Source organism: Salmo salar, chromosome ssa01, assembly GCF_905237065.1.
Source record: "Salmo salar chromosome ssa01, Ssal_v3.1, whole genome shotgun sequence".
In the NCBI taxonomy this organism is placed as follows: Eukaryota; Metazoa; Chordata; class Actinopteri; order Salmoniformes; family Salmonidae; genus Salmo; species Salmo salar.
This window is the reverse complement of record NC_059442.1, coordinates 90,935,182-91,207,681: the sequence shown is the minus strand read 5'-3', so window position 1 is coordinate 91,207,681 and position 272,500 is coordinate 90,935,182. Positions and strand designations below refer to the sequence as shown.

The following is a 272,500-nucleotide window of genomic DNA, read 5'->3' as shown; positions in this document are numbered from 1 at the left end:
AAGAATGGAGTCAGCAGGAGCAGACGCCCTCCCAGTTGCAGTGGAGGAGCGCGTTCAGCAGCACGCGACCATGTTGCAACGTCTGGGCACAGCCATGGATCGCGTGCTGCAGACTATGGATCATTGGGAGAGAGGAGGTTTTTCAGCGCCTCCACCAGCCCCACTACAACAGGTCCCACTGTCCACCCCTCTTTCACCTGGTCCCAGTGGGATTCGACTCGCGCTCCCGAGGGAGTATGATGGGACGGCTGCCAGATGCCAGGGGTTTCTACTACAGCTGGAGCTCTACCTGGTGACCGTCCACCCGGCTCCTTCGGGGCATGAGAGAGTGTCCGCCCTCGTCTCCTGCCTTTCAGGCAAAGCCCTGGAGTGGGCCAACGCCGTGTCTCCCTCACTCCATACGGCGTTGGCCCACTCCAGGGCTTTGGACCATTACGCAGAGTTCACCGGCCGCTTTTGGGCAGTGTTTGACCACCCGCCTGGGGGTCGAGCAGTGGGTGAACGTCTGTTCCACCTGAGGCAGGGGACGAGGAGCGCACAGTATTTCACCTTGGACTTCCAGGACCCTGGCCGCCAGCGCGTGATGAAAGGACAGGGCCCTGATCGATCACTACAGGTGCAGTCTGCGCGAGGACTTCTGTCAGGAGTTGGCCTGCTGAGACACCACCCTCACATTGGACCAGCTGGTGGACCTGTCCATCCTTCTGGACAACCTGCTGACTGCCCGCGGACGTCTGGATCGGGACCTGTCAGTTCCATCCCCCAGCACCTCCGCTCCGACGCCCATGGAGCTGGGAGGTGCTGCACTTAGGGCGACCAGAGGAGGGGCCATTCCCTGCACCATCTGTGGCCGCAGTGGGCACACTGCTGGTCGGTGCTGGGGGGGTTCCTCAGGGAGTCGAGGCAGCAGGCAAGGCACTATCGTGTCACCCCAGGTGAGTCGGCACCATGCTCACCCAGAGCCCCCTGTTGCTCACATGTATGTGTTTATTTAATTTCCTGAGTTTTCCCCGCATTCCCAGCATAATGCGCTAGTAGATTCAGGCGCAGCTGGGAATTTTATTGACCGTTCATTTGCTCATAATTTAGGGATTCCCCTTGCTCCTGTGGATATGCCCTTCCCTGTGCATGCCCTAGATAGTCGACCATTAGGGTCAGGGCTGATTAGGGAGCCCACCGCTCCACTTGACATGGTTACGCAGGTGGGTCATAAGGAGATAATCAGTCTCTTCCTTATTGATTCTCCTGCATTTCCCGTGGTGCTGGGCTTACCCTGGTTGGCCTGTCATGACCCCACTATTTTGTGGCAACAGAGGGCTCTCAAGGGGTGGTCACGAGAGTGCTCAAGGAGGTGTGTGGGGGTTTCCATCGGTGCGACTACGGTGGAAAGTCCAGACCAGATCTCCACCGTGCGCATCCCCTCAGAATATGTCAATTTGGCTCTCGCCTTCTGTAAGAAGAGGGCGACTAAATTACCACCTCATCGACGGGGGGATTGTGCGATAAATCTCTTGGTAGACGCAGCACTTCCCAGGAGTCACGTGTATCCCGTCACAGGAGGAGACGGCGGATATGGAAACATATGTCTCCGAATCCCTGGGGCAGGGATACATTCGGCCCTCCACTTCACCTGCCTCCTCAAGTTTCTTTTTTGTAAAGAAGAATGATGGAGGTCTGCGCCCGTGTATTGACTATTGAGGGATCAATCAGATCACTGTGAGGTACAGCTACCCACTGCCTCTCATCGCCAGTGCGATCGAGTCAATGCACGGGCGCGCTTCTTCACAAAATTGGATCTCAGGAGCGCTTACAACCTGGTGCATATCTGGGAGGGGGACGAGTGGAAGACGGCATTTAGTACCACCTTAGGGCACTCTGAGTACCTCGTCATGCCGTACGGGTTGATGAATGCTCCATCAGTCTTCCAGGCCTTTGTTGATGAGATTTTCCGGGACCTGCACGGGCAGGGTGTAGTGGTGTATATCGACGACATTCTGATATACTCCGCTACATGCGCCGAGCATGTGTCTCTGGTGCGCAGGGTGCTTGGTCGACTGTTGGAGCGTGACCAGTACGTCAAGGCTGAGAAATGTCTGTTCTTCCAACAGTCTGTCTCCTTCTTAGGGTACCGCATTTCCACGTCAGGGGTGGAGATGGAGAGTGACCGCATTTCAGCTGTGCGTAATTGGCCGACTCCCACCACGGTAAAGGAAGTGCAGCGGTTTCTGGGGTTTGCCAACTACTACCGGGAGCTGTTGGCTGTTGTCAAGGCTCTGAAGGCGTGGAGACATTGGCTTGAGGGGGCTAAACACCCTTTTCTCATCTGGACTGACCACCGCAATCTGGAGTACATCCGGGCGGCAAGGAGACTGAACCCTCGTCAGGCAAGGTGGGCTATGTTCTTTACCCGTTTTGTTTTCACTCTATCCTACAGACCAGGTTCCCAGAACGCTAAGGCAGACGCACTGTCCCGGATGTATGGCACAGAGGAGCGGTCCATGGATCACACTCCCATACTTCTGGACTCTTGCCTGGTGGCACCGGTGGTGTGGGAGCTGGACGCGGACATCGAGCGGGCGTTACGCACAGAGCCCACTCCCCCCCAGTGTCCAGCTGGGCGCCTGTACGTTCCGTCTGCTGGGATGCTGGGTGCCGGTGGAGGACGTCCTGGACCCTTCGTTGCTGCGGGATTTCCACCGTCTCCATCCGGATTGCCCTGTGCCTCGCCCTCCGGGTCGTCCCCGAGGTCGGTGTCGGCGCACTGCTGGAGCCGCACGTCAAGGGGGGGTACTGTCACGACTTCCGCCGAAGTCAGTCCATCTCCTTGTTCGGGCGACGTTCGGCGGTCGACGTCACCGGCTCTCTAGCCACCGCCGATCCACTTTTCATTTTCCATTTGTTCTGTCTTTGTCTTATCACACCTGGCTTCACTCACCAATCACTTGTTTATTATTTAACCCTCTGTTCCCAATGTTGTATTTGTGAGTGATTGTTATTTGTTACGTGGATTTTTGTCAGGTGTTGCACTTTTGTTTTAGACCGTGTTTTTGGCACTTGTATGTGTTATGTGCTGTCATTTGGTAACCGGTATTAAAGTGCGCCTGTTTATTATACTCCGCTCTCCTGCACTTGACTTCGCCTCCCATATACACGCATTACAACTCCCCTCTGGGCGCAGGTATAGGGCACCCCTCAGCAGGAAAAACAGAACTAGACAATCATTTGTGCCAGGTGTGATATCCCTCCTAAATAGCTTGGGTCAATGTTCCTATCAACCCAGTAAGGCCAGCAGCCTAATCTCTTTTTATTGCTATGTAACTGTTATGAAAGTTGTATTGTCAATTTGTTTTGTTATTTAAAAGCCACTTTAAACGTGTACATGACACTGCAACAAAATTTCCCCATGGGGACAATAAAGTCAGTAAAGTAAAGTAAAGAAGTCACTCAGTGAGTGGTGGAAATGAACCCTGTCGTTGCTTTCTATCTTTCTCTCCTCCTTATGTCCTCTTCCTCACTTCCTCATTCTCCTTTATCACCCCCCCTTCTCCCCTTTTCTCCTGTCACTCAACTATGCATGTGGATGGCCCCACAGCAGCTTGCCGCTGTGAAGCCATGGCTTCTGGGATAAAAACACATTAATGTTCTTATAAACAGGAAATATCTCTTAAATGCCAGTAAATAGAATAGAAACACAGCCGGTCATTATCCCCTGCGAACCCTAACCTCATAACATGGCTGCCTGTGCCCAGCAAACCCTGACCTCATAACATCGCTGCCTGTTCCCAGCAAACCCTGACCTCATAACATGGTTGCCTGTCCCCAGCTAACCCTGACCTTATAACATGGCTGCCTGTTCCCAGCTAACCCTGACCTCATAACATGGCTGCCTATCGCCAGCTAACCCTGACCTCATAACATGGCTGCCTGTCCCCAGCAAACCCTGACCTCATAACATGGCTGCCTGTCCCCAGCTAACCCTGACCTCATAACATCGCTGTCTGTCCCCAGCTAACCCTGACCTCATAACATCGCTGCCTGTTCCCAGCTAACCCTGACCTCATAACATGGCTGCCTGTCCCCAGCTAACCCTGACCTCATAACATCGCTGCCTGTCCCCAGCTAACCCTGACTTCATAACATGGCTGCCTGTCCCCAGCTAACCCTGACCTCATAACATCGCTGCCTGTCCCCAGCTAACCCTGACTTCATAACATGGCTGCCTGTCCCCTGCTAACCCTGACCTCATAACATTGCTGCCTGTTCCCAGCTAACCCTGACCTCATAACATGGCTGCCTGTCCCCAGCTAACCCTGACCTCATAACATGGCTGCCTGTCCCCAGCTAACCCTGACCTCATAACATGGCTGCCTGTCCCCAGCTAACCCTGACCTCATAACATGGCTGCCTGTCTCCAGCTAACCCTGACCTCATAACATGGCTGCCTGTCCCCAGCTAACCCTGACCTCATAACATGGCTGCCTGTTCCCAGCTAACCGTGACCGCATAACATCGCTGCCTGTTCCCAGCAAACCCTGACCTCATAACATGGCTGCCTGTCCCCAGCTAACCCTGACCTCATAACATGGCTGCCTAATACCAGCTAACCCTGACCTCATAACATCGCTGCCTGTTCCCAGCTAACCCTGACCTCATAACATGGCTGCCTGTTCCCAGCGAACCCTGACCTCATAACATGGCTGCCTGTTCCCAGCAAACCCTGACCTCATAACATGGCTGCATGTTCCCTGTGAACCCTTACCTCATAACCTGGCTGCCTGTTCCCAGCTAACCCTGACCTCATAACCTGGCTGCCTGTTCCCAGTGAACCCTTACCTCATAATCTGGCTGCCTGTTCCCAGCTAACCCTGACCTCATAACATGGCTGCCTGTCCCCAGCTAACCCTGACCTCATAACATGGCTGCCTGTTCCCAGCTAACCCTGACCTCATAACATGGCTGCCTGTTCCCTGTGAACCCTGACCTCATAACATGGCTGCCTGTTCCCAGCAAACCCTGACCTCATAACATCGCTGCCTGTTCCCTGTGAACCCTGACCTCATAACATGGCTGCCTGTTCCCAGCAAACCCTGACCTCATAACATGGCTGCATGTCCTGTTTCATGATAAACATGTACAGCAGTAACGTTCATTATCTCCGGCGAACCCTGACCTCATAACATGGCTGCATGTCCTGTTTCATGATGGACATGTACAGCAGTAGTGGACATTATGTACCGCAACGTAAACAGATCATGATGGAGGTGGATCTTCTTTATAAGGGAATGTCAAATGTATTACACACTTTTTAAAAAAAGGGTTCCAAAAGGGTTCTGTGGTGGTCCCCTCTATTGAAAGGGTTCTACATGGAACCCAAATGCATTCTACCTGGAATTAAAAGGGTTCTACCTGGAGCCAGAAGGGGTTCTTCAAAGGGTTCTCCTATGGGAACAGCCAAAGAACCCCTTGTGGTTATTGATAGCACCTTTTTTTCTAAGAGTGTAGAAATTGTGCAATAAAGATAACCTTGACATGTGTATGCTTAACTCTGAATGTGTGTGCTCTTGGTTCCTGCCCTTATCATATTTGTGTTTCGTCTGTGTACTCAGCACTCCATAAATGTTTGTCCTCTCCAACCCTGGCCACACTAAATACTTTACAGTCCAGATGATCCATCACCACTTCCCTCTTCTCCCATGCTCAGTTCTAGTCTCCTATTACTTTCTTCTTCCCTCATCCAAATTCAGCTCTGTAATTCTCTCTCGGAGGACCTGATTGATCTGCGTCCTACACGTTTGAGAAACATCAACTGGGTAAAGGGGGATTTTAAGTCAGAGAGAGAAAAGAGACAGAGAAGAAAGGAAGGAAGGGAGAGAGGGAGGGAGAAGATGAGAAATGGAGGGAGAGGGGGGAGAAGAGCATAGCAGGACCACTGTGGTTTAAGAAGAAAAGACACGGGTTCCCTTTGTGATTACATCTTCCGCTCCTCTTTCTGAACAGAAGAGAAACAAGGAGGCTTTACTTTTCCACATTTAGCCTCTGCCAAGGACTCCTTCTCTCTGTTTTTGTCTCTCTCCTTCTCTCTCTCCATCTCTCTCCTTCTCTCTCTCTCTCTCTCTTTCTCTCTCTCTGTCTCTCTTTCTCTCTCTCTCTCTCTCTCTCTTTCACCCTCTCTCTCCATCTCTCTCTCCTTCTCTCTCTCTTTCTGTCTCTCTCTCCTTCTCTCTCTCTTTCTCTCTCTCTGTCTCTCTCTCTCTCCTTCTCTCTCTCTCTTTCTCTCTCTATATATCTCTCTGTCTATCTCTCGCTCTCTCTGTCGCTTTCTCTCTCCATCTCTCTCTCTCTTTCTCTATCTCTTGCTCTCTCTTTCTCGTTCTCTCTTTCTCATTCTCTCTTTCTCTTTCTCTGTCTCTATCTCTCTCTCTTTCTCTCCCTCTATCTCTCTCTGTCTTTCTGTCTCTATCCTTCTCTCTCACTCTTGCTCTCTTTCTCTCTTTCTATCTTTATCTCTCTCTCTGCCTCTCTTTCTCTGCCTCTCTCTTTCTCTCTTTCTCTCTCTCTCTTTCTTTCACTCTCTGTGTCTGTGTGTCACTACTCCACATGTATTAAATACAAAATTCTATGTAGTTATGGGTTATTCTATGTAAATCTATGTAACATTATGTGCATCTCTATGTAGCCTTATGTAGTCCTGTGTGCCCCCTGCCTGTCTGGTAGTAGCATGATGTATTAGGAGCCCTCTCCCTCATTCTGCCACTTAAAGATCATCCTCATTTCTCATCAAGTCACTCACTGACACACACGCTGACAAACACACACACACACAACTGTCCATCAACCCACCCCCATCCCCGTCCCCTGCCATAGTTATATGCTTCACAGAATTCCCAAACTACACACACACATACAGACACACACACCTCTGACCCTATTTGGGGTCGTCACATAGACGGAAACCAAAATGAGTTCCAAATGTTGGCATTATTTATTATCGGGTATCATCTCACTGTACAAATCCCTTACAGATGTTTGCCTCTTGTGCATGTCTGTGTGTGTTTGTGCGTGTGTGTGAGTTTGTCTGTGTGTGTCCCTGTGTGTATGTGCGTGTGTGTGTGTTTGCATGTTTGTGCCTCTACATGTTATGACCAATTACACTACAGGTATTACATTTCGCTGATATGACCCTCCCCTTGACACACCCCCAACCCTCCCCTTGACACACCCCCTCCCCTTGACACACCCCCAACCTCCCCTTGACACACCCACAACCTCCCCTTGACACACCCCCAAACCTCCCCTTGACACACCCCCAAACCTCCCCTTGACACACCCCCAACCTCCCCTTGACACACCCCCAACTCGCCCCCCTGACACACCCCTAACCCTCCCCTTGATACACTCCCAACCCTCCCCATCCATCCCCACCCCTCCCCTTGACACACCCCTCCCCTTCCCATCCATCCCCTCCCCTAGACACACCACCACCCCTCCCCTTGACACACCCCCTCCCCTCCCAGTCCATCCCCACCCCTCCCATTGACACACCCCCTCCCCTCTCCTTGACACACCACCACCCTTCCCCTTGACACACCCCCAACCCTCCCATTCATCCCCCCACACCCCTCCCCTTGACATACCCCAACCCTCCCCATTCATCCCCACCTCTCCCATTCATCCCCCCACACCCCCAACCCTCCCCGTCCATCCCCACCCTTTCCCTTGACACACCTCCAACCTCCCCTTGACACAGCCCCAACCTCCCCTTGACACACCCCCAACCCTCCCTGTCCAGCCCCACCCCTCACCTTGACACACCCCCAACTTCCCCCTTGACACACCCCCAACCTCCCCTTGACACACCCCCAACCCTCCCAGGCCATCCCCACCCCTCCCCTTGACATACCCCCAACCCTCCCCATTCATCCCCACACACCGCCAACCCTACCCGTCCATCCCCACCCCTCACCTTGACACCCCCCCAACCTCCCCTTGACACACCCCCCAACCCTACCCGTCCATCCCCACCCCTCCCCTTGACACACTCCCAACCTCCCCTTGACACACCACCAACCCTCCCCGTCCATCCCCACCCCTCACCTTGACACACACACCCTCCCCTCCCAGTCCACCCCACCCCTCCCCTTGACAAACCCCCCACCCCTCCCCTTGACACACCCCCACGCTACAAGGTTGGCACACCTGTATTTGGGGAGTTTCTCCCATTATTCTCAGCTGATCCTCTCAAGCTCTGTCAGGTCGGATGGGGAGCGTTGCTGCACAGCTATTTTCAGGTCTCTCCAGAGATGTTCGATCGTGTTCAAGTCTGGGCTCTGGCTGGGCTACTCAAGGACGTTCAGAGACTTGTCCCGAAGCCACTCCTGCATTGCCTTGGCTGTGTGCTTAGGGTCATTGACCTGTTGGAAGGTGAACCTTTACCCCAGTCTGAGGTCCTGAACGCTCTGGAGCAGGTTTTCATCAAGGATCTCTCTGTACTTGGCTCCATTCATCTTTCCCTCAATACTGACTAGTCTCCCAGTCCCTGCCACTGAAAAACATCCCCACAGCATGATGCTGCCACCACCATGCTTCACCGTAGGGATGGTGCCAGGTTTCCTAAAGATGTGACGCTTGGCATTCAGGCCAAAGTGTTCGATCTTGGTTTCATCAGACCAGAGAATCTTGATTCTCATTGTCTGAGAGTCGTTTAGGTGCCTCTTGGCAAACTCCAAGCGGGCTGTCGTGTGCCATTTACTGAGGAGTGGCTTCCGTCAGGCCACTCTACCATAAAGGCCTGATTTGTGCAGTGCTGCAGAGATGGTTGTCCTTTTGGAAGGTTCTCCCATCTCCACAGAGGTACTTTGGAGTTCTGTCAGAGTGACCATCGGGTTCTTGGTCACCTCCCTGACCAAGGCCCTTCTCTCCCGATTGCTCAGTTTGGCCGAGCGGCCAGCTCTAGGAAGAGTCTTGGTGGTTCCAAACTTCTTCCATTTAAGAATGACGGAGGCCACTGTGTTCTTGGGGACCTTCAATGCTGCAGAAATGTTGTGGTACCCTTCCCCAGATCTGTGCTTCAACACAATCCTGTTTCTGAGCTCTACGGACAATTCCTACGACCTCATGCCTTGGTTTTTTTCTCTGACATGCACTGTCAACAGTGGGACCTTATGTAGACAGGTGTGTGCCTTTCCAAATCATGTCCAGTCAATTGAATTTACCACAGGTACACTCCAATCAAGTTAGGGTATTGTGTGTAGATGGATGAGGAAAAGAATAAGGCTGTAATGTAACAACGTGGAAAAAGGGAAGGGGTCTAAATACTTTCCGTATACTGCTTTTTTTTATGCTGCTTTCAAAGCACTTTTACGGATATCCGTTTTCCACCAACGGAACATGATATTGTTCACACTCACTCTATCCATACTCCTCTGCCTCCTCCTTCCCTCATCAACATGTAGTTTGGTGTCTTTACCAGTAGGGGGTGCCCCAAAGCATCCTTTCTGTCTCTCAGCCAGAAAGAGAAATCATTGGAGGATAGAGTGAGGTTGCCAATAGATTCTGATTTAAGGTCAGTTTCATGTTTTCACATTAATGTTGAAGTTTAAGCTTGGGGTAGGAGAAACTGTGGGAGATTAGTATCTAGGTTTTTCTTAAGGTTCTTACGTTTTTCAGCTCGAGACCCAAATGAGAAATGTACTGTCCTCTAATGACCTAAATTAAGAAGAAATAGTGTGTGATTCTAAATGTTTACTCATAACTCACGACCCACCTCTCACATGCTCAGGTCCCACACCATAGTTTAAGAAACCCTGATCTAGGGACAACTTAATCTCCCTACATTCCAGTTTCTGATCCCATTCCAGCCTCTTGTATAGTCTTTTTTAATTAACCTACAGCCTGGAATCGAACCAGGGTCTGTAGTGATGTCTCTAGCACTGAGGTGCAGTGCCTTAGACTGCTGCCCCCACTCGGAAGCCCCCACTTGGGAGCCCCCACTCGGGAGCCCCCTCTGTTTGTCATGGCAGCGCTGGATTGTTTGAGATCCCAACCGAGTCATCTGTTATGTCACCTGACCTCACCCTGAACTCTCTCTGACACACACACACACACACACACACACACTCTCTCTCTCGGGCTGATGTCATTGCAAACAGAGTCACCTCCTGGAGAGGGCTGGGGCTGCAGCAGTGTGATCTTCTACTATGATGTCATATTGGTGTGTGTGTGTGTGTGTGTGTGTGTGTGTGTGTGTGTGTGTGTGTGTGTGTGTGTGTGTGTGTGTGTGTGTGTGTGTGTGTGTGTGTGTGTGTGTGTGTGTGTGAGACTGCACCACAGAGAGTAGGGGTGGGACTCTTTCGGTTTGATTAGTTAGGGGCCTCCACATGATATAATTGAGTGTGTGTTTTTTTGTGAGCGTATGTGTGTGAGAGAGAGAGATAAGTAGGAGGCCGGTTGAGGTTCCTGAACATAGGCTACATAAACAACCATGTGTGAGTGTTTCTCGTCATTCATTTCATCGGCAGGTATGGAAGGGGAGAGGTATAGAGAGGGAGGGGGGTGGCATAGGCCATGCTTGTCAGCTGCGGGAGGGGTCGTTTTGACCCAGTGACACTCCACTGACACCCTCCACCTCCCTCCCCCACACACACAACCTCCCCCATCTAAACATCTGGTTTGGTCATTGTTCCCGCTCTCTACTGACACACTCCTCCCCCCTTCTCCTCAACCCTCGCTAACAGTATCTGTGAAGTTACAAACATCAATACTAATTAGGACTGTATTAAATGTTCGGCTTCATAGGGAAGATTGATCTTAAAACCACCCACAACCGCAAACTGCGCAAATTGTTGGAGGTGAAATGACACTGATTTACAATAAAAGGCTGATTTGATGGAGATGACTGTTTCTGTCAGAGAATTAGAAGTCTTTCTGTATAGATTTCAATGAAGCCATGTGTTGTACCTTGTTGCATCAGCTAGACAAGTTGTTAAGTATATTAGAAAACTCGTTCAAGTATGATGACAAGCTTATCCTTTTCAGAATGTTTTATTGATGTCAAAATAGAGAAAAAGACTGTACATAAAGTGGTAATAAAAAGCATCTCACAAACTTTTCAATGCTACATTTTTCTATGCCAAATGCCATGAAATGAAATGTTTGCATTTGTGCCATGGGATTCAAATGGAGTGAATAAAGCATTAAATCTGAAGGAAAAAAGGGAGAAGTTTAGAAGGTCAATTTTTTTTAAATAGGGACAATAACAGACAGGAGGTCGGGATTTTTCTTTCTTTTGATTGTCTGCGTATTTAAAAAAAACATCCCATGGTCAAGCACTCAGCATACAAAGACAGAAGGCTAGCAACAAGCGTCCTGTCTCGACCCAGACAATGCAGTTGTGGGGGGTAGTTTTGATGGGGAAGGAGGATGGATGAGATAGGGTCCCAGAGAGCTAGCCACACTGACTGTACAACCTGAATAAAAGAAGACGCAACTCGAACTAGAATGTTTGCGTGTCTGTTAGTGCCAGACCATACCCCTCCCCCTCTACATACTCACAAAACATATGCATACACACACACACACACATTAATTATCTCCGTAGTGGCACGGTCTCTCCAATCACTATCATTGACAAAGTAAACAGCAGCACGTGAGGATGATAAATGAACTATCCCACACCGGATCCACACGTTAGGAGAGACTCACTACCATTCCCTCACCCTCTCTCCCTTCTCTTTCTCTCCCCCTCTTTCAATCTCCCCACTATTCTGCATCTTATTTTCTCTCCCCCACTCTCCCTTTTCTCTTCACTTCTTCTCTCTCCCCCTCATTCACTCTTCCCCTCCCCTGACCCTGCTTACCTCCCCTGTCTCCGTCCTTCCTCTGAAAGCCACACACCTGCCCCCGTCGTCTGCCCCAATGGCCCTCTGGCCTGTCAGTCTCGGCCCTAGCATGCACTGCTACTGCCTGGGGTCAGCTACCTGGTACTTCGTGTCTGGGATCTGGGGTCTGGTGCTCCCTGCCTTAAGGCTGGGGTCTGGTGCTCCCTGCCTTGGGGCTGGGGTCTGGTGCTCCCTGCCTTGGGGCTGGGGTCTGGTGCTTCATGCCTTGGGGCTGGGGTCTGGTGCTTCATGCCTTGGGGCTGGGTTAGGTAGGTAGGTGTGTGGTCACTAGAATTTCCCCATGACCTTAACCTCTCACACTGCACCCTGGTGGTGTTATGGTGTATAGCTGTGTGTGTTGGGGGGGGTGCAACGATTACAAGACCTAATGTGATTTCATCTCTTTATTATTGATATTACAATTACATTGTACATTACATTGTACCACAATAGAATAACACAAAATAACATGAGACTGTAGCGCTTTTCAATACAAACCATACATTAGAATAGTTTAGCATAGAATTTTTGATCATTGGAAATACTGAAACTCTGGGAGGTCCACAACCAATTAAATAAGCATCACTGCTCTTCTCCCTACACCCAAGATAGAGAAAGAGAGGAGAGAGAGCGAGCTAGAGGGAGAGCTAGAGGGAGGGAGGGTGGGAGAGAGCTGAAGGATCAGTAACAGAGGATTTGCATGTGCTGATCTTTTTAAAATGATTTTTTATTGCTGTCAAAACATTTGTAGTGGGATTAAAACAGGATAGAGGGTGGAGGAGAGGAACAGAAGACAATAAAGAGGTATAAAACGCCTCTCCTCCAGGGCCCACACCGCTGAGAGGTGAAGGAGAGAAAGAGGAAATGAAAAGAAAGAAAGAGATAGGGAAGAGGAGGCATGTACAGAGACGTGCACGTCTGACAAAAAAACTTGACAAAAAAAAGAAAAAAGCAGAAGGGCCGTTGACACTGACAGGGGCGTCAATTTGTACATATTCCATATTCCAAATTCAACATTGTTCATTTGAGAAATGTAAATTCTATAAAAGGTGGAAGGCTATTGGTGAGCTCTTAGATATTTGTTTTTATTAATACTATTCTTACTTTTAAACTCTAAATACATTTGATCCATTGAAACAGTCCAAATTTGAATTGTAAATAAAATAGATCCATCGAGATATGCTTCTGATGCACGTGCGCAATAGGCCTATATTCTAGCTACCTCAATAAATGAACCTCAATAATATTTATTCCCAGTTCCTAACACGCCTCGTCTCGCCCTGTTAACGTGAATGTGTCTGTGAAATGAAAGTCTGAAGGAGAGAAACGTTGAATCGATTTTCTTGTTTTATCACATTATGTTTTTCTACACGCGCGAAGTAATTGTGGAAGGCTTCTGTGTGAACATATCACCGTGCATCTGCAAATGAATAGCCCCAGTTTGTATATCCACATAGAACAAACGGCTATTGGAAGTGCATGGTTGGATCCATGGAAGCCTATACTTGCAACAGCTTGGGAAATCCATAGTTTACAATATTGAAGCCAGAATTATGAAACCTTCTGTTCCATTAACGAAGGTTTAGCTGAAGTTATTCCATTAGATAAATACGAGTTTATATCTAAAATACCTGAGGTCTTGAAGGTAGACCCCCCCCCATCGCTCCCTCCCTCCCTCCCTCGTTCAGCCCTAAGGCATGGGAAAGAAGCCCTGCCTGTCAGGTCACGTCCTTTCCCTTCTGTTTGTAATTATTGTTTACACTGTTTAACGCTCAACCATATTTTCCCTGTTCTCATTTCACGGTCGACAGCTACGAAATGATTTTGTTATTCGCAAATGTGTAACTAGATAGCCTACATTTTTATTTTGCAACGTCTGTGCTCTTGAATAACTATCAATCTAGCAATAAAACAATTTGACCTTAAACACTGACGCCTTGAAACAAACCTGGTTATTTAGACTGGAATTTGCAACAAAAGCGAGAGACGGTTTACCAGCGAGACTAAATGTGGTAATGTGGTAAATGTAGCCTATGCATATTTTACATTACGATGTTGCCTATTATTTCCATTTAAAAGATCCTATAGGGTGTGAGAACGACTACAATTTATCATTCATTGCAGTAAATCGCAGCAGAGACTGCATTTAATTGACGTTGGATTGTATTTCTTAGCTGGGCGCCGTGTGCCTATAGGGTGGGGATTGGGGATTCGCTCTCCGCCCGTCCCAACTCAGCGGGGTGGCGAGAGAAGTCCCCGCCGCGTTGGAGGCCCCCTTCCCCCGCTGCAGGCAGGTAGCTATTCTGCCTTGCTGCCCACCAAACAATCATCTGGTAGCGAAGGAAGGACGTTATCTTGTATCTTTGAGCACGGGTAGTTCTGTCCTGTCTTGCACAAGAAAAATGTATAGGCCTATCATTTTGAAAATGACACTCAATCAACATCGAGAAATATAACAATTCTGATGCAGATGTGTCCCGGAGGCAAGAGTACTGGAAGTATTGTAGCCTAGCGGAGACAGTAATGATTTATCTATGCAAATACGGCAACTTAATGATCTAAACTGAAATATATTGCCTATTCGACGTGGCTGCTGCTATCCTCTATGGCCCACACTATCTCCAGTTTCCACTATTGTAAATCACACAACCTCTTGTGAAAAGTTTGTTCGTGATACAAAACATGGTGCAGTTAGTTGTATCAGGCGAGATGGTAGCCATGCTAGTATAACGCCCTTTTAAGCAGCTCAAGGCCTATTCGTGGAGAAATCCCCAAGCTGTGTAAAATAACGCGCTCTCTTGGCCTACCCCTCTGCTGGCGCACAAATCATGTTTTAGGAGTGTGCTGGATTTCTTTCATAATCAAGAAGCTTTCAGTTTACAAATCGTACGTGCGTCAAGGGCCAGCGTACAAAATGGGCGTTTGGAACCCAGACCCTCAAAGGACATAGCCTATACCCGTACGGAGTCTGAATAGACCTTACTTCTGATTTCAAATGTTTTCTTCGTACGGGTGCTTCTCATGAAACAAATGTGGTTGTTCAGAGACATTGTATATAGCTTCCTACCTATGTCGAATTTGTTGATTAGAGCCCGACCTCATTACATGATTCTGCAAGTATCATGGCTATAATTGCTCCCCTCCCCTCATTACATTTACATTTTACACATTTTAGCAAACGCTCTTATCCAGAGCGACTCATAGTGGCCTAGTGTTGATTTAGACATTTCTTGAATTCTATAGATTTTTTTTTATCTTTACACACGCCAAAATATTTTCTAAAATGTGCATTTTGGAATTATTTGAGTAATCTAAATATATGTATTCCATTGCTCAAAACAATATTTTATTACAGAACACATTTCTCGAGGCGTATCTCAAGGATCTTGTAGGCTACATTTTTGTAAACTGGAAAGTGTTCTTGGAGCCAGACACTTTTGTGTGTTTTGAACCATGTGGATCTACGGTGAGAGTTCGAACTATCTTATGTTGTTGGATTTGCAACCTATAAATTGAGGAAAAATAGGTCATACTCACAGTCTTGAAGATATATACCCTGTTGCTGTATGCATTTGTCTTTCATATTTCGAATCTTTTTTTAACGTTGTTTGTTGATCCTCAGAACTAATAAATGTCATATTTGTCTAATGAAATTAATGAATTAATGTGTGATGTACTAGATTTACTATAGGCCTACGTTTTATATAAATTATAGGAATACACACACTTGTAGTTAGTTGGTTATTGCATGCTAAAGAGATCCGTTTTTGAAGATGCTCAGGGTTTGGACTATAGCCTACATTGAGATTCTGTGGATATTGTTTTTAAGTAATCTCTTCTAGGTTTTTTTTCTTCATATAATACTGTCAATGTTAACTCTAACGAGGTAGATGTGAAAATGTTGATATTCTCATCCTAATATATTTAATATTGGGCCCGGTCTTCGGTGTTATTATTACAACTATTATCGCGTCATCATGTCCGTAGTCAAAAGCCCCCCTCCCTCCCGCCACAGTCACTTCGAATTAACTTCACAACAACCGTGCACCGGCCTCTGCTTGAGCCTGCATTACATTCCTCCAAAACTTTACGTTCAAACGTTCTGACAAAAAAAAGAGCTAGAGCGATTTCTAATTTGTCTCAATGCCCAGTTGTTGTAAATCAAACGCACACCACATAATGCAGACAATAAATAAACAAATATTTGATTCTGTAAATGGTAGTGTTGATGGTGGAATTCTGTTTAGGCCAAGATGAAACTAACTACTCAAACTGTAGTATGTGGTAACACGATATGGGAGAAGATAGTTTTGAAGCAAGACGGTATTATTATTATTATTATAATCAAAGAAAATTATAATAGGCTACATTTATAACAACGATTTGTATACATTTTGAAAGGTATCATAAAGTGGCTTTGTTTCTGCAATGTGTTTACATTAAGTCCTGTTTGTACTAACAAGACCATTTAGAATTTTATTTGCAAACTGCCTTTTGTAGCTAACTGTTATTTTGCAGACTACATTAGGATGAAATATTCTAGTGGCAACTTGACAACAATGGCTTATTTTTAAACATGGGAAAATGAAGAAATAAATACTTTTTCTAAAATGGTTTATACTTAGATCATATATAGGCTTGATTGTAATGCAGAATAAATTGTAGGCTTATCAAATAATGCAGTGTCAACAACTATCAATATTAATCAACTAACACATTAATGTGCATGTAGTGTTGGCAAACTTAGTCATGGTTTTGAATTGTACTGAATTACACTCACACATTGAAAAAAACTATTGTGAAATTAGTTTGTGAAGTGAAATTGAAGTAGTCTTATCTAGAAACACATTGTAAAATAAAACAAATCTGTTAAGTCTGAAATAAAACCTTCTAAACGTTTTATCCTCCAATAACCATTTTGAGGGTCACACTATGCTTAATGTATAACCAAATATAGTTGATTGTAATTGAAGTAAAGAATAAAACGTTTATCGTTAACAACAGACTTTAGTCTTTATCTATGAAGGCTACACACAAAGGATTTCAACATGGCGAATGAGGCGCGCCCACCCCGCCCGTCTGATCGATTTTAAGGTTTTTATTGCTGTGGCTTTTACGCCTTCAATGCACCAATGTCTCCTACATGAGTGAAAGGGCACTTTCACAACAATTCTAAATATCTTTTTGGTATATCATGGTTAGTATTATACTAAGTTTGATCTTTAAAATATAATTAAATGTATATAGTGAAATAAATCTAATTAAAAAATCTAATGCAATAACAACGTATAATTATTATTTATTTTAAATTGAATAGAAACGCGCTCTAAACAACATTCATTTTCATGTTAAATGATACTAACATGCACATAATTTAAATATGCTCGATTTAAGATAGTTTCAACGTTTTCTTAGGTAGCCTGGTAAGATTTCTCAAATTGTCCATATTATAATAAGATATGCATTACTATACCTACATTTTCAAACTAATTCTAGCAGTTATATTAGATTTTTTATGCTAAATTCATTAAAAAAATGTTTTAATGCATTTTACATTCTGCAAAGACTATGCAAATTATAAAATAAAAAATACATTCTGATTAATTAATTAGCTCTGCAATCTGCATTTTAGCTATAAATGAATAATATAATAGCCCACCTTTCCTTGTTAAAAGCAATCCTTTGCAGCTTCGCTTGTTATTTAAAAAAATATTTCCCATAAAGCGTCACAACTCCTCTAGCCTACATGTCAACTCGAAATAGATAGATAAAACGCAATTGTTCAATTTTCCCGATGTAAACTCATTCCGAGTTGGCAGACTGGATGTAACATGAGAAGGGAGCACCAATGCAGCTGAAGAATACAAATAAAACACATTATGCAAAAGTTTGTTTGAATCTCGCGCCCTGTGGGAGGGGGGCGTTCCAAACGGCGTTGTGTCGCGCGCATAGGCTGCGTTCCTGTGTTGTTGTAGAATTCGAATATGAAACCATCCCTGCTATTTCCCGGTAGCTTCGCGTGTTCCTAACGAAAACACACACGTTACCCGAATAAACGGGTTGGCTTTCTTCCGTCTTTCTAAGTAAAAATGGGTTGATTTTGGGCATCGATGGTGCCGTGTCCAATGTCACCATCCCCCCTCTCTGAAAAGAGAGCAGATTTCCGCAAGACGACTGTCCTTTGCCCTAAGTTCTCCCATACCGAAGACCCATATGCCCTCTTTGGATAAACGAGATCCTCCCTCGCTGCGCTGATCCATCCTGTCCCAGCTGTGTGCTTTACCTCTCTCTTCGCGGTGTAGCCCTATCCATATCCAAACACCGCCATTACCTCAGTGCGAGTGTTCTCGCAGACTGCACAGCATCTGGGCTGTCAGGGCAGAGACGCGAAGAAGGGGATCTCCCCCTCCCCTTCTCTTCTCTCAGCCGAGCCGTAGAGGACGAGAAGAGGGGGAGGGGAAGCCCGCACTGATAACTGGAGGGAGCCCCCGTACGCAGAGAGCTGAGCTGTGTAGCGTCTGTAATCGTTGCTACGAAATCCCGCATGAGGGCGCGTGGATTAAAGGAGGATCTGCATATTCACGCGAGGAGAGAAGAGTTGAAGTGGCAGCTGGCTTGATGTTAATTCTCCCTGTTACTGTATTATTATCCAATCCATGTATGGATTAAACAATAGTTTACAGAAAACCTTTAGCCTGTAATCCATTATGAATTCTGATTTTTACTCATGATTCAGCATTGGCCTTTAGGACAGACAATATCCACCATAAAAAAGAAAAGTATAGCTCCCCCCTATCTAGACACACAAACAAACAAACATTTCCCCTCCCATTGCACTTGACTTCCCGAGTGGCGCAGCAGTGTAAGGCACTGCATCTCAGCGCAAGAGGTGTCACCACAGTCCCTGGTTTGAATCCAGGCTGTATCACATCCAGCCGTGAGTCCCATAGGGTGGTGCACAATTGGCCCAGCGTCGTCCGGGTTTGGCCGGGGTAAGCCGTCATTGTAAATAAAAATATGTTCTTAACTGACTTGCCTAGTTAAATTAAGGTTCAATTAAAAAATCTATTTATCTTCACCCTCCCATGCTATCAGAGCATTAGCAGCTGTTCAGTGTTCTGCTGCAGCTCTCAGATAGACAGTTGTTGTAGATGTGAACAGAATACTTTTACAACACGACTGGAGCTAGAACCCTAACAGCAGCTAAGTCATGCTGTGTTGATGTAGTGGATATATGAAAATCTGTGTCTCATCTTGTGTGTGTGCGCTCACTTGTATGGAATGTGATAAGAGTTTATGCACACATTCACTCACTCTCTCTCTCTCACACACACACACACACACACACACACACACACACACACACACACACACACACACACACACACACACACACACACACACACACACACACACACACACACACACACACACACACACACAGCACTGTAAGTTAAATAGTCTACTCCACCCTTAGAAAAGCAGTTTATTCAGTGCAGTGCTATAGGAGCTGGGCTGGGGGTCGGGGGTCGGGGGTCAGGGGTAGGTGGTGCTATTTCAGATAAATCCCTGTAGGGTTGCGGAACAGTCAGTCCTCACCTATGTAAATGCACCCCTGAGGGCAACAGATTTATCTGCAAGAGGACGGTTCAACCCCCTCAGCCCCCCACATCCACACACCGTCCCCATATACACACACACACACACACACACACACACACACACACACACACACACACACACACACACACACACACACACACACAAACATTTCCCCTCCCCATCGCACTCACACACACTGTGACACCCCTTCCCCCCACAAATACACACACATCGTCCGTATACACACTCCCCCCTCCCCTCACCCCATTTCCCCTTCCCCTCAGTGTTGAGATGGATGGTCCATGTCCCTTTTGTCTGGATGTAAATGTCCTTTAATCCTGAATTAACTCTCTAAAAGGAGATAATCATTTGACACTAGCCTGCCGCTGATCGACTGACATGTACAATATAGAGTAGATTCTCACTGACAGTGACATCGCCACTGATCTGATGTGGATTTAGATGGCATGTTGGTATGTTTTGGTTTGGTTGGTGATGTCAGAGGAAGATGGCAGCAGGATCAACATCAGCTGTTGCTGAGGCAGATCTGTTATATGATTAAACACTACCCTGTTCTCACTCCTAAACCTTAGTGGGTCTGGTGGAATTAACCAAATCTATCCTTTGGGGCAAATTTACATAAAACACACACACACACACACACACACACACACACACACACACACACACACACACACACACACACACACACACACACACACACACACACACACACACACACACAGTGCTCCATATTCAGTCTCCTGTGGAATGGAAAGGCAGCAGGGACAGTGGAGGGATGGGGTCAGGGGTACAGAGGACTAGGGGTTAAGGGGGTAAAAGGAGCTTGTGGGGGACTATAGGGGGTAGGTGGTCAGTAGGGGACCATATGAGGGTTGGTGGGGGGTAGTAGTAGAGCCTGCGTGGGGGGTTCAGTGCCATTACCCTAGGACAAGCAGCATGGCAACATTACCATGGGTACTAACATTTTATCAGCAGCTAACTCAGTCAGGTTGTTTAGAGGTATTAGTGTGTGTGTGTTTCTCCCCCTCCTCTTTTAGTGGACTTACTCGCTGTCCCGTATAACTCAATGTTCCCGGAGGCCCATAAACCCAATCTATGAAACATCACCCCTCCGTTTCACGTCAGGAACACACTCCACGGTGATACGACCAATGTAAAAAATGAATCTGAGGAAGAGGCCACCTGTTGCAGGGCACGAAAGAGGAACATGGAAATAGGAGACGAGCAGTGGGATGGAATTATGAGATGGCTGTTTTTAATGCAGCAGCTCATGTAAAATCAAAGTACATGTCATATAAACGTATTTAGGTATAGCTTTATGAAAAGCCTATGCTGATGTTCAGGGTCATCGAAAGGGTAAGAGAGAATGAAATGAGAGATTCTGTATTTTAAGTCCCTTCTTCGAAGTCTTGAATTGTTTCGTTTTCAAATAGTTTTTTAAATGTAATATTCTAAGAACCGTTCAGAGTTCTAAGAACACTAAATTTCCCAGTCTCGGGACCATGTTGTGGCGGGACTGCTGAGGTGATGCCCGGGTCGACTGGCGCTATCTGGAAATCTGCCCCAGGCACCAGAGAGATGGAGACAGATCAGATGGAGCAAAAATTAAAGAGGAAAGGAAAGTTGGAAAAGAAGAGAGAGATGGAGAGAGTTGGCTCTTTGTCGGGATGAACCGATTGGATCAGCGTTTGTGTTGACCTCTCACCCCACAGCTGGATCTGAAACAGTTTCGGACACAAACTTCCTTTTCTTCTCTCGGCAGGCAACGGCTGCGGGGTGGCCATTGCTATCAATCACATGACGTACCCCAGCCATGCCCTTCCTCGTGATGCGGATTTGAGGAGATAGGAAGATAAAAGAAGAAGAGGGTTTTTAATGAAGGAGCGGAGAGAGTGTGAGAGAGAGAGGGACAGAGTAAGGGTAGACAACAAGCAACTGCATCAGCAGACGGAGGGAGGGTGACAATGCATTCATTGTCTCTGTCCCGCAGGCTGCATCAGCAGCTGCAATAAAAAGAGCTTAAACCCTGGAGAGGAACGATAGATGGATAGAGGGATGGCAGAGAGGGCAGGATGCCTCGCATGGCCTTTAAGAGATGTCTCTGTTTGCGGCCTCACCATCTTCTACCGTAATAATACTATTTTATGCGGTACATGGATAATGTGAAGAAGTAAAAGGGGAAAAAACCTATAGCCTCAATAAAGGGAAGCTGTCAGCTTCACCATCCTGTACTGGGCTGTACTGGTGTATCATCAGCTGTATCATCTCTTAAATAATTATGAATAGATCCACCATTGAGCACAAAAACAACACTTGTTACAGAATATTTTACATAGAAATAACATCTGTCAGACAAACCATGCCTGACAACATGATCCAATAAGACAGAAAAATCTGAAATTTGGGCTTTTGCACTGGTGAGCTTCTTAACTGTGGTCCTATAAGACTCTTTCCTATGCCCTCTGTCTGTCTGACTAGCCACCCACACAGCCACATATCATGGGCTCACATGTTCTGATGGGGGAGGCCCAGTGTTTCCGTATGTCCATTCCTTGACTGTTTCTGCGTGTGTTCTATACCGTTCTATACTGACCAGACGGCTAAAAAACTAGGGCAAGTAAAGTTCATGGTTGAACAGAACTCTGTGTGTGTTTGCATATGGTCCTTTTCCAGCGCAGGCTCTCTCTCTCCAACCATGTGTTTCTTTGCAAGGCTGATACCAAGTCTCTATGGGTCTTAACTTACCCATAGATAATGATCTGGTGTCAGTTTTCCCATTTCACCCCTAATGGTTAAGGTTAAGACATAGGCAGAGTTATCTGTGCCTGAGGGCAACTTGTACCCGAAGTGTCCGGTGACACCTTGAAGTGTTTCCGTTTACCAAAGAGGAGCCTATTGGCCCAAAGCTGAAGTAGAAACAGGTCTGATTCTTAACCTGCTCCAGCTGTGGTCCTGCCTGCCTGCCACCCCGCCCGCCCGCGATCCAGCCCCCGCTCCAGCCCCCGCACCTCTCCACCCAAGCTCCAGCCCCCACACCGATCCACCCACGCTCCTGCCACCGCACCAATCCACCGATGCTCACAGTCAGGCTTTCATGGCCCTGCTAGGAACCTGCAACTGAATTACACACACACGCAAATGCACACACACGCGCATATACACACAGAGCAAAACCAGGATCATACATCCAGGGCCGGTTCCAGGCATAAGCTACATAAGCGGTCACTTAGGGCCGTCGGCTGCTAGAGAAATGTGTAGAATTGCAGGAAATTAGCTTTAAAAATGTAAACTGACCTCACCCATTGCCACGTCCACCACCTAAGACCCTTTTTATCAAGAAAAACCCCCAGCATTTTTACAAGGGTTTTATTCATCATTATCAATCTATGTTTTACTTATTCGTTGGTCTGTGTATGTTTTTTCACTGCTCAACACTTGTGGTGGGTCTTGACTCAAAAGACACCTCAATTGGTGGGTTACGAACAGTGGCATGTCCAGAACATTTTGAATGGGGTTGCCAAGGTTGGACACAGACCCAGTTTAAAGGGGGCATAACATTTTGAACCTTCATCAATGCAAGGTGGATTTCTTTCAATATAATCATGATGGTTCATCGCATTAAATGCTTCAGCTTATGTTTGGTACATTTCCCTGTTCCAATAAATCATACATCAAACACTTGTTACAGTGTTTGCATTCAAGGTCAGGATTTTTTATATAAGGGTATTAGCATACAGAAGTAAATTCACTTGAAAGTGCCGTCAAGAGTGCGAATTATACCGTGATATTCGGGGGGCCAATTTTTTTTACGTGACATCCTATGTGTGCACGCACTTGCGGGGGCATGAAAAATGTTTATGGCCTTTATAGTAAAGACATATCATTTAACTGAAAAATGTATTACCTTTGAATGTGTCATGAACACAATCAGTCATGACGTTTTCATCTGATTGTCAAACAAATTACTTCAAAAAGTAGGTTAACTAGGTTACCTGCACGTGCTCGTCTACTTCAAAATAAGTCCAACATCCGAACAGTGCACTGTGCACCTGCCATTTGAATGGAAAGGGACATCTATTACAAACACCATCAGTGTAATGACATTCAGCCTACAAATTGCCGTGTATTCATGGATGCCAAGGGAATCAAATCAAATGAAATGTATTTATAAAGCCCCTCTTACATCAGCTGATATCTCAAAGTGCTGTACAGAAACCCAGCCTAAAACCCCAATGCAGGTGTAGAAGCACGGTGGCTATGAAAAACTCCCTAGAAAGGCAGGAACCTTGGAAGAAAGCCAGGCTTCCTCAAAAATGTGTACAATAAAAAAAAAAAAAATAATCTCATTCGTGTCTATCCGTTTCATAATTGACCTTAAATTCGCAAGAGGCTGAATCTATTTCACCAGAGAAAGCATCCGCAAGAGGCTGAATCTATTTCACCAGAGAAAGCATCCGCAAGAGGCTGAATCTATTTCACCAGAGAAAGCATCCGCAAGAGGCTGAATCTATTTCACCAGAGAAAGCATCTGCAAGAGGCTGAATCTATTTCACCAGAGAAAGCATCCGCAAAAGGCTGAATCTATTTCACCAGAGAAAGCCTCCGCAAGAGGCTGAATCTATTTCACCAGAGAAAGCATCCGCAAAAGGCTGAATCTATTTCACCAGAGAAAGCATCCGCAAAAGGCTGAATCTATTTCACCAGAGAAAGCATCCGCAAGAAGCAAACAGCGCCCCTCTGTTTAAGTTTCTGTAGACCATGAATATGTCATGACATACTCTTTTAGGCCAGACAGCATCAGATACATGGGCTACATATATTGAGACAGCTGTTTTGGTAGTGTAGGGGTTAACCTCCTGACGTCATGATTCCTGGGGTGGTGACCTTATTTAGGCCAGACAGCATCAGATACATGGGCTACATATATTGAGGCAGAAGGGCGCTGTTTTTCCCACTCATATACTTTCTCCGGTGAGATTGATGAGTCTTTGTGTCGGTGCGCGTCTTGGTCTAAATGATCAATATATTCAGAGATAACCTGTTATTTTAGACATCCAGAACCCCTAGTGCTGATGTATTCAACTCTTACCCTACTAGGTCCGGAGGCTTACTTCTACCTGGTGTCCCAGGTCTAAATCAGTCTCTGATTAGAGGGGAACAATGAAAAAAAAACGCAATGGAACTGGCTTTGCGGTCCAGAGTTGAGTTTGGGGGTCATAGTGCATCAGTTACTATTTTGTGTGTGTGTGTGTGTGTGTCTGTCTGTCTGTCTGTCTGTCTGTCTGTGTCTGTGTGTTAAGATGAGATGTAACTGATTACCTGAAATTATGTATGCTTTGAGATTTCTTTCATATGAACTTTGGTTTATTGCCAGATGATACCACATTGGAGCTATGGAGATATTCTCTCTCTCTCTCAATTCAATTTCAATTTAAGGGGCTAGGGATCTGGAGGGACCGGGGTGGTCTGCCAGTCACTGGGATGACAACCCAACTAGGGATGGGGAGGAGCTTTAGCGGGTGAAATAGTGGAGAACAAATGGATGGTTACTTAGTAGCAATGCAAATATAATGGTACAGCTATATGGACACACAACCACTATGGTACTTTTTAATGGTTTACAAACATACAGTATATTATGATAAATAGATTACAAACTTGCATCTCATTATGGTAAATGGTGAAAAAAGTATAGCCAGTGTGAACCAGCAAAAAACAATACAACGAACTAAAAGCTGTGCGTGCAAACACCTGCAACACATTGACAAGATCCCACAATTGACTGTGGGAAAAAGGACTGCCTAAGTATGATTCCCAATCAGAGACAACGAATGACAGCTGCCTCTGATTGGAAACCATACTCGGCCAATAAAGAAAAAACATAGACATACAACACATAGAATGCCCACCCCATGTCACACCCTGACCTAACCAAACAGAGAAAAACGGCTCTCTCAGGTCAGGGCGTGACAAACTCAAAAGGGGTGATGATATTAATTAACAGTAATTTTGATCCGAATGTGCAAATTGTCCAAACAGATCAGCAAGGTAGATGGATGATTTTAAATATGTTATTGGATCATAAACAGATATGGCTCATTAACCTTTACGGACCAAATAATGATGATCCACGCTTCTTTGAAAATATCTATAGTAATTTATCAACCCTACAAGCAGTACAACACTCTATTATTATGGCGGGAGATTATAATACTGTTTTAAATACCTCAATGGACCATAAAGGAAATCACACTACAAACTATCACCCTCATGCACTTAAGGAAATCACGAATATCATGGATATATTGGAACTAGTGGATATATGTTGGCTTAAATATCCTGACCTAGTGAGATATGCATGGTGGAGGTTTAAATATCCTGACCTAGTGAGATATGCATGGAGGAGGTTTAATATCCTGACCTAGTGAGATATTCATGGCAGAGGGTCAGTCAAGATAGTCGCCTTGAATACTGTCTTATGTCATTCTCGCTGGCACCAAAAGTTTAAAAGTGTTGATAGGGGATAGAATGCGGTTGGACCATCACATGATTGGCATATACATTACACTTACTGAATTTCCACGTGGCGAGGATATTGGAAATTGAATCAAAGCCCATTGGATGATAACTTGGTTTTAACTAGGACAGAGGAACAGCAAATCCACTTATTGTATGGGACACTTTTAAATGTGCCATTAGAAGCCATGTAATTCAGTACTCATCTCTAAAACAAAGGCAATTTTGGTCAAAAGAGTCCATATTTGTAACGGCTGTTGAATGGAGTAGACCAAGGCGCAGCGTGGTTAGTGCTCATCATGAAATTTAATGGAAAATGAGAACACTTTACAACTAAACAAAAGACAACAGCCAAACAGTTCTGTCAGGTAACAAATTACTAAACAGAAAATAACTACCCACAAAACCCAAAGGAAAACAGGCTGCCTAAGTATGGCTCCCAATCAGCAACAATGATATACAGCTGTCCCTGATTGAGAGCCATACCCGGCCGAAACAAAGAAATACCAAACATAGAAAAAAGGACATAGAATGCCCACCCCAACTCACGCCCTGACCAACCAAAATAGAGACATAAAAGGATCTCTAAGGTCAGGGCGTGACAATATTAACAAAGGAAATGGAAGGACTAACAGAACAGATATATAGCAATAACAACTGTACCATAGAGGCTCAGAATAAGTTAGAGGAAATACTAAAAGAACTGGAGGAACTTATTCAAGAAAGATCCACTGTAATATATGATAAAAATAAAGCTAACTGGATGGAATATGGGGAAAAATGCAACAAATTATTTTTTAATCTTCAACATAGAAATGCTACCAAAAAGATTTTACTGAAACTTGTTACAAATTATGGAGTCACCCATGATTCACCAATTCATATTTTGAAAGAAGAAGCAAAGTACTTTAAGCATATGTTTCCATTTAGGTCTCCTACATCTCCACTAACCGAAGCTAATTGTACTGATTTTTTTCTATTAATAATGTAAAATGAACAGCTGTACAGAAAGACTCATGTGAAGGCCAAATTACAGAGGAGGAACTTCTTGATGCAATTAAAGCCTTTAAGTCCAGGAAAACTCCAGGGCTGGATGGTATACCAGTTGAGGTATACCTAACTTTTTAATATTTTCTCAGAGGACCGTTATTAACATCTTTTAACTACTCCTATGTAAGTAGTAGTGTCGTGGAAATTCTTACACAGGGACATTCAAAGTCAATCTTAGATGAATAATTGTTAACTTGTGTTTGAGAGTTCCAACCAACTCAATGCACCATAGTACACATGTCAATCAGGAGCTCAGTTTGGGCACTCCCAGCAGTTGTCTTGTATATGGCTATACACAGACAGGTTATATTTGCATGATTTAGCACAATTAATTAATCATTACCGTTTTGTTTCATTCATGTGACCAAACAATACTGGTTCATAACATGTGACAGACCAATACCTCACAAGGCTTCTTCTCTCTAAGCTGAGACCTTGAAACTGAGATATCTTTCGTTCTCAAAACAAGGTCTGGGCGTACTGCCACATTCTCTGGGCGTACCGCCAAATTGCAGCTACTGATAGTGAGGATTCGTTCAGTCAGCTACTTGCATGAACACAGACATTGGCTTATAGAACAGTACATGAATAGAACACGGAAATTAGTTATAAGAAAAGCATTAACATTAACGTCTATGGGCTAGGTGGGACGTTTGCGTCCCACCCTAGTCAACAGCCAGTGGAATCGCGTGGCGCGAAATACAAATACCTAAAAAATGCTATAACTTCAATTTCTCAAACATATGACTATTTTACACCATTTTAAAGACAAGACTCTCGTTAATCTAACCACATTGTCCGATTTCAAAAAGGCTTTACAGCGAAAGCAAAACATTAGATTATGTCAGGAGAGTACCCTGCCAAAAATAATCACACAGCCATTTTGAAAGCAAGCATATATGTTTCAAAAACCAAAACCACAGCTAAATGCAGCACTAACCTTTGATGATCTTCATCAGATGACACTCCTAGTACATTATGTTATACAATACATGCATGTTTTGTTCAATCAAATTCATATTTATATCAAAAACCAGCTTTTTACATTAGCATGTGATGTTCAGAACTAGCATACCCACCGAAAACTTCCGGTAAATTTACTAAATTACTCATGATAAACGTTGACAAAATACATAATAATTATTTTAAGAATTATAGATACAGAACTCCTTTATGCAAACGCTATGTCCGGTTTTAAAATAGCTTTTCGGCGAAAGCACATTTTGCAATATTCTGAGTACATAGCTCGGCCATCACAGGCTAGCTAATTTGACACCCACCAAGTTTGGGGCTCACTAAACTCAGAATTACTATTAGAAAAATTGGATTACCTTTGCTGTTCTTCGTCAGAATGCACTCCCAGGACTTCTACTTCAACAACAAATGTTGTTTTGGTTCCAAATAATCCATAGTTATATCCAAATACCTCCGTTTTGTTCGTGCGTTCAGGTCACTATCCGAAGGGTAACGTGCGAGCGCATTTTGTGACAAAAAAATTCAAAATATTCCATTACCGTACTTAGAAGCATGTCAAAAGCTGTTTAAAATCAATTTTTATGCTATTTTTCTCGTAAAATAGCGATAATATTCCAACCCGGGCAATGTTGTATTCATTCAAAGGCTGAAAGAAAAAAAATGGAGAAGTCTTGTGAACGCACATCTCAGTCTCACTGTCCCCAGGCTGACCACTCACAAACAAAGCTGCTGTACTTTGCCCAGAGACAGCAGACACCCCATTCCACTTTCTGGCGGCTTTAGAGAGCCAATGGAAGCCTTAGAAAGTGTCACGTTACAGCACAGATGCTGTATTTTTGATAGAGATGCAACAGAAGGACAACAAATTGTCAGACAGGGCACTTCCTGTATGGAATCTTCTCAGGTTTTGGCCTGCCATATGAGTTCTGTTATACTCACAGACACCATTCAAACAGTTTTAGAAACTTTAGCGTGTTTTCTATCAAAATCTACAAATTATATGCATATTCCCATTTCTGGGCAAGAGTAGTAACCAGTTTAAACCGGGTATGTTTTTTTATCCGGCCATGAAAATACTGCCCCCTAGCCCTAACAGGTTAAAATGTCCATTACAGTAGATTCTCAGACACTCAACAAGAAGGTCTGATTTCATTATTACTGAAACAGGAAACAAGTCGAAAATATAAAGATCCACTCCATTTCAAAAATTGGAGGCCCCTTACACTTCAGTGTTGTGATGCAAAAATTATAGCAAAATGTATAGTGCATAGAATTAAAAAGGTATTGTTGGACATTATTCATTCTAATCAGACAGGTTTTTTACATGGACGATACATTGAAGATAATATAAGGGAAGTACTGGAAAAAATAGAACACTGTAAAATCGGGGAAATCAGGTCTGCTATTCATAGCTGACTTTGAAAAGGCTTTTGATAAAGTACGACTGGAGTTTATATATAAATGCCTGGAACATTTCAATTTTGGTACCGGAGTGCCAAGTCTATGTCCAATAGGCTTCTTAACAGCTTCTACCCCCAAGCCATAAGACTCCCGAACAGCTAATCAAATGGCTACCCTGACAATTTGCATTGCCCCCCTTTCTTTTGCGCTGCTGCTACTTTCTGTTTATTATCTTTGCATAGTCACTTTAACTCTACCTACATGTACATATTACCTCAATTACCTTGACTAACAGGTGCCCCCGCACATTGACTCTGTACCGGTACCCCCTGTATATAGCCTCGCTATTGTTATTTTACAGCTGCTGTTTAATTATTTGTTACTTTTATTTTCAATTTGTTTTACTTATCTATTTTTTACTTAACACTTTTTCTTTCTTAGAAGTTCTTAAAGCATTGTTGGTTATGGGCTTGTAAGTAGGCATTTCACTGTAAGGTCTACACCTGTTGTATTCGGCGCATGTGACAAATTACATTTGATTTGATTTGATTTTGGAGAATCCCTTATAAAATGGGTTAAAGTTATGTATAGTAACCCTAGGTGTAAAATAGGAAATAATGGCTACTTCTCAGAAAGTTTTAAACTGCAAAGAGGAGTAAAACAAGGTTGTCCACCATCGGCATATTTATTTATTATGGCCATTGAAATGTTAGCTACTAAAATCAGATCCAACAATAATATCAAGGGATTAGAAATCCAGGGCTTAAAAACAAAAGTGTCATTGTACGCTGATGATTCATATTTTCTTTGAAATCCATAACTTGGATGCCTCTTTTAAATCCACAACTTTGATTCCTCCACAGCCTCATAGAGGATCAAGATAACTTTTCTAACACCTCTGGATTACAACCAAATTATGATAAATGTAGTATATTACATTCTGGATCACGAAAAATACAACTTTTACAATACTGTGTAGTTTACCAATAAAATGGTCTGATGGTGATGTGGATATACTCAGTATACATATCTTGAAATAAATAAATAATCTCAATCCAATAAATTGTCACACCCTGATCTGTTTCACCTGTCTTTGTGCTTGTCTCCACTCCACCCTTATCTGTTTCACTTGTCTTTGTGTTTGTCTCCACCCCTCTCCAGGTGTCGCCCATCTTCCCCATTATCCCCAGTGTATTTATAACTGTGTTCTCTGTTTGTCTGTTGCCAGTTTGTCCTGTCTTGTCAAGCCTACCAGCGTGCTTTTCCATGCTCCTGTTTTCTAGCCCTCCCGGTTCTGACCTGTTCTGCCTGCCCTGACACTGAGCCCGCCTGCCTGACCATTCAGCCTGCCTGACCTTGAGTCGCCTCTTCACTGTTGAAGAGCATCTGCATCTGTCCTCGTGCTCCTAGATCTTAGTGCCGCTTTTGATACCATCGATCACCACATTCTTTTGGAGAGATTGGAAACCCAAATTGGTCTACATGGACAAGTTCTGGCCTGGTTTAGATCTTATCTGTCGGAAAGATATCAGTTTGTCTCTGTGAATGGTTTGTCCTCTGACAAATCAATTGTAAATTTCGGTGTTCCTCAAGGTTCCGTTTTAGGACCACTATTGTTTTCACTATATATTTTACCTCTTGGGGATGTCATTCGAAAACATAATGTTAAATTTCACTGCTATGCGGACGACACACAGCTGTACATTTCAACGAAACATGGTGAAGCCCCAAAATTGCCCTCGCTAGAAGCCTGTGTTTCAGACATAAAGAAGTGGATGGCTGCAAACTTTCTACTTTTAAACTCGGACAAAAAAGAGATGCTTGTTCTAGGTCCCAAGAAACAAAGAGATCTTCTGTTGAATCTGACAATTAATCTGGATGGTTGTACAGTCGTCTCAAATAAAACTGTGAAGGACCTCGGCGTTACTCTGGACCCTGATCTCTCTTTTGAAGAACATATCAAGACTGTTTCAAGGACAGCTTTTTTCCATCTACGTAACATTGCAAAAATCAGAAATTTTCTGTCCAAAAATGACGCAGAAAAATTAATCCATGCTTTTGTTACTTCTAGGCTGGACTACTGCAATGCTCTACTTTCCGGCTACCCGGATAAAGCACTAAATAAACTTCAGTTAGTGCTAAATACGGCTGCTAGAATCCTGACTAGAACCAAAACATTTGATCATATTACTCCAGTGCTAGCCTCCCTACACTGGCTTCCTGTTAAGGCAAGGGCTGATTTCAAGGTTTTACTGCTAACCTACAAAGCATTACATGGGCTTGCTCCTACCTATCTTTCCGATTTGGTCCTGCCGTACATACCTACACGTACGCTACGGTCACAAGACGCAGGCCTCCTAATTGTCCCTAGAATTTCTAAGCAAACGGCTGGAGGTAGGGCTTTTTCCTATAGAGCTCCATTTTTATGGAATGGTCTGCCTACCAATGTGAGAGACGCAGACTCAGTCTCAACCTTTAAGTCTTTACTGAAGACTTATCTCTTCAGTAGGTCCTATGATTAAGTATAGTCTGGCCCAGGAGTGTGAAGGTGAACGGAAAGGCTGGAGCAACGAACCGCCCTTGCTGTCTCTGCCTTGCCGGTTCCCCTCTTTCCACTGGGATTCTCTGCCTCTAACCCTTTTACAGGGGCTGAGTCACTGGCCTACTGGTGTTCTTCCATGCCGTCCATGGGAGGGATGCGTCACTTGAGTGGGTTGAGTCACTGACGTGGTCTTCCTGTCTGGGTTGGCGCCCCCCCCTTGGGTTGTGCCGTGGCGGAGATCGTTGTGGGCTATACTCGGCCTTGTCTTAGGACGGTAAGTTGGTGGTTGGAGACATCCCTCTAGTGGTGTGGGGGCTGTGCTTTGGCAAAGTGGGTGGGGTTATATCCTGCCTGTTTGGCCCTGTCCGGGGGTATCATCGGATGGGGCCACAGTGTCTTCTGATCCCTCCTGTCTCAGCCTCCAGTATTTATGCTGCAGTAGTTTATGTGTCGGGGGGCTAGGGTCAGTTTTTTACATCTGGAGTATTTCTCATGTCTTATCAGGTGTCCTGTGTGAAATTAAATATGCTCTCTCTAATTCTCTCTTTCTCTCTTTCTGTCTTTCTCTCGGAGGACCTGAGCCCTAGGACCATGCCTCAGGACTACCTGGTATGATGACTCCTTGCTGTCCCCAGTCCACCTGGCCGTGCTGCTGCTCCAGTTTCAACTGTTCTGCCTGCGGCTATGGAACCCTGACCTGTTCACCGGATGTGCTTGTTGCACCCTCGACAACTACTATGATTATTATTATTTGACCATGCTGGTCATTTATGAACATTTTAACATTTTAACATTTTGACCATGTTCTGTTATAATATCCACCCTGCACAGCCAGAAGAGGACTGGCCACCCCTCATAGCCTGGTTCCTCTCTAGGTTTCTTCCTAGGTTTTTGGCCTTTCTAGGGAGTTTTTCCTAGGGAGTTTTTCCTAGCCACCGTGCTTCTTTCACATGCTTTGCTTGCTGTTTGGGGTTTTAGGCTGGGTTTCTGTACAGCACTTTGAGAATATCAGCTGATGTACGAAGGGCTATATAAAAATAAATTTGATTTGATTTGATTTGATGTTGAGACTGGTGTTTTGTGGGTTCTATTTAATGAAGCTGCCAGTTGAGGACTTGCAAGGCATCTGTTTCTCAAACTAGTCACTCTAATGTACTTGTCCTCTTGCTCAGTTGTACACCGGGGTCTCCCACTCCTCTTTCTATTCTGGTTAGAGCCAGTTTGCGCTGTTCTGTGAAGGGAGTAGTACACAGCGTTGTACGATATCTTCAGTTTCTTGGCAATTTCTCGCATGGAATAGCCTTCATTTCTCAGAACAAGAATAGACTGACAAGTTTCAGAACCAAATTATTTGTTTCTGGCCATTTTGAGCCTGTAATCGAATGCTCCAGATGGTCAACTAGTCTAAATAAGGCCAGTTTTATTGCTTTTTTAATCAGAACAACAGTTTTCAGCTGTGCTAACATAATTGCAAAAGGGTTTTCTAAAAATCAATTAGCCTTTTGAAATAATAAACATGGATTAGCTAACACAACGTGCCACTGGAACACAGGAGTGATGGTTGCTGATAATGAGCCTCTGTACACCTATGTAGTTATTTCATAAAAATCTGCCGTTTCCAGCTACAATAGTCATTTACAACATTAACAATGTGTACACTGTATTTCTGATTAATTTTATGTTATTTTAATGGACAAAAAATGTGCTTTTCTTTCAAAAACAAGGAAATATCTAAGTGACCCCAAACTTTTGAACGGTAGTGTATGTATGTGTATGTATGTATGTATGTATGTATGTGTAGTGATGCAGACAATAACATTGATCCAATCTAGCTACAATATTAAAGCTTATCCAACCCTAAAAAAATGTAATAATAGAAAAATAGAAATAGAAAACAAAAAAGTGAAAAAGATAATAAACAGAAGTGAAACAAACTATTAAAAATTAACAGTAAACATTACACTCACAAAAGTTCCAATAGAATAAAGACGTTTCGAATGTCATATTATGTCAATATAAAGTGTTGTAATGACGTGCAAATACAGTGAGGGAAAAAAGTATTTGATCCCCTGCTGATTTTGTACGTTTGCAAACTGACAAAGAAATAATCAGTCTATAATTTTAATGGAAGGTTTATTTGAACAGTGAGAGACAGAATAACAACAAAAAAATCCAGAAAAACACATGTGAAAAATGTTATAAATTGATTTGCATTTTAATGAGGGAAATAAGTATTTGCCCCCTCTGCAAAACATTACTTATTACTTGGTGGCAAAACCCTTGTTGGCAATCACATAGGTCAGACGTTTCTTGTAGTTGACCACCAGGTTTGCACACATCTCAGGAGGGATTTTGTCCCACTCCTCTTTGCAGATCTTCTCCAAGTCATTAAGGTTTCGAGGCTGACGTTTGGGAACTCGAACCTTCAGCTCCCTCCACAGATTTTCTATGGGATTAAGGTCTGGAGACTGGCTAGGCCACTCCAGGACCTTAATGTGCTTCTTCTTGAGCCACTCCTTTGTTGCCTTGGCCGTGTGTTTTGGGTCATTGTCATGCTGGAATACCCATCCACGACCCATTTTCAATGCCCTGGCTGAGGGAAGGAGGTTCTCACCCAAGATTTGACGGTACATGGCCCCGTCCATCGTCCCTTTGATACGGTGAAGTTGTCCTGTCCCCTTAGCAGAAAAACACCCCCAAATCATAATGTTTCCACCTCCATGTTTGACGGTGGGGATGGTGTTCTTGGAGTCATAGGCAGCATTCCTCCTCCTCCAAACACGGCGAGTTGAGTTGATGCCAAAGAGCTCCATTTTGGTCTCATCTGACCACAACACTTTCACCCAGTTGTCCCTGAATCATTCAGATGTTCATTGGCAAACTTCAGACGGGCATGTATATGTGCTTTCTTGAGCAGGGGGACCTTGCGGGCGCTGCAGGATTTCAGTCCATCACGGCGTAGTGTGATACCAATTGTTTTCTTGATGACTATGGTCCCAGCTGCCTTGAGATCATTGACAAGATCCTCCCGTGTAGTTCTGGGCTAATTCCTCACCGTTCTCATGATCATTGCAACTCCATGAGGTGAGATCTTGCATGGAGCCCCAGGCCGAGGGAGATATACAGTTCTTTTGTGTTTCTTCCATTTGCGAATAATCGCACCAACTGTTGTCACGTTCTCACCAAGCTGCTTGGCGATGGTCTTGTAGCCCATTCCAGCCTTGTGTAGGTCTACAATCTTGTCCCTGACATCCTTGGAGAGCTCTTTGGTCTTGGCCATGGTGGAGAGTTTGGAATCTGATTGATTGATTGCTTCTGTGGACAGGTGTCTTTTATACAGGTAACAAACTGAGATTAGGAGCACTCCCTTTAAGAGTGTGCTCCTAATCTCAGCTCGTTACCTGTATAAAAGACACCTGGGAGCCAGAAATCTTTCTGATTGAGATGGGGTCAAATACCTATTTCCCTCATTAAAATGCAAATCAATTTATAAGATTTTTCACATGCGTTTTTCTGGATTTTTGTTGTTGTTATTCTGTCTCTCACTGTTCAAATAAACCTACCATTAAAATTATAGACTGATCATTTCTTTGTCAGTGGGCAAACGTACAAAATCAGCAAGGGATCAAATACCCTTTTCCCTCACTGTAGTTAAAGTACAAAAGGGAAAATAAATAATCATAAATATGGGCTGTATTTACAATGGTGTTTGTTCTTCACTGGTTGCCCTTTTCTTGTGGCAACAGATCACAAATCTTGCTGTTGTGATTGCACACTGTGGTATTTCACCCAATAGATATGGGAGTTTATCAAAATTGGATTTTGTTTTCGAATACTTTGTGGGTCTGTGTAATCTGAAGGAAATAAGTGTCTCTAATATGGGCATGCATTCGGCAGGAGTTTAGGAAGTGCAGCTCAGTTTCCATCTCATTTTGTGGGCAGTGCGCACATAGCCTGTCTTCTCTTGAGAGCCAGGTCTACCTTGGTGGCCTTTTTCAATAGCAAGGCTATGCTCACTGAGTCTGTAGATAGTCAAAGAGTTCCTTATTTTTGGGTCATTCATGGTGATCAATATACTGCCACTGTGTGCTCTCTGTTTTGGGTCAAATAGCATACTGTTTGTGTTCCAAGATGGTGTAGCAGTCAGTCGGCTTTGTTCTCGTCTTGTCGTGTCCCGTGTATATATCTTTAATATTTTTTTTCTTTGCATATATTTCAAAATGTATATTTTTCTTAACCTCAACTTCAACATGCTCTCCTGCAATCCGCCTCACCCAATGTGGTAAGGATCTGCTATTTTCTTTCTATTGAACCGGAACCCCCAACAGAAGCTAGCCAGCTAACTAGCTACTAGCTAGTAGTCAACTAGCCATTGCTAGCGGTCATCAGCTAACCTTTAGCCCGGACAACTCTTGCCAGTCTGCACAGCGCGACTCAAACTAGAGCAAATCTGACTTATTTTTCTCCATATCTCCGGTTTCCTACCGCAAGCTCTGAACCTTTTCACCTGGATCATCGCAGCTAGCTAGCTGCTATCCGAGTGGCCACTTCTGGGTAACGTCTCTGTCCCAAAGCAAGAACAATTAGCCTGGAGCTAGCCTTTGCTAGGCCCATCTCCCGGCATGCCGAAGAAGTCCATCAGCCACTCCTTGGGCTACAATACCTATTTTGCCAATTGGCCTGGACCCCTTTTAGTGCCGACACGGAGCCCTGCCGATCCATCACGACTGGACTACCGACGTAATCTGCCTGAGGGGGTTTTCAACTGGCTCCTCCTTCGCGACGTCCCCTGAATGCCCATCTGCTAGCCTGCTAGCCGCAGCCCGCTAACTGTCTAGAGCATATCGGACTGTTAGCTGAAGAGGCCCATCAGACAAATTGTTTGGCCGCTATACCTATTTTGCCAATTGGCCTGGACCCTTTTACCAAATGGAGCCCTGCTGATCCATCACGACTGGACTGCCGACGTAACAGCACGAGGGGGCTACAACAGACTTCTTCCATTGCGACATCCCTCTAAGGCCCTTCTGCTAGCTTGCTAGCCCCGGCCCGCTAGCTGTCTGAATCGCTGTGTCTCCATCCCGTCGAGCTACTCACTGGACCCCTATGATCACTCGGCTATGCATGCCTCTCCCTAATGTCAATATGCCCTGTCCATTGCTGTTTTGGTTAGTGTTTATTGCCTTATTTCACTGTAGAGCCTCTAGCCCTGCTCAACACACCTTAGCTAAGTTCCACCTCCCACACATGCGGTGACCTCACCTGGTTTAAATTATGTTTCTAGAGACAATATATCTCTCATCATCACTCAATGCATAGGTTTACCTCCACTGTATTCACATCCTACTATACCTTTGTCTGTACATTATGCCTTGAATCTATTCTTCCGCGCCCAGAAACCTGCTCCTTTTACTCTCTGTTCCGAACGTACTAGACGACCAGTTCTTAGAGCCTTTAGCTGTACCCTTACCCTACTCCTCCTCTGTTCCTCTGGTGATGTAGAGGTTAATCCAGGCCCTGCAGTGCCTAGCTCCACTGCCATTCTCCAGGCGCTCTCCTTTGTTGACTTCTGTAACTGTAAAAGCCTTGGTTTCATGCATATTAACATTAGAAGCCTCCTCCCTAAGTTTGTTTTATTCACTGCTTTAGCACACTCTGGCAACCCGGATGTCCTAGCCGTGTCTGAATCCTGGCTTAGGAAGACCACCAGAAACCCTGAAATTTCCATCCCTAACTGTAACATTTTCCGTCAAGATAAAACTGCCAAAGGGGGTGGAGTTGCAATCTACCCAGAGATAGCCCGCAGAGTTCTGTCTTACTATCCAGGTCTGTGCCCGAAACAATTTGAGCAGCACCAAGTCGGTACAAAAATTACAGACAAACAACATGAAAAACTACAAGTAATCTAGTAAAACCCCTAGAATTCACAAGAGTATAACAAAATCAAAAACAGCAAATTAAAAACATTGACAGGTCAGGGAATCAGTCTCAAGATCATTCATCAGTGATTTAAAAATACCAATCGGGACAAGTTCTTCCAGTTTAAAAGTATTTTGTAAGGCGTTCCAAGATGATGGCGCAGAGTACATAAAAGCCCTTTTACCAAATTCAGTTCGGACATTTGGAACAGTTAGCAGGATAAAGTCCAGCGAACGAAGAGAGTACCCACCACATTTCTGAACAATAAAAATGGCCAAATAAAAAGGTAGTAAACCCAAAATGGCTTTGTAAATAAAAGTATACCAGTGACTGAGCCTACGAGTGACTAGAGAAGGCCAGCCAAACCTGGTATACAAAGTGCAGTGGTGCATAAGGCTTTTGCAGTTTAAAATAAATCTCAAAGTGCCATGGTAAAGGGTATCAATTGATCTCAAACACTGAGCGTTCATATATAAAATATCCCCATAGTCTAGTAAAGGCATAAATGTAGCTGATACTAGCCTCCTTGTTTCAAAAGAAAAACAGGCCTTATTTCTAAAATAAAATCCCAATTTCAGCTTCAATTTTTTTGTAAGTTGTTGAATATGCATTTTAAAAGAGAAGCCATCATCAATCAAAATTCCAAGATATTTATATGAGGTTACAACCTCAATCTCCTTGCCCTGACAGGTAGTAATAGGTGAAAGGTTCAGAGGTCTATTTCTTGCTTTAGAAAACACCATTAGTTTAGTTTTGTCAGCATTGAGGATAAGCTTCAATTGACACAAGGTATGTTGAACAGTATAAAAAGCAGTTTGCAAGTTCTGGAAAGCTTTTGTAAGAGACGAGGCACAACAGTAAATAACAGTTTCATCAGCATAAAAATGAAGTTGCGCATTTTGGACATTTTTGTCTAAATGATTTATATAAATAGTGAATAAGCGAGGACCAAGAACAGAGCCTTGGGGAACACCATTAAAGACAGACAATTTAACAGACATAAGCCCATCAAATTGAGTGCACTGAGTTCTATCAGACAGATAGTTAACAAACCATGCAACTGCATGCTCTGAAAGACCTACACTCAACAATCTCTGCCTTAGTATAGCATGATCAACTGTATCAAAAGCCTTAGAGAGATCAATCAAAAGTGAGACACAATGCTGTTTTTTGTCAAGAGCTTCAGTAATATCATTTAAAACCTTCATGGCTGCTCTAATTGTGCTATGCTTCTTCCTGAAAGCCGATTGGTACATTGATAAAATAGAGTTAGTAAATAAAAACTAAATAAATACACCTCTACTGTCTTCAACCAGGATCTCAGCGATCACTGCCTAATTGCCTGTGTCCGTAATGGGTCTGAGGTCAAACAACCACCCCTCATCACTGTCAAACGCTCCCTAAAACACTTCAGCGAGCAGGCGGTTCTAATCGACCTGGCCGGGTATCCTGGAAGGATAAAACATTTCAAACAACATTCCTAATCCAAATGTATGTATCCTAAAACGTAAATAATCGATCAAATTTAAGATGGGAAATACTGTGCTCAATACCTGACTAAAACAAAGTGAAGCACGTTCCAGGTAGTGCGTACCAAAACATTAGAGTGCACCTGGAGTGACACATGGAAATAACAGGGCTACTTCTTAATTTCTCAAAGGAAAAACATCAACCAATTTCTAAAGACTGTTGACATCTAGTGGAAGCCATAGGAACTGCAAGCATATTTCTAATAAAAGGGATTGCCATAGAAAACTAATGGAAAACAGATTGAGCTCCAAAAATGTTTTCCCTGGATGGATTGTGCTCGGGGTTTCTTCTGCCAAATCAGTTCTGTTATACTCACAGACATTATTCAAACAGTTTTAGAAACTTCAGTGTTTTCTATCCAAATCCACTAATAATATGCATATCCTAGCTTCTGGGCCTGAGTAGCAGGCAGTTTACTTTGGGCACACTTTTCATTCGGACGTGAAAATACTGCCCCCTAGCCCAAAGAGGTTTTAAATAAGCATGCCCCATTCAAAAAATGTTGAACCAGGAACAGATATAGCCCTTGGTTCACTCCAGACCTGACTGCCCTTGACCAACACAAAAACATCCTGTGGCGTGCTGCATTAGCATCGAATAGCCCCCGCGATATTCAACTTTTCAGGGAAGTTAGGAACCAATATGCACAGGCAGTTAGGAAAGCAAAGGCTAGCTTTTTCAAACAGAAACACAAACTCCAAAAAGTTCTGGGACACTGTAAAGTCCATGGAGAATAAGAGCACGTCCTCTCAGCTGCCCACTGCACCTCCTTCACCCAAATCCAGATAGCTGATGTTCTGAAAGAGCTGCAAAATCTGGACCCCTACAAATCAGCCGGGCTAGACAATTTGGACCCTCTCTTTCTAACATTATCTGCCTAAATTGTTGCAACCCCTATTACTAGGCTGTTCAACCGCTCTTTCGTATTGTCTGAGATCCCCAAAGATTGGAAAGCTGCCGCGGTCATCCCGTTCTTCAAAGGGGGAGACACTCTAGACTGAAACTGTTACAGACCTATATCTATCCTACCCTGCCTTTCTAAGGTCTTCGAAAACCAAGTTAACAAACAGATTACCGACCATTTCGAATCCCACCGTACCTTCTCCGCTATGCAATCTGGTTTCCAAGCATGTCATGGGTGCACCTCAGCCACGCTCAAGGTCCTAAACAATATCATAACCGCCATCGATAAAAGACAATACTGTGCAGCCGTATTCATCGACCTGGCCAAGGCTTCCGGCTCTGTCAATCACCACATTCTTATCGTCAGACTCAACAGCCTTGGTTTCTCAAATGACTGTCTCGCCTGGTTCACCAACTACTTCTCAGACAGAGTTCAGTGTGTCAAATCGGAGGGCTTCTTGTCCGGAGCTCTGGCAGTCTCTATGGGGCTGCCACAGGGTTCAATTCTCGGGCCGACTCTTATCTCTTTATACATCAATGATGTCGCTCTTGCTGCGGTGATTCTCTGATCCACCTCTATGCAGATGACACCATTCTGTATACTTCTGGCCCTTCTTTGGACACTTTAATTAACCTCCAGACGAGTTTCAATGCCATACAACTCTCCTTCCGTGGCCTCCAACTGCTCTTAAATGCAATTAAAACTAAATGCATGCTCTTCAACCGATCGCTGCCCGCACCTGCCCGCCTGTCCAGCATTACTTCTCTAGACGGTTCTGACTTAGAATATGTGGACAGCTACAAATACCTAGGTGTCTGGTTAGACTGTAAACTCTCCTTCCAGACTCACATTAAGCATCTCCAATCCAAAATTAAATCTATAATCGGCTTCCTGTTTCACAACAGAGCATCCTTTGCTCATGCTGCCAAACATACCCTCGTAAAACTGACTATCCTACTGATCCTTGACTTCGGCAATGTTATTTATAAAATAGCCTCCAACACTCTACTCAGCAAATTGGATGCAGTCTATTACAGTGCCATCCATTTTGTCACCAAAGCCCCATATACTACCCACTACTGCGACCTGTATGCTCTCATTGGCTGCCCCTCGCTTCATATTCATCGCCAAACCTACTGGCGCCAGGTCATCGATAAGCCTTTGCTAGGTAAAGCCCCGCCTTATCTCAGCTCACTGGTCACCATAGCAGCACCCTCCCGTAGCACGCGCTCCAGCAGGTATATTTCACTGGTCACCGCCAAAGCCAATTCCTCCTTTGGCCACCTTTCCTTCCAGTTCTCTGCTGTCAATGACTGGAACGAACTGCAAAAATCACTGAAGCTGGAGACTCATATCTCCCTCACTAACTTTAAGCACCAGCTGTCAGAGCAGCTCACAGGTCACTGCACCTGTACATAGCCCATCTGTAAATAGCCCATCCAACTACCTCATCACATACTGTTTTTTATTTTATTTATTTTGCTCCTTTGCACCCCAGCATCTCTACTTGCACACTCATCTTCTGCACATCTATCACTCCAGTGTTTAATTGCTATATTGTAATTATTTCGCCACTATGGCCTATTTATTGCCTTACCTCCCTTATCCTACCTCCTTTGCACATACTGTATATAGACTTTTTCTATTGTATTATTGACTGTATGTTTGTTTATTCCATGTGTAACTCTGTGTTGTTGTTTGTGTCGCAATGCTATGATTTATGTTGGCCAGATCACAGTTGTAAATGAGAACTTGTTCTCAACTAGCCAGCTGGTTAAATAAAGATGAAATAAAATAAATAAAAATTCTAGTTTGCTCAGTTTTTTGCAAGTTCTTTCTATTGTGTCAAGCAATTATCTTTTAGTTTTTTCATGATTTAGTTGAGTTTGGTTAGGGCGCTCTTTTCCAGGTTCATTTTTCAAATTTAATGCTCTTTTCTGGATTTTGATCATTTGCGGGTATTGGCCTAATTCTGCTCTGCATGCATTATTTGGTGTTTTACGTTGTACACAGAGGATATTTTTTACGAATTCTACATGCAAGTCTCAATTTGGTGTTTTTCCCATTTTGTGAATTCTTGTTTGGTGAGTGGACCCCAGACCTCACCACCATGAAGGGCAATGGGTTCTATAACTGATTCAAGTATTTGTAGCCAGATCCTAATTGGTATGTCGAATTTCATGTTCCTTTTGAAGGCCCTTCTTTCCTTGTCTCTCAGATCATTCACAGCTTTGTGGAAGTTACCTGTGGCCCTGATGTTTAGGCCGAGGTATATATCATTTTTTGTGTGCTCTAGGGCAATGGTGTCTAGATGGAATTTGTATTTGTGGTCCTGGCAACTGGACCTTTTTTGGAAGACCGTTATTTTTGTCTTACTGAGATTGACTGTCAGGGTTCAGGTCTGACAGAATCTGTGCAGAAGATCTAGGTGCTGTTGTAGGCCCTCCTTGGTTGGTGACAGCAGCATGAGATCATAGTCAAACAGTAGATATTTGACTTCAGATTCTAATAGGGTGAGGCCGGGTGCTGCAAACTGTTCTAGTGCCCTCACCAATTCGATTATATATATTTTGAAGAAATGTATGTTTTTCCGCGTACACCACTTTCCATCAATTTGTAAAGCAGACCCACATGCTAAATTTAGTTGAATGTTTTTTTAAATCATGAAAGCACGAGAAGACTTTGCCTTTGTTTTGGTTAGTTTTTTTGTCAATTAGGGTGTGCAGGGTGAATATGTGGTCTGTCGTACGATCATTTGGTAAAAAGCCAATTTGACATTTGCTCAGTACATTGTTTTCGCTGAGGAAATAAACTCAGCAAAAAAAGAAACGTCCCTTTTTGAGGACCATGTCTTTCAAAGATAATGCGTAAAAATCCAGATAACTTTACAGATCTTCATTGTAAAGGGTTTAAACTCTGTTTCCCATGCTTGTTCAGTGAACCATAAACAATTAATGAACATGCACCTGTGGAACGGTCATTAAGACACTAACAGCTTACAGACGGTAGGCAATTAAGGTCACAGTTATGAAAACTTCGGACACTAAAGAGGCCTTTCTACTGACTCTGAAAAACACCAAAATAAAGATGCCCAGGGTCCCTGCTCATCTGCATGAACATGCCTTAGGCATGCTGCAAGGAGGCATGAGGACTGTAGATGTGGCCAGGGCAATACATCTCACTGTACTGTGAGATGCCTAAGACAGCGCTACAGGGAGACAGGACGGACAGCTGATCATCCTTGTAGTGGCAGACCACGTATAACTACACCTGCACAGGATCGGTACATCCAAACATCACACCTGCGGGACAGGTACAGGATGGCAACAACAACTGCCCGAGTTACACCAGGAATGCACAATCCCTCCATCAGTGCTCAGACTGTCCGCAATAGGCTGAGAGAGGCTGGATTGAGGGCTTGTAGGCCTGTTCTAAGACAGGTGCTCACCAGACATCACCGGTAACAACGTCGCCTATGGGCACAAACCCACCATCGCTGGACCAGACAGCACTGGCAAAAAGTGCTCTTCACTGACGAGTCGCGGTTCTGTCTCACCAGGGGTGATGGTCGGATTTGCGTTTATCGTCGAAGGAATGAGCGTTTCACCGAGGCCTGTACTCTGGAGCGGGATCGATTTGGAGGTGGAGGGTCCTTCATGGTCTGGGGCGGTGTGTCACAGCATCATCGGACTGAGCTTGTTGTCGTTGCAGGCAATCTCAATGCTGTACGTTACAGGGAAGACATCCTCCTCCCTCATGTGGTACCCTTCCTGCAGGCTCATCCTGACACGACCCTCCAGTACGACAATGCCACCAGCCATACTGCTCATTCTGTGTGTGATTTCCTACAATCAGGAATGTCAGTGTTCTGCCATGGCCAGCGAAGAGCCCGGATCTCAATCCCATTGAGAACATCTGGGACCTATTGGATTGGAGGGTGAGGGCTAGAGCCATTTCCCCCAGAAATGTCCAGGAACTTGCATGTGCCTTGGTGGAAGAGTGGGGTAACATCTCACAGCAAGACCTGGCAAATCTGGTGCAGTCCATGAGGAGGAGATGCACTGCAGTACTTAATGAAGCTGGTGGCCACACCAGAAACTGACTGTTACTTTTGATTTTGACCCCCCCCCCTTTGTTCAGGGACACATTACTCCATTTATGTTAGTCACATGTCTGTGGAACTTGATCAGTTTATGTCTCAGTTGTTGAATCTTGTTATGTTCATACAAGTATTTACACATGTTAAGTTTGCTGAAAATAAACGCAGTTGACAGTGAGAGGATGTTTCTTTTTTTGCTGAGTTATATGAGTCTGCAGTTAATGATAATGCAGAGGATTTCCCCAAGGTTGCTGTTGACGCATATCCCCTGTAGTTATTGGGGTCAAATTTGTCTCCACTTTTGTGGATTCGGGTGATCAGTCTTTGGTTCCAAATATTTGGGAAGATGCCAGAGCTGAGGATGATGTTAAAGAGTTTAAGTATAGCCCATTGGAATTTGTGGTCTGTATATTTTATCATTTCATTTCGGATACAATCAACACCACAGGCCTTTATGGGTTGGAGGGTTTGTATTTTGTCCTGTAGTTCATTCAATGTAATTGGACAATCCAGTGGGTTCTGGTAGTCTTTAATAGTTCATTCTAGGATTTGTATTTGATCATGTATATGTTTTTGCTGTTTGTACTTTGTTATAGAGCCAAAAAGATTGGAAAAGTGGTTTATCCATACATCTCCATTTTGTATAGACAACTCTTCGTGTTATTGTTTGTTTAGTGTGTTCCAATGTTTCCAGAAGTGGTTAGATTCTATGGATTCCTCAATTACATTGAGCTGATTTCTGACGTGCTGTTCCTTCTTTTTCTGTAGTGTATTTCTGTATTGTTTTAGTGATTCACCATAGTGAAAGCGTAGGTTCAGGTTTTCTTGGTCTCTATGTTTTTGGTTGGATAGGTTTCTCAATTTCTTTCTTAGGTTTTTGCATTCTTCATCAAACCACTTGTCATTGTTGTTAATAATTTCTTAGGTTGTCTGGTTGACATTTTTAGATTTGATAGAGAAGCTGAGAAGTCAAATATTCTGTTTAGGTTTTCTATTGCCAAGTTTACACCTTCACTATTACAGTGAAACAGTTTGTTCAAGAAATTGTCTAGAAAGGAATGAATTTTGCCTAATAGTTTTTTGGTCGATTTCCACACTACTTTCCTTCCAGATATAGCATTTCTTAATACTATTCAGTTCCTTTGGCTTTGATGCCTCATGACTGAGCAAAGCTCTGTTCAAGTAGAATGTGATTTTGTTGTGATCTGATAGGGGTGGCAGTGGACTGACTGTGAACGCTCTAAGAGACTCTGTGTTGAGGTCAGTGATAAAGTAGTATACAGTACTACTGCCAAGAGATGAGCTATCGGTGTACCTACCATAGGAGTCCCCTCGAAGCCTACCATTGACTATGTACATACCCAGCGTCCGACAGAGCTGCTGGAGTTGTGACCCGTTTTTGTTGGTTATGTTGTTGTAGTTGTGCCTAGGGGGCATATGGTGGAGGGAATGCTGTCACCTCCAGGTAGGTGTTTGTCCCCCTGTGTGCCGAGGGTGTCAGGTTCTTGTCCAGTTCTGGCATTTAGGTCACCACAGACTAGTACATGTCCCTGGGCCTGGAAATTGTTGATCTCCCCTTCCAGGATGGAGAAGCTGTCATCGTTAAAGTATGGGGATTCTACTGGGGAGATGTAGGGGGCACACATGAGGACATTTTTCTCTGTTGAGATAATTTCCTTATTAATTAAGAGCCAGATGTAAAACGTTCCTGTTTTGACTAATTGAATATAGTGGGTTAGGTCTGCTCCATAGCAAATTTGCATACCCCCTGAGGCTCTTCCCTGTTTCACACCTGGTAGTTTGGTGGATGGAACTACCAGCTCTCGTTAACCTAGAGGGAAACCAGTGTGTCTGTCTCCTTTATACCATGTTTCTTGTAGGATGGCAATGTCTGCATTTCCAATTTCTTTGATGAAGTCTGGGTTCCTGATCTTTTGGCCAAAGGCAGATGACCACAGACCTTGTATAGTTCAGGATGAGATAGTAAAAGCTTTGTGTTCCATAGTGTCTAGTGTTGTTTTGTGTGGTTTAGGCCCGAACCATCACAGTAGGTGTGAGCAGAGCATGTTGAGCATCTGATACATAGCTCTTAGGTCGCAGGATGGAGCTTGGGCGGGTGTAATAGTGGGGGACTGGGCCTGTTGCTTTGCTCATGGCCTGGGCATATGTCCTGCTGTCATGTTGAGGTCCTTGCCGCAGGGGTGGGGGTCATGGGGTGGGCAGAAGGGGCATAGGTCTGATATGGGGGATGCCTATATAGAGTGTGGCCAGGGTTTGCTTGGGGTGGTCTTAGCTGGTTGGGGTGTGGCTGGTGATGCTGTGGTCTGGGTGTAGGTGCTCTTGGCGTGGGTTCTCTCTGGTGCAGGTCCTTCAGGAGGGGGTCTTGCAGGTCTGGGAGGGTGTCTCGCTGGTCTGGGCAGGGTGTCTGTTGCTCTCTCTCTCTTTTTCAATTCAATTCAATATAAATTTAAGGGGCTTCATTGGCATGGGAAACATATGTTTACATTGCCAAAGAAAGTGAAATAAATAATAAACAAAAGTGAAATTAACAATAAAAAAATGTACATTAAACATTACACTCACAAAAGTTCCAAAAGAATAAAGACATTTCAAATGTCATTCGTTGTCCTTTTCTTGTTACAACAGGTCACAAATCTTGCTGCTGTGATTGCACACTGTGGTATTTCACCGAATAGATATGGAAGACAGAGCAAGCGTTCCTCCCAACCGGTAGTGTAGGGGTTAATCTCCTGACGTCATTATTCCTGGGGCGGTGACCAGTTTATGCTCGAGGGGGACAGGGAAAGAAAGCCTGGCTATCAAGACTCAGGTCCTACTTTTAAACGCAATTTTTAACAACACGTTCAAAATCTATTTCGAGGCGCACACTTAGAAAGTTTTTAAAAAATATTTTTCAATTGTCTTGTACTGGATTGCATTGTTACGCAAAGGTACACTTATTAGTAAAAGGCGAATGGACTTTGGGTTGGTGTCTTTTTTGCTTTCGTTTCCTGACATTTATTTGTGTGGTGAATCCATATGGGTATTAGCTATATGGGTTGTATTCTCCATAATGGCGAGTAGTTGATCATCAGTATTTTATCCTTTAGTGCGCCAAATCGCGCCTTTTACACAGAAACTCGTCGGAACAGTTTAAACCTGATCAAAGGTCTGCGACGGGCGCATGTAAACGCCATGGACTTTTACGCATGTGCTAAATAGTTAGGGGTTGCTTATAACTCAGACCGTGTCTGTTTGTCTGTTTGTCATCTTTGAAATGGGCACAACAATGTGCTTCTGGAAGTCTGAAAATCTTGACATGCTTGCGGTAGGACGCGTGCTGGAAGAGAGGGGTTGTGCCGAAACGTGGGAGTTTTTCTGCTACCAGTAGTTTGATAGTAGTGGGGTCCTTTTAGAGGCAAGAAAATGTGCCAATTCTGACCGGATGATCCGGGACTCGATGTTAACAAACTAGCCATCTTTCCAAGCAGGGGAAGGCTTTTCTCTCAATATCTCTGTCTCAGATCCCTTCATATCCGGCACGACTAGAGTCAGATATTTAAACAAAACAATAATGGCACGGGGAAGGTGTGTTTTCGGTATGTGTGTGTTGGGAAGGTGGGGGGGCATACATGTTTACGGTCGGGCCCCCACCCCTAATAAAAAAGGCACCAAAGCTCTATAGCTCTGTCCTGGACCAGGAGGGAGAAATGGGTATTGCGTTACGTTAGTGTTCATCAATTTTCTGTTTAATGTCAGCGCGCGAGCTTCATTGTGGCTGAGGGACGCGTCATCCAGCCATAAATTTGCGATTATACAGCATCGAGGAGACTGTTCAAACGGATTCCGTCTCGCGCGCACACAGGCACAGGATCCGGTGTTTCTAGAACACTACGTTTAGAGTTCGAGTGAACGGAAAACCCCAGTGACTTCAGAAGTTATTTATTTGGAATAAACAATCCTAGGAAAGGTTAATTAATGCGATTATCGTTGAATAAATCAGTGATTTTATGATAGGCTAGTTTATAGTTAGATTACACTCGCAGGAATTTAAGTCTGTTTGAGGATTTAAAACTTCAGGAGGGTACGGTTTTAGGCCTACACCTTATCTATCTTTTTGTTTTATTCTCCTTTCTACATAAATCCGATCCCCTGTGTTATGAATACAGTTTTGTAGCGGACTGATGTTTTTATAGGTAGGTGTTTTCTACTTTACACATTTTGATTCATAATTTTCACTGTTAATTACAGAATACAAACAAACGGCTGTATTTTGCACGGATGTCGTTTTAAAACGTTGATTAACTCTGACATAACGGCTTGAATAGACAGGCGTGTTTTAGACTGGTTTAGATGTTTTTATGTTGTCATACACGTTTCCAATTAGGGTATGCCTTGTTTAAATTGATTGCAAACGCTGTAAAGACATGAATTAAAATCACAACACATGATTTATTTATCTATACTGAAATACTTGTAATGTTTTACATTGCAGTTTTTATCAAATACATTGCTGCTCATTGTATACGATTCAAATATGCACTTTTGCCGATTCTAACCCATCAAAAAGGAGTTTAGCATGCATTTATTTTCGCACAGTCTCTAGCAGCTGAAATATAACATTCGTAGTAACAACCTTGTGCCAATTGTCCCAGAGTTGCTATTTATTCACCTCTTATAGCACAACCTGTATGGCAAATTTGGAATGCAACTGGTCCTTTTCCTGTCCTGTATTTGCACATTGAAACATTTGACATTTTGACCACCTTTATTATAGACTACCTAAATCACATCGGATGACGTTAGAGTATGCCTATTAGTGGGGCCTACATACACAGATCAAGTAGCCTGTGTTGTAATTCATCTGTAGCCAACTTTTAGGTTTGGATATGACTGTGTGAACCAATAAGTGTATTTCGGCCTCATTTAAAAGATAGAATATTGAAAATCTTTACTGATTCGGCATGGTTTTGGCGGGGAGCACATATCTTTGTGTTAACTGAATAGACAAAGTTGTAATGTATGGTTATATGCCAGGGACTTTATCCTCCAGAAAACATTTCATATGGATTGTTTATTATTAAGGTACTTGGTCACACACACTCCTAGTCGAGAAAGACAGGACGAGGCCTATAGAGGTTGTGATGCCTAACCATCCAAGTTTGTAAAGACGGTTTGTTGCTTTCTTCGCGCAATTGGGTCCTTAAAATAATTATATATATATTAATGGTGATGCGATGAGTTGATGCGGATCTGATTAACATAAAACAGTATCTGCATCATCTGCGAAAATAACAGCTCGCTGATTCCTGAATCCCCATCACACACACACACACACACTTATTTAAAATATCAGTGGGCGAAGAAATGTTCAGTTCTTATTGTTGCTTATTTCCTGAAGTTGGGAGAGATTTAACCCAGAGATAGTAAACAATTTGCATGTCGACATTTTGTTACTCCGTTGTCTTAGCACATTGAGGTTTCATGCAGATACTGTTTTATGTATGTTATCTGTCAGAGTGGGAGAAGCCTTAGTGATTTGACAATTATTGATTAGCTAATACAACATGCAATACATTTGTGGCATAAGGCCTTAAGTGACAAATGTTTTATATTATATTTTGTAGTTTCACATCCACAACAACTCAAATTAATTGTACAGTTTAAATTGTAAAACATAATTTCAATATAAAATGATCCATCAATAATACATTTGATTCGTGCCTACATTAATTACCAATTAATGAATTCTGACATGTAATAATGATGACGTTTTGAAATGAACCAACTACATGCTTCAACAATTAAAGGCCCAGTGCAGTCAAAAACTAGATATACCTGTGTTTTATATATATTTCCACACTCTGAGGTTGGAATAATGCCATGAAATTGTGAAAATTATGATAATGCCCTTTTAGTGTAAGAGCTGTTTGAAAAGATGGAGGTGGAATAGAGTTTTGCCCTGCCTGGTGAAATCACCAGGCGGTAAATGAGTTAATAGACCAATAGAAAGAGAGTTCCAAACCTCTCTGCCAAAAAGAGCTCGTTTTCAGTCTCCCCTCCCCACTCAGACCACTCCCACACAGTCCTGGTCACATTATTGCTTGCTCTTTGCTCTTTGCTAATAAGCTATTTTTGTTTATTTTTGACCATTTTCATTGAAAACAATCACTGTAAGGTACTTAATTGTTATTGAGATAAAAGCGGCTGCATTGGACCTTTAATATGTTTCATTATATAAATGATGACATTTTATAATGAACCACACATGATCCAGTAGGCTCCACCGGCTTATACTTTGACCTTAAATCGATAAAACAATAGTTTGAGCCAACCAAAGCTTTTAACATGTTCATGTTGTTATAGTAGCCTTTTATTTTGCGTAGTTTGACGTTTAGCTTCTTCTATAAAAACCTGTCATAATGAAGGAGGCATGTGACATGTATAGGAGCTGGGCCTATACTAACACTAATGGGGTGCAGGTTTGCTTCTATCGATAACCGCCCAAGTCTACCGGCTTCAATATTACATATGATCATAGCTGGCTTCCTGCGCAATGATGTTTATCTGGTAGGCCTATAACCAATTGTGATGTTCTGGTAGCCTGTCGGCGTATAGTAACAATATATTGCCATCTAATAACACAGATATTCTATCCAGTCATGCACTTATTGTATTCAATTGCACGTTTAACTTTGAGGTGGGAAATATTCATTTTTTCCCCTCGTTGTCATCGACGACCTCGAGACTGCGAAACGCTTGCCTTGACCATTGGCTTTACCTTCAACTTAAGCCTAGACTTTATTCATCTGTCCACATAAGAACGAGCCTCTTCTTTATCCTCTTCCCCCTCCTCGCCGTCCTCCTGCAATTGAAAATCATGGCATAGCATATCTCACATCTTCTGTAATCGCAGGCCTAAACAAATCGTGCCCGATCATGTTGTGTGTGTTGAGAGTGTGTGGGTGTGAAGCCAGGGATGTCATATTTTTCACTTGGTCATATTTTATATGACGCAAGTGTAAAAAGCTTTTTTCTTTGTAGACCCACCCCATGGCCATTCCCCTCCTTGTTCTCCGTTGAGAAGGGAACGCTAATTTGCTTCCCCTGGTCGAAGGATGCCAGTAAAACTGCTCGAACCCTAATTAACGATAACGATAGCTTTGCTGTGAGTCTACGAGGTGTCCAGATGAAAGCACGTTTTAACTTGTAGGTATAGGTCTTTCGTCCATATTGGAAACCTCTTCACACGTCAGCCACATGTGTTCGTGTATCTCCGGTATATTTAATCCCATTATATGTGTCCATGTCTACGGACAGTGCTGTAGCACTGTTATGGCCTAAACTGCGATTCCTATCTGTGTTGCCGTCCCGTTCAAGGGTTTAATTTAGGTTTTATGCATGCTTAAGCAAGCTACGCTATTGGAGGATTGACGGAACATCCCGGTAGCCTAATACAGGTAACCTAATATACTCTACAGTCTACACGGGGGCTTTAGAAGGCTGCTTCATGTATGTTCAAATGCTGATAATGAGGACGTGTTACACGATGACGACCTCGGTAATGGATGGCATTCTGCAGCCTAAACCCATTGTTGTTTGGCAAGATGTCGAAAAGCAGAAACAAGCTGGCAATCTGCAAGTTTGCGATAAAAAAAGGTATGTTGTCCATGACATTAACAATTTATTTATAATGTTTTGTGGTTCATTTCACTTTGTTGACTTGTAATATAATTCACTCGCCGCTGAAAATGTAGATCTTGGCTATTTTGGGTGGTCACCAAAATACATTAATGTGCAAGAAGTATTCAGCCAATATACATTTGTAAAAATGAGGTTCAAGAAAACATTTCTTATTTAAAAAAAAATATGTTTATAATAAGCTGAAGAAAAACAACTCAATACTGCTAACATTGGAGATATTTGGTTTCCAACCATTCCGTTGCTGTAGCGTGTGGCCCGTTCTTTATGTTTTAGGTCACGTTGCTTTTATGTAGGCCAAAGTTCTAGTCCATCATGTCATATTTTGTGTCCTCACCATGGTTTTGGGGACCTGCACATTGGGTGCATTAGGCTATAGCCTACCAAAGTTGAATTTATTGATAGATGTAGGCCTAAAAACACACAAACTGAAAAGTTGCTGAGTTGCAGTCTCCACACACCCTTGTTGACCACTAAAACCATCAAAATATAGGGCTTAACGTGTATAAGCTACTCCCATAGCTCCAGACATAACCTGCACATACATTTAATACCTTTTTTCACTAAATGTTATAAATGTAGTGTTATAAATGTTATACATGTTATACATGTGGTAATATCCGCAGAGAGATTTCAATAAATTGAATTTCTATATTTCAGTCGGTGAGTAATTTCATCCATGTCTCGGAGGTATCAGGCTATGCATTTAACTTGTTAAGGCGTTTTCCTTGTGAAAGGCCCTGTTTGGAATTCGTCATCATTAAGGGACATCAGGAATATTTTCGTGAGAATAGAATTGTTGCCCGCTATAGAGGGCCTCTCGTAGAGACCTCCAGTTGGCCCTCATTTACCTCCCCGGGCAGTCAGTGATTCCCGTCGACTGCAAATTGCGCTGATAAATATGTAGCTATACCCGCACTAAGTTCTTTCAGCTTTACCTTAGGGCCAACGCACCTATACGTGACACCCCTTATTTATTTAGAATACTCTGTCCTTTTACACTGACACGTGCGCACATGCTACAAGCAGCAAGCTCCCTTTACATACAGAGATTGCCTCGAGCGCTGAGGCGAGCGAACTGTGCAGCGCGGACGTTCTTTGGTTCTAGATGGTCATGGTGAGAACGCAGGTCAAACAGAAAGACGCTCTTCTCTCCAGCGGAAATGAAAACTCCAGCCTGGGTTTTTGGAAGTGGGCCTTTCCTTGCGAAAAAGCGCACCGCTCTATTAGTTTGGGTGTGAGAGGGGAAGGGAAGGGGGGAAAGTGTCAGTCAAGAACGCTTCATTGCTCGAGGACAATCCCTCGCGCAGGACCGGTCTGTTTCAAGAGCAATCAGTCAATCCGCATTAATTATCCGCGCGCCCCCTCGGTATAGGGTAGATCGCGCTGGCACACGGACGAGAGAGAAATGAGAAGAGAAAATAAAAGAGTGTGTGTGCGTGTGCGTGTGTGTGTGTTATGCTTTCTATACACATCGAGCAGGCGAGCACCCACCCAACCCCCCACCTTTTAAGTGAAAAAGAACCAATACAAATCAGGCAGTAAAGGGCTTTTTCTTGTCACTAAATAAATTAAATGCAGATTTCTGTTTTAAGTGCGGGACCCTTTTTGTGAAGCTAGGAACATAATTCTGTATTGTCCCGTTGTCATTAGTTTTAAAGACAACCGTGCTAGAGAATGGAATGGGAGCGTGAGGTTGGAAGGTGATTTCTTCGGGGGAAATCACAACGATATTAATGATTTTTTTTTAATTGTATCTGTAGAGGAAGGCGCCTCTGTTTATCACTGAGCATGCACCTCCTAACTCAATGAAAGAATGACATTTAGGTTGAATAGAAACTGCTGCCTATATATCCGACATTACAGTGGTTTTACGAATGTAGTATCTCACGGGCTTCGTCTGTTTTTATCAGCCTAATCGGCACTATATTTGGCACATTTGGGGCGGCACAAGTTTGTCCTCGGAATATCGATGATCAGATTTGGACCTTTCCCACTTGGCACAGACGTCAATTCAACATCTATTCCACGTTGGTTCAACTTAATTTAATTGAAAAGACGTGGAAACAACGTTGATTCAACCAGTGTGTGCCCAGTGGGTTTAGTCAAAGCGTAGAGATCGTGTGTGTCTGTGGGGGATGACGACGACTCCAACCCATCGACAGGCCACTGGGGGTCAGGACCCATGGAATGCGGTGTGCATATGTAGGGTGCAGGGTGAGGGTGCAGGGTGAGCGAACGATTCAGTTACGGATTATGCGCAAAAATCTATTAGTTTTTATATTATTTTATTTATTAATTAATTTGTTGCAATACATAAAATACTAATTTCTAAGCTACATTTATTTGCATTGCCGTTGTCCAGGACAGACAATTTTGGATGTTGTTTGATACTGCTGGTCAGATGTTGGGATTGGGGTGTTTGTTGTGGTTTTACCAAAAGGAGATTGATTGAATAATGCAGATATCAAAAGTACAAATCTAATATTTTTTTCTGTCTGTCTGCTCATTAGATCTACCCCAGAAATGCAGAGATATCAGCTTTGTCTGGGATTTTTATGTTGTCTAAATTATGGTTTTGCAGTCAATTATATCATGATTATTTTATGGGTACATTACCTCTTTCTTTTTTTTAGCAGTTAGACCTAAGAACATTTATAACATGTCAGTCAAATGTCACCAGTGTTATAACCTTGAGTAATAAACTATGATATTTTACATACATTTTCATTACTATTATCATTAGGCTAGTATTATTAACCTGTGTTTAATCAGTTAATTTAATTATGAAATCCTTCACCAATAAAGCAATATAGGACCGTTCTGAATTACAAGAGATTGGATTTAGCCTATTCTTAGAGAGAACATGTTTCTAAAAATGTTTCTCTGTCATTATTTTCCACCTTTATTGATATAGACTATTGTTTATGTTTTCTTGTAGCAAACAATGTATGTAGCTAATCCCAATTCATGGTAACAAGTAAACCAACACCCATGTGAGGTGTCCTTGAACAGTTATGGTAATAATCCAATTTGCGATTGTAATTTATTTAAAAACGGAAATATCCACTTACTTTAGCATGGTTACTGAATAGCTGCAATAAAAACGTACACGAACGTTTTAGAAACACGGATGTATTGGACACGAGTCCAACGTTTTCTACCACATAATCACTCTCGCGCTCCATCTCCGCGTGTTTCTTGGAAAAACAGCATTTTCATTTCCAATAAGAGCTAAATAGTTGTTTCCTGTCATAGAAGCCATTTTACCTTCCATTTTCTCTATGTAACGTTGTTATTCCATCGCATTAATCCGCAATTCTAGCCTCTACGTTTAATACAACATGTAATTTCCCCCTTTTTAACGTATTCCCTTTGATTTAGTCACTCTTGACACCACTTTTGCTCTGGGGCCAACGGGGTTCGCCGTGGGGGCGCCTTGAAACAGCCACTCCTTATCTCCTTTCATCATTCAACCCGGGGCCGCCTTGAAACCGCAGGGCCAGTAATTGCTTTTTTCAGTCAGCCCAGTGCGGACTGGCCAGCAGCCAATCAGAGCCTTGTTTACACTTTGTGATTGACAGCTCTCTGGCAACATGCCAACCAATCAGACACTTTACACAGACCGAAGGCTGGAGTTTTAACCCTTTACTTCCAGTTAAAACAAACTTGGAATATTAGCTTATAGCTCATGATTTTTAGCATGGAAATATGCAAGGCCATATCCTTCCTTCTTTAATTAAAAACATTTGTGAACTATAAGCAAAACTAACCCGAGGACAGTACAATTACATTGTGATTCGATTTCCCTAAGTGTGTGTGCGTGTGTGTCATGACAGTAAACATAAACAGACACCAACGTTTTTACTTCCCCAGTAATTTAGTCTATTAGAATCAAATTTGACTTCCTCCTGCATTTCTATTGTTCTTTAGTTGTCTTTTAAGCTACTATTTGGCCTATATTTAGCTTATTTTACAAATACATATTTGTAGGCAATTCATAATAAATGGGATACTCAGGTGTAAGCCATTTTATTATACGTGTTTATTAAGGTTATTAAGCAAGTTATAGGCCTAAATAAATTAAATTGGCCTGATTAAACTGGTAATTGAAAACGTTTGCCTATTTCTGGTGACATAAGTAAGGTCTAAGTGTGAAGCTTTGAAAAAAAAAACGTTATTGTAAAATAATACAAATAAAAACTGGGGCGGCAGGTAGCCTAGTGGTTAGAGCATTGGGCCAGAAACCAAAAAGGTTGCTAGGTTGAATCCCCGAGCTGACGAGGTAAAATTCTGTCGTTCTGCCCATGAACAAGACAGTTAACCCACTGTTCCTAGGCCGTCATTGTAAATAAGAATTTGTCCTTAACTGACTTGCCTAGTTAAATTATCCAAAAGAAAATAATTGTTTTAACGTAGTTTGGTGATTGACGTGTAGTTCATGTGATCACAAAATATTCTGTGGACTTTCTAGTGATCAAAAGTCCTGTATTTTCTGCTGTTCACTTACAGAGCTGTGCTGTGTTTTGATGATATCTCCTGGCATTTGCATGCTACGCTCTGGAAAGGGCTATGCTCTGGCAAGGGCTTAAATCAAACGCCCGCCGTTTTGGTTTAGGAATCCAGCAGCATTCCTATTGGTTCAGGGCATCTTCCAATCAGAGTTTCTGTTTATCGCGGGGCGCGCCTCACGGACACGCTTCTCATTGTATTTATCAAACCAATGGGAGAGCGCGTTCCCCTACTGTCCCTCCTTCGCTCGTAGTTGAGTGGCACTAGCGGATACAGTGGGAGAGTTTCTGTGTGGATGTACGAGCTTAGATTCACTAGAAGCCTGTACTTCTACGATGCATCTCTATGCCTCAACTGCACACTACAATCTGCAGACTAGGATGTAACTATTTCCACATGTTTTCCTTTTTGTACGCCGCTTTTTTTCCTTTGTATATTTTTGTACAATTTTTTTTAATCATTAATTGTTATGCAAGGAATAACTTACCAGTAAGTAATTTATTTATTGTGTCCATTTTGAATGTGTGTAATAATAAACATCTATACTTTCAACTTCTGCTTTTAAAAGAGTCTTTGTAGTAGAACATTTATGGGTTATTTTAGACTGCGTAAAGACAAGATGCATTAATTTAAATCACACGGCACATATGTTCTATTGCTTAGTAGTAGTCCAGTAGTATAGTAATATAATGAAAGTAACAACAATATTCATATTTCTAACAAAATAATAATGATTATAAATAGTACAATGACAAATACTATAATGACTATAGTATATAACAAAAATGCATGAGAATATAGCCATTTTAATATTTGTACTTAAGCCAAGTGAAGGTTCCTTTCTTATGCTGTTGACAAGCTAAACGTTGATTGTTGTATAGACAATAATTGTTATTGTACAATTAAACAATCATCTACAAAACCTCTCTCCTGAAGAGATAAGGTGCCACGTTTAAAATATAATTATTTTAACAGAATTTAAATGTATTTGGTTCTATGCATTATAAGACGCGCTTATACGCGCTATTCAGATACCACTAATAATGGATTATATTGTAGTTTAGTTGTTTTAATATCAGTAGGCCTATTTGATTATAGGCTTGGCCAGCTGCAGTTTTTCACAGTTGTTATCGAGGGGGCTTTGCCAGTAGACAGCTCTTGCCGAGTCCCACCAGGCAGGTTTCGCTGTGCTTGGAGTGTCCCTCTTGGAGTGTGTCTTTCGCTTAACTGGCCTTTGAATATCTTGATTTAGTATCTCAGTTATGGTTTGTGACTTCGCTTTACTGCAAAATCGTGAATTGCAGCTCTTGGGCCTAACGTAAAGCCCTGTAGTGAACAAATAACAGTGATAACAGTGATGCCCTTATGAGTCTATTATTTTCCGAAGAGTTTGTGCGTTCTATGCCCAAAATGCCTTCGTTTTATTACAATCTCATCTCATGTGGGGGATTGGGAAGAAAGGAGAAATTCGTGCTTGTTCCACCTCCGTGTTTAGGCAGGCTTTTCGTGTATTGCCATTCGGCTGGTAGTTTCGAAAGGTTTTTTTTTTGTCTCCTGATAGTTTGACCCTTTGGGGCAGCGATGGAGGAGGGGGGAAAGACTGTCTGGCAGAGAGGAGTGGAAGGAAAGGAAGTCTCAGCGTCTCCTAGCCTACTCCCACGTTGATCCCAGATTTAAATTAGGCCCAGGCTACCTGTTTTTTAATCAGATTTTAATGTTTTTTTTTTATGTGATGGCCTCTAGTCAGCTCAGTGATATTGTTGAAGGACGGTAGGCCTAGGGTCCTACATTGATTGTAGATGTTGTTTGGTCGAAATGCATAGCTTAAGTGGCTTCGTGTTGACTTGGAATGTAAACATTTTAGACGTTTGTTTACGAGGAATAATGTAAAAATATTCTGCGTGAAATGAGAGGAAGCGATGTATCTTCGATTGTTGCAAAATTAAATTCCATAATAGTTTTTTCATGGTTCCACTATTACACATAAAGAAGATAAAACACTTTAAACTTTCACTCTGAAAGCACCTTTAGCCTTTAATGTGACTATTTGAATAAAAATAGCATACAAAATGTGCACGTTTAAAATGTAATTATTTTAATATAATTGAAATGTATTTGGTTCTATGCATTCTAAGACCGTTTTTTGTAACAGAATGAAACATATTTTTTTTATCACATTGTGAGGCGTGTAGGTCATTCATGACCAAGACCATTTTTCAACGATTGTCAACATTTTGAATGAAAATACACTCTAACACGTTGTCATGCTCAAGGATTTGGATACATCTGCAAGTCTCTCACTGAGCACCGTGCGGGCGCGCACACACACACACACACACACACAGTCGTCAGTAGCCTATGCTGCCTGAACATATACGCCTCTGCTCTGTCGTTGAGAGAGGCTTGTCTGGCTCAGAATTCCTGAACGTTTCAGTTTGACTACTGTTCTAGAGTAGAATGTTCGCTGTATACTTTTCTCATTGAAATAGCAAGAGGACCAGTTGGTTTAGCTCGCCATTTTATACGTTCTTTGTTCTCTTACCTTGGATTTTGCTGATATAATTGAAGTTCACCAATCACGGTATCAGTAGTGCCTGAATGGAGGTGCTATTGAAGCGGCCTAATACATTGCCCAGTGAGATGTGTTTTGTGAACACAGGCTCACCTATCCAAATTTGAGCGCCATGGGGTGTCCTATTGAACTGAATGACTAGGGGTATAAGGCACATATGAGCATGTTGATTCCCATTCCTATATTTATTGCTTACGTCTCTATCCCCGGCGGTAAACGTAATTTAGTTGGTGTTGTTATTATACATGTCCCACGGTTGCACCCACCCATACATGCATTATAAGTGATTACCATTGTGAAAGGGGTGAAAGGCAATGTTGACTTAACTATTACATTACCTTTGCCATAAACAAGCGATTTCAATGCCTTTTCTCAAGCAAATTCAGGCTATATATGCCAGTAAAGAAAATACACATTTACAGACATAAATGAGCCAGTCAAAATTCACGGACGTGACAGAATTGTCCCAAGTCTAACAAAATACTGTAGCTGATACATTTCAATATATTTATGCCTACATTTAAGTCTTAATAGAATTTTGTTTACATCGACATATTTATAATGTAGCCTTTTGATGATTTGCAGTAGGCTATGGTCAAGGAAGCAGTTTTGATGCTTGGAGTTTGAAAATGACAAAATTGGTCTGTAATGGACTGACTGAAAGATCAAACATTTGCTTCAGGTGAGATATGGATGAACGTTTAATTCCGACGTGAGACTGAGAGATGGTAGACCCCCCCCCCAGACTCTCATCTATAGGTTTCAGAATACGCCGAAGTAGTATAGCTTTATGATCCCCTACAGTGAAACAACCCGTAGTTTAAGATGACCACTCCTTTTGTTGTTCCGTTTGTAGCCACCCTGCTCTTTCTTGTCTGCCATGAAGACGAGTAGGCGGTTTGAGTCTGTAGTCTACCGTAGAATACTGTAGACTGGGTAGGCTATTTGTTTTGGGGTTTCATTTAGTCAAACCTTTTAGCATTCTTTTACTGATACTTAAAGACACTTAATGTTATACTTTTGTTATGCAAGGAAATAAAGTGTAGTTGGCAACATTAGACAGGATGCGTGTGAGAATTACACGCCTAAATTGATCTTTCAGAGATTTTGTCCCATTGTTTTCAGTGCATTGACGTGGTCTTGTGTTTTCTCTTTGTAGAACATGACCGGGACATACTTTTTGGTGGGCAAGGCAAATACTCGAATGAGTTCAAGACGACCTATCCGAAGTTCATAAAAGGGATTATTGCATCTAGGCAGCGTTCGATGCTTCTGGCTTTTCCTCTGGATTTGGGATTTATTGCTTCTCGACAGAATGGAAAGCCGGGATTTCGCTCCTCCACACCACCTCTTGACAGAGCGGGGCGCGTTGGTTCACCACGCCTCCTCTCGGATAGCTTCTGGCGGCCGAGGCACCGTGCAGCACCCCGCTCACTTCCAGCCTGGAAAATACTATTCTTCTCACATCGCCATGGCCCCGCATTCAGGTTGGTGTGAATACGAATTTGTTGGAATATAAGATTTATTGTACGATTTTAAAAAAGGGTCTCTGGTGTTTTTGGACTGTTTGAAAGTGGGACGGACATACCGTGTGCGTCTCCCGTGGTAAACTTAACCCTGCAGTTTGTCAGGGACGAACGAGAGTTTATTGGAAAAGGAAATGAGTTAGACGATGTGGTCATTCTCGAAATTAGGAATTACTGTGGACTCTTGATATTTTATGTTCCAGTTTTAGTCAATATTATATTTTATTGAACCGTTTCTAGCGCTGTTTCTTACATACCCTGTCAGAACCGAGTGTAGGCTACTTTAATATGAAAAATAAGCGTGGATTTTATACAAGTAAACACAAAATAAACTTAATTTGTTAAATTACAGATTTAGTGAGACTAAGCCTATTCTAGCCAATACAGTTAGAACACAAAATACAACGTTATTAAATAACAGATTATTACAAAATTAAGAAATATTATGGGATTATTCAGAAAGAGTAAGGGATTATTAGGCCTACAATACATTATTTGCTTTCAAGTGACATGGAATCTTTCCAAATGAAGTTGGATAGTTTCACCCTCCCAAAATCAGTTTAGTTAAATGGACTAATCGTAATGTTATAAATGGGTTTTAATCCATTTGTAACTTTATGTTGTCTCATTTACCATCAAACATTTGTCCTTTGCTAAAATTATTGTTGTATGTGCGTAGGCTAGGCTACTGTAGACCTATTCACGTGAGCGTGGTGCGTGTGGAGGAGTGACGTGAGAGCTGGTGCGTTCCTTTCCGTCTTCGGTGAGGCCCCGGGACTGTCCTGAGTCCGAGACCGGGGGTCAGTCCGTAGGAGTGGAGAGGAGCTCGCGCTAATAGAGGTGCGCGTATTACCAGACAATCCGGTATCTATATTGAGCGCGGACGTGACGGGCGAGAATGGTTTGACAGTGCATGCATTAGATTTTAACAAGTAGCTTTGGTATCCTGTCCTAAAGGAGGAGGGGAGGGGGGAGTGACGGTGTGTGTGTATGTGTGTGTGTAAGTGAAGGCTGGGGGAGGGGTGTCTGCTGCACCTAATCATGTAGTGAATCGTAAAACCGAGCGAATGCGTGTATAAATATAAAACCTATGTGTCTTGATTGAAATCACATGAATTTCTTATTAAACGTTGAGATACGAACCCGTGTTGTTGTCGTTATAGTTAAGAACATTTATTTTCTAGCTATAGATGTTGGTCTAAATGCATTACGCTTATCAATTAAATTGGGAATTTGAATCGTTTAGTATGCCTGGCCGTCTTTGTAAATACACATTTAGTGACTATACCTTCTGAATAAAGGTTGAATAAAGATTTAATAAAGTAAAAATGAAAATGATGGTTAAATTGACAAATTAAATACAGACTGAATTTATTCTCACCACCTATATGGGCATTTTACAGCAGCAGCACGTGGTATTTAGCTGTGCATTTGAGAGCGTTAGGCATTGTCTGCTCTATTTTCTTGTACAGTAACTTTGCTGGTGAAGCTATCTTATCACAGAGTATTATTGTAATAATAATAACTATATGAATTGCATTTTTATAGTCTTTTAGCGTTTATATAGTCTCAAAGTGTTTCACATTGTATATTATTATATTTAGAATGCCAGTACTTCAGTATTACTTCATTATTACTGATGGATGACTGATATTCTGATGGGGATTGTTTTTTGGATGGGGTTCTGTTGTAAAGGGGCTGGGGAGGGGGGCACTTTGTTTTGGGCACCCCTTGAGATTCAGATAGCTGTCTGCCTGGCCCTAGGCCACTGGGCAGGGGGTTGTTGTGATGTGTGGCTGTGTGGTGCAGGCAGGGCAGGCGGGGGCGTCAGGGGAGAGTCAGGGGGAGGAGGAAAGATTTTTGGGGGTTAGTTAGATCTCCTCTTCCTGGGATGACTCTCCCCCAGAACACACACACACACACACACACACACACACACACACACACACACACACACACACACACACACACACACACACACACACACACACACACACACACACACACACACACACAGATTCACCAATGTTTTGCTTCTGCAGCAGGGTAATTCCAGAATCTTATGAGGAAATGGTGAGGAAAAATGTCAATTTCCTTCTTTTATCATCGTTGTTTTTGCTAAATCTGTATATGATCCATCTATAACATCCACGTCCTTATAAGGATCTGCATAGTGTCTGTTGCGCATGATGAGGTGACTAAATGGCTGTTATCACTATTATATAGCATAGCTATAAAGACCAGCCCCTCAAATGAACACCAGTGATATTGTGTTGGCTGTGAGGTTCATATCTGAACTGGGATCATTTGTCATTCTATTCCTCATACATTTTCTCATCTGCATTTCTCTCTCTCTCTCTCTCTCTCTCTCTCTCTCTCTCTCTCTCTCTCTCTCTCTCTCTCTCTCTCTCTCTCTCTCTCTCTCTCTCTCTCTCTCTCTCTCTCTCTCTCTCTCTCTCTCTCTCTCTCTCTCTCTCTCTCTCTCTCTCTCTCTCTTTCTCTCTCTTTCTTTCCCTCCCCCCTCTACGCTGTAGTTGTTTCAGTGCAGATGAGGGTTGTGTCTAGTCTGTAGGTAGATGTATAGTTGAACAGGTGTGCTGTATCATGGAGGGTGTGGCTGAGCCTCCTTGCACAGGTGTGTCACTTTTCAGAAGGTGTGGATTAGTGTGTGTGTGTGTACATGCTTATGTTTGAGAAAGAAAGAGGCCGACACACACACATACACACACACACACACACACACACACACACACACACACACACACACACACACACACACACACACACACACACACACACACACACACACACACACACACACACACACACACACATACACACACACACACACACACAAACACACACAGTCTTTTACAGCTAACCTTGTAGCGACACACAATTCAGTCCCATTCAAAATCCTATTTTCCATAACCTCTAACCCTAACCTTAATCCAAAAACCTAACCTTAACCCTAAACCTAACCCTAACCCTAGCTCCTAATCCTAACCCTAAGACTAACCCTAGCTCCTAACCCTAACCCTTAACGTAATTCTAACCCTAATCCTAAACCCCCTAGAAATAGCATTTGATCTTGTGATGACTTGCAAAATTGTTCGTTTACTATTCTTGTGGGAATTTCTGATTCCCACAAGAATAGTTAAACACTTCCGCACATGCACACACACCTGAAAGCCGCTGGACAGACAAGGGTTTCCTATCTGTAGCAGCTCGGGCTTAGTGCTGTAATAATCATGTTTCAGAGAGGCCTGCAGACCTGTCTGTCAGATCCTCGTTGGCTCTCTCTTTCTTTAATCTCTTGCTTTTCCCTCTCTCTCTCTCTCTCTCTCTTCTCCTTTTTCTCTCCCTCTCTCTCTTCTCCTTTTTCTCTCCCTCTCTCTCTTCTCCTTTTTCTCTCCCTCTCTTTTCTTCTCCTTTTCTCTCTCTCCCTCTCTCTCTTTTCCTTTCTCCATAAGTGCTGTGTCTCATTATGTCAGCACTGGCTCCTACACTGTCCTCTGTGTGTGTTTGCTGTGTGTGTGTTGGGTATTTGTGTATGTGTGTGTGTCGTGTGTGTGATGTGTGTTCTGTGTGTGTGTGTGTGTGTGTATCAGACACTGTCTCACCCTCCGCAGCCCTGTCCAGTCATTCTGATGCCTCGTTTGGACTCGGAGCCAGCGAGCAAGCTGATTGGCTAAGGTGTTTGAGGTGCTAACTTCGGGGTGCCATGACTTTGATCGCCACGGTTACAGAGAAGAGCCCCCCCCCCCATCCAATGGCAGAGTTGTTAGCGTGTTCTGCCTGTCTGTCCGCCTGTCTGCCTATCGTCCTGTCTGTCTGTTTGTCTGTCTGCCTGTCTGCCTGTCTGTTTGTGTGAGAGGTAGACCAGACACATAGAGTTAGTAAACGGAGAGACTCGTCTCCCTCTCTGGGCTGGTGTGTGTTGGAGATAAGGGTGTGTGTCTGTCTGTGCCTTTAGACGGAGGAGAATGTCCTCTGATCATAGTTAAGGCTAGCTGTGAATCTAGAATAGTTCCTCTACGGCAGGGGTTCCCAAACCTTTTCCCTCAGGCCTCCCTTCCAGCACATGTATTTCTATGGACACAAGCACTGTTCATGATACAAACTGTTCACACCCCTTTTGTTGGCGGAGATACAATTTTGCAGGTTTAAGGCTTATTTCCTGCAATTCTACACATGATGCCATGGGGTGCAGAGAACATTTTGCAAGTTTAAAGCTTTAAAGCTTATTTTCTTGCAATTCTATACATTTTGCCATGTCTAATGTTTATTCATGTGATATTTGAGTGACTCAAACTTTACAACAATATCCTTGGGATAAAAAAACCTAGCTAAAAAAGGTCAGCTGACATGGGCTAGTTCATCTGGACATTTCTGACAAGTTATAAATAGCTCTCTAAGGTATGCAATGGTTGACATGACAAGAAGAAAACTGATGATGCACTACCCAACTTTGAAATGTCACCTTATGCAATCTACTATTAGAACTTTCGAGAGTAAGTTGAAAGATGGCCTGAGTTCCTTAAAATATATATGTATATTTTTTGGGTGGGCCCACTAGTGTGCCGCCCCACAGTTTGTGAACCACTGCTCTATAAGAGCAGGGAGAAGGTGTAATGAACAGTCCTCTAGGGAGCAGGGAGAAGGTGTAATGGACAGTCCTCTAAGGAGCAGGAAGAAGGTGTAATGAACAGTCCTTTAGGGAGAAGGGAGAAGGTGTAATGAACAGTCCTCTAGGGAGCAGGGAGAAGGTGTAATGAACAGTCCTCTAAGGAGCAGGAAGAAGGTGTAATGAACAGTCCTTTAGGGAGAAGGCGTAATGAACAGTCCCTTAGGGAGAAGGGAGAAGGCGTAATGAACAGTCCCTTAGGGAGAAGGGAGAAGGCATAATGAACAGTCCTCTAAGGAGCAGGAAGAAGGTGTAATGAACAGTCCTTTAGGGAGAAGGCATAATGAACAGTCCCTTAGGGAGAAGGGAGAAGGCGTAATGAACAGTCCCTTAGGGAGAAGGGAGAAGGCATAATGAACAGTCCTCTAAGGAGCAGGGAGAAGGTGTAATGAACAGTCCCTTAGGGAGAAGGGAGAAGGCATAATGAACAGTCCTCTAAGGAGCAGGGAGAAGGTGTAATGAACAGTCCCTTAGGGAGAAGGGAGAAGGCATAATGAACAGTCCTCTAAGGAGCAGGGAGAAGGTGTAATGAACAGTCCCTTAGGGAGAAGGAGAAGCGTAATGAACAGTCCCTTAGGGAGAAGGGAGAAGGCGTAATGAACAGTCCCTTAGGGAGAAGGGAGAAGGCATAATGAACAGTCCTCTAAGGAGCAGGGAGAAGGTGTAATGAACAGTCCTTTAGGGAGAAGGCATAATGAACAGTCCCTTAGGGAGAAGGGAGAAGGCGTAATGAACAGTCCCTTAGGGAGAAGGGAGAAGGCATAATGAACAGTCCTCTAAGGAGCAGGGAGAAGGTGTAATGAACAGTCCCTTAGGGAGAAGGGAGAAGGCATAATGAACAGTCCTCTAAGGAGCAGGGAGAAGGTGTAATGAACAGTCCCTTAGGGAGAAGGGAGAAGGCATAATGAACAGTCCTCTAAGGAGCAGGGAGAAGGTGTAATGAACAGTCCCTTAGGGAGAAGGGAGAAGGCATAATGAACAGTCCTCTAAGGAGCAGGGAGAAGGTGTAATGAACAGTCCCTTAGGGAGAAGGGAGAAGGCATAATGAACAGTCCTCTAAGGAGCAGGGAGAAGGTGTAATGAACAGTCCCTTAGGGAGAAGGGAGAAGGCATAATGAACAGTCCTCTAAGGAGCAGGGAGAAGGTGTAATGAACAGTCCCTTAGGGAGAAGGGAGAAGGTGTAATGAACAGTCCTCTAAGGAGCAGGGAGAAGGTGTAATGAACAGTCCTTTAGGGAGAAGGCGTAATGAACAGTCCCTTAGGGAGAAGGGAGAAGGTGTAATGAACTGTCCCTTAGGGAGAAGGGAGAAGGCATAATGAACAGTCCTCTAAGGAGCAGGGAGAAGGTGTAATGAACAGTCCTTTAGGGAGAAGGTGTAATGAACAGTCCTCTAGGGAGCAGGGAGAAGGTGTAATGGACAGTCCTCTAAGGAGCAGGAAGAAGGTGTAATGAACAGTCCTTTAGGGAGAAGGCGTAATGAACAGTCCCTTAGGGAGAAGGGAGAAGGTGTAATGAACAGTCCTCTAAGGAGCAGGGAGAAGGTGTAATGAACAGTCCTTTAGGGAGAAGGCGTAATGAACAGTCCCTTAGGGAGAAGGGAGAAGGTGTAATGAACTGTCCCTTAGGGAGAAGGGAGAAGGCATAATGAACAGTCCTCTAAGGAGCAGGGAGAAGGTGTAATTAACAGTCCTTTAGGGAGAAGGTGTAATGAACAGTCCTCTAGGGAGCAGGGAGAAGGTGTAATGGACAGTCCTCTAAGGAGCAGGAAGAAGGTGTAATGAACAGTCCTTTAGGGAGAAGGCGTAATGAACAGTCCCTTAGGGAGAAGGGAGAAGGCATAATGAACAGTCCTCTAAGGAGCAGGGAGAAGGTGTAATGAACAGTCCTTTAGGGAGAAGGTGTAATGAACAGTCCTCTAGGGAGCAGGTGTAATGAACAGTCCTCTCGGGAGAAGATGTCATGAACAGTCGTCTAGGGAGAAGGAAGAAGGTGTAATGAACAGTCATCTAGGGAGAAGGAAGAAGGTGTAATGAACAGTCATCTAGGGAGAAGGAAGAAGGTATAATGAACAGTCCTCTAGGGAGAAGGAAGAAGGTGTAATGAACAGTCGTCTAGGGAGAAGGAAGAAGGTGTTATGAACAGTCCGCTAGGGAGAAGGAAGAAGGTATAATGAACAGTCCTCTAGGGAGAAGGAAGAAGGTGTCATGAACAGTCATCTAGGGAGAAGGGAGAAGGTGTAATGAACAGTCCTCTAAGGAGCAGGAAGAATGTGTAACGAACAGTCCTTGGGAGAAGTTTTAATGAAACTTTCTCTAGGGAGTAAGAAGAAGGTTGTGATGAACAGATATCTAGGGAGTAAGGAGAAGGTGTAATGAACAGTCGTCTAGGGAGTAGGGAGAAGATATAATGAACAGTTCTCTAGGGAGTAGGGAGAAGGTGTAATGAACAGTTGTTTAGGGAGTAGGGAGAAGGTGTAATGAACAGTTGTCTAGGGAGTAGGGAGAAGGTGTAATGAACAGTTGTCTAGGGAGTAGGGAGAAAGTGTAATGAACAGTTGTCTAGGGAGTAAGGAGAAGGTGTAATGAACAGTCCTCTCCTGAGAAGGGAGAAGGTGTAATGAACAGTCCTCTAGGGAGAAGGGAGAATGTGTAACGAACAGTCCTTGGGAGAAGGTTTAATGAAACTTTCTCTAGGGAGCAGAGAGAAGATGTAATGATCAGTTGTCTAAGGAGCGGGGAGAAGATGTAATGAACAGTTCTCTAGGGAGACGGGAGAAGATGTAATGAACAGTCCTCTGAGGAGAGGGGAGAATGTGTAATGAACAATCCTCTGAGGAGAGGGGAGAATGTGTAATGAACAGTCCTAGTTAGAAGGTCTAATGAAAAGTCATCTAGGGAGTAAGAAGAAGGTTGTGATGAACAGTTCTCTAGGGAGTAGGGAGAAGATATAATGAACAGTTCTCTAGGGAGTAGGGAGAAGGTGTAATGAACAGTCCTCCAGGGAGAAGGAAGAAGGTGTAATGAACAGTCCTTTAGGGAGAAGGTGTAATGAGCAGTCCTTTAGGGAGAAGGTGTAATGAACAGTCTTCTTGGGAGAAGGTGTAATGAACAGTTCTCTAGGGAGAAGGAAGAAGGTGTAATGAACAGTCCTCTAGGGAGTAGGGAGAAGGTGTCATGAACATTCCTCTAGGGAGAAGGTGTAATGAACATTCCTCTAGGGAGAAGGTGTCATGAACATTCCTCTAGGGAGAAGGTGTAATGAACAGTCCTCTAGGGAGAAGGTGTCATGAAAATTCCTCTAGGGAGAAGGTGTAATGAACAGTCCTCTAGGGAGAAGGTGTAATGAACAGTCCTCTAGGGAGAAGGTGTCATGAACATTCCTCTAGGGAGAAGGTGTAATGAACATTCCTCTAGGGAGAAAGTGTTATGATCAGTCCTCTAGGGAGAAGGTGTAATGAACAGTCCTCTAGGGAGAAGGTGTAATGAACAGTACTCTAGGGAGAAGATGTCATGAACATTCTTCTAGGGAGAAGGTGTAATGAACAGTCCTCCAGTCTGAATGTGTAATGAACAGTCCTCTAGGGAGAAGGGAGAAAGTGTTATGATCAGTCCTCTCAGGAGAAGGTTGAAGTTGTAGTGAACAGTCCTTTAGGGAGAAGCTGGAATGTGTGTCTGTCTATAGCCGTACACTCCAGCCCTGATCACCCACCACAGGACTCACAGCTGGTGATTTCTGCTCACATTGTTGTAATACTTGGAGGAGGAGAGGAGGATATGAACGGACATGTGAAGAAAGGATAAAGGGATATGTGAGAAAGGAAGAGTAAGAGAGGAGGTGGAATTAAGGGAGAGAGGAGTTAACTGTATGAAGGGAGAGAGGGGAGAGAAGAGAAGGAAGGAGGCAGGGAAAGGAGAAGAGGTGAGGTGGAATTAAACAGCAGGAGGGTGAGGATGGAGGGAGAGTGGAGCAGGGAGGCTAGGAGGAGAGAGGGAAAGGACGAGTGGAGAGGGGGAAGAAAGAGAGTGAGAGTGGCTGAGCATTTCCACCTGGTTGATAATCCAGTCAGATTACTGGCGCCTGAAAGCACCGACCGCCGTCCCCGGCAACTCATCCGAGCATCTCCGCGGGAACACTCTGGCTCATAAGTAGTGTGTGTTTGTGTGTGTGTGTGTGTGTGTATGTATGTGTGTCAGTGATGAGTCAGCAGATCAGCCGAGCCACAGGTAGAGAAAGCGACAGGCCCGAGCCCCCCTCACCATTCTACATAGGTGAGAAGCCTTCATCAGGGGCATGGCAGGCGAGGCAACCCCTTCTCTGGAGCTGGAGATGGTGGTGGTAGCGCTAGCGGGTTGGTGGTGGAGATAACGTGGTTTAGCCCACGTTTAGAGACAGTGTACAGCAGGTTGGTGGTGGAGATCATGTGGTTTAGCCCACGCTTAAAGACAGTGTACAGCAGGTTGGTGGTGGAGATAACGTGGTTTAGCCCACGCTTAGAGACAGTGTACAGCAGGTTGGTGGTGGAGATCATGTGGTTTAGCCCACGCTTAAAGACAGTGTACAGCAGGTTGGTGGTGGAGATAACGTGGTTTAGCCCACGCTTAGAGACAGTGTACAGCAGGTTGGTGGTGGAGATCATGTGGTTTAGCCCACGCTTAGAGACAGTGTACAGCAGGTTGGTGGTGGAGATAATGTGGTTTAGCCCACACTTAGAGACAGTGTACAGCAGGTTGGTGGTGGAGAACGTGGTTTAGCCCACACTTAGAGACAGTGTACAGCAGGTTGGTGGTGGAGATAACGTGGTTTAGCCCACGTTTAGAGACAGTGTACAGCAGGTTGGTGGTGGAGATCATGTGGTTTAGCCCACGCTTAAAGACAGTGTACATGGCAGGCGAGGCAACCCCTTCTCTGGAGCTGGAGATGGTGGTGGTAGCGCTAGCGGGTTGGTGGTGGAGATAACGTGGTTTAGCCCACGTTTAGAGACAGTGTACAGCAGGTTGGTGGTGGAGATCATGTGGTTTAGCCCACGCTTAAAGACAGTGTACAGCAGGTTGGTGGTGGAGATAACGTGGTTTAGCCCACACTTAGAGACAGTGTACAGCAGGTTGGTGGTGGAGATCATGTGGTTTAGCCCACGCTTAAAGACAGTGTACAGCAGGTTGGTGGTGGAGATAACGTGGTTTAGCCCACGCTTAGAGACAGTGTACAGCAGGTTGGTGGTGGAGATCATGTGGTTTAGCCCACGCTTAGAGACAGTGTACAGCAGGTTGGTGGTGGAGATAACGTGGTTTAGCCCACACTTAGAGACAGTGTACAGCAGGTTGGTGGTGGAGAACGTGGTTTAGCCCACGCTTAGAGACAGTGGACAGCAGGTTGGTGGTGGAGATAACGTGGTTTAGCCCACACTTAGAGACAGTGTACAGCAGGTTGGTGGTGGAGATCATGTGGTTTAGCCCACGCTTAAAGACAGTGTACAGCAGGTTGGTGGTGGAGATAACGTGGTTTAGCCCACGCTTAGAGACAGTGTACAGCAGGTTGGTGGTGGAGATCACGTGGTTTAGCCCACGCTTAGAGACAGTGTACAGCAGGTTGGTGGTGGAGATAACGTGGTTTAGCCCACGCTTAGAGACAGTGTACAGCAGGTTGGTGGTGGAGAACGTGGTTTAGCCCACGCTTAGAGACAGTGGACAGCAGGTTGGTGGTGGAGAACGTGGTTTAGCCCACACTTAGAGACAGTGTACAGCAGGTTGGTGGTAGAGAACGTGGTTTAGCCCACGCTTAGAGACAGTGTACAGCAGGTTGGTGGTGGAGAACGTGGTTTAGCCCACGCTTAGAGACAGTGTACAGCAGGTTGGTGGTGGAGATAACGTGGTTTAGCCCACACTTAGAGACAGTGTACAGCAGGTTGGTGGTGGAGAACGTGGTTTAGCCCACGCTTAGAGACAGTGTACAGCAGGTTGGTGGTGGAGAATGTGGTTTAGCCCACGCTTAGAGACAGTGTACAGCAGGTTGGTGGTGGAGAACGTGGTTTAGCCCACACTTAGAGACAGTGTACAGCAGGTTGGTGGTGGAGAACGTGGTTTAGCCCACGCTTAGAGACAGTGTACAGCAGGTTGGTGGTGGAGAACGTGGTTTAGCCCACGCTTAGAGACAGTGTACAGCAGGTTGGTGGTGGAGAACGTGGTTTAGCCCACGCTTAGAGACAGTGTACAGCAGGTTGGTGGTGGAGAACGTGGTTTAGCCCACGCTTAGAGACAGTGTACAGCAGGTTGGTGGCGGAGATAACGTGGTTTAGCCCACGTTTAGAGACAGTGTACAGCAGGTTGGTGGTGGAGAACGTGGTTTAGCCCACACTTAGAGACAGTGTACAGCAGGTTGGTGGTGGAGAACGTGGTTTAGCCCACACTTAGAGACAGTGTACAGCAGGTTGGTGGTGGAGAACGTGGTTTAGCCCACACTTAGAGACAGTGTACAGCAGGTTGGTGGTGGAGAACGTGGTTTAGCCCACGCTTAGAGACAGTGTACAGCAGGTTGGTGGTGGAGAACGTGGTTTAGCCCACACTTAGAGACAGTGTACAGCAGGTTGGTGGTGGAGAACGTGGTTTAGCCCACACTTAGAGACAGTGTACAGCAGGTTGGTGGTGGAGATACGTGGTTTAGCCCACGCTTAGAGACAGTGTACAGCAGGTTGGTGGTGGAGAACGTGGTTTAGCCCACGCTTAGAGACAGTGTACAGCAGGTTGGTGGTGGAGAACGTGGTTTAGCCCACGCTTAGAGACAGTGTACAGCAGGTTGGTGGTGGAGATAACGTGGTTTAGCCCACACTTAGAGACAGTGTACAGCGCTCTTCAAATAGCTACTACACGCCAGTCAGCCAGCCAGCCAGCCACACATCCAGTCATCCAGTCACACACATGCGCTCTCTTTCACGTGCACAGTAGTACTGCTGGCACGCTGTTGTATGGGTTGACTAATTATTTCTACTCTGCATCTGTTCTGCAGGGTGTTTGTCAGTGGCACTGCTGATTAGTATGTGTTAACGTAATGGAACCAATCCATTTTATTTTTTTTTCCTGGGATGTGAACTTATGGACTGAGTGATGACACTTATTGTGGACAGCTACCTCTTGCCTCGGGGTCAAGGCATCCGCTGTTCACAAGAGCCAGAGCGATGACATCATTTAACAGGGACAGACATGATGTCATCCAGGATGAGAATCCTTCTCGGGCAACTGGTCTGGCACGTGAAACACACACTAGCGTCCAGAGATGCAGCCACTGCAACCCTCACCACGGCAACCCTCAATATCTGCAAATAGCCACCTGATATGGCCCTGAAATGGCATTGTCCAGCTGAAATGTGTATGCTTCTTATTTGGTTAATGTCAGCTCTCGGTGCTGCATCTCAGCTCTGCTCATTCATATTGTAATGCTGTCCATTGAGCAGTGTTTGTCTGTTAAAGTGTCGGGGTCTTAGATGGATGGAGAGGTCCTTGGTTCACAGAGAGGTGAAGGAATACAGGGGAACAGTGACGCTAGAGGGGCATGGAGAATCTGCCTGAAGCTGAGGGAGCATGATCCTTTCATTCTATTCTGTTGTACTCTCTCCTTTCTTTTCCTTCTGTTGTCCATGATAACCTCTTTATCGAATGTACTGTCTCTCTCTAGCACTTTTTGCTGTCTGGACTGTAAACTGTTCAGTCTGACCAACTTTATAATGGAAAATACATTTTACTGCAATGAATGCTACCTAAATGAATAAAGGTTGAGTATAAGCTGTTATTTAGCTGGTCCGTCCACTGCCAGTGTGTGTGTAGACGTGCGTGCGCGCGCACCTGTGTGTGTTTAAGCGAGTGTGTATTTTGTGTGTGTATGCAAGGAAGTGTCTGTGTGGATCAGCGTGGAACAGCGTGGAAGGTTATACAGTAACACATGAAAGCGTTAAATCTATTCAGGATCCTCTGTTGAATATACATGCAGATCTGTGAGTGTGTTCCTGTCTCCTGAAAGCTCTCAGCCCAGTGCAGAGAGAGAGAAAACAAAGACCCATCATCAGTCATTCATGGATAATCAGTCTCGTGGGACACACACACACACGCACACACACACGCGCACGCACACACACACGCGCACGCACGCACAAACACACACTCACGCACGCACGCACACACACACACACACACACACACACACACACACGCACGCACACGCACACACAGACACACACACCCTGCCGCCTGGGTCCTAATCCTTTGGGGACTCGCTGTGTGTATGTCTGTCTAAATTTGGCTGTTCACTGATTAAAACCAAATTCAATTTTTTGGCTTCATTCTCTCTATCTTTGATTGCAAGTTTAGTATTTGTCCTGCTTTTTGTTTTTCCATTCTTGTCACTTTGTTCATCATCTGCTGTCCTTTTCAGTCTTTTTTCTAAGAATATGTATGTTTTTTTTAATGTTGTAAGCCTGCATGCATGCATTACGTGTGCTTACTTATACATGCTCGAGGCGATTGTGTGCATATCGGTCGTTGTTTTTCTGTGCAGATGTGTGCATGTCTATCTCTCTCTCTCTCTCTCTCTCTCTCTCTCTCTCTCTCTCTCTCTCTCTCTCTCTCTCTCTCTCTCTCTCTCTCTCTCTCTCTCTCTCTCTCTCTCGATTCAATTCAATTCAATTCAATTTGGCGTGATGTAACAATGGCGTGACGTAACAATGTACATATTGCCAAAGCTTACTTTGAAAATGTACAATATGAAAATAATAAGAATCCAAATTGTCAATGGGACAACAATAACAACAATAACCAAGGGTCAAAATAACCATACATTGAACAATAACAATAAGCATTTAGTAGAGGACATGTGCAGGTTGATTGGTCTGTCAGACACTGTCCCTCATCTTATGGCAGGCAGCAATGTAGTGCGCTGCCAACCCACAGATCTCTGCGTCCTCCCCCAACAGGACGGGTAGCCTACTCTCATCAGAGAGGTCTTTGAAACCTTGAATAAGGGTTTCAAATTTGGGGAAATTACACTCTAATTGTTTTATATTTTTTACATTTTGTCAGAAAATGCAGCTCCGTCTCAGGTTCTGCTGTTGTGCAGTGGTTGCACAGCCTTTCCTCTACAGGGAGCCAGGTTTTCCTGTGTCTACCCTTCTCAATGGCAAGGCTGTGCTACCTGAGCCTGTACTTTGTCAAGGTTTTTTTAAGGTTTTGATCAGTAACCATGGTTAACCTCTCTAGGGTATGTGGGACGAAATCGTCCCACCTACTCAACAGCCAGTGGAATCCCGTGGCGCGATATTCAAATACCTTAGAAATGCTATTACTTCAATTTCTCAAACATATGACTATTTTACACCATTTTAAAGACAAGACTCTCGTTAATCTAACCACACTGTCCGATTTCAAAAAGGCTTTACAACGAAAGCAAAACATTAGATTATGTCAGCAGAGTACCCAGCCAGAAATAATCAGACACCCATTTTTCAAGCTAGCATATAATGTCACATAAACCCAAACCACAGCTAAATGCAGCACTAACCTTTGATGATCTTCATCAGATGACACTCCTAGGACATTATGTTATACAATACATGCATGTTTTGTTCAATCAAGTTCATATTTATATCAAAAACCAGCTTTTCACATTAGCATGTGACGTTCAGAACTAGTATACCCACCGCAAACTTCCGGTGAATTTACTAAATTACTCACGATAAACGTTCACAAAAAACATAACAATTATTTTAAGAATTATAGATACAGAACTCCTTTATGCAATCGCTATGTCCGATTTTAAAATAGCTTTTCGGCAAAAGCACATTTTGCAATATTCTGAGTAGATAGCTCGCCATCACGGGCTAGCTATTTTGACACCCACCAAGTTTGGCACTCACCAAACTCAGATTTACTATAAGAAAAATTGGATTACCTTTGCTGTTCTAACGTCAGAATGCACTCCCTGGACTTCTACTTCAATAACAAATGTTGGTTTGGTTCAAAATAATCCATAGTTATGTTCAAATATCCTCTGTTTTGTTCGTGCATTCAAGACACTATCCGAAGTGTAAAGAAGGGTGACGCGCACGACGCGTTTCGTGACAAAACATTTCTAAATATTCCATTACCGTACTTCGAAGCATGTCAACCGCTGTTTAAAATCCATTTTTATGCCATTTTTCTCGTAAAAAAGCGATAATATTCCGACCGGGAAAGCATGTTTACGTTCAAAGAGAGAGAAAATGAAAACATGGGGTCGCCTCGTGCACGCGCCTCAGTCTCATTGTCCTCTGATAGACCACTTACCAAAGGCGCTAATGTTTTTCAGCCAGGGGCTGGAATTACATCATTCAGCTTTTTCCCGGGTTCTGAGAGCCTATGGGAGCCGTAGGAAGTGTCACGTTACAGCAAAGATCCTCAGTTTTCAATAAAGAGAGTCAAGAAGAACAAGAACTTGTCAGACAGGCCACTTCCTGTAAGGAATCTTCTCAGGTTTTTGCCTGCAATATGAGTTCTGTTATACTCACAGTTTTAGAAACTTTAGGGTGTTTTCTATCCAAAGCCAATAATTATATGCATATTCTAGTTTCTGGGCAGTAGTAATAACCAGATTAAATCGGCTACGTTTTTTTCCGGCCGTGTATATACTGCCCCCTAGCCCTAACAGGTTAAAATAAATTTTTATGCAATTTTTCTCGTAAAAAAGCGATAATATTCAAACCGGGAAACCCTGTTTTCGTTCAAAGACTCAAAATCTAAAATGGACTCTTCACGCGCGCGCGCGCCCCCGTCTCATTGTTCTCAGATCGACCACTTACCAAATGCGCTACTGTTTTTCAGCCATGAGCTGCAAAGTCATCATTCAACGTTCTGCCGCCTTCTGAGAGCCAATGGGAGCCTCACAAAGTGTCACGTTACAGCAGAGATCCTCAGTTTTCCATAAAGAGAGTGTAGAAGGCCAAGAAATGGTCAGAGAGGGCACTTCCTGTACAGAATCTTCTCAGGTTTTTGCCTGCCATATGAGTTCTGTTATACTCACAGACACCATTCAAACAGTTTTAGAAACTTTAGGGTGTTTTCTATCCAAATCAAAAAATTATATGCATATTCTAGTTTCTGGGCAGTAGTAATAACCAGATTAAATCGGGTACGTTTTTTATCCGGCCGTGCAAATACTGCCCTCTATCCCCAACAGGTTAAATAGTTAGCCACGGTGTACTGTCGATTTAGGGCCAGATAGCACTGCATTTTGCTTTGTGCTTGTGCTTGTGTTTCCCAACAAGAAATGTAGTTTTGTTTTGATTGTGTTGTAATTTGTTTAATTCTGATTGATTGGATGTTCTGGTCCTGAGGCTTCAGTGTGTTAGTAGAACAGGTTTGTGAGCTCAGTCCCAGGACCAGCTGGATGAGGGGACTCTTTTCTTTGCTCAGCTCTTGGCATTGCAGGGCTTGGTAATGATATGAGAGGGGGTCACTGTATTTTAGATGTTTCCAAAACTTAATTGCTCTTTTTTTAGTTTTTATTATTAGTGGATATTGGCCTAATTCTGCCCCGCATGCATTGTTTGTAGTTTTCCTCTGGACATGTAGGAGAATCTTACAGAACTCTGCATGCAGTGTTTCAATGGGGTGTTTGTCCCATTTGATGAACCTCGCTGGCATAAAGTGCAATTGGTTCAATGACACATTCAATTAGTTTTAGCCAAATTTTAATAGGCATTTCAATTTGAATTTGTTTTTTAATGGCGTAGAATGCCCTGCGTGCTTTCTCTCTCAGTTCATTCACTGCCTCATTAAGGTGTCCAGTTGAGCTTTTTTTAAAACCTAAGTAATTGTAGTGTGTGCAGTACTCTATATATATTGTACCATTTGAGAACTTTGGTCTAATTCCCTGAGATCTAGATCTTCTCTGGAAAATCATTATTTTAGTCTTTTTGGGGTTTACTGCCAGGGCCCAGGTCTGGCAGTACTGCTCTAGAAGGTCCAGGCTCTGCTGTAGGCCATGTGCTGTGGGTGACAGCAGGCATAGGTCATCTGCGATGATGTAGTTTTGTTTAACCTCTGAATTGTGGAGACTAACACCAGGGGCTGAGGAATTTTTTAGAATAGTGGCCAATTTGTTGATGTAAATATTGAAAATTGCAGGGCTCAGATTGCAACCCTGGCGAAGGCCCCGCCCCTGGTGAAAGAATTCTGTTATTTTCTTGCCAATTTTAATGCTGCACGTATTTGCAGTATACATTGATTTAATTATGTCATATGTTTTACCCCCTACAGCACGTTCAATAACTTTGTAGAACAGTCCTGTATGCCAAATAGAATCAAAGGCTTTTTGGAAGTCGATAAAGCAAGCGTATATTTTGGTATTATTTTGGTGGACATGTTTATCTATCAGGGTATGTAGGGTGTAAATATGATCAGTCGTGCGATGTTTTGGTATGAATCCAATTTGGCTTTTACTCAAGACATTGTGCTTATTAAGGAAGTTTAGAACTCTTACATTTATAATACTACAGAAAACCTTCCCCAGGTAACTGTTCACACAAATGCCTCTGTAATTGTTAGGGTCACATTTGTCTCCGTTCTTAAAGATTGGGGTTATGAGTCCTTGATTCCAGATGTCAGGGAAATAACCTACACTCAGGATCAAATTAAACAGTTTTAATATAGCCAATTGAAATGTTGTACTAGTGAGTTTGAGCATCTCATTTAGGATGCCATCAGGTCTGCATGCTTTTTTAAATTTGAGGGCCTGAAGTTTCTTATAGAGCTCCTGGTCAGTAATTGGGGAGTCCAGTGGATTTTGATTGTCCTTTATAGATTTTTCTAATCCATTCAACTTCTCACGAATTTCTGTGTTTGTGTCAATTTGAACGGTGTTGTAGAGTGTTTTAAAATGGGTTGTCCATATGTCACCATTTTGTATCACTAATTCCTCTTGTTTTGATTTTTGTAGGTTTTTCCAATTTTGCCAGAAGTTGTTTGTGTTTATGGACTCCTCAATTAGCGTCAGCTGCTTGCTGTTGTACTGTGCTTTTTGGTTCTGAGTGTATGTTTATAGAGTTTTAAGGTCTCACAGTAATGAAGGTGTAATTCACCATTATTTGGGTCTCTGTGCTTTTGGTTGGATAGTGTTCTAAGTTTTTTCCTTATAATTGTACAATCTGCATCAAACCAGTTGTCATCTGTGGTCTTTTTTCTTTTGTTTTTTATCAATTTAATTTGTGCTTCTTTTGCCATTTGAATGAATATATAGTTGATGTTTTTTACTGCTAGATTGATGCCTTCTTTACTGTGAGTGAATGTGGTATCCAGAAAGTTATCTAAGAGTGTTTGGATATTTTGGTTACAGGTTGCTTTCTGGTATTCTTCTGTGCTGTTTTGGGCCCATCTGTATGAATTTCTGATGTTGTATAGCTTACTGGGCTGTGAATGTGTGGTTGTTTCCATGTCTGTTCTTTTGAGGAACAACGTAATTTGGCTGTGATCAGACAGAGATGTTAGTGGCTTGACAGTGAATGAGCTGAGAGAGAAAGGGTCAATGTCTGTAATCATATAGTCTACTGTGCTGTGGCCAAGAGGTGAGCAATAGGTGAATCTCCCCAAAGAGTCCCCCGTAACCTACCATTGACAAAGTACAGACCCAGGCTTCTACAGAGTAAAACAGATCCCTTCTGTTTTTGTTGATGGTGCTGTCACTGTTGTTTCTATGGGGGAGATTAAGGCAGTTAGAAACAGTATGGCCTGTAATAAAGCTGTCCCCTCGTGTGGTCGTTAGATCAGGTAGTGTTCCTGTGGGCGCATTTGTGTCCCCACAGATGAACACATTTCCCTGGGCCTGGAAATAGCACGTCTTTTCCTCAAGGGTGGGAAAGATCTCCTCTGAGTAATATGGGGATTCTGATGGGGGGGGATATATATTGCGCAAAGGAACACATCTTTTTCTGTCAGTACAAGTTCTTTTTTCAGTTTTAACCAAATGTGATATTTACCAATTTTGAGGGGATCAATTAGATTGTCACGTCCTGACCAGTAAAAGGGGTTATTTGTTATTGTAGTTTGGTCAGGGCGTGGCAGGGGGTGTTTTTCTGTGTGTTTTGGGGTTTTGGGCATTCTATGTTCTATTTTCTATGTTTTGTATTTCTTTTTTTTGGCCGGGTATGGTTCTCAATCAGGGACAGCTGTCTATCGTTGTCTCTGATTGGGAACCATACTTAGGCAGCCATTTTTCCCACCTGTCCTTGTGGGTAGTTAACTTTGTTTGTGGCACTTTGCCCTGTAAGCTTCACGGTCATTTTGTATTGTTTATTGGTTTTGCTGGCGACATTCAATAAAGAGGAAAATGTACGCTCACCACGCTGCACCTTGGTCTACTTCATCCGACGGTCGTGACATAGATTTTGTAGTTCGGATTTGTACCAAATGATCAATCCTCCAGAGTCTCTGCCTCTTACACCAACCTTACACCATGTCTCCTGCAGAATGATGACGTCAACATCTTTCAGATTTTTGTTGAACTCCAGTGCTAAACTCTTCAGACCAAAGGTTGATGAGTTTAGGGCCTGAATGTTCCACATGCTAACTGATAGTGATTTCATGTTGCAAAAAGAAAGAATAGTGGTGAGAAATACAGTAACTACTAACTATCTCTCTCACAATCTCTGTCTCTCTCCCTCTCGCTTCAATAATGCATTTATTATCAGGAAGTTCCCATGTAAATATTTCCAGAGCAGGAATATATAATGGACTAGATTGAGTAGGTTACGTATAGATGAGATGAGGGTAGGTTAGGTACGGTTCTCTCGTCTCCCTATTGCTCCCACTCTCTCTTTTTACTCAATCTTTCACTCATATGCTCTCCAACTCCTATTTGCTCTCGTTCTCATGCTATTCGTCCCCCGCATCCCACCCACACACACACACACACACACACACACACACACACACACACACACACACACACACACACACACACACACACACACACACACACGCTGATGCTTGGTGTAGATATAGTGCAAACACACTGACACCTGTGCAGAGAGCCGTTAACAGTCTATTTACGTAAAGCAAAGTGCTGCATGTATAAACCACAACACACACACACACACACACACACACACACACACTGATGCTTGGTGTGTAGATTTAGTGCTCCTAGAGTGCGTAGGTGGGTACAGGGTTTGTTCTAACTATAGTCATTCTCTCTCTCTCTCTCTCTCTCTCTCTCTCTCTCTCTCTCTCTCACTCACTCACTCACTCACTCACTCACTCACTCACTCACTCACTCACTCACTCACTCACTCACTCACTCACTCACTCACTCACTCACTCTCTCACTCTGTCTCTCTCTCACTCTGTGTCTGTCTCTCTCCTGTCTCTCACTCTCTCTCTCTCTCTCTCTCTCTCTCTCTCTCTCTCTCTCCCTCCTCTCTCTCTGTCTCTCTCTCTCACTCTGTCTCTCTCTCTTTCACTATCTCTCTCTCTCCCTCCCTCTCTCTCTCTCACTCCGTGTCTCTCTCTCTTTCACTATCTCTCAATTCAATTCAATTTCAATTCAAGGGGCTTTATTGGCATGGGAAACATATGTTAACATTGCCAAAGCAAGTGAAGTAGATAATATACAAAAGTGAAATAAACAACAAAAATGAACAGTAAACATTACACTCACAGAAGTTCCAAAAGAATAAAGACATCACAAATGTCATATTAATGCATATACAGTGTTGTAACGATGTACAAATGGTTAACCTCTCTGGGCTAGGCGGGACGAATTCGTCCCACCTACGCAACAGCCAGTGTAATCCAGTGGCGCGATTTTCAAATACCTTAAAAATCCTATTACTTCAATTTCTCAAACATATGACTATTTTACAGCTATTTAAAGACAAGACTCTCATAAATCTAACCACACTGTCCGATTTCAAAAAGGCTTTACAACGAAAGCAAAACATTAGATTATGTCAGCAGAGTACCCAGCCAGAAATAATAAGACACCCATTTTTCAAGCTAGCATATAATGTCACAAAAATCCAGAAGACAACCTTTGATGATCTTCATCAGATGACAACCCTAGGACATTATGTTATACAATACATGCATGTTTTGTTCAATTAAGTTCATATTTATATCAAAAAACAGCTTTTTACATTAGCATGTGACGTTCAGAACTAGCATACCCCCCGCAAACTTCCGGGGAATTTACTAACAATTTACTAAATTACTCACGATAAACGTTCACAAAAAGCACAACAATTATTTTAAGAATTATAGATACAGAACTCCTCTATGCACTCGATATGTCCGATTTTAAAATAGCTTTTTGGTGAAAGCATATTTTGCAATATTCTAAGTACATAGCCCAGCCATCACGGGCTAGCTATTTAGACACCAAGCAAGTTTAGCCTTCACCAAAATCAGATTTACTATAACAAAAATGTTATTACCTTTGTTGTCTTCGTCAGAATGCACTCCCAGGACTTCTACTTCAATAACAAATGTTGGTTTGGTCACAAATAATCCATCATTATATCCAAATAGCGGCGTTTTGTTCGTGCGTTCCAGACACTATCCGAAATGGTAAATCAGGGTTACGAGCATGGCGCAATTCGTGACAAAAAAATTCTAAATATTCCATTACCGTACTTCGAAGCATGTCAACCGCTGTTTAAAATCAATTTTTATGCAATTTATCTCGTAAAAAAGCGATAATATTCCGACCGGGAATCTGCTTTTCGGTAAACAGAAAGACGGGGGCGGCCAGTGCACGCGCCTAAGCCCACTGTCCCTTGATCGGCCACTTGAGAAAGGCGATAATGTGTTTCAGCCTGGGGCTGGAATGACGACATTCAGGTTTTTCCCGGGCTCTGAGAGCCTATTGGAGCCATGGGAAGTGTCACGTTACCGCAGAGATCCTAACTTTTGGAAAGAGATGTCAAAGAAAGCCAATAAATGGTCAGACAGGCCACTTCCTGTAAAGGAATCTCAGGTTTTGACCTGCCATTTGAGTTCTGTTATACTCACAGACACCATTCAAACAGTTTTAGAAACTTTGGAGTGTTTTCTATCCAAAGCCAATAATTATATGCATATTCTAGTTACTGGGCAGGAGTAGTAACCAGATTAAATCGGGTAAGTTTTTTATCCAGCCGTGTCAATACTGCCCCCTAGCCCTAACAGGTTAAAGTACAAAAGGGAAAATAAATAAGCATAAAAATGGGTTGTATTTACAATGGTGTTTGTTCTTCACGAGTTGTCACAAATCTTGCTGCTGTGATGGCACACTGCGGTATTTCACCCAGTAGATATGGGAGTTTATCAAAATCAGGTTTGTTTTCAAATTCTTTGTGGATCTGTGTAATCTGAGGGAAGGAAGTATGTGTCTCTAATATGGTCATACATTGGGCAGAAGGTTAGGAAGTGCAGCTCAGTTTCCACCTCATTTTGTGGGCAGTGTGCACATATCCTGTCTTCACTTGAGAGCCATGTCTGCCTACGGTGGCCTTTCTCAATAGCAAGGCTATGCTCACTGAGTCTGTACATAGTTAAAGCTTTCCTTAAAACTTCTTATGGGCAGGTGGGACGGTAGCGTCCCACCTGGCCAACATCCGGTGAAATTGCAGAGTGAAATTCAAAAATACCAAATTCAAATATTTAACATTCTTGAAAATATATGTGTTATACATCAAAATAAAGCTTAACTTCTTGTTAATCCAGCCGCTGTGTCAGATTTCAAAAAGGCTTTACGGCAAAAGCAAACCATGCGATTATCTGAGGACAGCCCCCCACATACAAACACATGAAAATCATATTTCAACCAGGCAGGTGCGCCACAAAAGTCAGAAATAGCGCTATAATTAATGCCTTACCTTTGAAGATTTTCTTCTGTTGGCACTCAAAAATGAACCAGAAACATCACAAATGGTCCTTTTGTTCGATAATGTCCTTCTTTATGTCCCAGAAATGTCAATTTATTTGGCATGCTTGATTCAGAAATACACCGGTTTCAACACGCCCAAATGCCTACAAAGTATCTAATAAGTTACCTGTAAACTTGGTCCAAACATTTCAAACAACATTCCTAATCCAACCTCATGTACCCTAAAACGTAAATAATCGCTAAAATTTAAAATGGAATAAACTGTTTCTAATACCGGATAAAAACAACGTGAAGCACGCTCCAGTTCACACGCACCAAAACAGTAGAGTCCACCTGGAGTGACACTTACAATGAATAGGACTACTTCTTAATTTCTCAAAAGAAAAACATCGAACAATTTCTAAAGACTGTTGGCATCTAGTGGAAGCCATAGGAACTGCAACCAGGTTCCCATTAATAAGGGTATCCCATAGAAACCCATTGAAAAATCCTATGACCTCAATTTATTTATTTTATTTTTTCCCTGTATGGTTGGTCCTTGGGGTTTCACCTGCCATATTAGATCTGCTATACTCACAGACATTAGTTTAACAGTTTTAGAAACTGTAGAGTGTTTTCTATCCAAACCTATGCAATTATATGCATATCCTAGCTTCTGGGCCTGAGTAACAGGCAGTTTACTTTGGGCACACTTTTCATCCGGAGGTGAAAATACTGCCCCCTACGCAAGAGAGGTTAAGTTTGGCTCAGTCACCAGTGGTCAGGTATTCTGCCACTGTGTACACTCTGTTTAGGGCCAGATAGCATTCTAGTTTGCACTGTTTTTTTGTTAATTCTTTCCAATGTGTCAAGTAATTATCTTTTTGTTTTCTCATGATTTGGTTGGGTCTAATTGTGTTGCTGTCCTGGGGCTCTGTGGGGTGTGTTTGTGCTTGTGAACAGAGCCCCAGGACCAGCTTGCTTTGGGGACTCTTCTCCATGTTTATCTCTCTTTAAGTAATAGCTTTGTTATGGAAGGTTTGGGAATCGCTTCCTTTTAGGTTCTTGTAGAATTTAACAGCTCTTTTCTGGATTTTGATAATTAGCTGGTATCGGCCTTAATTCTGATCTGCATGCATTATTTGGTGTTCTACGTTGCACACGGAGGATATTTTTGCAGTATTCTGCACGCAGAGTCTCAATTTGGTGTTTGTCCCATTTTGTGAATTCTTGGTTGGTGATCGGATCTCACAACCATAAAGAGCAATGGGTTCTATAACTGATTCAAGTATTTTTAGCCAGATCCTAAATGATATGTCAAATTTTATGTTTCTATTGATGGCAGAGAAGGCCCTTCTTTCCTTGTCTCTCAGATCGTTCACAGCTTTGTGGAAGTTACCTGTGGCGCTGATGTTTAGGCCGAGGTATGTATCATTTTTGGTGTGCTCTAGGGCAACGGTGTCTAGATGGAATTAGTATTTGTGGTCCTGGTGACTGGATCTTTTTTGAACACCATTATTTTGGTCGGGCAGAATCTGTGCAGAAGATCTAAGTGCTGCTGTAGGCCCTCCTTGGTTGGTGACAGAAGCACCAGATCATCAGCATACAGTAGACATTTGACTTCAGATTCTAGTAGGGTGAGGCCGGGTGCTGCAGACTTTTCTAGTGCCATCGCCAATTCTTTGATATATATGTTGAAGAGGATGGGGCTTAAGCTGCATCCCTCTCTCACCCCACGGCCCCGTGGGAAGAAATATGTGTGTTTTTTGCCTATTGTAACTCCACACTTGTTGTTCGTGTACATGGATTTTATAATGTTGTATGTTTTCCCCCAACACCACTTTCCATCAATTTGTATAGCAGACCCTCATGCCAAATTGATTTGAAGGCTTTTTCGAAATCAACAAAGCATGAGAAGACTTTGCCTTTGTTTTGGTTTGTTTGTTTGTCAATTAGGGTGTGCAGGTTAATACGTGGTCTGTCGTACGATAATTTGGTAAAAAGCCAATTTGACATTTGCTCAGTACATTGTTTTCACTAAGGAAATGTACGAGTCTGCTGTTAAAACCTGTTAGGGCTAGGGGGCAGTATTGACACGGCTGGATAAAAAACATACCCGATTTAATCTGGTTACCACTCATACCCAGTAACTAGAATATGCATATACTTATTACATATGGATAGAAAACACCCTAAAGTTTCTAAAACTGTTTGAATGGTGTCTGTGAGTATAACAGAACTCAAATGGCAGGTCAAAACCTGAGAGATTCCTTTACAGGAAGTGGCCTGTCTGACCATTTCTTGAACTTCTTTTCCATCTCTATCTTTTACTAAGGATCTCGGCTCTAACGTGACACTTCCCACGTCTTCCATAGGCTCTCAGAGCCCGGGAAAAAACAGAATGTCGTCATTCCAGCCCCAGGCTGAAACACATTATCGCCTTTCTCAAGTGGCCGATCAAGGGACTCTGGGCTTATGCGCGTGACCCGACCGCCCCCCGCCTTTGTGATTTTTTTCCTCTGTTTGCCGAAAAGGAGATTCCCTGTCGGAATATTATCGCTTTTCTACGAGAAAAATGGCGTAAAAATTGATTTTAAACAGCGGTTGACATGCTTCGAAGTACGGTAATGGAATATTTAGAATTTTATTGTCACGAATTGCGCCATGCGCGCGACACTTCTTTACCATTTCGGATAGTGTCTGGAACGCATCGAACAAAACGGGCGCTATTCGGATATAACGATGGATTATTTTGGACCAAACCAACATTTGTTATTGAAGTAGCAGTCCTGGGAGTGCATTCTGACGAAGACAACAAAAGGTAATCAAACTTTTATAATAGTAAATATGATTATGGTGAGTGCTAAACTTGCCGGGTGTCTAAATAGCGAGCCCGTGATGCCTGGGCTATGTACTTAGAATATTGCAAAATGTGCTTTCACCAAAAAGCTATTTTAAAATCGGACATATCGAGTGCATAGAGGAGGTCTGTATCTATAATTCTTAAAATAATTGTTATGCTTTTTGTGAACGTTTATCGTGAGTAATTTAGTAAAATGTTAGCGAATTCCCCGGAAGTTTGCGGGGGGTATGCTAGTTCTGAACGTCACATGCTAATGTAAAAAGCTGGTTTTTGATATAAATATGAACTTGATTGAACAAAACATGCATGTATTGTATAACATAATGTCCTAGGGTTGTCATCTGATGAAGATCATCAAAGGTGAGTGCTGCATTTAGCTGTCTTCTGGGTTTTGGTGACATTATATGCTGGCTTGAAAAATGGGTGTCTGATTATTTCTGGCTTGGTACTCTGCTGACATAATCTAATGTTTTGCTTTCGTTGTAAAGCCTTTTTGAAATCGGACAGTGTGGTTAGATTAACGAGAATCTTGTCTTTAAATAGCTGTAAAATAGTCATATGTTTGAGAAATTGAAGTAATAGGATTTTTAAGGTTTTGAAAATCGCGCCACAGGCTTAAAGTGGCTGTTGAGTAGGTGGGACGCAAGCGTCCCACCTAGCCCATAGAGGTTATTGATAATGCCGAGGATTTTCCCAAGGTTGCTGTTGATGCATATCCCACGGTAGTAGTTGGGGTGATCAGTCCTTGGTTCCAAATATTGGGAAGATGCCAGAACTAAGGATGATGTTAAAGAGTTTTAGTATAGCCAATTGTAATTTGTTGTTTGTATATTTTATCATTTCATTGAGGATACCATCAACACCACATGCCTTTTTGGGTTGGAGGGTTTTTATTTTGTCCTGTAGTTCATTCAAGGTAATTGGAGAATCCAGTGGGTTCTGGTAGTCTTTAATAGTTGATTCTAAGATTTGTATTTGATCATGTATATGTTTTTGCTGTTTGTTTTTTGTTATAGAGCCAAAAAGATTGGAGAAGTAGTTTACCCATACCTCTTCATTTTGGATAGATAATTCTTTGTGTTGTTGTTTGTTTAGTGTTTTCCAATTTTCACAGAAGTGGTTAGAGTCTATGGATTCTTCAATTATATTGAGCTGATTTCTGATATGCTGTTCCTTATTTTTCCGTAGTGTATTTCTGTATTGTTTTAGTGATTCACCATAGTTAAGGCATAGACTCAGGTTTTCCGGGTCCCTATGTTTTTGGTTGGACAGGTTTCTCAATTTCTTTCCTCGATTTTTGCATTCTTCATCAAACCATTTGTCATTGTTGTTCATTTTCTTCGGTTTTCTATTTGAGATTTTTAGATTTGATAGGGAAGCTGAGAGGTCAAATATACTGTTAACCTCTTGGGGCTAGGTGGGACGCTAGCGTGCCACCCGTGGTGCACTCCATCAACAGCAGGTGCATTTCAAGAGCGGCAAATTTGAATCCAAATAAATGTCAAAATTCAAATTTTTCAAAAATACAACTATGTTACACCATTTGAAAGATAAACATCTCCTTAACCTGTTGGGTCTAGGGGCAGCATTTGCACGTCTGGATAAAAAAATGTACCCGATTTAATCTGGTTACTAATCCTACCCAGTAACTAGAATATGCATATACTTATTATATATGGATAGAAAACACTCTAAAGTTTCCAAAACTGTTTGAATGGTGTCTGTGAGTATAACAGAACTCATTTGGCAGGCAAAACCCTGAGACATTTTCTGACAGGAAGTGGATACCTGATGTGTTGTATTGACTTTAAACCTATCCCATTGAAAAACACAGGGGTTTATGAATATTTTGGCACTTCCTATTGCTTCCACTAGATGTCACCAGCCTTTACAAAGTGTTTTGAGTCTTCTGGAGGGAGATCTGACCGAACAAGAGCCATGGAACGGTGATGTCCCATTAGACACCTGGCGCGCTACTTCATGTTGGGTACCCTCGTTCCAATACGTTATAAAAGACTATGCATTCGTCCACCTTGAATATTATTCATGTTCTGGTTAAAAAAGGCCCTAATGATTTATGCTATACAACGTTTGACATGTTTGAACGAACGGAAATATATTTTTTCCCCTCGTTCATGACGAGAAGTCCGGCTGGCTTACATCATGTGCTAACGAGACGGAGATTTTTGGACATAAATGATGAGCTTTTTTGAACAAAACTACATTCGTTATGGACCTGTGATACCTGGAAGTGACATCTGATGAAGAGAATCAAAGGTAATGGATTATTTACATAGTATTTTCGATTTTAGATCTCCCCAACATGACGTCTAGTCTGTATCGCAACGTATTTTTCTGGGCACAGTGCTCAGATTATTGCAAAGTGTGATTTCCCAGTAAGGTTATTTTTAAATCTGGCAAGTTGATTGCGTTCAAAAGATGTAAATCTATAATTCTTTAAATGACAATATAATATTTTACCAATGTTTTCTAATTTTAATTATTTAATTTGTGACGCTGACTTGACTGCCGGTTATTGGAGGGAAACGATTTCCTCAACATCAATGCCATAGTAAAACGCTGTTTTTGGATATAAATATCAACTTGATAGAACTAAAAATGCATGCATTGTCTAACATAATGTCCTAGGAGTGTCATCTGATGGAGATTGTAAAAGGTTAGTGTATCATTTTAGCTGGTTTTATGGTTTTGGTGACCCTGTCTTTGACTTGACAAAACATTACACACAACTCTTGTAAATGTACTGTCCTAACATACTCTAAATTTATGCTTTCGCCGTAAAACCTTTTTGAAATCGTAAAACGTGGTTAGATTAAGGAGATGTTTATCTTTCAAATGGTGTAACAGTTGTATTTTTAAATTTGAATTTTGACATTTATTTGGATTCAAATTTGCCGCTCTTGAAATGCACCTGCTGTTGATGGAGTGCACCACTTGAACGCTAGCGTCCCACCTAGCCCCAAGAGGTTAATCTAACCACGTTTTACGATTTCAAAAAGGTTTTACGGCGAAAGCATAAATTTAGAGTATGTTAGGACAGTACATTTACAAGAGTTGTGTGTAATGTTTTGTCAAGTCAAAGACAGGGTCACCAAAACCATAAAACCAGCTAAAATGATACACTAACCTTTTACAATCTCCATCAGATGACACTCCTAGGACATTATGTTAGACAATGCATGCATTTTTAGTTCTATCAAGTTGATATTTATATCCAAAAACAGCGTTTTACTATGGCATTGATGTTGAGGAAATCGTTTCCCTCCAATAACCGGCAGTCAAGTCAGCGTCACAAATTAAATAATTAAAATTAGAAAACATTGGTAAAATATTATATTGTCATTTAAAGAATTATAGATTTACATCTTTTGAACGCAATCAACTTGCCAGATTTAAAAATAACCTTACTGGGAAATCACACTTTGCAATAATCTGAGCACTGTGCCCAGAAAAATACGCGTTGCGATACAGACTAGACGTCATGTTGGGGAGATCTAAAATCGAAAATACTATGTAAATAATCCATTACCTTTGATTCTCTTCATCAGATGTCACTTCCAGGTATCACAGGTCCATAACGAATGTAGTTTTGTTCAAAAAAGCTCATCATTTATGTCCAAAAATCTCCGTCTCGTTAGCACATGATGTAAGCCAGCCGGACTTCTCGTCATGAACGAGGGGAAAAAATATATTTCCGTTCGTTCAAACATGTCAAACGTTGTATAGCATAAATCATTAGGGCCTTTTTTAACCAGAACATGAATAATATTCAAGGTGGACGAATGCATACTCTTTTATAACGTATTGGAACGAGGGTACCCAACATGAAGTAGCGCGCCAGGTGTCTAATGGGACATCACCGTTCCATGGCTCTTGTTCGGTCAGATCTCCCTCCAGAAGACTCAAAACACTTTGTAAAGGCTGGTGACATCTAGTGGAAGCAATAGGAAGTGCCAAAATATTCCTAAACCCCTGTGTTTTTCAATGGGATAGGTTTAAAGTCAATACAACACATCAGGTATCCACTTCCTGTCAGAAAATGTCTCAGGGTTTTGCCTGCCAAATGAGTTCTGTTATACTCACAGACACCATTCAAACAGTTTTGGAAACTTTAGAGTGTTTTCTATCCATATATAATAAGTATATGCATATTCTAGTTACTGGGTAGGATTAGTAACCAGATTAAATCGGGTACATTTTTTTTATCCAGACGTGCAAATGCTGCCCCCTAGACCCAACAGGTTAAGATGTTCTACTGTCAAGTTTATACCTTCACTATTACAGTGGAACGTTTTGTCCAGGAAGTTGTCTAGAAGGGATTGAATTTGTTGTTGCATAATTGTTTTTTGGTAGGTTTTCAAACAACATTCCTTCCATCTATAGCATTTCTTAACCTCTTTGGGCTAGACAACATCCAGTGAAATTGCAGAGCGCGAAATTCAAAATACAAAAATCGTAATATTAAACATTCATGAAAATACAAGTGTCTTACATCATTTAAAAGCTTAACTTCTTGTTAATCCAACCACGTTGTCAGATTTCAAAAATACTTTATGGCGAAAGCATACCATGCAATTATCTGAGGGCAGTGCCCCGCATACACCAGCATTAAAAACATTTTTCAAAGCAGCAGAGGTGTCACAAAAATCAGAAATAGAGATAAAATAAATCACTTACCTTTGAAGATCTTCCTATGCAATCCCAAGGGTCCCAGCTACACAACAAATGGTTGTTTTGTTCGATAAAGTCCTTTATATCACAAAAAGTCTGTTTAGTTGGCGCGTTTGCTTCAGTAATCCACCGTTCCACTCGTTCAACATGCAGACAAAGGAATCCCAAAAGTTACCAGTAAACTTTGTCCAAACAAGTCAAACAACGTTTATAATCAATCCTCAGGTACCCTAATATGTAAATAAATGATCAAATTTAAGACGGAATGTAGTATGTTCAGTACCGGAGATAAATAACGAAGTGCACACCCTCATTCACGCGCGCCACAAGACTAGAGTCCTAATGAGGGACACCTTGAAAAACTACAACTACTTGTTCGTTTTTCAAAAAACAAGCCTGAAACCCTTTCTAAAGACGGTTGACATCTAGTAAAGCCATAGGAACTGCAATCTGGGAGGAATTCTTTAGAATATCCCATAGACTATAACTGAAATGGCCTGTGACCTCAAAAAAAAACATTTTCCGGATGGATTCTCCTCGGGTTTTCGCCTGCCATATCAGTTCTGTTATAGGCACAGACATTATTTGAACAGTTTTAGAAACTTCTGAGTGTTTTCTATCCAATGCTACTAATTATATGCATATCCTAGATTCTGGATATGCATAGCCTTAAGAAGTTAATATTACTCAGTTCCTTTGGCTTTGATACCTCATGATTGAGTATTCCTCTGTTCAAGTAGACTGGGATTTTTGCTGTGGTCTGATAGGGGTGTCAGTGGGCTGACTGTGAACGCTCTGAGAGACTCTGGGTTGAGGTCAGTGATAAAGTAGTCTACAGTACTACTGCCAAGAGATGAGCTATAGGTGTACCTACCATAGGAGTCCCCTCGAAGCCTACCATTGACTATGTACATACCTGCGTGCGACAGAGCTGCAGGAGTTGTGACCCGTTTTTGTTGGTTATGTTGTCATAGTTGTGCCTAGGGAGGCATATGGGGGAGGGAATGCTGTAAGCTCCAGGCAGGTGTTTGTCCCCCTGTGTTCTGAGAGTGTCAGGTTCTCGTCCGGTTCTGGCATTTAGGTTGCCACAGACTAGTACATGTCCCTGGGCCTGGAAATGATTGATTTCCCCCTCCAGGATGGAGAAGCTGTCTTCATTAAAGTATAGGGATTCTACTGGGGGGATATAGGTAGCACCAAGGAGGACATTTTTCTCTGTTAAGATCATTTCCTTTTGAATTTCTAGCCAAATGTGAAATGTTCCTGTTTTGATTAATTTAATGGAGTGAGTTAGGTCTGCTCTACACCAAATTAGCATACCCCCTGATTCCCTTCCCTGTTTCACACCTGGTAGTTTGGTGGATGGGACTACCAGCTCTCTGTAACCTAGAGGGTAACCATTGGGCCTGTCTCCTCTATACCAGGTTTCTTGTAGGATGACAATGTCTGTATTTCCAATTTCTTTGGTGAAGTACAGGTTCCTGCTCTTTAGGCCAAAGGCAGATAACCTCAGGCCTTGGATATTCCAGGATGAGATAGTGAGACCTTTGTGTTCCATAAAGTGTCCAATGTTGTTAATCATGTGGTTTGGCTTCAGACCAGTAAGTGTGAGCAGAGCCTGCTGAGCATCTGGTACATGCCATTGGCTTGGGCTAGTGTAAGAGTCGGGGTTGGGCCTGTATGCCTGCTCACGGCCTGGGCGTATGTGTGACTTCCATGTTGAGGCCCTCTTTGAGGGAATGGGGTGCATGGAGTGGGCAGGAGGGGCATAGGTCTGATCTGAGGGGGCCTAAATGGGGTGTGGGCATGGTTGACTTGGAGGGGTGTTGATTGGTTGGGGTGGGGGTGTGTATGTGCGCTGGTGGTGTTGTGGTCTGGATGTAGGTCCTCTCGGCGTGGGTCCTCTGTGTAGGTCTGGGGGGGGGGGGTCTGGGAGAGTGTCTCGCTGGTCTGGGCGGGGTGTCCATTGATCTGTTGCTCCTGTGTGAAGTGTTGGGGCTGCATTTGAGATTGATGTCCTTGTATAGCTGGGCCTGGTCATAGAGGCTGTTCAAGTCCAGGGTGGAGTGGTGAGCCAGGAAAACATTTGGTTTGAGGCACAGTCACGGGAAATACAGTGCCTTGCAAAAGTATTCATCCCCCTTGAAGTTTTTCCTATTTTGTTGTATTACAACCTGTAATTTAAATAGATTTTTATTTGGATTACATGTGATGGACATACACAAAATAGTCAAAATTGGTGAAGTGAAATAAAAAAAATTACTTGTTTAAAACAATTCTAAAAATATAAAAACGGAAAAGTGGTGCGTGCATATGTGTTCACCCCCTTTGCTATGAAGCCCCTAAATAAGATCTGGTGCAACCAATTACCTTCAGAAGTCACATAATTAGTTAAATAAAGTCCACCTGTGTGCAATCTAAGTGTCACATGATCTCAGTATATATACACCTGTTCTGAAAGGCCCCAGAGTCTGCAACACCATTAAGCAAGGGGCACCACCAAGCAAGTGGCACCATGAAGACCAAGGAGCTCTCCAAACAGATCAGAGACAAAGTTGTGGAGAAGTACAAATCAGGGTTGGGTTATAAAAAAATATCTGAAACTTTGTGTTCAAATTTTAAGACATTGTTTAAAGAAAAAAATAAGCAAATGCGTTTGGTGTTCGCTAAAAGGCATGTGGGAGACTCCCCGAACATATGGAAGAAGGTACTCTGGTCAGATTTCTCTCTCGCTTTCTCTTTCTCTCGCTCTCTCACTCTGTGTCTCTCTCTCTAACAGTGAAATTATTATGGGCCCTTCCCAACAATGCAGAGACAATTTTTTTGAAATAATAGAAAAATAATAAGACGAGGAATAAATACAAAACGAGTAACGGTAACTTGGCTACATAGACGGGGTACCAGTCGATGTGCAGGGGTATGAGGTAATTGAGGTAGATATGTCCATATCAGTAAGCCAAGGAGAGCTGACTAGACACTCTCTTGCACTATTGACTCCCATCAGTCTCCTGAAGACGGCAGATCACCACAGCCTCTCCAGAAATATCATACACCCTTATGCTTTTCGTTAGTGTGGACTTGGATGGCCCATATCCCCACATCCTGTTACTATGGTGAACATGGAACGTTCAGACATCCCTTTACTTCCTGAAAGCCCATACATGGTTGTTCCTTCCACCGTGGGCTGGGTGAGGTCTAGCCAGAAGAACTCTGTGGTAATAAATACTGTAACCATTTCTTCCTCTCCTAATGGAGTAATCTGGGCGTGATTCTTCAACTTGAGAACTGACTAAACTGATGCCAGCAGGGACAGGGGTTGCCGGTCCATCGACCAGGGGTTAGAAAAGGGTGGATCTAATAGCTCAGGGCACATGGTATTCTGCAACCCACTGTTTCCCTTCTTTCTTTCAAAGCAGCATCTGACTCAGATCTGGGAAACAGCTGTTTGACCTCTGTAAACACTCAAATGCTGAGAACCTGCAGAAACATCTTGTTTAGGGTGTACTAGGCGTAACGGGGGAGTGGAGACCTGAATGTTTGAGGGCCATTATAAGGTTCCCCCTTCTCTAACCCTTCAGAACAGAGAGAAAGAGAGGGAAAGAGAGAAAAGTAAATAGAGAGAGGTTCCCCCTCTCTTCCCCTCCAGATTTATGCTCCTCAGAGGGAAATCTCTCATTTGTAGCTTTTCATCTCTTTTTATTATTTTCTTTGGTTCTCTCTCTCCAGCTCCCGAAATGTAATTAGGGACTGCTGGTTCTCCCAGGCGACATGCTCAGATTCGCTCTCTCTCTGCCTTGCTACCACTCTCTTATATACACCGGCACGCACGCACACACACACACACACACACACACACACACACACACACACATACATACATACATACATACATACATACATACATACATACATACACACACACACACACACACACACACACACACACACACACACACACACACACACATACACATACACATACACACACACACACACACTCAGTACTCCTGTAAATTTCTTCACGTCAGAACACATTACATTTACATTTACATTTACATCATTTAGCAGACGCTCTTATCCAGAGCGACTTACAAATTGGTGCATTCACCTTATGATATCCAGTGGAACAACCACTTTACAATAGTACATCTATATCTTTTTGTGGGGGGGGGGTAGAAGGATTACTTAATCCTATCCCAGGTATTCCTTAAAGAGGTAGGGTTTCAGGTGTCTCCGGAAGGTGGTGAATGACTCCGCTGTCCTGACCATTGGGGTGCCAAAGCAGCGAACAGTTTTGACCGGGCTGAGCGGGAACTGTGCTTCCGCAGAGGTAGGGAGGCGAGCAGGCCAGAGGTGGATGAATGCAGTGCCCTTCTTTGGGTGTAGGGCCTGATCCGAGCCTGAAGGTACGGAGGTGCCGTTCCCCTCACAGCTCCGTAGGCAAGCACCATGGTCTTGTAGCAGATGCGAGCTTCAACTAGAAGCCAGTGGAGTGTGCGGAGGAGCGGGGTGACGTGAGAGAACTTGGGAAGGTTGAACACCAGACGGGCTGCGGCGTTCTGGATGAGTTGTAGGGGTTTGATGGCACAGGCAGGGAGCCCCGCCAACAGGGAGTTGCAGTAATCCAGACGGGAGATGACAAGTGCCTGGATTAGGACCTACGCCGCTTCCTGTGTGAGGCAGGGTCGTACTCTGCGAATGTTGTAGAGCATGTTAGAAGGACCTGCCCAGGCTCCGCCTCCTGACCCCGCCCCCGGACATATACCCAAACACACACACTGAGGGCGTTGTGCCAGGGCTGTGAGTGGTTGGAGCCTGTTGAAAGTGTGTCAGTGCCAACTGAACAGCAGTGTGCGGAACAACTCAGTTAAGAAGAATCAGAAACTCTGACACACACAGGGAGACACACAGGGAGACACACACAGGGAGACACACAGGGAGACACACACAGGGAGACACACACAGGGAGACACACACAGGGAGACACACAGGGAGACACACACAGGGAGACACACACAGGGAGACACACACAGGGAGACACACAGAGGGAGACACACAGAGGGAGACACACACAGGGAGACACACACAGGGAGACACACAGAGGGGGAGACACACAGAGGGGGAGACACACAGGAGACACACACAGGGAGACACACAGGAGACACACACAGGGAGACACACAGGGAGACACACACAGGGAGACACACACAGGGAGACACACACAGGGAGACACACAGAGGGAGACACACAGAGGGAGACACACAGGGAGACACACAGGGAGACACACAGGGAAACACACAGGGAGACACACAGGGAGACACACAGGGAGACACACAGGGAGACACACAGGGAGACACACACAGGGAGACACACAGGGAGACACACAGAAGGAGACACACACAGGGAGGCACACACAGGGAGACACATACAGGGAGACACACACAGGGAGACACGCAGGGAAACACACAGAGGGAGACACACACAGGGAGACACACACAGGGAGACACACAGGGAGACACACAGAGGGAGACACAGACAGGGAGACACACAGGGAGACACACAGGGAGACACACACAGGGAGACACACAGGGAGACACACACAGGGAGACACACAGGGAGACACACAGAAGGAGACACACACAGGGAGGCACACACAGGGAGACACACAGGGAGACACACAGAGGGAGACACACAGAGGGAAACACACACAGGGAGGCACACACAGGGAGACACATACAGGGAGACACACAGGGAGACACACAGAGGGAGACACACACAGGGAGACACACACAGGGAGACACACACAGGGAGACACGCAGGGAAACACACAGAGGGAGACACACACAGGGAGACACACACAGGGAGACACACAGGGAGACACACAGAGGGAGACACAGACAGGGAGACACAGACAGGGAGACACACACAGGGAGAAACACACAGGGAGACACACAGGGAGACACACACAGGGAGAAACACACACTTTGTAAATTTGAATTCAAAATTCCACAGTATATTTGTGTCCAGTGGAGGTAGTGTGTGTCTGTGTTCAGTGGTCAGTATGTCAGTGTGGATAGACTCACTGTTAATTGGCTAAAGTGACAATGGAACACGATACGATATTGATCTCTGATTGGCTGCTGATCGATTGAGTCTACCAACCTTCTGTTTTCTTGGAGTGTGTATGTGGTTCAGTACATTCAAGCAAGAGTAGGCTACTTGGAGGAAGGTGAGCTAAACTGAAGGAAATTCCTCCCTTTTCTCTCTCTCTCTCTGTGTTTGAAAGTCCTACACAACTCCCCTCATTATTTACCAGTCTCTTGCATCCTTTAATTTGTCCCTTTCTTTTTTCCATCCTTTCACTTCCCTCCTCTCGTCTCCTCGCATAGTAGTGTGTGTGAGAGAGAGCGAGGGAGAGACAGAGCCAGAGAGAGAGAGAGGGAGACAGAGCCAGAGAGAGAGAGAGGCAGAGATAGACAGAGAGAGACGGAGAAGACAGACAGACAGACAGACAGACAGACAGACAGACAGACAGACAGACAGACAGACAGACAGACAGACAGACAGACAGACAGACAGACAGACAGACAGACAGACAGACAGACAGACAGACAGACAGAGAGAGACAGAGTAGAGAGAGAGAGAGAAAACCAGTGCCACAGGTAACTTCCACAAAGCTGTGAACGATCTGAGAGACAAGGCAAGAAGGGTCTTCTCTGCCATCAAAAGGAACATAAAATTCGACAAACCAATTAGGATCTGGCTAAAAATACTTGAATCATTTATAGAACCCATTGCTCTTTATGGTTGTGAGGTCTGGGGTCCGATCACCAACCAAGAATTCACAAAATGGGACAAACACCAAATTGAGACTCTGCATGCAGAAATCTGCATAAATATCCTCTGTGTACAACATAAAACACCAAATACATGCAGAGCAGAATTAGGCCGATACCCGCTAATGATCAAAATCCAGAAAAGAGCCGTTCAATTCTACAACCACCTAAAAGGAAGAGATTCACAAACCTTCTATAACAGAGAGATGAAGCTGGAGAAGAGTCCCCTAAGCAAGCTAGTCCTGGGGATATGTTCAGAAACACAAACAGACCCCATTGGAAAGAACCAGCCATCAAACAGAGCAAATTGGAATGCTTTCTGGCCATAAAAACAGAGAGTACACAGTAGCAGAATACAGAACATTCTGAAAGTATTCAGACCCCTTCCCTTTTTCCACATTTTCTTACGTTACAGACTTATTCTAAAATGTATTTAATTGTTTTTCCCCTCATCAATCTACACACAATACCCCATATAATAAGAAAGCAAAAACTGTTTTTTAGAAATGTTTGATAAATAGGAATATCACATTTACATAAGTATTCAGACCCTTTACTGAGTACTTTGTTGAAGCACCTCTGGCAGCGATTACAGCCTTGAGTCTTCTTGGGTATGACGCTACAAGCTTGGCCCATCTGTATTTGGGGAGTTTCTCCCATTTTTCTCTGCAGATCCTCTCAAGCTCTGTCAGGTTGGATGGGGAGTGTTGCTGCACAGCTACACTCAGCAAAAAAAGAAACGTCCCCTTTTCAGGACCCTGTCTTTCAAAGATAATTCGTAAAAATCCAAATAACTTCACAGATCTTCATTGTAAAGGGTTTAAACACTGTTTCCCATGCTTGTTCAATGAACTGTAAACAATTAATGAACATGCACCTGTGGAACGGTCGTTAAGACACTAACAGCTTACAGACGGTAGGCAATTAAGGTCACAGTTATGAAACTTAGGACACTAAAGAGGCCTTTCTACTGACTCTGAAAAACACCAAAAGAAAGAGGCCCAGCATCCCTGCTCATCTGCGTGAACGTGCCTTAGGCATGCTGCAAGGAGCCATGAGGACTGCAGTTGTGGCCAGGGCAATAAATTGCAATGTCCGTTCTGTGACACGCCTAAGACAGCGCTACAGGGAGATAGGACGGACAGCTGATCGTCCTCGCAGTGCCAGACCACGTGTAACAACACCTGCACAGGATCGGTACATCTGAACATCACACCTGTGGGACAGGTACATTTTTGAGATGACTAATATTACTGTAGACATTGAAATACTGTAGAGTTCCATTCATTTCTATGGAGGACTGCTCCTAATGGGGTGTGCCAATATTGCTGACCGGTGGCTTCAAAGCCTCTCAATGGCTAATACATAGCATCATCAATCCAGTGTGTATATAAGTCATTGGATTACACCCGTCCGTCACCCTCGTCCACAACGCCCTAGCAAAATCCATGATGGTAATAGCGCTCACTGTTGTACCTAGTTGCCGGTTTTGAAGGCATTTCCTGACGTCCTCAGGACATGGACATTTCAAAGTCAATCTTGAGTGATCTGCCTGGTGTATGTGTGCATGTGTGCGTGCACACACACTCGTGGCTTTTCAAATAGATCTGGACTCGCATTGGCAGAAGACAACCAGAGCAGAACAGAGTAGTGCAAGCAGCGATGACAACAATCATGTCGTCCAGAAACATGATAGACATGGGATGAATGTGAAATGTTAATATCTTCGGCGGTGGGAAAAAAATTGGCCTCAAAGACAATTACTTGAATAGTTCAATGGATATTCTTCGCACAAAGGTGATAACCAAAGTGTCTTTTTAGGACATTTCTAATTTGACTTTTTGGGGCTCGACTTTAGCTAAACTGCAATACCGAAAGTGTCCTCTCAGCACAGTGGAATGCTTAGACCAGAACCCTGGGGCCTTGGTGTCCCGGGGTCGTCTCCCATGTGACGCACACTGACATGTCAAAGGTCATTGATTCAAGACCTGGGAAGATTACATCTGCTAGACCAATCAGAGATGCTGTGTTTGGTGTCATTGACATTCTCTATGCGACACTTCCCTAAATCAAGACCCTCCTTCGTTTTCGCTCTTTTTCTCCTCTTAGGCCATCTGTCTGCTATAGCTTTTGGTTGTTAGCTTATGGTTGTTTGCTTGTGGTTGTTAACTTGTGGTTGTAAGCTTGTGGTTGTTAGCTTGGGGTTGTTAGCTTGTGGTTGTTAACCTGTGGTTGTTAGCTTGTGGTTGTTAACCTGGGGTTGTTAGCTTGTGGTTGTTAGCTTAAGGTTGTTAGCTTGTGATTGTTAGCTTGTGGTTGCTAGCTTGTGGTTGTTAACTTGTGGTTGTTAGCTTGTGGGGTTTAGCTTGTGGTTGAAAACGTGTGGTTGTTAGCCAAAAAGATGGTGCCAGGGTGGATGGCTGCCGTTTTATTGGCTCCTAAGCAACCTTGCTATTTTGTTATTTTTTTTGCATTGTTTGTAACTTTTTTGTACATAATGTTGCTGCTACCATCTCTTATGACTGAAAAGACCTTCTGGACATCAGAACAGCGATTACTCACCTCGAGTCAGACAGGAAGGATATACTCCAAACACTCGTACAGGCCCTCAGCCCCATCATTCGCTGGAGAAATAAACTGAGATTTTGCAGAAAGAGATTGGGGTGCCTTGTGAGGATCAGGCGGCGAGTGGCTAATCTGCCTTTACCATCTGTACTGATAGCTAACGTTCAATCGCTGGAAAATAAATGGGACAAACTGAAAGCCCATAAATCCTAACAACGGGACATTAAAAACTGTAATATTTTATGTTTCCCCGAGTCGTGGCTGAATGATGACATTAATAATATACAGCTTGCGGGTTGTACACTCTATCGACAGGATAGAAGAGCAGCCTCTGGTAAGACATGGGGCGGGGGCCTATGCATATTTGTAAACAATAGCTGGTGCATGATATCTAAGGAAGTCGAGGTTTTGCTTGCCTGAGGTAGAGTATCTCGTGATAAGCTGTAGACCACACTATCTACCTAGAGGGTTTTCATTTGTATTTTTCGTAGCTGCCTACATACCACCACAGACCGATGCTCGCACTAAAACCACACTCAATGAGCTTTATACACCCATAAGCAAACAGGAAAATGTTAATCCAGAGGGAGCGCTCCTAGTGGCCTGGGACTTTAATGCATATTAAATGTGAAACCAGAGGGGGAAAAAAACTCCAGACCACCTTTACTCCACACACAAAGACGCGTACAAAGCTCTACCTCGCCCTCCATTTGGCAAATCTGATGAAAATTCTATCCTCCTGATTCCTGCTTACAAGCTAAAATTAAAGCAGGAAGCACCAGTGACTCAGTCTATAAAAAAGTGGTCAGATGAAGCAGATGCTAAACTAGAGGACTGTTTTGCTATCAGACTGGAATATGTTCTGGGATTCTTCCGATGGCATTGAGGAGTACACCACATCAGTCACTGGCTTCATCAATAAGTGCATCAATGATGTCATCTCCACAGTGACTGTACGTACATATCCCAACCAGAAGCCATGAATTACAGGCAACATTCGCACTGAGCTAAAGGGTAGAGCTGCCGCTTTCAAGGAGCGGGACTCTAACCTGGAAGCTTATAAGAAATTCCGCTATGCCCTGCGACGAACCATCAAACAAGCAAAGCGTCAATACAGGACTAAGATCAAAACATACTACACCGGCTCCGACGCACGTCAGATGTGGCAGGGCTTGCAAACTATAACAGACTACAAAGGGAAGCACAGCTGAGAACTGCCCAGTGACACAAGCCTACCAGACGAGCTAAATTACTTCTTTGCTCGCTTCGAGGCAAGTAACACTGAAACATGCATGAGAGCATCAGCTGTTCCGGGCGACTGTGTGATCACGCTCTCCGCAACCGATGTGAGTAAGACCTTTAAACAGGTCAACATTCACAAGGCCGGAGGGCCAGACAGATTACCAGGATGTGTACTCCGAGCATGCGCTGACCAACTGGCAAGTGTCTTCACTGACATTTTCAACCTCTCCCTGTCTGAGTCTGTAATACCAACAGGTTTCAAACATGTTCATGTTTCCCTGTGCCCAAGAACACTAAGGTAACCTGCCTAAAAGACTACCAACCCATAGCACTCACATCTGTAGCCATGAAATGTTTTGGCTCACATCAACACCATTATCCCAGAAACCCTAGACCCATTCCAATTTGCATACCACCCCAACAGATCCACAGATGATGCAATCTCTATTGCACTTCACACTGCCCTTTCATACCTGGACAAAAGGAACACCTATTTGAGAATGCTATTCATTGACTACAGCTCAGCGTTCAACACCATTCTGCCATGATGATCCTCAACATGAGGACCCCTCATAAGGGTCAGTCCCCTCCCGTACACCCTGTTCAGTCATGACTGCACGGCCAGGCACGACAACACCATCATTAAGTTTGCCGATGACACAACAGTGGTAGGCCTGATCACCGACAATGATAAAACAGCCTTTTTATTTTTTTTATTTCACCTTTATTTAACCAGGTAGGCTAGTTGAGAACAAGTTCTCATTTACAACTGCGACCTGGCCAAGATAAAGCAAAGCAGTGCGACACAAACAACAGCACAGAGTTACACATGGAATAAACAAACATACAGTCAATAATACAATAGAAAAAGTCTGTATACAGTGTGTGCAAATGAGGTAGGATAAGGGAGCTATAGCAATAAATAGGCCATAGTGGCAAAATAATTACAATATAGCAATTAAACACTGGAGTGATAGATGTGCAGAAGATGAGTGTGCAAGTAGAGATACTGGGGTGCAAAGGAACAAAATAAATAACAGTATGGGGATGAGGTAGTTGGATGGGCTATTTACAGACAGATTCTTTTTTATTTTTTATTTCAGCTTTATTTAACCAGGTAGGCTAGTTGAGAACAAGTTCTCATTTACAACTGCGACATAAACGACAACACAGAGATACACATGGAATAAACATGGAGATAACCTGGAGCCAGTGGGTTTGGCGACGAATATGAAGCGAGGGCCAGCCAACGAGAGCATACAGGTCGCAGTGGTGGGTAGTATATGGGGCTTTGGTGACAAAACGGATGGCACTGTGATAAACTGCATCCAATTTGCTAAGTAGAGTGTTGGAGGCTATTTTGTAAATGACATTGCCGAAGTCAAGGATCGGTAGGATAGTCAGTTTTACGAGGGTATGTTTGGCAAAATAGGAAGCCGATTCTAGATTTAATTTTGGATTGGAGATGCTTAATGTGAGTCTGGAAGGAGAGTTTACAGTCTAACCAGACTCCTAGGTATTTGTAGTTGTCTACATATTCTAGGTCACAATCGTCCAGAGTAGTGATGCTAGTCGGGTGGGAGGGTGTGGGCAGCGATCCGTTGAAGAGCATGCATTTAGTTTTACTTGCATTTAAGAGCAGTTGGAGGCCATGGAAGGAGAGTCGTATGGCATTGAAGCTCATCTGGAGGTTAGTTAAAACCTGTTGAGGACAGACGTTCCGCTAGCGGAACGCCTAGCCAATATCCAGTGGAATCGAGTGGCGCGAAATACAAATACCTCAAAAATCCAATAATTTCAATTTCTCAAACATACGACTCTTTTACACCATTTTAAAGATACACTTCTCCTTAATCCAACCACATTGTTCGATTTCAAAAAGGCTTTACAGCGAATGCAAAACATTAGATTATGTCAGGAGAGTACATAGACCAAAATAACCACACAGCCATTTTCCAAGCAAGCATATATGTCAATAAAACCCAAAACACAGCTAAATGAAGCACTAACCTTTGATGATCTTCATCAGATGACACTCCTAGGACACTATGTTATACAATACATGTATGTTTTGTTCAATCAAGTTCATATTTATATCCAAAAACAGCTTTTTACATTGGCGCGTGTTGTTCAGAAAATGTATTCCCACCAAAACCTTCCGGTGAATTTACAAAATCGTCCCACCTACTCAACAGCCAGTGGAATCCCGTGGCGTGTTATTCAAATACCTTAGAAATGCTATTACTTCAATTTCTCAAACATGTGACTATTTTACACCATTTTAAAGACAAGACTCTCGTTAATCTAACCACACTGTCTGATTTCAAAAAGGCTTTACAACGAAAGCAAAACATTAGATTATGTCAGCAGAGTACCCAGCCAGAAATAATCAGACACCCATTTTTCAAGCTAGCATATAATGTCACATAAACCCAAACCACAGCTAAATGCAGCACTAACCTTTGATGATCTTCATCAGATGACACCCCTAGGACATTATGTTATACAATACATGCATGTTTTGTTCAATCAAGTTCATATTTATATCAAAAACCAGCTTTTTACATTAGCATGTGACTAGCATGTGACTAGCATTCCCACCGAACACTGCCGGTGAATTTACTAAATTACTCACGATAAACGTTCACAAAAAACATAACAATTATTTAAAGAATTATAGATACAGAACTCCTCTATGCACTCGATATGTCCGATTTTAAAATAGCTTTTCGGTGAAAGCACATTTTGCAATATTCTCAGTAGATAGCCCGGCATCACAGGGCTAGCTATTTAGACACCCAGCAAGTTTAGCACTCACCAAAGTCAGATTTACTATAAGAAAAATGTTATTACCTTTGCTGTTCTTCGTCAGAATGCACTCCCAGGACTTCTACTTCAATAACAAATGTTGGTTTGGTCCCAAATAATCCATTGTTATATCCAAATAGCGGCGTTTTGTTCGTGCGTTCAAGACACTATCCGAAAGGGTAAATAAGGGTGATGAGCATGGCGCATTTCGTGACAAAAAAATTCTAAATATTCCAATACCGTACTTCGAAGCATGTCAACCGCTGTTTAAAATCAATTTTTATGCCATTTCTCTCGTAAAAAAGCGATAATATTCCGACCGGGAATCTGCGTTTAGGTAAAAAGAGGAAAGTAAATAAAACACGGGGTCGACTCGTGCACGCGCCTAAGCCCATTGTCCTCTGATCGGCCACTTGCCAAACGCGATAATGTGTTTCAGCCAGAGGCTGCCTCGATATCATTCAGCTTTTTCCCGGGCTCTGAGAGCCTATGGGAGCCGTAGGAAGTGTCACGTTACAGCAAAGATCCTCAGTCTTCAATAAAAAGAGCCAAGATGAACAACAACTTGTCAGACAGGCCACTTCCTGTTCAGAATCTTCTCAGGTTTTTGCCTGCCATATGAGTTCTGTTATACTCACAGACAACATTCAAACAGTTTTAGAAACTTTAGGGTGTTTTCTATCCAAAGCCAATAATTATATGCATATTCTAGTTACTGGGCAGGAGTAGTAACCAGATTAAATCGGGTACTTTTTTTATCCGGCCGTGTCAATACTGCCCCTAGCCCTAACAGGTTAAAACTGTGTTGTTGGTTAAGGGCTTGTAAGTAAGCATTTCACTGTATACCTGTTGTATTCACCACATGTGACTTGATTTGTGGTTGTTAGCTTGTGGTTGTTAGCTTGTGGTTGTTAGCTTGTGGTTGTTAACTTGTGGTTGTTAACTTGTGGTTGTTAGCTTGTTGTTGTTAGCTTGAGGTTGTTAACTTGTGGTTGTTAGCTTGTGGTTGTTAGCTTGTGGTTGTTAGCTTGTGGTTGTTAACTTGTGGTTGTTAACTTGTGGTTGTTAGCTTGTGGTTGTTAGCTTGTGGTTGTTAGCTTGTGGTTGTTAACTTGTGGTTGTTAACTTGTGGTTGTTAACTTGTGGTTGTTAGCTTGTGGTTGTTAGCTTGTGGTTGTTAGCTTGTGGTTGTTAACTTGTGGTTGTTAACTTGTGGTTGTTAGCTTGTGGTTGTTAACTTGTGGTTGTTAACAAGACCCTGCTAGGTAAAGTCCCCCCTTATCTCCGCTCACTGGTCACCATAGCAGCACCCACTTGTAGCACGCGCTCCAGCAGGTATATCTCTCTGGTCACCCCCAAAGCCAATTCCTCCTTTGGCCGCATCTCCTTCCAGTTCTCTGCTGCCAATGACTGGAACGAACTACAAAAATCTCTGAATCTGGAAACACTTATCTCCCTCACTAGCTTTAAGCACCAGCTGTCAGAGCAGCTCACAGATCACTGCACCTGTACATAACCCATCTATAATTTAGCCCAAACAACTACCTCTTCCCCTACTATATTTATTTATTTTATTTATTTTGCTCCTTTGCACCCCATTATTTCTATTTCTACTTTGCACTTTCTTCTACTACAAATCTACCATTCCAGTGTTCTACTTGCTATATTGTATTTACTTTGCCACCATGGCCTTTTTTTGCCTTTACCTCCCTTATCTCACCTCATTTGCTCACATTGTATATATACATATTCTTCTACTGTATTATTGACTGTATGTTTGTTTTACTCCATGTGTAACTCTGTGTTGTTGTATGTTGTCGAACTGCTTTGCTTTATCTTGGCCAGGTCGCAATTGTAAATGAGAACTTGTTCTCAACTTGCCTACCTGGTTAAATAAAGGTGAAATAAATAAAGAAATAAAAAACTTGTGGTTGTTAGCTTGTGGTTGTTAACTTGTGGTTGTTAACTTGTGGTTGTTAGCTTGTGGTTGTTAACTTGTGGTTGTTAGCTTGTGGTTGTTAGCTTGTGGTTGTTAGCTGGTGGTTGTTAGCTGGTGGTTGTTAGCTGGTGGTTGTTAGCTGGTGGTTGTTAACTTGTGGTTGTTAGCTTGTGGTTGTTAACTTGTGGTTGTTAACTTGTGGTTGTTAGATTGTGGTTGTTAGCTTGTGGTTGTTAACTTGTGGTTGTTAGCTTGTGGTTGTTAACTTGTGGTTGTTAGATTGTGGTTGTTAGCTTGTGGTTGTTAACTTGTGGTTGTTAGATTGTGGTTGTTAGCTGGTGGTTGTTAGCTTGTGGTTGTTAGCTGGTGGTTGTTAACTTGTGGTTGTTAGCTTGTGGTTGTTAGATTGTGGTTGTTAGCTTGTGGTTGTCTAATAAAACATGGCTCCAATGCTGAACACAGAAACAAACAGTCAGGTACTGGAGCTGGTTTAGATCTGAGTAGGGGTTATTTCTGGTTGTAATATACAGCACATCTGGGCTGTGGGGTCCATCTGTGTGTTTTATAAGGCTTGGAAAACATTTGACAAAACAGAGAGAGAGAGACAGAGAGCAGGAGCCGAAGGAGAAGAGAGAGATGGGGATAGAGAGAAAAAGGAAACTGAAACGAAAGGGAAAGAAGAAGAGAGTTGGAGAGATAGAAGGATATAAGAAACGTAGGAAAGAGGAGAGAGAGGAAAAGGAGGAGAGAAATATGGTGGCGTGGGGGAGAGGAGAGAGAGAGAGAGAGAGAGAGAGAGAGAGAGAACGAACAACAGCCTGGTATGGGAAGTCGTCAGAGTTTCCTTGAACAGCTTTACGGTTTTACTCAGAAATCAGGCTTATTATGTCTACCCTGAGTGAAAATATAGATGGTAAATGATATGGTTTCTCTCTTTAGATCGAGAGAGTGTGTGTGAGCATGTAAGTGTATGAGCGTGTGTACGTGTGAGTGTGTCAGTGTGTGTATGCCACAGCTGTAATAATAGAACGCCCCACTGCCCCGCCTCCTTGTCCACAGACCATGGCCACTTTTCTGCCCCCTTCAGTCTCTTACGCCCCTTCTTACCCTCTTTAAGGAGGGTTAAGTCTTTCAGCCCCTCCTCACTTCCCATCCTATCACAGTATTATTGGCCCTGTTCTGTTAGAAGATTATTTGTGTAGTATGTGTATGTTCAGAGACAGCATCTTTGATGTGAGGCATTTGAGGATTCTTGTGGTTTTTTGGGTGTTTTGTAGTGGTCTGACTGTCAAGGGTGAGGGTGTGTGCGTGTGCATGTGTTTGCGTGCATGTGTGTGTGTGTGTGTGCGTGCGTGCGTGCGTGTGTGTGTTTGCAGGCATTGTGTGCAACAGACTGTTGTGGTTGGGGTTATTGTGCCTGTCAAAGGTTTTGATCAAAGTTAAACAGTCTTTCTCTCTATTTACGATAGAAGCTGTATTTACGTTACTCTCTCTCTCTCTCCTTCAGGTGCGTCGTTCATGGGCTCGTTTCTGGCCAGCAGTTTGGGCTCTCCCCCGTCTCACCCTGCCTCCCCTTCCTCCCCCTCCTACAGGGGAGGACCTCACTCCAGTGCCTCCCCCATCTGGTTCCCCCACTCACATGAAGGTAAGACACACACTCTCACACCCACGCATGCGTGTGTTTCGGGAGCCTCTATACCCCCATTGCACCCCTCTCTCAGACTAGGGCCCCTCTGGGCCGGTCTGAGAGGTCCCCTTCCTGCTACACACACACACACACACACACACACACACACACACACACACACACACACACACACACACACACACACACACACACACACACACACACACACACACACACACACACACACACACACACACACACACACACACACAGGCAAGCATGAACTCCGCTGGTTAAGGTTAGGCATGAACTCCGAATGGTTAAGGTTAGGCATGAACTCTGAATGGTTAAGGTTAGGCATGAACTCTGAATGATTAAGGTAAGGGTTAAGGTTTGGAATAGGCTTAAAACTAAAATCTTAAAAACAACTTTCTATTACTGGATTAAAACGTTTGGAATCAGAGGCAGGAATTGCAAAAATTTCGAACAACCTGTTTTTGCTTTGTCATTATGGGGTTTTGTGTGTAGATTAACGAGGGGAAAAATCTATTTAATACATTTTAGAATAAGGCTGTAACGTAACAAAATGTGGAAAAAGTCAAGGGGTCTGAATACTTTCCGAATGCACCGCATTTAAACAGTAGATACCAAACATTCTATGTATCTGTTTATGCATGTTAGTGTAGGTGGTTACAAACAGTAGATACCAAACATTCTATGTATCTGTTTATGCATGATAGTGTAGGTGGTTATAAACAGTAGATACCAAACATTCTATGTATCTGTTTATGCATGTTAGTGTAGGTGGTTATAAACAGAAGATACCAATCATTCTATCAGTAAACGCAACATAACAGCCGGACAAAGAAAAATGCGAGTTGCTAATGTTCGCTAATGTTTCTTTTTGTAAAACTGCCTGGAGCTTATTTGGATTCAGTTGAATTCATCGAAAGAAGGAGGGTTTAAGTGTGAGCGCCAGACAGCGAGAGTGGGAGAAATTTAGAAAGAGAGGGAGGAGAAAAAGAGAGCTGGAGAGAGAGAGAGAAAAAAGAGAGAGAGAGAGAGAGAGAGAGAGAGAGAGAGAGAGAGGAAGAACAGATGAGCAGATGAGCTCCAGCATCTTTCAGCATGTTTTTACAAATAGATAGATTTTTCGGCAAGGACATATACAGGATACTACCCTCCACAACATAACCTTCACTCCAAATAAAAACTCCAAACCTACAACCTGATTTTGTATAAAATGATCTGGAAGGATTCCTACTACCAAAGATTATTTTCTCCAAGCTATATTGAAAATGCTCTGGCAAACAATCAACAGAAACCTGAAAACACCATCCAACCTGGAATTGAGTGAGTCATGTTCAGTCTGAAGCTACTTTTAAAGCCAAGAAGAGAAAAATATTACAATAATATACTGCTCAAAAAAATAAAGGGAACACTTAAACAACACAATGTAACTCCAAGTCAATCACACTTCTGTGAAATCAAACTGTCCACTTAGGAAGCAACACTGATTGACAATAAATTTCACATGCTGTTGTGCAAATGGAATAGACAACAGGTGGAAATTATAGGCAATTAGCAAGACACCCCCAATAAAGGAGTGGTTCTGCAGGTGGTAACCACAGACCACTTCTCAGTTCCTATGCTTCCTGGCTGATGGTTTGGTCACTTTTGAATGCTGGCGGTGCTTTCACTCTAGTGGTAGCATGAGACGGAGTCTACAACCCACACAAGTGGCTCAGGTAGTGCAGCTCATCCAGGATGGCACATCAATGCGAGCTGTGGCAAGAAGGTTTGCTGTGTCTGTCAGCGTAGTGTCCAGCGCATGGAGCCGCTACCAGGAGACAGGCCAGTACATCAGGAGACGTGGAGGAGGCCGTAGGAGGGCAAAAACCCAGCAGCAGGACCGCTACCTCCGCCTTTGTGCAAGGAGGAGCAGGAGGAGCACTGCCAGAGTCCTACAAAATGACCTCCAGCAGGCCACAAATGTGCATGTGTCTGCTCAAACGGTCAGAAACAGACTCCATGAGGGCGGTATGAGGGCCCGACGTCCACAGGTGGGGGTTGTGCTTACAGCCCAACACCATGCAGGACGTTTGGCATTTGCCAGAGAACACCAAGATTGGCAAATTTGCCACTGGCGTCCTGTGCTCTTCACAGATGAAAGCAGGTTCACACTGAGCACATGTGACAGACGTGACAGTCTGGAGACGCCGTGGAGAACGTTCTGCTGCCTGCAACATCCTCCAGCATGACCGGTTTGGCGGTGGGTCAGTCATGGTGTGGGGTGGCATTTCTTTGGGGGGCTGTACAGCCCTCCATGTGCTCGCCAGAGGTAGCCTGACTGCCATTAGGTACCGAGATGAGCTCCTCAGACCCCTTGTGAGACCATATGCTGGTGCGGTTGGCCCTGGGTTCCTCCTAATGCAAGACAATGCTAGACCTCATGTGGCTGGAGTGTGTCAGCAGTTCCTGCAAGAGGAAGGCATTGATGCTATGGACTGGCCCGCCCGTTCCCCAGACCTGAATCCAATTGAGCACATCTGGGACATCATGTCTCGCTCCATCCACCAATGCCAAGTTTCACCACAGACTGTCCAGGAGTTGGCGGATGCTTTAGTCCAGGTCTGGGAGGAGATCCCTCAGGAGACCATCTGCCACCTCATCAGGAGCATGCCCAGGTGTTGTAGGGAGGTCATACAGGCACGTGGAGGCCACACACACTACTGAGCCTCATTTTGACTTGTTTTAAGGACATTACATCAAAGTTGGATCAGCCTGTAGTGTGGTTTTCAACTTTAATTTTGAGTGTGACTCCAAATCCAGACCTCCATGGGTTGATGAATTGGATTTCCATTGATTATTTTTGTGTGATTTTGTTGTCAGCACATTCAACTATGTAAAGAAAAAAGTATTTAATAAGATTATTTCATTCATTCAGATCTAGGATGTGTTATTTTAGTGTTCCCTTTATTTTTTTGAGCAGTGTATATTTAACTTGATAAAGATTGAATGCTAAGTTAAGGCTACCAAGTTTGCTACGACAGAACAGATCTGACTGCAACTTCAATTAGCACTGAGGTTTGAAGTGAAATACGTCAAAGCCCTTGACCCTAGCAATGGCAGGAGAGAGGCCTTTGAACCACCCTCCCGCTGTTCAAAGGACGTTATAATACATTACCCTCTGGATGTAATAAATAAGAAGGCCCGAAAAGAGTACACAAAGAAGCTCCTTATGGAAAATCAAGACACACTTTTTGCTATTATAAAAAATTGGAACATAAGAAACTTTATCTTTCATCCCCTGGTATGGCACAGTGCTATATTAACATACTACCCCTCTGTTAAGAGTGTGTGTGTGGGGGGGGGTGTTAGCGATGGGTGGAAACTCAGGATACTAGACAACGAGGACTCTTGAGTTAGCCAATATCAACCTATACAAGTCTGGAACAGTAATGGTACAGGGCAACCCCAAACAGTTTCAGCTGGACTTTCACATAATCAAAGCGATAGCTCAGCAGGAGAAGCTCTTTTTTGAGAAAGATACTCCCACCCCGAGCATGTCAGACCTCTTCATTGCACAACCCCACAGACGAGCAACCTCAGGCGGAAAGTCAACCTCCCAGCACAGAGTACTACTTCCTCATTGAAATGAAGGATAGATTCACCCAGCTGGAGGTAAGGCAGGTGGAGCTGGAACAGCAGGTGAACACACTCCAGTCAGAACAAAAAAATAGTCCAGCTCAACAACACCCCAGTCTACTCGGTGACACCCAGAGAACATTAGTGTCGTAGCTCTTATTGTGGGAATCTGAAACAACTGTAAATTGACCCACATTTATTGTCAACCTATGCGTATTGAACACTATTCCAGAGGAAAAACAATACTGGATGTTTTGGAGTCTGGTAACTCTGAGGAGGATGTTGGGAAAAATATCTTGGCTATTGAGTAGACTGATACCCCATTTCATTGATCCCCAATCCTTAGGTAAAGCTGTACAGTGCAATATGAATGTCAATACACACAATAGGCTGACTGGGGAGGTGATTTCACACAGTCGCAGTCCCGCGATAAGAACTACAATGCTAATATTTGCTTAAACTCGTCACAATTGTGTTCTGTGGATGTCACCGAGTAGACTGATACCCCAATTTATTGCTTCACATTCCAACCTTGTTTAACATTATCTAGTCTAAATATGGCATGATTCCACCAATTGTAACCTTCTGCATCACTTTCAAAGAGGTACTTTTATTTTGAAGGCAAACTGCAAATTCCACTATTGTGCCTAATCCTTATTGTGGCTAGCTTCACAACACATAACCCGGTCCATTTGAGCCTCATGAAGCAAGCTGGCTGCTTATAGCATTAGCTTTGGGAACAGGGTTTAGTAGTTAGCTAGCTATTTCTTTTCATGAACTGAAGTTCAATTTCAATAGGCGAACAACAAGTGGCTGCCTAGCTAATACTTACTCAAGGATTCCTAAATCATTGCTAAGAATAATGAAAATGACTGCAGTATCTACTGGTCATTGTTTTCAGGCTGGTTGTATTGGTGCTAGCTAGGTACCAAGCTAAAGCTAGCTAGCTACCCCAGAAGTTGCGGTCCAACACAACATTCTACAATTAAACTGTGTTATTTGACGTGTCAAATTAAAAGCTTATTTAACGTGTCAAATAGTGTTATTTGACGTGTATCTTTTTTGACATGCAAAGACCCAAATGGCTTTCCATAATAGAGAACCCATTCCGAGAGGACCTACATCTAGACGACAGCACCACCACCAACCACATCCACATCCCCACCCCAACCAATCAACACCCCCCAAGTCAACCATGCCCACACGCCATTTAGGCCCCCTAAGCTCAGACCTATGCGCCTCCTGCCCACCCCATGCCCCCCACTCCCGCAAAGAGGGCCTCAACATGGAAGTCACACATACACCCAGACCGGGAGCAGGAAAACAGACCCAACCCCCACTCTTACACTAGCCCAAGCCAATGGCATGTACCAGATGCTCAGCAGGCTCTGCTCACACTTACTGGTCTGAAGCCAAACCACATGATTAACAACATTGGACACTTTATTGGAAACAAAACCTTCACTATCTCATCCTGGAATATCCAAGGCCTGAGGTTATCTGTCTTTGGCCTAAAGACCAGGAACCTGGACTTCACCAAAGAAATCAGAAATACAGACATTGTCATCCTACAAGAAATTCTAAAGGAAATGATCTCAACAGAGAAAAAGGTCCTCCTGTGTGCTACCTATATCCCCTCACTAGAATCCCCATACTTGGGAAAATTGGAAAGAACTAAACAAACAACAACACAAAGAGTTATCTATCCAACATGGAGATGTATGCATAAACCACTTCTCCAATCTTTTTGGCCCTATAACAAAAAACAAACAGCAGAAACATAAACATGATCAAGTTCAAATCTTAGAATCAGCAATTAAAGACTACAAGAACACACTGGATTCTCCAATTACATTGAATGAACTACAGGACAAAATACAAACCCCCCAAAAAGGCCTGTGGTGTTGATGGAATCCTCAATGAAATGATAAAATATACAGACCACAAATTCTAATTGGCTATACTTAAAATATTTAACATCATCCTTAGCTCTGGCATCTTCCCCAATACTTGGAACCAAAGACTGATCACCCCAAGCCACAAAAGTGGAGACAAATGTGGCCCCAATATCTACTGTGGGATATGCGTCAACAGCAAACTTAGGAAAATCCTCTGCATTAACATTAACAGCAGACTTGTACATTTCCTCAGTGAAAACAATGTACTGAGCAAATGTCAAATTGGCATTTTACCAAATTACCGTACAACAGACTACGTATTCACCCTGCACACCCCAATTGACAAACACAAAAAAAACTAAACAAAGGCAATGTCTTCTCATGCCTTGTTGACTTCAAAAAAACCTTTGACTCAATTTGGCATGAGGGTCTGCTTTAGAAATTGATGGAAAGTGGCGTTGGGTGAAACATATACGACATTACAAAATCCATGTACACAAACAGGTTAAAATTGGCAAAAACACACACATTTCTTTCCACAGGGCCGTGGGGTGAGACAGGGATGCCCCTTAAGCCCCACCCTCTTCAACATATATATCAACGAATTGGCGAAGGCACTAGAACAGTCACCCTACTGGATTCTGAAGTCAAATGTCTACTGTATGACTATGATCTGGTGCTTCTGTCCCCAACCAAGGAGGGCCTACAGCAGCACCTAGATCATCTGAACAGATTCTGACAGACCTGGTTCCTGACAGTAAATCTCAGTAAGACAAAAATGATGGTGTTCCAAAAAAAGGTCCAGTTGCCAGGACCACAAATACAAATTAAATCTAAACACTGTTGCCCTAGAGCACACAAAAAACGACTCGTACCTCGGCATAAACATCAGTGCCACAGGTAACTTCCACAAAGCTGTGAACGATCTGAGAGACAAGGCACGTAGGCCTTCTATGCTATCTAAAGGAAAATAAAATTTGACATATCAATTAGTTTCTGGCTAAAAATAATTGCATCAGTTATAGAACCCATTGCCCTTTATGGTTGTGAGGTCTTGGGTCCGCTCACCAATCAAGTATTCATAAAATGGGACAAACACCAAATTGATGCAGAATTTTGCAAAAAATATCCTTAGTGTACAACGTAAAACACCAAATAATGCATGCAGAGAAGAATTAGACCGATACCCGCTAATGATCAAAATCCAGAAAAGAGCAGTTAAATTTTACAACCACCTAAAAGGAAGCAATTCTCAAACCTTCCATAACAAGCCCTCGCCTACAGAGAGATGAACCTGGAGAAGAGTTCCCTAAGCAAGCTTGTTTGGACCTAAACAGAGAGTACATAGTGGCAGAATACCTGACCACTGTGACTCACCCAAACTTTAGGAAAGCTTTGACTATGTACAGACTCAGTGAGCATAGCCTTGCTATTGAGAAAGGTCGTCATAGGCAGACCTGGCTCTCAAGAGAATAAAGGCTACGTGCACACTGCCCACAAAATGATGTGGAAACTGAGCTGCACTTCCTAACCTCCTGCCAAATGTATGACCATATTAGAGACACATTTCCTTCAGATTGCACAGATCCACAAAGAATTCTAAAACAAACCAAATTTTGATAAACTCCCATATCTATTGGGTGAAATACCATAGAGTGCAATCACAGCAGCAAAATATGTGATATGTTGCCACAAGAACAATTTGCACATAATATGACATTTGAAACATCATTATTCTTTTGCAACTTATGTGAGTGTAATATTTACTGTTAATTGTTATTGTTTATTTTACTTTAGTTTATTTTCTACTTCACTTGCTTTGGCAATTTTAGCATATGTTTCCCATGCCAATAAAGTCTGTCAATTGAATTGAATTGAGAGAGAGAGACCATCGAGACAGAGAGACAGCGACAGAGAGAGGGAGGGAGGGAGGGAGGGAGGGAGGGAGGGAGGGAGGGAGGGAGGGAGAAAAAGAAAGAGGGAGAGAGAGCAGAACAAGCGAGAGAGAGGAGAGAGAGGAGATAGAGAGAGATAGAGTGAGAGAGGAGAGAGAGAAACAGAGGAGAATAAGAGAGAGAGGAGAGAGCAGAGAGAGAGAGGGGGGAGTAAAAGAGAGCAATTTAATCTCTGTGTGGCTCACCTTTGAAGTATGTGTGTGTGTGTGTGTGTGTGTGTGTGTGTGTGTGTGTGTGTGTGTGTGTGTGTGTGTGTGTGTGTAACAAGTGCACGCACACATACACACACACACACACACACACACACACACACACACACACACACACACACACACACACACACACACACACACACACACACACACACACACACTACAAATGATTGTTTTGAAGAATCCAAGCCAGGGAGCCCCAGTAGGCAGACTGCCAGCTGGCCTCAGTCCAGAGAGTGGAGCACAGCTAGCACAGAGAGGAGAGCCTGGACACTACACTACATACACACACACTAAAACACCATGCTCGCTCACACACACTCTCAGTCAAACACCTGTCCTTGTCCCCACAGATTCTAGTTTTTATTGACAGAGTTCTCAAACTGTTCTGGCAGGTACCATGTCTCCATTTCTCTCCCTCTCTCTTCCTCCCATCTCTCATTCTCCCCCTCTCTCTCTTCCCCCATTTTTAATTCTCCCCCCTCTCTCTCCTCCATCTCTCATTCTCACCCTCTTTCTCTTACCCCATCTTCTCCCACTTTCTTTTCCCTCCTTCCCTCTCTCCCCCCTCTCTCCCCCTCTCACTCTATTTTCTCTCTCTCTCTCTCCCCTCTCTCTCTCTCTCTCTCTCCCTCTCTCTCTCCCTCTCTCCCCTATCTCTCCCTCTCTCCTCTCTCTGTCCCCCTCTCTCCCCTCTCTCTCTCCCCCTCTCTCTCTGTCTCCCCCCCTCTCTCTCAATTACATTTCAATTTACATTTTTGGGACTTTATTGGCATGGGAAGCATAGGTTTACATTGCCAAAGCAAGTGAAATAGATAATAAACATGAAATAAACTATTAAATAAATGTGCAGTACACATTACTCTCACAAATGTTTTAAAAGAATGAAGACATTTCAAATGTCATATTATAATTAAAGTACAAAAGGGAAAATAAATAAACATGGGTTGTATTTACAATTACATTTTAGTCATTTAGCAGACACTCTTATCCAGAGCGACTTACAGTAGTGAGTGCATACATTTTCATAAATTTTTTTATTTTTCCCATACTGGTCCCCTGTGGGAATCAAACCCACAACCCTGGTGTTGCAAACACCATGCTCTACCAACTGAGCCACACGGGACCATGTGGCTCAATGGTGTTTGTTCTGGCAACAGGTCACAAATCTTGCTGCTGTTATGGCATACTGTGATATTTCACCCAATAGATATGGGAGTTTATCAAAATTGGGTTTGTTTTAGAATTATTTGTGGATCTGTGTAATCTGAAGGAAATATGTGTCTCTAATATGGTCATACATTTGGCAGGAGATTAGGAAGTGCAGCATTTTGTGGGCAGTGTGCGCATAGCCTGTCTTCTCTTGAGAGCCAGGTCTGCCTACGACAGCCTTTCTCAATAGCAAGGCTATTGCTCACTGAGTCTGTAAATAGTCAAAGCTTTCCTTAAATTTGGGTAAGTCACGGTGGTCAGATATTCTGCTACTGTGTGCTCTCTGTTTAGGGCCAAAGAGCATTCTAGTCTGCTCAGTTTATTTTGTTAATTCTTTCCAATGTGTCAAGTAATTATCTTTTTGTTTTCTCATGATTTGGTTGGGTCTAATTGTGTTGCTGTTCTGGGGCTCTGTGGGGTCTGTTTGTGTTTGTGAACAGAGCCCCAGGACCAGCTTGCTGAGGGGACTCTTCTCCAGGTTCATCTCTCTGTAGGTGATGGCTTTGGTCTCTCTCTCTCTCTCTCCTTCTCTCTGTTTATCACCATTAGTATGTGATTGCCTCTAGATGGCTGATGGAGCCTTTTAGGTAATTGTTGCCATTTAGATTCAATGGTTGTTAAAACACACACACACACACACACACACACACACACACACACACACACACACACACACACACACACACACACACACACACACACACACACACACACACACACACACACACATACACTGAGTGGGACAAGCATGTTGGTGGTTTTGTGCATCTGAGGAATGTGGAGGATGAGTTTTATGGAGTGCTGTTTACTTTGGCCACCACCATTAAACTTTTAACTGCTGCCAATTAACCAGCTGGGAAACCAACTGTGAGAGGGCACATACACACACACACACACACACACACACACACACACACACACACACACACACACACACACACACACACACACACACACACACACACACACACACACACACCAAGCATTTTGGTCACTCTCACTATGTATAGTAGGCCGATGTGTGCAACGTGTGTTTGTGCGTATGTACAGTAGGTGTACATGTTTGCATGTGTTTGATGTGTGTGTATGTCTGGTTTGTGTGTTGTGTCTGCTGCATGGTGACAGAAATGTTTGGTTTACACATAAATATCCCCTCACCCCCTGCTGAGGCCTACACTATCCCAGGATACAGTTCAATGTCCTTGGAGGCAAGGAGTTTAGTGGACCGGCCATTTACCTCCCACTGACCCCCTGGGAAGAACTGTGTTTGTGTGTGAAAAGGATGGGTTGAAATGTATGGAGCGCCATTTGGATCTTTGCGAGTCAAAAAAGATACACGTCAAATAAGCTTGTTGACCAATCAGGACCTGAATATGACTGCACGTCACATAGTCATTTAACACGTTCGTTATTACACATTGAGTACATTGTCACTCATATTTCATGTCACAACGATTCACCGATACGTATGCTATGATGCTGGTAAAGTTTTGTCACACGCACCTACCGCTGTCGCACGAGCGCAGACACACTTCCCCAAGCTCTGGACAGTGCTGGTCATAAAAAAAGCTAGCTAGCTGATGGATGCAAACAATGTTCTTTCCCAAAAACATAGCAAAACGACATCATCTGTTGCAGTAGCTATAGTAAGCCAGATAACTATCTAGCTACAGTTGAAGTCAGAAGTTTGCATACACCTTAGCCAAATACATTTAAACTCAGTTTTCCACAATTCCTGACATTTAATCCTAGTAAGAATTCCCTGTCTTAGGTCAGTTAGGCTCACCGCTTTATTTTATGAATGTGAAATGTCAGAATAATAGTAGAGAGAATGATTTATTTCAGCTTTCATTTCTTTCATCACATTCCCAGTGGGTCAGAAGTTTACATACACTCAATTAGTATTTGGTAGCATTGCCTTTAAATTGTTTAACTTGGGTTAAACATTTTGGGTAGCCTTCCACAAGCTTCCCATAATAAGTTGGGTGAATTTTGGCCCATTCCTCCTGACAGAGCTGGTGTAACTGAGTCAGGTTTGTAGGCCTCCTTGCTCACACACGCTTTTTCAGTTCTGCCCACAAATTTTCTATAGGGTTGAGGTCAGGGTTTTGTGATGGCCACTCCAATACCTTGACTTTGTTGTCCTTAAGCCATTTTGCCATAACTTTGGAAGTATGCTTGGGGTCATTGTCCATTTGGAAGACCCATTTGTGACCAAGCTTTAACTACCTGACTGATGTCTTGAGATTTTGCTTCAATATATCCACATCATTTTCCTCATTCATGATTCCATATATTTTGTGATGTGCACCAGTCCCTCCTGCAGCAAAGCATCCCCAACAACATGATGCTGCCACCCCCGTGCTTCACGGTTGGGATGGTGTTCTTCGGCTTGCAAGCCTCCCCTTTTTCCTCCAAACATAACGATGGTCATTATGGACAAACAGTTCTATTTTTGTTTCATCAGACCAGAGGATATTTCTCCAAAAAGTACGATCTTTGTCCCCATGTGCAGTTGCAAACCGTAGTCTGGCTTTTTTATGGCGGTTTTGGAGCACTGGCTTCTTCCTTGCTAAGCGGCCTTTCAGGATATGTCGATATAGGACTCGTTTTACTGTGGATATAGATACTTTTGCACCTGTTTCCTCCAGCATCTTCACAATGTCCTCTACTGTTGTTCTGGGATTGATTTGCACTTTTTGCACCAAAGCACGTTCATCTCTAGGAGACAGAACGCGTCTCCTTCCTGAGCGGTATGATGGCGGCGTGGTCGCATGGTGTTTATACTTGCGTACTATTGTTTGTACAGATGAACGTGGTACCTTCAGGCCTTTGGAAATTGCTCCCAAGGATAAACCAGACTTGTGGAGGTCTACAATTTTTTTCCTTAGGTCTTGGCTGATTTCTTTTGAATTTCTCATGATGTCAAGCAAAGAGGCACTGAGTTTGAAGGTAGGCCTTGAAATACATCCACAGGTACACCTCCAATTGACAAAAATTATGTAAATTAGCCTATCAGAAGCTTCTAAAGCCATGACATTTCCTGGAATTTTCCAAGCTGTTTAAAGGCACAGTCAACTTAGTGTATGTAAACTTCTGACCCACTGGAATTGTGATACAGTAAATTATAAGTGAAATAATCTGTCTATAAACAATTGTTGGAAAAATGTCCTAACCGACTTGCCAAAACTATAGTTTGTTAACAGGAAATTTGTGGAATGGTTGAAAAACGAGTTTTAATGATTCCAACCTAAGTGTATGTAAACTTCCGGCATCATCTAAAATACCCCTAATTTATTAGACAGTTCTTATTTGATTAACGGTAGTCGGACCCATCTATGTGAAGCTAGCCACAATAAGGATTAGCCACAATAGTGGACTTTGCTGTTCGCCTGCAAAATAAAAGTCTGTTATTGACGGTGAAGCAAATGAATACAAATAGTGTAATTATGCCATAATTTAATAAATCATGCTAAACGAGGTTGGAATGTTGTTATATTAATTCAACAAAATATAATAATTTGTTAATTTGACAAAAATCTGTCGAAATCACACTGGATATATTAGACGTCATAATTGCATTGGGGGCCATACTTATTTCACTGTACAGCCTTACCTATGGATGGTGGATCAATGACATGGGGTATCAGTCTACTCAGTTACAGTGGCTTGTGAAAGTATTCACCCTCCTTGGAATTCTTCCTATTTTGTTGCCTTACAACCTGGAATTAAAATATATTTTTTGGGGGGTTGTGTCATTTGATTTACACAACATGTCTACCACTTTGAAGACGCAAAATATTTTCCATTGTGAAACAAACAAGAAATATCACAAAAAAAAACAGAAAACTTGAGCGTGCATAACTATTCACCCCCCCAAAGTCAATACTTTGCAGAGCCACCTTTTGCAGCAATTACAGCTGCAAATCTCTTGGGGTATATCTCTATAAGCTTGGCACATCTAGCCACTGGGATTTTTGCCCATTCTTCAAGGCAAAACTGCTCCAGCTCCTTCAAGTTGAATGGGTTCCCCTGGTGTACAGCAATCTTTAAGTCATACCACATATTCTTAATTGGATTGAGGTCTGGGCTTTGACTAGGCCATTCCAAGACACTTAAATGTTTCCCCTTAAACCATTCGAGTGTTGCTTTAGCAGTATGCTTAGGGTCATTGTCCTGCTGGAAGGTGAACCTCCATCCCAATCTCAAATCTCTGGAAGACTGAAACAGGTTTCCCTCAAGAATTTCCCTGTATTTAACTCCATCTCTCATTTCTTCAATTCTGACCAGTTTCCCAGGCTCTGCCTATGAAAAACATCCCTACAGCATGATGCTGCCACCATCATGCTTCATTGTGGAATGGTGTTCTCGGGGTGATGAGAGGTGATGGGTGTGCGCCAGAAATAGTGTTTTCCTTGATGGCCAAAAAGCTCAATTTTTGTCTCTTCTGACCAGAGTACCTTCTTCCATATGTTTGGGGAGTCTCCCACATGCCTTTTGGCGAACACCAAATGTGTTTACCTATTTGTTTCTTTAAGCAATGGCTTTTTTCTGGCCACTCTTCAGTAAAGCCCAGCTCTGTGGAGTGTATGGCTTAAAGTGGTCCTATGGACAGATACTCCAATCTCCGCCGTGGAGCTTTGCAGCTCCTTCAGGGTTATCTTTTGTCTCTTTGTTGCCTCTCTGATTAATGCCCTCCTTGCCTGGTCTGTGAGTTTTGGTGGGCGGCCCTCTCTTGGCAGGTTTGTTGTGTTGCCATATTCTTTCCATTTAAGAAAAATGGATTTAATGGTGCTCCGTGGGATGGTGAAAGTTAAGGATATTTTTTTTTTACCCAACCCTGAACTGTAATTCTCCACAACTTCGCCCTGACCTGTTTGGAGAACTCCTTGGTCTTCATGGTGCTGCTTGCTTTGTGGTGCATCTTGCTTAGTGGTGTTGCAGACTCTGGGGCCTTTCAGAAAAGGTGTATATATACTGAGATCATGTGACAGATCATGTGACACTTAGATTGCACACAGGTGGACTTTATTTAACTAATTACGTGACCTCTGAAGGTAGTTGGTTGTCCCAGATCTTATTTAGGAGCTTCAGGACTGGACTACAGGACTGTTTTGCTATCACAGACTGCAGCATGTTCCGGGATTCTTCCGATGGCATTGAGGAGTACACCGCATCAGTCACTGGCTTTATCAATAAGTACATCGAGGACGTCGTCCCCACAGTGACTGTACAAACATACCCCAACCAGAAGCCATGGATTGCAGGCAAAATTCACACTGAGCTAAAGGGTAGAGCTGCCGCTTTCAAGGTGTGGGACTCTAACCTGGAAGCTTACAAGAAATCTTGCTATGCCCTGCAACGAACCATCAAACTGGCAAAGCGTCAACACAGGGCTAAGATTGAATCATACTACATCGGCTCCGATGATGCTCATCTTATGTGGCAGGGCTTGCAAACTATTACAGACTACAAAAGGAAGCACAGCTGCGAGCTGCCCAGTGACACAAGCCTACCAGACTAGCTAAACCACTTCTATGCTCGCTTCGAGGCAAGCAACACTGAGGCATGCATGAGAGCATCAGCTGTTCCGGACGACTGTGTGATCACGCTCTCCGTAGCCGACGTGAGTAAGACCTTTAAACAGGTCAACATACACAAGGCTGCGGGGCCAGACGGATTACCAGGACCTGTGCTCCGGGCATGTGCTGACCAACTGGCAGGTGTCTTCACTGACATTTTCAACATGTCCCTGATTGAGTCTGTAATACCAACATGTTTCAAGCAGACCACCATAGTCCTTGTGCCCAAGAACTCAAAGGCAACCTGCCTAAATGACTACAGACCCGTAGCACTCACGTCCATAACCATGAAGTGCTTTGAAAGGTTGGTAATGGCTCACATCAACACCATTATCCCAGAAACCCTAGACCCACCCCAATTTGCATACCGTCCAAACAGATGCACAGATGATGCAATCTCTATTGCACTCCACACTGTCCTTTCCTACCTGGACAAAAGGACCACTTATGTGAGAATGCTATTCATTGACTACAGCTTAGCGTTCAACACCATAGTACCCTCAAAGCTCATCACTAAGCTAAGGATCCTGGGACTAAACATCTCCCTCTGCAACTGGATCCTGGACTTCCTGACGGGCCGCCCCCAGGTGGTGAGGGTAGGTAGCAACACATCTGCCACGCTGATCCTCAACACTGGAGCTCCCCAAGGGTGCGTGCTCAGTCCCCTCCTGTACTCCCTGTTCACCCACGACTGCATGGCCAGGCACGACTCCAACACCATCATTAAGTTTGCAGATGACACAACAGTGGTAGGCCTGATCACCGAGATGAGACAGCCTATAGGGAGGAGGTCAGAGACCTGGCCGGGTGGTGCCAGAATAACAACCTATCCCTCAACGTAACCAAGATAAGGAGCTGATTGTGGACAACAGGAAAAGGAGGACCGAGCATGCCCCCATTCTCATCGATGGGGCTGTAGTGGAGTAGGTTGAGAGCTTCAAGTTCCTTGGTGTCCACATCAACAACAAACTAGAATGGTCCAAACACACCAAGACAGTCGTGAAGAGGGCACGACAAAGCCTATTCCCCTCAGGAAACTAATAAGATTTGGCATGGGTCCTGAGATTCTCAAAAGGTTCTACAGCTGCAATATCGAGAGCATCCTGACTGGTTGCATCACTGCCTGGTACGGCAATTGCTCGGCCTTTGACCGCAATTCACTACAGAGGGTTGTGCGTACGGCCCAGTACATCACTGGGGCTAAGCTGCCTGCCATTCAGGACCTTTACACCAGGTGGTGTCAGAGGAAGGCCCTAAAAATTGTCAAAGACCCCAGCCACCCCAGTCATAGACTGTTCTCTCTACTACCTGCATGGCAAGCGGTACCGGAGTAATCTAGAAGAAAAAGAAACGCACAGCTATTAAGGCGAGGTGCTGGCTAGCGGAGTAGAAAACTTGAAAATAAGGGAGAGCCGCACACTCTAGGAGCTCAGATGCAAAAATGTAATAGTTGTCTTCATCAGGGTATCCTGATGAAGACAGCTTGGCTGTCGAAACGTTGGCTATTACATTTTTGCATCTGAGCTCCTAGAGTGTGCGGCTCTCCCTTATTTTCAAGCTGTACCGGAGTGCCAAGTCTAGGACAAAAAGGCTTCTCAACAGTTTTACCCCCAAGCCATAAGACTCCTGAACAGGTAATCAAATCGCTACCCAGACTATTTGCATTGTGTGCCCCCCCAACCCCTCTTTTACGCCGCTGCTACTCTCTGTTTATCATATATGCATAGTCACTTTAACTATACATTCATGTACATACTACCTCAATTGGGCCAACCAACCAGTGCTCCCGCACGTTGGCTAACCGGGCTATCTGCATTGTGTCCCGCCACCCACCACCCGCCAACCCCTCTTTTACGCTTTTACGCTACTGCTACTCTCTGTTCATCACATATGCATAGTCACTTTAACCATATCTACATGTACATACCAGGGGCGAAAATCTGATATCAACTTTGGAGGGGACAATTACATGACATTTTCTCAAGAGCAATTCCTGAGGGGGACACCAAAAGTAGTGCTGTAACACATAGCCTACATTGTAATATGGTAAATGTATATTGAGGAACCAAAGAAATAAGGTGTTTGCCGTACTCCTAACTACCGGTACCCAAAACTACACAACTAATCACAACAGCAATACCATTGCCTTTAACAAATCTTAGTTCAGTCACCAGTTTAAGTTGAGAGTGGGGGTATCCATGGCATTTTCCAATTATGTTCCTATTTTACAAGAAAAAAAAAGGAGAACCTTTCATAATGTTGACAAACAAAGACTCAACAAACTTACCTGAGACTCCCTGTCTCTGCCAGTCTGTCCCTGCATATCTGTCCCCAACTCTGCTGTCTGTGTGCCATCTGTTGCCTGCTCTGCCTAATGACATCATTGTGAAACATTTCCATTAGAATTTAATTTCTTTCTTATGAACATTTTATCAACTAGTCTTTGAGATATTAGGCTACTAGGGTTCTTACTTTGCGTTTAGGTGTACTGAAAAATACTCTGATGTCCGTCTTTTATTTTTCTGCCATTTTTCTACCTGGCTGGCTGGCTACACACACACACACACACACACACACACACACAGTGTGTAGGTTATTTACAGTAGGAGATGGGCTTCTATCATCTTATCTTTTATCATTATATTTGGGCTTCGATCTAAAAGGTAGCTAGCAAATGTGAAACGGATTAAAATGACAAGAGTTGACAGCTGTATGAGTTCACCATTTACACAACATATGCTGCAACCTTTTGTAATTTTAATAGTTTGTTTCATATTGGCTGGCTTCCAACAATAGCTGAATTTGCAAAGCTAGCGAGCACCAATTCCGTTTCAGTGGTGTTTGCTATAATCTTTGCTACCCGGGTTAAATAAAGGTGAAATAAAATAAATAAATAAAAGTTCCCTTGCGACAATTTAGCTTTTGTACCGAGACCATTAAATATATTTAAGACAATGGTAGAAGAGAGTGTAGTTCTGTTCAGTTTGGACTTCAGTTTATCGCTAACCTTATCACAGGGACTTTGAAGCACTAATTTACATCATCTGCATGCTGATCTTGGAATAAATTGACGATAGCAAAGATTCCATCTTTGACGAGGCCACATAAATGGAATAGGTACTAGCTAGCTTAATAGTTAATATTTGCGCGCTAGCTCTGCATATTCAGCTAGTGTGTGTGCGCGATTGACTGGATTAACCTCACGTCAGTTACGTTCATTGAGTGCCTTTCAGACAGTAGACACGACCCCTCTGTTACCTTGCCAACTAAGGAACTGGCAGTGGATCAAACCATTGTGAGGCAAAGGGTGGGGGGGTCGCAATCTTTTGAAACTTAAAAACGCGCTATTAAGTGTCTATAATCAGCACAATTGCTTTCATTGCATATTATTAATATTATTTAAATTACATAGTTATGTTTCAGTGATATATTGGGGGGACAAATCATATTTTTCCCAGGATGGGGGGGTCGTGTCCCCCCCGTCCCCCCCGGGATTTCCGCCCCTGGTACATACTACCTCAATCAGCCTGACTAACCGGTGTCTGTATGTTGCCTCGCTACATTTATAGCCTCGCTACTGTATAGAGCCTGTCTTTTTACTGTTGTTTTATTTCTTTACTTATCTATTGTTCACCTAATACCTTTTTTGCACTATTGGTCAGACTGTATGTAAGTAAGCATTTCACTGTAAGGTCTACACACCTGTTGTATTCGGCGCACGTGACAAATACACTTTGATTTGATTCATAGCAAAGGGTGAATACATATGCACGCACCACTTTTCCGTTTTTAATTTAATTGAAATTTTTGAAACAAGATATTTTTTCCATTTCACTTCACCAATTCAAACTATTTTGTGTATGTCCATTACATTACATCTAAATTTAAATCAATTTAAATTACAGGTTGTAATGCAACAAAATAGGAAATACGCAAAACGGGATGAATACTTTTGCAAGGCACTGTATACTCAGAGAACAGCTCTTACTGCGGGAATCTGAAACCACTGATTTGAGCCACGTTTTTTTGTACCAGTCAACCTACTATGTGTATTTAACACTTTTCCAGAGGAAAAACAATATGATGAAGTGTGAATATTTCTGCCACTCCCACACAGGAAAACACAGGAAAACGGTTTCAAATAAATGATATCATTACGTGTACCACCACCCATGTTATTTCCATTATTAAATGTCCATGTGGGCTCTGCTATGTCGGTAAGACCTCCTGCTCTCTTAAACAGAGAATTAGTGGACATAAAAGTTCAATCAGGCAAAACGACAGAGATTATCCAGTCGCAGTACATTTTAATGACCTAAAACATGACATTTCTACCTTTAGATTTTGTGGCATAGAGAAAGTCAAGATATCAGACAGGGGAGGTGATATTAATAATACTCTGAGTAAAAGAGAATGTTTTTGGATTTTCACCCTCCAGACATTATTTCCTAAAGGACTTAATGATGAAATGCCTATGTATGTTATGTTGTGAATTTGAACATGAATTATGTGCCTATTTAAGATTACTCTGATGTTTTTCATATGATGTACCCAATGATTAATGAAAACTTGCTATGTCCTCATTGTGGTTTTATGGACGTGTTCAATGCATCTTATTTATACACTTTTGTAGTGTGGCATAATGATGTTTGGTAGCACTTATTTATTTTTCCTTTGCCTCCAACCCCTTTCCATATGTGGAACGGATGTGGGTGGGGCTAGGTCTACATAGGGGTGCTGTTTTCAGAAAATTCACAAAAGCTTATTAAATATCAGTGATACTATCAAGAGCAGTGTGCGGTTTCCTTTTTCCTTCATCCTGTTTCAACTGTTGCCATGCACCTGCAAAAAGATTGCTCAGATGTGCGAGTGCCTTTTGAATTTTGTATTCAGAGGAAAAACAATACAATGTGGATGTTTTGGAGTCTGAGAACTCCGAGGAGGAAGTTGGGAAAAAAACACTTGGGTACTGAGTAGACTGATATCCCATTTCATTGATCCCTAATCCTTAGGTAAAGCTTTACAGTGCAATATGATTGACAATACGCACAATAGGCTGACTGGGCAGGTGATGTCCCTCAGTCAAAGTCACCGATAAGAGCTACAACGCTAATATTTGCGTAAACTCTTCACAGTTGTGTTCTGTGGGTGTCACCAAGTAGACTAATACCTAATTTAATTGCTCCACATTACACACTCCAATGTTGTTTAACATTACCTAGTCTAAATATGCCATGTTTTCAGGCCGGCTGGATTGTTGCTAGCTAGCTAGCTAGCTAGCTACCCCAGAAAATGCTAATAACATATGTATCAAAGATATTTGATTACATTTTTGATCCTGCGCGTTTGATCCTGATCTTATTTCACATGCTCACACAGACGTTTTCCCATTCAGTCGAACAAATAATGGCTTATTACCAAGGCGGTATTGTAAATGTAACAGTGTAGGTTCCGTCCCTCTCTTCGCCCCAACCCGGGCTCGAACCAGGGACCCTTGCACACATCAACAACTGACACCCCACGAAGCATCGTTACCCATCGCGCCACAAAAGCCACGGCCCTTGCAACGCAAGGGGAAACCCTACTTCAAGTCTCAGAGCGAGTGACGTCACTGATTGAAATGCTATTAGCGCGCACCACCGCTAACTAACTAGCCATTTCACATCGGTTACATAAACACATCGTTTGTGGCAGGTGTTTGCTTGTTTGCAGACTTTTATTTTTTGTACAGCTTTGACAGTACTAGTGATCGTAGTGGTGGAGTTTGGCTTGCATGTGCAAATTCAGCACACACAACATTCTATAATAGAATTTTGGTATTTAACCTGTCAAATGAAAAGCTTATTTGACGTGTATTGTTTTTGACCCACAAAGATCCTAACGGCGTTGCAAAGAAATGGGTTATAGGCTGAGCGTCCTGAAGAGAAAAACACAGACTTGTTTTGTTTAAGCAAAGTCCATCCTGAAAAATACCCAGCTCTTGTCAGTTACACTCTGGTATTGTTGTTGTCACCGCTGTATCTGCTGTAAATGATGGGGATAATCATGTTGGTGGCATTTAGGCAAATTACATTTCATTTAACATCTCTTTCTCCCCCTCCCTCCCTTGTCTCACTTCCACCCTGTCTCTAACTCTATCTCTCCCACTTTCTTTTGGTCTCTCTCCCTCTCTTTCTCTCCTCACTCTTCCTATATCTCTCTCTCCCCCCTCCCTCTCTCTCAGGGTATCCCCGGTATTCAGGAGGTCTGACTTCCCCCTTTCTTCCCATGAGCCCCTTGGATCACCATAGCAACAGCAGCGTTCTCTACGGACAGCACCGCTTCTACGACACTCAGAAAGGTGTGTGTCAGAGAGAGAGAGGTATGTAAGAGAGAGAGAGGTGTGTATGTGTAACAGTATAGCTTTCGTCCCTCTCCTTGCCCCTACCTGGGCTCAAACCAGGGACCCTCTGCACACATAGACAACAGTCACCCTTGAAGCATCGTTACACATCGCTCCACAAAAGCCGCAGCAAGGGAAACAACTACTTCAAGGTCTCAGGGCGAGTGACGTCACCAATTTAAATGCTATTAGTGCGCACCCTGCTAACTAGCTAGCCATTTCACACCGGTTGCGTATGTGAGAGAGTGCGAGAGAGAGAGAAATAGGTGTGTGAGAGAGAGAGAGGTGTGTATGTGAGAGAGAGAGAGACAGAGAGAGAGAGAGGTGTGTGTGTGAGAGAGAGAGACAGAGAGAGAGAGAAAGACAGGAGAGGTGTGGGTGTGTGAGAGAGAGTGGGTATGTGTGTGTGTGTGAGAGAGAGAGAGAGACTGGATAATATTAAGAAATGCTATAGATGGAATGAAAGTAGTGTGGTAGTCAATGGTAGGCTTCGAGGGGACTCTTACGGTAGGTACACCTACAGCTCATCCCTTGGCAGGATTACTGTAGATTACTTCATCACTGACCTCAACCTAGTCTCTCAGAGCGATCACAGTCAGACCACTGACACCCCTATCAGATCACAGCAAAATCACAGTCTACTTGAACAGAGCAATACACAATCATGAAGCATCAAAGCCAAAGGAAATGCATAAATTAAGAAATGCTATAGACGGAAGGAAAGTAGTGTAGAAACCTACCAAAAAACAATTTGGCAATAACAAACGCAATCCCTTCTAGACAACTTCCTGGACAAGACGTTTCACTGTAATAGTGAAGGTGTAAATTTGGCAGTAGAAAATCTTAACAGTATATTTGACCTCTCAGCTTCCCTATCAAATAAACATTTGAAGCCGACGACCGAAGAAAATTAACAAGGAAAAATGGCATGATGAAGAATGCAAAAACCTAAGAAAGAAATTGAGAAACCTATCCAACCAAAAACATAGAGACCCGGAAATCCTGAGTCTACGGCTTCACTATGGTGAATCACTAAAACAATACAGAAATACACGACGGAAAAAGAAGGAACAGCACATCAGAAATCAGCTCAATGTAATTGATATCATGACACAAGGCGAGACCCAGATGGTTGGAGTCTTACAATGTTTATTAATCCAAAAGGGGAAGGCAAGAGAATGGTCGTGGACAGGCAAAAGTGTCATAACCAGTTCAGAGTCCAAAAGGTACCGAAGGTCAGGCAGAATCAAGGTCAGGGCAGGCAGGATGATCAGGCAGACGGGAAAGTAGTCCAGTCAGGCAGGGGTCAAAACTGGGAGGACTATCAAAAAGAGAATAGCAAAAGGAGTACGGGAAAACACGCTGGTTGACTTGACTAAACATACAAGACAAACTGGCACAGAGAGACAGGAAACACAGGGATGAATACACTGGGGAAAACAAGTGACACCTGGAGGGGGTGGAGACAATCACAAGGACAGGGGAACCAGATCAGGGTGTGACAAATGAAGAATCAATAGAATCTCCCGAGTGGTGCAGTGGTCTAAGGCACTGTGTCTCAGTGCTAGAGGCCTTACTACAGACACCCTTGTTCGAATCCAGGCTGTATCACAACCGGCTGGGATTGGAAGTCCCATAGGACGGCGCACAATTGGCCCAGCATCGTCCGTGTTTGGCTGGTGTAGGCTGTCATTGTAAATAAGAATTTGTTCTTAACTGACTTGCCTAGTTAAATAAAGGTTTAATAAATGAAACATGAAAGCAACTTCTGGGAAAATTGGAAGAAACTAAGTTAACAACAACACCAAGAGTTATACATCTAAAACGGAGATGTATGCATAAACCACTTCTCCAGTCTTTTTGGCTCTATAACAAAAAACAGTCAGCAAAAACATATACATGATCAAATTCAAATCTTAGTATCAACTATTAAAGACTACAAGAACTCACTGGATTCTCCAATTACATTGAATGAACTACAGGACAAAATACAAAGCCTCCAACCCAAAAAGACGTGGTGTTGATGGTATCCTAAATTAAATTATAAAATATACAAACTACAAATTCCTATTGGCTATACTTAAACTCTTTAACATCATCCTTAGCTCAGGCATCTTCCCCAATATTTGGAACCAAGGACTGATCACCCCAATCCACAAAAGTGGAGACAAATTTGACCCCAATAGCTACTGTGGGATATGCGTCAACGGCAAACTTGGGAAAATCCTCTGCTTTATCATAAACAGCAGACTTGTACATTTCCTCAGTGAAAACAATGTACTGAGCAAATGTCAAATGGACTTTTTACCAAATTACTCTACGACAGAGTCAAATGTTTACTGTTTGACTATGATCTGGTGCTTCTGTCCCCAACCAAGGAGGGCCTAAAGCAGCACCTAGATCTTCTGCACAGATTCTGTCAGACCTGGTTCCTGACAGTAAATCTCAGTAAGACAAAAATTATGGTGTTCCAAAAAAGGTCCAGTTGCCAGGACCACAAATAGAAATTCCACCTAGACACCATTGCCCTAGAGCACACAAAAAACTATACATACCTTGGCCTAAACATCAGCGCCACAGGTAACTTCCACAAAGCTGTGAACGATCTGAGAGACAAGGCAAGAAGGGCCTTCTATGTCATCAAAAGGAACATAACATTTGACATACCAATTAGGATCTGGCTAAAAATACTTGAATCAGTTATAGAACCCATTGCCCTTTACGGTTGTGAGGTCTGGGGTCCACTCACCAATCAACTATTCACAAAATGGGACAAACACCAAATTGAGACTCTGCATGCAGAATTTAAAAAAAAGATTATCTGTGTACAATGTAAAACATCAAATAATGCATGCAGAGCAGAATTAGGCTGATACCCGCTAATTATCAAAATCCATAATTGAGCCCTTAAATTCTACAACCACCTAAAAGGAAGCGATTCCCAAACCTTCCATAACAAAGCCATCACCTACAGAGAGATGAACCTGGAGAAGAGTCCCCTAAGCAAGCTGGTCACAAACACAAACAGACCCCACAGAGCCCCAGGACAGCAACAGCAACACAATTAGACCCAACCAAATCACCAGAAAACAAAAAGATAATTACTTAGTACATTGGAAAGAATTAACAAAAAAACATAGCATACTAGAATGATCTTTGGCCCTAAACAGAGAGCACACAGTGGCAGAATACCTGAACACTGTGACTGACCCAAACTCAAAGGAAAGCTTTGACTATGTACAGACTCAGTGAGCAAAGTCTTGCTATTGAGAAAGGCCATCGTAGGCAGACATGTTATGTCCACACTGCCCACAAAATTAAATGGAAACTGAGCTGCACTTCCTAAACTCCTGCCAAATGTATGACCATATTAGAGACACATAGTTCCGTCAGATTACACAGATCCACAAAGAATTCGAAAACAAACTCAATTTGGATAAAATTCCATATCTATTGTGCAATCCCAGCAGCAATATGTGTGACATGTTGCCACAAGAAAAGGGCAACCAGTGAAGAACAAACACCACTGTGAATACAAACCTTTACTTATTTTGATTTATTTTCCCTTTTGTACTTTAACATTTGAAATGTCTCTATTATTTTGGAACTTGTGAGTGTAATATGTTCTTTTTACTTCATTTTTGTTTGTCTATTTCACTTGCTTTGGCAATGTAAACATATGTTTCCAATGTCAATAAAGCCCCTTGAATTGAATTGAGAGAGACAGAGATTTTTCCTCTTTTTTAAAAATATTGTTTAATTTTCCAAATATATATTTGTAATGCTTATAAATAATATTTAAACCATGTCATTTATTTTCAGATCATTTCTACTTGCGAAGCCTGCCGTCCCAGCCCCCTCTTCTCTCAACCAATCACAGCCTTCCGCCACTGTCTAGGACTGCCCCCGGACATCCTCTGGGGTCCTGCAGCAGAGAAACAGACTCTGGGGGAGGAGGAGGTGGAGGGGGTCTCCAAAAGAGCTCCAAGGAACTGGGGATGGTGGAAAAGAGTGTGTCGAAAGAGAGATCCAGCAGCAAAGAGAGACACCAGGAGAGCAAAGAGAGACATCATCATCACCACCATCAACATCAGCCTCATCCGTTCTCTCAACCCCACTCCCTCCCCACTCACATGGGTGAGGAGGACCACAGACACAAAACCCCCAACCTGCCCACGGAATACAGGGATGACCCCGCAAACCAGGGCTCCAAACACAACTGTGTTCAACTTAGTAAACTATCCAATGGAGACTCTGTGTCCAAGGACGGGTCCCTGAACAGCTGTGGGAGTGGAGGGGGTAGCAGACCCCAGGGGAGTGGTAGTGGGGGGGTGAGGCGATGCTCCAATGAAGGGGGGGTGAGCGGGGAGATGAGGATAAGCGAAACTCTCCCCTCCTCCTCGTCAGACTGTCTGCGTCGAGCAGCCATGATGGGACCCCACAACCCCAATGCCTTGGCTTCTTACTCCATGCCCCCGCCCCCTCCTCCACCCCTACACATGGGCCCTGCTGTGGGAGGGGGCTGGCTGCACCACCCTCATCACCCCCATCACCCTCACCCTGAGTTCTACTGCCCCCCTGCCCCCGCCCCACTCACCCTCACCCCTCCTAAAGACGGAGTATCCGGGAGGGAGGTAAAAGTCTCTGGCCCAACGTACATCCCCTCAGTCGGGCCTTTAGGGGACATGGGGTCCCCTGACTCCCGTGGTGCTGGAGGAGGAGGAGGAGATAAGGATGGAAAAGGGGCAGAGAACAGCGGAGGAGGAAGAGGAGAATCTAGTGAAAGTCTTCCTTCTCCTCTTCATCCTCATCCTGATCGTCCTCAGTCTAGTAGCTGCCAGAGGAAGCCGTTGTCCCAGACTCAGCAGCCACAGCAGCAGCTGGGCTACTGCAAGGCAGACAAGCCCCCGGGCTGGAACCAGAACCACAACTACAACCAACACCACAGCCAGAACACCCAGCCCAACTCCCAGCCTCAGCCCCATAACCCTAACCGCCAGTCTGGGCCTCGCTCTTGCAGCCTAGAGGCCTCTTCCTCCAGGGGAGACCTGGAGGTCCTAGAGGTCTACCGGGCCTCCCTGCCTCTGGAAGCCCAGAGTGCTCACCCCAGGGCTGGGCACCAAGAGACCAAGACTGGGCCCTACGCCAGCACCCCACCCTTCCGGGACTGTTCACACTCAGGTCCTCCTGATGGAAAGGGGGGGTTGGGGGGGAGTGGAGGTGCCCAGAGAGAGGGACAGAAGGTTGCTAGGATACTGCACCAGCGGCACAGTAGTCATGGAAGCTGGTCGGGTTCTGATGGATCAGGGACTGAGAGGGGGAGAGAGGGGGGGAAGCAGAATCAGAATCAGAAGAGTGAGGGTGTTGTCATGGGGTACGGGGGTCAAACTCCCCCCACGATGCACCCCTGGGGGATACCGAGGGGTCCCCAAGAGGGCGAGAGGAGGATCTCCCCATACACAGAGTCCTACCCAGATAACAAGACTCAAAACCACCACGATCAACAGCACTGTAAGACAGCACCTCATCCATCTCACCCTCACCCCTCCTCCCGCTCCTCCCCCCACCCAGAAGGAGAGAGCAGCGCCATGAAGAACCTGATGAACTACAGTTCCCAGCAGCCTTTGCTGCTCTCCCAGAGGAGTCTCTTCGGGGGGTTGGGCTGCCTGAAGCAGGGGGGCGAGAGGGGCGAGAAGGGGGGTAGATCCAGCACCCCTCAGGACCACCCCAAACAGCCCCTACCCCCCCAGGAGAGGGTCCACCAGCGAGGGGGAAAGGATGGACGGAGGGGGGAGAGGTAGAAGGGAGGTGGGGGAGACACACGGGGAGGGGGAGGTACGACAGCCCCCTGTGGGTATAGCTGTGGCAGTCGCCCGGCAGAGAGAGCCCCCCCAACACCCCTCAGACACCCCCCCAGGACACAGCCGACAGGGCAGGGTTCTGCCCAGTGTCAAAGGTGAGAGCTGGATCTATGAATCTGTATGTCTCTGTATTTATATTCACTTCAGTATCTGCATTGTGTTAGAAGTCTGGCATTACTTATGAATTATGGATTACGGATTATGAATTATGAATGATGAATTATGTATTATGAATTATGAATTTTGACATTGCTAGGCTAGCTTAGTTTTAAGGTTGCCATATCTGCTTTCTAAACCCTCTCTCTGTGTGTTGCCAGGTGTGTCTCGGTCTGTCTACCCGCTGGGCCGGGAGGCAGAAGAGAGGAAGAGGATGACTGAGGAGCGGCTGAGCCTTCATCCCCTCGACCGAGAACTCCTCATCAGGGAAAACCAGGAGAGAGGGGAGTTTGCCAGGATCCACCCATCCAGCAGTTGCCATGGTGACCTGACCTCTCACCTTCTGGTGCCTGGCGGGGCCAGCCAATTAGGTGGAGACCCTTCTGCTCACGCCCACCACCATTGGATGCAGCGGACTGGAAGTCCCTCCCTATGGATGGGCCATTCATATGGTGAGCTGAGCATGCAGTTTTCCCACAGACCATGACAAACGTTCGCAATGTTGTGCAACTGTCTTTACAAGTGGATCAGGAAGTGTGGAAATAACATGCAGAAACAAACCCAAAGTTTATGTTCTAATCTTCTGTTTTCTCTCTTTCAGGTCTGAGCCATGCTGCGCTGCACCAGAGTATGGGCCCAGGGTTCGGTCCTGGCCTGCCCAGCCCCCTCCAGCCTGTCCTGCCTCTGTCCCAGGACCCCTCTGGCTCCCTGGTGGTCCTGCCCTCTGAGCCTGCACACCACCACCTGGGTAAGACACACAAACACACATGCAAGCCCTATACGCACACACACACGCACGCACACACACACAAACACATACTCAGCCAGTTAGCCAGCGCTGAAGATGAACCTCCATTAGAATGGCTTGCATAATGCTTTACACTCAGAGAGGAGGCATTAGAATATCTGCTCCCATTAACAGAGCCATGAAAAACAGAGCCACTGACAGAGAGACTTAGTCAACCATTTTACTATGATTAGCTAATGATACTAAAACACAGGGCGAGAGATGGCACTTCTTCTCATGGTTCAGCTACAGACAGAGAGATGCAGTGTGTGAGTGTGTGGGATAAGTGTGTGTTCCTATGTGGTGGAGTTTTGCGGTGTGTGAGGTATGGCATAGTCAGATGATTGTGGCGTGTGTGTGTTGCCGCTCCTTTGCAAACAGGCTGTGAAATGTAATTATCTGCCTGCTCTCTTGCCTCGCTCCTTGGGAGTTCCTACAGAGAGGGGAAGTGCATCCACTGAACCCTTCCCCAGGGAAACTTAAGCCCACTCAGGCTAATCTCACAGAACAAAGGTTCCCAGCAACGGCAGTGGCAGCCACTGAGGGATGTGTGTGTGTCTGATGGGACGTATGGGAATGTGTGTCTTGCCATGCACATAAAGACACAACCATGAGAACTGGAGAGATAGAGAGAGAGAGAGAGGCCACACTCACAGAGAGCAAGAGAGAGAGCAAGAGAGAGAGAGAGCGAGAAAGAGCGAGAGAGAGAGAGAGAGAGAGAGAGAGAGAGAGAGAGAGAGAGAGAGAGAGAGAGAGAGAGAGAGAGAGAGAGAGAGAGAGAGAGAGAGAGAGAGAGAGAGAGAGAGAGAGAGAGAGAGAGTTTGCAGCAATTTCTGGAGGCCTGTTTTCACTTTGTCATTGTGGGATGTTGTGTGTATATTGATGAGGAAAAGGATGCATTGGTCCATTTTAGAGTGGGGCTGTAATGTAGCAAAGGGTGGAAAAGGGAAAGGGTTTGAAGACTTTCCAAATGCACTGTATTTGCACATAATATTACATTTGAAATGTCTTTATTCCTTTGGAACTTTTGTGAGTGTAATGTGTACTGTTTTTTTAATTGTTTATTTCACTTTGGTTTATTAACTATTTCACTTGCTTTGGCAATGTAAACATATGTTTCACATGCCAATAAAGCCCCTTAAATTGAAATTGAATTGAGAGAGAGAGTGGATCTAACTGTGTTGTTTCTGTCAGTGTGGCCTCAGCCTTGAGCCTCAGACATCTCTCTCTCGCTCTCTCTCTCTCTCTCTCTCTCTCTCTCTCTCTCTCTCTCTCTCGCTCTGTGTGTGGCCTTCCCCTCTCTCGCTCTCTCTCTCGCTCTGTGTGGCCTCTCCCTCTTGCTCTATCTCTCTCTCTGTGTATGGCCTCTCCCTCTCTCTCCCTATCTCGCTCTCATTCTCTCTCTCATTCTCTCATTCTCTATATCTATCTCTCTCTCTCTTGCTCTCTCTCTCTCGCTCTTTCTCTCTTTCTTTCTCTCTCTCTCTCTCTCACACACACACACACACACACACACACACACACACACACACACACACACACACACACACACACACACACACACACACACACACACACACACACACACACACACACACACACTCAGTCCCTTTCTGAAAGCTTTATTGATTTGAAAAGAACAGACTGAAAATAACCACTATCAATGGTCAAATTTTGCAAATTACAACTCTCTTTCTCTCTCTCTCTTGCTCTCTCGCTCTCTCGCTTTTGCTCTCTCTAGATGTGATGGACCAGTCAGCTCTGTGGCCCTCGGTCTATGGAGCCCGAGGCCCGTCCCCCCACATGCAGCATCACGCTGTTTACTCCCGTTCTCCGTTCCTACGACAACAGGAGCTCTATGCCCTGCAGCACCACCACCAACAACAACAACACAGGGCCATGGAGCACATGCACCGACAACACACACTCTCACAGGTAAACACACACTCTCACAGGTAAACACACTCTCACAGGTAAACACACACACACTCTCACAGGTAAACACACACTCTCACAGGTAAACACACTCTCACAGGTAAACACACACACTCTCACAGGTAAACACACTCACACAGGTAAACACACTCTCACAGGTAAACACACACACACTCTCACAGGTAAACACACTCTCATAGGTATACACACACACACACTCTCACAGGTAAACACACACTCTCACAGATAAACACACTCTCACAGGTAAACACACTCTCACAGGTAAACACACACACACTCTCACAGGTAAACACAAACACTCTCACAGGTAAACACACACTGTCATAGGTAAACACACTCTCACAGGTAATCACACACACACTCTCACAGGTAAACACACACACACACTCTCACATGTAAACACACACACACACACACACACACACACTACTCAAGGGTAACACTCACACACTACCCACAGGAAAACACACACACACACACTACTCAAAGGCAACACATACACTCTAAACACTTGTGTGTAACCTTTAATGGAGTGAATACTCTTAAACCCAGTGACTTTTGCTGCCAGTAACAGTAGCCCAAATGACCTTTCTACACTGCAGTTTCCCCCTTGACCATGACCAACACTCATGATGTTGTGAAACTGTCTGCACACGTGGATCAGGAAGTTAGGAAATAACATGCTGAAACAAACCCAGAGTTCATGCTTTCACCATCTTCAGCATATTCAGTAGCATATTCAACCACAAGAGCCAGGGATGTTTCAACATAGAGAAAGGGGAAAACCAGGTTTTAGATTTTAAAGAGAAAGTGTTTGTCAGGAGATAAAGGATCCTAGCAGACTGCCAATGACCTTTGGCTGTCTGTAAAGGTCTGTACTAGCTTGTGGTGTTTGCCCAAGAACCCCCACTGTGTTCCTAACATGATGGTAAGGGTTTTTAAGGAATATGTTGCTCTTCTCATGGGCTCAAAACAGATCTAACTTCTCTCCCCCCTCTTTTCTCTCTCCCATATCTCCTTTCGTCCATCCCTCTACATTTCTTTCTCTACCTCCCTCCACCTCCCTATAGAGGAAGGCAGAGGAAACCACTATCACCATTGATGACCGTCCTCTCCACGAGACCTCGAGAACCTCCCGTGCTGCTAAGCTCTTCTCCCACACCCCTCCTTCCAAGACTACCCCTCCCTCACAGGGGGTGTGTCCTAGCAGCCACCAATCACCCTGCTGTCACTCCCCTTCCAGGAGACCACACCCCCAGAACCTTCTAAACCCCGCCCCCAGCCCTGCGGCTGCAGCCCCGAGATCCCCAGCTCTAAGCCCCGCCCCCTCACACCTGTCAAAAGTAGTGGAGAGAGGGGAAAGAGGAGAGGGGCAGCCGCCTCAGGATTACCCACAATCCTTTGAGCCAGGTGAGTTTGGATGGATGGACTGATGTCTGAGCTGTATGTTTCCTGGCGCACTCTGACCCTGTCTGTCACAAGTAGCCCACGCACTCTGACCCTGTCACACACAAGTAGCCCACGCACTCTGACCCTGTCACACACAAGTAGCCCACGCACTCTGACCCTGTCACACACAAGTAGCCCACGCACTCTGACCCTGTCACACACAAGTAGCCCACGCACTCTGACTCTCCTGAGCTTTAGTCTCTGGCACTCTCTCTTGAGCTTTAGTCTCTGGCACTCTCTCTTGAGCTTTAGTCTCTGGCACTCTCTCTTGAGCTTTAGTCACTGGCACTCTCTCTTGAGCTTTAGTCTCTGGCACTCTCTCTTGAGCTTTAGTCTCTGGCACTCTCTCTTGAGCTTTAGTCTCTGGCACTTTCTCTTGAGCTTTAGTCTCTGGCACTCTCTCTTGAGCTTTAGTCTCTGGCACTCTCTCTTGAGCTTTAGTCTCTGGCACTCTCTCTTGAGCTTTAGTCTCTGGCACTCTCTCTTGAGCTGTGTCTTTATGTCTGATATAGTATTCATCAACACCCCTAAAATCCAGACACAAGCGGATAGACAGAGTTGATCTTCCCCCTGATTCCATCTGCTCTGTGGAGGAGAGACAAGAAACACTGGAACATTTCATCTGTTCCCAAGGTTATGGGCTGTACCAGCCTCCATTTACTACTGAGATCAAAGAGGAGGGAGAGAAGGAGAGAGAGCGAGAGAGAGGGAAGGAGGAGGGAGAGCGAGAATGTGTGTGAGAGAGAAAGCAAGAGAGGTAGAGGAGTAGCGGGAGAGAGAAACATTTATAGAGAATGGGTGAAAGAAGGATATGGAAAGAAAGGTGGAGACCAGATAGCAGTAGAGGTGTTGAGAGAGGAAAGATAAGAAACCCCTACACCCCAGGAGAGAGAGGATGATGCTGTAGGAAAGATAAGACACCCCTACACCCCAGGAGAGAGAGGATGATGCTGTAGGAAAGATAAGAAACTCCTACACCCCAGGAGAGAGAGGATGATGCTGTAGGAAAGATAAGAAACCCCTACACCCCAGGAGAGAGAGGATGATGCTGTAGGAAAGATAAGAAACCCCTACACCCCAGGAGAGAGAGGATGATGCTGTAGGAAAGATAAGAAACCCCTACACCCCAGGAGAGAGAGGATGATGCTGTAGGAAAGATAAGAAACCCCTACACCCCAGGAGAGAGAGGATGATGCTGTAGGAAAGATAAGAAACCCCTACACCCCAGGAGAGAGAGGATGATGCTGTAGGAAAGATAAGAAACCCCTACACCCCAGGAGAGAGAGGATGATGCTGTAGGAAAGATAAGAAACCCCTACACCCCAGGAGAGAGAGGATGATGCTGTAGGAAAGATAAGAAACCCCTACACCCCAGGAGAGAGAGGATGATGCTGTAGGAAAGATAAGAAACCCCTACACCCCAGGAGAGAGAGGATGATGCTGTAGGAAAGATAAGAAACCCCTACACCCCAGGAGAGAGAGGATGATGCTGTAGGAAAGATAAGAAACCCCTACACCCCAGGAGAGAGAGGATGATGCTGTAGGAAAGATAAGAAACCCCTACACCCCAGGAGAGAGAGGATGATGCTGTAGGAAAGATAAGAAACCCCTACACCCCAGGAGAGAGAGGATGATGCTGTAGGAAAGATAAGAAACCCCTACACCCCAGGAGAAGTGTGAAGCCTGTTGTTCTTTGATTCTGCAAAGAATGTTTGAAGCAAGGATGGACCCATAGTCTATGTGTCTATGTGTGTCTGTGTGTGAGTGTAGGAAAGATGTCTGTGTGTGTCTTTGTGTCTATGTGTCTGTGTCTATGTGTGTGTTTGTGTCTGTGTGTGTGTGTCTATGTGTGTGTGTGTGTGTGTGTGTGTGTGTGTGTGTGTGTGTGTGTGTGTGTGTGTGTGTGTGTGTGTGTGTGTGTGTGTGTCTATGTGTGTGTGAATGTGTCTATGTGTGTGTGAATGTGTCTATGTGTGTGTGTGTCTTTGTGTCTATTTGCCTATGTGTGTCTATGTGTGTCTGTGTGTGTGTGTGTGTGTGTGTGTGTGTGTGTGTGTGTGTGTGTGTGTGTGTGTGTGTGTGTGTGTGTGTGTGTGTGTGTGTGTGTGTGTGTGTGTGTGTGTCTGTGTGTGTGTGTGTGTGTGTGTGTGTGTCTATGTCTCTGGTGTGTGTGTGTGTGTCTATGTGGTGTCTGTGTGTCTATGTGTGTGTGTGTGTGTGTGTGTGTGTGTGTGTGTGTGTGTGTGTGTGTGTGTGTGTGTGTGTGTGTGTGTGTGTGTGTGTGTGTGTCTGTGTGTCTATGTGTGTGTCTATGTGTCTGTGTGTCTATATGTGTGCGTGTGTGTCTATGTGTCTGTGTCTGTGTGTGTCTATGTGTCTGTGTGTGTGTGTTTGTGTCTACGTGTGTGTGTACTATATGTGGGAGGTCAGAGACATTTCACACAGACCCTCCTTATCTTGCCAAGGTCCTTGAAAGACAGTAGGCTGAAGGATATGCATTTCTCTGGTGGCGTTGTCAGGGGGTGGAGGGATACCATCAATAACAGAGTTGGGTGGTGACAGGGTTTGCACTGCAATCACAACCAGACAGCAGGGTGTCATCAATAACCCCCCCCCCCCACACACACACACATTTAGTCTTGACTAAAGGAGTTTATATTCTTTCTCTGTCTCAGATCTTCCACCAGGTTACACCTATCCAGAAATCGGCATGCGTTACAAGGCTGGTCCTTCCCCAGAGGAGGCCCGATTTGCTGAACATGCTGATCTGGAGGTGGAGCCAGCTGAACCCTGCCCTAAGCTCCGCCCACACACCACAAGGATTGTGGAGAATGAGGATGCGGAAAAAGAGAAGAAGGAGAACAGCTGCACAGTTGTAGAATCTAGTGGAGTTGTAGAAAGGGAACGAGAAGGAGCAGAGGTGGATGGGCAATCAGTATCTGAGCCCCCACTATTTGGAGTGAAGACCCCTGAAATGGTGCCTTGTCCTGCCCAAGTTTCAAACTCATCCTCAACCCCATCCCCAGACTCAGTTCCAGCTCCAGCCCCAGTCTCTGCTTCTGAGGATGCCCAGAAAGGAGAGGTCTTTGTGGGCAGCCTGGCTCAGCCAGCTGGCTTGAGAGACTCACAACCAGCAGAGAAGAAGAAAGAGGAGGAGAAGGAGGAAAGTTCAGTAGAGTTGAAAGATAACCACATACCAGATTGTACTGTTTCCCTGGAACTAACTATACATGGGGAGAAGGAGGAGAGAGAGAAGTGTAAGGAGGAGAAGGTAGAGAAGGATGAGAGAGAGAAGAGTAAGGAGGAGGAGGTAGAGGAGGAGGAGAGAGAGAAGAGTAAGGAGGAGGAGGTAGAGGAGAAGGAGGAGAGAGAGAAGGGTAAGGAGGTAGAGGAGAAGGAGGAGAGAGAGAAGAGGGAGGAGGTAGAGGAGAATGAGGAGAGAGAGAAGAGTAAGGAGGAGGAGGTAGAGGAGAAGGAGGAGAGAGAGAAGGGTAAGAAGGAGGAGAACGTAGAGGAGAAGGAAGGGGGTAGAAGGAGTCAGAGTGAAGCCTCTGTGGAGTTACTAAGCAGCCCCCAGAATTCTCCAGCCCCAACCCCAACCCCAACCCCAACCCCAGCCCCAACCCCAGCCCCAACCCCAACCCCAACCCCAACCCCAACCCCAGCCCCAACCCAAGCCCCAACCCCAACCCCAACCCCAACCCCAACCCCAACCCCAGCCCCAACCCCAACCCAAGCCCCAACCCAAGCCCCAACCCCAACCCCAGCCCCAACCCAAGCCCCAACCCCAGCCCCAACCCAAGCCCCAACCCCAACTCCAGCACCGTCCTCTACCCTCAGTGATGATCCCTGCATCTGGAGTCTGGAGCTTCTCATCGCTGCGGCGCTGTGTGCCACTCGGGATGACCGCTACCCCGCTATGCTCCCCTCCACCACACCGCTGCCTGCCCCACGCCCACTCCCACACCGAGGCATGGAGATACTGGGAGAGTTGGCTGAGCTGGGGATACTGCAGAGGAACAGGGAGAAGGAGAGAGAGACAGGAGGTGAGTGGAGAGAAAATGTGTGAGAGCACACACATTCACACACACCACACACACTGACTGTGTAACTTCCTTCCTATGTTCTCTGTTCAACTCCAAAGATCAAATGTTTCCCTGGAGGATGAGATGTAGTTGGGGGAGAGGGGGAGATGGGGTGGATTTGTATGGGAAAGGGGGGATGGATGAGGAGAGGGGGAGAGGGGAAATGGATAGATAGGAGAGAAACATACACAATACAAGAATGTTAGTGTCTCATCCCTCCCTCCATCTCTCCCTCTCTCCCTCCCTCCCTCAGTCCATCTCTCCATCCCTCCCTCCATCTCTCCCTCCCTCTCTCCATCTCTCCCTCCCTCCCTCCATCTCTCCCTCCAGGCTCTGGAGTGTTGCTTGACTAATTAGAAGCTCTTGTTAAAACAGTTCTACTTTAAACAATTCATATTTTCCCCTTGTCCCCCTGAGAGAACATGTTTTTATTTACACTTGTGTGTGCGTGTGTATAAACTGTTAAGTTATCCCAGATGAACCACACTGGCTGCGCTTTTCTCCATTTGTCGTTGTTTCTTCTTATCATTTATAAAAGCCATGTAATGGTCTGTAATTCCTTCCTGATGACAGAATTAAGTGCAAATAATTATTAGGTGCGGCACAGCTTTGTGTGTGGCGGGCGGGCGGGCGGATGGTATCGATCTGTGGCGGCCTTCCTCGGGGCGGCTAAACTAGGCCTGTTGATGTCAGTGGTGATGTCATCCAGTCAGGGGTAACCAGAGCCTCTCATTGGCCCAGAGATCTGACAGACGAGACTCCGATGTCCTCTACCAACCAGGACAAGATACATCCTACCTTCCTTCCTTCCTTCCTTCCTTCCTTCCTTCCTTCCTTCCTTCCTTCCTTCCTTCCTTCCTTCCTTCCTTCCTTCCTTCCTTCCTTCCTTCCTTCCTTCCTTCCTTCCTTCCTTCCTTCCTTCCTTCCTGTCTCTCTCTCTCTGTCTCTCTCTCTCTCTGTCTCTCTCTCTCTCTGTCTCTCTGTCTCTGATGGTATTGGTTAATTCATTATTTCATTAACTCTCTCTTTATCCCACTGTTTCTTACTTTCCCTCTCACTCACACTCTTTCTCTCCATCCCTTACTTTCTGTTCCTTCTCCTAGCCCTCCTCTCTTTTAATATATTATGTGTGCCCTGCCTGTTCTATGGTTTGAGCTTACACACAGCTTTGTAATATTGTAAGTGAATAGCCGTTCAGCTCCAGGGGTCCAGCTGTGAGTGGGTCAGTAGTAAAACCAGACACTGCTCCTTATTGGCCTAGCAGACACACCCATTTACTCTCTTTCTCCTCTATCATCCATCTCTCTCGTCTCTTCTGCTCTGTCGACTGGTCTAAATGTCTCTTGCTCACTCACCTTCCCTCCCTCTGCCTTCTCCTTCTTTCTCCTGCTATGCCCTCTCCCCCTATCTCTCCCCCCCCTCTCTTTTCACTTTAAGGGCTTTATTGGCATGGGAAGCATATGTTTACATTGCCAAAGCAAATGAAATAGATAATGAACAAAAGTGAAATAAACATTGATTTTTTTTTACAGTAATCATTACACTCACAAAAGTTCCAAAAGAATAAAGACATTTCCAATGTCATATTATGTGCAAATAGTACAGAAGGGAAAATAAATAAACAAAAATATGGGTTGTATTTACAATCTCTCTCTCTCTCTCTCTCAAATTTGTCTCCATTTTTATAGATTGGTGTGATCAATCCCTGGTTCCAAATATCAGGGAAAATACCTGCAGTGAGGATAATGTTGAAGAGTTTGAGTACAGCCAATTTGAATTTGTGCTCTGTATATTTGATCATTTCATTTAAAATACCATCAGCACCACAGGCATTTTTGGGTTGGAGTGCATAGTTTTTCCAATAATTCTTCTTCTGTAATTGGGGTATCCACAGGATTATGATAGTCTTTGACTGCTGATTGAAGGATTTGTAATTTTTCTTGTATATCTTTTTGTTCTGGGCTCTTTGTTATATTGCTGTAGAGGTTTGCAAAGTGATTTCTCCACATATCCCCATTTTGGATAGCCAATTCCTCATGATGAGGTTTGTTTAATTTATTCCAATTCTCCGAGAAGTGGTTTGATTCTATGGATTCCTCAATTCCATCCAGCTGATTTCTAATGTGCTGTTCCTTTTTTGTTCTTAGGGTGTGTTTGTATTGCTTCAGTGTTTCCCCATATTGAAGGCGTATATTTTTGTTGTCTGGTTCTCTGTGTTTTTGATTCGATATTTTTCTCAATGACTTTCTTTGATTTTTGCAATCATTATCAAACCATTTTTCATTATCTGTTATTTCTGGTTTGCTCTTATGCTTCTTTAGATTAGCCAAGGAGGCTAATTTGTCAAATATAAAGTTTATGTTCCAAATGGCCAAATTTACACCTTCATTGCTGAAGGAGAATGTTAAGGCTAAAAAGTTGTTCAGGAGAGATTGTATTTTTTGGCTACTAACTGCTTCTTGGTAGATGTCTGTACTGTTTGCACTCCATCTATAGGCCTGTTTAGTACCATGTAATTTATTGGGCCGTGATGCTTCATGGTTGGGTTCCGCTCTTCTCAGATACACTGTGATTTTACTGTGGTCTGAGATAGGTGTTAGTGGGCTGACTGTGAAGGCTCTGAGAGACTCTGGGTTTAGGTCGGTGAGGAAGTAGTCTACAGAGCTGCTGCCAAGGGATGAGCTGTAGGTGTACCTACCATAGGAGTCCCCTCTCAGCCTACCATTGACTATGTACAGACCCAGTGTTCGACAGAGCTTCACGAGCTGTACTCCATTTTTGTTTTTCACTTTGTCATAGTTGTTTCTGTGGGGGTACGTGGGGAGGGAAAGGTTGTTGCTTCCTGGTAGGTGTTTATCTCCATGACTGTTAATAGTGTCTTGTTCTTCTGCTGTTCTGGCATTCAGGTCTCCACAGACCAGTACGTTGCCTTGGGCCTGAAAGTGACTAATCTCCCCCTCTAGAATGGAGAAACTCTCTTCATTGAAGTAGGGTGACTCTGAGGGGGGAATGTATGTGGCACAGAGGAAGACGTTTTTATCTGTCAAGATAGCCTCCTTGTTGATTTTTAACCAGATAGAGAATTCTCCTGTTTTGATCAATTCGATTGAATGAATTAGTTCAGATTTATACCATATTAACATTCCCCCTGAGTCTCTGCCCTGTCCTGAGTCTCTGCCCTGTCCTGAGTCTCTGCCCTGTCTGATTCCTTTTAATTTAGTGGGTGGTATGATTATCTCCCTCTAACCTAGTGGACAGCCAGTGGAAACATCACCTCTGCACCATGTTTCCTGTAGTACTAGAATATCAACATCAGCAATTTCTTTCAGGAAGTCTGGGTTTCTGCTCTTTAGCCCAAAAGCAGAGGACTTCAAACCTTGTAAATTCAAACATGCAACGTAAAAAGATTTCATAACTGTTTTTTCTTTACCTTCAAAATGACACAAACACTCATAATCCAACAAGAATTATTAGATTTTTCAATTAACGTAAACTCTTATTATGCAAATGTGATGTGTTTATCATTTAGGATAGAATTTGTGTCACGCCACTTGGGTGGATGTAGTGTGAGGATGGTGGAGTTCTTGTGCTCATCTTACCATGACCCTCGGCCTATCACGTGAGCATAGTAGACTCAGCATTTGTTTAATGTCACTCATTTCGTTGGTGGGGGCTGGGCCAGTTGCTCCTCTCACAGCCTGTGCGTAGCTCTGCCTGCTGTGCTGTGGCTCCTCCAAGTGTGGGTCTGCGGTGGGGGGCAGGGGGGGTGGGAAGCCTCGTCTGGGTGGCTCTGAAGCTGGGCTGGGGTGGTCTGTGCTGCGCTGGCTGTGGTGGGCATTGAGGTTGGTGGTGCTGTGGTCGTGGCTGGGGGGGTCCAGGGTGCTGGTCCGGGGTGTTGTCTCGGTGATCTCGGCGGGGTGGAGATTGCTCTGCTGTTCCTGGGTGGAGAGGTCGGGCTGCGGTTTAAAGCGACGTCCTTGAGAGTCTTGGCAAGGATGGGGACTGTCTCCCTGTACAGGTGAACATGGTCATAGAGACAGTCCAGATGGAGGGTGGGATGGTGGGCCAGGTGTACATTGGGTCGTAGGGCACAGTCCCGGGAGAGGCTGGCGTTTATTCTTTGGATTGTGGCAGGGTGGAAGTCCTTCCTCTGTTGAAGGGTTGACACCACGATTCTTGAGTTGGGGAAGATTGCGGAGGTCTTCTCAATCACTCCCCGTAGTGAAGTCGCCACCCTCTCCTGCTGAGCATGCAGGTTGTTGCTTCCGGTGTGTATGATTATGTGGCTTGGCGACCCAAGATGGGCCTTATCAAGCAGCTCCATGGCACTCTGCGTTGTTGGGCACCACACCATTCTCCTTTTGTGTCTAGGGAAAAGTTTCTTCTCCTGAACAAACTTCCCATTTGAGTCCATCAACAGGACGATGTCAGACAGTGTTTCTTCTGGACTGGATGGGGCAGAGGGGGGGCTGGTGGGGGTGTGGCTGGTCTGTGCCGGTGCCGCTGTCAGTGGGAGGCTGTTCTGTGGGCTGGCGAGGAGGGGTGCAGCAGGCAGGGCTGGGGAAGCCTGGCTGGTTGAGCTGGGCTCCTCTGCTGTGTGAGGGCAGGTCATAGAGTGGTGGTCTAGCTGCTCCTGCAGCCTGTCCTCTGTTCCCTTTCTCTCCTGTAGCCTGTCCTCTGTTCTCTTGCTCTCCTGCAGCCTGTCCTCTGTTCTCTTGCTCTCCTGCAGCCTGTCCTCTGTTCTCTTTCTCTCCTGCAGCCTGTCCCTCTGTTCTCTTTTCTCCTGCAGCCTGTCCTCTGTTCTCTTGCTCTCCTGCAGCCTGTCCTCTGTTCTCTTTCTCTCCTGCAGCCTGTCCTCTCTGTCCTCTGTTCTCCTGCAGCCTGTCCCTCTGTTCTCTTTCTCTCCTGCAGCCTGTCCTCTCTTAGTGAGGTCAGGTCGTTATTACGGCTCTGCCTGTCTTTTTGGAGCTCTCTCACCTCCTTTGTTAGATCAGCCAGCTCTCTCTTGAGTCCATCTCGCTCTTGCTGAACCTCTTTCAGCTGTGTTGTAAGGCTGCTGTCCTGCTCTGTCCTCACCTTGGTTAGGAGCTCCTCTAAGGTGTGGTTGTCTGGTTGATGTTTACACCTTGGTTAGGAGCTCCTCTAAGGTCTGGTTGATGTTTACACCTTGGTTAGGATCTCCTCTAAGGTCTGGTTGATGTTAACACCTTGGTCAGGAGCTCCTCTAAGGTCTGGTTGATGTTTACACCTTGGTTAGGATCTCCTCTAAGGTCTGGTTGATGTTAACACCTTGGTTAGGAGCTCCTCTAAGGTCTGGTTGATGTTAACACCTTGGTTAGGAGCTCCTCTAAGGTCTGGTTGATGTTTACACCTTGGTTAGGAGCTCCTCTAAGGTCTGGTTGATGTTTACACCTTGGTTAGGAGCTCCTCTAAGGTCTGGTTGATGTTTACACCTTGGTTAGGAGCTCCTCTAAGGTCTGGTTGATGTTAACACCTTGGTTAGGAGCTCCTCTAAGGTCTGGTTGATGTTAACACCTTGGTTAGGAGCTCCTCTAAGGTCTGGTTGATGTTAACACCTTGGTTAGGAGCTCCTCTAAGGTCTGGTTGATGTTAACACCTTGGTTAGGAGCTCCTCTAAGGTCTGGTTGATGTTAACACCTTGGTTAGGAGCTCCTCTAAGGTCTGGTTGATGTTAACACCTTGGTTAGGAGCTCCTCTAAGGTCTGGTTGATGTTAACACCTTGGTTAGGAGCTCCTCTAAGGTCTGGTTGATGTTAACACCTTGGTTAGGAGCTCCTCTAAGGTCTGGTTGATGTTTACACCTTGGTTAGGAGCTCCTCTAAGGTCTGGTTGATGTTAACACCTTGGTCAGGAACTCCTCTAAGGTCTGGTTGATGTTTACACCTTGGTTAGGAGCTCCTCTAAGGTCTGGTTGATGTTTACACCTTGGTCAGGAACTCCTCTAAGGTCTGGTTGATGTTAAGACCTTGGTTAGGAGCTCCTCTAAGGTCTGGTTGATGTTTACACCTTGGTTAGGAGCTCCTCTAAGGTCTGGTTGATGTTAACACCTTGGTCAGGAGCTCCTCTAAGGTCTGGTTGATGTTTACACCTTGGTTAGGAGCTCCTCTAAGGTCTGGTTGATGTTAACACCTTGGTCAGGAACTCCTCTAAGGTCTGGTTGATATTTACACCTTGGTTAGGAGCTCCTCTAAGGTCTGGTTGATGTTAACACCTTGGTCAGGAGCTCCTCTAAGGTCTGGTTGATGTTTACACCTTGGTTAGGAGCTCCTCTAAGGTCTGGTTGATGTTAACACCTTGGTCAGGAGCTCCTCTAAGGTCTGGTTGATGTTTACACCTTGGTTAGGAGCTCCTCTAAGGTCTGGTTGATGTTAACACCTTGGTCAGGAGCTCCTCTAAGGTCTGGTTGATGTTTACACCTTGGTTAGGAGCTCCTCTAAGGTCTGGTTGATGTTTACACCTTGGTTAGGAGCTCCTCTAAGGTCTGGTTGATGTTTACACCTTGGTTAGGAGCTCCTCTAAGGTCTTGTTGATGTTAACACCTTGGTTAGGAGCTCCTCTAAGGTGTGGTTGATGTTAACACCTTGGTCAGGAGCTCCTCTAAGGTGTGGTTGATGTTAACACCTTGGTCAGGAGCTCCTCTAAGGTCTGGTTGATGTTAACACCTTGGTCAGGAACTCCTCTAAGGTCTGGTTGATGTTAACACCTTGGTTAGGAGCTCCTCTAAGGTCTGGTTGATGTTTACACCTTGGTCAGGAGCTCCTCTAAGGTCTGGTTGATGTTAACACCTTGGTTAGGAGCTCCTCTAAGGTCTGGTTGATGTTAACACCTTGGTCAGGAGCTCCTCTAAGGTCTGGTTGATGTTAACACCTTGGTTAGGAACTCCTCTAAGGTCTGGTTGATGTTAACACCTTGGTCAGGAACTCCTCTAAGGTCTGGTTGATGTTAACACCTTGGTCAGGAGCTCCTCTAAGGTCTGGTTGATATTTACACCTTGGTCAGGAGCTCCTCTAAGGTCTGGTTGATGTTAACACCTTGGTCAGGAGCTCCTCTAAGGTCTGGTTGATGTTAACACCTTGGTCAGGAGCTCCTCTAAGGTGTGGTTGATGTTAACACCTTGGTCAGGAACTCCTCTAAGGTGTGGTTGATGTTAACACCTTGGTTAGGAGCTCCTCTAAGGTCTGGTTGATGTTAACACCTTGGTTAGGAACTCCTCTAAGGTCTGGTTGATGTTAACACCTTGGTTAGGAACTCCTCTAAGGTCTGGTTGATGTTAACACCTTGGTCAGGAACTCCTCTAAGGTCTGGTTGATGTTAACACCTTGGTCAGGAGCTCCTCTAAGGTCTGGTTGATATTTACACCTTGGTCAGGAGCTCCTCTAAGGTCTGGTTGATGTTAACACCTTGGTCAGGAGCTCCTCTAAGGTCTGGTTGATGTTAACACCTTGGTCAGGAGCTCCTCTAAGGTCTGGTTGATGTTAACACCTTGGTCAGGAGCTCCTCTAAGGTGTGGTTGATGTTAACACCTTGGTCAGGAACTCCTCTAAGGTGTGGTTGTCTGGTTGCTGTTTGCTCTCCCTCAGCAGGACCACCTCCCCCTCCAGTTTGGTGAACTCATCCCTCATGGCAGCCATGGTGGTGAGGAGGGCCTGAGCCTGGTCTGCACTGAGGGGCTCGCTCTCCTCCTGGGGCGTGTCCTCCTCTATGGTGGGAAGAGAGGTGCTGAATGTGCCTTTTTGGGTGGGGATAGTAGGGGTGAGGGTGGTGCTGGTGGAGTTTGTCTTGTGGGAGGGCATATCACTGTTGGTATCCTTCTCTCTCTCCGCTCTCTCCTTAATGGTCTGAAAGTCTGTTTCAAACAGCCTGATGTTACCTTGTACCATGACAGTCCCAGTCTGTTTCATACAGCCTAATGTTACCTTGTACCATGACAGTCCCAGTCTGTTTCATACACCCTAATGTTACCTTGTACCACGACAGTCCCAGTCTGTTTCATACACCCTAATGTTACCTTGTACCACGACAGTCCCAGTCTGTTTCATACACCCTAATGTTACCTTGTACCATGACAGTCCCAGTCTGTTTCATACACCCTAATGTTACCTTGTACCATGACAGTCCCAGTCTGTTTCATACACCCTAATGTTACCTTATACCATGACAGTCCCAGTCTGTTTCATACAGCCTAATGTTACCTTGTACCATGACAGTCCCAGTCTGTTTCATACACCCTAATGTTACCTTATACCATGACAGTCCCAGTCTGTTTCATACAGCCTAATGTTACCTTGTACCATGACAGTCCCAGTCTGTTTCATACACCCTAATGTTACCTTGTACCACGACAGTCCCAGTCTGTTTCATACACCCTAATGTTACCTTGTACCATGACAGTCCCAGTCTGTTTCATACAGCCTAATGTTACCTTGTACCACGACAGTCCCAGTCTGTTTCATACACCCTAATGTTACCTTATACCATGACAGTCCCAGTCTGTTTCATACAGCCTAATGTTACCTTGTACCACGACAGTCCCAGTCTGTTTCATACACCCTAATGTTACCTTGTACCACGACAGTCCCAGTCTGTTTCATACACCCTAATGTTACCTTGTACCATGACAGTCCCAGTCTGTTTCATACACCCTAATGTTACCTTGTACCATGACAGTCCCAGTCTGTTTCATACACCCTAATGTTACCTTGTACCACGACAGTCCCAGTCTGTTTCATACAGCCTAATGTTACCTTGTACCATGACAGTCCCAGTCTGTTTCATACACCCTAATGTTACCTTGTACCACGACAGTCCCAGTCTGTTTCATACAGCCTAATGTTACCTCGTACCATGACAGTCCCAGTCTGTTTCATACACCCTAATGTTACCTTGTACCATGACAGTCCCAGTCTGTTTCATACACCCTAATGTTACCTTGTACCATGACAGTCCCAGTCTCTTGTAGAGGTTGATTGTTATCATGGTGCTAATAGGGTCGTCTGTCTCTTTGATTTTCAGCTTCCGCCCATTACAGATTCCCTCTTTCTTTATGGATGGGTAGTGAGAGCACACTGCTGAGCGCCATGCATTTGGCTGGTCAGTGAGGAAGATGAGATTACTCACCTCACCGTTTTTGTAGAGGTCTGCGAAAAGGGTTTCTGGCCTCCCCTTTAGTAGTTTCTGTTTAAAAGATTTCCTCGTGTCATTTTTTGCCTCTGGAGGGTAGAGAATGGATTCAGGGCTGAGGGGGAGTGGGGACATGGTGCCTGTGGCTCTGATACTACTGCTGCTGCTGCTCTGTCCTGCTGCCCTGTTGCCATAGCAACTGATTTGTTTGTCTGCTGCTGTTGCTAGCTAGCTCTAATTTAGTTTAAAAAAACAGCAAAAAGAGTGACAAATCTTCACACAAAAAAACAGAAGATATGTTTAAAGTTAGTCCGTGCTCCTTTTTGGTTTACTCACTCAGTTTGGTCATTTGATGTAGTTGTATTAACTCCCCTTGCTAGGTTTGTTCTAGCTCATTTCTTCTGGCTAGCTTGTTAGTCTGCTGGCTAGGTCTTTGTTGTGTAGCTAGCGAGTCAAAACTTCTTAACTTGAGGCGCAAAGTAACTTTTTTTTCTATTCAGACTGAATAGAGTTGTTGTTCATCACTTCTTGTCTGGAATTCTTTTTCGATTAGTGTTTATCTCATTAAAAACAAAAAAATATGAAATATATCAGGAGCTCATGTTGAGCATGACACACTCTCTCTCTCCATCTTCCCCCTCCCTCTTTTTCTCCTTAATAGACTGAGTCAGTACCCTTCTTTCCCCTCTTCTCTCCTCCCTCTCTACCCCTGGAGGGTAAATTGGATTGTGTCCTAGTCGGTAATGAGGAGATGGAGGACAATAAATAGATTCTTAGCCTCTTATTGCTTCTAGTCCTCCTTCTCCTCTGCCTCGTCCTCCTTTCTCCTCTTCCTTCTCCTCTGCCTCATCCTCCTTTCTCCTCCTCCTTCTCCTCTGCCTCGTCCTCCTTTCTCCTCTTCCTTCTCCTCTGCCTCATCCTCCTTTCTCCTCCTCCTTCTCCTCTGCCCCATCCTCCTTTCTCCTCTTCCTTCTCCTCTGCCTCGTCCTCCTTTCTCCTCCTCTGCCTCGTCCTCCTTTCTCCTCCTCCTTCTCCTCTGCCTCGTCCTCCTTTCTCCTCCTCCTTCTCCTCTGCCTCGTCCTCCTTTCTCCTCTTCCTTCTCCTCTGCCTCATCCTCCTTTCTCCTCCTCCTTCTCCTCTGCCTCATCCTCCTTTCTCCTCTTCCTTCTCCTCTGCCTCATCCTCCTTTCTCCTCCTCCTTCTCCTCTGCCTCATCCTCCTTTCTCCTCTTCCTTCTCCTCTGCCTCGTCCTCCTTTCTCCTCCTCTGCCTCGTCCTCCTTTCTCCTCCTCCTTCTCCTCTGCCTCGTCCTCCTTTCTTCTCCTCTGCCTCGTCCTCCCTTCTCCTCTGCCTCATCCTCTCTTATCCTTCTCTTCTGCCTCGTCCTCTCTTCTCCTCCTCCTCTGCCTTGTCTCTCTCTCTCTCTGTCTCTGATGGTATTGGTTAATTCATTATTTCATTAACTCTCTCTTTATCCCACTGTTTCTTACTTTCCCTCTCACTCACACTCTTTCTCTCCATCCCTTACTTTCTGTTCCTTCTCCTTGCCCTCCTCTCTTTTAATATATTATGTGTGCCCTGCCTGTTCTATGGTTTGAGCTTACACACAGCTTTGTAATATTGTAAGTGAATAGCCGTTCAGCTCCAGGGGTCCAGCTGTGAGCGGGTCAGTAGTAAAACCAGACACTGCTCCTTATTGGCCTAGCAGACACACCCCTTTCTCGCTCTTTCTCCTCTATCATCCATCTCTCTCTTCTCTTCTGCCTTCTCCTTTTTTCTCTTGCTACCCCCCCTCTCTTTCTCTTTCTTCATTTTCAACTTAAGGACTTTATTGGCATGGGAGGCATATGTTTACATTACTAAAGCAAGTGAAATAGATAATAAACAAAAGTGAAATAAACAATAAAAAAATGTACAGTAATCATTACACTCACAAAAGTTCCAAAATAATAAAGACATTTCCAATGTCATATTATGTGCAAATAGTTAAAGTACAAAAGGGAAAATAAGTAAACATAAATATGGGTTGTATTTACAATGGTGTTTGATCCTCTCTCTCTCTCTCTCTCTCTCTCTCTCTCTCTCTCTCTCTCTCTCTCTCTCTCTCTCCATCTTCCCCCTCCCTCTCTTTCTCCTTAATAGACTGAGTCAGTACCCTTCTTTCCCCTCTTCTCTCCTCCCTCTCTACCCCTGGAGGGTAAATTGGATTGTGTCCTAGTCGGTAATGAGGAGATGTAGGACAATAAATACATACTTAGCCTTATTGCTTCTCCTCCTTCTCCTCTTCCTTGTCCTCCCTTCTCCTCCTCCTTTTCCTCTACCTTGTCCTCCCTTCTCCTCTGCCTCATCCTCTCTTCTCCTCCTCTTTCTCCTCTGCCTCGTCGTCCCTTCCCCTCCTCCTTCTCCTCTACCTTGTCCTCCCTTCTCCTCCTCCTTCTCCTCTACCTCATCTTCCCTTCTCCTCCCCCTTCTCCTCTACCTTGTCCTCCCTTCTCCTCCTCCTTCTCTCTACCCTGTCCTCACTTCTCATCCTCCCTTCTCATCCTCCCTTCTCTCCTGCCTTATCTTCCCTTCTCCACCTCTTTCTCCTCTGCCTCGTTCTCCCTTCTCCACCTCCCTCCCTCCCTTTGTCTTTATCATCTTCTCTCTCCCTCTACTTTTCTCTTGTGCGCAGCAATTTGACTGTCTTTGCAGCTCAGCGAAATGAACCGGTGTGTGTGTGTGTGTGTGTGTGTGTGTGTGTGTGTGTGTGTGTGTGTGTGTGTGTGTGTGTGTGTGTGTGTGTGTGTGTGTGTGTGTGTGTGTGTGTGTGTGTGTGTGTGCGTGCGTGCTCTGGCTGATCCCTCATGAATATTCTAGTTGATCTGCGGGCGGTGACAATGACAGAGTTAATGACAGTGATAGATGGAGAGACAGCACTCCTTTAGCACTCTCCCTCCTTCTTTCTCTCCGTCTGTCCACCTCTTTCCCTCTCACTCAGCCGATGAGTGTGTGTGTGTGTGTGTGTGTGTGAGATCGTGTGGGTGTGAATGCTATAACTTAGCTAACATTCACCTTGTTTGCCAATCACTTGTTTAGGGGGCGGCAATAGTAAAAAATAATGTAATTATTTTCTCTCTCTCCTCAGGAGAGGACGTTTTGACCTTTGATCTTAGTAGCCTGGCGACCCTGGCTGCGGCTCGCAGTCTGGAGCTTGGGGGAGGAGCTCCAGGGAGGGGGGAGGGGAAACACTGTCCCATCAAGAGGACCTTCAACCTGCGGCGGAAATGCAGCTGGACGCCTCGCCACGAGCCGGTATGTGTGTATGCCTAACCACACATAGAACTTTCCATACACACACATAACTGAACACACACACTCAAATGTGCACACACAGACAGTCCTGTAGGTATACACACTCTACTTGTTTACTCAAACATATAATGCACATGTACAGAATATAACTGTACTGTATATACACAGATACACAGTATATAACGGTACTGTACATACATGTTAAAACACAGTATATAACTGTACTATATATATATGTATATATACACAGATATACAGTATACACTGTACTGTATATACATAGATACACAGTATATAACTGTACTGTATATACACATAGATACACAAGCTACATTTTCTAAGTATCATCACACAGTACAGTTCATTTACAATCTACTATATACTTCATGTCTATCTGTCTGCAGGTGTGTCCGGTGAAGGGTGTCATGGAGACGGTGGATGGGGCGGAGCTAGCGATACGAGTCCAGCTAGCGGAGATCCAGAGACGTTACAAAGAGAAACAGAGAGAACTGACAAAGCTGCAGAGAAAACATGACCGCCAGAAAGCAGAGACCTCTCACAGCCCTGCTCGCAGAGGGCCCGGTCGCCCCCGGAAACGCAAGTCTACCTCCGGTCCCAGCGCCTCAGACGGCCCCAAGAGACTCAGGCGAGTGTCTCCGCAGGGATTCTCCTATCCATTTATTAACTTATACAGGTTTCAAGTTTTAATGTCACATGCACAAATACAGTGAAATGCCTTTCTTGCAAACTCAAAACCCAACAATGCAATAATCAATAACAATGTATTACTAGAAAAATACACACGAGAAATAAGAATAAGAAATATGAAATACACCATAAAGTAACTAACTAAGCATACTATATACAGGAAATATTTGAAAAGTCAGTTCCAATAACATATGTACATTTGCAGGGATACTGGAGTGATGGAGGTAGATATAGGGCGATTAGGCAACAGGATATATGATAAACAGAGTAGCAGCAGCTTGTATGTGAGTGGGTGTGTGGGTGTGTAGAGTCAGTTTAAATGTCTGTGCATATTATGTGTGAGTGAGCAGATGATGGAGTGAGTGACAGTGTGTGTGTTGGAGTGACAGTGTGTGTGAGTATTTAGGGCCTTGTGAATGTCCATAGAGAGTGCAAATATTGAAATAAAAGGTCAATAAAGATACAAGGTAAACTCGGCCCATGTAGCTATTTTGTTAGCTATTTATCAGTTGTATTGCTTGGAGACAGAAGCTGTTCAAGAGCCTGTTGGTGTCAGACTTGTTGCACCGGTACCTCTTGCCCTGTGGCAGCAGAGAAAATAGTCTATGGCTTGGGTGGTTGGGGGTCTTTGACGATTTTCCGGGCCTTGTTTTCACACCGCCTGATATAGAGGTCCTGGATGGCAGGGAGCTCGGTCCCAGTGATGTACTGGGCTGTCCTCACAACCCTCTGTAGCGCTATGCGATTGAGGGCGGTGCTGTTGCCATACCAAACAATGATGCAGCCAGTCAATATGCTCTCAATTGTACAGCTGTAGAACCTTTTAAGGATTTGAGGGCCCATGCCAAACTTTTTCAACCACATCAGAGGGAAGAGGCACTGTCGTGCCTTCTTCATGACTGTGTGTGTGTTTGGACCACTTTAAGTCTTTAGTGATTAGAGGAACATGAAGCTGTTTACATGCTCCACTGTCACCCTGTTGATGTGGATGGGGATGTGCTCGCCCCTACGTTTTCTGTAGTCCACGATCAGCTCCTTGGTCTTGCTGACGTTGAGGGTGAAGTTGTTGCTACGGCACCACACTGCCAGGTCACTGACCTCCTCCCTGTAGGCTGATTCATCGTTGCCGATGATCAGGCCTACTACCGTCGTACCGTCAGGGAACTTGATAATGGTGTTGCAGTGGTGCGTGGCCACACAATCGTGGGTGAATAAGGAGTACAGGAGGGGACTAAGCACACACCCCTGTGGGGCTCCTGTGTTAAGGGTCAGTGTGGTGGAGGTGATGTTGCCTACCCTCACCACCTCAGGTTGGCCCGTCAGGAAGTCCAGGATCCAATTGCAGAGGGAGGTGTTCAGACCCAGAGTCCTAAGCTTTGTGACGAGCTATAGTCAATGAACAGCATTCTCACATAGTTATTCCTCTTATCTAGGTGGGTGAGTGCAGTGTGGAGAGCAATTGAGATTGCGTCATCAATGGATCTGTTGGGGTGGTATGCAAATTAGAGTGGGTCTAGGGTATCTGGGATGGTGGAGTTAATGTGTGCCATAACCAGCCTCTCAAAGCACTTCATGATTACAGAAGTGAGTACTACAGGGCGGCAATCATTGTGGCATGAAGCCTTGATTGTGGTCATTTTAAAACATGTGGGGATTACAGACTGGGACAAGGAGAGGATGAAAATGACCGTGAATATGCCTGCCAGCTGTTCTGCGCATGCTCTGAGAACGCTGGAATACCGTCGTGGCCCGCGGCCTTGCAGGTGTTGACCTGATTAAAGACCCTAAAGGTGTGACGGCCCTCACGCCCGGATCGATGTTGTTGTCAAAGCGTGCATAAAATGCATTGAGTTTGTCTGGTAGAGAGGCATCGTTGGGCAGATCATGGCTGGGTCTTCTTTTGTAATCCGTAGTAGACTGTAGCCCCTGCCACATGTGGCGGGTGTCAGAGCCTGTGTAATTTGATTTCACCTTATTCCTATATTGTCCTTTTGCTCGTTTGATGGCTCTGTGGAGGTCATAGCGGGCCTTCTTGTACTTATTCCTGTCTTCGGCCGTAGCCTCAGCGTTGTCCACGATAGCTCTGTGTGTGGTAATCCTGTCCTTTAGTTTAGCACCAACTTCAGTGTTAATCCAGGGCTTTTGATTGGGGAAGCAGTGAACCTTCACCGTGGGTACAACGTCGCTGATGCATTTTCTATTGAAGCCGGTGACGGAGATGGTTAGCTCGTCGATGTTATCGGTGAAATCTCGAAACATATTCCAGTCAGCGCTAGCAAAGCAGTCCTGTAGCTTACCCTCTGATTCTGGTGACCATTTCTCAACAGAGCGAATCGCTGGTACTTCGAGGGAGGGCCTTGTGTCCTTGCTTGTGGGTAGAATAGCAGTGGTCTAGGACTTTATCGCCTTTAGTGTCATTGGAGATGTGTTGATGGAAGTTGGGCATTAATTAAAATCGCCGGAAACCAGAAAGGCAGCCCCTGGGTGTAGGGTTTCCTGCTTGTTTATAGCCTTGTTCAGTTCTTAAGTGCCAGCTTATTATTTTTATTGTCCTGAGGTGGAATGTATACAGCAGTCATGATAAAAAACAACTGAAAACTCCCTCGAGAGGTAGAAGGGTCGGCATTTGACCATCAGGTATTCCAAGACAGGTGAACAGTGGGTCGACACTTCCACCGTGCTGGAATTACCACACCAGTTGGAGTTGATGAAAAGGCAAACCCCTCCCCCCCTCGATTTCCCCGACTCCACTGTCCTGTCCGCCCGGTGAATGGAGAATCCATCGAGTTGGATAGCCGTGGGGGGTATCTTGTTTGAGAGCCATGTTTCTGAAAAGCAAAGAATATTGCAGTTCCGAGAGTCACCTTGGTAACAAATCCGCGATTAGAGGTCATCCATCTTATTATCGAGTGACTGTACATTAGCCAGTGGAATGGAGGGAAGAGGTGGCCGGTTTTCCCTTCGCCTTAATCTCACCAGGATCCACCCTCTCTTCTCTGTAACGCCGAAAATTGGGTTGGAATTACAGAGGGAGCCCAGGGCAGATGAGTCGAAGTAGAAGCCGGAACTGGGGTAAGTAACTGCCGATCTGATGTTCAAAGTTCTTGTCGGTTGTAAGAAATAATAGAGGATACATTACAGGAAATAGAGTCAAAATAAAGGACAAAATAATCACAGAAAAGCTGTCTTGGGTCAGAGCTTGTAAAACGACAGCCATCCAGTACGGCGCCATCTTGGTTTTTCCTTATATGTAGGACTATAGGAAATATTGTTGCCTGAGATGAACCTTGTTGAGCTTCTTTATAAGAGGAACTGCTGCCTCTCTCTTTCGCTCTCTCTTACACACGCACACACACACACACACACACCATATTTATCACTCCATTGATTATGTCCTGACCCCCTCTCACCCTCAGCACATATTAATATGGACAAAGTCCCCATGTAGACTTATCACAGTGATGAATGACTCTACAACCCCCTCTTCTTACACGCGCGCGCACACACACACACACACACACACACACACACACACACACACACACACACACACACACACACACACACACACACACACACACACACACACACACACACACACACACAAGCACATGATTACAAAGCAAATCCCCTAATGCCCTACACAGTGTTAAATTCCAGTGTTAGGTCATCATATTGATGGATGTGTTTTCTGGCTGTGCTCCACCTATGATAACGTGAGAAACTGATTAAACAAGCACAACGTTTATCACGGTTACCACAGTGATTACAACACAGCAATGAAAAATGACAACACACACACGAACACACATGCACACATACACACAGACGACACACACACACAACACACACACACAACACACACATCCCATATTTGTTTAATTACTGGAGCTGGCTGGTATGTGACAGGGTGTATTTTTTAATTAATTAATTCATGAGTGTGGTATCATTAGTGTATTCCTTAATCTTTGAGAGAGACAGAGAGTGTGTGAGAGAGAGAGAGAGAGAGTTTCTCTAGCAACTGGTCTGTTGGTGGCAGTACTTGTTGGCATCGGTGTTGGAGAGAGGAAAAAGGGGAAGACTGTTGTTATAGTAATTACATTCTCTGTTGATTTTACATCATTCTACATCAACCAACTGCCCTTGTCCCCTCTTCACATACTCTCCTTCCAGTGAGGATGTGACTGAGGGCTATCGCTGGGGCTTAGGGACTGACTGGGGGTCAAAGGTTGAAAGGAGAGGTCAGGGGGTGATGGCGACAGACAGGTTAGGGCTGGGCCATGGAGGGTTGATGTGTGGGATGGGAATGAGGGGTATGGGTAGGGTTGCAAAATTCCGGAAACTTTCAATAAATTCCCTGGATTTCCTGCTTATTCCGTACGGATTCCAGGAATCCTCCAACCCGGGATTTCTGGAAAATCAGGGAATTTATTGATGGTTCCCGGAATTTTGCAACCCTAGGTATGGGTGATGAGGCAGTTTGTTAGGGGGAGTTTAGGGGGGTTCAGGAATCTGGCTTCTCTGTAGATCCTGACTTCAGCAGGAAGCTGGCTTCTCTGTAGATCTTGTCTTCAGCAGGAAGCTGGCTTCTCTGTAGATCCTGACCTCAGCAGGAAGCTGGCTTCTCTGTACATCCTGACTTCAGCAGGAAGCTGGCTCTCTGTAGATCCTGACTTCAGCAGGAAGCTGGCTTCTCTGTAGATCCTGACCTCAGCAGGAAGCTGGCTTCTCTGTAGATCCTGACCTCAGCAGGAAGCTGGCTTCTCTGTAGATCCTGACCTCAGCAGGAAGCTGGCTTCTCTGTAGATCCTGACCTCAGCAGGAAGCTGGCTTCTCTGTAGATCCTGACCTCAGCAGGAAGCTGGCTTCTCTGTAGATCCTGACTTCAGCAGGAAGCTGGCTTCTCTGTAGATCCTGACTTCAGCAGGAAGCTGGCTTCTCTGTAGATCCTGACCTCAGCAGGAAGCTGGCTTCTCTGTAGATCCTGACCTCAGCAGATCAGTGTTGCCTTTCTTTTTGTCTGACTGTTTGAGATGACAATTCAACCAGGTGGTATTTCTCTCAGGTTGCACATTACACATCCTATCTTCCCCTCCTCATTTTCATGGTCCTCCTTTCCTCCACTCATTCCCTGCTTAATCCTCTCCTCTCCCTTCTCCCTTTACTCCGCTCCTTCCCCAACTCTATCTATTTCCCTCCTTTCTCCCTCCTCCCTGCCTCCCTCCCCCTCCCTGCATCCATCCATCCCTGCCTCCCTTATTTCTTCCTCCCTCCGTCATTTAATCCTCCCTTCCTCCTCCTTCCCTCCCTCCTCCTTCCCTCTCTTTTCCTTGAAGGGAGATGCTGAGCTCTGAGGGAATATAGGATTCACCTGCCTCAAGACACCAGCTGCTCATAGCAGTGTGTGTGTGTGTGTGTGTGTGTGTGTGTGTGTGTGTGTGTGTGTGTGTGTGTGTGTGTGTGTGTGTGTGTGTGTGTGTGTGTGTGTGTGTGTGTGTGTGTGTGTGTGTGCATGCATTTGAGAGAGAAAAAGAGAGACAGAGAGACAGAGACTGGGAGGGAAAGAGAGAGAGGTGGATAGAAAGAGAAAAAGGGTAGTGGAGTTCAATGGAGGTGTTCATCCATCCAGCCCTGGAGCAGGAAGTGGTGGTGTTCAATAGAGGTGTTCATCCATCCAGCCCTGGAGCAGGAAGTGGTGGTGTTCAATAGAGGTGTTCATCCATCCAGCCCTGGAGCAGGAAGTGGTGGTGTTCAATAGAGGTGTTCATCCATCCAGCCCTGGAGCTTAGGTCAACGGACAGACTCCCCCTGAGACTGCCTTGTCTCTCTCTCTGTTTTCCTTCAGTAGCTGCCAGCTATTTTTCCCTTTTTCTTGTGGTTATTCATCAGGGTCTCATATTCACACTCCTCTTGGATATTTCAGAGTTTACCGACAGAAGTCTTTCTATTCCAAACACAGCGTCCGCACTGGAAAGGAACCCCCCTCTTTCTCTACTCATCAAAGGCTAGACAGAGAGAAGGAGAAGACCAGATGACCTGTTACTGTTTCTTTGACCTTCTTTGTTTTTTTTGTTTGTTTGTTTCTAAAATCCAACTCTCTCTTCTTCGTGTGTTTGTCTCTCCATCTTTTCTAAAATCCAACTTTCTCTTCTTTGTGTTATTCAGGGTGGAGGATTATGAAGCAGAAGGGGGTGGAGAGAAGCGGAGGAAGACGATGACTAATCATGGCTTCCTCACGAGGAGGAGAGGTCGTCCCAGCCTGAGCTCCCGACTAGCACGGAGGGTGACCCAGCTGAAGCAGAAGGTTGTGGCCCAGAGAGGTGCACCGTCAGGGGGCATGCACCGCCGCAGACGGGACCCTAGACCTGGATCCCATGCAAACTGCAGAGAGAGTGACACAGGTACAACACAAACACACGTAAACCTTGTACCACATACACTCCCTGACACTAACACACCCATCTCTCCATGTTCACCCAGCAGCCGATACATCCAGTAACCAGCAGGACTGGGTGCCCAATCAGAGGGTGAGGAGAAAGAGAGGTCGGCCAAGGGTCAAACTGGGCGGACCTTCGACCAGAGTCCTCCTCGGAGGAGGTGTGGCCTCTGTGAAGCAGGAAATTAACGAGGGGAAGAGCAACAGCGAGAGCTCAGGCCAGGGTAAGTTACGTCTCAGTGAGATGTCTCCCGGCTGTGTGTGTGTGTGTTTGTGTGTTTGTTAGAGAGTGAGATGTCTTCCATCACGGTGGCCTCCTCTCACTTCCCGGCTCGTCTGTCACACCATTAAAACCGTTAATGGCTGCCCACTGGCATACTGCCCCCAAAACCACACTGTAACGTGAACCCCAATATCGCCTCTTTTAGAATGTCACACCCCTGTCGCCCCTCCTGCAACCCCTCAACCCAACAACCAGACGCAATGTCCCCCTTCCCCAATAATCTCAAATTGATGTGGCCCTATTGTGTACGTCCTGTGTGTGTGTGTGCGTGTGTGTGAGAGAGTGTTGATGAGAACGTTGTGTAAATGTCAAGTGTGTCATCGACGTCTCGACACCCGACACGACCCCTTTAGTCAGACACACACAGCTGCCAATAAAGATCTGATCTGTGAGTGTGTATGAGTGTGTGCGTGTGTGTGCTTGCATGCGTGTGTGCGTGATTGAATGTGTGTGCATGCATTTGTGTCTGTGTGTGTGTACTGATGTTTGTCTGTCCATGAGAAAGACAGGACCATTGGGTTTCCTTGACCGCAGTTATTGAAAAGGCCATAGATATCTGGGTGGCTAACTGACCATAGTAGTGTGTTCTACAGTATATACACTGCTCAAAAAAATAAAGGGAACACTAAAATAACACATCCTAGATCTGAATGAATGAAATAATCTTATTAAATACTTTTTTCTTTACATAGTTGAATGTGCTGACAACAAAATCACACAAAAATGATCAATGGAAATCCAATTTATCAACCCATGGAGGTCTTGATTTGGAGTCACACTCAAAATTAAAGTGGAAAACCACACTACAGGCTGATCCAACTTTGATGTAATGTCCTTCAAACAAGTCAAAATGAAGCTCAGTAGTGTGTGTGGCCTCCACGTGCCTGTATGACCTCCCTACAACGCCTGGGCATGCTCCTGATGAGGTGGCGGATGGTCTCCTGAGGGATCTCCTCCCAGACCTGGACTAAAGCATCCGCCAACTCCTGGACAGTCTGTGGTGCAACGTGGCGTTGGTGGATGGAGCGAGATATGATGTCCCAGATGTGCTGAATTGAATTCAGGTCTGGGGAACGGGCGGGCCAGTCCATAGCATCAATGCCTTCCTCTTGCAGGAACTGCTGACACACTCCAGCCACATGAGGTCTAGCATTGTCTTGCATTAGGAGGAACCCAGGGCCAACCGCACCAGCATATGGTCTCACAAGGGGTCTGAGGATCTCATCTCGGTACCTAATGGCAGTCAGGCTACCTCTGGCGAGCACATGGAGGGCTGTGCGGCCCCCCAAAGAAATGCCACCCCACACCATGACTGACCCACTGCCAAACCGGTCATGCTGGAGGATGTTGCAGGCAGCAGAACGTTCTCCACGGTGTCTCCAGACTCTGTCACGTCTGTCACATGTGCTCAGTGTGAACCTGCTTTCATCTGTGAAGAGCACAGGGCGCCAGTGGCAAATTTGTCAATCTTGGTGTTCTCTGGCAAATGCCAAACGTCCTGCACGGTGTTGGGCTGTAAGCACAACCCCCACCTGTGGACGTCGGGCCCTCATAGCACCCTCATGCAGTCTGTTTCTGACCGTTTGAGCAGACACATGCACATTTGTGGCCTGCTGGAGGTCATTTTGCAGGGCTCTGTCAGTGCTCCTCCTGCTCCTCCTTGCACAGAGGCGGAGGTAGCGGTCCTGCTGCTGGGTTTTTGCCCTCCTACGGCCTCCTCCACGTCTCCTGATGTACTGGCCTGTCTCCTGGTAGCGCCTCCATGCTCTGGACACTACGCTGACAGACACAGCAAACCTTCTTGCCACAGCTCGCATTGATGTGCCATCCTGGATGAGCTGCACTACCTGAGCCACTTGTGTGGGTTGTAGACTCCATCTCATGCTACCACTAGAGTGAAAGCACCGCCAGCATTCAAAAGTGACCAAAACATCAGCCAGGAAGCGAGAAGTGGTCTGTGGTCACCACCTGCAGAACCACTCCTTTATTGGGGGTGTCTTGCTAATTGCCTATAATTTCCACCTATTGTCTATTCCATTTGCACAACAGCATGTTACATTTATTGTCAATCAGTGTTGCTTCCTAAGTGGACAGTTTGATTTCACAGAAGTGTGATTGACTTGGAGTTACATTGTGTTGTTTAAGTGTTCCCTTTATTTTTTTGAGCAGTGTATATACAGTGGGGGGAAAAAGTATTTGATCCCCTGCTGATTTTGTACGTTTTCCCACTGACAAAGAAAGGATCCGTCTATAATTTGAATGGTAGGTTTATTTGAACAGTGAGAGACAGAATAACAACAAAAATATCCAGAAAAACGCATGTCAATAATGTTATAAATTGATTTGCATTTTAATGAGGGAAATAAGTATTTGACCCCCTCTCAATCAGAAAGATTTCTGGCTCCCAGGTGTCTTTTATACAGGTAACGAGCTGAGATTAGGAGCACACTCTTAAAGGGAGTGCTCCTAACCGCAGCTTGTTACCTATAAAAGAGATGCCTGTCCACAGAAGCAATCAATCAATCAATCAGATTCCAAACTCTCCACCATGGCCAAGACCAAAGAGTTCTCCAAGGATGTCAGGGACAAGATTGTAGACCTACACAAGGCTGGAATGGGCTACAAGACCATCGCCAAGCAGCTTGGTGAGAAGGTGGCAACATTTGGTGCGATTATTCGCAAATGGAAGAAACACAAAAGAACTGTCAATATCCCTCGGCCTGGGGCTCCATGCAAGATCTCACCTCGTGGAGTTGCAATGATCATGAGAACGGTGAGGAATCAGCCCAGAACTACATGGGAGGATCTTGTCAATGATCTCAAGGCAGCTGGGACCATAGTAACCAAGAAAACAATTGGTAACACACTACGCCGTGAAGGACTGAAATCCTGCAGCGCCCGCAAGGTCCCCCTGCTCAAGAATACATATACATGCCCGTCTGAAGTTTGCCAATGAACATCTGAATGAATCAGAGGACAACTGGTGAAAGTGTTGTGGTCAGATGAGACCAAAATGGAGCTCTTTGGCATCAACTCAACTCGCCGTGTTTGGAGGAGGAGGAATGCTGCCTATGACCCCAAGAACACCATCTCCACCGTCAAACATGGAGGTGGAAGCATTATGCTTTGGGGGGGGGTTTCTGCTAAGGGGACAGGACAACTTCACCGCATCAAAGGGACGATGGACGGGGCCATGTACCATCAAATCTTGGGTGAGAACCTCCTTCCCTCAGCCAGGGCATTGAAAATGGGTCGTGGATGGGTATTCCAGCATGACAATAACCCAAAACACACGGCCAAGGCAACAAAGGAGTGGCTCAAGAAGAAGCACATTAAGGTCCTGGAGTGGCCTAGCCAGTCTCCAGACCTTAATCCCATAGAAAATCTGTGGAGGGAGCTGAAGGTTCGAGTTGCCAAACGTCAGCCTCGAAACCTTAATGACTTGGAGAAGATCTGCAAAGAGGAGTGGGACAAAATCCCTCCTGAGATGTGTGCAAACCTGGTGGCCAACTACAAGAAACGTCTGACCTCTGTGATTGCCAACAAGGGTTTTGCCACCAAGTACTGAGTCATTTTTTGCAGATGGGTCAAATACTTATTTCCCTCATTAAAATTCAAATCATTTTATAACATTTTTGGATTTTTTTGTTCTTATTCTGTCTCTCACTGTTCAAACAAATCTGTCTCTCACTGTTCAAATAAACCTACCATTAAAATTATAGACTGATCATTTCTTTGTAAGTGGGCAAACGTACAAAATCATCAGAGGATCAAATACTTTCCCCCCCACTGTATACTGTAGAACACACTACTATGGTCAGCACAGATAAGCAGTGTTTGTCTTCACTGCCTCTCTGTGCTGTGTGATAGTTTGTGTGGTGCCTTCACTGCCTCTGTGCTGTGTGATAGTTTGTGTGGTGTCTTCACTGCCTCTGTGCTGTGTGATAGTTTGTGTGGTGTCTTCACTGCCTCTCTGTGCTGTGTGATAGTTTGTGTGGTGTCTTCACTGCCTCTCTGTGCTGTGTGATAGTTTGTGTGGTGTCTTCACTGCCTCTCTGTGCTGTGTGATAGTTTGTGTGGTGTCTTCACTGCCTCTCTGTGCTGTGTGATAGTTTGTGTGGTGTCTTCACTGCCTCTCTGTGCTGTGTGATAGTTTGTGTGGTGTCTTCACTGCCTCTCTGTGCTGTGTGATAGTTTGTGTGGTGTCTTCACTGCCTCTCTGTGCTGTGTGATAGTTTGTGTGGTGTCTTCACTGCCTCTCTGTGCTGTGTGATAGTTTGTGTGGTGTCTTCACTGCCTCTCTGTGATAGTTTGTTGCCTAAAGGCTAAAGGCCACTGAGTTATTTTACGATATAGCTACTCTACACTGTCATCATATGATTGAGATGGTCGTGCCACAACTGATCTCCAGACAGTTTCTAATGTATTATATTGATCCCTTGATCCCACAGAGGAGGAAGAGGAGAGGCGCTATGACAGCGACGAAGGAATCAATGACGTAAATACAACGATACCATTCTCCAAAGACACGCCAACAAACTCTGCTGCGACTGGCCCAGCCGCTAAGCTTCAAGCCAATCAGAAAGCCAGGAGCAAGGAGGAGAGGCAAGGTGATGATGTGAGCATGCCCAGTGTGGCACTGAGGAGGAGAGGAGCCCCCTGCAGGCCGGGCCCTGCTACTGCAGATGGGAGATGCTCAGAGCTCCAGGAGCCACAAGGGGCTAGGAGAGAACCTGTACCCAGCTGGAGAGTCTCGTTAGTGGGCAACAGCCTCCAGGACAGCAGGGGGGTCCAGGGACCAGTGGCAGAGGCCAAGAGGAAGATCTCGGGACAACAAAGCTATCTGGGAAAGGTGAGGTGGGAGAATGGAAGGACCCGTGGGGGGGGGTCTCTAGGTTCATCAAAAATAGCTTCCTCCTCTGTTCAAATCTCCCTCAACTACTTGAGACAGTTAAGATGCACGTGTTACGGTGTCTCCCTAGCTACATGGTGATCATGATCATTGTCTATAATACTAACCTGTCCTGTGTGGTTTTTCCAGAGGAGAGGCTGCTGGCTGGAGACTGAGACCCAGAGAGAGGACACCACCAGGGGCAGGAGGAGCAGGAAGAAGCAGGTGGGGATGGGGGTCAGAATGGGCATGGTGGAGGGGGGGAAGGAGAGATAGGGGAAACCAGAAAGAGGCAGTGAGGAACAGGAAATGACAGTTGGTGGAGAGGTCGAATCCTGAGTAGAAACAACAGGGAGAGTACAGTGGAAGAGAGAGGTGGTGTGACTAGAGGGCATTCAGATCAGCAGCAGTTGGAACAGAGATAATGTTAGGCAGTTGGAACAGAGATAATGTTAGGCAGTTGGAACAGAGATAATCTTTGTTCCAACTGCCTAACATTATCTCTGTTCCAACTGCCTAACATCATCTCTGTTCCAACTGCCTAACATTATCTCTGTTCCAACTGCCTAACATCATCTCTGTTCCAACTGCCTAACATTATCTCTGTTCCAACTGCCTAACATCATCTCTGTTCCAACTGCCTAACATCATCTCTGTTCCAACTGCTTAACATCATCACTGTTCCAACTGCTTAACATCATCTCTGTTTAAACTACCTAACATAATCTTTGTTCCAACTGCCTAACATTATGTTAGGTAGTTTAAACAGAGATGATGTTAACCTCTCTAGAAATCGTCCCACCTACTCAACAGCCAGTTGAATCCCGTGGTGCGTTATACAAATACCTTAGAAATGCTATTACTTCAATTTCTCAAACTATTTTACACCATTTTAAAGACAAGACTCTCGTTAATCTAACCACACTGTCCGATTTCAAAAAGGCTTTACAACGAAAGCAAAACATTAGATTATGTCAGCAGAGTACCCAGCCAGAAATAATCAGACACCCATTTTTCAAGCTAGCATATAATGTCACATAAACCCAAACCACAGCTAAATGCAGCACTAACCTTTGATGATCTTCATCAGATGACAACCCTAGGACATTATGTTATACAATACATGCATGTTTTGTTCAATCAAGTTCATATTTATATCAAAAAACAGCTTTTTACATTAGCATGTGACGTTCAGAACTAGCATACCCCCCGCAAACTTCCGGTGAATTTACTAAATTACTCACGATAAACGTTCACAAAAAAATAACAATTATTTTAAGAATTATAGATACAGAACTCCTCTATGCACTCGCTATGTCCGATTTTAAAATAGCTTTTCGGTGAAAGCACATTTTGCAATATTCTCAGTAGATAGCCCGGCATCACAGGGCTAGCTATTTAGACACCCACCAAGTTTAGCACTCACCAAAATCAGATTTACTATAAGAAAAATGTTATTACCTTTGCTGTCTTCGTCAGAATGCACTCCCATGACTTCTACTTCAATAACAAATGTTGGTTTGGTTCAAAATAATCCATAGTTATGTTCAAATATCCTCTGTTTTGTTCGTGCGTTCAAGACACTATCCGAATGGTAAAGAAGGGTGACGCGCACGACGCATTTCGTGACAAAAAAATTCTAAATATTCCATTACCGTACTTCGAAGCATGTCAACCGCTGTTTAAAATCAATTTTTATGCCATTTTTCTCGTAAAAAAGCGATAATATTCCGACCGGGAATCTGTGTTTAGGTTCAAAGACGATAGAAAATAAAAACATGGGGTCGACTCGTGCACGCGCCTCAGCCCATTGTCCTCTGATAGAGCACTTGCCAAAAGCGCTAATGTGTTTCAGCCTGGGGCTGGAATTACATCATTCAGCTTTTTCCCGCCTTCTGAGAGCCTATGGGAGCCGTAGGAAGTGTCACGTTACAGCAAAGATCCTCAGTCTTCAATAAACAGAGTCAAGAAGCTCAAGGAATGGTCAGACAGGCCACTTCCTGTAAGTCATCTTCTCAGGTTTTTGCCTGCCATATGAGTTCTGTTATACTCACAGACACCATTCAAACAGTTTTAGAAACTTTAGGGTGTTTTCTATCCAAAGCCAATAATTATATGCATATTCTAGTTACTGGGCAGGAGTAGTAACCAGATTAAATCGGGTACGTTTTTTATCCGGCCGTGTAAATACTGCCCCCTACCCCCAACAGGTTAAGCAGTTGAAACAGTGATGATGTTAGGCAGTTGGAACAGAGATGATGTTAGGCAGTTGGAACAGAGATGATGTTAAGCAGTTGGAACAGAGATGATGTTAGGCAGTTGGAACAGAGATAACGTTAGGCAGTTGGAACAGAGATAACGTTAGGCAGTTGGAACAGAGATAATATTAGGCAGTTGGAACAGAGATGATGTTAGGCAGTTGGAACAGTGATGATGTTAGGTAGTTGGAACAGAGATGATGTTAAGCAGTTGGAACAGTGATAATGTTAGGCAGTTGGAACAGAGATGATGTTAGGCAGTTGGATCAGAGATGATGTTAGGCAGTTGGAACAGAGATAACGTTAGGCAGTTGGAACAGAGATAACGTTAGGCAGTTGGAACAGAGATAATATTAGGCAGTTGGAACAGAGATGATGTTAGGCAGTTGGAACAGTGATGATGTTAGGTAGTTGGAACAGAGATGATGTTAGGCAGTTGGAACAGAGATGATGTTAGGTAGTTGGAACAGAGATAACGTTAGGCAGTTGGAACAGAGATAACGTTAGGCAGTTGGAACAGAGATAATATTAGGCAGTTGGAACAGTGATGATGTTAGGTAGTTGGAACAGAAATGATGTTAGGCAGTTGGAACAGTGATGATGTTAGGTAGTTGGAACAGAGATGATGTTAGGCAGTTGGAACAGAGATGATGTTAGGTAGTTGGAACAGAGATAATGTTAGGCAGTTGGAACAGAGATAACGTTAGGCAGTTGGAACAGAGATAACGTTAGGCAGTTGGAACAGAGATAATATTAGGCAGTTGGAACAGAGATGATGTTAGGCAGTTGGAACAGTGATGATGTTAGGTAGTTGGAACAGAGATGATGTTAAGCAGTTGGAACAGAGATGATGTTAGGCAGTTGGAACAGAGATGATGTTAGGCAGTTGGAACAGAGATAACGTTAGGCAGTTGGAACAGAGATAACGTTAGGCAGTTGGAACAGAGATAATATTAGGCAGTTGGAACAGAGATGATGTTAGGCAGTTGGAACAGAGATGATGTTAGGCAGTTGGAACAGAGATAATGTTAGGCAGTTGGAACAGAGATAATGTTAGGCAGTTAGAACAGAGATGATGTTAGGCAGTTGGAACAGAGATGATGTTAGGCAGTTGGAACAGAGATGATGTTAGGCAGTTGGAACAGAGATGATGTTAGGCAGTTGGAACAGAGATAATATTAGGCAGTTGGAACAGAGATGATGTTAGGCAGTTGGAACAGTGATGATGTTAGGTAGTTGGAACAGAGATGATGTTAGGCAGTTGGAACAGAGATGATGTTAGGTAGTTGGAACAGAGATAACGTTAGGCAGTTGGAACAGAGATAACGTTAGGCAGTTGGAACAGAGATAATATTAGGCAGTTGGAACAGTGATGATGTTAGGTAGTTGGAACAGAAATGATGTTAGGCAGTTGGAACAGTGATGATGTTAGGTAGTTGGAACAGAGATGATGTTAGGCAGTTGGAACAGAGATGATGTTAGGTAGTTGGAACAGAGATAATGTTAGGCAGTTGGAACAGAGATAACGTTAGGCAGTTGGAACAGAGATAACGTTAGGCAGTTGGAACAGAGATAATATTAGGCAGTTGGAACAGAGATGATGTTAGGCAGTTGGAACAGTGATGATGTTAGGTAGTTGGAACAGAGATGATGTTAAGCAGTTGGAACAGAGATGATGTTAGGCAGTTGGAACAGAGATGATGTTAGGCAGTTGGAACAGAGATGATGTTAGGCAGTTGGAACAGAGATAATATTAGGCAGTTGGAACAGAGATGATGTTAGGCAGTTGGAACAGTGATGATGTTAGGTAGTTGGAACAGAAATGATGTTAGGCAGTTGGAACAGTGATGATGTTAGGTAGTTGGAACAGAGATGATGTTAGGCAGTTGGAACAGAGATGATGTTAGGTAGTTGGAACAGAGATAATGTTAGGCAGTTGGAACAGAGATAACGTTAGGCAGTTGGAACAGAGATAACGTTAGGCAGTTGGAACAGAGATAATATTAGGCAGTTGGAACAGTGATGATGTTAGGTAGTTGGAACAGAAATGATGTTAGGCAGTTGGAACAGTGATGATGTTAGGTAGTTGGAACAGAGATGATGTTAGGCAGTTGGAACAGAGATGATGTTAGGTAGTTGGAACAGAGATAATGTTAGGCAGTTGGAACAGAGATAACGTTAGGCAGTTGGAACAGAGATAACGTTAGGCAGTTGGAACAGAGATAATATTAGGCAGTTGGAACAGAGATGATGTTAGGCAGTTGGAACAGAGATGATGTTAGGCAGTTGGAACAGAGATAATGTTAGGCAGTTGGAACAGAGATAATGTTAGGCAGTTAGAACAGAGATGATGTTAGGCAGTTGGAACAGAGATGATGTTAGGCAGTTGGAACAGAGATGATGTTAGGCAGTTGGAACAGAGATGATGTTAGGCAGTTGGAACAGAGATGATGTTAGGCAGTTGGAACAGAGATAATGTTAGGCAGTTGGAACAGAGATAATGTTAGGCAGTTAGAACAGAGATGATGTTAGGCAGTTGGAACAGAGATGATGTTAGGTAGTTGGAACAGAGATGATGTTAGGTAGTTGGAATAGAGATGATGTTAGGCAGTTGGAACAGAGATGATGTTAGGCAGTTGGAACAGAGATGATGTTAGGCAGTTGGAACAGTGATGATGTTAGGCAGTTGGAACAGTGATGATGTTAGGCAGTTGGAACAGAGAGGATGTTAGGTAGTTGGATGAAGGAGAAACGTTATATAACCTAACTGGAAAGGTAATAAAAATGTGCTTTTGGCTAGTTTCCTTTACAGCACACATAAAAGTCTGAAGCTATGGCGTGACCTATCTTACCAAATGGATTATTAGCTAACTCTGCATGGGTGGATCAGTTTAAAACAACCGTGAATCAGTCAGCTGCTGAGATATATGGCCGATGAATAAGACTGATGACGTGTGTGAGTTGCCTTTACTCCAGTCTAATGTGTTCTGGTGAGAACAGCCCTGAGGTGGGACTAAACACCAGTCTACTGTGTTCTGGTGAGAACACCCCTGAGGCACTAACAGACACACACACACACACACACACACACACACACACACACACACACACACACACACACACACACACACACACACACACACACACACACTAAACAAACACACACACACACTCTTTGGAAAGCCCAGATACAGGCAGAAACCTGTCAAACAGGCTGATTTTGCAGCTCCATCATCAGTCGTCGTTCATCATTAAGAAACCAGCTCAAACCAGAATAGGACTGTTTGTGTGTGTGTGTGTGTGTGTGTGTGTGTGTGTGTGTGTGTGTGTGTGTGTGTGTGTGTGTGTGTGTGTGTGTGTGTGTGTGTGTGTGTGTGTGTGATTAGTACTTTTTGAAGTCTGTTCGATTTCGGTTCAATTATTATATATATATTTTTAACATTAAATGCAATATGCATTATTTGGGTTGAATGCTGTAACAAGAGAGAATAAAACAATTTATACATGTCCCGTGATGGTAGTGACTGCCCATTACTGTTTATCACTTATTAACCATCACTTATTCACATTACTTTACTTCATTCAAATATTTCAGTTGTTGTGTATATTACATTTGTTTTATTTGATGACTTTATTATTTCATTCCAAGTCATCATATCATCTCTCTAGATCTGCTGCCTATGCTGTCTGACAAAATCACTATTTTAGTAGTTCTTCAATGTAAATAAGGCAACAGCTGCTCTCTATATCAGCTCAGATCGCTCATTCTTCTGTCTCTTCCGTAGCAGGCGTAAAAAAAAACACACACACCTGACAAGTAGATACACAATGGATTATGGTCATTGTAGTTAATTATCACATTTTCTGCACTAAACAATGTAGAATATTGGTCTGTTGGAAACTACAACTCCCTACTACATCGCACAGTTCAGGCTGGATCTGATTTATCTCTAGAGACACTGCAATGTGTGCATTTAGCTCCAAAAATAAATGAAACAAAATTAAATAAAAATAATTGGTCAATTAGTTGTTTAAAAAATTTAAAACAGAAATGAATCACTCAGCGCTAGTGTGTTTGTGTGTGTGTGTGTGTGTGTGCGTGCGTCGGTGTTCGTGTGTGTTGAAAGAAAGGGGTAGTTCTGACAGCAATGTATGGAAAAGATTACAGGGCGTGCATGCTTTTGTTCTAGGCCTGCACTAAAACACCAGATTCGTTGATGAGCATAATTTGAATTAGTGCTGTGATGGAACAAAAGCCTGCACACCCTGTAGCTGTCCAGGACCTGGGAGGGTGACCACTGTTTTGGTGCTCCCGAGTGGCGCAGCGGTCTAAGGCACTGCATCTCAGTGCTAGAGGCGTCACTACAGACACCCTGGTTCGAATCCAGGCTCTATCACAACCGGCCGTGATTGGGAGTCCTATAGGGCGGTGCGCAATTGCCCGTTGTTGGCCTACACCGGCCAAACCCGGACGTCATTGTGAATAAGAATTTGTTCTTAACTGACTTGCCTAGTTAAATAACGGTTACATCAAAAAAAAGGAGTTTAAAGAGATATATATTCTAATGATTTCGTTTCCTGTTGCAGGCTAAGGGGCGTGCAGTGAGCCGGCTTCTGGAGAGCTTTGCGGCTGATGAAGGATTCCGATTGGACGAGGAGAGCAGCTTCTCTGAGGGGGAGGAGGAAGACATGGAGCATACACCTCACACACACAGAGAACCAGGTGAGAATACACACACACACACACACACACACACACCACAGACTCACAGGGTCACATACCAGGCTAAATGTTCATATTTTCTCTCTCTCCTTCTTGCTCTCTCTCTCTGCAGCACTGCTTAACTGTGTGCTGAGCAGGGAGATGCTGGTGGATGGTCTGAAGGTGTTGATATCTAAGGAGGATGAGCTGCTGTATGCTGCCCGACTACACACTCTGGAGCTGCCTGACATGTAAGGCACTGACACCTACTGATACCTACTCATATGGCCTGCTTAATCACAGATAGGCATGTTGATACAAAGGATTGGCTGAATGGCTTGTAATACATTTAATACAATCTCCCACTCCTAGATTCCGTGTAGTGATCGAGGGGGAGAGAGGGAACAGGCCTAGGATCTACTCTCTAGAACAGATATTACAAGAAGCGGTGTTGGACGTGCGGCCACAGACAGAGGCCATCCTGACTGCTGGGACACGTGTGTGTGCCTACTGGAGCGAACGCTCCCGCTGTCTCTACCCTGGAAACGTCCACAGAGGAGTTCCGGGCGAGGAGGAAAAGGGCAGTGTGATGGTGGAGTTTGATGATGGAGACAGAGGAAGGATCTCCCTGCCCAACATACGCCTGCTGCCCCGTGGGTACCAGATACACTGTGAGTATACTGCACACACACACACACACACACACACACACACACACACACACACACACACACACACACACACACACACACACACACACACACACACACACACACACACACACTGAGTATACATTCCTGGAGGGTAAAGACATGGTCTGTCAACATTAGATCCAGCCTCTGAGAGACTCATTCTCTGTGTCTGTTTTGTCCTACCTCACTCACTCACTCACTCACTCACTCACTCACTCACTCACTCACTCACTCACTCACTCACTCACTCACTCACTCACTCACTCACTCACTCACTCACTCACTCACTCACTCAGGTGCGGAGCCGTCTCCAGCCCTGCTCTCTACTGGACGTTGTGGTCGCAGAAGCTCCACCCAGGACAGTAGAGACAAGCCCACAGAGAGACCAAACAATGAAGAGGCAGAAGGAAGGAGCCAGGAGAGGAGACCAGGTAATGGCTCAGAGCATCATTTCACCGTATTAGATGGTGTCTCCCTTTTGTTTGAGATTGAGACCAACAGCACCAGAGCAGCACCAGTGAGATAAGCATACTGTAGATACCACCACCAGGGGGGTTGGAACCGGTTCAGGAAACAGAACCGAAACCAGAAAATAACCACATTTTTGAAGGACAGAAATGGAACCTGGAACAAAGGTGATCCATACTGTTCTGTAACTGAACCGTTATTTTAAAAGCATGGGAACCGGTTCCAGCCATATTTTCTAGTCCCTCACTCTGTCACTCAGAAACTTATTCCAGTGTTTGACTGCCTGCCAGCTGAAAATCTTTGCCCCTCTGAAGCATATGCTACTGTAGCTCCTCCCAGTGGTGTAAAGAACTTTATTAAAAATACTTGAAAGTACTACTTAAATTGTTTTTTGGTTATCTGTACTTTACTATTCATATTTTTTGACAACTACTTTTTTTTAACTACATTCCTAAAGAAAATCATGTACTTTTTACTTCATACATTTTCCCTGACATGCTTAGCAGGACTGGAAAATTGTTAAATTCCCACATTCATCAAGAGAACATCCCTGGTCATCCCTACTGCCTTTGATCTGGCAGACTCACTAAACACACATGCTTCATTTGTAAATGATGTCTGCGTGTTGGAGTGTGCCCCTAGCTATCCGTAAATTCTTTTTAAAACATGACAATTTTGCTGTCTGGTTTGCTTATTAATATGATTAATTTTAAAATATTTTTGCAATTACATTTACTTTTGATACTTAAGTATATTTAAAACCAAATACTTTTAGACTTTTACTCAAGTAGTATTTTACTGGATGACTTTCACTTTTACTTGAGTCATTTTCTACTAAAGTATGAAAATGAGGTACTTTTTCCACCACTGGCCCCTCCCCCTCTAAAGCAGAGGCTACTGTACTGACATCACAATCGTGATTCAGAAGGTAGGAGGGAGATTTTTTATTAGCTAGAAAAGAATGGATGCTAGTTAAGGATACTATAGACCATTTCTTAACTACAAAAAGGTAAGACATGTTTTTAATTCTGGTGATGCTCTGCACACACATGCTTTTTAGCTAACTAGCTCACAGGACATTCAAAGTTTCCTTCATAGAAGCCGCTCCTCCAAGGTATAATTCTGTGGACCTAATTCAGATAATGCATGTCATAACAAGATGCCCAGCGCTTCAAGCCTCCTCCTCCACCCTCACTCACTCTCTCTCAGTCCATCTTGCGCCATAGGCTACACTTGTCTGTCCATCAGGTATGTGAACAATTAGCTTGCCTGCTCTATCCGCAGTGATTGGTGAAGTAATTTAATAACCTAAATGTAAAAAACGGTTGATTTCACAGGTTAAGAAAGGAACAGAAAGGAACAATATAAACTGGTACTTTCTTTTGGTTCAAACCAGTTCAGAACTTTTCATTTTGCTTGTGGGAAAGTGGAATGGAACTAAAAAAATAAAGGCAAACTGCTTCAGAGGCCCACCTGGCCAATTTACTAGTCAGACCATCTTTAATCATACACTATATATGCAAAAGTATGTGGACAACCCTTCAAATTAGTGTATTTGGCTATTTCAGCCACACCCATTGCTGACAGGTGTATAAAATCGAGCACACAGCCATGCAATCTCAATGGACAAACATTGGCAGTAGAATGGCCTTACTGAAGAGCTCAGTGACTTTGAACATGGCTCCGTCATAGGATGCCACCTTTCCAGCAAGTCAGTTCATCAAATTTCTGCCCTGCTAGAGCTACCCCAGTCAACTGTAAGTGATGTTATTGTGAAGTGGAAACGTCTAGGAGCAACAATGGCTCAGCTGTGAAGTGGTAGGCCACACAAGCTCACAGAATGGGACCGCCGAGTGCTGAAGCGCGTAGAGCGTATTAATCGTCTATCCTCGGTTGCAACACTCACTACCAAGTTCCAAACTGCCTCTGGAAGCAACATCAGCACAATAACTGTTTGCCGGGAGATACATTTTGGGAGCAGCCACACACAAGCCTAAAATTACAATGTGCAATGCCAAGCGTCGGCTGGAGCGTTGAAAGCTCACCACCATTGGACTCTGGAGCAGTGGAAATATGTTCTCTGAAGTGATTAATCACGCTTCACCATCTGGCAGTCTGATGGACAAATCTGGGTTTGGCGGATGCCAGGAGAACGCTACCATAGTGCCAACTGTAAAGTTTGGTGGAGGAGGAATAATGGTCTGGTGCTGTTTTTCATCGTTCGGGCTAGGCCCCTTAGTTTCAGTGAAGGGAAATCTTAACGCTACATCATACAATGACATTCTAGATGATTCTGTGCTGCCAACTTTGTGGCAACAGTTTGGGGAAGGCCCTTTCCTGGTTCAGCATGACAACGCCCCGTGCACAAAGCGAGGTCCATATAGAAATGATTTGTTGAGATCGGGGTGGAAGAACTTGACTGGCCTGCACAGAGCCCTGACCTCAACTCCATCGAACACCTTTGGGATTAATTGGAACACCGACTGTGAGCCAGGCCTAATCGCCCAACATCAGTGCCCAACCTCACTAATGCTCTTGTGGCTGAATGGAAGCAAGTCCCCGCAGCAATGTTCCAACATCTAGTGTATATAACACACATATAGAATATGATTTTATCACACAACTTCTTCCCTCTCTATGGAATCCCCGTCCACCTGCCTAACGTCATCACTGTTCCAACTGTCACTGATCTGAATGCCCTCCAGTCAAACAGCACCCTACAACTCAACACAGACTAAATGTGACAAGGTGTCTCCAGTTCTACAGTAAGGGCTGTAATTTATAGTTACAAATAATTTGTTCTCTTTGACCAGGTTTAGAGGAAGGTTAGGTACATACATCTTGTTTATAAATCTCTCTTCTTTCTTTCCCTTTATTTCTTTCTGTCTCTCTATCTCCCTTTTTCTCTCTCTTTATTCTGTTTCTTCTTCCAGTTGGACGACCAAAAAAGGTCAAGCCAGAGGCCAATAGTTCAGCCACGACATCGTCAGAGAGAGTAACCGGGGGCAACACTTCCTCGATAAGCTGGCCAGCGAAGAGACTTCCAGCGGACTTCTTCCTGTTTAACGGGACGTCCCGTAAAACCCACCGAGTGGGTCACCAGCGAGACTTGGGGGTGTTCCACCGCCCGGCCACAGACCCCCTCACCCCTCCCACACCCCTCAAGGGCATCTTTAGTTCCCCCTTTGAGGTTGACTCTTTCAGTAGCATCGCCAACGGTTACGCTGGAGCCTTCAGAAGCGGAACCCACCGGCCTGTTACCACAGTAACGCTAAGTGACTCTGTCGCCATGACAACGGCACCCTCCAACAGGAAGTCAAGTGACAGGTACAGAAAACAGTTCCTGGTGAAGCTGGACCATGAGGGCGTGACCTCGCCCAAAACAAAGAATGGGAAAGCTCTGCTGCGTTTGGGGTGCGGCAGGGGGCACAAGGGTCCATCTGCAGGGGCGGAGGGGGCACCTCTCAGGTACATCCACCCTGCCCTGGTGGTGAAGGAGGGGGCACCTCTCAGGTACATCCACCCTGCCCTGGTGGTGAAAGACAGAAATAAAGGAGAAAGAAGAGGAGAGAGTGGAATGTCCAAGTCTGAGCTGCTCCTGAAGGGGGCTCCAGCCCTCGGAAAGAGGCTCCCCTCGTCGGGTATGGGGGGAGAGTTTGGTACTCTGGACTGCCCCAGTGACTGCCCTAGCTCTTACTCTGAGCTGGATGAAGATGATGATGATGGAGATGAAGACGTAGCACGGAGGAGAGCAGCAGCGGCGGGCGCAGGACGTTTCCTCTCCCGTCTCTCTGTTTGCTCCTCGTCCTCTTCCTCTTCCTCCTCTTCTGGCTCCCTCTCTTCTTCCTCCCTCTGTTCTTCCGACTCCTCTTACTCCTCTGATGAAGAAGAATCTTCATCCCTCCTTCTCCGCCGAGCGCTGCTCCAACAGCAGAAACACAAACACAAACAGAGCTTGACGTCTAACACCTTAACCCCTGACCCCACCACAAAGCCCAACCCAAGCCCCGCCTCGGCAACACCACACTCCTACGTTGCAAAGGCAGCCATGTCCGTCACCGGGGAGTCAAAGGTGAGAGGAAGTGATAGAGGAGAGGACAGGAAGGAGTACACATCAAAGGGGAGGACCAATAGTAGCAGCAGCGCATCCAAAAGCCAAACCAAGAGGAGAGGTGGACCCGCCTCCAACACACACACTCTGTCTCTCAACACACACACTCCGACCCCCAACACACACAACCCGGCCTCCCAGCCCAAACCTCCCAAGGACCACCCAGTAGAAAAGAGACAGAGGATGTTGTCACCGATCCCCCATCCTAATATGTCCACCCTCCTGCCGGGTCGCCAGCTGTGGAAGTGGTCTGGAAATCCCACACAGGTCAGAGGACACATGTGGGAGCCTTAATGGTGAAACACAATCTGAAGCAGACTTATTGACTTACTGACTGAGGTCTTACTGAATTGACTTATTGAGTAAAGTCTTACCTGAACTCCCTCCTAACTCCCCCCCTCTCCCCCTACAGAGGCGTGGTCTGAAGGGTAAGGCCCGTAAGTTGTTCTACAAGGCGATTGTGCGTGGTGGTGAGACGGTGCATGTGGGGGATTGTGCTGTGTTCCTGTCCCCCGGTCGGCCCCAGCTGCCCTACGTGGGGCGGGTGGAGAGCCTCTGGGAGTCCTGGTCCTCCAGCATGGTGGTCAGGGTCAAGTGGTTCTACCATCCCGAGGAGACGAGCCTGGGGAAGAGGCACCATGACGGAAAGGTATGATGGATTATCATTCAAGAACATGATCAACTTTTTGATCAAATGTATCAACTTTTTGATCAAATTTATCAAGGATTGATCAAGAATTGATCTACTTATATCTATTTGGGGATTAATGAATAGGCTGTTCATTTATCTTTCAGTCTTCTATTTACCTCTATGTTTAACATCTGTCTCCTTCTTCCCTCCGCTACCCAGCATGCTTTGTACCAGTCGAGCCATGAGGATGAGAACGATGTCCAGACCATCTCCCACTGCTGCCAGGTGCTCAGTCGCACCGATTACGAGCACCTGATTCGCCGACGAAAGCCAGGGGGTGGGGCCCAGGATCTGTTTTACCTGGCAGGGACCTACGAGCCAACCACAGGCCAGCTGGTTAGCGCCGAGGGCGTGGCCATCGTCCCCTAGCAACAACTATGGAGTGTAAACAAAACAAAGCCTTAAAGATGGCCGCCTCATCTCTCCTGGATGAATCCAGGTACTGGCGTCGGTGTCAGTGAAGCATGGTTCTGTCCAAATCTAGAAGAGTTTGGAAACGAGGACCTACCTTGGTTCTAGTTCCTGCTGGTTCTGGATCTTGGTTCTGGGTCCTATCTGGGTGTGGACGATCCCAAACCCAAAAGGGGATAACAGCACTTCGGACCGCAGCACTGAAGTCATCTGATCTAATGTGATCTGAAGAGGGACTACAGTACTCTACTGACCTTCTGAAACAGACAGTGTCCTCACTACGTCTTGTCTCCAAGAGTTGTTTTACTGTCTGTCATAGAGTCAAAAACTGTCATAGACTGACTCTCTGGCAGTTTGTCAGACTGTCATAGACTGACTCTCTGGCAGTTTGTCAGACTGTCATAGACTGACACTCAGGCAGTTTGTCAGACTGTCATAGACTGACACTCAGGCAGTTTGTCAGAGAGACTCCTGTGACTCTTACTAGGTTGTTGCTGTAAGTGAGAATGTGATGGGTTCACTTCTCAGTCTAGAGACCTGGTTATATAAGAGTTATATAGAAGACATAAAATAGAGACTGGGAAAGAGAGTGAGAGAGAGGGAGAGCGAGAGAGAGACTACACTGGTGGCTACACTGCTCTGATGATAAATGAATGGCGGCAGGATTGAGAAATCCCAAAAGGACCAAAAACACTGTAGTTCTGAAGTGTGTGTGAGAGAGAGTATGTGCTGAGTGGTTGTAATGGATGCATTTGGTACTTGAACAGCTGAGAGTAAATAGTGCTTTAGTGAGTTTGCGTGTGTGTTTGCGTGTGTGTGTTTGCGTGTGTGTTTGTGTGTGTGTGCGTGCGTGCGTTGGTCTCTAGTCTAGACCTCACCATGGAAACACCTAGATGTCTTTAACACTCAAAAAGTAAACCTACTAAACCTAAATCTATGAATATTCATATATCAATGGATTTACTAAGCGCTTCTTCTCTAGACAAAACAAGACAAAAAGGATGATTATTTCTACAGTCAAGCCATACACTTCAATACCTCTCATATCCTCCTATTCAGGTACAGCTGAATGATTTTTCTATTTCATTAAGTGTGTTGTACAGCATTATGTATAAAGACTTTAATATTCAACTGGACATAGTATACATATATAATATACATGAAGAGAGAACTATATTCCTCTTTGTTGCTCTTTATGTTGTTATTTTTTCAATGACTGTTGAATAGTTCTTTTGGCTTAGGGGGAGGAGCTTTTAGACTTCTTCTCTTCCTGCACTGAGTACGTTGTGGAGATGGGATGGGGTCCATGAGGGGTAAAGCTGTAAATATGCGACAGGGGATGGGTTCAAGTCCCATTTTGGGGGTTAGGGTGGATTTAGTGACGGGGGATGTTTTTATAAAAAAAGTGGAAAAGGATTTTTTTGTTCACATCATCATTGGTCTGGTTTTGTATATTGTTCTTCTAGGTTTTATTGTCTATTATAATGTTGCTTATTCTCCTGTGGGGGTTTCAAATCTAGATTTCTTTGTTTTTAGAAATACTGGAAAGAGTTTTTTTCTATTCGCTGATCCTTAAAGATCCAGACTAGAGAGTTCTAGATGTTCTATATCTATATATTCCTAGAGGAAATCTATGTAGGTATTTATCTGGCCTAAAAGAAATACTAAACCAAAGCGCATCTATGTTTCGTTTCATCACATTAGAATGCAATATGAAGAAATATAAAAATATTCAATAAAATCTGAATTCGGGGATCCCTGCAATCATATTCAAGTAGTACACCTGGGTTCCCCCTCCTACCTGTTGGCATAGGACATGGTTTAACATTCACCACCATGTTGCCATGGGAACACAGCAACTTTATCTTCCTGCACGTAGCTTGGCTGTTGCACTTGAAGGCTCCATGACAACCATATGACATTGCATGACTGTGAAGGACAATCAGAGCCAATCAAAAGAGGGGAATGTCAAAAAAAAAAAAGATTAAGGATCCAATCAAAATTGTGCTTAATCTTGTCACTTTTCTTCCTGCTTTGCCAAAAATGTGTCCTTCTGTTTTATTTTTATTACACCTTCACCCTTTCCTGACAGTTATACATGCCTGGGATGACTGTGTTTTCAGTGTTGGGGTTTTCACAAGGAGAACATGAATGCCTTTTCATATGAGACATACATCAACTGACTTTTATAAACAACATTGTTGCTGTAACACTACGACGCAAAAGCTTAAAATAAATTTAATGTGAACATCCATGTTATGTTACTTTTTGTAGGTCTTTAAACAATATTTTAAAAGCTGTATTTTCTTGAAGAAACACTGGATTCAGTTTTAAACATCACATTGGGTGAAGTGACATCATCTTTGCGCAACCTGTTTTGAGACCCACTGGAAACGACTTACTTTGTGGGGTTGATATATAGTTTGTGACAGTTGTCTCAGTCATCGTTGGAAATATGACTAAAATATTTCCCCTGTGTAAAAAACAAAGTTATTTATCTTAATTTTATTGCCTTTCTGTTGCATTTCATTAATTAAAAAATGCTTAAAATGATCAAATCTAAGTTTTTCTTGTCTTTCTTTAGTGGATTAGAGGTAGGTCTAGCTGGATTAGAAGTAGGCCTACCTGGATTAGAAGTAGGCCTACCTGGATTAGAAGTAGGTCTACCTGGATTAGAAGTAGGTCTACCTGGATTAGAAGTAGGTCTACCTGGATTAGAAGTAGGTCTACCTGTATTAGAAGTAGGCCTACCTGTATTAGAAGTAGTCCTACCTGTATTAGAAGTAGGCCTACCTGGATTAGAAGTAGGCCTACCTGGGTTTAGTTTAAAAGGTAGAAATAATTCCCAATCCAGTGTCAGGTGCAGAAATAAGGAAACAGGGAGAGAAACAAATGGTGGAAAAGCGAACTGAAACTTTCTACCATGGTTGAATGAAACAGAGAGATAGAGATATGTTTTGTGTGTGTGTGTGACGCCTATACCATCTCCTGTCTAGTATAGAGTTTCTGGGACAAAGTGTATAGATTTGAGAATTGTATTTGATACTCCCTGTGATACATTCATACCTTTTATTACATTATTAAAGCAATGTGGATTACTGCCCTAACCTGCCTAAAGCCTCATATTACTGTAGTCGGCTCATGGCAACATACACAGCCGAGTAAAGAATCTCAGCACTGATCTAGGGTCAGCTTTGTTTCCCTCTGTAATGTTTTAGGTTGGAATTTTGGTATTGTAAGCTGATTCTAGATCTGTGCATAAAGGTGACTTTTACTGCATACAAAGAGCTCAAATTAAAAATGGCTGCTGTGCTGGCTCCCCTATGGTATGTTTTTGACTGGTCAAAATTGGAAAAGCTGAATAATCCCTTTCCTGAGTGACTGTCCTAATGATCCGTGTCAGTAGACATAGTTCCCTGTGTGTATGGCACATTGTCCTGTGGTGTGTTTGTTTGTGTCTTCTGTTGTCAGAGCTGGATGCTGGGATGTTTACTTCATTATGGCAGAGACACAGAGATATGAAGCTGTGTGCCTGCCAGTCTGAACTTTCACACACACACACACACACACACACACACACACACACACACACACACACACACACACACACACACACACACACACACACACACACACACACACACACACACACACACACACACACACACACACTGCTTACTTTTCATATCTCCTACTGCACCCCCCTCCCCCTCTCAAACCATGCAACGCCTTGAAAACACACACGAACTGTCTTTGACTGTCCATCTTTCCCCGTTTGCATTGGGCTTATCTTGTTGACAATGTTAAACTACTTTACCCAGCATGCTGAGGAAGAAAGCGAGTCCAGGGGCGGAGCTAGAGATGACCTTAGGTTTAATGGGAGAAGGGCTTTCAGATACAACAAGAGAAAGCACAGTACTCAAAACCTGTACTGCAAGGACATCCATCATCGACTGGTCAACTGCTGGCAGACAACCTGCCACTGTGTGTGTGTGTGTGTGTGTGTGTGTGTGTGTGTGTGTGTGTGTGTGTGTGTGTGTGTGTGTGTGTGTGTGTGTGTGTGTGTGTGTGTGTGTGTGTGTGTGTGTGTGTGTGTGTGTGTGTGTGTGCATCAATGCGTTCTGTTTGCGTGTGTGTGGTGGAGGTATTTTGGGGTCATGGGTTGGGAGAGAGTGGAAGGTGATCACCACTGTTCCCGACTCACGTCATCCATCGTCCACTTGATATCCTGTGTGACGGCTGTTTATGGTGTATGTGGTTGTGTGTTCACGTGCGTCTGTGCGTGTAGCTGGCAGTAGTTACATAACATAACAGGTGGAGCTGGGAGTTGGGACCTTACTGGTCCCTCCACACCAACAGTGAGGTGAAGAAGGCACAACAGTGCCTCTTTAATCTCAGAAGGCCCCTAAGACCCTCACAAACGTCTACAGATGCACCATTGAGAGCATCCTGTCGGGCTGTATTCCTGCCTGGTACGGTACCTGCACTGCCCGTAACTGTACACACCTTTTCTATTAATGGAGGGCCCTAATTCAGATTTAGGAACTGTACGCCTTTCCTATGCACACCTTTCCTATGCACATCTTTCCTATGCACATCTTTCCTATGCACACCTTTCCTATGCACACCTTTCCTATGCACGCCTTTCCTATGCACACCTTTCCTATGCACATCTTTCCTATGCACACCTTTCCTATGCACACCTTTCCTATGCACATCTTTCCTATGCACACCTTTCCTATGCACATCTTTCCTATGCACATCTTTCCTATGCACACCTTTCCTATGCACTTCTCAGTAGTTGGTATTCAGACTTAGGTTATGGAGGTGTGTAACGGGCTTTGCAGTCGTGGAAAGAAAGCCATGTAAATACGCGTATATTCATCTCCTTTTCAACACCAATTGGTAGATTTAAATATTCTCTGATGTAGATTATTTAGGTTTTGGAAATTATTTATCAATAATAAAATAAATGGTTTGGAGAGCCTTTATGCATCAAATATATTGGTGAATCAAAATACAGTGGTTTGATTGATCCTGAAAGTTGCCATATTCAATTGTTCAATCCATAAAATATTGGAAGGTGAGAAAAGGGTGTACAATAGGGGTTGAACAGTAGTCCTATAAATCTAATCTAATAATCCTCACTAATCATAGCATTGTAATGACATCAATCCAGTCATCATGAACTGGGCGCCAGGCTCCAGGTTTAACCTGCTAAGTATGGTCTGCATTCCATAATGATTCAAATAGGCTACATGTCCCAAATTATTACACGACTTGTAATACATGAGCCTAATATAATCCACTACTTCTAGCGACCCTCAGGAACAACCACAGCAACGTGAAGGAGGAAAGAAAGGTAAACTAACAATGTAATGGAATGAAACTAAGCACAACAAAGTGACAGAACGTTAGGTATAACTGACGGTGGGCATAACTGACGGTAAGTATAATTGAAAGTGAGTATAATTGACAGTTGGAATAACTCACAGTGTGTATAACTCACAGTGTGTATAACTCACAGTGTATATAACTCACAGTGTATATAACTCACAGTGAGTTTGTGTGTATAACTCACAGTGTGTATAACTGATGGAGGTATAACTCACAGTGTGTATAATGGTCATAAGCTTCGTCTCCTGATGAGGAGAAATCATCGGACCAATACGCAGCGTGGTAAGTGTCCATACTTATACTATTATTTTTAAACGTGAACACTAAACAAAACAAGAAAACGAATGACAGTCCTGTAAGGCTACACAGCTATACAAAGAAACAACTACCCACAAAACCCATGGAAAAACACCCCTACTAAATAGGACCTTCAATTAGAGGCAACGAGGAACAGCTGCCTCCAATTGAAGGTCAACCCAATAAACTAAACATAGAAATAGAAGAACTAGAACAAACATAGAAATATATTAACATAGAACATAACCCAAAAAAAACCCGAAACACACAAAACAAACACACCCCTGCCACGTCCTGACCAACTACAATAATAAAATGACCCCTTTACTGGTCAGGACGTGACAGTACCCCCCCCCCCCAAAGGTGCAGACCCCGAATGCACTACCAAAACAATAAACCCAAACTAAACAGATGTGTCTCTGGTTCTGACCCTAGTCCCCAAACTAACCTGTCCGCTGAAGGCTCTGGGCTGAGGGGCGACTCTGGCTGCGCCGGACTGGCGGGCGACTCTGGCTGCGCCGGACTGGCGGGCGACGCTGGCTGCTCCGGACTGGCGGGCGACGCTGGCAGTGCCGGACTGGCGGGCGACGCTGGAGGCGAAGTGCTCACTGCAGGCACTGGCAGTACCGGGTTATGGAGGCGCACTGGAGGGTGAGTGTGAGGAACAGGAACAGGACGTACTAATGGCAGAGTGCTCACAGCAGGCACTGGCTATACCGGGTTATGGAGGCGCACTGGAGGGTGAATGCGGGGAGCAGGAACAGGACGTACTGGACTGGGCTGGCGCACTAGAGGCCTGATGCGTGGGGCTGGCTTTGGAGGTGCCAGACTAGTGACACGCACCTCAGGGCTAGTGCGAGGAGCAGGAACAGGACGTACTGGACTGGGCAGGCGCACTAGAGGCCTGATGCGTGGGGCTGGCTTTGGAGGCGTCAGACTGGTGACACGCACCTCAAGGTTAGTGCAAGGAGCAGGAACAGGATGTACTGGACTGGGCAGGCGCCTAGAGGCCTGATGCGTGGGACTGGCTTTGGAGGCGCCAGACTAGTGACACGCACCACAGGGCTAGTGCGAGGAGCAGGAACAGGACGTACTGGACTGGGCAGGCGCCCTAAAGGCCTGGTGCGTGGGGCTGGCTTTGGAGGCGCCAGACTAGGGATACGCACCACAGGGCTAGTGCGAGGAGCAGGAACAGGACGTACTGGACTGGGCAGGCGCACTAAAGGCCTGATGCGTGGGGCTGGCTTTGGAGGCGCCAGACTGGTGACACGCACCTCAGGGATAGTGCAAGGAGCAGGAACAGGGTAAACTGGACCCTGGAGAAGCACTGGAGGTCTGGAGAATACAGCCTGCACAACCCTTCCTGGCTGAGTGCTCAACATTGCCTGGCCATACTGAGGAGCTTTAACCAATCCCACCGGCCTTTGAATGCTTCTGGGCAATATAGTGCGCATTTCCGCATAGCTCGGTGCTTTCTTGATCCGTCGCTCCCTGTAATAAGCACGGGGAGTTGGCTCAGGTCTGCATCCTGACTCTGCCCAACTCCCCGTGTGCCCCCCCCAAACATTTTTTTGGGGATGCCTCCTGGTCTCCTCTAGCTCCCTTAGTTTGTCCTCCCAGAATCATCGTTCATCACTCCAAGTCCATCCCTCTTCCTGGTGCTCCAATCCCTGCTGCTTGGTCCTGGTTTGGTGGGTAGTTCTGTCATAAGCTTTGTCTCCTGATGAGGAGAAATCATCGGACCAATACGCAGCGTGGTAAGTGTCCATACTTATACTTTTATTTTTAAACGTGAACACTAAACAAAACAAGAAAACGAACGACAGTCCTGTAAGGCTACACAGCTATACAAAGAAACAACTACCCACAAAACCCATGGAAAAACACCCCTACTAAATAGGACCTTCAATTAGAGGCAACGAGGAACAGCTGCCTCCAATTGAAGGTCAACCCAATAAACTAAACATAGAAATAGAAGAACTAGAACAAACATAGAAATATATTAACATACATTTTACATTTACATTTTAGTCATTTAGCAGACGCTCTTATCCAGAGCGACTTACAAATTGGTGCATTCACCTATAATATCCAGTGGAACAACCACTTTACAATAGTGCATCTAAATATTTTAAGGGGGGGGGTTAGAAGGATTACTTTATCCTATCCCAGGTATTCCTTGAAGAGGTGGGGTTTCAGGTGTCTCCGGAAGGTGGTGATTGACTCCGCTGTCCTGGCGTCGTGAGGGAGCTTGTTCCACCATTGGGGTGCCAGAGCAGCGAACAGTTTTGACTGGGCTGAGCGGGAACTGTGCTTCCTCAGAGGTAGGGAGGCGAGCAGGCCAGAGGTGGATGAACGGAGTGCCCTTGTTTGGGTGTAGGGCCTGATCAGAGCCTGAAGGTACGGAGGTGCCGTTCCCCTCACAGCTCCGTAGGCAAGCACCATGGTCTTGTAGCGGATGCGAGCTTCGACTGGAAGCCAGTGGAGAGAGCGGAGGAGCGGGGTGACGTGAGAGAACTTGGGAAGGTTGAACACCAGACGGGCTGCGGCGTTCTGGATGAGTTGTAGGGGTTTAATGGCACAGGCAGGGAGCCCAGCCAACAGCGAGTTGCAATAATCCAGACGGGAGATGACAAGTGCCTGGATTAGGACCTGCGCCGCTTCCTGTGTGAGGCAGGGTCGTACTCTGCGAATGTTGTAGAGCATGAACCTACAGGATCGGGTCACCGCCTTGATGTTGGTGGAGAACGACAGGGTGTTGTCCAGGGTCACGCCAAGGCTCTTAGCACTCTGGGAGGAGGACACAAGGGAGTTGTCAACCGTGATGGCGAGATCATGGAACGGGCAGTCCTTCCCCGGGAGGAAGAGCAGCTCCGTCTTGCCGAGGTTCAGCTTGAGGTGGTGATCCGTCATCCACACTGATATGTCTGCCAGACATGCAGAGATGCGATTCGCCACCTGGTTGTCAGAAGGGGGAAAGGAGAAGATTAATTGTGTGTCATCTGCATAACAATGATATGAGAGACCATGTGAGGATATGACAGAGCCAAGTGACTTGGTGTATAGCGAGAATAGGAGTGGGCCAAGAACAGAGCCCTGGGGGACACCAGTGGTGAGAGCACGTGGTGCGGAGACAGATTCTCGCCACGCCACCTGGTAGGAGCGACCTGTCAGGTAGGACGCAATCCAAGCGTGCGCGGTGCCGGAGATGCCCAGCTCGGAGAGGGTGGAGAGGAGGATCTGATGGTTCACGGTATCAAAGGCAGCAGATAGGTCTAGAAGGATGAGAGCAGAGGAGAGAGAGTTAGCTTTAGCAGTGCGGAGAGCCTCCGTGACACAGAGAAGAGCAGTCTCAGTTGAATGCCCAGTCTTGAAACCTGACTGATTAGGATCAAGAAGGTCATTCTGAGAGAGATAGCAAGAGAGCTGGCCAAGGACGGCGCGTTCAAGAGTTTTGGAGAGAAAGGAAAGAAGGGATACTGGTCTGTAGTTGTTGACATCGGAGGGATCGAGTGTAGGTTTTTTTCAGAAGGGGTGCAACTCTCGCTCTCTTGAAGACGGAAGGGACGTAGCCAGCGGTCAAGGATGCGTTGATGAGCGAGGTGAGGTAGGGGAGAAGGTCTCCGGAAATGGTCTGGAGAAGAGAGGAGGGGATAGGGTCAAGTGGGCAGGTTGTTGGGCGGCCGGCCGTCACAAGACGCGAGATTTCATCTGGAGAGAGAGGGGAGAAAGAGGTCAAAGCACAGGGTAGGGCAGTGTGAGCAGGACCAGCAGTGTCGTTTGACTTAGCAAACGAGGATCGGATGTCGTCAACCTTCTTTTCAAAATGGTTGACGAAGTCATCCGCAGAGAGGGAGGAGGGGGGGAGGGGGAGGAGGATTCAGGAGGGAGGAGAAGGTAGCAAAGAGCTTCCTAGGGTTAGAGGCAGATGCTTGGAGTTTAGAGTGGTAGAAAGTGGCTTTAGCAGCAGAGACAGAAGAGGAAAATGTAGAGAGGAGGGAGTGAAAGGATGCCAGGTCCGCAGGGGAGGCGAGTTTTCCTCCATTTCCGCTCGGCTGCCCGGAGCCCTGTTCTGTGAGCTCGCAGTGAGTCGTCGAGCCACGGAGCAGGAGGGGAGGACCGAGCCGGCCTGGAGGATAGGGGACAGAGGAAATCAAAGGATGCAGAGAGGGAGGAGAGGAGGGTTGAGGAGGCAGAATCAGGAGATAGGTTGGAGAAGGTTTGAGCAGAGGGAAGAGATGATAGGATGGAAGAGGAGAGAGTAGCGGGAGAGAGAGAGCGAAGGTTGGGACGGCGCAATACCATCCGAGTAGGGGAGAGTGAGAAGTGTTGGATGAGAGCGAGAGGGAAAAGGATACAAGGTAGTGGTCAGAGACTTGGAGGGGAGTTGCAATGAGATTAGTGGAAGAACAGCATCTAGTAAAGATGAGGTCAAGCGTATTGCCTGCCTTGTGAGTAGGGGGGGGAAGGTGAGAGGGTGAGGTCGAAAGAGGAGAGGAGTGGAAAGAAGGAGGCAGAGAGGAATGAGTCGAAGGTAGACGTGGGGAGGTTAAAGTCACCCAGAACTGTGAGAGGTGAGCCATCCTCAGGAAAGGAACTTATCAAGGCGTCAAGCTCATTGATGAACTCTCCAAGGGAACCTGGAGGGCGATAAATGAAAAGGATGTTAAGCTTGAAAGGGCTGGTAACTGTGACAGCATGGAATTCAAATGAGGAGATAGACAGATGGGTCAGGGGAGAAAGAGAGAATGTCCACTTGGGAGAGATGAGGATTCCAGTGCCACCACCCCGCTGGCTCGATGCTCTAGGGGTATGCGAGAACACGTAGTCAGACGAGGAGAGAGCAGTAGGAGTAGCAGTGTTATCTGTGGTGATCCATGTTTCCGTCAGCGCCAGGAAGTCTAGGGACTGGAGGGTAGCATAGGCTGAGATGAACTCAGCCTTGTTGGCCGCAGACCGGCAGTTCCAGAGGCTGCCGGAGACCTGGAACTCCACGTGGGTCGTGCGCGCTGGGACCAGCAGGTTAGAGTGGCAGCGGCCACGCGGTGTGGAGCGTTTGAATGGCCTGTGCAGAGGAGAGAGAACAGGGATAGGCAGACACATAGTAGACAAGCTACAGAAGAGGCTACGCTAATGCAAATGAGATTGGAGTGACAAGTGGACTACACGTCTCGAATGTTCAGGAAGTTAAGCTTACGTTGCAAAAATGTTATTGACTAAAATGATACAGTACTGCTGGCTGGTGGAGTAGGCTAGCTAGCAGTGGCTGCATTGTTGACTTTGAACGTGTAGCTGGCTAGGTAACCTCGGTAGTTTCAGTACTACACCTTGTCATGATACAAAGCAACTTTGTAGCTAGCTAGCTAACATAACACTAATCAAGACGTTCCTTGTAGTGTATTAAGTTTCAACAATGCTGCTCGTCGGTAATAGTTGGCTAGTTGGCTAGGTTAGGAAAAAATGGCGTCGCGGGGGACGGAAATAGCTGGCTAGCTAACCTCGATGGCTGGCTAGCTAACAATTATCAATTAACAATTATCAAGCTATGACAAAGACAACTAGGTAGCTAGCTAGGTAACACTGCACTAGTCAAATCGTTCCGTTGTAAAGTATTAGTAACTACAGCGCTGCTAGTCGGTAACGGTTGGCTAGCTGGCAGTGGGTTAATGATGACTAGGTGTGTTGAGTAAGTCTGGCGCCGCGTCGCGGCTGGCTAGCACACCTCGATAATACTCAAACTCAAACTACACAATTATCTTAGATACAGAGACAGCAAAGACAACTATGTAGCTGGCTAACTAACACTAACGCCACACTAATCAAGTCGTTGCGTTGTAATGTAATAGTTTCTGCGGTGCTGCTAGTCGGTAGAAGTTGGCTAGCTAACAGTGATGACTAGCTAGCTAGCAGCTAGCAGTGTTGACTACGTTAGGAGTACGAAGATAGCTAGCCTCGATAATTACTCAGTTACTTTAAACTACACAATTATCTTTGATACAAAGACGGCTATGTAGCTAGCTAAGAAGAATTGCTCAGATCAAACAAATCAAGCCGTTGTAATGTAGCGAAGTGTAATATTACCTGTGGAGCGAAGCGTGGTGCGACTGCTCGCTCCAAACCGGAAGTCATGTGAACATAACCCAAAAACCCCCGAAACACACAAAACAAACACACCCCTGCCACGTCCTGACCAACTACAATAATAAAATGACCCCTTTACTGGTCAGGACGTGACAGTACCCCCCCCCCCAAAGGTGCAGACCCCGAATGCACCTGAAACAAAAAATTACCAAAACAATAAACCCAAACTAAACAGATGTGTCTCTGGTTCTGACCCTAGTACCCAAACTAACCTGTCCGCTGAAGGCTCTGGGCTGAGGGGCGACTCTGGCTGCGCCGGACTGGCGGGCGACTCTGGCTGTGCCGGACTGGCGGGCGACTCTGGCTGCGCCGGACTGGCGGGGGACGCTGGCTGCGCCGGACTGGCGGGCGACTCTGGCTGCTCCGGACTGGCGGGCGACGCTGGCAGTGCCGGACTGGCGGGCGACGCTGGAGGCGAAGTGCTCACTGCAGGCACTGGCAGTACCGGGTTATGGAGGCGCACTGGAGGGTGAGTGTGAGGAACAGGAACAGGACGTACTAATGGCAGAGTGCTCACAGCAGGCACTGGCTATACCGGGTTATGGAGGCGCACTGGAGGGTGAATGCGGGGAGCAGGAACAGGACGTACTGGACTGGGCTGGCGCACTAGAGGCCTGATGCGTGGGGCTGGCTTTGGAGGCGCCAGACTAGTGACACGCACCTCAGGGCTAGTGCGAGGAGCAGGAACAGGACGTACTGGACTGGGCAGGCGCACTAGAGGCCTGATGCGTGGGGCTGGCTTTGGAGGCGTCAGACTGGTGACACGCACCTCAAGGTTAGTGCAAGGAGCAGGAACAGGATGTACTGGACTGGGCAGGCGCCTAGAGGCCTGATGCGTGGGACTGGCTTTGGAGGCGCCAGACTAGTGACACGCACCACAGGGCTAGTGCGAGGAGCAGGAACAGGACGTACTGGACTGGGCAGGCGCACTAAAGGCCTGATGCGTGGGGCTGGCTTGGAGGCGCCAGACTGGTGACACGCACCTCAGGGATAGTGCAAGGAGCAGGAACAGGGTAAACTGGACCCTGGAGAAGCACTGGAGGTCTGGAGAATACAGCCTGCACAACCCTTCCTGGCTGAGTGCTCAACATTGCCTGGCCATACTGAGGAGCTTTAACCAATCCCACCGGCCTTTGAATGCTTCTGGGCAATATAGTGCGCATTTCCGCATAGCTCGGTGCTTTCTTGATCCGTCGCTCCCTGTAATAAGCACGGGGAGTTGGCTCAGGTCTGCATCCTGACTCTGCCCAACTCCCCGTGTGCCCCCCCAAACATTTTTTTGGGGATGCCTCCTGGTCTCCTCTAGCTCCCTTAGTTTGTCCTCCCAGAATCATCGTTCATCACTCCAAGTCCATCCCTCTTCCTGGTGCTCCAATCCCTGCTGCTTGGTCCTGGTTTGGTGGGTAGTTCTGTCATAAGCTTTGTCTCCTGATGAGGAGAAATCATCGGACCAATACGCAGCGTGGTAAGTGTCCATACTTATACTTTTTTCTTTAAACGTGAACACTAAACAAAACAAGAAAACGAACGACAGTCCTGTAAGGCTACACAGCTATACAAAGAAACAACTACCCACAAAACCCATGGAAAAACACCCCTACTAAATAGGACCTTCAATTAGAGGCAACGAGGAACAGCTGCCTCCAATTGAAGGTCAACCCAATAAACTAAACATAGAAATAGAAGAACTAGAACAAACATAGAAATATATTAACATAGAACATAACCCAAAAACCCCCGAAACACACAAAACAACCATACCCCTGCCACGTCCTGACCAACTACAATAACAAAATGACCCCTTTACTGGTCAAGACGTGACAATAACTCACAGTGTGTATAACTGATGGAGGTATAACTCACAGTGTGTATAACTGACAGTGTGTATAACTCACAGTGTGTATAACTGACAGTGGTATAACTGACGGTGGTATAACTGATGGTTTATAACTCTGACGGTTTCTAACACCTATTTTTTACTTAAAAATTGCACTGTTGGTAAGTAAGCATTTCACTGTAAGGTCTACACCTGATGTATTCGGCACACGTAACAAATATACTTTGATTTGATTTGATTTGGTTGGTATTACTGATGGTTGGTATAACTGAGGTAGAATAAATGATGGTAGGTATAACTGATGGTGGTTTAACTGATGGTGGGTATAACCGACCGTGTTATAACTAATGGTAGGTATAAATGTATACATACACCTTAGCCAAATTTAAACTCAGTTTTTCACAATTCCTGACATTTAATCCTAGTAAAAATTCTCTGTCTTAGGTCAGTTAAGAACCACTTTATTTTAAGAATGTGAAATGTCAGAATAATAGTAGAGAGAATGATTTATTTCAGCTTTTATTTATTTCATCACATTCCTAGTGGGTCAGAAGTTTACATACACTCAATTAGTATTTGGTAGCATTGCGTTTAAATTGTTTAACTTGGGTCAAACGTTTCGGGTAGCCTTCCACAAGCTTCCCACAATAACTTGGGTGAATTTTGACCCATTCCTCCTGACAGAGCCGGTTTAACTGAATCAGGTTTATAGGCCTCCTTGCTTGAACAAGCTTTTTCAGTTCTGCCCACACATTTTCTATAGGATTGAGATCAGGGCCACTCCAATATCTTGACTTTGTTGTCCTTAAGCCATTTTGCCACACCTTTGGAAGTATGCTTGGGGTCATTGTCCATTTGGAAAAGTCATTTGCGACCAAGCTTTAACTCCCTGACTGATGTCTTGAGATGTTGCTTCAATATATCCACATAATTTTCCTGCCTCATGATGCCATCTATTTTGTGATGTGCACCAGTCCCTCCTGCAGCAAAGCACCCCCACAACATGATGCTGCCACCCCTGTGCTTCACGGTTGGGATGGTGTTCTTCGGCTTGCAAGCCTCCCCCTGTAACAGGTGTCGTAAGGATCAGACCAAAACACAGCGGGAATGTGTATACTCATCTTCTTTTTAATGTGAAGAAGGAAAAACAAACAAATCACGTATACAAAACAAACAAACGACACTAACAGTCCTATCAGGTGATCAGACACTAAACAGGAGACAACTACCCACAAATACCATAGAAAAAACACCCCTCTTAAATAAGACCTTCAATTAGAAGCAACGAGGAGCAGCTGCTTCCAATTGAAGGTCAACCCCATTAACTAAACATAGACACAGAACGACTAGAACTAACATAGAAATAAACTAACAAAAACATAGCCCAAAAACCCCGGAACACTCTAAACAAACTCCCCCTGCCATGTCCTGACCAAACTACAATAACAAATAACCCCTTTACTGGTCAGAACGTGACAGTGCCCCCCCAAAGGTGCAGACCCCGGATGCACCTAAAACAAAAAACTAGTAAAACGATAACCCACAACAAAAAAATCCCAAAACTACAGGGGAGGGAAGGGAGGGTAGCCACCGTCACCGACGGTTCTTCTGCAACACCCCCCCTTTCCCAATACTCCCCCCTACGGAGGTGGCTCAGGAGCTGGACGCAGACCCCGCTCCACCACTGGCTCACCCCACTTCAGTGTTGTCTTTAAGCGAAGTCCCTCTCCGTTGACCCCGGACTGGGGACCCTCGCAACGGGCGACTCTGGATGCGTCGGACTGGAGGGCGACTCTGGCTGCGTCGGACTGGAGAGCAACTCTGGCTGCGTCAGACTGGAAGGTGACTCTGGCTGCGTCAGTTCCAGACTGTAGGCTGTCTCTCTCGGTTCCAGACTGTGGGCCGTCTCTCTCGGTTCCGGACTGTGGGCCATCTCTCTCGGTTCCGGACTGTGGGCCGTCTCTCTCGGTTCCGGACTCTCTCTATGGGGCACTGTCGCCGGAAGCTCTGGACGAGGCACTGTTGCCGGACACTCTGGATGAGGCACTGTTGCCGGACACTCTGGACAAGGCACTGTTGCCGGACACTCTGAACGAGGCACTGTTCCCGGACACTCTGGACAGGGACTGCGCACTGAAGGCCTGATGCGTGGGGCTGGCTTAGGAAGCGCCAGCCTAGTGTCATGACGTTGGCCTGTGGGTAAGGTTTATGACCCCCCCCCATAAATACCTTTCCCCCTTCCCCTCTCTTACTGACCCTACTGAAGGACTGCTGTCCTGTTAAATATAGAGAGTCTGGGAACATCAAACAAATGGGGTTATCAGAGTCACATGGAATTGTTATGCAATTGAAATGTTTGATATTGAAATTGTTTGTTAGGAGATTAAATTTAATTTTAGCTTCCAAATGAGAGAATTGGGTTTTCATAAGGAAAGTGCCCTGCTCGATCAGTAACCCAACCCTGTGAAGAGACAGGGGTTATAAACGATGAAACACCTCCCTCCCCCTCCCCACTATATAATCCTTTGACGAAAAGATAACCAAGTAGTTCCAGTACGGGAGGCCTGCAGCCTCTACGTTAGAAGGACACACATGTCAACTAAGCCAACCTCGGCATGAGCTATGGTATGAACTGGTATGAACTTTGAGCTTATTCACTACAGAAGTGCTACTTCCTAGCCGTTGAGTTAGCAGCGGCCGCTGCTAACGTGGGTTAGGAAAGGACGGACGACGGATCCAGTTTAACAACCAGACGAAGATACCACCACGTATCCAATTGACCACCAGAGACATTCTTCCGAGTAACAGGAAGATCTGTTGGCCAACCCAGCCAGCATCTACGACCAATCTACCGAAGCGCAGCTCAGAGTAAATATTTATTGCATTTTCCTTTTCCAAATGGGCGGTAATTTAGAATGCATAAGATAATGTATTTACGATAGCATAGCTGCTGTTTCTCTGTTCCTAAATCTTCCCGCTCTTTCATTCAAGCCCAACCCCTTTTCCTTTGTGTAACCAGCCGTCATATCTGTTCCGTCTACCGGGACGTTTTCTGTATGACATCATTTGTATTCTGTGTATTTGTAATTCTGTGTGATTAGTTAGGTATTTAGTAAATAAATAATTAAACCCAATTTTGTATTGCTGATTCAACTTGTTAGCCAGGGTTCGTGAAGATAGCCAAGAACTTACAACTTTCATTATGAGACTGAAAATAAAATAAGGGTTAATATTGACTGCTATCGATGTAAAATATTACAAAGTATTTTAAGAGTTTATTCGGAAGATAACAGCTCTATAAACGTTCTTCCGTGGTGCCCCGACTTTCTAGTTAATTACATTTACATGATTAGCTTAATCAGGTAATATTAATTACAGAGAAATCATTTTACAAGTTAGCATGTCATATCACTTAATCCGGCATAGCCAAAGACACGACACTAGGGACACGCACCACAGGGCTAGTGCGAGGAGCAGAAGCAGGACGAGTTGGACTGGGCTGACGCACTGGAGGCCTGGTGCGTGGGGCTGGTAGTGGAGGTACCAGACTGGAGACACGCACCCCAAGGCTAGTGCGAGGAACGGGAACAGGACGTACTAGACTGGGCTGACGCACTGGAGGCCTGGTGCGTGGTGCTGACTTTAGAGGCGCCAGCCTGGAGACACGCACCTCAGGGCTAGTACGAGGAGCAGGAACTGGATACACCGGGCCATGGGTAAGCACTGGAGTTCTGGAGTGCACCTCCTGCACAACCCGTCCTGGCTGGATGGTAATAGCAGCCCTGCACGAGCGGAGTGCTGGCACAGGGAGAACTGGGCTGTGCAGAGGCCTGATGGTTGCCGTGCGTAGAGCAGGCGTAGGGTAGCCTGGGCCTAGGAGGTGCACCAGTGGCCAGATGCGCTGCGCAGGCATCCTCCTTCCAGGCTGGATACCCACTCTAGCATGGCACTTGCGAGGGGCTGGGATCGCTCGCACTGGACTGTGTGTGCGCATGGGCGAGATTGTGCGCACTTCCGCATACTCCGGCGCTCTCCACTCCATACGCTCCCCATAATAAGCACGGGGAGTTGGCTTAGGGCTCACCCTTGGCCCAGCCAAACTACCCGTGTGCCCCCCCAATTTTTTTTATTGGGGGTGCCTCTCGTGCTTCCCAATCGGCACGTATAAAGCCTCATAACGGCGCCGCTCCGCCTTGGCTGCCTCTATCTCCTCCGGTGGGCGACGGTTTTCACCAGCCTGGTGCCATGGTCCATCCCCGTCCAGAATTTCCTCCCATATCCACGACTCCCTGTAGTCCACCTGCTGCTCCTTCCTCCGCTGCTTGGGCCTTTGGTGGTGGGTAGTTCTGTAACGGGTGTCGTAAGGATCAGACCAAAAGTCAGCAGGAACGTGTATACTCATCTTCTTTTTAATGTGAAGAAGAAAAAACAAACAAATCACGTATACAAAACAAACGAACGACACTAACAGTCCTATCAGGTGCTCAGACACTAAACAGGAGACAACTACCCACAAATACCATAGAAAAAACACCCCTCTTAAGTGACGGTGGTATTATTGATGGCGGTAAAAATGATACTACTATAACTGATGGTGTGTAAATCTGACGGGGTATAACTGACAGTGGGTTAACTGACAGTGGTATAACTGACAGTGGGTAAATCTGATGGTGTATAACTGACGGTGGTATAACTGACACTGATTTAACTGACTGAGTTATAGCTGACCGTGATAAAACTGACAGTGGTATAACTGACGGTGGTATTTCTGACCGTCCAAAAAATGACGACAGTATAACTGACGACGGTATATCTGACCATGATGTAACAGACAGTGGTATAACTGGCCGTGACATAACTGACCGTGATATAACTGACAGTGGTATAACTGACCGTGATATAACTGACAGTGGTATAACTGACCGTGGTATAACTGACCGTGGAACAACTGACAGTTGTAAAAATGACGGTGGTATATCTGACGGTGGGTAATTCTGACAGGGAACAACTGACGTTAGTATAACTGACAGTGGTATAACTGACGGTGGCATTACTGATGGTGGGTAAATCTTACGAGGTATAACTGAAGGGGGTATAACTGGTTTTGGTATAACTGAAGGTTGTTTAAGTAACGGTGGTATTATTGATGGTGGTAAAAATGATGCTACTTTATCTGATGGTGCGTAAATCTGACGGGGTACACCTGACAGTGGTATAACTGACAGTGGTATAACTGATCGTGGGTAAATCTGACGGTGTATAACTGACGGTGGTATAACTGACAGTGGTATAACTGACGGTGGGTAAATCTGACGGGGTATAACTGATGGTGGGAAAAATGATGGTGGTATAACTGACTTTGGGTAAATCTGAAGGGGTTTAACTGACGGTGGTGTAACTGTTTGTGGTATAGCTGACGGTGGTATTACAGACGGTGGTAAACGTGACTGTGGTATAACTGACGGTGGGTAAATCTGACGGTGGTATAACTGACGGTGGTAAAATGACGGTGGTGTAACTGGCGGTGGTAAAATGACGGTGGTGTAACTGGCGGTGGGTAAATCTGATGGGGCATAACAGACGGTGGTATAGCTGACGGTGGGTAAATCTGACGGTGGTATAAATGACGGTGTTATAAATGACGGTGGTTTAACTGATGGTGGGTAAATCTGACGGTGGTATAACTGACTGTGGGAAAATCTGACAAGGTATAACTGACGTTGGAATAACTCAAATGAAATCAAAGTTTATTTGTCACGTGCGCCGAATAAAACAGGTGTAGACCTTACCGTAAAATGCTTACTTACAGGCTCTAACCAATAGCGGAAAAAAGGTATTAGGTGAACACTAGGTAAGAAAATAAATAAAAACAACAGTAAAAAGACATTGAAAAACAGTAGTGAGGCTATAAAGTAGTTAGGCTACATACAGACACCGGATAGTCAGGTTGATTGAGGTAGTATGTAAATGTAGATATGGTTAAAGTGACTATGCATGTATGATGAACAGAGAGTAGCAGTAGCATAAAGAGGGGTTGGCGGGTGGTTGGAGGCGGGACACAATGCAGACAGCCCGGTTAGCCAATGTGCGGGAGCACTGATTGGTCGGGCCAATTAAGGTAGTATGTACATATGTACATGAATGTATAGTTAAAGTGACTATGCATATATGATAAACAGAGAGTAGCAGCAGCGTAAAAGAGGGGTTGGGGGGTGCACACAATGCAAATAGTCTGGGTAGCCATTTGATTATCTGTTCAGGAGTCTTATGGCTTGGGGGTAAAAACTGTTGAGAAGCCTTTTTGTCCTAGACTTGGCACTCCGGTACCGCTTGCCATGCGATAGTAGAGAGAACCATCTATGACTGGGGTGGCTGGGGTCTTTGACAATTTTTAGTACAATTGGTTGGAAGTACGTAAAACTGCTGCCATTTCTTCTGCCGACAATTTAAGTGTAACTGACGGTGGTATAACTGATGGTTGTATAACAGACTGTTGTGTAATTGATGGTGGTATAAGTGACGGTGGTATTACTCACATTGGTAAAAATGACGGTGGTATAACTGGTTCCTGGTATAACTGACTGTGGTATAACTGACGGTTGTTAAACTGACGTTGGGTAAATCTGACAGGGTATAACTGACGGTGGTATAACTGACGGTGGGTATAACTGACGGTAGTATAACTGATGGTGGTATAACTGATGGTGGTATAACTGATGGTGGTATAACTGATGGTGGTATAACTGATGGTGGTATAACTGATAGTGGGTATAACTGATGGTGGTATAACTGATGGTGGTATAACTGATGGTGGTATAACTGACAGTGGTATAACTGACGGTGGTATAACTGATGGTGGGTATAACTGATGGTGGTATAACTGACTGTGGTATAACTGCAGGTGGTATAACTGATGGTGGGTATAACTGACGGTAGTATAACTGCTGGTAGTATAACTGATGGTGGGTATAACTGATGGTGGTATAACTGATGGTGGTATAACTGACAGTGGTATAACTGATGGTGGTATAACTGACAGTGGTATAACTGATGGTGGTATAACTGACTGTGGTATAACTGATGGTGGTATAACTGATGGAGGTATAACTGATGGTGGTATAATTGACGGTAGTATAACTGCTGGTAGTATAACTGCTGGTGGTATAACTGATGGTGGTATAACTGATGGTGGTATAACTGACAGTGGTATAACTGATGGTGGTATAACTGACAGTGGTATAACTGATGGTGGTATAACTGACTGTGGTATAACTGATGGTGGTATAACTGATGGAGGTATAACTGATGGTGGAATAACTGACGGTAGTATAACTGCTGGTAGTATAACTGCTGGTGGTATAACTGATGGTGGTATAACTGATGGTGGGTATAACTGACAGTGGTATAATTGACGGTGGTATAACTGACCTTGACATAACTGACTGTGGTTTATCTGACAGTGGTGTAACTGATGGTGGTATAACTGATGGTGGTATAACTGACCTTGACATAACTGACTGTGGTTTATCTGACAGTGGTATAATTGACGGTGGATATTACTGACGGTGGGTATTACTGACGGTGGGTATAACTGACGGTGGGTATAACTCACGGTGGGTATTACTGACGGTGGGTAAAACTCACGGTGGGTATAACTGACGGTGGGTATAACTGACGGTGGGTATTACTGACGGTGGGTATAACTGACGGTGGGTATTACTGACGGTGGGTATTACTGACGGTGGGTATAACTGACGGTGGGTATAATTGACGGTGGGTATTACTGACGGTGGGTATTACTGACGGTGGGTATAACTGACGGTGGGTATAACTCACGGTGGGTATTACTGACGGTGGGTATTACTGACGGTGGGTATAACTGACGGTGGGTATAACTCACGGTGGGTATTACTGACGGTGGGTATTACTGAAGGTGGGTATAACTGACGGTGGGTATTACTGACGGTGGGTATTACTGATGGTGGGTATTACTGATGGTGGGTATTACTGACGGTGGGTATAACTCACGGTGGGTATAACTGACGGTGGGTATTACTGACGTTGGGTATAACTGACGGTGGGTATAATTGACGGTGGGTATTACTGACGGTGGGTATTACTGACGGTGGGTATAACTGACGGTGGGTATAGCTGACGGTGGTATAGCTGACGGTGGGTATAACTCACGGTGGGTATAACTCACGGTGGGTATAACTGACGGTGGGTATAACTCACGGTGGATTTAACTGACGGTGGGTATTACTGACGTTGGGTATAACTGACGGTGGGTATAATTGACGGTGGGTATTACTGACGGTGGGTATTACTGACGGTGGGTATAACTGACGGTGGGTATAGCTGACGGTGGTATAGCTGACGGTGGGTATAACTCACGGTGGGTATAACTCACGGTGGGTATAACTGACGGTGGGTATAACTCACGGTGGATTTAACTGACGGTGGGTATAACTGACGGTGGGTATTACTGACGGTCGGTATAACTGACGGTGGGTATAATTGACGGTGGGTATTACTGACGGTGGGTATTACTGACGGTGGGTATAATTGACGGTGCGTATAACTCACGGTGGGTATTACTGACGGTGGGTATAACTCACGGTGGGTATAACTCACGGCCGGGTATATCTGACGGTGGGTATAACTGACGGTGGGTATTACTGACGGTCGGTATTACTGACGGTGGGTATAACTGATGGTGGTATAACTGACGGTGGGTATTACTGACGGTTGGTATTACTGACGGTGGGTATAACTGACGGTGGGTATAATTGATGGTGGGTATTACTGACGGTGGGTATTACTGACGGTGTGTATAATTTACGGTGCGTATAACTCACGGTGGGTATTACTGACGGTGGGTATAACTCACGGTGGGTATTACTGACGGTGGCTAAAACTGACAGTGGTATAATTGACGGTGTGTATTACTGACGGTGGGTATAACTGACGGTGGGTATAACTGACAGTGGGTATAACTGACGGTGGGTATAACTCACGGTGGGTATAACTGACGGTGGGTATAACTGACGGTGGGTATTACTGACGGTGGGTATAACTGACGGTGGGTATAATTGACGGTGGGTATTACTGACAGTGGGTATTACTGACGGTGGGTATAACTGACGGTGAGTATAACTCACGGTGGGTATAACTGACGGTGGGTATAACTGACGGTGGGTATTACTGACGGTGGGTATTAATGACGGTGGGTATAACTGACGGTGGGTATAACTCACGGTGGTATAGCTGACGGTGGGTATAACTGACGGTGGGTATAAAGCACGGTGGGTATAACTGACGGTGGGTATAACTCACGGTGGGTTTAACTGACGGTGGGTATAACTGACGGTGGGTATTACTGACGGTGGGTATAACTGACGGTGGGTATAATTGACGGTGGGTATTACTGACGGTGGGTATTACTGACGGTGGGTATAACTGACGGTGCGTATAACTCACGGTGGGTATTACTGACGGTGGGTATAACTCACGGTGGGTATATCTGACGGTGGGTATAACTGACGGTGGGTATTACTGACGGTGGGTATTACTGACGGTGGGTATTACTGACGGTGGGATAACTGACGGTGGGTATTACTGACGGTTGGTATAACTGACGTTGCGTATAACTCACGGTGGGTATTACTGACGGTGGGTATAACTCACGGTGGGTATAACTGACGGTGGGTATAACTGACGGTGGGTATTACTGACGGTGGGTATTACTGACGGTGGGTATTACTGACAGTGGGTATAACTGACCTTGATATACCTGACGGTGGGTATAATTGACGGTGGGTATTACTGACGGTGGGTATTACTGACGGTGGGTATTACTGACGGTGGGTATTACTGACGGTGGGGTTAACTGACGGTGGGTATTACTGACGGTGGGTATAACTGGCGGTGGGTATAATTGACGGTGGGTATTACTGACGGTGGGTATAACTGACGGTGGTTTAATTGACAGTGGGTATAAATGACAGTAGTATTACTGATGGTGATTTAATTGACAGTGGGTAAAATTGACAGTGGGTATAAATGACAGTGGTTATAATTGACAGTGGGTTTAATTGATAGTGGGTATAAATGACAGTGGGTATAAATGACAGTGGGTATAACTGATGGTGGTTTAATTGACAGTGGGTATGAATGACAGTGGGTATAAATGACAGTGGGTATAAATGACAGTGGGTAAAACTGACAGTGGTATAATTGACGGTGGGTATTACTGACGGTGGGTATAACTGACGGTGGGTATAACTGACGGTGGGTATAACTCACGGTGGGTATAACTGACGGTGGGTATAACTCACGGTGGGTATAACTGACGGTGGGTATAACTGACGGTGGGTATTACTGACGGTGGGTATAACTGACGGTGGGTATAATTGACGGTGGGTATTACTGACGGTGGGTATTACTGACGGTGGGTATAACTGACGGTGCGTATAACTCACGGTGGGTATTACTGACGGTGGGTATAACTCACGGTGGGTATTACTGACGGTGGGTAAAACTGACAGTGGTATAATTGACGGTGGGTATTACTGATGGTGGGTATAACTGACGGTGGGTATAACTGACGGTGGGTAAAACTGACGGTGGGTATACCTGACGGTGGGTATTACTGACGGTGGGTATTACTGAAGGTGGGTATAACTGACGGTGGGTATTACTGACGGTGGGTATTACTGACGGTGGGTATAACTCAAGATGGGTATTACTGACGGTGGGTATTACTGACGGTGGGTATAACTGCTGGTTGTATAACCGATGGTGGTATAACTGATGGTAGTTTAACTGCTGGTAGTATAACTGCTGGTGGGATAACTGCAGGTGGTATAACTGATGGTGGTATAACTGCTGGTTGTATAACGGATGGTGGTATAACTGACGGTAGTTTAACTGCTGGTGTTATAACTGCTGGTGGTATAACAGATGGTGGTAAAACTGATGGTGGTATAACTGACGGTAGTTTAACTGCTGGTAGTATAACTGCTGGTGGTATAACTGACAGTGGTATAACTGATGGTGGTATAACTGATGGTGGTATAACTGATGGTGGGTAAAACTGACAGTGGTATAATTGACGGTGGGTATTACTGACGGTGGGTATAACTGACGGTGGGTATTACTGACGGTGGGTATAACTGACGGTGGGTATAATTGACGGTGGGTATTACTGACGGTGGGTATTACTGACGGTGGGTATAACTGGCGGTGCGTATAACTCACGGTGGGTATTACTGACGGTGGGTATAACTCACGGTGGGTATTACTGACGGTGGGTAAAACTGACAGTGGTATAATTGACGGTGGGTATTACTGATGGTGGGTATAACTGACGGTGGGTATAACTGACGGTGGGTATAACTCACGGTGGGTATAACTGACGGTGGGTATAACTGACGGTGGGTATTATTGACGGTGGGTATAACTGATGGTGGGTATAATTGACGGTGGGTATTACTGACGGTGGGTATTACTGACGGTGGGTATAACTGACGGTGAGTATAACTCACGGTGGGTATAACTGACGGTGGGTATAACTGACGGTGGGTATTACTGACGGTGGGTATAACTGACGGTGGGTATTACTGACGGTGGGTATTACTGACGGTGGGTATTACTGACGGTGGGTATAACTGATGGTGGTATAACTGACGGTGGGTATTACTGACGGTGGGTATAACTGACGGTGGGTATAACTGATGGTGGTATAACTGACGGTGGGTATTACTGACGGTGGGTATAACTGACGGTGCGTATAACTCACGGTGGGTATTACTGACGGTGGGCATAACTCACGGTGGGTATAACTGACGGTGGGTATAACTGACGGTGGGTATTACTGACGGTCGGTATTACTGACGGTGGTATAACTGACGGTGGGTATTACTGACGGTGGGTATAACTGACGGTGGGTATAATTGATGGTGGGTATTACTGACGGTGGGTATAACTGACAGTGGGTACAACTGACCTTGATATAACTGACGGTGGGTATAATTGACGGTGGGTATTACTGACGGTGGGTATTACTGACGGTGGGTATTACTGACGGTGGGTATAACTGACGATGGGTATTACTGACGGTGGGTATAACTGACGGTGGGTATAATTGATGGTGGGTATTACTGACGGTGGGTATAATTGATGGTGGGTATTACTGACGGTGGGTATAACTGACAGTGGTTTAATTGACAGTGGGTATAAATGACAGTAGTATTACTGATGGTGGTTTAATTGACAGGTGGGTATAATTGATAGTGGGTATAAATGACAGTGGGAATAAATGACAGTGGGTATAAATGACAGTGGGTAAAACTGACAGTGGTATAATTGACGGTGGGTATTACTGACGGTGGGTATAACTGACGGTGGGTATAACTGACGGTGGGTATAACTCACGGTGGGTATAACTGACGGTGGGTATAACTCACGGTGGGTATAGCTGACGGTGGGTATTACTGACGGTGGGTATAACTGACGGTGGGTATAATTGACGGTGGGTATTACTGACGGTGGGTATTACTGACGGTGGGTATAACTGATGGTGCGTATAACTCACGGTGGGTATTACTGACGGTGGGTATAACTCACGGTGGGTATTACTGACGGTGGGTAAAACTGACAGTGGTATAATTGACGGTGGGTATTACTGACGGTGGGTATAACTGACGGTGGGTATAACTGACGGTGGGTATAACTGACGGTGGGTATAACTCACGGTGGGTATAACTGATGGTGGGTATAACTGACGGTGGGTATAACTGACGGTGGGTATTTCTGACCGGTGGGTATTACTGACGGTGCATATAACTCACGGTGGGTATAACTGACGGTGGGTATAACTGACGGTGGGTATTACTGACGGTGGGTATTACTGACGGTGGGTATTACTGACAGTGGGTATAACTGATGGTGGTATAGCTGACGGTGGGTATAACTGACGGTGGGTATAACTCACGGTGGGTATAACTGACGGTGGGTATAACTCACGGTGGGTTTAACTGACGGTGGGTATAACTGACGGTGGGTATTACTGACGGAGGGTATAACTGACGGTGGGTATAATTGACGGTGGGTATTACTGACGGTGGGTATAACTCACGGTGGGTTTAACTGACGGTGGGTATAACTGACGGTGGGTATTACTGACGGTGGGTATAACTGACGGTGGGTATAATTGATGGTGGGTATTACTGACGGTGGGTATAACTGACGGTGGTTTAATTGACAGTGGGTATAAATGACAGTAGTATTACTGATGGTGGTTTAATTGACAGGTGGGTATAATTGATAGTGGGTATAAATGACAGTGGGAATAAATGACAGTGGGTATAAATGACAGTGGGTAAAACTGACAGTGGTATAATTGACGGTGGGTATTACTGACGGTGGGTATAACTGACGGTGGGTATAACTGACGGTGGGTAGAACTGACGGTGGGTATAACTCACGGTGGGTATAACTAACGGTGGGTATAACTCACGGTGGGTATAGCTGACGGTGGGTATTACTGACGGTGGGTATAACTGACGGTGGGTATAATTGACGGTGGGTATTACTGACGGTGGGTATTACTGACGGTGGGTATAACTGACGGTGCGTATAACTCAAGGTGGGTATTACTGACGGTGGGTATAACTCACGGTGGGGATTACTGACGGTGGGTAAAACTGACAGTGGTATAATTGACGGTGGGTATTACTGACGGTGGGTATAACTGACGGTGGGTATAACTGACGGTGGGTATAACTGACGGTGGGTATAACTCACGGTGGGTATGACTGACGGTGGGTATTACTGACGGTTGGTATAACTGACGTTGCGTATAACTCACGGTGGGTATTACTCACGGTGGGTATAACTGACGGTGGGTATAACTGACGGTGGGTATTACTGACGGTGGGTATTACTGACAGTGGGTATTACTGACAGTGGGTATAACTGATGGTGGTATAGCTGACGGTGGGTATAACTGACGGTGGGTATAACTCACGGTGGGTATAACTGACGGTGGGTATAACTCACGGTGGGTTTAACTGACGGTGGGTATAACTGACGGTGGGTATTACTGACGGTGGGTATAACTGACGGTGGGTATAATTGACGGTGGGTATTACTGACGGTGGGTATAACTCACGGTGGGTTTAACTGACGGTGGGTATAACTGACGGTGGGTATTACTGACGGTGGGTATAACTGACGGTGGGTATAATTGACGGTGGGTATTACTGATGGTGGGTATTACTGACGTGGGTATTACTGACGGTGGGTATAACTGACGGTGGGTATAGCTGACGGTGGTATAGCTGACGGTGGGTAAAACTGACGGTGGGTATAACTCACGGTGGGTATAACTGACGGTGGGTATAACTCACGGTGGGTTTAACTGACGGTGGGTATAACTGACGGTGGGTATTACTGACGGTGGGTATAACTGACGGTGGGTATAATTGACGGTGGGTATTACTGACGGTGGGTATTACTGACGGTGGGTATAACTGACGGTGCGTATAACTCACGGTGGGTATTACTGACGGTGGGTATAACTCACGGTGGGTATATCTGACGGTGGGTATAACTGACGGTGGGTATTACTAACGGTGGGTATTACTTACGGTGGGTATAACTGATGGTGGTATGACTGACGGTGGGTATTACTGACGGTTGGTATAACTGACGTTGCGTATAACTCACGGTGGGTATTACTGACGGTGGGTATAACTCACGGTGGGTATAACTGACGGTGGGTATAACTGACAGTGGGTATTACTGACGGTGGATATTACTGACGGTGGGTATTACTGACGGTGGGTATAACTGACCTTGATATAACTGACGGTGGGTATAATTGACGGTGGGTATTACTGACGGTGGGTATTACTGACGGTGGGTATTACTGACGGTGGGTATTACTGACGGTGGGGTTAACTGACGGTGGGTATTACTGACGGTGGGTATAACTGACGGTGGGTATAATTGACGGTGGGTATTACTGACGGTGGCTATAACTTACGGTGGTTTAATTGACAGTGGGTATAAATGACAGTAGTATTACTGATGGTGGTTTAATTGACAGTGGGTAAAATTGACAGTGGGTATAAATGACAGTGGGTATAATTGACAGTGGGTATAATTGATAGTGGGTATAAATGACAGTGGGTATAAATGACAGTGGGTATAACTGATGGTGGTTTAATTGACAGTGGGTATGAATGACAGTGGGAATAAATGACAGTGGGTATAAATGACAGTGGGTAAAACTGACAGTGGTATAATTGACGGTGGGTATTACTGACGGTGGGTATAACTGACGGTGGGTATAACTGATGGTGGGTATAACTGACGGTGGGTATAACTGACAGTGGTTTAATTGACAGTGGGTATAAATGACAGTAGTATTACTGATGGTGGTTTAATTGACAGGTGGGTATAATTGATAGTGGGTATAAATGACAGTGGGTATAAATGACAGTGGGTATAACTGACGGTGGGTATAACTGACGGTGGGTATTACTGACGGTGGGTATAACTGACGGTGGGTATAACTGACGGTGGGTATAACTCACGGTGGGTATAACTGACGGTGGGTATAACTCACGGTGGGTATAGCTGACGGTGGGTATTACTGACGGTGGGTATAACTGACGGTGGGTATAATTGACGGTGGGTATTACTGACGGTGGGTATTACTGACGGTGGGTATAATTGATGGTGCGTATAACTCACGGTGGGTATTACTGACGGTGGGTATAACTCACGGTGGGTATTACTGACGGTGGGTAAAACTGACAGTGGTATAATTGACGGTGGGTATTACTGACGGTGGGTATAACTGACGGTGGGTATAACTGACGGTGGGTATAACTGACGGTGGGTATAACTCACGGTGGGTATAACTGATGGTGGGTATAACTGACGGTGGGTATAACTGACGGTGGGTATTTCTGACGGTGGGTATTACTGACGGTGGGTATAACTGACGGTGGGTATTACTGACGGTGGGTATTACTGACGGTGGGTATTACTGACAGTGGGTATAACTGATGGTGGTATAGCTGACGGTGGGTATAACTGACGGTGGGTATAACTCACGGTGGGTATAACTCACGGTGGGTATAACTCACGGTGGGTTTAACTGACGGTGGGTATAACTGACGGTGTATTACTGACGGAGGGTATAACTGACGGTGGGTATAACTGACGCGTGGGTATAACTCACGGTGGGTTTAACTCACGGTGGGTATAACTGACGGTGGGTATTACTGATGGTGGGTATAACTGACGGTGGGTATAATTGATGGTGGGTATTACTGACGGTGGGTATAACTGACGGTGGTTTAATTGACAGTGGGTATAAATGACAGTAGTATTACTGATGGTGGTTTAATTGACAGGTGGGTATAATTGATAGTGGGTATAAATGACAGTGGGAATAAATGACAGTGGGTATAAATGACAGTGGGTAAAACTGACAGTGGTATAATTGACGGTGGGTATTACTGACGGTGGGTATAACTGACGGTGGGTATAACTGACGGTGGGTAGAACTGACGGTGGGTATAACTCACGGTGGGTATAACTAACGGTGGGTATAACTCACGGTGGGTATAGCTGACGGTGGGTATTACTGACGGTGGGTATAACTGACGGTGGGTATAATTGACGGTGGGTATTACTGACGGTGGGTATTACTGACGGTGGGTATATACTGACGGTAAGCGTATAACTCAAGGTGGGTATTACTGACGGTGGGTATAACTCACGGTGGGTATTACTGACGGTGGGTAAAACTGACAGTGGTATAATTGACGGTGGGTATTACTGACGGTGGGTATAACTGACGGTGGGTATAACTGACGGTGGGTATTTCTGACCGGTGGGTATTACTGACGGTGCATATAACTCACGGTGGGTATAACTGACGGTGGGTATAACTGACGGTGGGTATTACTGACGGTGGGTATTACTGACAGTGGGTATTACTGACAGTGGGTATAACTGATGGTGGTATAGCTGACGGTGGGTATAACTGACGGTGGGTATAACTCACGGTGGGTATAACTGACGGTGGGTATAACTCACGGTGGGTTTAACTGACGGTGGGTATAACTGACGGTGGGTATTACTGACGGTGGGTATAACTGACGGTGGGTATAATTGACGGTGGGTATTACTGACGGTGGGTATAACTCACGGTGGGTTTAACTGACGGTGGGTATAACTGACGGTGGGTATTACTGACGGTGGGTATAACTGACGGTGGGTATAATTGACGGTGGGTATTACTGATGGTGGGTATTACTGACGTGGGTATTACTGACGGTGGGTATAACTGACGGTGGGTATAGCTGACGGTGGTATAGCCTGACGGTGGGTAAAACTGACGGTGGGTATAACTCACGGTGGGTATAACTGACGGTGGGTATAACTCACGGTGGGTTTAACTGACGGTGGGTATAACTGACGGTGGGCATTACTGACGGTGGGTATAACTGACGGTGGGTATAATTGACGGTGGGTATTACTGACGGTGCGGTATTACTGACGGTGGGTATAACTGACGGTGCGTATAACTCACGGTGGGTATTACTGACCGGTGGGTATAACTCACGGTGGGTATATCTGACGGTGGGTATAACTGACGGTGGGTATTACTAACGGTGGGTATTACTTACGGTGGGTATAACTGATGGTGGTATGACTGACGGTGGGTATTACTGACGGTTGGTATAACTGACATTGCGTATAACTCACGGTGGGTATTACTGACGGTGGGTATAACTCACGGTGGGTATAACTGACGGTGGGTATAACTGAAAGTGGGTATTACTGACGGTGGATATTACTGACGGTGGGTATTACTGACGGTGGGTATAACTGACCTTGATATAACTGACGGTGGGTATAATTACGGTGGGTATTACTGACGGTGGTATTACTGACGGTGGGTATTACTGACGGTGGGTTTAACTGACGGTGGGTATTACTGACGGTGGGTATAACTGACCGGTGGGTATAATTGACCGGTGGGTATTACTGACGGTGGCTATAACTTACGGTGGTTTAATTGACGGTGGGTATAAATGACAGTAGTATTACTGATGGTGGTTTAATTGACAGTGGGTAAAATTGACAGTGGGTATAAATGACAGTGGGTATAATTGACAGTGGGTATAATTGATAGTGGGTATAAATGACAGTGGGTATAAATGACAGTGGGTATAACTGATGGTGGTTTAATTGACAGTGGGTATGAATGACAGTGGGTATAAATGACAGTGGGTATAAATGACAGTGGGTAAAACTGACAGTGGTATAATTGACGGTGGGTATTACTGACGTGGGTTCTGACGGTGGGTATAACTGATGGTGGGTATAACTGACGGTGGGTATAACTCACGGTGGGTATAACTCACGGTGGGTATAACTCACGGTGGGTATAACTGACGGTGGGTATAACTGACGGTGGTTTACTGACGTGGGTATAACTGACGGGTATAACTGACGGTGGTATAACTGGCGGTGGTATAACTGACGGTGGGTATAACCCACGGTGGGTATAACCTTTACGGTGGGTATAACTGACGGTGGGTATTACTTACGGTGGGTAACTGGACGGTGGGTATAACTCACATTTGGTATTACTGACCGTGGGTATAACTGACGTGGTATTACTGACGGTGGGTATAACTACGGTGGGTATAACTGACGTGGGTATCTGGGTGGGTATAACTCACGGTGGGTATAACTGACGGTGGGTATAACTGACGGTGGGTATAACTCACGGTGGGTATAACTGACGGTGGGTATAACTCACGGTGGGTATTACTGACGGGGTATAACTGACGGTGGGTATAACTCACGGTGGGTATAACTGACGTGGGTATTACTGACGGTGGTATAACTGACGGTGCGTATAACTCGGTGGGTATAACTGACGGTGGGTATAACTGACGGTGGGTATTACTGACGGTGGGTATTACTGACGGTGGGTATTACTGCACGGTGGGTATAACTGACTTCTGACGGTGGGTATAACTGACGGTGGGTATTACTCACGGTGGGTATAACTGACGGTGGGTATAACTCACGGTGGGTTTAACTGACGGTGGGTATAACTGACGGTGGGTATTACTGACGGTGGGTATAACTGACGGTGGGTATAATTTACGGTGGGTATTACTGACGGTGGGTATTACTGACGGTTGGTATAACTGACGGTGCGTATAACTCCCGGTGGGTATTACTGACGGTGGGTATAACTCACGGTGGGTATTACTGACGGTGGGTATTACTGACGGTGGGTATTACTGACGGTGGGTATTACTGACGGTGGGTTTACTGACGGTGTATAACTGACGGTGGGTATTACTGACGGTGGGTATATCTGACGTGGTAACTCACGGTGGGTATTACTGACGGTGGGCATAACTCACGGTGGAGTATAACTGACGGTGGGTATAACTGACGGTGGGTATTACTGACGGTCGGTATTACTGACGGTGGGTATTACTGACAGTGGGTATAACTGACTGATATAACTGACGGTGGGTATAATTGACGGTGGGTATTACTGACGTGGGTTTACTCGTGGATACTGCGGTTATTACTGACGGTGGGTATTACTGACGATAACTGACGGTGGGTATTACTGACCGGTGGGTATAACTGACGGTGGGTATAATTGACGGTGGGTATTACTGACGGTGGGTATAACTGACGGTGGTTATAATTGACAGTGGGTATAACTGACAGTAGTATTACTGATGGTGTGTTTAATTGACAGATGGGTATAATTGAGGGTATTGACGTGTGACGTAATGCAGTGGTATAAATGACAGTGGTATAACTGACGTGTATAACTGACGTGTCATCGTATAACTGACGGTGGACAGTGTATAACTGCGTATAACTGACGGTTATTACTGACGGTGGGTATAACTGACGGTGGTATAACTGACGGTGGGTATAACTGACGGTGGGTATAACTGACGGTGGGTATAACTACGGTGGGTATAACTCACGGTGGGTATAACTGACGGTGGGTATTACTGACGGTGGGTATAACTGACGGTGGGTATAACTGACGTGGTATTACTGACGGTGGGTATTACTGACGGTGGGTATAACTGACGGTGCGTATAACTGACGGTGGGTATACTACGGTGGGTATAACTCACGGTGGGTTAACTGCGGGTATTACTGCGGTGTTATAACTGACGGTGGGTATAACTGACGGTGGTATAACTGACGGTGGTATAACTGACGGTTTTATAACTGCCGGTGGTATAACTGACGGTGGTATAACTGACGGTGGGTATAACTGACGGTGGGTATAACTGGCGGTGGTATAACCGACGGTGGGTACGAACTGACGTGGTATAGCTACGATAGTACTGACGGTGGGTATTACTGACGGTGGGTATAACTGCCGGTTGTATAACTGACGGTGGTATAACTGATGCTCGCTGGGTATAACTGCGGTGGGATAACTCAGGTATAACTCGGTGGGTATAACTGCGGTTGTATAACTGATGGTGGTATAACTGACGGTGGTTTACTGCTGGTGTTATAACTGCTGGTGGTATAACGATGGTGGTAAAACTGATGGTGGTATAACTGACGGTGGTTTAACTGCTGGTAGTATAACTGCTGGTGGTATAACTGACGTGGTATAACTGATGGTGGTATAACTGATGGTGGTATAACTGATGGTGGGTAAAACTGACGGTGGTTAATTGACGGTGGGTATTACTGACCGGTGGGTATAACTGACGGTGGGTATAACTGACGGTGGGTAGTAACTGACGGTGGGTATAACTGACGGTGGTATACTGACGGTGGTATTACTGACGGTGGGTATAACTGACGTTCGGTGGGTATAACTGACGGTGGGTATAACTCACGGTAGTATTACTGACGGTGGGTATAACTGACGGTGGTATAGCTGACGGTGGGTATTACTGACGGTGGGTATAACTCACGGTGGTATAACTGACGGTGGGTATAACTCACGGTGGGTATAACTGACGGTGGGTATAACTGACGGTGGGTATTACTGACGGTGGGTATAACTGACGGTGGGTATAACTGACGGTGGGTTTACTGGCGGTGGGTATAACTGACGGTGGGTATAACTGACGTTGACGGTGTATTACCGACGGTGGGTATAACTGACGGTGGGTATTACTGACGGTGGGTATAACTGACGGTGGGTATTACTGACGGTGGGTATTACTGACGGTGGGTATTACGACGGTGGGTATAACTGACGGTGCGTATAACTCACGGTGGGTATTACTGACGGTGGGTATAACTCACGGTGGGTATAACTGACGGTGGGTATAACTGACGGTGGGTATTACTGACGGTGGGTATACCTGACGGTGGGTATAACTCACGGTGGTATAACTGACGGTGGGTATAACTCACGGTTGGTATAACTGACGGTGGCGTATAACTCACGTTGGTATTATGCTGACGGTGGGTATAACTGACGGTGGGTATAACTGACGGTGGGTATAACTGACGGTGGGTATAACTGACGGTGGGTATTACTGACGGTGGTATTACTGACGGTGGGTATAACTGACCTTGTAACTACGGTGGGTATAATTGACGGTGGTATTACTCGGTGGGTATAACTACGGTGGGTTTTACTGACTGTAGCGGTGGGTATTACTGACGGTGGGTATAACTGACGGTGGGTATAATTGACGGTGGGTATTACTGACGGTGGTATAATTGACTTATAACTGACGTGGTATAACTGACGGTGGTTTAATTGACAGTGGGTATAAATGACAGTGGTATTACTGATGGTGGTTTAATTGACGGTGGGTATAATTGACTGGGTATAAATGACGGTGGGTATAAATGACAGTGGGTATAAATGACAGTGGGTAAAACTGACGGTGGTATAATTGACGGTGGGTATTACTGACGGTGGGTATAACTGACGGTGGGTATAACTGACGGTGGGTATAACTCACGGTGGGTATAACTGACGGTGGGTATAACTCACGGTGGGTATAGCTGACGGTGGGTATTACTGACGGTGGGTATAACTGACGGTGGGTATAATTGACGGTGGGTATTACTGACGGTGGGTATTACTGACGGTGGGTATAACTGATGGTCGTATAACTCACGGTGGGTATAACTGACGGTGGGTATAACTCACGGTGGGTATAACTGACGGTGGGTATAACTGACAGTGGTATAACTGACGGTGGGTATTACTGACGGTGGGTATAACTGACGGTGGGTATAACTGACGGTGGTATAACTGACGGTGGGTATAACTCACGGTGGGTATAACTGACGGTGGGTATAACTGACGGTGGGTATAACTGACGGTGGGTATTACTGACGGTGGGTATAACTGACGGTGCGTATAACTCACGGTGGGTATAACTGACGGTGGGTATAACTGACGGTGGGTATTACTGACGGTGGGTATTACTGACGGTGGGTATTACTGACAGTGGGTATAACTGATGGTGGGTATAGCTGACGGTGGGTATAACTGACGGTGGGTATAACTCACGGTGGGTATAACTGACGGTGGGTATAACTCACGGTGGGTTTAACTGACGGTGGGTATAACTGACGGTGGGTATTACTGACGGTGGGTATAACTGACGGTGGGTATAATTGACGGTGGGTATTACTGACGGTGGGTATTACTCACGGTGGGTTTAACTGACGGTGGGTATAACTGACGGTGGGTATTACTGACGGTGGGTATAACTGACGGTGGGTATAACTGACGGTGGGTATTACTGACGGTGGGTATAACTGACGGTGGTTTAATTGACGGTGGGTATAAATGACAGTAGTATTACTGATGGTGGTTTAATTGACAGGTGGTATAATTGATAGTGGGTATAACTGACAGTGGGAATAACTGACAGTGGGTATAACTGACAGTGGGTAAAACTGACAGTGGTATAATTGACGGTGGGTATTACTGACCGGTGGGTATAACTGACGGTGGGTATAACTGACGGTGGGTATAACTGACGGTGGGTATAACTCACGGTGGGTATAACTGACGGTGGGTATAACTCACGGTGGGTATAACTGACGGTGGTATTACTGACGGTGGGTATAACTGACGGTGGGTATAATTGACGTGTGGGTATTACTGACGGTGGTATTACTGACGGTGGGTATAACTGACGGTGCGTATAACCCGGTGGGTATTACTGACCGGTGGGTATAACTCACGGTGGGTATTACTGACGGTGGGTATAACTGACGGTGGTATAACTGACGGTGGGTATTACTGACGGTGGTATAACTGACGGTGGGTATAACTGACGGTGGGTATAACTGACAGTGGGTATAACTCCGGTGGGTATAACTGACGGTGGGTATAACTGACGGTGGGTATAACTGACGGTGGGTATAACTGACGGTGGGTATAACTGACGGTGGTATAACTGACGGTGGGTATAACTGACGGTGGGTATAACTGACGGTGGGTATTACTGACGGTGGGTATTACTGACGGTGGGTATAACTGATGGTGGTATAGCTGACGGTGGGTATAACTGACGGTGGGTATAACTCACGGTGGGTATAACTGACGGTGGGTACTAACTCACGGTGGGTTTAACTGACGGTGGGTATAACTGACGGTGGGTATTACTGACGGTGGGTATAACTGACGGTGGGTATAACTGACGGTGGGTATAACTGACGGTGGGTATAACTCACGGTGGGTTTAACTGACGGTGGGTATAACTGACGGTGGGTATTACTGACGGTGGGTATAACTGACGGTGGGTATAACTGACGGTGGGTATTACTGACGGTGGGTATTACTGACGGTGGGTATAACTGACGGTGGGTATAACTGACGGTGGGTATAACTGACGGTGGTATAACTGACGGTGGGTATAACTGGCCGGTGGGTATAACTCACGGTGGGTATAACTGACGGTGGGTATAACTCACGGTGGGTTTAACTGACGGTGGGTATAACTGACGGTGGGTATTACTGACGGTGGGTATAACTGACGGTGGGTATAATTGACGGTGGGTATTACTGACGGTGGGTATTACTGACCGGTGGGTATAACTGACGGTGCGTATAACTCACGGTGGGTATTACTGACGGTGGGTATAACTCACGGTGGGTATAACTGACGGTGGGTATAACTGACGGTGGGTATTACTGACGGTGGGTATTACTACGGTGGGTATAACTGACGGTGGTATGACTGACGGTGGGTATTACTGACGGTTGGTATAACTGACGTTGCGTATAACTCACGGTGGGTATTACTGACGGTGGGTATAACTCACGGTGGGTATAACTGACGGTGGGTATAACTGACAGTGGGTATTACTGACGGTGGGTATTACTGACGGTGGGTATTACTGACGGTGGGTATAACTGACCTTGATATAACTGACGGCGGGTATAATTGACGGTGGGTATTACTGACGGTGGGTATTACTGACGGTGGGTATTACTGACGGTGGGTATTACTGACGGTGGGGTTAACTGACGGTGGGTATTACTGACGGTGGGTATAACTGACGGTGGGTATAATTGACGGTGGGTATTACTGACGGTGGCTATAACTGACGGTGGTTTAACTTGACAGTGGGTATAAATGACAGTAGTATTACTGATGGTGGTTATAATTGACAGTGGGTATAATTGACAGTGGGTATAAATGACGGTGGGTATAATTGACGGTGGGTATAACTGATGGTGGGTATAAATGACAGTGGTATAATTGACGGTGGGTATAACTGACGGTGGTTTAATTGACGGTGGGTACTGAATGACAGTGGGTATAAATGACGGTGGGTATAAATGACAGTGGGTATAACTGACGGTGGTATAATTGACGGTGGGTATTACTGACGGTGGGTATAACTGACGGTGGGTATAACTGATGGTGGGTATAACTGACGGTGGGTATAACTGACGTGGTGACGGTATAATGACGGTGGTATTACTGACGGTGGTTTAACCGACGGTGGGTATAACTGACGGTGGGTATAACTGACGGTGGGTATAACTGACGGTGGGTATAACTGACGGTGGGTTAACTGACTGGTATAACTGACGGTGGGTATTACTGACGGTGGGTATAACTGACGGTGGGTATAACTGACGGTGGGTATAACTGACGGTGGGTATAACTGACGGTGGGTATAACTCACGGTGGGTATAACTACGGTGGGTATTACTGACGGTGGGTATAACTGACGGTGGGTATAATTGACGGTGGGTATAACTGACGGTGGGTATTACTGACGGTGGTATAACCGACGGTGCGTATAACTCGGTGGGTATTACTGACGGTGGGTATAACTCACGTATTGCTGACGTGGGTATAACTCGTGGGTATAATTGACGGTGGTATTACTGACGGTGGGTATAACTGACGGTGGGTATAACTGACGGTGGATTACTGACGGTGGGTATAATCACGGTGGTATTACTGACGGTGGTATAACTGACGGTGGGTATAACTGACGGTGGGTATTACTGACGGTGGGTATTACTGACGGTGGTATAACTCACGGTGGGTATAACTGACGGTGGGTATAACTGACGGTGGTATTACTGACGGTGGTATTACTGACGGTGGGTATTACTGACGGTGGGATAACTGATGGTGTATAGCTGACGAGTGGGTATAACTGACGGTGGGTATAACTCACGGTGGGTATAACTGACGAGTGGGTATAACTCACGGTGGTTTAACTGACGGTGGGTATAACTGACGGTGGGTATTACTGACCGTGGGTATAACTGACGGTGGGTATAATTGACGGTGGGTATTACTGACGTGGGTATTACTGACGGTGGGTTTAACTGACGGGGGTATAACTGACGGTGGGTATTACTGACGGTGGGTATAACTGACGGTGGGTATAATTGACGGTGGGTATTACTGACGGTGGGTATAACTGACGGTGGTTTAATTGACGGTGGGTATAAATGACGGTAGTATTACTGATGGTGGTTTAATTGACAGATGGGTATAATTGATGGTGGGTATAAATGACGGTGGGAATAAATGACGGTGGGTATAAATGACGTGGGTAAAACCGAAGTGGTATAATTGACGGTGGGTATTACTGACGGTTATAACTGACGAGTGGGTATAACTGACGGTGGGTATAACTGGAACGGTGGGTATAACTCGCGGTGTATAACTGACGGTGGGTATAACTCACGGTGGGTATAGCTGACGGTGGGTATTACTGACGGTGGGTATAACTGACGGTGAGTATTATTGACGGTGGGTATTACTGACGGTGGGTATTACTGACGGTGGGTATAACTGACGGTGCGTATAACTCACGGTGGGTATTACTGACGGTGGGTATAACTCACGGTGGGTATTACTGACGGTGGGTAAAACTGACAGTGGTATAATTGACGGTGGGTATTACTGACGGTGGGTATAACTGACGGTGGGTATAACTGACGGTGGGTATTTCTGACGGTGGGTATTACTGACGGTGCGTATAACTCACGGTGGGTATAACTGACGGTGGGTATAACTGACGGTGGGTATTACTGACGGTGGGTATTACTGACGGTGGGTATTACTGACGGTGGGTATAACTGATGGTGGTATAACTGACGGTGGGTATAACTGACGGTGGGTATAACTCACGGTGGAGTATAACTGACGGTGGGTATAACTCACGGTGGTTTAACGACCGGTGGGTATAACTGACGGTGGGTATTACTGACGGTGGGTATAACTGACGGTGGGTATAATTGACGGTGGGTATTACTGACGGTGGGTATAACTCACGGTGGGTATAACTGACGGTGGGTATAACTGACGGTGGTATTACTGACGGTGGGTATAACTGACGGTGGGTATAATTGACGGTGGGTATAACTGACGGTGGTATTACTGACGTGGGTATTACTGACGGTGGGTATAACTGACGGTGGGTATAACTGACGGTTATAACTGACGGTGGGTATAACTGACGGTGGGTATAACTCACGGTGGGTATAACTGACGGTGGGTATAACTCACGGTGGGTTTAACTGACGGTGGGTATAACTGACGGTGGGTATTACTGACGGTGGGTATAACTGACGGTGGGTATAATTGACGGTGGGTATTACTGACGGTGGGTATTACTGACGGTGGGTATAACTGACGGTGCGTATAACTCACGGTGGGTATTACTGACGGTGGGTATAACTCACGGTGGGTATATCTGACCGGTGGGTATAACTGACGGTGCGTATTACTGACGGTGGGTATTACTTACGGTGGGTATAACTGATGGTGGTATGACTGACGGTGGGTATTACTGACGGTTGGTATAACTGACGTTGCGTATAACTCACGGTGGGTATTACTGACGGTGGGTATAACTCACCGGTGGGTATAACTGACGGTGGGTATAACTGACAGTGGGTATTACTGACGGTGGTATTACTGACGGTGGGTATTACTGACGGTGGGTATAACTGACCTTGATATAACTGACGGTGGGTATAATTGACGGTGGGTATTACTGACGGTGGGTATTACTGACGGTGGGTATTACTGACGGTGGGTATTACTGCGGTGGGGTTAACTGACGGTGGGTATTACTGACGGTGGGTATAACTGACGGTGGGTATAATTGACGGTGGGTATTACTGACGGTGGCTATAACTGACGGTGGTTTAATTGACAGTGGGTATAACTGACAGTAGTATTACTGATGGTGGTTATAACTGACAGTGGGTAAAATTGACAGTGGGTATAAATGACAGTGGGTATAACTGACGGTGGGTATAACTGATAGTGGGTATAAATGACGGTGGGTATAAATGACAGTGGGTATAACTGATGGTGGTTTAATTGACAGTGGTATGAATGACAGTGGGTATAAATGACAGTGGGTATAACTGACAGTGGGTATAACTGACGGTGGTATAATTGACGGTGGGTATTACTGACGGTGGGTATAACTGACGGTGGGTATAACTGATGGTGGTATAACTGACGGTGGTATAACTCACGGTGGGTATAACTGACGGTGGGTATAACTCACGGTGGGTATAACTGACGGTGGGTATAACTGACGGTGGGTATTACTGACGGTGGGTATAACTGACGGTGGGTATAACTGACGGTGGGTATAACTGACGGTGGGTATAACTGACGGTGGGTATAACTGACGGTGGGTATAACTGACGGTGGGTATAACTCACGGTGGGTTTAACTGACGGTGGGTATAACTGACGGTGGGTATTACTGACGGTGGGTATAACTGACGGTGGGTATAATTGACGGTGGGTATTACTGACGGTGGGTATTACTGACGGTGGGTATAACTGACGGTGGGTATAACTGACGGTGGGTATAACTCACGGTGGGTATAACTGACGGTGGGTATAACTCGCGGTGGGTTTAACTGACGGTGGGTATAACTGACGGTGGGTATTACTGACGGTGGGTATAACTGACGGTGGGTATAATTGACAGTGGGTATTACTGACGGTGGGTATTACTGACGGTTGGTATAACTGACGGTGCGTATAACTCACGGTGGGTATTACTGACGGTGGGTATAACTCACGGTGGTTATTACTGACGGTGGGTATAACTGACGGTGGGTATTACTGACGGTGGGTATTACTGACGGTGGGTATTACTGACGGTGGGTATAACTCACGGTGGGTATTACTGACGGTGGGTATATCTGACGGTGCGTATAACTCACGGTGGGTATTACTGACGGTGGGCATAACTCACGGTGGGTATAACTGACGGTGGGTATAACTGACGGTGGGTATTACTGACAGTCGGTATTACTGACGGTGGGTATTACTGACAGTGGGTATAACTGACCTTGATAAACTGACGGTGGGTATAATTGACGGTGGGTATTACTGACGGTGGGTATTACTGACGGTGGGTATTACTGACGGTGGGTATAACTGACGGTGGGTATTACTGACGGTGGGTATAACTGACGGTGGGTATAATTGACGGTGGGTATTACTGACGGTGGGTATAACTGACGGTGGTTTAATTGACAGTGGGTATAAATGACAGTAGTATTACTGATGGTGGTTTAATTGACAGATGGGTATAATTGATAGTGGGTATAAATGACAGTGGGAATAAATGACAGTGGGTATAAATGACAGTGGGTAAAACTGACAGTGGTATAATTGACGGTGGGTATTACTGACGGTGGGTATAACTGACGGTGGGTATAACTGACGGTGGGTATAACTGACGGTGGGTATAACTCACGGCGGGTATAACTGACGGTGGGTATAACTCACGGTGGGTATAGCTGACGGTGGGTATTACTGACGGTGGGTATAACTGACGGTGGGTATAATTGACGGTGGGTATTACTGACGGCGGGTATTACTGACGGTGGGTATAACTGACGGTGCGTATAACTCATGGTGGGTATTACTGACGGTGGGTATAACTCACGGTGGGTTTAACTGACGGTGGGTATTACTGACGGTGGGTATAACTGCTGGTTGTAAAATTGATGGTGGTATAACTGACGGTGGTTTAACTGCTGGTGTTATAACTGCTGGTGGTATAACAGATGGTGGTAAAACTGATGTGTGGTATAACTGACGGTAGTTTAACTGCTGGTAGTATAACTGCTGGTGGAATAACTGACAGTGGTATAACTGATGGTGGTATAACTGATGGTGGTATAACTGATGGTGGGTAAAACTGACAGTGGTATAATTGACGGTGGGTATTACTGACGGTGGGTATAACTGACGGTGGGTATAACTGATGGTGGGTATAACTGACGGTGGGTATAACTGACGGTGGGTATAACTCACGGTGGGTATAACTGACGGTGGGTATAACTGACGGTGGGTATAACTGACGGTGGGTATTTCTGACGGTGGGTATAACTGATGGTGGTATGCTGACGGTGGGTATAACTGACGGTGGGTATAACTCACGGTGGGTATAACTGACGGTGGGTATAACTCACGGTGGGTTTAACTGACCGGTGGGTATAACTGACGGTGGGTATAACTGACGGTGGTATAGCTGACGGTGGGTATAACTGACGGTGGGTATAACTCACGGTGGGTATAACTGACGGTGGGTATAACTCACGGTGCGGTTTAACTGACGGTGGGTATAACTGACGGTGGGTATTACTGACGGTGGGTATAACTGACGGTGGGTATAATTGACGGTGGGTATTACTGACGGTGGGTATTACTGACGGTGGGTATAACTGACGGTGCGTATAACTCACGGTGGGTATTACTGACGGTGGGTATAACTCACGGTGGGTATATCTGACGGTGGGTATAACTGACGGTGGGTATTACTGACGGTGGGTATTACTGACGGTGGGTATAACTGATGGTGGTATGACTGACGGTGGGTATTACTGACGGTTGGTATAACTGACGTTGCGTATAACTCACGGTGGGTATTACTGACGGTGGGTATAACTCACGGTGGGTATAACTGACGGTGGGTATAACTGACGGTGGGTATTACTGACGGTGGATATTACTGACGGTGGGTATTACTGACGGTGGGTATAACTGACCTTGATATAACTGACGGTGGGTATAATTGACGGTGGGTATTACTGACGGTGGGTATTACTGACGGTGGGTATTACTGACGGTGGGGTTAACTGACGGTGGGTATTACTGACCGGTGGGTATAACTGACGGTGGGTATAATTGACGGTGGGTATTACTGACGGTGGGTATAACTGACGGTGGTTTAATTGACAGTGGGTATAAATGACAGTAGTATTACTGATGGTGGTTTAATTGACAGGTGGGTAAAATTGACAGTGGGTATAAATGACAGTGGGTATAATTGACAGTGGGTATAATTGATAGTGGGTATAAATGACAGTGGGTATAAATGACAGTGGGTATAACTGATGGTGGTTTAATTGACGTGGGTATGAATGACGGTGGGTATAAATGACGGTGGGTATAAATGACAGTGGGTAAAACTGACGGTGGTATAACTTGACGGTGGGTATTACTGACGGTGGGTATAACTGACGGTGGGTATAACTGACGGTGGGTATAACTGACGGTGGGTATAACTCACGGTGGGTATAACTGACGGTGGGTATAACTCACGGTGGGTATAACTGACGGTGGGTATAACTGACGGTGGGTATTACTGACGGTGGGTATAACTGACGGTGGGTATAACTGACGGTGGGTATAACTGACGGTGGGTATTACTGACGGTGGGTATAACTGACGGTGGGTATAACTCACGGTGGGTTTAACTGACCGGTGGGTATAACTGACGGTGGGTATTACTGACGGTGGGTATAACTGACGGTGGGTATTACTGACAGTGGGTATAACTGACGGTGGGTATAATTGACGGTGGGTATTACTGACGAGCGGGTATTACTGACGGTGGGTATAACTGACGGTGCGTATAACTCATGGTGGGTATTACTGACGGTGGGTATAACTCACGGTGGGTTTAACTGACGGTGGGTATTACTGACGGTGGGTATAACTGCTGGTTGTATAATTGATGGTGGTATAACTGACGGTAGTAACTGCTGGTGTTATAACTGCTGGTGGTATAACAGATGGTGGTAAAACTGATTGTGGTATAACTGACGGTAGTTTAACTGCTGGTAGTATAACTGCTGGTGGAATAACTGACAGTGGTATAACTGATGGTGGATAACTGATGGTGGGTATAACTGACGGTGGGTAAAACTGACAGTGGTATAATTGACGGTGGGTATTACTGACGGTGGGTATAACTAACGGTGGGTATAACTGATGGTGGGTATAACTGACGGTGGGTATAACTGACGGTGGGTATAACTCACGGTGGGTATAACTGACGGTGGGTATAACTGACGGTGGGTATAACTGACGGTGGGTATTTCTGACGGTGGGTATAACTGATGGTGGTATAGCTGACGGTGGGTATAACTGACGGTGGGTATAACTCACGGTGGGTATAACTGACGGTGGGTATAAGTCACGGTGGGTTTAACTGACGGTGGGTATAACTGACGGTGGGTATAGCTGACGGTGGTATAGCTGACGGTGGGTAAAACTGACGGTGGGTATAACTCACGGTGGGTATAACTGACGGTGGGTATAACTCACGGTGGGTTTAACTGACGGTGGGTATAACTGACGGTGGGTATTACTGACGGTGGGTATAACTGACGGTGGGTATAATTGACGGTGGGTATTACTGACGGTGGGTATTACTGACGGTTGGTATAACTGACGGTGCGTATAACTCACGGTGGGTATTACTGACGGTGGGTATAACTCACGGTGGGTATATCTGACGGTGGGTATAACTGACGGTGGGTATTACTAACGGTGGGTATTACTTACGGTGGGTATAACTGATGGTGGTATGACTGACGGTGGGTATTACTGACGGTTGGTATAACTGACGTTGCGTATAACTCACGGTGGGTATTACTGACGGTGGGTATAACTCACAGTGGGTATAACTGACGGTGGGTATAACTGACAGTGGGTATTACTGACGGTGGATATTACTGACGGTGGGTATTACTGACGGTGGGTATAACTGACCTTGATATAACTGACGGTGGGTATAATTGACGGTGGGTATTACTGACGGTGGGTATTACTGACGGTGGGTATTACTGACGGTGGGGTTAACTGACGGTGGGTATTACTGACGGTGGGTATAACTGACGGTGGGTATAATTGACGGTGGGTATTACTGACGGTGGCTATAACTGACGGTGGTTTAATTGACAGTGGGTATAAATGACAGTAGTATTACTGATGGTGGTTTAATTGACGTGGGTAAAATTGACAGTGGGTATAAATGACAGTGGGTATAATTGACAGTGGGTATAATTGATAGTGGGTATAAATGACAGTGGGTATAAATGACAGTGGGTATAACTGATGGTGGTTTAATTGACAGTGGGTATGAATGACAGTGGGTTAATGACAGTGGGTATAAATGACAGTGGGTAAAACTGACAGTGGTATAATTGACGGTGGGTATTACTGACGGTGGGTATAACTGACGGTGGGTATAACTGATGGTGGGTATAACTGACGGTGGGTATAACTCACGGTGGGTATAACTGACGGTGGGTATAACTCACGGTGGGTATAACTGACGGTGGGTATAACTGACGGTGGGTATTACTGACGGTGGGTATAACTGACGGTGGGTATAACTGACGGTGGGTATAACTGACGGTGGGTATAACTCACGGTGGGTATAACTGACGGTGGGTATAACTCACGGTGGGTTTAACTGACGGTGGGTATAACTGACGGTGGGTATTACTGACGGTGGGTATAACTGACGGTGGGTATAACTGACAGTGGGTATTACTGACGGTGGGTATTACTGACGGTGGGTATAACTGACGGTGGGTATAACTGACGGTGGGTATAACTCACGGTGGGTATAACTGACTGTGGGTATAACTCACGGTGGGTTTAACTGACGGTGGGTATAACTGACGGTGGGTATTACTGACGGTGGGTATAACTGACGGTGGGTATAATTTACGGTGGGTATTACTGACGGTGGGTATTACTGACGGTGGGTATAACTGACGGTGCGTATAACTCACGTGGGTATTACTGACGGTGGGTATAACTCACGGTGGTTATTACTGACGGTGGGTATTACTGACGGTGGGTATTACTGACGGTGGGTATTACTGACGGTGGGTATTACTGACGGTGGGTATAACTCACGGTGGGTATTACTGACGGTGGGTATAACTGACGGTGCGTATAACTCACGGTGGGTATTACTGACGGTGGGCATAACTCACGGTGGGTATAACTGACGGTGGGTATAACTGACGGTGGGTATTACTGACGGTCGGTATTACTGACGGTGGGTATTACTGACAGTGGGTATAACTGACCTTGAAATAACTGACGGTGGGTATAATTGACGGTGGGTATTACTGACGGTGGGTATTACTGACGGTGGGTATTACTGACGGTGGGTATAACTGACGGTGGGTATTACTGACGGTGGGTATAACTGACCGGTGGGTATAATTGACGGTGGGTATTACTGACGGTGGGTATAACTGACGGTGGTTTAATTGACAGTGGGTATAAATGACAGTAGTATTACTGATGGTGGTTTAATTGACAGATGGGTATAATTGATAGTGGGTATAAATGACAGTGGGAATAAATGACAGTGGGTATAAATGACAGTGGGTAAACTGACAGTGGTATAATTGACGGTGGGTATTGCTGACGGTGGGTATAACTGACGGTGGGTATAACTGACGGTGGGTATAACTGACGGTGGGTATAACTCACGGTGGGTATAACTGACGGTGGGTATAACTCACGGTGGGTATAGCTGACGGTGGGTATTACTGACGGTGGGTATAACTGACGGTGGGTATAACTGACGGTGGGTATAACTCGACGGTGGGTATAACTGACGGTGGGTATAACTGACGGTGGGTATAACTGACGGTGGGTATTACTGACAGTGGGTATAACTGACGGTGGGTATAACTGACGGTGGGTATAACTGACGGTGGGTATAACTGACGGTGGGTATAACTCACGGTGGGTATAACTGACGGTGGGTATAACTGACGGTGGGTATTACTGACGGTGGGTATAACTGACGGTGGGTATAACTGACGGTGGGTATAACTGACGGTGGGTATAACTGACGGTGGGTATAACTCACGGTGGGTATAACTTACGGTGGGTTATAACTCACGGTGGGTTTAACTGACGGTGGGTATAACTGACGGTGGGTATTACTGACGGTGGGTATAACTGACGGTGACGGTGGGTATTACTGACGGTGGGTATTACTGACGGTGGGTATAGCTGACGGTGGGTATAACTGACGGTGGGTATAACTCACGGTGGGTATAACTGACGGTGGGTATAACTCACGGTGGGTTTAACTGACGGTGGGTATAACTGACGGTGGGTATTACTGACGGTGGGTATAACTGACGGTGGGTATAATTTACGGTGGGTATTACTGACGGTGGGTATTACTGACGGTGGGTATAACTGACGGTGCGTATAACTCACGATGGGTATTACTGACGGTGGGTATAACTCACGGTGGTTATTACTGACGGTGGGTATTACTGACGGTGGGTATTACTGACGGTGGGTATTACTGACGGTGGGTATTACTGACGGTGGGTATAACTCACGGTGGGTATTATTGACGGTGGGTATATCTGACGGTGCGTATAACTCACGGTGGGTATTACTGACGGTGGGCATAACTCACGGTGGTATAACTGACGGTGGGTATAACTGACGGTGGGTATTACTGACGGTCGGTATTACTGACGGTGGGTATTACTGACAGTGGGTATAACTGACCTTGATATAACTGACGGTGGGTATAATTGACGGTGGGTATTACTGACGGTGGGTATTACTGACGGTGGGTATTACTGACGGTGGGTATAACTGACGGTGGGTATAACTGACGGTGGGTATTTCTGACGGTGGGTATTACTGACGGTGGGTATTACTGACGGTGGGTATAACTGACGGTGCGTATAACTCGACGGTGGGTAATACTGACGGTGGGTATTACTGACAGTGGGTATAACTGATGGTGGTATTGCTGACGGTGGGTATAACTGACGGTGGGTATAACTCACGGTGGGTATAACTGACGGTGGGTATAACTCACGGTGGGTTTAACTGACGGTGGGTATAACTGACGGTGGGTATTACTGACGGTGGGTATAACTGACGGTGGGTATAATTGACGGTGGGTATTACTTACGGTGGGTATAACTGACGGTTGGTATAACTGACAGTGGGTATAACTGACGTTGGGTATTACTGACGGTAGGTATTACTGACGGTGGGTATAACTGACGGTGGGTATAACTGACGGTGGTATAACTGACGGTGGGTATTACTGACGGTGGGTATAACTGACGGTGCGTATAACTCACGGTGGGTATTACTGACGGTGGGTATAACTCACGGTGGGTATAACTGACGGTGGGTATAACTGACCTGATATAACTGACGGTGGGTATTACTGACGGTGGTATAACTGCCTTATATTACTGACGGTGGGTATAACTGACGGTGCGTATAACTGTCGGTGGGTATTACTGACGGTGGGTATAACTGATGGTGGTATGACTGACGGTGGGTATTACTGACGGTTGGTATAACTGACGTTGCGTATAACTCACAGTGGGTATTACTGACGGTGGGTATAACTCACGATGGGTATAACTGACGGTGGGTATAACTGACAGTGGGTATTACTGACGGTGGGTATTACTGACGGTGGGTATTACTGACGGTGGGTATAACTGACCTTGATATAACTGACGGTGGGTATAATTGACGGTGGGTATTACTGACGGTGGGTATTACTGACGGTGGGGTTAACTGACGGTGGGTATTACTGACGGTGGGTATAACTGACGGTGGGTATAATTGACGGTGGGTATTACTGACGGTGGGTATAACTGACGGTGGTTTAATTGACAGTGGGTATAAATGACAGTAGTATTACTGATGGTGGTTTAATTGACAGTGGGTAAAATTCACAGTGGGTATAAATGACAGTGGGTATAACTCACGATGGGTATAACTGACGGTGGGTATAACTCACGGTGGGTATAACTGACGGTGGGTATAACTCACGGTGGGTTTAACTGACGGTGGGTATAACTGACGGTGGGTATTACTGACGGTGGGTATAACTGACGGTGGGTATAATTGACGGTGGGTATTACTTACGGTGGGTATAACTGACGGTTGGTATAACTGACGGTGGGTATAACTGACGTTGGGTATTACTGACGGTGGTATTACTGACGGTGGGTATTACTGACGGTGGGTATAACTGACGGTGGTATAACTGACGGTGGGTATTACTGACGGTGGGTATAACTGACGGTGCGTATAACTCACGGTGGGTATTACTGACGGTGGGTATAACTCACGGTGGGTATAACTGACGGTGGGTATAACTGACCGTGGTATAACTGACGGTGGGTATTACTGACGGTGGGTATAACTGACCTTGATATTACTGACGGTGGGTATAACTGACGGTGCGTATAACTGACGGTGGGTATTACTGACGGTGGGTATAACTGATGGTGGTATGACTGACGGTGGGTATTACTGACGGTTGGTATAACTGGCGTTGCGTATAACTCACAGTGGGTATTACTGACGGTGGGTATAACTCACGATGGGTATAACTGACGGTGGGTATAACTGACAGTGGGTATTACTGACGGTGGGTATTACTGACGGTGGGTATTACTGACGGTGGGTATAACTGACCTTGATATAACTGACGGTGGGTATAATTGACGGTGGTATTACTGACGGTGGGTATTACTGACCGGTGGGTTTAACTGACGGTGGGTATTACTGACGGTGGGTATAACTGACGGTGGGTATAATTGACGGTGGGTATTACTGACGGTGGGTATAACTGACGGTGGTTTAATTGACAGTGGGTATAAATGACGGTAGTATTACTGATGGTGGTTTAATTGACAGTGGGTAAAATTCACGGTGGGTATAAATGACGGTGGGTATAATTGACGGTGGGTATAATTGATAGTGGGTATAAATGACGGTGGGTATAAATGACGGTGGGTATAACTGATGGTGGTTTAATTGACGGTGGGTATGAATGACAGTGGGTATAACTGACAGTGGGTAAAACCGACGGTGGTATAATTGACGGTGGGTATTACTGACGGTGGGTATAACTGACGGTGGGTATAACTGACGGTGGGTATAACTGACGGTGGGTATAACTCACGGTGGGTATAACTGACGTTGCGTATAACTCACGGTGGGTATTACTGACGGTGGGTATAACTCACGATGGGTATAACTGACGGTGGGTATAACTGACAGTGGGTATTACTGACGGTGGGTATTACTGACCGGTGGGTATTACTGACGGTGGGTATAACTGACCTTGATATAACTGACGGTGGGTATAATTGACGGTGGGTATTACTGACGGTGGGTATTACTGACGGTGGGTATTACTGACGGTGGGGTTAACTGACGGTGGGTATTACTGACGGTGGGTATAACTGACGGTGGGTATAATTGACGGTGGGTATAACTGACGGTGGGTATAACTGACGGTGGTTTAATTGACAGTGGGTATAAATGACAGTAGTATTACTGATGGTGGTTTAACTGACGGTGGGTAAAATTCACGGTGGGTATAACTGACGGTGGGTATAATTGACGGTGGGTATAACTGATAGTGGGTATAAATGACGGTGGGTATAAATGACAGTGGGTTTAACTGATGGTGGTTTAATTGACAGTGGGTATGAATGACGGTGGGTATAACTGACGGTGGGTAAAACTGACAGTGGTATAATTGACGGTGGGTATTACTGACGGTGGGTATAACTGACGGTGGGTATTACTGACGGTGGGTATAACTGACGGTGGGTATAACTCACGGTGGGTATAACTGACGGTGGGTATAACTCACGGTGGGTATAACTGACGGTGGGTATAACTGACGGTGGGTATTACTGACGGTGGGTATAACTGACGGTGGGTATAACTCACGGTGGGTATAACTGACGGTGGGTATAACTCACGGTGGGTTTAACTGACGGTGGGTATAACTGACGGTGGGTATTACTGACGGTGGGTATTACTGACGGTGGGTATAACTGACGGTGGGTATTACTGACGGTGGGTATTACTGACGGTGGGTATTACTGACGGTGGGTATAACTGACGGTGGGTATTACTGACGGTGGGTATAACTGACGGTGGGCATAATTGACGGTGGGTATTACTGACGGTGGGTATAACTGACGGTGGTTTAATTGTCAGTGGGTATAAATGACAGTAGTATTACTGATGGTGGTTTAATTGACAGGTGGGTATAATTGATAGTGGGTATAAATGACAGTGGGAATAAATGACAGTGGGTATAAATGACAGTGGGTAAAACTGACAGTGGTATAATTGACGGTGGGTATTACTGACGGTGGGTATAACTGACGGTGGGTATAACTGACGGTGGGTATAACTCACGGTGGGTATAACTGACGGTGGGTATAACTCACGGTGGGTATAACTGACGGTGGGTATTACTGACGGTGGGTATAACTGACGGTGGGTATAATTGACGGTGGGTATTACTGACGGTGGGTATTTACTGACGGTGGGTATAACTGACAGTGGTATAATTGACGGTGGGTATTACTGACGGTGGGTATAACTGACGGTGGGTATAACTGACGGTGGGTATAACTGACGGTGGGTATAACTCACGGTGGGTATAACTGACGGTGGGTATAACTGACGGTGGGTATAACTGACGGTGGGTATTTCTGACGGTGGGTATTACTGACGGTGCATATAACTCACGGTGGGTATTACTGACGGTGGGTATAACTGACGGTGGGTATTACTGACGGTGCGTATATACTGACGGTGGGTATTACTGACAGTGGGTATAACTGATGGTGGTATAGCTGACGGTGGGTATAACTGACGGTGGGTATAACTCACGGTGGGTATAACTGACGGTGGGTATAACTCACGGTGGGTTTAACTGACGGTGGGTATAACTGACGGTGGGTATTACTGACGGTGGGTATAACTGACGGTGGGTATAATTGACGGTGGGTATTACTTACGGTGGGTATAACTGACGGTGGGTATAACTGACGGTGGGTATAACTGACGGTGGGTATTACTGACGGTGGGTATAACTGACGGTGGGTATAACTGACGGTGGGTATAACTTATGGTGGGTATTACTGACGTGGGTATTACTGACGGTGGGTATAAATGACGGTGGTATAGCTGACGGTGGTATAGCTGACGGTGGGTATAACTGACGGTGGGTATAACTCACGGTGGGTATAACTGACGGTGGGTATAACTCACGGTGGGTTTAACTGACGGTGGGTATAACTGACGGTGGGTATTACTGACGGTGGGTATAACTGACGGTGGGTATAATTGACGGTGGGTATTACTGACGGTGGGTATTACTGACGGTGGGTATAACTGACGGTGCGTATAACTCACGGTGGGTATTACTGACGGTGGTATAACTGATGGTGGTATAACTGACGGTGGGTATTACTGACGGTTGGTATAACTGACGGTGCGTATAACTCACGGTGGGTATTACTGACGGTGGGTATAACTGACGATGGGTATAACTGACGGTGGGTATAACTGACAGTGGGTATTACTGACGGTGGGTATTACTGACGGTGGGTATTACTGACGGTGGGTATAACTGACCTTGATATAACTGACGGTGGGTTTAATTGACGGTGGGTATTACTGACGGTGGGTATTACTGACGGTGGGTATTACTGACGGTGGGTATTACTGACGGTGGGGTTAACTGACGTTGGGTATTACTGACGGTGGGTATAACTCACGGTGGGTATAACTGACGGTGGGTATAACTCACGGTGGGTATAACTGACGGTGGGTATAACTGACGGTGGGTATTACTGACGGTGGGTATAACTGACGGTGGGTATAACTGACGGTGGGTATAACTGACGGTGGGTATAACTGACGGTGGGTATAACTCACGGTGGGTATAACTGACGGTGGGTATAACTCACGGTGGGTATAACTGACGGTGGGTATAACTGACGGTGGGTATAACTGACGTTGGGTATAACTGACGGTGGGTATAATTGACAGTGGGTATAACTGACGGTGGGTATAACTGACGGTGGTATAACTGACGGTGCGTATAACTCACGATGGTGTATAACTGACGGTGGGTATAACTGACGGTGGTTATAACTGACGGTGGGTATAACTGACGGTGGGTATTACTGACGGTGGGTATAACTGACGGTGGGTATTACTGACGGTGGGTATAACTCACGGTGGGTATAACTGACGGTGGGTATAACTGACGGTGCGTATAACTGACGGTGGGTATTACTGACGGTGGGCATAACTCACGGTGGGTATAACTGACGGTGGGTATAACTGACGGTGGGTATAACTGACGGTCGGTATTACTGACGGTGGGTATTACTGACAGTGGGTATAACTGACCTTGATATAACTGACGGTGGGTATAATTGACGGTGGGTATTACTGACGGTGGGTATTACTGACGGTGGGTATTACTGACGGTGGGTATAACTGACGGTGGGTATTACTGACGGTGGGTATAACTGACGGTGGGCATAATTCACGGTGGGTATAACTGACGGTGGGTATAACTGACGGTGGTATAATTGACAGTGGGTATAAATGACAGTAGTATTACTGATGGTGGTATAACTGACAGGTGGGTATAATTGACAGTGGGTATAAATGACAGTGGGAATAAATGACAGTGGGTATAAATGACAGTGGGTAAAACTGACAGTGGTATAATTGACGGTGGAAATTACTGACGGTGGGTATAACTGACGGTGGGTATAACTGACGGTGGGTATAACTCACGGTGGGTATAACTGACAGTGGGTATAACTCACGGTGGGTATAGCTGACGGTGGGTATTACTGACGGTGGGTATAACTGACGGTGGGTATAATTGACGGTGGGTATTACTGACGGTGGGTATTACTGACGGTGGGTATAACTGACGGTGCGTATAACTCACGGTGGGTATTACAGACGGTGGGTATAACTCACGGTGGGTATTACTGACGGTGGGTAAAACTGACAGTGGTATAATTGACGGTGGGTATTACTGACGGTGGGTATAACTGACGGTGGGTATAACTGACGGTGGGTATAACTGACGGTGGGTATAACTCACGGTGGGTATAACTGATGGTGGGTATAACTGACGGTGGGTATAACTGACGGTGGGTATTTCTGACGGTGGGTATTACTGACGGTGGGTATAACTCACGGTGGGTATAACTGACGGTGGGTATAACTGACGGTGGGTATTACTGACGGTGCGTATTACTGACGGTGGGTATTACTGACAGTGGGTATAACTGATGGTGGTATAGCTGACGGTGGGTATAACTGACGGTGGGTATAACTCACGGTGGGTATAACTGACGGTGGGTATAACTCACGGTGGGTTTAACTGACGGTGGGTATAACTGACGGTGGGTATTACTGACGGTGGGTATAACTGACGGTGGGTATAATTGACGGTGGGTATTACTGACGGTGGGTATAACTCACGGTGGGTTTAACTGACGGTGGGTATAACTGACGGTGGGTATTACTGACGGTGGGTATAACTGACGGTGGGTATAAATGACGGTGGGTATTACTGACGGTGGGTATTACTGACGGTGGGTATAACTGACGGTGCGTATAACTCACGGTGGGTATTACTGACGGTGGGTATAACTGATGGTGGTATGACTGACGGTGGGTATTACTGACGGTTGGTATAACTGACGTTGCGTATAACTCACGGTGGGTATTACTGACGGTGGGTATAACTCACGATGGGTATAACTGACGGTGGGTATAACTGACAGTGGGTATTACTGACGGTGGGTATTACTGACGGTGGGTATAACTGACCTTGATATAACTGACGGTGGGTATAATTGACGGTGGGTATTACTGACGGTGGGTATTACTGACGGTGGGTATTACTGACGGTGGGTATTACTGACGGTGGGGTTAACTGACGGTGGGTATTACTGACGGTGGGTATAACTCACGGTGGGTATAACTGACGGTGGGTATAACTCACGGTGGGTATAACTGACGGTGGGTATAACTGACGGTGGGTATTACTGACGGTGGGTATAACTGACGGTGGGTATAACTGACGGTGGGTATAACTGACGGTGGGTATAACTGACAGTGGGTATAACTCACGGTGGGTATAACTGACGGTGGGTATAACTCACGGTGGGTTTAACTGACGGTGGGTATAACTGACGGTGGGTATAACTGACGTTGGGTATAACTGACGGTGGGTATAATTGACAGTGGGTATTACTGACGGTGGGTATTACTGACGGTGGGTATAACTGACGGTGCGTATAACTCACGATGGGTATTACTGACGGTGGGTATAACTGACGGTGGTTATTACTGACGGTGGGTATTACTGACGGTGGGTATTACTGACGGTGGGTATTACTGACGGTGGGTATTACTGACGGTGGGTATAACTCACGGTGGGTATTACTGACGGTGGGTATAACTGACGGTGCGTATAACTCACGGTGGGTATTACTGACGGTGGGCATAACTGACGGTGGGTATAACTGACGGTGGGTATAACTGACGGTGGGTATTACTGACGGTCGGTATTACTGACGGTGGGTATTACTGACGGTGGGTATAACTAACCGTGATATAACTGACGGTGGGTATAATTGACGGTGGGTATTACTGACGGTGGGTATTACTGACGGTGGGTATTACTGACGGTGGGTATAACTGACGGTGGGTATTACTGACGGTGGGTATAACTGACGGTGGGTATAATTGACGGTGGGTATTACTGACGGTGGGTATAACTGACGGTGGTTTAATTGACAGTGGGTATAAATGACAGTAGTATTACTGATGGTGGTTTAATTGACAGGTGGGTATAATTGATAGTGGGTATAAATGACAGTGGGAATAAATGACAGTGGGTATAAATGACAGTGGGTAAAACTGACAGTGGTATAATTGACGGTGGGTATTACTGAAGGTGGGTATAACTGACGGTGGGTATAACTGACGGTGGGTATAACTGACGGTGGGTATAACTCACGGTGGGTATACCTGACGGTGGGTATAACTGACGGTGGGTATAACTGACGGTGGGTATAACTGACGGTGGGTATAACTGACGGTGGGTATTACTGACGGTGGGTATAACTGACGGTGGGTATAACTGACGGTGGGTATTACTGATGGTGGGTATTACTGACGGTGGGTATTACTGACGGTGGGTATAACTGACGGTGGGTATAGCTGACGGTGGTATAGCTGACGGTGGGTATAACTGACGGTGGGTATAACTGACGGTGGGTATAACTGACGGTGGGTATAACTCACGGTGGGTTTAACTGACGGTGGGTATAACTGACGGTGGGTATTACTGACGGTGGGTATAACTGACGGTGGGTATAATTGACGGTGGGTATTACTGACGGTGGGTATTACTGACGGTGGGTATAACTGATGGTGGTATAACTGACGGTGGGTATAACTGACGGTTGGTATAACTGACGTTGCGTATAACTCACGGTGGGTATTACTGACGGTGGGTATAACTCACGATGGGTATATCTGACGGTGGGTATAACTGACAGTGGGTATTACTGACGGTGGGTATTACTGACGGTGGGTATTACTGACGGTGGGTATAACTGACCTTGATATAACTGACGGTGGGTATAATTGACGGTGGGTATTACTGACGGTGGGTATTACTGACGGTGGGTATTACTGACGGTGGGGTTAACTGACGGTGGGTATTACTGACGGTGGGTATAACTGACGGTGGGTATAATTGACGGTGGGTATTACTGACGGTGGGTATAACTGACGGTGGTTTAATTGACAGTGGGTATAAATGACAGTAGTATTACTGATGGTGGTTTAATTGACAGTGGGTAAAATTCACAGTGGGTATAAATGACAGTGGGTATAATTGACAGTGGGTATAATTGATAGTGGGTATAAATGACAGTGGGTATAAATGACAGTGGGTATAACTGATGGTGGTTTAATTGACAGTGGGTATGAATGACAGTGGGTATAAATGACAGTGGGTAAAACTGACAGTGGTATAATTGACGGTGGGTATTACTGACGGTGGGTATAACTGACGGTGGGTATAACTGACGGTGGGTATAACTGACGGTGGGTATAACTCACGGTGGGTATAACTGACGGTGGGTATAACTCACGGTGGGTATAACTGACGGTGGGTATAACTGACGGTGGGTATTACTGACGGTGGGTATAACTGACGGTGGGTATAACTCACGGTGGGTATAACTGACGGTGGGTATAACTCACGGTGGGTTTAACTGACGGTGGGTATAACTGACGGTGGGTATTACTGACGGTGGGTATAACTGACGGTGGGTATAATTGACGGTGGGTATTACTGACGGTGGGTATTACTGACGGTGGGTATAACTGACGGTGGGTATAACTGACGGTGGTATAGCTGACGGTGGGTATAACTGACGGTTTGTATAACTCACGGTGGGTATTACTGACGGTGGGTATTACTGACGGTGGGTATAACTGACGGTGGGTATTACTGACGGTGGGTATAACTGACGGTGGGTATAATTGACGGTGGGTATTACTGACGGTGGGTATAACTGACGGTGGTTTAATTGACAGTGGGTATAAATGACAGTAGTATTACTGATGGTGGTTTAATTGACAGGTGGGTATAATTGATAGTGGGTATAAATGACAGTGGGAATAAATGACAGTGGGTATAAATGACAGTGGGTAAAACTGACAGTGGTATAATTGACGGTGGGTATTACTGACGGTGGGTATAACTGACGGTGGGTATAACTGACGGTGGGTATAACTGACGGTGGGTATAACTCACGGTGGGTATACCTGACGGTGGGTATTACTGACTTTGGGTATATCTGACGGTGGGTATAATTGACGGTGGGTATTACTGACGGTGGGTATTACTGACGGTGGGTATAACTGACGGTGCGTATAACTCACGGTGGGTATTACTGACGGTGGGTATAACTCACGGTGGGTATTACTGACGGTGGGTAAAACTGACAGTGGTATAATTGACGGTGGGTATTACTGACGGTGGGTATAACTGACGGTGGGTATAACTGACGGTGGGTATAACTGACGGTGGGTATAACTGACGGTGGGTATAACTGACGGTGGGTATAACTGACGGTGGGTATAACTGACGGTGGGTATTTCTGACGGTGGGTATTACTGACGGTGGGTATAACTGACGGTGCGTATAACTCACGGTGGGTATAACTGACGGTGGGTATAACTGACGGTGCGTATAACTGACGGTGGGTATTACTGACGGTGGGTATTACTGACAGTGGGTATAACTGATGGTGGTATAGCTGACGGTGGGTATAACTGACGGTGGGTATAACTCACGGTGGGTATAACTGACGGTGGGTATAACTCACGGTGGGTTTAGCTGACGGTGGGTATATCTGACGGTGGGTATTACTGACGGTGGGTATAACTGACGTTGGGTATAATTGACGGTGGGTATTACTGACGGTGGGTATAACTGACGGTTGGTATAACTCACAGTGGGTATAACTGACGGTGGGTATAGCTGACGGTGGTATAGCTGACGGTGGGTATTACTGACGGTGGGTATTACTGACGGTGGGTATTACTGACGGTGGGTATTACTGACGGTGGGGTTAACTGACGGTGGGTATTACTGACGGTGGGTATAACTGACGGTGGGTATAATTGACGGTGGGTATTACTGACGGTGGGTATAACTGACGGTGGTTTAATTGACAGTGGGTATAAATGACAGTAGTATTACTGATGGTGGTTTAATTGACAGTGGGTAAAATTCACAGTGGGTATAAATGACAGTGGGTATAATTGACAGTGGGTATAATTGATAGTGGGTATAAATGACGGTGGCTATAAATGACAGTGGGTATAACTGATGGTGGTTTAATTGACAGTGGGTATGAATGACAGTGGTTATAAATGACAGTGGGTAAAACTGACAGTGGTATAATTGACGGTGGGTATTACTGACGGTGGGTATAACTGACGGTGGGTATAACTGACGGTGGGTATAACTGACGGTGGGTATAACTCACGGTGGGTATAACTGACGGTGGGTATAACTCACGGTGGGTATAACTGACGGTGGGTATAACTGACGGTGGGTATTACTGACGGTGGGTATAACTGACGGTGGGTATAACTCACGGTGGGTATAACTGACGGTGGGTATAACTCACGGTGGGTTTAACTGACGGTGGGTATAACTGACGGTGGGTATTACTGACGGTGGGTATAACTGACGGTGGGTATAATTGACAGTGGGTATTACTGACGGTGGGTATTACTGACGGTGGGTATAACTGACGGTGGGTATAGCTGACGGTGGTATAGCTGACGGTGGGTATAACTGAGGGTTTGTATAACTCACGGTGGGTATTACTGACGGTGGGTATTACTGACGGTGGGTATAACTGACGGTGGGTATTACTGACGGTGGGTATAACTGACGGTGGGTATAATTGACGGTGGGTATTACTGACGGTGGGTATAACTGACGGTGGTTTAATTGACAGTGGGTATAAATGACAGTAGTATTACTGATGGTGGTTTAATTGACAGGTGGGTATAATTGATAGTGGGTATAAATGACAGTGGGAATAAATGACAGTGGGTATAAATGACAGTGGGTAAAACTGACAGTGGTATAATTGACGGTGGGTATTACTGACGGTGGGTATAACTGACGGTGGGTATAACTCACGGTGGGTATAACTGACGGTGGGTATAACTCACGGTGGGTATAGCTGACGGTGGGTATTACTGACGGTGGGTATAACTGACGGTGGGTATAATTGACGGTGGGTATTACTGACGGTGGGTATTACTGACGGTGGGTATAACTGACGGTGCGTATAACTCATGGTGGGTATTACTGATGGTGGGTATAACTCACGGTGGGTATTACTGACGGTGGGTAAAAGTGACAGTGGTATAATTGACGGTGGGTATTACTGACGGTGGGTATAACTGACGGTGGGTATAACTGACGGTGGGTATAACTGACGGTGGGTATAACTCACGGTGGGTATAACTGATGGTGGGTATAACTGACGGTGGGTATAACTGACGGTGGGTATTTCTGACGGTGGGTATTACTGACGGTGGGTATAACTGACGGTGCGTATAACTCACGGTGGGTATAACTGACGGTGGGTATAACTGACGGTGGGTATTACTGACGGTGGGTATTACTGACGGTGGGTATTACTGACAGTGGGTATAACTGATGGTGGTATAGCTGACGGTGGGTATTACTGACGGTGGGGATAACTGACGGTGGGTATTACTGACGGTGGGTATAACTGACGGTGGGTTTAGCTGACGGTGGGTATATCTGACGGTGGGTATTACTGACGGTGGGTATAACTGACATTGGGTATAATTGACGGTGGGTATTACTGACGGTGGGTATAACTGACGGTTGGTATAACTCACAGTGGGTATAACTGACGGTGGGTATAGCTGACGGTGGTATAGCTGACGGTGGGTATTACTGACGGTGGGGATAACTGACGGTGGGTATTACTGACGGTGGGTATAACTGACGGTGGGTATAATTGACGGTGGCTATAAATGACAGTAGTATTACTGATGGTGGTTTAATTGACAGTGGGTATAATTGACAGTGGGTATAAATGACAGTGGGTATAATTGGCAGTGGGTATAATTGATAGTGGGTATAAATGACAGTGGGTATAAATGACAGTGGGTATAACTGATGGTGGTTTAATTGACAGTGGGTATGAATGACAGTGGGTATAAATGACAGTGGGTATAAATGACAGTGGGTAAAACTGACAGTGGTATAATTGAAGGTGGGTATTACTGACGGTGAGTATAACTGACGGTGGGTATAACTGACGGTGGGTATAACTCACGGTGGGTTTAACTGACGGTGGGTATAACTGACGGTGGGTATAACTGACGGTGGGTATAACTGACGGTGGGTATAACTCACGGTGGGTATAACTGACGGTGGGTATAACTCACGGTGGGTATAGCTGACGGTGGGTATTACTGACGGTGGGTATAACTGACGGTGGGTATAATTGACGGTGGGTATTACTGACGGTGGGTATTACTGACGGTGGGTATAACTGACGGTGCGTATAACTCATGGTGGGTATAACTGACAGTGGGTATAACTGACGGTGGGTATTACTGACGGTCGGTATTACTGACGGTGGGTATTACTGACAGTGGGTATAACTGACCTTGATATAACTGACGGTGGGTATAATTGACGGTGGGTATTACTGACGGTGGGTATTACTGACGGTGGGTATTACTGACGGTTGGTATAACTGACGGTGGGTATTACTGACGGTGGGTATAACTGACGGTGGGTATTACTGACGGTGGGTATTACTGACGGTGGGTATTACTGACGGTGGGTATAACTGACGGTGGGAATTACTGACGGTGGGTATAACTGACGGTGGGTATAATTGACGGTGGGTATTACTGACGGTGGGTATAACTGACGGTGGTTTAATTGACAGTGGGTATAAATGACAGTAGTATTACTGATGGTGGTTTAATTGACAGTGGGTATAATTGATAGTGGGTATAAATGACAGTGGGAATAAATGACAGTGGGTATAAATGACAGTGGGTAAAACTGACAGTGGTATAATTGACGGTGGGTATTACTGACGGTGGGTATAACTGACGGTGGGTATAACTGACGGTGGGTATAACTGACGGTGGGTATAACTCACGGTGGGTATAACTGACGGTGGGTATAACTCACGGTGGGTATAACTGACGGTGGGTATTACTGACGGTGGGTATAACTGACGGTGGGTATAATTGACGGTGGGTATTACTGACGGTGGGTATTACTGACGGTGGGTATAACTGACGGTGCGTATAACTCACGGTGGGTATTACTGACGGTGGGTATAACTCACGGTGGGTATTACTGACGGTGGGTAAAACTGACAGTGGTATAATTGACGGTGGGTATTACTGACGGTGGGTATAACTGACGGTGGGTATAACTGACGGTGGGTATAACTCACGGTGGGTATAACTGATGGTGGGTATAACTGACGGTGGGTATAACTGACTGTGGGTATAACTGACGGTGGGTATTTCTGACGGTGGGTATTACTGACGGTGGGTATTACTGACGGTGGGTATAACTGACGGTGCGTATAACTCACGGTGGGTATTACTGACGGTGGGTATTACTGACAGTGGGTATAACTGATGGTGGTATTGCTGACGGTGGGTATAACTGACGGTGGGTATAACTGACCTTGATATGACTGACGGTGGGTATTACTGACGGTGGGTATAACTGACCTTGATATTACTGACGGTGTGTATAATTGACGGTGGGTATTACTGACGGTGGGTATTACTGACGGTGGGTATAACTCACGGTGGGTATAACTGACGGTGGGTATAACTGACCTTGATATGACTGACGGTGGGTATTACTGACGGTGGGTATAACTGACCTTGATATTACTGACGGTGTGTATAATTGACGGTGGGTATTACTGACGGTGGGTATTACTGACGGTGGGTATAACTGACGGTGGGTATTACTGACGGTGGGTATAACTGACGGTTGGTATAACTCACAGTGGGTATAACTGACGGTGGGTATAGCTGACGGTGGTATAGCTGACGGTGGGTATTACTGACGGTGGGGATAACTGACGGTGGGTATTACTGACGGTGGGTATAACTGACGGTGGGTATAATTGACGGTGGCTATAAATGACAGTAGTATTACTGATGGTGGTTTAATTGACAGTGGGTATAATTGACAGTGGGTATAAATGACAGTGGGTATAATTGACAGTGGGTATAACTGATGGTGGTTTAATTGACAGTGGGTATGAATGACTGTGGGTATAACTGACGGTGGGTATTTCTGACGGTGGGTATTACTGACGGTGGGTATTACTGACGGTGGGTATAACTGACGGTGCGTATAACTCACGGTGGGTATTACTGACGGTGGGTATTACTGACAGTGGGTATAACTCACGGTGGGTATAACTGACGGTGGGTATAACTCACAGTGGGTTTAACTGACGGTGGGTATAACTGACGGTGGGTATTACTGACGGTGGGTATAACTGACGGTGGGTATAATTGACGGTGGGTATTACTTACGGTGGGTATAACTGACGGTTGGTATAACTGACAGTGGGTATAACTGACGTTGGGTATTACTGACGGTAGGTATTACTGACGGTGGGTATTACTGACGGTGGGTATAACTGATGGTGGTATAACTGACGGTGGGTATTACTGACGGTGGGTATAACTGACGGTGCGTATAACTCACGGTGGGTATTACTGACGGTGGGTATAACTCACGGTGGGTATAACTGACGGTGGGTATAACTGACCTTGATATAACTGACGGTGGGTATTACTGACGGTGGGTATAACTGACCTTGATATTACTGACGGTGGGTATAATTGACGGTGGGTATTACTGACGGTGGGTATTACTGACGGTGGGTATAACTGACGGTGGGTATTACTGACGGTGGGTATAACTGACGGTTGGTATAACTCACAGTGGGTATAACTGACGGTGGGTATAGCTGACGGTGGTATAGCTGACGGTGGGTATTACTGACGGTGGGGATAACTGACGGTGGGTATTACTGACGGTGGGTATAACTGACGGTGGGTATAATTGACGGTGGCTATAAATGACAGTAGTATTACTGATGGTGGTTTAATTGACAGTGGGTATAATTGACAGTGGGTATAAATGACAGTGGGTATAATTGACAGTGGGTATAACTGATGGTGGTTTAATTGACAGTGGGTATGAATGACAGTGGGTATAAATGACAGTGGGTATAAATGACAGTGGGTAAAACTGACAGTGGTATAATTGAAGGTGGGTATTACTGACGGTGAGTATAACTGACGGTGGGTATAACTGACGGTGGGTATAACTGACGGTGGGTATAACTGACGGTGGGTATAACTGACGGTGGGTATAACTGACGGTGGGTATAACTGACAGTGGGTATAACTGACGGTGGGTATAACTGACGGTGGGTATAACTCACAGTGGGTATAGCTGACGGTGGGTATTACTGACGGTGGGTATAACTGACGGTGGGTATAATTGACGGTGGGTATTACTGACGGTGGGTATTACTGACGGTGGGTATAACTGACGGTGCGTATAACTGATGGTGGGTATAACTGACAGTGGGTATAACTGACGGTGGGTATTACTGACGGTGGGTATAACTGACGGTGGGTATAACTGACGGTGGGTATAACTGACGGTGGGTATAACTGACGGTGGGTATTACTGACGGTGGGTATTACTGACGGTGGGTATAACTGACGGTGGGTATTACTGACGGTGGGTATAACTGACGGTGGGTATAATTGACGGTGGGTATTACTGACGGTGGGTATAACTGACGGTGGTTTAATTGACAGTGGGTATAAATGACAGTTGGTATAACTGATGGTGGTTTAATTGACAGTGGGTATAATTGACAGTGGGTATAAATGACAGTGGGAATAAATGACAGTGGGTATAAATGACAGTGGGTAAAACTGACAGTGGTATAATTGACGGTGGGTATAACTGACGGTGGGTATAACTGACGGTGGGTATAACTGACGGTGGGTATAACTGACAGTGGGTATAACTCACGGTGGGTATAACTGACGGTGGGTATAACTGACGGTGGGTATAACTGACGGTGGGTATTACTGACAGTGGGTATAACTGACGGTGGTATAACTGACGGTGCGTATTACTGACGGTGGGTATTACTGACGGTGGGTATAACTGACGGTGCGTATAACTCACGGTGGGTATTACTGACGGTGGGTATAACTCACGGGGGGTATTACTGACGGTGGGTAAAACTGACAGTGGTATAATTGACGGTGGGTATTACTGACGGTGGGTATAACTGACGGTGGGTATAACTGACGGTGGGTATAACTGACGGTGGGTATAACTCACGGTGGGTATAACTGATGGTGGGTATAACTGACGGTGGGTATAACTGACGGTGGGTATAACTGACGGTGGGTATTACTGACGGTAGGTATTACTGACGGTGGGTATTACTGACGGTGGGTATAACTGATGGTGGTATAACTGACGGTGGGTATTACTGACGGTGGGTATAACTGACGGTGCGTATAACTCACGGTGGGTATTACTGACGGTGGGTATTACTGACAGTGGGTATAACTGATGGTGGTATTGCTGACGGTGGGTATAACTGACGGTGGGTATAACTGATGGTGGTATTGCTGACGGTGGGTATAACTGACGGTGGGTATAACTCACGGTGGGTATAACTGACGGTGGGTATAACTCACGGTGGGTTTAACTGACGGTGGGTATAACTGACGGTGGGTATTACTGACGGTGGGTATAACTGACGGTGGGTATAATTGACGGTGGGTATTACTTACGGTGGGTATAACTGACGGTTGGTATAACTGACAGTGGGTATAACTGACGTTGGGTATTACTGACGGTAGGTATTACTGACGGTAGGTATTACTGACGGTGGGTATTACTGACGGTGGGTATAACTGACGGTGCGTATAACTCACGGTGGGTATTACTGACGGTGGGTATAACTCACGGTGGGTATAACTGACGGTGGGTATAACTGACGGTGGGTATAACTGACGGTGGGTATTACTGACGGTGGGTATAACTGACGGTGGGTATAATTGACGGTGGGTATTACTGACGGTGGGTATTACTGACGGTGGGTATAACTGACGGTGCGTATAACTCGACGGTGGGTATTACTGACGGTGGGTATAACTCACGGTGGGTATTACTGACGGTGGGTATAAACTGACAGTGGTATAATTGACGGTGGGTATTACTGACGGTGGGTATAACTGACGGTGGGTATAACTGACGGTGGGTATAACTGACGGTGGGTATAAATCACAGTGGGTATAACTGATGGTGGGTATAACTGACGGTGGGTATAACTGACGGTGGGTATAACTGACAGTGGGTATTTCTGATGGTGGGTATTACTGACGGTGGGTATTACTGACGGTGGGTATAACTGACGGTGCGTATAACTGACGGTGGGTATTACTGACGGTGGGTATAACTGACAGTGGGTATAACTGATGGTGGTATTGCTGACGGTGGGTATAACTGACGGTGGGTATAACTCACGGTGGGTATAACTGACGGTGGGTATAACTCACGGTGGGTATAACTGACGGTGGGTATAACTGACGGTGGGTATAACTGACGGTGGGTATAACTGACGGTGGGTATAATTGACGGTGGGTATTACTTGACGGTGGGTATAACTGACGGTTGGTATAACTGACAGTGGGTATAACTGACGGTGGGTATTACTGACGGTAGGTATAACTGACGGTGGGTATTACTGACGGTGGGTATAACTGATGGTGGTATAACTGACGGTGGGTATTACTGACGGTGGGTATAACTGACGGTGCGTATAACTCACGGTGGGTATAACTGACGGTGGGTATAACTCACGGTGGGTATAACTGACGGTGGGTATAACTGACCTTGATATAACTGACGGTGGGTATTACTGACGGTGGGTATAACTGACCTTGATATTACTGACGGTGGGTATAATTGACGGTGGGTATTACTGACGGTGGGTATAACTGACGGTGGGTATTACTGACGGTGGGTATAACTGACGGTGGGTATTACTGACAGTGGTTTAATTGACAGTGGGTATAAATGACAGTGGTATAACTGATGGTGGTATAACTGATGGTGGTATAATTGACAGTGGGTATAAATGATGGTGGTATATTTGACAGCGGGTATAAATGACAGTGAGTATAAATGACAGTGGTATAACTGATGGTGGTATAACTGATGGTGGTATAATTGACAGTGGGTATAAATGACAGTGGATATAATTGACAGTGGATATAAATTACAGTGGGTATAACTGATGGTGGTTTAATTGACAGTGGTTATAAATGACAGTGGGTATAAATGATGGTGATTTAATTGACAGTGGGTATAAATGACAGTGGTATAACTGATGGTGCTATAACTGACGGTGGTATAACTGATGGTGGTATAACTGATGGTGGTATAACTGATGGTGGTATAATTGACAGTGGGTATAAATGACAGTGGGTATAACTGATGGTGGTATAACTGATGGTGGTATAATTGACAGTGGGTATAAATGACAGTGGATACAATTGACAGTGGATATAAATTACAGTGGGTATAACTGATGGTGGTATAATTGACAGTGGGTATAAATGACAGTGAGTATAAATGACAGTGGTATAACTGATGGTGGTATAACTGATGGTGGTATAATTGACAGTGGGTATAAATGACAGTGGATATAATTGACAGTGGATATAAATTACAGTGGGTATAACTGATGGTGGTTTAATTGACAGTGGTTATAAATGACAGTGGTATAACTGATGGTGCTATAACTGACGGTGGTATAACTGATGGTGGTATAACTGATGGTGGTATAAAGGACGGTGGTATAACTGATGGTGGTTTAACTGATGGTGGTATATCTGATGGTGGTATAACTGATGGTGGTATAACTGATGGTGATATAACTGATGGTGGTATAAAGGACAGTGGGTATAACTGATGGTGGTATAACTGATGGTGGTATAACTGACGGTGGTATAACTGATGGTGGTATAACTGACGGTTGGTATAACTGATGGTGGTTTAACTGATGGTGGTATAACTGATGGTGGTATAACTGATGGTGGTTTAACGGACAGTGGTATAACTGATGGTGGTATAACTGATGGTGGTTTAACTGATGGTGGTATAACTGATGGTGGTATAACTGATGGTGGTTTAACTGATGGTGGTATAACTGATGGTGGGTATAAAGGACAGTGGTATAACTGATGGTGGTTTAATTGACAGTGGCTATAAATGACAGTGGGTATAAATGACAGTGGGTATAAATGACAGTGGGTATAACTGATGGTGGTTTAATTGAAAAGTGGATATAAATGACAGTGGGTATAAATGACAGTGGGTATAACTGATGGTGGTTTAATTGACAGTGGGTATAAATGACAGTGGGTATAACTGATGGTGGTTTAATTGACAGTGGGTATAAATGACAGTGCTATAATTGATGGTGGTTTAATTGACAGTGGATATAATTGACAGTGGATATAAATTACAGTGGGTATAACTGATGGTGGTTTAATTGACAGTGGGTATAAATGACAGTGGTATAACTGATGGTGGTATAACTGATGGTGCTATAACTGACGGTGGTTTAACTGACGATGGCTACCCATAGTGTCTATTATTTAACACAGTACAAATTGTAAGAAAAAATACAATGAAAAGTCTGGGCATATCATTAAAACATTTCAGAATTCAGAAACCAACACGGTATTTCATAGCCTTCCCTTTGGAGAGGGTGTTATGTTGATATGCTTCAGGTTGCTGCCATATGACTGGTTTCACATTTGTCTCCCTTGATTTTAAGTTAAATAGATCAAAAACAACTGTTATTTATATTTACCATCCCCTTCTAGAAACTCTTTACTCGTTTACCTAGCTCTTATTAATAGTTCTTATTAGATTGTGATGTGCAGTGCAGGGAGAAATGGGTTATTTCTAGCGAAAAAAGAAAGTTGATGTTGTTTAACCCTAGTCCTAACCCTAACCCTCCTAGCTTCATGTCCACACCCTCTCCCTACCTTAACCCTAGTCCTAGCCCTAACCCCCCTAGCTTCATGTCCACACCCTGGCCCTACCCTAACCCTAATCCTAACCCTAACCTTAGTCCTAGCCCTAACCCCCCTAGCTTCATGTCCACACCCTGGCCCTACCCTAACCCTAGTCCTAACCCTAACCCCCCTAGCTTCATGTCCACACCCTGGCCCTACCCTAACCCTAGTCCTAACCCTAACCCCCCTAGCTTCATGTCCACACCCTGGCCCTACCCTAACCCTAGTCCTAGCCCTAACCCCCCTAGCTTCATGTCCACACCCTGGCCCTACCCTAACCCTAGTCCTAACCCTAACCCCCCTAGCTTCATGTCCACACCCTGGCCCTACCCTAACCCTAACCCCCCTAGCTTCATGCCCACACCCTGGCCCTACCCTAACCGTAGTCCTAACCCTAAACCCCCTAGCCTCATGTCCACACCCTGGCCCTACCCTAACCCTGGTCCTAGCCCAATCCCACCTAGCTTCATGTCCACACCTTGGCCCTACCCTAACCCTAGTCCTAGCCCTAACCCTAGTCCTAGCCCTAACCCCCCTAGCTTCATGTCCACACCCTGGCCCTACCCTAACCCTAGTCCTAACCCTAACCCTAGTCCTAGCCCAAACCCCCCTAGCTTCATGTCCACACCCTGGCCCAACCTTAACCCTAGCTTCATGTCCACACCCTGGCCCTACCCTAACCCTAATCCTAGCCCTAACCCCCCTAGCTTCATGTCCACACCCTGGCCCTACCCTAACCCTAGTCCCAAACCTAGCTTCATGTTCACACCCTAGCCCAACCCTAACCCTAGTCCTATCCCTAGCTTCATATTCACACCCTAGCCCAACCCTAACCCTAGTCCTAACCCTAGCTTCATGTTCACACCTGGGCCCAACCCTAACCCTAGTCCTAACCCTAGCTTCATATTCACACCCTAGCCCAACCCTAACCCTAGTCCTAACCCTAGCTTCATGTTCACACCTGGGCCCAACCCTAACCCTAGTCCTAACCCTAGCTTCATGTTCACACCCTGGCCCAACCCTAACCCTAGTCCTAACCCTAGCTTCATGTTCACACCCGGGCCCAACCCTAACCCTAGTCCTAACCCTAGCTTCATGTCCACACCCTGGCTCAACCATACTCCTAATACTAGCTTCATGTTCACACCCTGGCCCAACCCTAACCCTAGTCCTAACTAGCTTCATGTTCACACCCTAGCCCAACCCTCACCACTAGTCCTAACCCTAGCTTCATGTTCACACCCTGGCCCAACCCTAACCCTAGTCCTAACCCTAACCCCCCTAGCTTCATGTTCACACCCTGGCCCTACCCTAACCCTATTCCTAACCCTAACCCCCCTAGCTTCATGTCCACACCCTGGCCCTACCCTAACCCTAGTCCTAACCCTAACCCTAGTCCTTGCCCTAACCCTCCTAGCTTCATGTTCACACCCACACCCAACCCTAACCCTAGTCCTAAACCTAGCTTCATGTTCACACCCTGGCCCAACCATAGTCCTAAGCCTAGCTTCATGTTCACACCCTGGCCCAACCCTAACCCTAGTCCTAACTCTAGCTTCATGTCCACACCCTTGCTCAACCCTAACCCTAGTCCTAACCCTAGGTTCATGTTTATACCCTGGCCCAACCCTAACCCTAGTCCTAACCCTAGCTTCATGTTCACACCCACGCCCAACCCTAACCCTAGTCCTAACTCTAGCTTCATGTCCACACCCTGGCCCAACCCTAACCCTAGTCCTAAACCTAGCCTCATGTTCACACCCTAGCCCAACCCTAACCCTAGTCCTAACCTTAGCTTCATGTTCACACCCTGGCCCAACCCTAGTCCTAACCCTAGCTTCATGTTTATACCCTGGCCCAACCCTGACCCTAGTCCTAACCCTAGCTTCTTGTCTCCTGTTTTGAATACCTGTTCAGACCTGAGTGATTGATTGGTGGAGCCTGCTGACCTCTTCCAGGATACTGGCCAATGGCTGTGCAGTGAGCGCTATGAACTCCGCACAGGGTCAGCAGGAGTGAGTTCCAGAGGAAGGAAAGTGGGCGTAACACATATCATTATTTTTGACGGTCATGCTACAGAAGTCTAAGTAATCTTCTTACTTCTTTTTAAGTGGATCCAGTTATCGTATAGCACACAGTACTAAAAAAAACGTTATTGTGTGTCTCGGCTCTACCAACTATACCCGCTGCTGCCCAATGTTAATGTCGAAATGGCTACCAAACACAGAGCCAGGGTAATACTCCCAGTTAGTGCTGATTCACCCAGCTGGCATTTGGCATAGCACTACATACTGAGATGGAACTGGATCCGCTGAGGAGAAGATTTAAGACCTTGGAGCCTGGTGGTGGTCAACTGTGCCAACTCTGGGGACTGTGTTCCAACTGGTGTTAGAGTTTTTATGGAGTGTGTAGGTCAACGTGTAGGTCAACTCGAGTCATCCATCGTGTAAATTCCTACTGGATGCATGTGATATGACCGATACGATCTGAGGTTGTTTGGGAATGTGTGTAATATTTGGGATATGATCTGGATGCGGTTGAAGTGTGTGTGTGCGTCAGCGCTGCGTGCTTGTGTATGTGTGTGTGTGTGTTTGTGTATGAGTTCTGGGGGTGTAACCTTGCCTTGCAACAGAGTGCCTGGTTGGTCCAGAGTTTTATATAAATATATGTCCTCTCAACTAGTGTCTCCAGGCAGACTAGAACAGCTTGGTACTGTCAGCCCCCTTACCCAGTTACTGTACACACACACACACACACACACACACACACACACACACACACACACACACACACACACACACACACACACACACACACACACACTTGTGAAAACCATTCCTCCCCTCACCTCCTCCCATTCCTCCCTTCACTTCGCCTCATTCTTCATCTCGCCCCATTCCTCCCCTCACCTCCCCTCATTCCTCCCCTCACCTCCCCTCATTCCTCCCCTCATCTCGCTCCATTCCCCCATTCCTCTCCACGCTCAGTGTGTTCTTTCCATTGATTGTCTCCAGCCAATATAAAATATTAGCCATCATAGCCATCATACCCTCCCACCCTCCCTGGCCCCTCCCCAAACTGCTCTCCTGCCACGGACCATCTCAGGGCAATGTGCCTCTTATCGTCATCAATGCCCCCCCCCCCCCAACGCTCTCTGTCTATGTCAAACTAACATGGCTGGTCTATGTCTGGCATGGTGCCCCACCCTACCAGCCCCTACTATGTAGGGGGTTTTGTGTGTGTGTGTGTGTGTGTGTGTGTGTGTGTGTGTGTGTGTGTGTGTGTGTGTGTGTGTGTGTGTGTGTGTGTGTGTGTGTGTGTGTGTGTGTGTGTGTGTGTGTGTGCGTGTGTGTGTGTGTGTGTGTTTGCCCTCTGGCCAATGACAAGCTTCCTCTTTCCAGTGCTGACAAGACAACGGAACAACTAATGAGGATGAGACCCAGTTCCCTCATGGCTTATCAATATTTCATAAACACACACACACACACTTCTCCGATCCACCTAAGAAATAGTCAGATTCCTCAAAATGCCAACACGGCTACCAACGATCCCTGGCATATGATCTAATTATACATGGACAGTACACTCATTATGGAAACTTATCTGTGTGTCACTTTCAGTCAATATTAAATATTTTCAGACTTCGATTAATTTTGTCAGTGCTGTTGTGATCTCACTGTTTCCTGTAAGTCAGCACTTTCTAGTATTGTGTGTATGTGGGACTGAGAGAAAAACAGGAGGTAGCGAAAGAGAGAGAGCAGCAAAAGAGAGAGAGAAAGAGAGAGAGAGAAAGGGAGAGAGAGCATTGATGCCAGGGAATGACTATGTAACAAGTGTGTGTGTGTGTGTGTGTGTGTGTGTGTGTGTGTGTGTGTGTGTGTGTGTGTGTGTGTGTGTGTGTGTGTGTGTGTGTGTGTGTGTGTGTGTGTGTGTGTGTGTGTGTGTGTGTGTGTGTGTGTGTGTGTGTGTGTGTGCGTGTTTCTGGCAGCCGTATGCCCTGCTCAGAGTTGTTTTGGCACGGGGCTAAGAGCCGTAACTGCTGCCACAAGTTGGCACTGCCTTGCACCGGGACACAGTCCTCAGGTGCCAGGGTGGGTGGGTGTGTGTGTGTATGTTTGTGTGTGGGCGCCAGGGTGGGCTTGTTCCAGGGTAAGGGGGGCGGAAGGGAACAGCCTTGTAAAATAACCTCCCAACAGCAGACAAAAATTACTCTCTCTCTCTCTCTCTCTCTCTCTCTCTCTCTCTCTCTCTCTCTCTCTCTCTCTCTCTCTCTCTGTCTCTCTCTCTCTGTCTCTCTCTCTCTGTCTCTCTGTCTCTCTCTCTCTCTCTCTCTCTCTCTCTCTCTCTCTCTCTCTCTCTCTCTCTCTCTCTCTCTCTCTTTCTCTCTCTCTCTCACTCTCTCGCCCAGGAGTAAAAGAGAAAAACATTTAGTTCAAAATGGACTTATCAAATATGTCATGTCTGCTTTTAACTCATCCTCCTCTCCTCCTGTGTTTGTGTGTTTGAGTGAGTGTGTTTGAGTATGTGTTTTTGTGTGTTCTAGGGGTGGAGAGATTCTATCATTTAAAAATATGATGTATCAACAGAACAGAATGATTGATGAGGGACAAAGTGTTGAGCGGTTGACGGGATGAAATACTGGAGAGCTATCAGCATGCAAATGCAAACACACACGCACACACACAAACACACACAGACACACACACAGTTTCCATGGCGACAGATGGGTAGCCATGCTGGATAAGTAGAGTCACTTGCAGCATCTCCTTTGTCCATCTCTCCATCTCTCTCCTTTAGTGATGACAACAGAGGGACACACACACACACGCACACGCACACACGCACACGCACACACACACACACACAACAAACACCTCCAACTACACCACACCTCCTAAAACACGTACAGTTCCTTCAAGGTCGAGACCAGCAGCCCGTATTCTTACTCCCTTGGAGGCTAATCCTGACTTGTAAAAGCTTAACTTGAATGTCAATGGGAGTTTGCATTAAGATTCAGCCCTTGATAAACATTGTTTTACATTCTGTATGAAAATGACACATTCATCATTTTGGGTTGACTTGCCAGGTTGGTTCTGGTTGAATGGCGCCTCTCCTTCATGACTGTAGCCTTACGGGAAACATGGATGGCGTGACAGATGGTGGGAGGGGTGTATTTTTGTGATTGTGAAAAGAGGAGCTGTCACATTCTGTTTGTTTTTCATCCAGAGAATATCCTCACTTCCTGTGACTCACTTCCTGTCTGTGTGTTGGGCTATGCTTAGAGGAACATACACACGGGCACACACACGCACACACACACACACACATGCAGACCCATGCACACGCACGCACACACACTGAATGGGAACATTTCTACACCTTGATCAACATGTGCTGTGTAACCAGAAAGTATTCAATGCAATTTGGTCAAAACTTAGGAATGTAGCCAGTAACATTTCATATTAGGATTCCCCAAATCTCTCTGTTGCACTCCTAATAGATACTGTACTCCGATACTCCTAATAGATACTGTACTCCGATACTCCTAATAGATACTGTACTCCGATACTCCTAATAGATACTGTACTCCGATACTCCTAATAGATACTGTACTCCGATACTCCTAATAGATACTGTACTCCGATACTCCTAATAGATACTGTACTCCGATACTCGTACACACCGTTGACCTCCTCCTGCATATAACATGTTGCTCATCTTTTTAATAAGGACAGGCATTAAGCTGTCCATCAGATGCCACACACACACACACACAAAACACACACACACACACACACTATCATCTATCCCGCAGCAACCACAGACACAGAGGCTCCTGTCTTTGCCAAGGCTCTTAAACACGTTGAAACCAACCTCTTCTGTCTTTACGACCACCCCCCTCTCTCTCTAAATATCTTAGATACAGGCCTATGACATTCAACCATACGAGCTGCAGTATCTGAAGGCCGTCCACCTGCTGTGAATTTCAGATCCCACATACTGTGGGGTCTGAAATGATTGGCACCTTGATAAAGATGAGCAATAATGACTGTATGAAATAAATAATTCAAATACTGAGCTATCTTGTATGCTCCAATAAATTATATTATTTTATGCTAATACAATTGCTCAGAGGAAGAGATTTGTTTAACAAGAAAAAAAAATATCTTTAAAAAAGTTATTGACACCCTTAAAGATTCTTATCAATAAAGTAATCAATAGTTCCAAATTCTTAGCACTCAATGACTACATCAATGACTACATCGATGTCTACATCAATGACTACATCAATGACTACATCAATGACTACATCAATGTCTATATCAATGACTACATCAATGACTACATCAATGACTACATCCATGACTACATCAATGACTACATCAATGACTACATCCATGACTACATCAATGACTACATCAATGACTACATCAATGACTACATCAATGTCTACATCAATGACTACATTCATGACTACATCAATGTCTACATCAATGACTACATCAATGACTACATCAATGACTACATTCATGACTACATCAATGACTACATCAATGTCTACATCAATGTCTACATCAATGACTACATCAATGACTACATCAATGACTACATCCATGACTACATCCATGTCTATATCAATGACTACATCAATGACTACATCAATGACTACATCCATGACTACATCAATGTCTATATCAATGACTACATCAATGACTACATCAATGACTACATTCATGACTACATCATTGTCTACATCAATGACTACATCAATGACTACATCAATGACTACATCAATGACTACATCCATGACTACATCAATGACTACATCAATGTCTACATCAATGACTACATCAATGTCTACATCAATGACTACATCAATGACTACATCAATGTCTACATCAATGACTACATCAATGACTACATCAATGTCTACATCAATGACTACATCAATGACTAAATCAATGACTACACCAATGACTACATCAATGTCTACATCAATGACTACATCAATGACTACATCAATGACTACATCAATGTCTACATCAATGACTACATCAATGACTACATCAATGTCTACATCAATGACTACTTCAATGACTACATCAAGCTTGTGACTCATTGGATGCATTTACTGTTTACTTTGGTTGTGTTTCAGATTATTTTGTGTCCAATAAAAATGTATGGTAAATAACGTATTGTCATTTTGGAGTCAGTTTTATTGTAAATAAGGATATATGTTTTAAACACTTCTACATTAATGTGGATGCTACCATCATTATGGATAATCCTGAATGAATCATGATTAATGATGAGTGAGAAAGTTAAAGATGTTCAAAGAGCATACCCCCAAGACATGCTAACCTCTCACCATTACCAATATCAGGGGAGGTAAGCATGTCTAGGGGGTAGGATATTTGACCCTCTGTAACTTTCTCACTCAACATTATTCACAATAATTTGGACCCCTTCCTTTCAGAGGAAATTCATTATTTATTGTTACAGTTTTTCCCAATTGCTAAAACACAATTTTGCAAACTAGGCTGGTTTTATCAAAATACTTAACACAATTCACAAAACCACTGTCACGTCCTGACCAGTAAAATGGGTTATTTGTCATTATAGTATGGTCAGGGCGTGGCAGGGGTGTTTGTTTTGTGTGTTTTGGTTTAGGATCTATGTTTTCTATATCTATGGTTAAATCTAGTTTTTCTATTTCTATGTTGGTTTTTTGGCATGACCTCCAATTAGAGGCAGCTGGTTGTCGTTGTCTCTAATTGGAGGCCATATTTAGTTGAGGTTTGTTTCACTTGTGTTTTGTGGCTGGTTATTTTCTGTTTTCTTTAAATAAATTAAGAAGATGAGCACTTTACCCGCTGCGCCTTGGTCCTATCCTTACGACGCTTGTGACAACCACACACCCAAACTGCAAAATACCTCATTTATCCTGCAAAATGAAGCACTGCAACCAAAACTACATATAGCATTATCAAAATCAAACGTTTGCACGAAATGGCACACACTTCATTCATATTACCAGAGTTTTGTCTAACCAACTACACACTGTTGGGCATAATGAAAAGCACTCATCTTTAGTATGCTTTGCCATAATACTAAAATAGTTCAAATTGTAGAAAATTCTTCAGATGCACAGAAATATTTGCAGATACACACACATGCTGTTGAAACATTTTATTTTTCACCAAACAAGTCAGTGCAACATATGCACAGCAGATATATTTACATTGGACAGAACAAAAATATGCTCACAAAAACAGTAAACTAAAGAAAAAAAATGGCAGAAAAAAAATGTGCAGAAAAAAATATATAGAAAAAAAAGAGGCAAGAAAAATAATTAGGCAGCATCTTGCCGCACAGCTGGGTCTGGCCACAACGCCTCATCCACATCACAGGCAATAGCTTCCCTTGTCAGATATCAAGGGAAGAAGCGCCTTGAGTGCCTTATCCATCCCTGAATCGCACCAACATCAATCTCATCACATGCCTCTTCCATAGCCTGCACAAGAGGCATGCGCACAAAGGGCTGCCGGTCGTATACCTTTCACCGCCATGCCGAAAATAACTCTTCAATGGGGTTCAGAAATGGTGAGTATGGTGGGAGGTATTGCACGAGAAATGGTGGGTGGTCAGCAAACCAGTTTTGGACTGGGGCTGCACGATGAAAGCTCACGTTGTCCCATGCTACAACGTACCGGGTTCTTTGATGGTCTGCATCATTCATACGCTCTGGTGGTATGAGAATGTTGTGGAGTCTGTCCAGAAATGTGAGAATATGGGCTGTGTTGTATGGTCCAAGGTTGGCATGACGGTGGAGGACACCATGCGTATTGGAGATGGCAGCGCACATAGTGATGTTCCCACCACGTTGGCCAGGAACATCTATAATGGCTCTGTGGCCAATGACGTTTCTCCCCCTTCTTCTGGTCTTTGCTAGGTTGAACCCAGCCTCATCTATAAAGATGAACTCATGTGGGATTGCATGAGCATCCATTTCCAGTACTCCCTGAAAACAAAGAACAAAAGCAGTCAATATGGTGTTATCCAGTACACTGGGAAACAATGTTGCGTGTAGTGTACTGCAGTCAATATTGTACTTACATCCACATATGCTCGTCTGACCTCTTTGTTTCTTTGAGAGTTTCTCTCAAACGGCACCTTATAAAGTTGTTTCATTCTGATTTGGTTTCGCTTGAGAATGCGAGCCAATGTGGACAGACTGACTCGTTGAATGTTGTTGAATATGGTGTTGTCTTGGATGATGTGGCTTAGAATTTCTCATAATCTGATTTCATTATTTTCCAAAACCAAGTTTACAATGGCAGCTTCCTGTACCCCGATGAACATTTGGCCCCTTCCTCCATCATGGTTGCGTTTCTCAGTCCTTTAGAAAAACAAAAAAACAAAAATATAGGTCTTGGACAATGCAGCCTAAAGATATTTCCCCCACAGTAGAGTAAATTCTACAGGAATTTTGTGCAGTTAGTGTATGACATCAGTCATTCATGAAGTAAACAGGTGTCACCCAACTGATACACTATGACATGGGATGTACTACATAGTGTGAAAGAAATTTTGGTTACATACCTGTACTCCAGTCTAAATGTCCGGATGACACAGGCGACAGTAAAACAGCTCAAGTTGGGCTGCACTCTATGTCCAGCCTCTCGCATTGTCAGCCCATGGTTGATGACATGATCAACTGAGGTTGCTCTGATTTCATTTGAAAGATGTTGTCTTCTTTGGCCATGAACTCCTCTACCAGCTCTACCCCTACCTCTCACCCCCTCTCATTCTCACCCTCCCTCTTCCTCTTCCTCTCTCTGCAACGGCTTCCATTGTTTTTGTAAAACAAAAGGTGCTCACCTGTGGTCTTTTCATAGTGCTTACTTCCTGATTGAAGTGGTAACAATTAACCATTGAGGTGTTTGGCCAGGTGGCACATGTATTGGCCAATTAGCTCATGTAGTGTCATTTTGAATGGCAGTGTTTTGACATGGCAAACATGTGACTTTATGTCAGATTGTTGTGTCTTATGCAGAGAGCTGTGTCCAGTGCATTTAAAAAGTGACATTTTGAATTGCAAAATGTGTGTAAAGCAGAAAATGTGTTTAGACTTTTGGAGACTTGAGAAGAGGTTTTGCTCTCTGTGTGTCAGTTTAAATAATTGTGCTGTGCATGTCATTTTAGTGTGTTAGCAATTGGAAAAAACTGTAAACAAAATCTCTTTCTCTGAGCAATTGTATTAGCAATAAATAACATAATTTACCGATTTTTTTAGCATACAAAATAGCTCAGTATTGTAATGTTTTATTTTATACAGTCATTATTGCTCAATAATTTCGGACTCCACTGTACTGTAATGTAGATTAGAACTTCTCTTCTGTTAACTGCCTGTGGTCTGAGAGAGAGAGGCTCCGTCATCTACCCTAGGTGTGTTTGTGCGTGCGTGCGTGTGTGTGTGTGTGTGTGTGTGTGTGTGTGTGTGTGTGTGTGTGTGTGTGTGTGTGTGTGTGTGTGTGTGTGTGTGTGTGTGTGTGTGTGTGTGTATGTGTGCGTGTGCGTGTTTATGTGCGTGTGTGTGTGTGTGTGTGTGTGTGTGTGTATATGTGTGTGCTTGCGTATGTGCATGTGTATGTGTGTATGTCTGTATCTGGGGAGGTGAAATATACAAGGAGAGACAAAGGGGAGAAAGAGTTGGAGAGAACAAGATAAATACAGCGACACATTGAGAGAGAGAGAGAGAGAGAGAGAGAGAGAGAGAGAGAGACCTGCTATGCAACGTTTCCACCACACCCTCACTCTAGTCGAAGCAGAGGTCATAGAACTCAGAGAGAACAAGCTTCAAGAGGAGGACACTGTCCAAAAACTAAAAGAAGAGATGAAACAGTTCAGGGAGGAGAGCGGAGCATCTATTGCTAAATTAGAAAGCAGAATGGACAAACTGAGTCAGACAAATTACGACCTCAGAGCTAGAGCAGAAAGAGAGGTACATTGACACCCTCAACCAGCAGCTAGTCATTATGTCCTCTGCATCTAGAGAACATGTCCACCAGCTTGATACAACTGAGAGTACAATGCAGCTACTCAGTCAGACCAGGATTGACACCCCTGACAACATCATCATCCTCAATTGGCACAAACGACCTTCATGCTAAAGGTGAAAATGTATCTGGGGCAGTGAGAAGAGTGGCAGAACGGGCACAGGCTATGTTCCCAACAACCAGTATAGTTGTGTCCACCCTCCTACCAAGAAAAGACTTCCCAGGACAGTTGATGAACAATATAAATCAACAGATCACTGTGGACTGTGCCTCACTGCTCAACGTCAGAACGGTTCACCACCCCACTCTGACATGTCAACACTTATACCATAATGTACATCTGGATCAGGACAGTATCAGAACTTTTGCCAAGGACCTAAAGGATGCAACACTTGGCAGGGACCCACACACCCATCACGCCAGCAGCAGAGGCCCCCCGCTCCACTTTCTGAAACAACAGTACCCCCACCATCCCCAGGAGAAAAGAGCCAGACACGGCTTATTACAGCACAGCTCTACTAGACCAGGCCCAACACAGCACAGATTTACCAGACCAGACCCGCCTCAGGACAGCACGACCAGACCCGGGCCATCACAACACAGCTCTACTAGACCCGGGCCATCACAACACAGCTCTACTAGACCCGGGCCATCACAACACAACACTACTAGACCCGGGCCATCACAACACAACACTACTAGACCCGGGCCATCACAACACAGCACTACTAGACCCGGGCCATCACAACACAGCTCTACTAGACCCGGGCCATCACAACACAGCTCTACTAGACCCGGGCCATCACAACACAACACTACTAGACCCGGGCCATCACAACACAGCTCTACTAGACCCGGTCCATCACAACACAACACTACTAGACCCGGGCCATCACAACACAACACTACTAGACCCGGGCCATCACAACACAACACTACTAGACCCGGGCCATCACAACACAGCACTACTAGACCCGGGCCATCACAACACAGCTCTACTAGACCCGGGCCATCACAACACAGCTCTACTAGACCCGGGCCATCACAACACAGCACTACTAGACCCGGGCCATCACAACACAACACTACTAGACCCGGGCCATCACAACACAGCACTACTAGACCCGGGCCATCACAACAGAGCTCTACTAGACCCGGGCCATCACAACACAGCACTACTAGACCCGGGCCATCACAACAGAGCTCTACTAGACCCGGGCCATCACAACACAACACTACTAGACCCGGGCCATCACAACACAGCTCTACTAGACCCGGGCCATCACAACAGAGCTCTACTAGACCTGACCCATCACAACACAACACTACTAGACCCGGGCCATCACAACACAGCTCTACTAGAACCGGCCCATCACAACACAGCACTGACCATTACGCTAGGGTCGGGCAGAACACTATCCTTCAGGGAAGTGCACCACATGATGCAGTCCACGCCATCAACTTACATATGCTGAGGTAACCTCTGGCAAAAGACACCTAGAACTATCAGAGAGGTGCGCCAACTACTGCATCTAATATGCAGACTACTGTGCTAGACACACCTATTAATTCACACACACACACACACACACACACACACACACACACACACACACACACACACACACACACACACACACACACACACACACACACACACACACACACACACACACACACAGACACAGACACACAGACAAACAGGGGTTTCAGATTGCATTTTACTGTACTTATTATTTGTGCAATCTTATTCCATTCTTATTCATTTGTTTACAACTATTCTTAATTTCATTGGCACTAGTATTATAATCATAATTATATGTAATGGTGTGTGTGTATTTATACACTACCGTTCAAAACTTTGGGGTCACTTAGAAATGTCTTTGTTTTTGAAAGAAAAGCACATTTTTTGTCCATTAAAATAACATAAAATTTATCGAAAATACAGTGTAGACATTGTTAATGTTGTAAATGACTATTGTAGCTGGAAACGGCTGATTTTTTATGGAATATATACATAGACGTACAGAGGCCCATTATCAGCAACCATCAGTCCTGTGTTCCAATGGCACGTTGTGTTAGCTAATCCAAGTTTATCATTTTAAAAGGCTAATTGATCATTAGAAAACCATTTTGCAATTATGTTAGCACAGCTGAAAACTGTTGGCCTGATTAAAGAAGCAAAAAAACTGTCCTTCTTTGGACTAGTTGAGTATCTGGAGCATCAGCATTTGTGGGTTTGATTACAGGCACAAAATGGCCAGAAACAAATAACTTTCTTCTGAAACTCATCAGTCTATTCTTTTTCTGAGAAATGAAGGCTATTTCATGTGAGAAATTGCCAAGAAACTGAATATCTTGTACAACGCTGTGTACTACTCCCTTCACAGAACAGAGCAAACTGCCTCTAACCAGAATAGAAAGAGGAGTGGGAGTCCCCGGTGCACAACTGAGCAAGAGGACAAGTACTTTAGAGTGTCTAGTTTGAGAAACAGACGCCTCACAAGTCCTCAACTGGCAGCTTCATTAAATAGTACCTGCAAAACACCAGTAAATGAGATCATTAACTATCAGCTCTTGGAATATCCAGGGCCTATATACTCTTCACATTTTGGTTATAAAACAACAAATCCAGAATTTCTTATAAACATCAAGGGACAGGACATCGTAATCCTACTGGAAACATGGTGTTGTGGAGACATTGATACTCAGTGTCCCTTAGACTATAGAGAAAGTTTACTACCAGCAATCAAAGACCAAAAATATTAAACGGGACTGGGAAGGAAAAGGTACTAACCACATTTGGCTAAAACTTAAAAAAGGTACAATCTATTGTGACAATGATGTATACATATGTGCAGCTTATGCTCCTCCTTCAGATTCATCATATTATGATGATCAGTTTTTTGACAATCTCCATACAGGAATCATTTAATTTCAGGCAGAGGGTAAAGTGCTTCTTTGTGGAGATTTCAATGCAAGAACAGGTTCTGAACCTGTCTACACTGATGCGGGAGGTAACCACCACATATTTGGACACCCCTCCTTGTACAGTAGCCCTATTATAAATAATAGAAACAGTCCTGACCAAATACTGAACAAAAACAGGAAGGAGTTAGTGCATCTCTGTCGAGCCTTAGGCCTGTACACGCTTAATGGTAGAATCAGAGGGGACTCTTTAGGTCAGTTTACTTACTGCTCAGCTCTTGAGACAAGTGTAGTCGATTATGCTATTACTGATATCGACCCCTCCTCCATTAGTGCATTCACTGTCAGACCACAGACACCATTGTCCGATCACAGTCAGATCAACGTGTTTCTGAAGAAATTAACCGGCAATATTAATTAAAAAAAACAGCCCAATAAACTCTACAACATAAACCAATCGTACAGATGGGCTCCAAACAGTGCAGAGATTCATTGAAACATGAAATTATGAACTCTACAGTTCTTCAATAACTCACAATACCAAAACATTAAAGAAGGTGTCAATTCGGCTACTCAAAACATCAATTGAATATTCCAAAAAGCAGCATCAAAATCTAATTTGAGAAAGCCAAAGAAATGCAACATCAGAAACAAAAATGAAATGTTTCTGAAAATGGTTTGATAACGAATGTAAAAACACCTAAGACAAATGTCAAATGAAAAAAATAAGCAGCAAAACAACCCAGAGCTACGATATGAATACTTTGAAACTCTGAAACAGTGTAAACATACACTGAAATGCAAAACAAATGAATTATACCAATAAGACACTTGATGAAATTGAAAATGCAATTGACCAAAATCAGTTCTGGGACATGTGGAACAATTTAAGCACGACAAAGACTCTAGAATTAACCATACAAGATTAAGGAATTTGGAAAACTGATTTTGATAATCTATATAAAAACATCCCATAATAAGACTTACAACATAACCAATTAGAAATTCAAGAAAAGTTGAACATCCTTGAATCAGTCATTAAAAACAACCAAAATCCATTAGATTAGCAAATAACCCAACAAGAATTAAATGAAAAGCTCAAATCTATAAACCAAAGAAGGCTTGTGGTCTAGATAACATCAGAAATGAAATGCTGAAAAACAGTACACCTGAGTTGCAAAATGCTGTGCTTAAATTGTTCAGCACGGTACTGACTACTGGCTGATTTCCTGATGTCTGGAACCAGAGGCTCATCTCCCGTATCCACAAAAGTGGAGACAAATCAGACCCCAATAATTACAGAGGAATTTGTGTAAACAGCAACTTGAGAAAGGTTTTCTGTAGCATTTTGAATTCCAGAATTCAAACATTTCTTCAAGAAGAAAATGTATTAAGTCAATGTCAAATGGGCTTTCTCCCCAAACATCGCCCTACTGACCATATACACCTTACACACAATTATTAATAAACACATCCACCAAAAAAAAGAGGGCAAAATCTTTGCTTGCATTATTGACTTTAAAAAAGCATTAGATTCTATTTGGCAAGAAGGGCTATTCTTCAAAATTCTCCAAACTGGGCTTGGTGGTATGGTGCATGACTTAATAAAATGTATGTACACAGAAAACAAGTGTGCAATTGTCATCTTCGTGTGTGTAGGTGGCAAGGAAGTCAGGCGCAGGAGAAACCAACTTGGTATAACTGGAGTTGTTTAATAAATAATAAACAAACACAAACTCCAAAACCAACGTCCATAAAAATAACATGGGTAAAAATACCTGTAGCACACCAATACAAAAATACACAAAATCAATAACAAACAAAACAATCTCGGACAAGGACATGAGGGAAAACAGAGGGTTAAATACACAACATGCAATGACTGGGATTGGAAACAGGTGTGTAGGAAAACAAGACAAAACCAATGGAAAATGAAAAATGGATCAGTGATGCTAGAAGACCGGTGACGTCGATCGCCGAGCACCACCATATCTGAAATGTATGTATTCACTACTGTAAGTCGCTCTGGATAAGAGCGTCTGCTAAATGACTAAAATGTCAAATGTAAATGTTAGCGATGACCTTGGCAAATATCTTGTAGTGTGCACAGAGCAATGCCACAGGCCTCCAGTTCTTAAGTTCACACAAGTCCCCTTTCTTGGGAAGGAGGGTCAGAACTGTCCGACGACAGCTCATCGGCAAATCTCCTACCCGTCTCACTCACTTAACACGCAAAAGAAGTCCAGTCCAATTATTCCCCTGAATTTTTTATTAAACTCCACTGGGAGTCCATCGACCCCCAGTGCACGGCCGGGGGACTTCAGGGTTATGGCCTCTGCCAGTTCAAGGGACAAAAGGGAAATGTCAATTTCATCCCTCTGTGCCAGAGAGAGCTTAGGAAGTCCTGCAAACAAAACCTGAGCACACATAGGATCACGCAGTTCTGCCCTATACATCTCCACAGTCTACTCCCGCATCTCCCCATCACAGAGGTCACCTGCCCATCCGACAGCCGTAGACAATGCATACCCTTGGTTTCACCGCTCTTTCCAAACCAAAGAAGGAGGAGTTGGGAGCATCTATCTCCTTGAGCAAGGTGAATCTAGCTCTTACAAGTGCTCCCTTTGCTTTAACCTGGAAAAAACTGCCCAGGTCCCTACATAATTCAGCTAAGTTAGCCTGGAGGCCTACATTGCATTGCCCCACCAGCTCTACCTCCACCTCACTGATACTATTCTTGAGTTTCCCCAATACTCTCCTAGCCTCTGAGGATGAGAGAGCAGTATACTGTTGACAGAAAAGCCAAATTTGGACTTTTCCCACATCCCACCATTGACTCAGAGACTCATACTCCTCTCTTCACTGCCTTCACCTTTACCATGTCTGTAAACCTGAGATAAAGGTTGCATCTTGTAAGAGCTTTACATTAAACTTCCAATAGGATAACTGCCGAGACCCTGGTGAAATAGACAGCCGAGCCATGGTTATGTGGTGAACCGAAAAACCCACCGGGAGAATGGTAGCATCCAACAGCCTGTTGCTCTGATTCCTGGACATGTAAAACCAATCGAGTCGGGCTGCACTCACCCTAGCCCCAAAGACCTTCACCCATGAACACTTGTTGTGTTGTGATATCTAGTTCTCCAAACATCCACTAGGTCAAACTGCTTTATGATGTCCTTTAACACCCTCACTGAGCCTGAATGAGGCTCCTCCCCATTTCTGTCTCTCGTAAAATCCATTGTACAGTTCCAGTCCCTGCCGACCACCAGCATCTCCTCAGGTGCTACCTGTGAGGGTTCCTGTTGTCACGTACTGACCAGTAAAGGGGGTTATTTGTTATTGTAGTTTGGTCAGGGCGTGGCAGGGGGTGTTTGTTTTATGTGTTTTGGGGTTTTTGGTTTATGTTCTATGTTTGTATATTTCTATGTTTGTTCCAGTGTGTCTATTTCTATGTTTAGTTTCTTGGGTTTACCTTCAATTGGAGGCAGCTGTTCCTCGTTGCCTCTAATTGAAGGTCCTATTTAGTAGGGGTGTTTTTTTCCTGTGTATGGTGGGTGGTTGTTTCCTGTTTTGTGTATGTTGCACCTGACGGGACTGTTTACGGTTGTTTTGTTGTTTGTTTGATTTTGAGTTTAATAAAAGTAAATATGAGCACGTCACACGCCGCGTCTTGGTCCCCATTAGACGACCCACGTAACAGAACCACCCACCATGGCTGGATCAAGTGGCGTGCCCGGGCAGAGATCGACACCTGGTTGGTATTGGAGTGGATGGAGAGAAGAAACTGGACTTGGGGGCAAGCTATTGAACTTTATCGGAGCCTACCTGGGAAGAACGAGAGGCAGCCCCAAAAAAAGAATTTGGGGGGGGGGCATATGGGTAGTTTGTCTGGGCCAGGGGTAAGCCCTGAGCAAACTCCCCGTGCTTATTGTGTCGAGCATGTGCCGGCTTCTCGCACTCTCTCTCCGGTAAGCCTGCCCAGTCCAGTACGTCCTGTTGCTGCTCCTCGCACTAGCCATGTGGTGCGTGTTACGGTTCTGGCGCCTCCAAAGCCAGCCCCACACACCAGGCCTTTAGTGCGCCTGCCCAGTCCAGTACGTCCTGTCCCTGCTCCTCGCACTAGCCATGTGGTGCGTGTCACTAGTCTGGTGCCTCCAAAGCCAGTCCCATGCATCAGGCCTTCAGTGCGCAGTCCCCGTCTAGAGCTTCCGGCGACAGTGCCCCGTCTAGAGCTTCCGGCGACAGTGCCCCGTCTAGAGCTTCCGGTGACAGTTCCCCGTCTAGTGCTTTCGGCAACGGCCCACAGTCCGGAACCGACAGAGACGGCCCACAGTCCGGAACCGACAGAGACGGCCCGCCAGTACGGCGCAGCCAGAGTCGCCCGCCAGTCCGGCGCAGCCAGAGTCGCCCGCCAGTCCGGCGCAGCCAGAGTCGCCCGCCAGTCCGGCGCAGCCATAGTCGCCCCTAAGCCCGGAGCCTTCAGCGGTGGGCTACAGCCCTGAGCCTTCAGCAGGGGTGGACAGGTTAGAGTGGGGATTAAGCCCGGAGCCAGAGAGCCACCTCCGTGGGGGGAGGTTTGGGAAGGAGGGGTAGCACAGGAACCGTCGGCGACGGTGTCCACCCTCCCTTCCCTCACTTTATTTGGGGTTAATTTTGTGTTTTTTGTTTGAGGTGCATACGGGGTCTGCACCTTTGGGGGGGTACTGTCACGTCCTGACCAGTAAAGGGGGTTATTTGTTATTGTAGTTTGGTCAGGGCGTGGCAGGGGGTGTTTGTTTTATGTGTTTCGGGGTTTTTGGTTTATGTTCTATGTTAGTATATTTCTATGTTTGTTCTAGTGTGTCTATTTCTATGTTTAGTTTCTTGGGTTGACCTTCAATTGGAGGCAGCTGTTCCTCGTTGCCTCTAATTGAAGGTCCTATTTAGTAGGGGTGTTTTTTCCTGTGTTTGGTGGGTGGTTGTTTCCTGTTTTGTGTATGTTGCACCTGACGGGACTGTTTACGGTCGTTTTGTTGTTTGTTTGATTTTGAGTTTAATAAAAGTAAATATGAGCACGTCACACGCCGCGTCTTGGTCCCCATTAGACGACCCACGTTACACCTATCTAATACACCCAAACCAGAGGCCCCCTATTCCTCCCTGTGTTAGTCTCATACACATTTATAAGGACAAAATCCGTGTTGTTAATTTCTGTCTTTACTACATGCAGTCTACCCCAACACATCTCCTTTGAGGAGCACATTTTTAGGGAGGTAAGGCAATAAATTAGGGAGGTAAGGCAATAACTAGGCCATAGTGGCAAAATAATTAAAATTTAGCATTAACACTGGAGGGATAGATGTGCAGATGATGATGTGCAAGTAGGGATACTGGGGTGCAAAAGAGCAAAAATAAATAACAATATGGGGATGAGGTAGTTGGCTGGGCTATTTACAGATGGGCTGTGTACAGGTGCAGTGATCGGTAAGCTGCTCTGACAGCTGATGCTTAAAGTTAGTGAGGGAGATATAAGTCTCCAGCTTCAGTGATTTTTGCATTTCATTCCAGTCCCTGGCAGCAGAGAACTGGAAGTAAAGGTAGCCAAAGGAGGTGTTGGCTTTTGGGATGACCAGTGAAATATACCTGCTGGAGCGTGTGCTACGGGTGGACGTTGCTATGGTGACCAGTGAGCTGAGATAAGGCGGGGCTTTACCTAGCAAAGGCTTATAGATGACCTGGAGCCAGTGGGTTTGGCGACGAATATGAAGCGAGGGCCAGCCAACGAGAGCATACAGGTCGCAGTGGTGGTATATGGGGCTTTGGTGTCAAAACGGATGGCACTGTGATAGACTACATCCAATTTACTGAGTAGAGTGTTGGAGGCTATTTTGTAAATGACATCGCCAAAGTCAAGGATCAGTAGGATAGTCAGTTTTACGAGGGTATGTTTAACAGCATGAGTGAAGGAGGCTTTGTTGCGAAATAGGAAGCCGATTCTAGATTTAATTTTGGATTGGAGATGCTTAACATGAGTCTGGAAGGAGAGTTTACAATCTAACCAGACACCTAGGTATTTGTAGTTGTCCACATATTCTAAGTCAGAACCGTCCAGAGTAGTGATGCTAGTCAGGCTGGCGGGTGCGGGCAGCAATCGGATGAAGAGCATGCATAGAGCGTGCATTTAGTTTTACTAGCATTTAAGGGCAGTTGGAGGCCACAGAAGGAGTGTTTTATGGCATTGAAGCTTGTTTGGAGGTTAGTTAACACAGTGTCCAAAGGGCCAGAAGTATACAGAATGGTGTCGTCTGCGTAGAGGTGGATCAGAGAATCACCAGCAGCAAGAGCGGCATCATTGATATATACAGAGAAAAGAGTCGGCCCGAGAATTGACCCCTGTGGCACCCCCATAGAGACTACCAGAGGTCCGGACAACAGGCCCTCCGATTTGACACACTGAACTCTATCTGAGAAATAGTTGGTGAACCAGGCAAGGCAGTCATTTGAGAAACCAAGGCTATTGAGTCTGCTGATAAGAATGCGGTGATTGACAGAGTTGAAAGCTTTGGCCAGGTTGATGAAGAGGGCTGCACAGTACTGTCTCTTATTGATGGCGGTTATGATATCGTTCAGGACCTTGTGACTGAGGTGCACCCATGACCAGCTCGGGAAACCAGACTGCATAGCGGAGAAGGTACGGTGGGATTCGAAATGGTCGGTGATCTGTTTGCTAACCTGGCTTTCGAAGACTTTGAAAGGCAGGGCAGGATAGATATGAGTCTGTAACAGTTTGGGTCTAGAGTGTCTCCCCTTTGAAGAGGGGGATGACCGCGGCAGCTTTCCAATCGTTGGGGATCTCAGACGATACGAAAGAGAGGTTGAACAGGTTAGTAATGGGGGTTGCAAGAATTGCGGAGGATAATTTTGAAAGAGAGGGTCCAGATTGCCTAGCCCAGCTGATTTGTAGTGGTCCAGATTTTGCAGCTCTTTTAGAACATCAGCTATCTGGATTTGGGTGGAGGAGAAGCGGGGGGGGGGCCTTGGGAAAGTTGCTGCGGGGGGTAGAGAGCTGTTGGCCGGGGTTGGGGTAGCCAGGTAGAAAGCATGACCAGCCGTAGAAAAATGCTTATTGAAATTCTCGATTATCGTAGGTTTATCGGTGGTGACAGTGTTTCCTAGCCTCAGTGCAGTGGGCAGGTGGGAGGAGGTGCTTTTATTCTC

The 272,500-nt window shown here is 45.1% G+C and overlaps 1 protein-coding gene across 1 annotated transcript; it reads left to right on the top strand.

Annotated features, from left to right (window-relative positions):
- Positions 1–52,133: 52,133 nt before the first annotated feature.
- On the top strand, positions 52,134–183,687 carry LOC106610139 (BAH and coiled-coil domain-containing protein 1). Its single transcript, XM_045724286.1, is given in 24 exon segments — positions 52,134–57,140; positions 60,383–60,710; positions 107,747–107,884; positions 128,597–128,713; positions 132,578–134,496; positions 134,498–134,711; positions 134,934–135,224; positions 135,374–135,520; positions 137,301–137,494; positions 138,586–138,925; positions 141,640–143,010; positions 155,317–155,483; positions 155,888–156,129; positions 162,357–162,592; positions 162,672–162,851; positions 167,362–167,762; positions 167,952–168,026; positions 174,647–174,782; positions 174,895–175,012; positions 175,134–175,432; positions 175,750–175,884; positions 178,855–180,299; positions 180,445–180,681; positions 180,883–183,687. Coding segments are annotated over 23 exon segments (8,784 nt in total). The 5' UTR covers positions 52,134–57,140; positions 60,383–60,538; the 3' UTR covers positions 181,093–183,687.
- Positions 183,688–272,500: the final 88,813 nt, after the last annotated feature.